This window comes from Leptinotarsa decemlineata, unplaced genomic scaffold (assembly GCF_025532065.1).
Source record: "Leptinotarsa decemlineata unplaced genomic scaffold, Ldec_3_MD MMD2_P_RNA_scaffold_4, whole genome shotgun sequence".
Classification (NCBI taxonomy): Eukaryota; Metazoa; Arthropoda; class Insecta; order Coleoptera; family Chrysomelidae; genus Leptinotarsa; species Leptinotarsa decemlineata.
Genome location: NW_027412531.1, coordinates 4,012,632 through 4,234,808, shown reverse-complemented (window position 1 = coordinate 4,234,808; position 222,177 = coordinate 4,012,632). Strand labels below are relative to the sequence as shown.

At 35.3% G+C, this 222,177-nt stretch overlaps 4 protein-coding genes and 3 long non-coding RNA genes across 10 annotated transcripts in view; 3 read left to right on the top strand and 4 right to left on the bottom strand.

Moving 5' to 3' along the window:
* Positions 1–2,307: 2,307 nt before the first annotated feature.
* LOC111514833 (peptidoglycan-recognition protein LE) lies at positions 2,308–144,758 on the top strand. 2 transcript variants are annotated; one of them, XM_074186694.1, is made up of 5 exons: positions 2,308–2,506; positions 58,868–59,240; positions 73,058–73,192; positions 115,639–115,899; positions 144,330–144,758. In XM_074186694.1, exons 1-5 carry the CDS (start codon positions 2,429–2,431, stop codon positions 144,596–144,598), a joined length of 1,116 nt encoding a protein of 371 aa, XP_074042795.1. In that variant the 5' UTR covers positions 2,308–2,428; the 3' UTR covers positions 144,599–144,758. The 2 variants fall into 2 exon arrangements, with proteins under 2 accessions (XP_074042795.1, XP_074042794.1); XM_074186693.1 differs by having other exon boundaries at positions 2,312–2,506; positions 73,058–73,252.
* On the bottom strand, positions 15,986–17,893 carry LOC141487568 (uncharacterized). The gene is made up of 3 exons (XR_012468447.1): positions 16,976–17,893; positions 16,818–16,910; positions 15,986–16,516 (listed from the first exon to the last, which is right to left on the bottom strand). It is a non-coding gene; the product is annotated as an uncharacterized lncRNA (long non-coding RNA).
* LOC141487566 (uncharacterized) lies at positions 31,726–33,125 on the bottom strand. The gene is made up of 2 exons (XM_074186692.1): positions 32,594–33,125; positions 31,726–32,539 (listed from the first exon to the last, which is right to left on the bottom strand). Exon 2 carries the CDS (start codon positions 32,536–32,538, stop codon positions 31,732–31,734), a length of 807 nt encoding a protein of 268 aa, XP_074042793.1. The 5' UTR covers position 32,539; positions 32,594–33,125; the 3' UTR covers positions 31,726–31,731.
* Positions 65,351–68,948, top strand: LOC141487569 (uncharacterized). The gene is made up of 2 exons (XM_074186696.1): positions 65,351–66,429; positions 66,497–68,948. Exons 1-2 carry the CDS (start codon positions 65,590–65,592, stop codon positions 66,503–66,505), a joined length of 849 nt encoding a protein of 282 aa, XP_074042797.1. The 5' UTR covers positions 65,351–65,589; the 3' UTR covers positions 66,506–68,948.
* On the bottom strand, positions 90,890–91,946 carry LOC141487570 (uncharacterized). The gene is made up of 3 exons (XR_012468448.1): positions 91,726–91,946; positions 91,585–91,677; positions 90,890–91,282 (listed from the first exon to the last, which is right to left on the bottom strand). It is a non-coding gene; the product is annotated as an uncharacterized lncRNA (long non-coding RNA).
* A 9,835-nt stretch (positions 144,759–154,593) lies between the features above and the next one.
* On the top strand, positions 154,594–155,056 carry LOC141487573 (uncharacterized). The gene is made up of 2 exons (XR_012468449.1): positions 154,594–154,683; positions 154,790–155,056. It is a non-coding gene; the product is annotated as an uncharacterized lncRNA (long non-coding RNA).
* The window catches only part of LOC111516393 (organic cation transporter protein), a 171,332-nt gene continuing 103,832 nt past the window's right edge, over positions 154,678–222,177 (bottom strand). For 2 of the 3 annotated variants that reach the window (XM_074186698.1, XM_074186697.1), the window contains exons 2-9: positions 202,342–202,525; positions 194,587–194,845; positions 184,930–185,122; positions 175,718–175,823; positions 171,255–171,582; positions 160,966–161,141; positions 159,491–159,660; positions 154,678–154,929 (exon numbers count right to left, since the gene is read on the bottom strand). In XM_074186698.1, the coding sequence (XP_074042799.1) occupies positions 154,770–154,929; positions 159,491–159,660; positions 160,966–161,141; positions 171,255–171,582; positions 175,718–175,823; positions 184,930–185,122; positions 194,587–194,845; positions 202,342–202,525 (1,576 nt within the window). In that variant the 3' untranslated portion in view covers positions 154,678–154,769. Of the gene's footprint in view, positions 154,930–159,490; positions 159,661–160,965; positions 161,142–171,254; positions 171,583–175,717; positions 175,824–184,929; positions 185,123–194,586; positions 194,846–202,341; positions 202,526–209,242; positions 209,290–222,177 lie in introns of those variants that run through there. The other variant, XM_074186699.1, reaches the window with a different exon arrangement.

The following is a 222,177-nucleotide window of genomic DNA, read 5'->3' as shown; positions in this document are numbered from 1 at the left end:
TATAATTCAAGATGGAAGTCGAAATGGTCCTGGTCGGGTAAAATGGCATATACAAATTCATAAACGGATAAAGTAGCCTACTTCAAATAAAACATCAGAATTATGTTATTTTATTACAGATTTATTGAAATTTTGCATAGAAAAAATACTTAAATTAAACAGTTTTTAATTCAATAAGTATAATAATTCTACATAATAATTCACAATAATCAAGAGTATTTTATTTTTCTTGATCTAAATATACTTACGTTTACCCATCATAAACAGTCTTTATTTACTTATCAACAGCCTTTTATAATAATTGCAAAAATCAAGTCTTAACTTGTTAGCTTCTTCTCAATTATTCATTAATAACAAATTAAATCAACTTTTAGTTACTAATCTATAGAGTATAAGTAACAACCTCTTCATTTGTATTTGTTCATTCATAATCGAACCTAATAGAAAATATTCTTAGGAACAAAGTTCACAATGATAGTTATCATTGTTGAAATCACAACCCGAGCACTCTTCATGGACCCATTGCTTACAACTAGAACTCTGTATCCAACCATCTTCATGGTTTGATTCAGACCAAACTACGCCACAGTGAAAGCATTCAGAGTCATCATCTGTGTCATCATCGTCGTCAGTATATTTATTACTTTTCTTTTTAGCAACGTTCGTGCCACGTTTTTTCATTTTAGTTTTAAGTTTTTTGGCAGTTTTAGTTGGGGTTGGTTCAAAAATAGCTTTTTTCACTCTCCCTGTAGCTTTCTTTTGTTCTTGCTGTATTGTTTCTTCTTGCAACTCATTTTTATATGAGCTGCTGGTTAAAATTACCGTACGCCCCCTTTTTCTATTCAAAATTCTAGTCTTAGGCAATGCTTTGGGAATCGGAAATATGTTGCAAGGCGATATTGCGAAGGATGTTATGGGTTGCGGGTTTAAGTAAATATCAAATGTTGGTGGAGTAACTGCAGCTGGTGTATTGGTATTAACGTCCTGATTCTTCCTCTTGTATTGGACTAAAAATTGGACGACGACACCCCAGTATTTTTATATTTACAACGACGTCTTTGTTTTTTCGTTTAGACGCCGTTTGAGCGTTGTTCGAAGAACACGGAAGGTTTCGCTTGCTTTCAAAAAGCCCATTTCACCTTTTCGTACAGCTGTATAGCTTTATATATTACTCCTGAACTGCATTTCTGCTGCTATGACGTCCATGTGTATTTATTTGGCATACCTGAATAACACAAAACATTATTTGATTGCAGAAAAATTAAGCAGTAAGGAGGTAAAGGGGCCTACCAGGTGACTTTACCTTACTTATTACCTAATACATTTTATAGAACCCGAACAAACTGTAAGAGTGGAATGAATTCATTGTTCTTTAAAGGTTTAGATAGTTTCAATAAGTTACCTGATGAAATAAAACATGTAAATTCCTTAAAAGTGTTCGAAAAGTTATTATTAGAATATATCAAATTGTAATACATGACGCACTGAAAATTATATATGTATATAAATTATTCATATATGCATAACTATATATTGTATATTAGGATTCCTAAAATAAAGTCTACTACTACTACTATTGGCGGGCCATTTTACCCGATTTAGCATGCGGTATATTAGGATTCTTAAAATAAAGTCTACTGCTACTACTATTGGTGTACCATTTTACCCGATTTAGCATGCGGCGAAAAAATATATACAAATAAAGACAAATGAGGTTATATTGACCCACTTTGCATCTCAATTAATCCACTAAATCGATAAAATCGTCCATTGTCTTTCTATGAAACTGATGACATTACTTTTTAACTATGTTCAAATCACTCACCTTAGATCAGGTACCACAAAGCACAATTATTTCACCATAAAATCTGAAGACGAGCATGGACCCGGCCATATGTCGTTGACAGATAACTGTTATCAGTTCGTCCGGAAACAGAAGGTGGCCACTTTACCTGCCTGGGCCACTTTATCCATCCTTCCCCTACATAAGAATAAAAAGAATAAATAATTCACCAAATAACCGGACAAATTAAGGCGAGTTTGAAATATTTCAAATGACCAGAGAATTATCATTTATTGTTTGTTAAATCGATGTACTAACAGTAGCCGTCGACAAGAATCACCACTTATAGTAAAACTTATGAACATCTGCTACTGTGGATCACTCTGTATATAAATAAACCTTGCAATTGAAGCACCTCCTCGCCTCTCCTAATGTTTATGCGTTCAACAATTTTCTACGTCATATGAATAAGTCATAATACCCAAAGGTAAACTTGTTGGTTTCACTAATCATCATCAAATAGGTAGCTGGAGAAGGGGGAAATCAACAAATCCAGTGCGCCACGAAAGTTCGAAGTGTTGACTTCGATGCGGAATTCGGAATGCGTAGCAATGTGAAAAAATACAATACGGCTAATCGGTTGGAATGACGCAGTCGTCCTTGTCAAGGCCTTCATATTCCGGTAGTGACAACGAAGTGACAAATGATGTGGAAGATTATCAGGTCAGAATAGTGCCAAATGCCTTCATGTGTGAATTCTAAACAAAAAAAAACGTATTCTATTTTTTACAGAAAGTGTATCTACAACCGTGTTGTAGAACCCGCAGTTGATTTGTTACGAACAATTAAAGTGGGAATTCTCAATGAATTCTAATTTTAGTTTTCTTTGTGTACCTATCTATATTCTTCATGTAGGTACTCTCATATCAAATCAACAGTGTTTTCCTCGAAAGTCCTCAGAAACAGCTCCGAGTTTGACAAATTTTTCATTTTTTCAACCACAAACCTTTTGAGGCGGGAATAGAATTATTAATTGGTTAAACAATGTGTAATATTTATGTGAAAAATTTAGTGTTGCGTGTTTTTTTTCTTAAAAAATCTTTGTATAATTATTGAAAACATTATTGTATATATTCAAGTGATACCTAACTATGGTATCATCAACGTTGAAGTTGTTTTTGATGAACATAGTAATGATGGAACTGAACTGTATTTTGACTGTAGTCAAACAGAAATCGATGTGGGTCATTAATTTGTACAATCACTTCTAGTAGTAACTTCCAAGATGTAGTTGTAACAGAGGATATTGATGTATTGGTGATATTGGTGGCTCAAGCACCTTGTAAAAAATGTTTTCGTCAACTAGACAAAGGTACCTAATGCCTTAGAATGATTGTATTCGACAAAAACCATGGATCTACATAAAATTTCCTGATATTATAACACACCATTAGGTATTTCTTCAATTATGTATTCTCTGGATATGATACTACCCACATCCGTGTTTAATAATAAAAGAAAAACTGTTATCAAAAATTTCAATGATAATTTCAATGTAAAAGCCAAATGGAATAAATTCATTATTTCGGTTACGGTATATATTTTAACAAATTTCCGAAACACGTCAAGTTTAAATTATAATTTGACATACTTCAACGGAAAAATTCTACCACTACCTTCAACATCCAATTTTTGAAATGGGAAGTATAGGTTTGATATATATCGTTTGAAAGGTTCCTCCATACTCTCTTCAAAAATGTTATTGTTTTCAAGTTTATTGCAACAATTAAGATAAAATAAATTAAAATCATGTGGTTACCTAAATTCGATAAAATACACTCAAAACTTATTGCAATATTCTCAAAACTTATTTCATGTTGAAAGTAAGCAAAAACCATAGCAATGTTCTTTTTAGACGGTATCTTTTAAAAAACTGCAAATAATTTCCGTGGCAACGTTAGTTTAAAACGCCTTGTCAACTTGTTTTGTATGTTACAACATCAGTTGTCAGTATTTTAATTCAAGTTTAAAGTTTGATAACTTGAAGTCTTACAAATGGTTAGATTAACGGAAATGGATAAATAACAGTTTCACAAATTATTGGTTACGGATAAAACCCGAACACAACAGGAAGAGCCTATTTCATGTGAAATTTCCTAATTTACCGCCAATATCTTGAGGAACAATAAGCAAAATAGAGAAGCAGTTTCGCGATCTTGGTCATGTGGGATAGATAAAAAAGCAGCTGCCAATGCAATGAGTCATGAACTCATATTAGATGTGATGCTTGATTTTGAGGAAAACCCATATACATCGAGTAGACAGGCATTCACTACATTCAATGTGAGCCATACCTACATCGATGGTAAACATATTAAAAGAAAATAAAATGCATTCCTATAAAATGATACCTACTCAGGAGCTCATGGAAGACGATTTTGGATAACAATATCATCCAATTAGAAGAAGTTATGTTTTCTGATGAGTGTACTTTGTCTATTAAAACGGTCATGCTAATCGGCAAAATTGCCGCTACTGGAGAATCCTCACTGGATGCGAGAAGAACATACGAAATACCTTCAAAAGGTTGATGTTAGGGTAGGGATTGTAGAAAACCATATCATGGATCCCTTTTTCATTGAGGGCAACTTGAATGGCACTATATCCTGATCCAGCAAACCCTCAAGTTCCAGTGAATACGACCAAGTTAATGTCCGGCAATACCTCGATACAACATTTCCCAATCGGTGGATAGGGAGGCGAGGATCCATTGAATGGCCAGCGCGATCACCTGATCTTTATACAATAGATTTCTTTTTATGGGGATGCAAAACTACACCATCAGATTTGAATGACTTAAAAGAACGAATAACGCTTGTGATTCGGTCGGTCATGCCTGATATGTTTAATAACGTTGAAAGACAGTTTTATTTGAGATTAGGATATTGCCAAGACGTTAACTTCGTTAACATACATAGTATTCTACATTTCATTACGTTTTGCATTACATTTTAGTTTTTGAGTGTATTTTATCGAATTTCGTAGTAACAACTACGACTCTTCAAGGCGTGACTATCAGGTTCAGGGTCACCAGGGGCTGCCTCAAGGTGGGGTACTGGTGGATAGTCTGCTTGATGCCCTCAACAGAAGAAAAGTTGATCTGCAAGCTTATGCAGATGACCTTGTCATCTTGGCAAGACCCCCGTCGGGAAGGGTAGCTTGTAATATCCTCCAAAACACGATGGACGTTGTTTACAGTTGGTGCCTGAGGGAGCAGATGCCTGTCAACCCCAGCAAAACCGTGTTAATCCTCTTCACCAAGAGAAGAAAATTGGACGATCTAATGTCACTTTCCCTCAATGGTGTGGTCATTCCATTTGGAACGGAGGTGAAATATCTTGGCATTGTCCTTGATAAAAGACTCACCTAGAACGCTGACTTGGAAAAAGTTTTACACAAAGACAGACTGTCTCTATGGACATGTCGAAGGATTTGTGGTAAAACTTGGGGTTTAGGTCTCAAACAAATCCATTGGATTTATGTGATGATTGTCAGACCAATGATCACTTATGGTGCAATTGCTTGATGGCCGAAGGCTCTACAGAAAACGGCCCAAGCGAAGCTCTCTGGCTTACAGAGACAGGCTTCTCTGGTTATCAGTGGTGCCAACAGTACCACACCGTCAGCAGCAATGGAGATCCTTCTAGATCTACCTCCTATCCACATTCTTCTGGAAAGAGAGGCTAGATGGACTGCATACAGACTTGTGCACATTGACAATTGCACAAAAATAATTCAATGCAGAGTGCAACAGACTGTTGGTTTACAGATGGATCAAAAACACCTTCCGGTTCTGGTGCAGGTGCTTTCAGTCGCAGACCCTGGACAGAGTTATCTACCTGCATAGGAACTTATGCAACTGTATTTCAAGCGGAAATTTACGCTATTGAATTGTATGCGGAGATATTGGGTAAATCCAACCTCACTCACAAGTCAATAAAATATTCTCTGACAGTCAAGCGGCGTTGGAAGCTCTTGGCTCCTACCGAGCAACGTCTAAAGTGGTAGCAAACTGCCAAAAACGACTCTCCTCGATAGGAAGACTTAACGGATTGTCTCTGGTCTGGATTCCTGGCCATACTGGCCTGGAAGGCAATGAAGCTGCTGACTCTCTTGCAAAGGAGGGTGCTGCAATCGGCTTCATTGTACCAGAACCTGTCATTGGCATTGCTTTGGGCTTTGCCAAACAAACACTGAACACCTGGATGGCAAAAAGATTTATGGACTTCGGGCAGAATCTTCCAGGATTGGCTCACTCCAAAGCGTTTATTCACCTTTTGAAGCTTGATTCCAAACAGTTGTTGGACTACAGTAGGGATGAATTACGATTTCTAACAGGTCTTCTTACAGGTCACTGTCATTTGAATCATCATATGCAGAGACTTGGACTGTTGGTAGATAGTGTGTGTCGCCTCTGTCTGGAAAATGATGAAACAGCAGAGCATATACTTACTTGTGCCTGCCCCGCTGGGGACGGAATCAGGTTCTTTGAGTTTGGCAGATCCGTACTCTCACCATCTGACCTGAAAGACCACTCACCATACAAACTAATCGGCTTCGTTAAGAAGCTGGGTTTATTTGTCCGAGTGTGAATAGGTGTGAGCCACAATAAACCCTTGTGGGTTGCGGTGAAGGGTCGAATAGATCCACTCACTTTAGACCTACCACATGATTTCAATTTATTTCATCTTAATTCTTGCAATGAACTTGAAAGCGATAACATTTTGAATAGAGAATGGAGAGAACTTTCAAACGATATATCACAAATCTATACTTCCCATTCAAAAAATTGGGTGTTGTACCTGTTATTCAACGGGGGTTGAAGGTAGGGGTGGCATTTTTATGTTGAAGAATGTTAAGTAATGTTAAATTATAATTTTCATTTGACGTATTTCCAGATTTTTTTCAAATATGTACAGTAACCGAAATAATGAATTTATTCCATTTGGCTTTCACACACTGTATATACTGAATTGAATATTTTATCCTCAGTGATAAACCAGCAGGTTGGTTAGACTATTTGTAAGCAAATCCAACTTGATATTTACTTTCAAAAAAGCGCAGTCATTTACAAAAATTAAGTACCTAGCTTCTGGTTTTATAATTCAGAATTGAATTGTTATTTTGTTTATCTTTGAAATCACTATATAACTCAGTTAGTTACATCTGTTTAACAAAAGAAAAATAATGCTCCAGTAGACTTGGGTAGGCAAAAAAATCACAACTCAAAACCAGTGGCGACTCTAAAACTTAAGGGCGGGAGGGGCACACCATAACTAGGCGCAAAGATTCGGTAAAAAGGCCAGGTATTTGAAATTATACTGTATTTCCCTTTAAGAGAATAAATAATATCACAAAACTGAAATAAAAGAAATATTTTCATAATAAACAATGCGCACTATCAAAAAGCCAGCATACAAAACAAAACATTTTATTATCTCTTGGAGAGTGAACTAAACATTCACGTACGCTGCGCTGTCAAACAGATGAATACTTACAAAATTGAAATATCAATTATAAAATGATACATGTGAAAACAAAATGTGTTTACCTTACCGTGCGGGTTAGTCTCATGTATGATGGCAACCTTGAGGTGTCTCACGGCGGCCTCCACGAAGGTTTTGGGAGCTGCAGCGACATAACTGTCGTTGTGCGGCTTCTTCAACCTTCTTGGGGTTCCCTCCGTGGAGGTGCTCAAGGGAGAGCGCTTTCCTGCAGGGGTAGCCGGTTCTTTGTTTTTATTCAAGGCGGAGGGAAGTTCCCCTGGCTGTTGGAGGTGGAGTGGGGGAGGAGGAGGATGCACTTATAGTTAATGCCACTCCTGCCTCTTGCGTTCTGTTTCTCCTTTTGGCATCGGCACCGCAAATGCGCTTACGCCTTGGCCTTTGTATTACATCACGAGGTGATGTGCTAAGTCCAGCCTCATTTCGAGCGGTGGATTGGGGTGGACATTTCTGTTCATTCCCAGCTACCGCCAGAGATTGAGGTGAGCACTTCTGTCCAGCCTCGGTATTGGTTTTTGTTGTGTTTGTTTCATACGTGTGTGTTCCCACGAGTAGCAAGAGAAGAATCGGTCACCTCTGCAGAGCCCCGCATTATCAGAGGTAGGCTGATTGCAATGAAGTTTCGTCCAGTTTCCCAATGGGATCGTTCGTAACTGCATATCACCATGCGGCCATTCAGCTGTCGGCACGATTCCTTACACCTCAGCTTGTGTAGGTCCACGGTGGCATGTTTCTAAAAGGCTTTTGGGGAGTTTTAGTTCCCCTCACGCTACTTATTTCTGCCACTGACCAGGAGTCCAGTGACCCCGTCCGTAAGGACACATTGGCTTCCCGGACAGGGCCCCCGTTTCCCTATCCGTCACCTGGGGACGCGCCTGATGGGTAGCCCAACCCCCGGGCCCCATTGGGATTACCCGTATAGATGAATAAATAAACAATATTCGTTCTCTGTCTTTCACTGCAAGGCATCTAATTGAAATCTAGAGCCCACACTCAAGACATTCATAATCTAATACTGTACAGGGCTGTTTCAAACCGCCATAAGTCTCATCAGTGTTGCGTTTTTGTAAAACTGATTAGTGAAAAATCTCACAATAAAGTGTTTTTTGAATATGTTAGTTATGGATTTTCGTCAAGTATCGGCCAATTCCATCATATATTTTACAAGTTTAATGAGAACTTCTTGAATACATTGTGAAATGTTATTATAGTATATGATTTGTATTCAAACTTTATTATTATTTATGGTTACTGTTACTGCTGAAATCCATAATCACAATGAAACGATGATAAAACAAGCAATGACCTCATAATATGACCTCGATATTCAACCTAAGTGACAATAAAAAAATCAATGGTCTGAAATTATTACAAATTATTTTTTTAATGTATTATTATGAATTAGTTACATTTGTTGTTGAATGTATAGTTCAAGTAAACGATATAGTGCCCCCTACCTTCCAGCAGTACCCCTTTAATAAAATAGTAGTTAGGGATCTAACTAATCAATAATCATTTCTGATTATATAAGAATCTCAATAACTATATTATATATATATATATATATATATATATATATATATATATATATATATATATATATATATATATATACAGGGTCCTGCAACAGTGGCGCGGTGTTCCATATCTCTATATAGGAAGCAGATAGGAATCTAATTTTCTATAATATTATCTTATTGCTCGAGCTCGACAAAATAAAAATATTGGCGGTCACACAGGGTGTTCGATTTTTTCTGGGCGGATCCCAACTGTATCTTTTTAAATGGCAACCTATATTTTTTATCGCTTTTTCGGTTTCTTCATAGAAAATAAAATAAACTTTATGTATATCTGCTAGATATCTGGTTTTCGAGATATCTAGCATTACAGGTTTTTTTTCCAATATTCGTCACTCAGAATATTTGAAATTATAAAGTGGTGCCAAGTCTAGTTGAAATTTTTTTTTGGTCGAATATTCTACATTGGTAACTCTCTCAAACGATATATCTGAAATCGACCTGTGATATACAGGTCGAAACCTCTACAAATTTCATTAAGTATTCCCTATGGCTAAGTTCAATAGTTTTTCTTAAATGAGCATTTCTTTCGAAAAATGGTCATTTTTTCAAAGCGAAATCCATTTGACGACTGATAAGAATATAGAAAAAATACTCTTTTCTTAAAATATCGCCCATTCCTAAAATTACCTGTTGCTAGATAAACAAGTTGCGAATTACACCACAAAATGGACGTTCTTGAATAGTTACAATAATTTAAAAAATCTCGGAATTTGTGCCATATTCTTTCGGTCTAAAACAACCTTTCAGCGAATGAAATATTTATTGGAAATCAAGTAGTCTGGCAAATGACAGAACAAAATATTTGGCTGCAAATGAATATCGAAATTTTTAGTCAATCGTGAAGTTGAACTGTCGGTATAATTTCATCAGAATGTTGTTATCAAAAAGTGATTTGATTGATATGATTTTCATATTAGGTGAATCAGACAGGAATTGTTTATTGGCAAGTAGAATTTATTCTCAACGGTATCCAGATAGAAGGCATCCAGATGAAAGATCTTTCCGAAAGGTCTTGGGACGATTCGTTGAAACTGGATCTATTAATTATTCCAAACATGAGCGCATCAAGCCAGCTACTAATGAAGATAATGAATTGCAAGTTCTTCTTGCTGTTGAAGAAGATCCTAGTAGGAGTCAACGACAAATTGGGGAAATAGTGGATATAAGTGAGAGATAAGTGAGAGATAAGTGAGAGAGTATTGAAGAAACATCGCTTGCATCCATACCACGTTTAGTTACATCAAGAACTACTGTATGCTGATTTCGAGAAAAGAGTGAGATTTTGCAATTGGGCCATGAACAAAATTCGTCGAAACGAATATTTTTTCAATAATATTTTATGGTCGGATGAATCGACATTCCATAAAAATGGATTTGTAAATCGACATAATTACCATTATTATGCGACAGAAAATCCTCACTTATTGAGACAGGTGGATTATCAACATAGGTGGTCGATAAATGTCTGGGGAGGCATCATTGGAGAATATGTAATTGGTCCATACTTTTTTGAGGGACATATGAATGGTGCAATGTATCTCAATTTCTTACGAAATGATTTACCAGGTTTGTTAGATGATATTCCTCTTGACCTCCGCAATAGAATGTGGTTACAACATGATGGTGCACCTGCTCACTATTCGGCAGAAGTGAGAGATCATCTAAATGAAGTATTTCCCAATAAATGGATAGGACGGAATGGGCCTGTACGGTGGCCCGCTAGATCACCAGATTTGACGAAACTAGATTTTTTCTTATGGGGATACATAAAAAATATGGCTTACGTTGAGCCACCAACTTCTCCCGAAAATATGCGACTTAGAATAACGAATGCTTTTCGCAGCATTACACCAGCTGTCTTGCGCAGGGTAGAACAGTCTTTCAAACATAGACTTCAGCTCTGCATTCAAGAAAATGGAAGACATGTTGAACATATTTTATAAAAGTTTCATTATCAACCTTAATTAAACTCTCCCTTTTGTAGTTTTGTAATTTGCCAGTTGACAAATTTGAATATCTAGAACTCAAGCTCTGAATGAATATAATAACATGAAAAAAATAGTTATTTATAATGTTTCTTTCTTTTAACTTGTTTGGTTTGATATTGCACGATTTATGAGTGAAATTCTGCATCCAATGAAAAAATAATTTTCCATTTAGCAAAAAGTGATAGGTACATACATTTATTTCGTTAAAAAATATTTGTTTGGACACCTTCTAATGTACAAAATTGAAACAAGATATCTTTCGTATATTTTTATCAGTCGTCAAATGGATTTCGCTTTGAAAAAATGACCATTTTTCGAAAGAAATGCTCATTTAAGAAAAACTATTGAACTTAGCCATAGGGAATACTTAATGAAATTTGTAGAGGTTTCGTTGGCGCTTCTTATGGATCAATAATATACAGGGTGTTCCATTTAATATAAGGAAGATTTTGCAAATTTTCATTTACAATATTTGGCAAGCGGTTTTTCTTACCCTGTATATCACAGGTCGATTTCAGATATATCGTTTGAGAGAGTTACCAATGTAGAATATTCGACCAAAAAAAAATTTCAACTGGACTTGGCACCACTTTATAATTTCAAATATTCTGAGTGACGAATATTGGAAAAAAAAACCTGTCGTGCTAGATATTTCGAAAACCGTCAATATTTTCGAAGTGCAGATATACATAAAGTTTATTTTATTTTCTATGAAGAAACCGAAAAAGCGATAAAAAATATAGGTTGCCATTTAAAAAGACACAGTTGGGATCTGCCCAGAAAAAATCGAACACCCTGTGTGACCGCCAATATTTTTATTTTGTCGAGCTCGAGCAATAAGGTAATATTATAGAAAATTAGATTCCTATCTGCTTCCTATAAAGAGATATGGAACACCGCGCCACTGTTGCAGGACCCTGTGTATATATATACAGCGTGACTCACGGTCGATGGTAGGTTATACGTTTCTGGAAAACGCAAAGCATGATTTTGCTGAAAATTCCACCTCTTACATTTCCTTACCTGTTCTATCGATCTAAAATATTTTCAGCATTGCGGCGTTGCCACTTCCATCAAAAAGTCCTAGCAACTTAATTTTTTTAAATGGAACACCCCGTATATTAATACATTTTTGGAATCGCTCGGGTATTGAAATTAAGTACATCAGTACTCTCAATTCATGGAAAGTTGATATTTTGATGATAGTTTGGACAAACTCGAAATATTCAAATAACACCAAGAAATCGACTCCATATCATACAGGGCGTGCTAAAATTACTATCATTTCCATTGTGCATAAAAGTAGTCGAAAGTTCATTTTTTCAAATGAAACCCCCTGTATATTTCTTGATAAATTGAAAGATGGTGAAAAATGCTTCAAGATGATATACATGTCCCTATACCTAAATCGTCAAGTTTTGTGAATAAAGCCGTTTTTGTAGAAAAATATAGATATTCACGTTTTACCTACAAGTGTTGAAAGTGGCATTTCATTTTGTGAGTGGGGATTATTGCCAAACGAGCGTCAGCAAGTGGAGCAAACTCACGAGCAAAATAAAATCACTTTAAACAAATGTATCATACAATTTTTTTTGTATAACCTTACTGCTGATAATAAAAAAAATTATAGGGTCCATGGGATTTGAACACACGATCTTTGGATTACAAGGCATATGTTACAACTACATACGCCAACTCACGTTATTTTAAGGAGGATTATTGGTTAGTCATGAAGGACTTTCTACAGTTGGACTGAATACTACTTCGTCATCGTCAGTAACTTCACAGGGATTTAATATTACCAATAGCACGAACTGCATGTGTGAACTTTTCTAAATGATTTTTTGGAAGGTGTTCTGCTTGAAGTGTTTCTATCAAAGAGATTTTCAATATCAGTTGTACAAAAAATAATTTTTAAAGAATTTGGTTTCTAGGTAGCTGTGGAAATATCAAGCTTATGAATGCAAATATTGATTATTCAAACGAAGTTCTTATGAAATTATTATACACGGACAGTGTGATCAAATCATTGCCAGAACGTGTAGAAAATTCAACCAAATGTATCCTGAATTAACACCAATGAACGAGAGAAAGTTTGTAAGATTACAAAATAATTTCCTTAACTATGGCTCCATGTTAAAAGCGCCTTCAACATTACCAAAACCTGTTACTTCAAGTGAGGACAATACTGTTAACGTTTTGGTATATTTTTATACATATCAAAAAGCTTCCATTCGCAGTGCAGAAAAAGATTTAGGTGTATCACATGCTTCAGTATAAGTAATTTTGAAAAATCACGGAATGCATCCGTATGAATTTACCAAAGTTCAAGCTCTAAAAGCAGAAGACTTCGAACGTAGAATGCATTTTTGTGAATCCCTTTTGATTCATACATAGGAAGATCGGGAATTTTTGTCAAAAATAATTTGGAGCGACGAATCAAAATTTACGAGGGATGGTATTTTCAATAGAAGGAATAAACATTTTTGGGCTGATCATAATCCTCATGTTACAAAAGAAATGGATTTTCAAGAAAAATTTGACCTGAATGTTTTCTGTATTCTGAACAATAAAATTAGCTTTTTTATTTATGAAGATACACTGAATGCAGAGAAATATCTCCAAATATTAAGGACGACTGTAACCAATTTTCTTGAAAATTTACCTTTAGAGGAATATAGGAATTCGTGGTTTCAAATGGACGGAGCGCCAGCTCATTCCACCCAGGAAGTTTCCAGGAAACTTGACGAACTCTTCGACGATCGTTGGTTTAGGCGTTTAGGGCCGTGGGATTGGCCACCGAGATCACCCGATCTCACGCCACTTGACTTTTTTTATGGGGTGCTTTAAAAGAAAGGGTATACAGTACTCCAGTGCCTACCAAAGAAGAATTGCGACGGCGAATAGTGCGGAGTATTGAAGATCTGGATCCGCAGGAAATTAAAAAAGCAACCACAAGTCGCGTACAAAAAAACATTTTAAAGTGTTTAGAATGTAATGGACAACATTTTCAGCATTTATTGTGAAAATGTGATATTTTGTTTACAATTTTGTTATTTTGAATCATCCTATTCTGTTATTGTCTGTACTTTCACATGTTTTAGCCCACAAAATCTTACTTTTTACCTAGAAATGACTGATTTTTGGTACAGTTGTTTCCTGGAAACTTTGAGCCATAGTTAAGGAAATTATTTTGTAAACTTACAAACTTCCTCTCGTTCATTGGTGTTAATTCAGGATACATTTGGTTGAATATTTTACACGTTCTGACAATGATTTGATCACTTTGTTCATGTGTATAATAAATAATTTCATAAGAACTTCATTTGAATAATCCATATTTGCATTCATTTTGGAAGATGATTCGAAACACCGTCGATAACTCTTTGTAAATTACTCATAAAAGTAACCGAACTGCTATAGGTATAGGGACATGATATATCATCTTGAAGCATTTTTCACCATCTTTCAATTTACCGAGTAATATACAGGGGGTTTCATTTGAAATAATGAACTTTTGACTACTTTCATGTACAATGGAAATAATAGTAATTTTAGCACGCCCTGTATGATATGGAGTCGATTTCTTGGTGTTATTTGAATATTTCGAGTTTGTCCAAACTATCATCAAAATATCAACTTTTCATGAATTGAGAGTACTGATGTACTTAATTTCAATACCAGAGCGATTCCAAAAATGTATTAATATACGGGGTGTTCCATTTAAAAAAATTAAGTTGCTAGGACTTTTTGATGGAAGTGGCAACGCCTCAATGCTGAAAATATTTTGGATCGATAGAACAGGTAAGAAAATGTGAGAGGTGAAATTTTCAGAAAAATCATGCTTTGCGTTTTCCAGAAACGTCTAACCTACCATCGACCGTGAGTCACGCTGTATACCAAGTATAACAATTATTAATACGTAGATGAGGTATACTATACCTTTATTAATTGAAGTAATATTTTTTGGCCACATAGAATTCAACTAAGTATGTAGTTATTTTATTTCAAGTTGCCTAGTCAACCTGTTTTACAAGTACCTACAACTGATATGGTTTTATTAGCTTCCTATCTACCCTATGTGCATGTGTGTTTGTGTGCGCTTGTGACTATTTTGCTTTGTTGAAACAAGCGCGAGCGAGCACAAAAGCTGTTTTGTGCGAGCGAGTATCAAAATCGGGGTTGCGGGCGTGTGGGCGGAGGAAGCAGACTGTCAGTCGTAGCGCAAACTGCGGAGCAACCATTAATTTGTTTTGTGATTTTTCGTGTTTTCATAGTTTTTTCGTACCTATGCTAAAATGGATTCTGAAAAGCGTGAAGTGGACAGTGAAAATAGGAGGTTTCTGGCAGAATGGACTGAAAAATATTGTTTTACGCTGGCTAATAGGCCTCAAGCGGTTCCAGTGTGCCTTATATGCAATAAAACTGTCGCTATTGTTGAGAGTGGTAATTTGAAGCGACACTACGAAACAACTCATCAGAAATTTCACAAAAACTTTCCTCTTGGCAGTAAAGAAAAACTTCAATCTCAGTTCTTACATGAAGAAAGCACAAAATTACAAGTTCGTTGCATAAGCGAGCAAGAAAAATCCACAGAAGCAGCGCTATACAGTGTCACACATAAAGTCTGCATCAAATGGGATTTTTTTTTGTTCATCTCTTCAAGCAACTTTTGATATCTCCATTACCCACATAGCAATAGATATTCCAGGTATATTTCATGAATATACATTTAAGGATATTGTATTATGCTATGAATATGCCATGGATATATATATCTTCTGGAGAATATTCCCTGGAAGTGCTCCTGGCGAACCTTTGATATATTTTAAGAATATTCCTTGGGAATATTCTTGGAATATCTTATAATATTCTTAGAATATCTAAGGTATATTCTATTAAGAATATTCCAGGAATAGAACCCGAGGAATATTCATGAAATATTCAGGATATTCTTAGTTTATTGTAGGAATATACAATAGAGAAACACCATAGAATATTCTTTAAATATATTTTATGAATATTCTAGGAATATTTGGAATATTTCAAGAATGTGACGAGTAACCGCTATTAGGCATGTATATATTGCATTTTGATACAAGATTCACACAAGTAATAAAACACATAATATTCATAAACAAATATATTTTAAAAACAATATACACTGAAATATTTGACGTTTCAACCAATATTGAAAATAAAAAATCTAATTCAAAATATTTATTCACTGAATAAAATATTCCTGAATACTGTCATATTACAAATATTAGAAATGTATTCAAATTAGGATGTTCCTACTCTCAAACAAATGTATACTAAAAAATATACTAAAATAACAACTCTGTGAATTCATCAGCACTAATTAAAAAATAATAAATATATCATTTCATTGAAAAAGAAAAAGTGTATTACATCAAGAAATAGGTTAGGTTAGGTTTCTCACTTAGAAAAATTAACCCACAAATGAAGTATTTAAAATGAGTGGTATGATGGGTTCTTCAATGAATTTCACTTACTTAAAGTTATTCAAACTTTGCTCACCAGAATAGTTTTCCTTATATTTGTCCAACAATGCATCAGCCAGTGTTTCAATAGTGATACCTGGAACAAAATGTACATTAACGTTCATTATCACTATTTGAAAGTGGCACAATAAAACTGGAATAAAAATCAAATAGATATTTTTCGCATAGGTTACTCATGAACATTTACAACATTTTATGACTTGGAGAGCAACTTGCATTGTCTTGTTGAAAAGTAATCATTACGTTTTCCGTTCCTTGGCGCACCTGCCTGTACCAGGTACCACTATGTTTCCTTTTTGGCAAATTGATACTATCTTGAAAACGAGTGATAAAAATTATAAAAACAAATGATACAAAAGAATGTGTCATTCACTTACTTTTCTCTATTGAAGATACACAACTGAAATCACTCTAGTTCAAACATGTACTTAGTCAAACCAACAAATCCCACACACCAACTGTCCTCGAACCTAAAATGAGGAAGGGTAGGTTAATCACCATGACTTCACTATCGATACTATTGCATTTTACTTACTTTTCTTGAAGACTGAATAGATGCAACTCTCCTGTTTGAAGATCCAAAATCAAACTATTCGCTGTACTGCAAATTGGACAACCCCAAATTATAAATGGTTCACTGAACGTGACAGAATTATACTTTGATAATAACACCAACACACCATGCATTAAACACGCGAACCTGCCACGTCAACCGCCATGTTGAATCAAATGTCGAATTTAACGCAAACGCAAATGTACCATGCATTAAGGGACAGCCGCTTTCACAGAGCTTATTCGACTGTCGCGCGCTACACTTCAATTGACCAATGAGAAACGTTTACTCCAATTATTCAGTTCCCCATTTCTCTGTTTCCAGAATTTTTCGCTTTGTAATTAAATAATTTCAAATACAAAAAGACAAATAGGATGAGAATTAACCAATTTATTGATGCAATTGGTTCATTTATTGGCCCATTCAAATTTTTTTGTCGTTTCCAACAGTTGCTGTTGGAGCAATTCATCCAGAATCTTTGCGTTGAGTTCAAAAACTGGTTAACACTATCAGGGTTATATACATTAGGTTATGCATTCGATTGAGATCTTCAAATATTTTTGTTTTTAATAATATTGAATTTTTGGATACGTTATTATAAGATAATTCAAAATTCCATTGTATAGAATATTCCAAAATATACCGTGGGGATATATTCTAAGAATATACCATATGGTATATTCGATCGACAATATTCTTAGAATATTCAAGGGAGAATAATCCATTTATAGACATTCTATGCACATTCTTTCGGGAATAATCCTGCCATATTCATTCAAGCATATTCTATGAATATTCTAAAGGCATGTATATATTCCAAGAATATTCTATGAATATTTGGAATATATACGTTCGTTTTATGATATACAGGGAATATTCCATGAATATCTAGTGCTGTGTGGGTAGGTTGTGCTTTGAAAATGATGCCAAATGACATGCATATGACCGATCAAGTGATTTTTCTTCCCTCTCCAATTTGACATTTTTTCCAAAAAATGTTCAGAAAAGCAGTTATTGCTCGAAATTTCGAAAATCGGTAAAGAGAAAAGATGATTGTTTTTTCATTTTTTACCCATATACCAATTTTTAGCTCTTTAGTACAAATTTAGTTTTTTTACAGTTTTTCGAAAATTTGGCATTTGCCGATTTCTCAAATTTAGCCAAACCTCAACAAATTTAGTGCTTTATGCCTAACTTATCTTTTCAACGCATTTTTATTACCAATTGCAATTCTAAATACAACTTATTTCGAAAAATTTAAAACACCAGAAAAAATTATGCCAAAAATGATGCAAAGTTGATACAGTTTTTAAAAACAGATAATTATTTCACTTTATTTCTACTTTTTGCGAAATAGCTTGATACATAAGCATAATTAAAAAACAATATCAATGAAAAGTCAATAATTTATTCTTTACTGCACTTTTCAAACAGTTAAACTTTGATTTACTAATTACGAGTCCTATTGGACCATCCCTCTCTAACTGTGGGGATAATCGTTTCCTAGGATAATGGAGGGATGTAGGATCCAGATGCACTAACAGCACATAAGATGGTGATTGTCTGTCCACGTTCGGCTGAAGTGGCAACACCCACTTGTTTTTGTCCTCTCTTAGCATAAACTTTTCTGACTTTTTCTGAACCGTAGTTATACCGCACTCGTGCACATTAAAGATCCTGTCGCCTCTAAATTTAAACTTTTTCATAACGTCTTCAAGATTTTTTAAAAAAATTCCAACAGCTTCAGAATTGAAGGATGATATACGGTTTATGCTAGTACCTTCTAGACTTAGTACAGAAGACTTAGTTGGGGATTTCTTTTCAGAAATCCTCTTAGCTAATCTTTGCCGGCTAGTTTCTTGTTTGTGTTGAATTTGTGTTTCAAGTGACTACCTTCTGCAAAATCGAAAGCTATTCATCTCAACTTCCACGGTGTAACTCAATAAAACAAATTTTCCAATTTTACTACGTGATCTGCTAACTCTACCTCATGTTGTTTAGTGAAAACTGGTTTCCTTTCCATGCAGTCAATCACAGCCGGAGCTCGATTTTCAATACCTCTTGACTTTAAATGATCACGTAGTGTTGACTCCGGAATATTAAAATTTCTAGCTGCTGCACGTATTTTAGCAGTAGTTGTTTACAGCTGATTCTCGGCCTCCCCCCACCACTATGACGTATTAATTGCTTTTTTTATTGGTTGTTGTTTGGTGAAGTTTTTTTGTTGTGCAGTGAAGTCAAGGCGTTGTGACCTTGAAGTGTCTGGTGCATGGATCGTTCAGATTTTTTTTTTCATATGAGATTTTGTGTGTTTATGTGTGTGTGTAGGAGAATGCACGGTACAGGGTTTCATCATGTGCTTGTTTGTCTATGTACAAACATACGTCTGCATACTTCGAAGATCCTCCAAGTAATAAATGCTCCATCGGTGTTAGGGCACCAAGTTAGTAGTGGAGTGACGTCACAGCAATAACCGTTCAACGGCTAGAGAGCGACATGTTCACTCCACGACGTGTGGCAGAGTAATGCGTATTCATCGGTCTGCCCTCACCTCTCCCGAAGCGATGAAGGTTCGCTCTAGCCCCGCTATCGATGGTGACACAACGGCAGCCGAGGACCGTTTGCCTAGCGTCTACCCTCTCCGAGACCGCAACGACCACTGCTTGCTCGTACCGGCAACTGTTATCGCATCAAGTTGGGAGATGGGCTTGGCTGTGACGTCAGGCATCTCTAGTGGATAGCAACTAGCAATGTGAATCTTTCACGGTTTCATGGTGGGGGTGACTCACACTGTTTAATATAAAAGAAATGCCTGGCACACTATGAAATCAGTAGACGAATATATCTGCAGCAGTTAGCAATTGGTAGAGTGTTATTCAGTTCGTAATAGAAGGAAGACGGTGAGTGTATTTGTCTGTTGGAAATTGTTTATATTTTCGTATATATTTTCATCATGTCCGTTTCAAAAGTAGACTTGAATAAAATTAATAATTTGATTGTACAGGAGGTTGAAATAGTAGAGCAAAAGGCCTTATCATCATTGCCAATTGATGAAGTGTTCATAATTAAAAATATGTCAACTTATTCTACACGATTTGGTAAATCAATTTTATTAACTTTGCAAGATGTGAGCAATGATAAATTATTTAAAACATGGCTACCAAAACGTATTTCGTTGCAATTCAGTGATGACGATATATCTTGTATCAACTCATCAGGTGGTAAATATACGATGATGTATTTAGGACAGAGTCAACAAAGTTTTGCTGGCATGAAAACGCGATCTCTAGTCAAATTCAATATAATTGAATAATAATAGTAATAATTTATAGTGAATTTCTTTAGGTCATAGCTTACGAAGTTTTTTTGGTGTGAAAACGCTAACTCTAGTCAAATTCAATATGATTGAATAATAATAGTAATTATAATGAATTTCTTATTGTTTTATAATATTCATATATTAGATGATAATAATTATATGGAAATATAAACATTACTAACTTAGTTGAATACACTCACTTTGTAACTACAAGTAAAATGGGAATGTGAGTATTATATCACTGAAAAATTGGAGGTTGCTTATTGTTTTTTTTTATTCAATTTCAGTTCCACCATTTAAAGATGTGGATGCAGTACGCAAGTCAAGATTGGGTCGATGTTGTAGATCTCAAATCATCGGTTCAACATTTGTCGTCTAAATTGAAGGTGTTGGGTGATGGAGCCGAACATGCAAGCAATTATGATATGAGTGTATGCTATGATGAAAAACAAATTGAATTATGCCTTCGTGATGCTGAGAACTATTGGAGTGGTGCAGAAGTTTGTAACAAATTTTTGGATAATGAATTGGAATTGTGGCAACTTTGTGATGTTATGATTGAACTGAACCTAAGAAGATTCCTGTATAGCCTCCAACCATACTTGCCAGAATGGATTATTCATCACTTTGAATTGAATGATGAAAATCGAGAGGAAATTGAAGATGGTCGCGAAAATGATGATTATGAGGAAGAAGTTATTTTAGATAGTCTGTATGTTCCTGTAAATCATAAATAATGTCAAATAAAAAACTTTGTATTATTTTCATGTTTTATTTATTTAAATCTCATGAAATACAATAGAAAATGATTACAAAACAATAAATATGATATAAAATACAATACATGATATAAGTCAGTTACAAATAAAAAAAAAAGATCATGAAACAGTACATGATAGAGTGAAAAAAAAGTGTCAATATCTGCTATGAACTGAACCATCCAATGCATTGTATGTTAAAACTGTATCATGCAAAATTAATGCATATACTTTAGTGTTGTCTGGAAACTTGGTCTTCCTCGTCTCAAACTCAATCTTTATATCAATAGTTGATGATTTTGTTGCATTCGGTTGATGAGAACAATCGATGACGAATAGTGGATTCTCTCTAAATTGTCCAATGTCCATCAGAGGTTCACTCATATCTTTATCATAATAACTTCGCTGGAAACTCTCAAAAGCATAATAAGCAGGAGCATCAAGTTTTTTATCGAAATTCAAATTCCAACGCTCATATGGATAAACTTCAGAATTCAAGTATACTCGAATACTATTGATATCAGCAGTTGTGAATTTTGTAATATCCTGTGTTCTATCTTCAGATGTGGTAGTACTTTGGAATGCGATGATGACAAAACGAGGAGTTTCCAATGCGTTAGTTGTTTTGATGGCCCATATGTCTGAAGAAGTCCCACGTAATGATGGTAGTTCATAGAGGTCCCACATACGATACGCCAACTTGATTTTGGCATTCAGACCGCTTTTGTTTATTCTACTCAAAAGTTTGAGCTTGTGTTTATCATCTGGTACAATATGTCTTATTTTCCATTCGATTTTATTTATTTCCAAATCAGCATCAACCTCACCTATATATGAGTTTTTGAATGATCGAGCGATAATCAAAATCAATTCCTGTTTGGCATTCAAGATACTTTTGTTGTAATCTTCAGCAAAACCCATCAAATATTTCAGTGGTAGTTTTCCACTAAAAACATGACTGTTTGTATCCAAGATATCTTGCTTCAATTGTGAAAGTCCCCAACCAGATGTCAATAATGTGTTAGCATGAGATTGTCCAAATGATATCATGGTTTTCATTGTAGATGTTATCCCAGGTTTTCTAACAACAGCCACTTGTTCACCACCCATTTCATAACGAATTTCGTCAAAGAGAAATGCAATTGCATTATTCGAGAGATAGCATGTTTTCGCTACATCTTTGGGGGTGAATTTACCTTCTATGTAAATGAAGCTCTCGGCAATATCTAGTATAACATCTTGATTATTGATTGCAATTCTGATTTCATCCGAATTCCTGAATAGCGGTGATCCATAGGGCTTATATGTGTGCTCATGTAAACTTATGAGAGAATGATCGAGCACTGGTTCATTGAATATATTCAACTTTTCATTGTTTGTTTCGAGCACCATTGTTATTTTCTCACTTTCAATCCAATCGATTTCAAAAATTTAAGATCACTCACAGACAGAGCGTTATGTGCTAACTGTTTAGCATACACTTGTGGAATGAGCTTCTTTTTATGCACACCTTTCTTTTTGATAGTGCAACTCGTTTGGGATTGTTCAATGCGATTTTGTCTATTATAAATGAAACCCATAACAACAGTTATTCGATTTTCTTCAATTCCAAAATAATGAAAATCTCTTCTTCACTTCCAAAATCGATAAGGTTATTTTTTTCATCCAAAATACGCACTGTAATGTTGTGAATCAATTGACGACCTTCTGGACTGACAGGCATATATATAATACTGTGTGGTTCTTTAGTAAGATTGTAGCCAGGTTCAACATCAATATCGAATGAGAAAAGAATGTGGGATTCTTCACCATTTATATATGAACCAGATATTATATTGCAATCTAAGCGGATAAGTCTCACAGTTGTAATGTTTATTGGTAATGATGATTCATGTATCTGATTTGGTGGAAATATTTCATGAGCGAACCCCATCATTTCTGCTATTGAATTTGGATGTGTCAGATCAATTTCATATTTGGATCGCATTTCACATTTGAATGTATTATTATTGGCGTGTAGATAGAAAATATCATCTGCAACGACATCATTTGGTTTTTTATCATGAAACAATCTGAACATGATATGTTTCTGTATGACGGCATTGATCTCTTCTATTTCATAAGCACCACATGGAATTTCAATTGTCAACTTTTGGGGTATCGATGAGTTGTCATTACTGATTCTAAAACTAACTAAGTTATTAGCTTCAGTTATATTATTGATTGTATTGCATCCATAGAATCCCAAAAGTCCTAATCCATAACGACTGTTCCTATCCAATTCAATTGGTGGAAAAAAATCCGCACTCAAGACACTTGTCCCGACAGCTTGTAGCTCGAACTTTCGTGACATGACTGATGAATATTTTGAAACACATTTCAATTTATTATTGTACACAGCAACAGCACATTTGAGACAATTTACACTTTTTGGAAGGTGTTGTATTGTAATAAGTATCATTTTTATTGATACCAATATTCACATCCTCTATATTACAAATACAACACATAGATTTCCGAGGTATAGGACCGTCATTAACATCCGATTCTGAATTTTGATCGTGGTGGTGGTGCTCATAACAATATCTATGTTTCATTATATCGATGTCATCTTGCAGATGCTTAGGCAACTTTTCCCAAACATATGCAATCTCATGTGCAACACATGCAAGTATCACTTCCTTAGGCATATTTGCAAGCATCACTTTATCCATTTTTTTCAAGGTACCATATTTTGAAAACATTCTAAGTGAAAACCCCATTCCCTTGATAGCCTCCCGATCCAGTTTTGGTGTTGAATCCATTTTTATTTGGAAAATTATTTAGAGAGAAACTGCAAGCACAAGTGACCACAGAGAACTGTATTAAATTTCTGTTGTCGATCATAGTTATATTTGATTTTTACATTCGAACATTTTCGAAAGAATCGAGTCAATTCCAATGGTGGGGGTAGATCTCCAAAACTATCGAAATATGTGACTTCTTTCCCACATTTTTTATATGCCACCCAATGTGTTCCTGGTCCACTTATTCCATCTAAATTAACAATAGCTGTCTCGTTTTGTTTTGGACCTGAAGATGGTAATCTATCACGCATAAAAACACCACGAAAATGTGGAATTTTCATTTTTTGTGCATAATAACTGAGATCGAGATCAGTAAGAGGCCTCTGAGGTAGGGGTTCAATTAGTTTTTTGTTTTGTTTGTGGCTTTGTATGGTTTTAAATATAGTCCTAAACCTTTACGGTATGGTTTGAGATATATTCCACTTCCGCGTTTGCCTAATGCTACAGCCTCCATGGTTTTATTGTGACGATTGGCTTCCATTAAAGCCGCTCTGCTGGCTTTTGCCGAATTCACGGCCTTGGTAATACCAGCAGCGGCTCCCGCCAAACTTCCTAGTGCGGATAGTCCAGCAAAAATTGGTATCAATGGTAAAAGTCCACCGATCTTGGGAACAGGAATTATGCGTGGTGTGCGGATTTTCTTCTTTCCACCGGCAGCTTTAAGGTATTTACGTGCCGCCTGCAATGCCACAGTGATAGCTTTTTTGCTATTATTCGTCACAAATTGATTCCCACCAGCTTTCTTCAATACATTTCGCACTTTATGGACTATCCCAGCACCAAATGCAACTTTTTTAATTTTATTTTTCTTCGTTTGTTTCCTCTTACATTTTTTCTTATTGGTACTACAACCCATGCCCATATGTCTTTTCGCTTTCATAATGTTGGTGACAAGTAATGCAGCTGCTCTTTCCCCAATACTCGCGTCCTTCGATTTAACCCTATCCCAAGCGCTGTATTCAAGTTCTTTGTCGGCTAAATGTCTTGCTGCAAGATCGGATGGATGCTTAGAATATTGAATATCGTGTTTTTTGCATTCAATATCTAATTTATTGATTCCAGGGTCGTTACGAGCTAAACGTTGTTTCAATTTTGTACCCGGTCCACAGTATTGATAACCTCCGGGTAGATGTAATTCGAAAGGAAGTTTGTTTATTAAATCATTAACAAAACCACAACCTCTTTTAATTTTACGATCACTTTCAATACGTCCGTATCGTTTGATGGTACACATTGAAATGAATAAGCTAATAACATTTATATAGTCTCCAACCACGGCACGATGCGCATTGTAAAACAGAAAGAAAAGTTTGCTGTAGATAATCTAGATGAGAAATTTGGGTGTGGATTGAATGGACAAAAGGTATTCAGACATGGTCCACTACTTCCATCATCAGTTCGAGGACTCATTATAGGACCTTCAAATTGTGGAAAGACGAATGCAATGATATCACTATTAACACATCCACAAGGACTGAGATTTAGAAATGTGTATCTCTATTCGAAATCACTCAATCAACCTAAATATCAGTACTTGCGAAGTGTTTTGGAACCTATAAAAGGATTAGGTTTCTATACATTCAGCAATAATGCAGAAATAGTGGAACCCTCCGACGCTAAGCCTAATTCTGTTTTCATTTTCGATGATGTGATATGTGAAAAGCAAGATATTATTAGATCATATTTCTGTATGGGACGTCATAAGGATGTTGATTGTTTTTATCTAGCACAGACATATTCACGGGTACCCAAACAGTTAGTGCGTGACAATACCAATTTCATTTTAATGTTCAAACAAGATGAGACGAATTTACATCACATTTATTCAGATCATGTTTCACCCGATGTAACATTCAAACAATTCCAATTGATGTGTGTTAAATGCTGGGAGGACCAATATGGATTTCTAGTCATTGATAAGGATAGAAAAATAGATGAAGGTAGATATCGCAAAGGATTCGATAGTTTTATATACCCATGATCTTGTTTTTTACACTTATTCGATCACTGAATATTGTAGAGGTCACTTCATCAGCGAATTAGGCTATAATTTAAAAAAGGGCATTATGAATACAAAAAAAGATTCTGAAAATCAAAACAATGAAATGAATTTGAAACGTCAACTAGTAGAGACAACAGAAGCTGTCAGGCAGAAATTCAACTCTATCAAGAATGATAATATTGAAAATCGTACGACACTTGAAAGATTGTATGAGCCCATAATGAAACCATTGAATGTTTTATCATCAAACGCTACTTCTAAATCACCAGTGTTATCACCAAATCATGGAACTGTTCAATCTACTTCAAATTATCCCATGAGTACTCCAATAGGAAGAAAACAATCTTTTGGTAGTGTATCATCTGTGAATAGTGACACGAGCACACTTCAAGACGATATGAGAACAACTCTATTCGAAACACCATCATCGTCCCACATCGATTCCTCGGATCCTGACATCTCACCTGTTATGAATGAAAGTGGTGAAGATGTTTTGATGAAACATTTGAATAATGTAAAATCTAGAAATCCAGCATATGATGGAACATTTGGCGTACGTATGGATCCTATTACACAAAAGCTGAAAATGGGAAGTTTAGTGGTGCATTTCAAAGATGGAAACATTTCATTTTGGGATGCTAATAAAGTGAAAAAATATGAATGCGCAGGTAGTCCAGAATTGTATGATATGATCTTTTTGAAGAATCCACGAGATGTTGATAATAAAGAAACTCGTCAAGTATATTCCAAAATATTGAAAATAACGAATGCTCCATATAAACAATATCATCAGAAGAATGGTTTTAAAAATACAAATTCTAAAAAATTTCGTGAAGTTATCAAACCTCTATTAGACTCACGACAATATCCAATAAGAAGTAGAAGTAAAATTGGTGGAGCACTCAAACGAGTGAAAATGGAGAAAATATATAATTCTAAACCTGTGAATTATGTGTACTGGAATTCACCGAAAGAGTTAGTTGCTCGCCTACGATTATTGGTAGCTTCAAAGTCAGCTGGTCATACAGGACATGACAATGAAATAATTTCAATAATTGAAGAATTACGTGAAGAAGGTATAATATATTAACATATTCACATGTAATGATCACTGTCACATCATCATTCAATGCAGTAACATTATCACAGTTTCTCTTTAATCATATTGAAATAGAATGACTAATGAAATAAGTGATGTCAAACGACAAGTTGTTAATGAATTACATAAACCTGCAAGACGTAATTTTCGTAGAAGAATAACCACCATCAAAGGTTTTGCAGATCTATGGCAAATAGATTTAGCTGAACTGCAACCTTATGCAAAAAGTAATGAAGGATACCGATATATACTTGTAGTGATAGATTGTTACTCCAAATATCTGTGGACTGTAGCAGTTAAAGATAAAACAGGTAGTACAGTAACTAATGCAATGAAACATGTACTGAAAGAAGCCAAATACTCCCCCAAACACATACAAAGCGATCAAGGGAAAGAATTTTTCAATAAAAGCTTCTCATCTCTCATGCGAGAATATAATATCAATCATTATTCAACATTTAGCACAAAGAAGGCAGCTATAGCAGAAAGAGTGATTCGTACAATAAAGGGGTGGCTCTATAAGGAATTTTCGATGAGAGGTCACCACAAATGGCTTGATATTCTTCCAACTATAACTAGTAGATATAACAATAAAGTTCATCGTACAATAGGTATGGCACCCATTAATGTTGATCCATCAACAAGATTGATATTCAAAGGTATCAATGGAGTTGGAAAAAAACAAAGTAAACCCAAATTCCGATTGAATGATATTGTACGAATAAGCAAATACAAAAATATTTTTGAAAAGTCTTACACTGCGAACTTTACCACGGAACTCTTCAAGATTGTTAAAATCAATAAAACTTTTCCCACAACCTATAATCTTGAAGATATGAATGAACAACCTATTAGAGGATGTTTTTACGAAGAAGAGTTATTGCGAACCGAAAATCCTGATGTATATCTGATCGAGAAAGTGCTGAAGAAAAGGAAAAATAAAGTATATGTAAAGTGGTTAGGACTTCCTAGTGAACAGAATTCTTGGATTGATGAATCAAATATGCTTTAAATGTATCTAATAATGTATTTATGAATAAAGTAATGTTAAAGTTCATTATTGTTTTCATTTCAATTATATGTAAGTGAATTGAAAAAATATTGCAGCGGTAAACATTGCCCCAACCATTCGCAATGTTCTGTGTATACCAAACCAAATTAATTGTATACTCCATTCCCGCTTAAAATTTTTTTCAACTCACAATATTGAGAACACAATACCATTCCCAAAACTAATCGCTGTCACTTTGAAATGCTTTCTCCAACTCTTTTCGCCAATTATCTCTCACTGATAATGCCGTCTCATAAAGTCGAGTCGACTCCTCAAGCTCTGCCTGTGCTTGCATTCTCGAACGTTGATTGAATTTGTCATCTTTCATGATTTTTGAACGTAGTTCATCTGCTTCTTTGCTCATGTTAGCCAATTCAATTTTCGCTAATGCAATCTTAGCATCTAATGCTTGAAGAGTGTCCTTATTGACACTAATAGCTTGCTCACTCTTTTCATGTTCAGCAATAGCCTTTTGCGCCTTTACAAGACGGCATTTCGCTTTCTTTTTCATATCTCCAAACCGAAGTAATGGAGTGAAAGAAGATAGCGATTCAGTCATCAAATCACCCTTCATTTCTTTGGGTTCACATTTTGTCTTCCTCTTCGATCTGTCACTTTTCGTTGTGGGCTTTTTCTCCTGCAAACCACTTTTCGATTGTTTTTTTTCTTTCAACTCAGTGACAATCGATGAAGATGCATTATTAACCTTCCTTTTGATAGTTCTGGATTTTTTATCAACACCAAGAGGGGGGGTAGATGAAGGGTGTTTGGATGATGATGATTGTGAAATGATTGGAGTTCCAACGATAATTTGTTGAATTGGTTCCGGCACATCTGCGAAGTTAACGAAGTCGCTAATATCAAAATCACTTATCGAGTCTTGAGACTGTAAATGTAATACTGGAATATTTTCAAAATTAGTGTGATCGATATCAACAAGTGGTGAACCATCTTCAGCAATCAATAGTGGCATGGAGCTCATGATAATGATTATTTAGGTTTGGAGGAATGATATGTGATAGCAATAGAATGTGGATAGGAAAGGTGATGATGTTACTGATACTTCACCTTTTATAGAAGAAAATAAACTAGCGCATGCGCTCTTTCGTCAACTAGCCCACTCTTTCATCGACTAGAGATGCCATATCCTTCTCTCCCACTTAAAACGAGTCAAGTGATAGGTGGGAGTCGTACCACTTCCGTTTCCTATTCAATCGTATAAGTCGACTTGCGATCCTGAAGTTCATTCATTCACTCTCTACAACTGTGAGCAAACAACAACAAGATGAATTCTGCAAAAATAAATGCTGCATTAAATAGAATATCTGCTGTTGATGAAAACAATTGGATAGACGAATCAGATGATGATGATGTCAATGTTCCGCTAGAGGAAGTGATAGTTGAAGCAGAAGATGTTGGAGTCGATGAAGATGAGATAGACGAAGTTGAAAACGAGGCCAACCAAAGCGACGAAGATGATGACGTGATGGAGTTTGAGAGGGTCATGGATGAAGAAGGAGATGATGAAGGGATAGAAGCTGACACAACTGAAGGCGATGGTGCTTTGAGGATCGGTATGCGAACGCTCAATGTCAGTGAGACATTGGAAGATCCCTTGGATTTGTATTGTGCAATGGATGCATACGTATTGATCAGCACAATAGATGGAGAGAACAAAAAACTATGCTGGTGCTGCTTTCGGTTTTATTCGCATAGAAACAATAATGGAGGGTGGTATGCCCATGTCAACACCCACAACACTGTCTCAATTATGGAAATGGGACAAAATTGGTGTGAAGCTTGCGAGAGGCCACTAACAAACTTCACCCGAGTATCTACATGTATTATATGTAATAATGTCCAACCTGTGGCACAATAACCGTGGACCTACTGGTCAAAAAAAAAACAACAGCCCTTTTCAGGGCTACATTATTCACACAAACGGTAGTAGTAGAATTCACAGATTATGTGATAAATGACTACTTTGACTAAAAAGTCGAAGTTAGGATTTGGTTTATCATCGAATATCTGTGTATATGATGAGTACTACTTTGACTGAAAAGTCGAAGTTGATATTTTCTCAATCATTGAATATAATGATGAGTACTACAGAGTTGGATGATGATACTTTCACATAAGTTTTGACTATAGTGTTAACCTATTTCTGATTGAAAGTATAATGATAGCTCTGAAAATAGTTGTTTATTGTCTTTAATTGTAGCCCTTAAAAGGGCTGTTTTTCCTATTAATCCATACAATGGTATGGACTAACGCTCTTCATCATCAGAAACAATCATGATGGTGTCATCATCTGAATCATCTGTATCTGATGATATACTGATGATGTCGTCCTCATATTCATCAGATTCATCTGAATCAGATGATATACTAATTATGTCGTCCGCATGATCATCTAGCTCGTTATCCTGTAGATCGTCTAACTCATCTACTTCCTCTTGCATACGTTCCGGGAAATCATCAGGAAGATCGTAGATGCGTTGCAGCATTTCTGCGAAGGTTGTACTGAAATGATCAAACGTAGAATCTATTTCATGTACCTGGATGGGTCCTGTACTCATCATAGAAGACTCTGGTACACTCATCGGTTCGGTGGTGGAATCAGCAATCGACATTGTGGAAGAATGATGTAGAACTGGGATTGATACTATATTTATATTGGAAGAAATAAAACGGAGGGGGTGAAGTGTAAATGTAGAACAGTGTTTGAGATTCGAAAACATTAAAAATGACGATCTTCATGAAACTCTGAGCGATTATTATGAGAAATTCTAAGTGATTATTATGAAAAACTAATAAGAGAGAGGGAGGAAGACACTGCCCCAGCCTCGCAGTGCCTCGTGTACACCAACCAAAAAAGTGTGTACTCCGTGGAAGGAAAGGAAAGGAAAGGAAAGGAAAGGAAAGGGTGGGAGAAACAGGGAAACGATTACATATCGTCGTCGGAATTTAGGACATCATCGTCATCAATTAGGATAGGAGATAGCGGAGGACTGTCCTCGATAAGGATTGGGGATGGTGGAAGTCTGATGTCGCCAGCGTCATCGTCGTCGTCGTCGTCATCCTCATCTGTGATGTCTACAGGCGGTGGGTCACCCCATTCGTCATCCCATTGGTAGGGATCCGGATAATCCCCGTCCGATAAGTCAGCTTCATCACTCCCAGTGACATGCTGAACCTGCACCCTGTAGTCATTATTCATGAATTCGAAGGGAATGTCATGAGGTGCCGTTGTGGAGTCCACGAATCCTTCATGGATAGAAGCCCAGTAAGGATGTTGATGCGCTGGGTCACTGTACGGCTCAGTAGTTGAATCAGGTTCCATGTTGAAGGTGGCTGATCAACTGAATATTCCAACAGATAATTCCTACTTTTATACTTTTGAAAGGGAGTGGGGAGGAGTGGGGATGAAAGAACTTGGAATTGAAAATGGAAAAAAAGAAAAATAATGAAAAGACGAAGTGAAGAAAAATGCTCCAACCATCGCATTGTTCAATGTGTACCAAACCAAAACAATGTACACCCTTTATTTCACTTCTTTTTTCATTTGTTTTTTTTTTGTTTTTTATTCCTAAAATTATAATTACAAACCTAAAACTACCATGCTACCTAATTATCCTAAAACTATCCTAGTTGACCTAAAAACTATTTCCCTTTATTCAAAAATTTCTTTATAAATATTTTTAGTTCATTATTGAGCTCTATCGAAGAGGTCTCTGCCTTCCGCCTTTCCTTCAGAGCTGCAGTCCTTCGATCTAGCTCGGCCATCCTCATTAACAACTCGCGCCGTTGGCTAGCAATTTCATTCTCCTCCCGGGAAATGCTAGCCAACGCGGCCTCACTATTTCGTGAAGCAAGTGCAACATCCCTACACCTCTGTAGGAAAGTTTCCATCTCCTGGGGGTTAACCTCTCCGACAGGCTCCGGCACTGGTGGCACTTGTGGCGCGATCTCCCCGGCAGGCTTCGACACTGGTGGCACGACCTCCATGGCAGGATCAGGCACCGGTGTGAGTTCCATGGGTGTCAACATCGCTAATAATGCAAATTGGGTGAGGATTTCACCTGGAGATGGCACCCTCGGCACCGGCTTATATGCCCTCCGTCTTTCCACTGTCAATGCGAGCGGTGTGGGACGTCTCGGAGGATTCCTTTTGGCGGTCGACCAACTACCTGCATAAGGGTTAGTCCTATTGCATTTACTCCTATACCTTTGAATAGGACCAACCTTAGCTGCAGATTGCCGCTTGGCTTTGTTAACAACCCTGTCTTCCTGGAATAAGACAGGGCTGCGTGGCCGCTGCACACCACCCGAAGTTGAAGCCTTCACCTCTTGGACCATCGCCACCTCGTCTCCCTCGAACATATCAGGGCTGCCTGGTCGCTCCACCTCAACATCCACAGGTATGATCGATGCCACAGCGTTGTCGATTTCCTGCGTGTAGTTTTCCATTCTGAAAATGTAATACAAAGTTAGTTGTTATGAAAAAGTAACATTGATAACTTACTCAAAATTCGCTTGTTGTAGACTGTAGAAGACTGCTGTATTAGACTGGTGTTGTAGTAGATTGCTGTAGCTGGACTGCACTCGATGAGAAGACTTGTCGTACTGAATGCCGAGAAGTGTGCTCCTCAGGGTGTAGGCAGAAGTGGGAGTGGTGGGAGTGAGGTGGGGGCGCGCATGCGCAATTGTGGGGTGAGGCGAGCAATGGTGGGAAGGGGGCGGGGCTAAAAGTGGAGGAGAGTGGGCGGGGACTACAGTGTGTTGTTAAATTTTTTTTTTAATGAAACATAAAATTAAAAATTTTTAGTCATAGAACCGGCATTGGTCATCCTCAGTCATAGAACCGGCATTGATCATCTACTTGAATTGTGACTGGAGAAAAAAATCTTTATTTTTTGTAAATCTATATTATTAAAATCAATAATGGGGGTATTTAATGTTCAGTGTGTATGTAGAATCGATATTTTTTGAGAAATGAGTGGTGGAATCTCATTATTATAATATTGAATTTATTACACTTATTTTCAATTTCACACGAAAAATAGTAATGACAAAAGTTGTAGAGAATTTAATTTCCAACAAATTTGGTCTCTATTATTTTTTTCGCAGGATTGATATTTTTCGAGAAAAGAACGGGTTGTAATCTCATTATGTAATATTGAATTTATTACACTTATTTTCAATTTAACACGAAAAATAGTAATGACAAAAGTTGTAGAGAATTTAATTTCCAACAAATTTGGTCTCTATTAATTTTTTCGCAGGATTGATATTTTTCGAGAAAAGAACGGGTTGTAATCTCATTATGTAATATTAAATTTATTACACTTATTTTCAATTTTACACGAAAAATGGTAATGACAAAAGTTGTAGAGAATTCAATTTTCAACAAATTTGGTCTCTATTATTTTTTTCGCAGGATTGATATTTTTCAAGAAAAGAACGGGTTGTAATCTCATTATGTAATATTGAATTTATTACACTTATTTTCAATTTAACACGAAAAATAGTAATGACAAAAGTTGTAGAGAATTCAATTTCCAACAAATTTGGTCTCCATTAATTTTTTCGCAGGATCGATATTTTTCGAGAAAAGAATGGGTTGTAATCTTGAGAAAAATTCCGAATCTTGACGATCAAAATTTTTTTTTAATTATAAACCTTTAATAATTCATAAAAAAAAGTAAAATATTGATATTAGTGGTTCAAATCCCGGTTTTTTCGCAGGATCGATATTTTTCGAGAAAAGAACGGGTTGTAATCTTGAGAAAGATTCCGAATCTTGACGATCAAAATTTTTTTTTTAATTATAAACCTTTAATAATTCATAAAAAAAAGTAAAATATTGATATTAGTGGTTCAAATCCCGGTTTTTTCGCAGGATCGATATTTTTCGAGAAAGAACGGGTTGTAATCTTGAGAAAGATTCCGAATCTCGACGATCAATTTTTTTTTTTTTTTTAACCTTTATTAATTCATAAAAAAGTAAAATATTGATATTAGTGGTTCAAATCCCGGATTACCCATAAAAAAAATCAATAATTTTTATATAAATGAAGCTTTCATATCTTATATAGAATAATAAATGTTATTAACACCAATATGTAAGCCTGTGGCGTAATGGTTAAGACCCTAGCCTATGCAGACGTATGACATGAGTTCAAATCCCCGTGTGACCAAAAATTTTTTTCTTTATTTCTCACCATTATTCCTTGTGATTTAAATAGAATTGAAACTGTTAGTATAAGTGGGCCTGTGGCAGCGTAGATGTTAAGGTATCATCCTACCGCACAGACTATCCAAGTTCGAAACTTGGCAATGACAAAACTAGAAAAAAACTAGAAAAAATAATAAGAAGGAGGCGGGGGGGGGGGGCAAGAGGGTATAGGTTTGTGAAAAAATATAATTTTTTTAATTTTAAAATTTATTTTCAAATTTCAAAAAATTTTTTTCAAATGTGCTTTTTTTTTTCAAATTAAATTTTTTTTTTCAAATTTTAACAGTTGGGAACATGTCAAGTCAGAATTCGAGTACATCACTAATGCCACTTCAGGGACATTGAAAGTTTGTGAAAAAATATAATTTTTTTAATTTTAAAATTTATTTTCAAATTTCAAAAAATTTTTTTCAAATGTGCTTTTTTTTTTCAAATTAAATTTTTTTTTTCAAATTTTAACAGTTGGGAACATGTCAAGTCAGAATTCGAGTACATCACTAATGCCACTTCAGGGACATTGAAATATATATAATAATACTTGTTGATAACTTTCATTATTAATTTTTCAAATACACATTTTTTTTCCTAACCTAACTTAATCAGGCCCTGCCCAGGCAGGCTATTCCACCTCACTATTCACCATGTTGGTTCAATTAATACGTCATCTGTTGCTTTTGGTTTTGGTTCTATTATTCTAATATTTGGATCAATGTTCAGTCCTGGATATCCCACTCCACCTGATGGCCTGACTTTATGGCTTTTCTCCAAAACTTCAACTCTCTCTTCCAGTACATCATACTTTTTCATTGTAGTCGCTGTTATGTTTGACATAGCATCAAATTTTTTATTTGTAGACGCTGTTATGTCAGACATTTTTATGTCTACATCATTTGTAAGTTTGTCAAATTTACGAGTGAAAGTTATCCGAGCCTCTGCAATTTTATCGTCAAATGCTTGACGGGCATCGCGAGCAATATTGCCTATTGTGGATTGTATTGCAGCTTGTAGGGCTAGAAGTATAACCTCCTTTGTTCCGTTAATTTCCCCCTCAAGGTATGATACAGTTACACAATCACTCTTGTCAATTGGTTCGCTTGTATTTTTCAATATTTTTCTTTGCATGTCATAATGACCATCTTTTGTTAATTTAAATCCATTGCCGGGTGGACCTCGGATGACATTACCACCCCATTTTTTTTTTCTGCCAAATTTATCGATTGTTTTAGACATTGTGCACCCACGATGATTCTTTTCAAACTGATATTCCTTTCATTTACATTATACTATATATTGCAGTAATCGATTAGGGAAATAGAAATAATACAAATAAAATTTCAATCATTTTATATTCATTACAGTAATACATATACATACATACATAATACATTAATATCACAATACTTCTGTCATATTGAATTTTCCGGTTTTGAAGATATTGAATGATACTTCAATCATTGATCTCGGCAGATAATAAATTAATCAATTGATCCAATGGAGTCTCCTGAGATTGTGATTGTTGAATAATATTACTTATCCAACGAATGTTCTCATTTGGATCGTTTTCATAAAATTCAATATCATTATGACCCCAAGGAAGAGTGTGGGTAGTATTCGGAATGATAAATCGTTTATCGTCGTGGTATGATAATGCAACTTTATTTTTCAATTCAGTATACATATCATGCAACACGCTTCTAAATGAATTCATCTTTCTGAATATCATACCACCTTGTTCGACGATTTTTTGATAATCTTCGCATGTCAATTCATTCTTTATTACCGATCGTTTAACCCCTTTGGCTTTCTTAAATTCACCATCAACAGATTTCACATAATATGCTTTAGCACCTGTACCATAAAAACTCATGATTGGATCATTTGGAAATTCATCTTTGAAGTTACCCAAGACTGAACTTGTTACTGGAATATTGAATTGGTTAACTATACTGTAATTGGATGTATCAAATCTACTTATGTTAGTTTTTATGAATTCATAAAAATTTTCTGTGTTTACTTTAAGAATGAGCGAGTCGGTATCTGTGTAAAGTAAAGAGACATTTTCATCAAAGTGTTGTTTGATGCATCCATAGAAAAAGTCATACATGACTGTTTTAGATAATTCTAATATGGAAAATCCCAAATATAATGGTTTATCGTAATGAACCTTCACTCTACCCAATTGAATGGCAACGAAATTATCAGTGAAAATTGAACAATTTTTGAAATTTGGTTTGGCTATGAGAGTGCTGGCACCTATATTTTTCTTTATATTTTCCCAATGTGTAACGAGTCTAACATCAATTCGATTATCTACATTCTCCATTGTCTTTCCATACACCGCATTATTCATTAGTTTATAGAAATCTTTAACAGATTTGTTGTTAGACCTATTACGCATTTCAGTATTAAGATCTATATAGGGTTTCATCCAGCATGATTGTTTGAATTTCAATACTCTATGTGTATTCATTACAATCAATCCATTTTTGACAGCTTGCTGTAGATTCCTATAATGAACAATATATTTTCTTTTATCATTCAAATTTGGAATTAATTTGGGAATTTTCGATTGTGTACGAGGTGGTATTATTTTTTCGACTAAAAATGGAAGGTCAGAATGTTTATCATGCAACTCTTGTGGATAATGAATGTCCACTTCAAATACATACCCATACGGACTATCAGTACTCACATCCATCACATGAAGATTAAGAATTTCATTTGGTGTCAACCATGTAAATTCACTTGTTGGTAGAGGTTGTGACATACTGTGACCGTATAGATTTGTTGCATCTAAATATGTAATGAATGTGGAAGGTTCATTGGGATTATAATTGGGTAAAAATCTATTATTTGCTATATGTTTTCTCTCGCTACATTGACTAATTCCACCTCGTATACCTTTTTGAAAAAAGTGAATCATATCAATGTCAGTTAGTAATTCCAATTCAACATTAGTGAACTTCAACATGGCATCCCATGATAATCCAGGTGCAGTATAATATTGTGCCGGATCTAAGTTATATATCTCTAAACTTGTGGTGCGGAAGTTTTCAAAAATATCACATAGTAGCAATACATCCGACTTCAAATACAAATCAGAGTATTCCCCCAAATTCTGACACTCGAATAAATTCCAAACATTTCTAGCCCTATCATAATCAGTTTCCGATATATGTTCACAATTGAGTGTGTCATAAAACTGATTTTTTGTCGGAAGTAATGGATAATTCAATTTGTCAATGTCATCAACAAAACTATATGGAAATACACCTTTCTGTCTCATCAAATTGAATTTCTCAATTTGTGGGAAATGTTTGTGCATCTCCAAACATTGATCGGAGGTCAAGTTTGCACCCAACTTCTCCAACGAATTAGTCATAAATTTATAACTATCGATAAATCTCATTTTGAGATAATTCTTCCTAACCACACCATCTTTATCGGTATAGCTGTGTGTGAAGAGATGCTTCGTGAAAGATATATATTTCTCTTTAGTTTGCGGGATAACATCAACTTTCTCTTTATTCCTATACAATTCTTTTATGAATAAATGACAATCATAACCACTTAAATTATGAAAAATGATAGGTATGAAGTTTGGTATTTTGAAATTTAAATTACATTTCGAGTGAGCGGCATGTGATCTTTTCTTTCCTGTGACATGACAATGATCTCTTACTTTGACTTCACCATCAGTAAATGCTTTATTACATATACCACAAGTTCTGGCTGCAGCAAACTGTTCTTCTTCTTCGTCAGTTTGTGTATCCATCGGTTTAGGGTTTCTGAGATGATTTTCATGTATCTCTTTCAAATCATCTTCAATGCTACTCACAAATTTCTGAGCTGCATCTACACCCCTATATGTAACAAATTTTGACAAATCATCATTATATGAACACTTTATCAAATAAGCAAATGAATATGGGGCATGTTTGAATGTTTTAATCGTGTATGAACTTTCAGGATTTGGCTCATTCACATGAATCGGTTTAAGCACTGATTCAAAATCAGCATACACTACAAATGGCACCCTCATTTGCCTCTCAAAGTTTTCAAACATTAGTTTATTTTCCGCAACCATTCTACCATATTTATTGATCTTTAAATTAGTAGTTGGTGTTGTGGTACTAATGTGATTACAATCATACATATTATGACGTAAAAGCAATCTCTCATCAGAAAAATATATCAAACATCCGTCACAAAAATATTTTTTCTGTCTATGAGCTGATAGTTGATTAGAAACTAATCTTGAAAGATCTTTGATCCAACAATAGTGACCATTACCGGAGTCATCAGTTATAAACAACAAATTGACATGTCTCCGGAGTCTTCTCTGTGAGTATCGCAATGGACCAATCACTTCATACTTCATTTTACCCTTCTCAAATGTACTCTCTAAACCGTAAACATTAATTGAAATATCATTCCTATCTTCGAATATTTCGATACTCTTATTATTAACTTTAACCGGAAAATCCATACCTGTGACATCTAAAACAGTGGAAAAATGTGGATATGACGTAAGTTCGGACACTCGACTATCTGCAGGATATAATGCTGATGTTATAGCCCAAGCAAAACAATATTGATCTTCATTACGAACATTCACAACAGCTTTCTTCCATTGAATACATTGAGGCAGCTTCACATATGAACGTCCTTCCAGTGGACTGTATTTATTAATGTTGACCTCGAGAAACAATATTTTTTCACAAGTCCAACCTGAATTATTAAAAAAAAATTACTATTCAATCTTATTGAAATTTTTAAAAAATAAATACCTGAGTCACGATCCTGGAACTCAGTCGTTTGAGCCACAATTACATCACGGAATCCATCAAAAACAGCATTCAAATCTGAAGATTGGTCCACTATTTTATTTTGGGAATTAAATGACTTCGTGTCCCTCGAATCATCAGTCTGAAGAATATAATTCCCAAAAACTTCCATATTCACCTTGATGCTTTTATGGATCCTGATGGCTGATTCCAGTAATTCAATGACCTTCTGCCTAATCTCATTGAAAAATGACATGTAGTCACTGGTTACAATCGAACTCTCCACCCTGTATGTAGCAATGCGGCAATTGAATGCATTCGTTATAATTTGAACACCGTCAGACAATTGAACACATGCATTATTTTTATGACTCATGGTTCTTCGGTGAGAATTCACTTGGGTCATAGGAATTGTCACATTACAACAATTGCACGTATACATAGGTGTTGCATTATCCACTCTCACCCGTTTCACTGCAGGCCCTCCTTGGCAACTCTGGAGCTGATGCCGACGAAGATTATCACTACGAGTGAAAGATTTACCACAGTCACAGGAATACATTTTATATAATAGTTCTCACTAACTCACTTGATGTAAACTGACATAGCCAACACTCGTACGCTTCTTAAATACACTCTGATAGGACCCGTCAAGACGTCATAGCCAACCCCACTTCTCAACTACATGCGCCAAGATTACCTCCCAACTGAATGCGATAACAGATGTCGATATACGAGCAAGCAGTGGTCGTTGCGGTCTCGGAGAGGGTAGACGCTAGGCAAACGGTCCTCGGCTGCCGTTGTGTCACCATCGATAGCGGGGCTAGAGCGAACCTTCATCGCTTCGGGAGAGGTGAGGGCAGACCGATGAATACGCATTACTCTGCCACACGTCGTGGAGTGAACATGTCGCTCTCTAGCCGTTGAACGGTTATTGCTGTGACGTCACTCCACTACTAACTTGGTGCCCTAACACCGATGGAGCATTTATTACTTGGAGGATCTTCGAAGTATGCAGACGTATGTTTGTACATAGACAAACAAGCACATGATGAAACCCTGTACCGTGCATTCTCCTACACACACACATAAACACACAAAATCTCATATGAAAAAAAAATCTGAACGATCCATGCACCAGACACTTCAAGGTCACAACGCCTTGACTTCACTGTACAACAAAAAAACTTCACCAAACAACAACCAATAAAAAAAAAGCAATTAATACGTCATAGTGGTGGGGGGAGGCCGAGAATCAGCTGTAAACAACTACTTTTAGCACCTGTATTAATTGCATCAATAGCATTATTAAGTTGCTCATTTGACCAGGATTGTCGTTGAGTCTTTCTTTTGTAGTTTCTGACCATCAAAAACATGTCAAATATCATTGCATCCAAATTTGAGATCGATGTGTTTTCATACCATTTCTCGAAAATATTAGCTTCCATGTTCTCATGATAGTCAACATTGCAGTCCTCAATTTTTTTCCACATCCTTTACTTCTTCCGCAATTCACAATGATTAGTCGATATCCTTTGTTTGCAGGCTTGTTTGGCGTACACATTCTCGAACCATAAGTCCACCCTTTCGTAACTGTGTTGTTAGTGTCATACCAAGTTCCGTCCAAATAGAAAATTTGCCGTTGTTCTTGTCTATATTTAGTTATTTGTTCTAAGTATTTGTTACGCAATTCTACTATTCTTCTGTTTTCCATAATTGCTTGACGTTTGTTAATTATTTTAAATCTAAATACTACTTTCTCAATCCAATTCTGAATAGTTTTGTCTCAGTAGCTCACGCTATGGCCGGAAGTATTCAATTTCTTTCTTATGATTTCAATGTAGAAATCTCATTGATTTTGTAACAGTCATATATTGTTTTTTCAATGATTTTATTAGATGATGATCTAAAGGTTTTGGTAATCCTGTATCACATCGCGTCTTGCGTCCATACGGTTTGTTTTTGACTATTTCACGTACAGTTGAGAAAGGAATTTCGGTCAAATCTGATGTTGCTTGTAACAGTTTGTTTCCCTCGAAACCAAACTTGAGATGTAGATTCTTATATACATTGAAACATACTCTCTGTGCTTCAATATTCAAATTCATCCGAATCTTATTCCCTGGTATCTCTTTTTCGCATTGTTCACCATCGCTATTGGAGTCACTACACTGGAAAAAGTCTACGTTGTTATCACACTCGTTATTACTATTAGTACTTGTCCAAAGACGCCACCTTTTAAATAGATAACAAAAATTTTAAGTAAATATAACTGCAACAATATCGAATTTCAACACTCAAATCGCGATCAGTTCCTGAACTGAACACGACGGCGATAACCAAAGGCCGCATTCCATTATTTCTATTCGTCACCGTAACATGACTTCAAATTTAATTTTATGACTCTTCAGCCAATCACAAAACTCGGTTAGTAAAAATTATCCAATACGAAACGCCAAGTGTACATTCCACACATAGAAATACTGCCGGTTCATTTCTAAGTGATGGTTTTTATGACCTTTGAAGGTGCGGACAACTTTAATAGTGTACAATATCGGTTACTTCGACTATACATATAACTAGATTCACATCACAGACTGATATTGCACATAATATGAACATTTCCACATTTACGTTCTCAACTTTAACTAAAAATGTCGAATGTCATATCACAAACATCAAATAACATTTCACATGCACAGAGCATGATCACGGCGCTCGTGAAAGAGCAGAAGCGCATTGTAGTGTAACTCAGTACTCAGTCACAGAATATCGGAACTATCGGTGTAAGACATCGACATAATCTTAATATGTCGGTGGTGTAAGAGTCTTACAGTAAGACACAATCCAAGGAACCGCCGCCAGCGGCGCCAGACACTAAGTCTACGCCACCGGTGCCAAGGGTACTCGGCTCATGTAACGCGGTAGATTCAAAATCAAACCTAAATATTTGTTAATTTTTTACATTGTTATTTTGCATTCTTTTGCTTTATATCTGAGCGGGGTAGATTTACTTGAGGGGAGCGAGAGGGTGAAATTGAGTTCAAGAGGGGTAGAACTACCCCGTACGGGGTAGCTGTGGCAACAGTGGCTTCGAGCGGCCGGCAGACCTTGTCTGCATTGTTGCCAGGTCTTTCTAACACTAAACATGTGATTACACCTCGTACTACGCGATCGGTTGTTGGTTTTTCGGCCTGAGCGATATTACCTCACCGCGTGGTATTACCACGCCTTCCTCTATTATATTTGTAAAAAATCAAAACTTGGCAGTTTACGAGTTCACCTTATTTCCACAAAATCATACTGATTGCCGCCACCTGTTGATATTTGAGATTTCAAACAATAATCTTCAACGATAAGAGCAATATCGTATTTCCATTTATTTGCATGAAAACAAAAACGAATTGATAATTTTTATTGTCAATGTTATCTTGCTACGTGTGCAGACAATCATTAGATGAACATGTTCACAGCCTTCATGTTGTCATATCATAAAAAAACAGTGTTTTAGTTTTCAATAACTAGTATCAAGTGGACATATCATGTTTGTATACTTTCGTATTTTTCTTCTGAATCATTATTCATGTATTATCGAAGGTAATAACTGCAAGATAAATTCCCTTTTTTCAACGAATACTTTGTTATTTAGCAATCAGCATGATGAAGCCACGACTCCATAGGACCAGTGATTTTATAATAATATTTATTTTCTTTTTGACATATAAAATGTATAGAAATAGTCAATAATAAAATAAAAAAAAGTGCATACAAAACGGAACAAAAATACCACAAGAACAGGGTGTCACAGTAAAAGTGCATGAAAATACATTAAACAAGTACAAATTAATTTCAAAAATTTTATATGAAATAATCATCTAGTGAGTAAAAACATTCTTCCAATTGTCACTTTGAGTTTTTTGAAGCTAAATAATGTCTTTGTTGCTTTAATAATTTCGGGAAGCTGCTTATAAATCCTTGATTCAATACAATTATAGGAGAGTTTGCAGTAATATTGAGTCTCGTATATGGAACGTGAATATAATGTTTTGCCTTGTGTTCAGTGTATGACTGTTAGTATTTTTATAAAATTTGTCAATATTTTTAAATATATAGATGCATACTTCAATAATATATACACTTGCGAGAGATACTTAAAATTTTATGAGAAGGGAAAATATTTCTACATGTACTCCCGCCATTAGTCTCCAAATTTACTTTTGGCTAATGCATGGATAGTATTACCCTCAAAGACGCAACCCATACACCAGTCGTGAGTTTACTTGAGAGTGATAGAAAGTTATCAACTGATTTTGTTTCAGTACATCTTTTGAATTCCTAAAAAAATAGTGATGTAACCTAACTTTAATACTAACTGTTCACAATGAGATTTCCAGCTAATAAATTCATCAACATATAGGTATAGTTCATGTAAACGATAAAGTTTCCCTTCAATAATATAGTTAGGCCCCCCATGCCCCCTCCCGGGTTGAGTGCCCTGAAGTAGAAGCTTCCCCCGTTGCTATTTAGCGAGGAGAACCTACTACCCCACTCCATCCACCCCACTCTCCGAGCGGTCCTCAACTTACTGATGGTCACTTCGCAAGATTGATATCTGACCTCTTTTGGTTGAAAGTCAGCCTTTAGGTGCTATTCTTTCGCGATCGGTAGAAAGTGTTTTGTCTGACTATTCCTAACTGAATTTTTGCATGGGGTCTCCAAAAACTAACCGGCGGCTATTGCTATCAACGTCGGTCGTTCCTCAGTGAATCTAAGGATAATTGGATCGCGGTCGAGTTGTTCTGCGGTGAACTTGCTGGAAGAAAATCTGATTAGTATGCTTACCGGAGTCGCCTGATGGCGACTCGTGGGCGCGGACGTTGGTTCTGCTTCGTCGGCCTTGATTGTTTGTCCCTTTCTCGGAACCTGGGGTCATCCATGTTCAACGCATCGTGTAGATCGCGTAGCGCTGGGTTGTTGTGCGATCTGATTCTATCGAACACGCTTTCTGCGTGTTCTCTCATATACACGTTCACATATTGCGTGTCCAGGTCTAAGTCTCTGTATATATATCTATTTGGGATATAGTACGGCGCGTTTACGGCGGCCCATACGCTTGCGTTCATAAACGACTCTATTCGCTTCCTGTATGTCTATGCGCACTGGCCCCAGGCAGTGCAGACATACAGTATTATGGGCATGAGGACGGTTTTGATCATTAGCAACTTCACTTTCGACCCCATGTTGCTTCTGCGTCATATGATTGGTGCCAGTCATTGTCTGGCGTGTCTGGCCATTCCGATTCTCTGTCGTACATGAGACTGAAATGTTAATCTCGTGTCTAAGATGACCCCCAAGTATGTCGCTTTGCTGGTCCACGGAATCTCTTGTCCGTTGAAGGTGACGTTTCCTTCCGGTTGTACAAACCTGCGGGTGAACAGTATCGCCTGACTCTTGTCAGGGTTTATACTGATCTTCCACAGGTTGGCCCACTTCTCTAATCTGTCTGCCTGTTGGCTTGTGGATCTCGCCAGCGTAGAGCGTCAACTTGTTGAAGTTGTTCTCCGGCTTGGGCACGTCCGCTGTGTATACGGAGAAGAGGTGCGGCGGAAGGACTGCTCCTTGCGGGACCCCTGCTTCCAGTAGTCGAATTGTTGATAGTTCGTCTCCTACTCTGCATCGGCATCGCATGTCAGCTAGAAAAGACTGAATTAATCATACCATTGGTTTAGAGTATCCGAAATCGCTCATTTTGGCCAGTAGTCCTTGATGCCAAACTTTATCGAACGCCTTGGAGACGTCTAAGAAGATTGCACCGGTGTTGTGTCCTTTGCCGAGGTTGAAGTCCTCGGTCGCAAAGTCTACTACCCTCAGGACTTATAGCTCTGTCGAGTGTTCTGATCTGAAACCGAATTGTACATCCGGGAGGATTCCTAGCTCTCTAGTTTGATTTTCGAGTCTCTTCAAGATGACACGTTCCGCCACTTTGCTTATGGAAGGTAGTAAGCTTATTGGCCTGTGATTGTCTGAAAACAGGTGGTTCGTCTTGGGCTTCGGGATGTGGATAACCGTTGCCTCTTTGAACTGGTACGGGAAGTGCTGCAATCTGAGTATAGCGTTTATAATGTTAGTTATGGCTGTTATACCCTTGCGCGGTAGTATTCTCAGTGCCCGGTTTGTTATGTGGTCCGAGCCTGGTGCTTTCCGAGTGGATAGACGTCTTAGGATGTCTTTCACTTCCTCGGGAGATGTCGAGGCCAGGGGTTGCGCGTTGTCCGTGGGTCGTTTTAGTCTTCGTACCGTTCTTTCCACCTGTCTCTCTATTTCGTCTACTTCGTCCGTGAACGGGACGTCGTTCTCTCTGCACTGCCTTTCGAAGTTGTCCGCGAATGCTTCCGCCTTCTCCTGGTCAGTGTAGACGATTCCTTGCTTGCCGTGTATTGGCGGGTATGGCTGTCGAGATCCTTTCCTGACTACTTTCTGCATTCTCCATGCAGACTGGTCTTCAGTGTTTAGTTCTTCCAGACGAGTAGTCCGTTGTCTGTCTCGGATTTCTTTTAATTCTTCTTTTAGTATCCTGTTGGCTCTTTGCATGCACCTTTTGTCCATAGGCGCGCGAGTCCTTTGGTACCGTCTTTTCAGGCGTCTCCTTATCCTGACCAGTTCCATCGTTTCTGGTGGGAGCTGTACTTGGAAGTGAAAGCATGAGGCTGGGACTTCCTGTGCACTTCTTTCCAATGTTTGGATGATCGCCTGCTGCAGCTGTTCTGTGGCGTTCTCCAGATCCGTTGTTGTTTCGATGTGTGGTATCTCGCCCATCGCATCGTGTATGGCGCGCTGGAATCTTATCCAGTCGATGACTCACTTTGTTGAGTTGTCTGTTTCCACTTCACCTCTTCCTATTGTGAATAGAATGGGGTTGTGGTCTGACGAACCTTCGTCTAGTACTTCCATCTCCGTAGTTTCGATGTTCTGCACTAGTGCGACGTCGAGGATGTCCGGGATTTGATCTTCATGCGCGTAGTATGTTGGGGTGTTCGGTGCTACTACCGCTATGTCCTCGAATTCTTTTAGGATTCTGCCTAGTTCTCTACCTCTCCTGTTTCCATTCCTACAGTTCTAGTCACGCGACTTTGCGTTGAAGTCGCCAATGGCAACTGTTATATATCATGGGATACGTTAGCTCTTTTCGCTCCTCAATCTTATCTCCTGCAGTGCCATGACGTCTGTGTCTAGACCCGATAGCAGTTCCAGTAGCTCGTTCCGTTTTTCTATGGAACCTTTTATGTTCCATGATCCTACTAGTAGTCTTTCCGGGACTCGTGCAGGCATTACTGTCGTCCGGGTGCTTGTATTAAGGCGGCTAAGACCGCTTGCGCGATCTTTTGCTGCTCAGTCGTTAAGCTCCCTAAAATTTGGACCAGCTCGTTTCCTCCGGCTTTCTGCGCCTTCGGTGCTGGTTTCCTTTGAGCTGGCTGCTACCGGGGCCTCTGACTCTCCGCTTGTTGAGGTCTGTTTCCTGCTCTTTGTGTGTGTCGGGGTTTGGGGAACATCCTGCATCCCCTGTAACTTGCCGGGTGCGCACCCAGGCAGTTTGCACATTTGGCTGGTGCTTCTCTTTGTTTTTGACAATCCCTTGCCTCGTGCTGTTCTCCGCATTTTACGCAACGCGCGGTTGCGTGGCAGCATCTCTGTGCGAAAAATTGACATTTGTGACATTGCTGTATTAGCCCTCTGTTTATTCGTTGGGGTTCTGCTCTCACAATGAGGTTTACGCACGTGCCGAAAAGCGAATATCCTTTCTTCGCTTTTCGGCACTTTCACTAGGAAGAGCAGTAGCGTCGTCTTGGTGCGCCTGGATGTCATCCTATAACATTCGAGCACAGCGTATCCCTGTGCTTTTAGGTCGCTTGTAACGTCCTCCGCCGTCACGTTTTCAGGGATCCTGCGAATCACTGCGTGTAGCGAGATCTCTTTTTTAATGGAATATGTGTTGAAGTCTATCTTCCTTTCTTCCACGTATCGGGTGGCTCTACGCCACTCCTCGTTATTCGTGTGGATGTAAATTCCATCCCTGGTCAGCCTTGCTTTTTTGTATCCGATCTTTTTGTCTTCGAGACCTTTACAGATCTCGTTCCACCTTTTGCTGTCGTGGACGACTATTGGTGGCGGATTGGCTGGGTTCCCTTGCTTCGTGTTCGAGTTCGTGTTCGAATCCGAACTCGCTGGGGTTGGTATGACTTGTTCTCCGCTGTTTGTCATGGTTGGCCATACTGGAGTTTCTGGGTTTTTGTTTTCGAGGGTTGGTGCCTCTGTCTATGGGCGTCGTCTATGGACAACGTTTCCGCTTCCATTTCCATGTCCGCGTGGTTTTCCTGCTGTTTTTCTTTCTCTTCTTTTTCCAGGCGTCTTCTCGTTTTTCTGTTTTTCTTGGTTTCCACTCGCTGGAAGCCTTCGTCTGATTCCGTTTTGAAGATTGCTTCAGGGGCTCTTGGCCTTTTTGTCGGTCATGCGGTCTGCGTTTTTCTTCCTTGTTTCAGGGCTTTTTTCGATTTTTCCGCTTACCTTTTCTTTTTTTCCTTTCCTTGTTGAAGGATGTTTTTCGATTTGTCCTTTTGCGTTTCCTTTTTCTCTTCTTCCTTGTCGGTTTCCTTTTTTGTTCTTCTTCCTTCCATTTTGTCTATTCTGTCTATTAGGTCGGCTATCTTCTCATCCTTGGCCTTATTTTCGGCTTCGGCTTTTTCCAGTCTTTTCTATGTTTCCTCTATTAGCTCCTGGAGTCTCTGCGTGTCCGTCTCGTACTTGATATTCAGCTGATGGCAGTCTTTCTTCATGTCTGCCACGTCGTCCTTCATTTCTTGGTTTTCCTCCCTTAGTCTCTTATATTCCTCCTCCATTTTTCAATGGGCAGGGTCCTAAGAGTCTGAATAGAAAAAGGTAATCGAATTCACTCTTACCGTGTGCTTTCGCACACACAGTTCTAAAAAGAACTAATCTCTCAGTGCTTTGTGTAAACTCGGCACTATTCTTACACTTTGGTATATCTCTCTGCTCTTCAGGTAACACTTCAAGCTTTCACTTTGATGTTTACACTTCGGCGTTGTCGTCGATACTGTCAATATAGTTAGGGAGCTAACTAATTTCGGTATTCAATAGTCATTTCTGATTATATAAGAATAACAAAAACTATATAATATATAAAATAAAAATATATATAATGAATTTTTGGAAAAGAAAGTTTTTGGCTTTCTGCTACTCCATCTTGATACAAAAAAAGGATGAGGGAATCTTCCAAAGAAAAGAAGGAAGTAATCAATCTGAAAATTAGTAACTCTATACATGGATGTGTAGATCATGCAAAGAAGACAAAAACTGAAAGAAAGTCCTCCTGAAACAGCTACTTTCATATAAACATTGAATTACATAAAAGAAAAAAATTCTTTCGAAACAAATACTTCTATATGAACAGAAGATAATTTTATACAGAAGATAATTTTCTCTACTCAGTTTGTATTTCAAACATTCGTTGTGGAATAAAAATCAGATATCATTCACATGAGTTCTACTTTAAAGAATGGTAACAAATTGCACTTACATGGAACACTGTCATCCTCATTGGTATACATCGATGTTTCGCCTTAAGACACTTGTCCCAAGGCTCTTCAGTACCAAATTGGATAACATTATAGAAAATACACACCATTCATTCATAAATTACGATTTTTAATGTCACGGAATAAGCTTGATCTGCTTATGTCATCGATGACATCGTAATGACATTCATTCACCTTTTTGATTTAATCCTCGCCAAGAGGAATCTTATTTGAATTGAAGGGGTTATATTATTGTAAATGGGATGGATTCTTATTATTTAATCGTTTCAAAAATAGGTTTTGACTTTTCTCCAAATGACTTTTATTGATATTTTTAACAACTGAACTCTACTCTATACAATAGTTACCAAAAACATAAAACAAAATTATTCCTATAGGGAGATAAAATATTAACATCGATATATTATAATAAACAATTCCAACATTCTCCACCCATTTTGCAATCTAATTGCAAAATCATTCCAACCCAAAACGCTTCGGTATCTTCACTCTTCTTCCAGATCTTGTTATTACTTGTGATGAAGCCGTCGCATCTTGGTGTCTTCTATTTTCTCCCTCTTCATCTTCTCCTTGCTGTGTTACCTTTCCATTGTATATGCTATTGTTTTCTACGTTTCGATTTTCTGGTATCTCGTTAGTATCCCCTTCTCTAGTCTCCTTTAATTGGTTCGCCGTGTCTGCCTCAATTTCTAATGGAAACAATCGCTGAAGAGGACGAATTAATTCCCTTCGTTCTGTTTTAACACGTGCTACCCTTTCTGTTCCATCTCTTCCTGGAAACAGTTGTAAAATTTTCCCCAATGGCCAGTTTACTCGTTTTTTGTTGTCACTTCCAATGAGTACAATATCTCCAATTTTGAGTGAAGTTACCCTTTTTTGACCAGTATGGACTAATTCTGCCAGATATTCCTTCCTAAATCGACTACGAAGGCCCTCTCGAAGTTTTTGCAGATACTTGTACCTTTTCAGTAGATGACCTCTATCAACCATATCCAACTCTGGAGTATCGGTGCTTGAGTTTGAACTGATAAACATCAAAGGTGTTAATGGAATCAGATCCTCTTCGCTACTTGAGATATATGTGAGAGGTCGAGCATTAATATTTGCTTCACAGTCACACAAAACAGTCATGAGTTCTTCGTAATTTAACGATGATTTTCCCAAATTACGACGCAATAGTTCCTTTATAATTCTGACTATTCGCTCCTACCATCCTCCCCACCAAGGAGCAGTTGGAGCATTGAAAATCCATTTAATTTTTCTGGTTGTCGAATATTCTTCAATCTCTTTCCACGAAATTTTCTGCAGCAAATTCCAAGTACCTACAAAATTCCCACCGTTATCCGAATAGATTACAGAAATATTTCCTCTTCTCGCCACGAATCGTCTGAGTGCCATCAAGAAATCCTCAGTAGACAGGGATCGCACTAATTCAAAATGTACTGCCCTGTATACCGCACACGTGGAGATAACAATCCAAGATTCTCGCCTCCTTTAAGAAAAAGCGGTCCTGCCAAATCCACACCAGTTACTTGGAATGGTGAAGACTGTTTGATTCTATTCAAAGGTAACGGTGCATACGGTGTATCTGCGGGGTTTTTCTTATGTTTCATACAAATCAAACATTTTGCCACAACATCCTTGACAAACTTCCTTCCTTTCAGTATCCAAAATTTTTCTCTCAATAATCCTAGAAGAGTTTGGACTCCTATATGACAATGTATTCGATGTTGTTGTCTAATCATTCTTTCTACAAGTTCGTGTTTGTATGGCAATATAATAGGATATTTGAAATCAAATGAATCATCACTTAGGATTAATTTAGTTTTTACCCTCAACAGACCACCTTCTGAACGAAACAAATTGATATTTTGAAGAACGTCCATATTTTCAGAAAAACTTTCATTCTGTATTGCTCTGAATAAACAAATTTCAGCATGTTCAATTTCATCGAAAGTTAATGGACCTGATTTTCTATGATTCTCTTTATTCGCATTATAATAAAATCTGAATAGCCAAGCAATCATCCTAGTAATTTTCGTGAACACAGAAAAATATTTGAATATTTGTGTAAACCACTGGTTTTGATTACTGACACAAGAAGTTACAGTCTTTTTTCTTTCTTTATCAACTTCATCATTCGTACAGTAAATCTCTACGTTTGGCCAGTGTTTTGGATCATTCTTCAACCACTCTGGTCCCTTCCACCATTGTTTCTCAACCAAAGTCTTACTCGAGCAACCTCTTGAAGCAAACGTCTGCCGGATTTAAGTGACCAGGTACATGTCGCCAATCATTAACATTGCTCACTGAAGTGAGCTACGTTACTACGAAAGTATTCCAGTAACCTTGTGTTTTAATCCATGTGAGAGCAACCATTGAATCACTCCAGAAGTACGTTTTCAGAACACTCAGTTCATTCACACTTTTTACAGTTTTCCAAAGTCTGACCCCTATAACAGTGGCTAACAATTCCAACCTAGGTAGGGTTATATTTTTAGGAGCTATTCTTGATTTGGCCTCAACAAGTTCAACAAACATCCTTCCTTCCACTACATTTCTTAGAAATACGCAGCAAGCATAAGCAGATTTACTAGCATCCGAAAACACATGAATCGTTGCATGCTCATAATCAACTCTTTGGCCACTGAGTGATCTTGGAATTTTACACAGACTGAGAAAATGTATTTGTTTCAACCACATATCGAACGGTTTTACAATATCACTTGGCAAAACTTCATCCCAAGCAACTTTTAGATTCCAAATTTCTTTTAATAATAATTTTGGAATGAGTGTTACTGGGCATGTAAAACCTATCGGATCAAATACTCTATGTGCTGCTGATAGTATTCCTCTTTTCGTTCTTGGAGTGTTTTCTAATTGAATGAGTGCGTTTACATCACACGAGAGTTCATCATTATGAAAATTCCAAATCAATCCCAAAACATATATATTTTCATTTTGAGCTACTTCATCTTTCATGCCTGAATTGGAATTGGAAGTCCAATCTCTAAGATTGAAGCCTCCCAAAGACATTAATTGTTTGGATTCAATAATAAATTTATTCATATCTTTCTCAGAATCAAAACTACATAAACAGTTATCTACATAAAACGATTTCTTCAACAAATAAGCTGTGTCTTGGAATTCTGGAGGTGATCTAGATAAATGGTAGTTGATAGTTGCAGCTAAAAGGAATGGACTACATTTCAAACCAAAAACTACTCGACGATGCCTAAAAAATTTTATTTTTTCATATGAATCATCTTGCCACCAAAGAAATCTTAGAAAATCCCGATCCTTTTCAGTAACACTGATCTGTAAAAATGCTTTCTCAATGTCAGCTGTCACTCCTATCTTTCCTAATCTGAATTTAACTAAAAGTGATGGGATTAAATCAATCATATTTGGACCTATTTCTAGACACCCATTCAAAGATACACCTCTCTTATCAGTTGCCGAAGCATCAAAAACCGGCCTCACCTTTGTGGTTATACTGACTTCTTTAATGACAGCGTGATGTGGTAAATAGTGTACTTTTTTGTCCTCAGCTTGTTTTGCTTCCTCAATAATTGCCAGTGTTTCCCAGTCATGAAGAATTTTTTCGTATTCTTGTAATTTACCTGTATTTCTTAACTTTTTTGTAGTAGACATCAACCGAGAATCGGTCATTTCATCATTTATCATTATTTCTGGATGACCTTCAATCCAAGGTAGATGAACTTCATATCTGTTCTCCTTCCAAGTTATCGTTTGATTAAACTTCTTTAAAACTTCTTCTTCATGTTCAACTTTGGTTTTGATATGTGCAACATCTTTTATTCCTATCACATCCAAATTCCATAAATCTGCAATGGAAAACTCAGTAAAACCGGCAAATATAATAGAATATGTCGAACATTCACTTACTCTCTGACCCATTATTGTCCAACCTAAATAAGTTTCGAGAGCAACGTAGCCATTCATCAAATTTTCGATTTTTCCTGTCAAAAGCTTACCAAAAACATCGGCTCCTAATAATAATTGTATTTCATTTGAAACATCAATGTTTCTAGTATCACTCAAAATTATATTTCTTTGTTTCAAATAGTCTATAACGGATAAATCAATCAAACGAGGTAAGTTGTTACATATTTTCACTTGTTCCACCACATTCACTTCTGTTTCAAACGTATTATTTGGATTTTGAATAATAATATTATACACATCATGTATTTTTGGTTCTGACTGAAACCTACCAAAAACACCTTGTACAATATTTTCCTGACGAACACTATCCAATCGTAATTCAGCTGCACATTGTCGTGAAATATATGATCTTTGCGATCCTGAATCAAGTAACGTTCTAATCAATTTCTGTTTGTCATTATTGACAATTTTGACAACAACCGTTTGCAATAGAGTTTCGTTCGAAAAATTGTTAGTTAAAGTATTTTCAACCTTATTGTTTGGATTTTTATCATCTTGATCAGTGATACCTTTCTTCACATGCAAATTAGGACATAAAATGGGGTAATGTTTCTTTGAACATATCAAACACCTAATTACAGCTCGACAATTCTCACTAATGTGATTCAATTTTAAACAAGAAAAACATCCACGATTTTTCATTATTCTAGATTTTCTTTCATCAATTGAAAGACTTTGAGCTTTCAAACAATCCTTACTTGCATGTGAATTCAAATCGCAGAATAAACAATTATTTTGCTTATCTTTTAAATAATCTTTGGGATTAGCTGTGTACAAAGCAGCTGCTGTATATAATTCGGGCTCACCTTGTTTTGATAAATATTTATTCTTACTGTCATGATATTTGTTGTGCTCGTGTCCTTTCCCAAATCCTTTTTGTGCCAAATTTATCCGTTCTTCTGACTCAACCTCCATTTTCAAAAAAACCTAATAACATATTCAAATAATTAGTACCTTTGGAAGTGTCATTATCATCCTTCTCATTTCGTTGATTGAAATTACGATGTCTTTCCCAAGTTCTTAAAACTTCTGCAGGCAAAGCCGATTCTACAAGAGGGAAAAGCATAGCCGCATATTTTTCGCTAGTAACTCCTAGGGATTCCAAAACTCTTAACTGGATTTCAAGTTTATCATACAGATTGGAAAGAGACATACCTGTTTCAGCTTTTGAAGATTGTTGCAGTACAAGTTGTAATAGTTCCCTTACGTAAACTTCGATTAGGAATTCGTCCCTGGCAAAACGAGTCTTCAACTGGTCAATGGCTTTATTGTAATTGGACCCAGACGGGGGGTAACTTTCTACTAAATCTCGAGCAACTGAACCACTTTCCGTCGCTTGTAAAAGATACTGAAACTTGTCTTCATTATCTATTTCTGGGTCGTTGTGAATCTTCTTGAATTGTCCCCAGAACACAATCCAGTTCTTCACGTTCCCATCGAATTTCTTCAGTTCTATTCTTGGTAAATGAAATTTTCTCTGAATTTTCTCCGTTATAGAGAAATTGGCACAGCTCAAATTATCTTCTTGGGTCTTCGTAATCTCGTTCAATCGGAATTCGCATTTGGATTTATATTTTATCAGTTCGTCTCTGTAATATTCTACCTCGTCGTACTCCTCTTCTAATTCAATATCATCGATGGCTTCTAATGACAATTTTTCTTTAACTCCTTCATCTGCCTCGAATAATCTGCTACTCTTATCCTCCAATTGTCTCAGTAGAAACAGTAAATCATCTTTGGTCGAATCTCTCAGCTTCAAAGCTCCATCAAGCGCTTCAACAGATTTTTTGAAAAGTCTCCTCAACTGCTGCTTATTTTTCTTCAAACTATCCATCTTTTATGTCCTGTCACGGTCGCCAAATATTGTAAATGGGATGGATTCTTATTATTTAATCGTTTCAAAAATAGGTTTTGACTTTTCTCCAAATGACTTTTATTAATATTTTTTAACAACTGAACTCTACTCTATACAATAGTTACCAAAAACATAAAACAAAATTATTCCTATAGGGAGATACAATATTAACATCGATATATTATAATAAACAATTCCAACAATATTTCTTTCAGTTTGTGTCTGAAAGGTACTTCTTTGCATGATCTACACATCCATGTATAGAGTTACTTATTTTCAAATCGATTACTTCCTTCTTTTCTTTGGAAAATTCCCTCATCCTTTTTTTGTATCAAGATGGAGTAGTAGAAAGCCAAAAACTTTCTTTCCCAAAAATTAATCATTCCTAAAAATATAACTATTTTACTATTTGACGTACAATCGAGAAAGGAATTTCGGTCACATCTGTTGCTTGTAATAGTTTGTTCCCTTCGAAACCAAACTTGAGATGTAAATTCTTATATACATATATTGAAACATACTCTCTGTGTTTCAATATTCAAATGCATCGGAATCTTATTCACTGGTATCTCTTTTTCGCATTGTTCACCATCGCTATTGGAATCACCACAATTACAATAAGGAGGTATCAAGACAGATTGAATATAAAAATGAAAACTCTCATAATAAAAATGCAAGTTCATCTTCGTCAGCGGTGTTGAGTATCGCTGACCCATCATGAACGTTGTCGATTCTCCGTGGATTCAGATTGTAACTCACTCGTTATTACTATTAGTACTTGTCCAAGGAAGCCACATTTTAAACAGATAACAAACATTCTAAATAATTATAACTGCACCAATATCGAATTTCAACACTCAAATCGCAATCAGTTCCTGAACTGAACACGACGGCGTTAACCATCCTGGTATTCTCCGATTTCTATTCGTCACCGTAAAATGACTTCAAATTTGATTTCATGTCTCTTCGGCCTACTACCATACCATAGAACTCGATTAGTAAAAATTATCCATTACGAACCGCCAAGTCTTCAGTCCACGTGGACTAGTTCGCTGCTAAATCATTTTTATGTATTGTTTTTTTTGCCTTTGAGTGTGCCGACAACTTTAAGAGTACACAATAACGTTTACTCTGACTATACACCTAAAAATTTTACGGTTTCTGCATTATTGCCCTTTAGTTCATTATCAGATGTAAAAGTGAGTTTTTGCTAAAACGTTTCTGGTCTAGTATGAAACCTTACGATTTGTGTTTTAGACTGGTTGAAATGTAGGTTATACCACTACAGTAGGCAATTAATTTGTTCATATATACATTGTATTTTTCTTCTAGACGGTTATCATCTAAATCTGATAGAATTAATGTAAAATCTATTGCTAGATGCTCGATTGGTTTTGCTCAAAAAAAAAAACAAATTTTGAGATTGACAAATAGACATTCATCTGAGAAAATTTTTGGTTGAGTAATAGGTAATCGCGAAAATTATTTCCAATATTCTCAGCGGAATGCATTGATATAGGAACAAAATTTCAATTCTTCAATGAAATCTTTGCGAATAACGAGACATTTCAACAATAAAATTAGTATCAAAGTACAATTATTGAATACATAATATTCGAATATATGAACAGAGTGCGTAAATGTTATTTATTTACTCGGCACCGGAGTCGCAAGACTTGACACGTCTAGATTCATTAACATCGCGTATTCTTCTCGATTTCAATGAAATTGCTTATATTCAGAAAAAAGTTTCGATTCGATTCTTATTGTACCTATAAGTACCGAATGAAATATTGATATTTATGAATAATATATACAGTTGTTTTCAAAAAGTTTGCACTATTTGGGAAACTCTTTCATTATCCATTTGTCAGAAAATTTTATTCTTGATAAAAATTGGTGCAATCCGGGATAATTGGATTTGAGTTGTCAAAATTCTAAATTTCCCAACGGTGTGCAGGGGAGATCACAAAAATAGAAATTTTGATCAAGAGTAAACTACCCTTATTTTCGACATTTTTTTTTTTTTCAAATCAAATTTATTTATTCCATGTTAATATACAATTTGTTGTATGACATACATAATTAATAAATTTCAATTATCTTGAATGAGTAACTTTCACCTAGACATTGAAATGCCTGTATTGTGATCTGTTACTCGCCAAGATAAGAGCTCAGTGAGTACATTTTATAAAATAATAAAAAAATATGATAATATTATAATAATCCATGGTAATACGATTAGTGAGAAAGAGAAAAAAATAAAATAAACATTTTTTTTTCAAACTCTGAGGAAACAAAAACAAAAAAAAATACAATATACAAATGGTATAGGAATTGCTATTCAATGTGTAAAATTCTTTTTTATTCCTTTTAGTATATGTCAAATTTTTGAGGGTTTTCGATTATGAATTGTTTGAGCTTTTGTTTGAATTTATTAATTCCTTTGATAATTTTCAATTCTACTGGGAGTATGTTGTATAATTTCGGACCATAATAAAACACGAATCTTTGTGTATGGCTTTTCTTGTATAGAGGTATTTTGATATTTAAATTCTCGATTGCTCTATTAAATATTAATTATTATTAAATATTATTAAATAAGTTCATTTAAAAAAGTTGTTTATATTTGAAAACAATATACAGATTTGAAATCACAGCGGTTGGTTACCTCGTTCACAGGCAGATGGGGGTTGACAAACCTGTTGTTTGTTGTCCGCTTTAGCCTAGTTCGAGGAATGATACTTTGACGGAATTCGTTTTTCAGTTATCGGAAATCATCGACTTTATGTTGATGATAGTTACTAACTTGCACTGACGAGTGGCCAAACAGCCCAAAACCGGTCTGCAAGTGTGTTCCAATAATTGAAAATCTATTGCGGCAATTGTATCGCCATTAGCATACGCAGGAATAACTTCAGTGAAGAATCCTGCACTGACACCTGTCAGATATAATCCAACGCCCTTCGTGGAATTAGCCAGGAGAGTAGTTGTTTTCTAATAGGGAGCATAGGGAGTTAAGACTGGCCTGAACGAATTTTCTTTTAGATGATTTGAACATTTTTCTTCAGTGCTGTTAATGATAATAATAATAATGAATAATGTCTTTATTCATCACAATGAGACGACATATGTCGTCTCCTATCACTGTCGTGTAAGAAACATGTCTTTCAACCTTTTCTTAAAGTTTCTCATTGAACTTTCTTTAAAGTATGTGGGGATGGTGTTATACAACTTTGCCGCATTGTAGGAGAAACTTCGAGTAAACATTGCTGTGGAATGCCTGGGAATGACCAAAGTATGCCTATTACGAGAAGTGCCACTGTGTGATACTGCAACCAGTATTTCACGTAAGTAAGGCAGATATGCCGAAACAAGAATTATATACGTGAAACTAAGCAAATGGATTGCTCTTAGATATTTGAGCGAAAGCCAGCCAGAATCTCGAAAGGACTTATGTGATCATACTTTCGGATACCGTAGGAAAATCTGGCACAACTATTTTGTATACGTTGGAGTCTCATTGTTTCAAGGCGGGTCCGTAGAGTTGATACAATCGCAGTAAGCTAATCTTGAAAAAATAAGTGTTCCACAGAGACTCAACTTCAGATTTTTTGATAAAAGGTGTCTACTTGGATAAAGTTGTCTCAATACATTGAATTCCGTTTTACACAGATGACTTACATGCTTCATGAATCTCAAGTCTGTATTTAACCACAAGCCCAGATTTTTACATTCATTCACAAAAGGAATTATGTTATTGTTGACACGCATCGACAATGACTCACACACAATATTTCTTTTACTTTGGGGCCAAATAACATGACCTGGGATTTCTTCGGACTGATAGGAAGATTATGTGCACAGGATACATTGTATAGAGTTTCAAGGTTTCAAGTTAATATTTTCCTTGGCCAGTGTAATATCGTTAAAGCTGAATGAACTATACAATTGAGTATCACCGGCGTAGTGATGTATTTTACCAAAACTAACAAATTTATGAAAGTCACTAATATACATTGCAAACAGGAGCGGTCCGAGGACTGAACCTTGCGGTACACCTAATTTTTTTTATATTATTGTTGATTGGTTACCATCAAGGTGAGTTGATTGGATCCTTTCGGAGATATAGCTTTTCATAAGTGACACTCCAATATGGGTGAAACCAAAATAGTTAAGACTTATGGACAATAAAGAAGGATCCAAGGTATCGAATGTTTTACTGTAATCAAGCATTGAGAGACATGTGAAATTTCCTTCATCAAGTGATTTGAATATGTTCTGACTAATTCTTTCCGTTTCGATATATTAATACTAATCCCAGCTTATTTTGATTCAGGTGGACACTTACAGTACCTCGTCCTGCCAAGAGCTTGAAGATGACGATATCGAGGGTACCATCGCCATCCCTCAGCAGGACCTACCTCATTTCGGAAGTGTTTCGGTAGTGAATTCAAATGACGTCCATTTTGGAAACAAAACCGTTTACAAAGGACCTGTGACTATAAAACAGTTCGTGTACCCCAATGGCGATATTACTAGTGAAGATTTGAGTGGTTTGAGTGATTGCGCTAAAAAAATTGATTTGACTAGTGGAGTGATCAATAATGGTTACGTCAAGGGTGAAGGTGACAAAGATAATAATGGAAAGGCAAAAGGGATTTCGGAGGATACCGCGGAATCGACAGTTCCTGTGACAGGATTAAGAAAAGGTATGAATGATGGTAAAATCACAAGTTCAACGGTTAAAAATTATTGTAATCATCAAATTTTTTTTGCCACTTTTTCTTTCATGTGAATGCAGTTATTGAAACCTAGATCAATATCAAAAATTGAAACTTCATTTTGGGATTTAACTTATTAGGAACAACACTTTACTTCAACATTACTTTACAAATATTTCATTTATTTCACTTGTTTACTATTGCTTGCTAACACCATCATAATTTGACATGGAGGTTTTGGGTACTAATCTTGCAAATCCGAAAAAACGCTCAGACAGGTCGATTTTTATTGGGAGGGGGGCAGTTTTTTTCTCCATTTACAGCGTCGTCACTTCAACCCCGGAGCAGAGGGGTGAACAACTCTTGGAATTTTAATAGGGAATAGGGGGCCAGTCGCACATCGTTTGAAAGATCTTGAAATTCTCTAAACAATGTTGTACATTTTTTTCAATTTGAACGCATTTAAAAGAGTTATTTCCGAAGATTAACTTTTTCAATTTTGTTAATAGCAACAAATTGTTGTACTGCCACTGATCAGTTGGAATGTATTTGGAAATATTTCATTTGTTTCTTACGCTACTTTTTTGTTAATTCATTAGTCTTCTGATAAGAGGACTATTACAATTGAGAAATGGTTAAAAATGTTGCTTCTATTTCTCATTTTTATGTTAAAAGTGATATCTACATTATTACTAGTAGCGAATGCCGTAAAGTGTTGCTAAAGAAACAGGGTTTACACAACTGTAGAGAGGATTGAGTTGATTGAACTGTACTATGAAAATAGACGTTGTGCTGCGAGAGCCGCTGAACTGTTCAATCAACAACATGAGAAGAATGTGTCGCGACAGAATTTTTTCGATTTAATTGCAAAATTTCACGCAACTGGATCTGTAGCAAATAAAAAACGGCAAATCGAACTAGTAACAAATGAGGCGACACAAGTGGCAATTCTGGGCCATGTTGAGCTTGACCATACTTACTTTAAGCACAAGAAAGTTAGCATTCGTTTCCGGGGTGTCACGAACTAGCATTCGGCGTATTTTAAAAGCCCACAAAATGCATCCTTGCAAGATTGAATTAACGCAAGAACTGAATGAAGATGATTTCGATCGACGCTTGCAATTTTGCGAGTTGGTTAGTGAACGAGTCATGGAAAATCCATATTTTGTTTTCAGCATTTGCTTCACTGATTAATGTTCTTTTTTTCTGAATGGCACAGTTAATCGCCATAATTGTCGCTATTGGGCTGATTCAAATCCTCACATTTTCCATGAATGCATACTCAACGTCCACAAAAATTAAATGTATGGGCTGGAATTTTTGGTGACAGTATTGTTGGCCCATTGTTTTTAAAGGCAATTTAACCGGACAAATGTATCTGGAGCTTCTGGAAGATACTGTAATGGATCTGAAGCCGGCCCTGACCGATATTTCAGTCAGCAAACGCATGACTCATCGCGAAACATCGCGAAAGGTGTAGATGAGTCCCGAAATCCCTAGAGAGATGCGGAGCGATCGTTGCCGTTATAAAAAGGCGCCGCTTCTAGTCAGTCAGTTAGTCTGTACCAAGAAAGCGAATGGAGCGGTTAACAAACAGTAAAGATAAATTAAGCGTTAGTTGCTGAGTGTTGTATATAAATTAGTTGTGAAAGTGAAATATTGTTAAAAATATATTTGTTTAAGACAGTTAATTCTTTAATTCGTTACAATACTAATAATCCCCTTCTCACTCATATTATTGAAAATGACCACAATTATCGGGAGGATCTGTTAATATTTCAACAAGATGAGGCTCTTCCGCAACATGCTCTGCCTGTTCAGCAGTATTTAGATCAGACTTTTCCGGATCACTGGATTGGAAGACGGGATACCATCGAATGGTCACCACGATTACCAGACCTTTCGCTGTTAGATTTTTTCTGTGGGGTCATTTGAAAAACAGAATTTACTGTACTCATTCTGCATCACTCGAAGATTTAGGGCAACGAATCCCGAATGTCACCAAGAACGTTTCCAGCAGAATCCCTATTATTGCATGGAAGTTGGAGGTGCCCGTTTTGAGCATATGCTAACATGAGAATAGAGTAAGTAACTTCAACTCTAAATTTAATATGAATCCTCCAAATTAAAAAAAAAATGTACACCGTTGTTCAGAGAATTCCAAAATATTCCAAACGATGTGCGATTGGCCCCAGTTCCCTATTAAAATTCCAAGGTTTGTTCACCCCTCTGCTCCGGGATTAAAGTGACGACGCTGTAAATGGGGAAAAAAGCTGTCCCCCTCTCAATAAAAATCGACCTGTCCGAGCGTTTTTTCGGATTCACAAGATTAGTACCCAAAACCTCCATGTCAAGTTTTCGATGGCCCACCCTGTATATAACTTTCCAAAGCTCGCGATCATTATCAGAACTGTTAGTTATCCTCAATAGATTGACTAGTAGGAACAGTCTCTCGGAGAATATAGCGATCGGTGATTTATTCTTTTTCGAAATCGGTAGATAGACGAACTCGTTGATCCATGGGTGACTTGTCGTCGTCACTACGTTTACATAATTTTTTCTCTCCTTCACGTTACTTTGTTCAGGGTACTTGTCGTTTCCTTCCGCGTATTTTATGATTACCCGCTTCTTCAGGCGGGTAATCATCGACTCTTACCCAAAATCGTTTTTTGGGGAATGTTACCCTTCTCATCTTTATTTTTGCCCTTTTAATAGTCGAGTTCACATGTACTATTTTTTGTAACATTTTTCAGCCCTGTCCAAAAATTACGACCAAGGTGTCATTCGATTCGTATTTTTGCCTAGAAAGTTTAAGGAAAGGTCCGAAAACGCGCCGATAAAAATTACAAAAGTTATAAACAATTAAGTGAAAAAAATGGGGCTTTAGTTTTTTCTTAATAACTAAGAATCATCTTAAAATGTAATAGATACACTCCCATTCAATGCATGCTGAGTGCCGCCAAGTGGTATGATGTGGCAGGTAGACTGTATTACTCAAGTATGATATTTATTTATAAAATAACCAGAAATTCATTAACAACATATTTTGATTCCTTCATTACGCACAATAATCAAATTCATGACTACAACACAAGAACCACCAATCAATTCCACATTTCCAGGACAAGAACAAAGCAATCTATGAAATCGTTGTTTTTCAGAGGATTGAATGATTTCAACCAATTACCATACCGCATTAAAGATTATGTTACTTTATATTCATTCCAGGCTTAGTTGAAAATATATATTACATCACGTACTCTATGAATTTTCGGAATTTTTTTAATTTTTATGTTTCACATCATTGAATTGTTTTATTGGTTCGAGCTTTAATGTGTTCTGTATACATTGTGTTACATCGTGTTACATTGTGATATGTTAAATATTTCATCACCTACCCACTCGAATAATTGTTTTTATGCCCTAGTATAATTGTAATATGGAACTAACTATTCTGAATATTCCTGATTTGTTCTGTGTTATGGGACAATATTCTCAGGAACACATTTCTATTTCTAGCTTTTTAGCTTCTTGTATTTAGGTATATATTATTTGAACGTATTTTATTGTCAGAAGAATTTTTATACTATTTTAATATTTTTTATATACCATTTTTACTCTTTTGGACTTGTATTCATATAAGGATTTCCTGTTTTCAAATAAAATAAATAAAAATAAAAATCCGCTGATGTGGAGCTGAGGAAAGCCCAATATTAAAAACATCTGAAAGAACCAAGCATAATTTTCGGGGAATATCGATTACCATCAAAATGTACTGATGCCCTCCGCTGGATTGAGGAAAATATCCGTTAGGTTTGAATTGAAGGGGTTATATTTTTAGGAGTGATTAATTTTTGGGAAAGAAAATTTTTGGCTTTCTACTACTCCATCTTGATACAAAAAAAGGGGATGAGGGAATCTTCCAAAAAAAATCCCTCATCCCCTTTTTTTGGATCATTTGATGGAGTAGTAGAAAGCCAAAAACTTTTCCCAAAAATCCGTTAGGTGTATAGACATTTTCTCCCAGGGGCTCACTGCTCTTGGTTGAAATATCACCAGCCACTTAGGTCCCACAGCCAATTACGTTCCGCACAGATCGAACACACTCGTTATGTACATTACTGATCTACATCGATATGTTCAGACTTTAGTGGATCATAATTTTTCTCAGAATAATGTCCCCTGGTTTTATGAGGACATACTTTTTCCAAGTATCTAATCACATTTGTTTGAGTAAAAAAAAACTTTAAATATACTGGTCAAATGGGGTGACATTGACAATTTAAAAATTTGAGATGATAATTTTCACAAAACCCATTTTGTGATATCCTAGATAAAATTTGTACCTTTGGAAGTTGGTTTGAAGATGTGATTTATGTAGTTATTTTATTTTTATATGATTCCCCCTCTTAAATAAAAAATAAAATATGGGTGAGCAAAGTCACCTCGTGAAGTGGGGTCACTTTGCCCAACAGATACTTTCTTTATATAAAAAGCTATAAATGAAAGATGGGCAAAGCCACCTCTTCAGGGAGTTACAAGAGCCACAGTAAAGACAAAAATTGCTCAAAAAATCGAATTTTATTCCCAAATTACAAAAAACAATGGACAAACAATGCCTAAAACTTTTGCAAAATGGGAACAAAAAGAAACGGGTGTGAAGTTATCCACATCCACAAAGCACACTGAGAAAAAAATATCGCATTATTATTTTTTCATTTACCAACTCTGCACACCTACCATTTTCAAAATGATACGATTATTGACTGAATTAGTAGAAAAACAGAGCCGTCCTAGTTTATTAAACTGTCGGAAGGGGTGAAAATAGGGTGGAAATATTTAAAAAATCGTGACATGAAAAATCGACTCTGTACACCTACAAAATTGAGATATGTTATTCATGATGATCTATTTGACTGAAAAACTTCATATTATAGTTTTCCAGGCAGTCTGAGGGGGTCAAACTGGGGTGGAAACTTGAAAAAATCATAAATTTAAAAATTGAGTTTGTACACCTACAAGATCAGTAGATGTTATTCCTGATACCCGATTTGACGAGAAAAACTTCACGTTATAGTTTTGCAGGCTGTCTAAGGGGGTGAAAATGGGGTGGAAAGTTGAAAAATCATATCTTCGAGAATTGAAAGTGTGCACCTACAAGATTGAGATATGTTATCTATCATGATCTATTCGACAGAAAAAACTTCACGTCATAGTTTTAGAGACCGTCTGAGTTAGTGAACATGGGGTGAAAATATCAAAACATGTCTTAACATGAAAAATCGACTTTGTACACCTACAAAATTGAGTTATGTTATTCCTGATGATCTATTCTATAGAAGAAACTTCATGTCATAGTTTTCCAGACAGTCTGAGGGGATGAAAATGGGTTGGTAACTTTAAAAAATCATATATTCAAACATTGAGTTTGTACACCTACAAGATTGAGACGAGAAAAACTTCACGTTATAGTTTTCCAGGCTGTCTGAGGGGGTGAAGTTGTTTCAGCCGAATAGACCATCAGAAATAACATATCTCAATTTTGTAGGTGTACAAAGTCGATTTTTCATGTTAAGACGTTTTTAGATATTTTCACCCCATGTTCACCCCATTTTCATCCCCTCAGACTGCCTGGAAAACTATAACATGAAGTTTTTTCAGTCGAATAGATCATCAGGAATAACATATCTCAATTTTGTATGTGTCGATTTTTCATGTTGAGACATTTTTTGATATTTTCACCCCATGTTTACCCCCTTAAACGGCCTGGAAAACTATGACGTGATGTTTTTTTCTGTCGAATAGATCGACATGGATAACATATCTCAAACTTCTAGGTGTCCACATTCAATTTTCAAAGATACGATTTTTTCAACTTTCCACCCTATTTTCACCCCTCAGACGGCCTGGAAAACTATGACATGAAGTTTTTTCTGTCGAATAGATCATCAGGAATAACATATCTCAATTTTGTAGGTGTACAAAGTGATTTTTCATGTTAAGACATGTTTTGATATTTTCACCCCATGTTCTCCGCCTCAGACGGTCTTAAAAACTAAGACGTGAAGTTTTTTCTGTCGGATACATCATGATAGATAGTGTTGGATTCAAAATGTATGTTTTTATCATTCCCTCTGTATATAGATTTTTTATTTATTTTATGTGATGTCTGATAATATTTTTAGTTAAATCAAGTTTGTTAGTAGAAAGAAGATGTTGATGACAGTTGTCAAATAAATAGAATTTAAATACGTCAGTAAGACTTTATTTGATAATAAAATTATATCCATCCCATATTTAAAATAGTGGCGACCGTGACAGGACTGAATTATTGACGATGGATATTATGCAGAAAGAAAGAGAGCAGCTGCGAAGACATTTTCGCAATACTAGCAGCGACCTAGATGTAGCCTTGAGTACGAAGCAAACTAGTAAGGCACAAATACTATCACTCTTGAGACAATTGGAAGACAAGAGTGATAGAATATTCACTATTGATGAGAACTTCAAGGAGCCGTTATTTTCCGGAAAGTTTAACGATGCCGAAGTTCAACAAGAGTTCGACGAAATGGAGTTTTATAGAGCTAAAGTAATCAAATATAAATCTGAATGCGAAATCCGATTGGCAGATAACCAAATGCGAGCAGATTGTGGAACCAGTTCACAAATTTCTTACGGTGAAAAAATCAATCGAAAATTCAGATTGCCAAAGTTAGAACTGATCAAATTCGACGGAAATGTGAAAAGCTGGATCGGGTTCTGGGGACAGTTTAAAAAGATAGACCAGGATGAAGAAATCGATTTAGAAGACAAGTTTCAGTATTTGGTGCAGGCAATGGAACAAGGATCACCAGCACGGGAACTTGTGGAAAGTTTTCCTCCATCCGGCGCAAACTACAAAAAAGCACTTGACCAGTTGAAAGTACGGTTCGCTAGAGACGAATTTCTGATTGAGGTTTATGTGAGAGAGTTGCTGAACCTAGTTCTTCACCAGGTAAACAAAAATAAGTCAGGTATGTCATTATCATCTTTATACGATAGATTGGAGACTCAATTACGAGCGTTGGAGTCATTAGGTGTGACAACTGAAAAGTATGCTGCAATGCTTTTCCCATTGGTTGAATCCGCACTTCCGAGTGAGTTACTCAAGATTTGGGAAAGACATCGTAGTTCGAAGGTGAAAATACATACTAAAAATTAAAAAGATAATTTTGCTTCTGATAACTATCTCACAATGTTGTTAGATTTCTTGAGAACCGAGGTGGAATCAGAAGAAAGAATAAATTTGGCAAAAACAAGTTTTGGAATTGAAAAGGAGCAGCCGAAACATAATAGTAAGGGAAAACGTTTACTGCAAGGTGAGCCTGAACTCTATTCTGCTGCAGCATTGTATACAGTTAATACAAAAGATTCCTTCAAAGGTAAGAAACCTAACTGTATATTTTGTAATAATAGTACCCATGCAAGTCAAGATTGTTTTGCTGCACAAAAACTTTCTTTGGAAGAGAGAAAAGCAAAAGTTGTGGAAAAGAAAGGTTGCTTTTCTTGTTTGAGAACCAATCATATCAGCAAAAATTGCAAAGCGTTTATAAGATGTTTAATGTGCGCACGGAAACATTTTCCAATAATGTGTTGTGATTTAGATTCGAAGAAGGTTCAACCAGATGAAAATTCCAAACAAAAATTGGAAAATGTTTTGACAAGTAATTTTTCAACTGACACACTCTTACAAACTGTCATTGTATTTGAAGAATAAAAACATTATTTTAAGTGATATTGGTATAAATAATCCTCCACAAGAAATTGAATTGTTGCTAGGGGCAGATATTTTTGGAAATTTAATAATAGGGCATATTGAAACTTTGAATAATGGACTTGTTGCCATAGAAACGTATCTTGGATGGACTATAATGGGACAACAAGTCCATAACACAAGTAACAATCCTATTTTTTCCGGTTTCACTGATTTTTCTATTGCTGACTTGTGGGAATTAGATGTTTTGGGTATAAAAGAGCCCGCAAATACCACACCAAAAGAAATTATTGGTTTTAAAACGGAAAAGTATTTTAAAGAAACGGTTTTGCAGACAGATGATGGTAGATATCAAGTAAATCTTCCTTGGAAAGAAGGTCATCCAAAACTTTCTAACAATAAAGAAATAGCTGAAGCAAGATTATTGTCTTCAACAAAAAAGTTAATCAGTTTAGGAAAATTTGAAGACTATAGTAAGGTTTTTGCAGAATGCGAATCATTAGGTATTATAGAAGAAGTTAGGGGAGATTCAATTAATATGCCAAGTCACTATTTACCTCATCGTGCCGTTATTAAAGAAAATAGTATTACTACTAAAATTAGGCCAGTATTCGACGCATCAACAAAGGATAATAACGGAAATTCACTAAATACGTGTTTAGAAAAAGGTCCTAATCTGTTAGAATTGATCCCTTCATTGTTGATAAAATTCAGAATAGGACTAATAGGAGTTACATCTGATATAGAAAAAGCATTTTTGCAAATTGGTGTTAATCCCAATGAAAGGGACAATTTGAGGTTTCTTTGGTGGGTAGATGAATCAAAAACCGAAAAGAAAATCTTTAGGCACTGTCGAGTGGTTTTTGGTTTGCGGCCTAGCCCTTTCTTGTTAGGTGCAACTATCAGTCATCATTTAGATAGGGCACCAATTCATTTGAAAAACACTGCTGATAAATTGAAAACATCGTTTTACGTTGACAACTGTGTCACCAGTGTCAATAATATTGAAGAATTGGACACTTTTATTAGTCAATCAGAAGAGTTAATGTCGATTGGAAAATTCAACCTCACACAGTGGGTATATAATTCATCGGATAATTTTGCTGGCGATTTTTCCAATGAAAGAAACGTGTCTGTTTTAGGTATTTCATGGGATTCCAAAAGAGATATTCTACATTGTGATTTATCCAGTCTCATTAATTTGAATATTACACCTAAAACGAAACGATGTTTATTGTCAATAGCTCAAAAGATCTTTGATCCCATTGGTTTCACATGTCCAGTAACGTTGATTCCGAAACTGCTATTACAGTTAACATGGACACTAAAAATTGGTTGGGATGAAGAATTACCTAGTGACATAATCGATAAATTTGAAGAGTGGATGAAACAATTACATTTCCTTAATGTATGTAAAATCCCTAGATCGCTTAATAATTTAAATCATTTCATTCAGGAAAATGTTTCTATTCATGTATTTTGCGATGCCAGCAAAGCGGCATATGCATCTTGTGTATTTTTAAGAACAGAAACAGATAAGGAAGTCGTTCTACAACTCATTCAGGCTAAATCTAGAATAGCACCAAAAAACACCACAATACCAAGACTTGAGTTATTAAGTACAGTCATTGGAGTAAGATTATGTCAATCCATTAAGAGAGTGGAAGAGATGAAACACTTGAAAACATTTTATTGGAGTGATTCCATGGTAGCCCTAACATGGATAAAAACCAAAGGGTCCTGGAATACATTTGTGGGGAATCGCGTGAAAGAAATAAATTCGTGCAGTAGTATTGATGATTGGTATCATGTACCAGGGGACCTAAATCCGGCAGATATTGCATCACGAGGATGCACTGCGAATATACTGATTAAATTAAAGTGGTGGGAAGGTCCTCAGTGGTTAAAACAGAGTCCAGAAAATTGGCCCCATACAGAAATAATTTGTTCAACGGAGGATATAAATATTGAACAGAGAAAAACGACTTCTGTTAACTTCGCACAAAATGAAGATTTTTCCAGACATTTCGGATACTTCTCCAAATATACGAAAATTGTGAGAATGATGGGTTATATTTTGAGATTTCATAATAACTGTTCAAAGAAAAATCAAATAAGAACCGGTGAATTAACTTTCGATGAAAAGGAAATGGCAGAACTTCGTATTTTAAAACTTATACAGAGAGAAAGTTTTGGTTTGGATAAAAAGTCGATTGGAAATCTTCATTTGATGATAGACAAAAACAATATTATACGTGTACAAACTAAACTTATACTGGGTGATGATAGTAATGATTTCAAGTATCCTGTTCTTTTACCATATAAACATGATATTGTTAGAAAATTGATCGAGGAACAACATAAAATACATCTTCACGCAGGGACTCAAACACTTCTTGGAATACTTCGTGAAAGATTTTGGATACTGAAAGGAAGAAAATTTGTTAAAGAAGTGATAGAAAAATGTGTTCAGTGCAAACGATTCAGAAGTAAATGCATAAATACGCCTTTTGCTCCACTACCGAAAGATAGGATAGACAATGTGTCCGCTTTTGAGATAACGGGAGTAGATTTAGCTGGACCATTGTACTTGAAAGGGGGAGACAAGTCCTGGATCGTACTGCTTACCTGTGCAGTATATCGAGCAGTGCATCTGGAACTGGTGAAATCTCTATCAACAGACGCATTTTTATCATCACTGAGGCGATTTATAGCGAGAAGAGGAAGAGTTTCAGTTATATATTCTGACAACGGAACAAATTTTATTGGAGCAAAAAACTACTTGAAGAAGATAGACTGGAATGAAGTTATGGACTACTCTACAGTTAGAAAAATCAAATGGCATCAGAATCCTCCAACAGCCGCTTGGTGGGGCGGTTGGTGGGAACGCATGGTCAGAGTAATTAAGGAATTACTTCGTAGAAACTTAGGGAAAGCAACTTTAACTTATGAAGAATTGATGACGACTTTATGCGATTGTGAAGCCATAATTAATGCAAGGCCTTTAACTTATATTTCGGAAGAAGATAATTTAAAACCGCTCAGCCCTTCTATGTTTATTTCGTGAAACTACCAGTGAAACTCCAGATTTCGATATCATAGACAGACATCATTTAGTGAAACGACATAGATACCTGCAAAAGATAAGAGATGGACTCCGAAGCCGATTCAGAAAGGAGTATTTAGCGGAACTCGTACATACTGGTAAAAGGAAAATAGGTAGTTTAAAAATTGGAGATGTTGTTCTTGTCAGCAGCGACAATGTAAAGCGAATAAACTGGCCTATAGGAAAAGTATTGGAAATTTATCCTGGAAAAGATGACGTACCCAGGGTAGCGAAAATAAAAGGGAACAGTGGGGAACTTATTCGACCGTTTCAGCGTTTACATCCTTTAGAAGTGACGACGGAAGAGGACAGTAACAATTTTCTTCAAATTGAAAAGAAAATGAATGCAGTCAAAGGTGAAACTGATGAGGACTACATAACAGAAGAGCAAGGCATCAAAAAGAAAACTAAAGAAATAGTCACAAGAAGGGGGCGAAAAGTCAGAGCTCCGCATCGTTATGGTTTCGAGTGAAATTTATAATGTAATTTTGAAATTTCTCTTTTGTTTTTTATTTCAATTTCAAAATGGGGGAGAATGTTGGATTCAAAATGTATGTTTTTATCATTCCCTCTGTATATAGATTTTTTATTTATTTTATGTGATGTCTGATAATATTTTTAGTTAAATCAAGTTTGTTAGTAGAAAGAAGATGTTGATGACAGTTGTCAAATAAATAGAATTTAAATACGTCAGTAAGACTTTATTTGATAATAAAATTATATCCATCCCATATTTAAAAGATAGCATATCTCAATCTTGTAGGTGCACACATTCCGAAGATATGATTTTTCAACTTTCCACCCTATTTTCACCCCCTTAGACGGCCTGGAAAACTATAACGTGAAGTTTTTCTCGTAAAATCGGGTATCAGGAATAACATCTAATAATCTTGTAGGTGTACTAACTCAATTTTTGAATATATAATTTTTTCAAGTTTCCACCCCATTTTCACCCCTTCAGACGACCTGGAAAACCATAACGTGAAGTTTTTTCAGTCAAATAGATCATCAGGAATAATATATCTCAGTTTTGTAGGTGTTCAACCTCAATTTTTGAATATATGATTTTTTCAAGTTTCCACCCCATTTTCACCCCCTTAGACTGCCTGGAAAACTATAACGTGAAGTTTTTTCAGTCGAATAGATCATCAGGAATAACATATCTCAATTTTGTAGGTGTTCAAAGTCGATTTTTCATGTTACGATTTTTTAAATTATTTCCACCCTATTTTCACCCCTTCAGACAGTTTAATAAACTAGGACGGCTCTGTTTTTTACTAATTCAGTCAATAAGCGTAACATATTGTAAAATGTTAGGTGTGCAGAGTCGATAAATGAAAAAATAATAATGTGTTATTTTTTCTCAGTGTACTTTGTGGATGTGGATGACTTCACACCCGTCAAAAAGAATGAATTATGAAAATAAAGAACAGTTCATTGAGAATAAGTGCCAAAAAGAAGTCTATCGAGAACTATGTGCAAAAATATTTCTCCAAGTCGTCCTTAAAGAAAAAACTTGTCTCTTTCCAGTGGACGGAGTAGGCTTGAGAACAATGTCGTCTCGTGAAATGATGGCTTCGTCTGCCACCTGAGGAAAAGTGAACGATTTTCCCTTTTCCTTGGTTCTCATGAATGAGACTTCCAAATCTCCATCACTACATTCACTAATCATTTCTGCCATAAAATGCTTTACAGTTTTTTCCCCAACATTTTCACCAAAACGAATTCACCTTTTCTGAAAGTAATCGGTTCTTGGTGATTGGTAGAATCAATCTCTTCTCCCACCTCCTCCATTTCAGAAGAGTTCTCAGTGGCATATATGCTGAGGGAGTCGTACAATGAAATGTCATCTTCACTTGACTCTTCGTGCCGTTTTTTTGTCTTTGAAATGCGTGCTGCTGCCTATTTTGCAGAGGTGGTTGATCCTGAAGTAGACGTGGTTGCTGGTGAATCAAAACTTTCAGGATCTACTGCTTCCCGAAGATCAGCTAGACAAACAGACAAAATGAGTCGTATTTTTTTGGGATTTCAGTGCTTTCTCTATCTGAAGGATGAGAAAGTAGAAAAACTTAAATTACAATGTAACACTTTGAATAAAAGGTGGGCAAAGTGACTCCAATTTTCGTGTAAAACGTGGGGTGACATTGCCCACTCGAATAACAATCAACAGGTTGGGTGCAGGAACAAAATTGCAAGTGGATTAAATTCTTCATAACATTTACTAATAATAATAATAAGTGATGAAACTCGCTTTGTTTTCGTAGAAGCTGTGTATATGTAATTTTGAAGACCTCAAATTTTCATGGATAACCCACGTTACAAATAAAACAGTTAATTGGTAATAACACTTATCTGGAACGGCCTACAAACTGTAGAATATCTCATTGTCATTGAGGAGGTATGTTTCATTGACTGCAGCGCCTCAAACGACCTTTCAGCTATTTACTATGGAGGCGCGAAACTGTTTTTTCAAAACTGGGCAAAGCTACCCCAGAGGACAAAGTCACCCCAATTGACGGTACATATGCGCTTGCCCATTGCAAGTCTTCCAGAGTGAATAAAATAACGGCTTTCTATCGACTTTTTCCTAGAATGGCCGGACGGTAGCCAGTGGGTTAGTCTAGGTGTGGAGTCAATCACAACTTTGGGGTTATGGGTAGTTTTTTTATGGCATAACTGTATTGTATTTATCAACATTTCAATAACTAATAATAGATACAGATTCTGACTGATTATTTATTATCTTTTAGCCATGTCGTCATCATACCAATGCAATTTCACAGGAATACAATGTTTTCAATAGGTCTACCTTACATTCATGAATCTAGACACATAGTGTCATTTCAAAAAGATAATGTGCACATTTCTATCTATTCTTCATCATCAGTAACTCCTTTTATATTAAAGTTTTGGTATAACATTTCTTCTAACAAATTTTGTTTTCAGGATACTTTTGGACGAAGAATTTTTGGAAGAAAAGGCCAACAGAAACGATGATAGTTCTAATCCTGATAGTTGTACTCGTAACCCTCATATTAGCATTAACATTGTGGAAACACTCTGTAACAAATCCACTTAATGGTAAGCCTCATAATCCTTACGACGAAGAAGATAGTGATAAGCCGATTTACTATCCTACCGGTAAGAAATCAATAATAATAATTGACATTACTTTCTTAGGTATTTTGATACACTGACCCGTTATTTGGTGAAAATCAATAACAATATAGTCCGTTCATAATTTGTTGATAGCTCACTGCAAGTTTGACCCTCATTAGAGAACTGAAATACAGAGAGGACAGCTAATATGATATAATAACAAAAACCAAACTAAAACTGGCAGTTTAAGATGTTTTCGACTAACCCACCTTGTATCTGAAGAAATACAATACAGCAATAAAACTTTTAATCCGATTATGTAGGTATTTTGAGTGGAAATGAGTGACCAGTGTCGTAGAGTATATGATTAAAACATTAGTTACCTTAAATAAATAAATATATTATTATTCTTAAACTGTAGGTACTGTAAACTGTATTTTTATTTTAAAAAAAATTTCTTTATTTTATTCAAAAATAATAAGTTACTTGCAATTTGTAAAAGATACATTTATTTAATTAATACCTATTTTTAAATGATATAAACTATGATTACTTACAAAACTATTCAAATTCAAAATAAACAGGATCATCTTCGGAATCCCAGTCGTCTTGCAGGTTAATATAATTAGCGGTTGTGTCTCTACAGTCGCAATTATATTGTCAAGATCCCACATTTTTTGTTCTTCTTCTATTGCATGTCTTACTGCATCTCGCCAATTTTGTTCTGTAATATGTTGTAAAGACTCATATAACAATTCCCGTACAGCTTGTATTTTATATGACGTATTTTTTCAGCCACATAGCTTTTCATTTGTGCCCAAATGAGTTCAATTGGATTTAATTCGCAGTGGTAGGGTGGAAGTCTAAGGACTGTGATGTTTCGTCTTTCCGCCATTTTGTCAACTACGTATTTCTTGAACTTAGATTTGTGTTGCCGGGCAATTTTTAAAAGTTCTGCTTTAACCATTCCATCTTCGTAAGGCAGGGACTTATTCCGCAGCCAGTCAATGATATCCTGTTTCTTACACGCAGTCGTTGGAAGTCTTTCAACTAGTCGTGAATGATAAGGTGTATTATCTAATACTATAATTGAGTTTGGTTGGTATATGTTCAATCATCTGCTCAAAATACTCTTCGAAAACATCAGCTGTCATCTCCTCGTGATAGTCTTTTGTGCTTTTGGATTCAAATTCCAACAAACCATGCTTAGGAAATCCTTTTTCACTGCCAATGTGAGAAACTATTAATCTACTGCCTTTACCAGAGAGTGGGGAAATACCAGTAGACCAACCTTCCATAAAGGCTTGCCTGGAGCCTGATATATTTTTCTGTCCAAATTTTTGTGAGAGTATGACCTGCGTTTACCCACGTTTCGTCCTGATAGTAAATTGGCCTTCCTTCAGCCCGAAATTTTCGTATAGATCTTAGATACTTTCTTCTCCAACATATTATCTCTTCCCGGTTAATCAAAAGTGATTTTCGGTCTGATTTCTCCCACCGGAAATTTAATTCTTTTAAAACTTGCCACAATTTGGTTCGTCCGACATGAGGCAAATCCGGGTCGTTTCTAACTTCTTGTAAAATTTTATTTAAGTTGGGTATTTCTTTTTTGTAAAAAAATTCGTGAATTTTCCTTCGAATACCATTTTTGGCAAATTCATCAATTTCAATAGGTTTTCTCCCCCTCTTTAAGTATTCGTTTGTATTTGGGTTAGCTATACCTTTTTTTTTTTCTTTCTGATAGGAACCTATATATTGTTGACTCCCCTACGCCCGTCATGTTGGCACAACTCTTGATTATGTTCTGAACATTTTGTGGGATTCTGAGAAACCAGAGCATCGTGAACGTTCAAAACAATAGTCTTCTCTCTTGGTGAATAGACAGACTTACTGACTGTACCGGTGTAAAACTTAATGATGTTGATGATGATGACGAAGCCATCGCAAGCAACCAAACAAAACAAGCAGGAACGAAAGGTACGTATATGTTTGTAGGAATATGAAAAAAAGTTACTCACGCACTGCACAAAATTCGCAAAATAAATATTAGAGACGTTAATTACTGCCGTAGACGCCGAAACACCAACGAGCCGTAAATTAAATGCGATTAAAAAATGTACTAAACCAAAAATTATTTTCGTTCGTAACAACTTCACCCTTTCAAGGCAAGTTTCGAATATAAACTGAAGCTTTATATTTAATGAATAAACACCTCAGGAACCTCCGCCTATGATTTTACGAGTTTTACGACCGTTTTATGACTTGGGCCCTCATTTTCTGCTATCGACAAATTATGAACGGACTATAGTCATGATAATAGTTGATAATTTTCACGATATATACTTTATTTCCAATACGCCCTTGTCCCTATATTGATCTCCTTATATATCTGTAGCAGATATTGTTAAATACTGTAACAAATTGAAGAATCAATTGTCTTGAACAAATTTATTTCTAACAACATTTCACTATCACAAACTAATTTATATTCAACACTTGACAACTAACGCTTAATTTATTTCCAGCATTTGAATTCCTTGTTTAACCGCTCGATTCACTTTCTGAATTCAACAACAGGTTTGAAACTGGATCACTTGGAAGCAATAGAAATTAATAAACTCAAAAATTCAAACATTCTAATCAATGACCAACTGGATTTGAATAGACCACCGTTATTGAACTTGTTTTCCTAAAATCCCAGAAAGAATTATTATTGATGTAGATGTGAGGTAATATGCTTTAGGTAATCATAATTCAACAGGTACCTTAGGTAGAGGTTCAGGTAATTTTTTGGAGGTAGTCTCATTTATGGTTACGTATCTGTAGTATACAGTGTGTCTAAGATAAGGATCCTAAGCATGGGAATCTCAGTACCTGTTGGAGATACAGCTTAGGTTAAATTAGGAAAAAGTTGTGTTCTTTAAAGCTTATTTACATGCCGTTTAGAAACTTGAAGAATTTTCATGGCCTGCTGAGATATTTGGGAAAAACGAGAATTTGACAATATCAATTTTATTTTTTTCTGACTTTATTTGAAAATATATCAAAAAAAGGAGAACACTTTTTCATTGGCACTTTTAAGGTACTACACGATGGTATTTTTAGATTTTATATCCGACGTTTCGTTTTCAAGAAACCATCATCAACTTAATTTTTTTATAAGACCCAAAACAAAAGTACACCCTGTATCTGATTCTATTTTTTATTACGAATTCAACGATGTATAACATGCCATTGTTTTCTTTTTAGTTCAAAAGAAAATTACATTTTTTCTTTTTAAAAAAAAATCTTAAGTAGGCGTTGCAAACAAATGCTTTGACGTAAATACCTGTCACCGAGCCTGTCAAATATTATGTAATTACACGAAAAAATAGTAATTGTCGTTGTTGTTAGCCTGTTTGTCGAGTTGTTGTTTTTAGAGTTATTGTTACTGTTGTCGTTATTATTGTTTATTGTTGAATAGATAATATTGTGTTATTATCGTCGAATATGCCGGCTGAGCATTATAGCCATGAAGAAAAGTTTGACATGCTATCGTGCTACATTTTGTGCCACAAAAATACTGTAAATACAGTAGCAATGTATCTTAATACTTATCCAGAAAGAAAGCAGCCATGTAAGTCCATTTTCTTAGAGCTGGCTCGAAATTTAAAAGAATATGGTTCATTTAAAAAGCCTGTTTTATCTCGAAAAAAGGAATCTTCAGAAGAATCCCAAAATAATGTTTTACAAGCGGTTGTTGAGAACCCTGAAATATCAACTAGGCAAATCGAAAATTATGTACGAGTAGCCAAATCCACAGCTCAATTTATTTTGCGTAGAAATAGATATCACCCCTATAAATTTAGGATTTGCCAAGGACTTAAACCAGGGGATTTCGAACGGCGCCGAAATTTTTGCGAATGGTATACACGCGCGTGTGAAGAAGATTATAATTTCCCTTCAAAAATAATATGGTCCGACGAAAGTATGGTCACTAATAATGGTATCTTCAACCGCCGCAATACGCATTACTGGGCTCAGCAAAATCCGCGTGTTAAGAAAATATCAAGACATCAAGAACGTTTTGGGTTTAATATGTGGTGTGCAATTTTAGGAACTGAAATACTAGGTCCGTTTTTTTACTATAATTCTTTGACCGCCGAACGATACCATCATTTATTGCAAAACTATGTAGAAGACTGTTTAGATAATTTACCTCTGGCACAGGTTAATAACTGTTGGTTTCAACAAGACGGTGCTCCTGCACATAATTCTAGACAAGTTCGAGAGTATCTTTCGCAGCGATTTCCTGGAAGGTGGATTGCAACCTTCAGTGAAGTGTCTTGGCCAGCGCGATCCCCTGACTTAACTCCTCTGGACTTCTTCATATGGGGTTTTGTTAAAAACCGGGTTTACCAACATTCTTTTGAAACTGAACAGCAGTTACGAGAATGTGTAACTGTCGCATTTAACAGTATTACACCAGAGATGTTACGTGATGTTTTAAGTTCTACAGTTAGAAGATCATACTTATGTTTGGAAAATAAGGGAAACCTGTTTGAACATCTCCTTTGAATTAAATAAAAAATGCGTTAATTTCTTTGTTGTTTTCATTACTTTAAAAAAATCATTATTAACCTACTTAAAAATACATTTTAAAAATAGAAAAAATGCAATTTTCCCTTAAACTAAAAAGAAAACAATGGCATGTGTTACATCGTTGAATTCGTAATAAAAAATGGAATCAGATACAGGGTGTACTTTTTTTTCGGGCTATTTAAAAAAATAAAGTTGATGATGGTTTTTTGAAAACGAAACGTCGGATATAAAAACTAAAAATACCATCGTGTAGTACCTTGAAAGTGCCAATGAAAAAGTGTTATCCGTTTTTTGATATCTTTTCAAATAAAGTCAGAAAAAAATAAAATTGATATTGTCAAATTCTCGTTTTTCCCAAATATCTCAGCAGGCCATGAAAATTCTTCAAGTTTCTAAACGGCATGTAAATAAGCTTTAAAGAACACAACTTTTTCCTAATTTAACCTAAGTTGTATCTCTACAGGTACTGAGATTCCCATGCTTAGGATCCTTATCTTGGACACACTGTGTAATATTAATGTAAGAATAATTTGAAGTATTCATACACTTGAGAGAGCTACTGTGCTAGCGAAACATGTTGTGATTATATTTTTTCAAATAAAGTTTGTGGAAATCAAATCGTGAGGTGTAGTTTTTGAAATTACTATGGATCTTCATCAAGTAACGGCCGAATCAATCAGAAAAAAACCATTTTAATTGGCTATTCAAAGAATATTAAAGGATATTGGATTTATGATCAAAACACAGATGACAAGCAGACATGTCGTGATATATGAAGATCTGAAAACCAACAAATTTCAGTTGAGTACGAGTGAATCTTCAAAGGAAGTATCACATCAAGTGGGGGAAACTACTGTTGAACTCCATGATAGCACCTCGAATTCTAATCTTGAGGTACGCTTTCAGGCGTTTTACTAGAAGAAGAGACCTCAGATTCAAGTGACCCTGATAATAGGGGAGCCCAAGCGGGGATTTCGGGAGCGGCAGATTAATATACAGGGGGATACTTTGTACCCGGTCAAGTACCTCCACCAAATGTGAGCCCCATATATAAGGCCGCCTGTGAAGGATAAAGGAACAGATTAGTAAAAAAAATGATCATCAGAAATTCTCGAGCGCGTCAGATTAAGGTAGAGTGAGTTAATTACCTGCTAAAAAATATATATTCCAGTAATCTGACAATTTGAGAGTGACGTAAAGAAAGGGGAGGGCAGCAAAGTTGTAAAAAAATAACGTCATTTTGACATTCTCGAGCGTAGTTAATTTTTTTTATTTCTAAGGAAATAATTCAAGGATAACGAAAAATATATAATCTGACGATTTCCGCATGTCGAAATAACAAAAATTCGTCAATAAATTTTAATGCGTACAGCTGTGTGATACCTATATTTCCCTCTCCGAGTTTCTATTCCTCTATTCACTTTTTTCTGTCTGTTACTTTCTCACTCCGTCCACTCTGAATTCTGTTGCCATGACGCCATCACAGCTGATCACAGAGACTCGTTCGTGATGAAGATGAAGATGATGATTAATTAATCAATTAATTGATGGATGTGCCCGTTACTACGTGGTAGGGAGTCATAATGAAGAAAAGTTGTCCTCCTAGGTAACCGTCCATCCTGTCCTTTCCAGGAAGGTGGACAGATTACTTGGAGATATTTTCTTTATATCGGCAGGTGTAGGCCAAGACTCGCCGAACACACACTCTCTTATTGATGATAACTCTGGACACTTGAATAGGACATGCCAAATAGTTTCATCTTCCTGTTTACTCATTCTGCATAGAGGTGTATACACTAGCCCCATATCATGGTGGTGTTCCTTAAGTTGACAGTGGCCAGTCAGAAATCCTACTGTTATATTTCTTCGGCGCCAGCTTCTCGGGCTCGCCCAGGGTGATCCTGGCAAGAATGCATCCTTTGATTTCATCCCATTCCTTTAGGAATTGAACATGAGTCTCAGTCTCGGTCCAGCCGCTTCCTTGGCTAAAGAGTCAACAATGCGATTACCTTTACTCCTGTCGTGCCCTTTAACCCACCTCAGGATAATATTATTATTCACAGAGGCTTTGGCTAAATCTTGATGACACTCTAGTGGTCTGAGGTAACACGTTGTCTGTTCAAGGCTATACGGCTTGTCTGCTATCAGTGCAGATTGTTATGTTTTTGTCAAAAATTCCTTTCCTGGTTATTTCCTTTTGTGGCGATTGAGATACCAGCCAGTTCTGTTCTGACCACGCTGGTATTTCTTCCCATTCTTCACTCAATCCTTAGGCTTAGTGATCTGGACACTCCACATCCTGACTAGTGGGGTTGATAACATTCCCTACACAGAACACGATGCTAATGACCAACATAGTCGATGCTGTTGACATCAAAAAAAACCTATCAAACTCTGTCTTCTATAGGCACAATAAAATCGCTTGTAGCGTTCGAAATTCACTACAAGAGTTGTGAAAAATAATCGGTGACCGCATGTTTTTCGCAAGTTCATATTATCCTCGTTAATCAAACTTTCTTATTTTGGAAACTGATCTTTTGAACTGAATGAGATGAATTGCAATTGTGTGCTGAATTGTCGTAGGACGCCTGAAGTGCATTTGATTCCGTCATGAAACCCTCTTTAAGAGGAAGATCAAACTGTTTGATCTTGAAGATGATCACTTGGTGATCAAAACACGTGTCGAGGTGTTGAAATAACGGTTTGGTGTTGGGAAAAAGCTCCAGTAATATCCATTACTACATCGAAGGCTCCTAACAGTGCATCATATATTATTCATCACCAAAACTAATATTGAAAACGATTGGTAAGTTAACGTTGAACTGGTTAAAATTTCGAGAGTAGCATTTCTAATTTGTTCAAAAAGATATTGACATCAGTTAATGCTGCTTTTCTTTACAAAAATTACATATTACATTCAATTTTTTCGAAATCGAGTACTCAAATTGTTTCTCTTCTGAAATATTGTTCATTTCAATGGTTGACTGCAATCTGGTCTTGATTTCTTAGGTCAATGTTTTAGGAATTGACATAATATTTTTGTTGATATGAGACCTATACTGGGCTTTTCATGATGAGCGTTAATTAGCCGTTTCTGACAAACTATTTAACGGATCAACCTGAAAATTTCACAGTATGCATGAATCAATATGACCTACACGCCTAAAATATTTCAGACGAAGCGGCGTTGTCGCTTCCACTATAAAGTAGCGGCTTCTTTGATTTTTCAAATAAAGCACCCCGTATATAATATCATTATCACTTTGTCAACAAATTCATATACTATTTCCCTATACCTATCTATTACCGTTTAGAAGATATAAATTAATTTCGATATGATACTATGAAGATCTTCACTCCGAGTCATATTTTCATTTGCCTCATACAGGGTCTTCAAAAAATGCAGATACTTTGATTTCATGAAAAAATGAGTTGAACTCAATTTTTTCAAATGGAACACCCTGTATATTTCAATATTTTTGAGTTCTACATCCAATTTTAGATTAACTTGGTTCAGATAATACTATTTCTATTTTGAACCGTTTTCGAGATAAACTGTTTCAAACGGAAACTGACGTGGTTTTCTTGCTCGTTTTTTTGAATTCATCACTTATTTTGGATATTCAATATTTTTTTTTATACTAAGTAATATTTCTTTTTGACCCAGTTTTTTAACTGTCTCAGATCAGTCAATTCGAAATTGGTATGTACCTACCTTAGAAAAAGTTACAATTTGTATACATTGAGGTATTGGTCTCTAACGTACAACAGTACACATTAATATTTTTTAATAGTGTGCTTTGGAAAAATAAATAAACCAATTATTTAACGTCAGACTTTCGTTGGTGGTTTTGACTGATTGTGATAGCTACCAATTATAATAGAATAATGTCAAGATTAGGTTACAGTAATGAAGATTTCTGGAATTTATTAATAATTTATGGTGGGTGCAATAGAATTGCAAGTAGAACATGCCGAGTATTTCATGAAAGATATCCACAACTTCCGAAGCCGAATAATAATGTGATAAATCGACTACTAAAAAACTGTAGGTTGAATGGAACCTTCCGTCCAAAAATCATTCGTAAGAAGACTAAAGTGGATGATGATGACAATGGTATAACAGTTTTGGGATACTTTCATGCATTTCCAAATGCTTCTCTGTACGAGGCTGAAAGAGAGATAGGTATACCCTACGTAACAATTTGTCGAATTCTTAATAAGCATAAATGGCATCCCTATAAGTTCTACTGTGCCCAACATTTGAAAGAGACTGATTTACCTCGTAGAGTGGAATTCTTTGAATGGTTACTCGTCAAGACTCAAGAGGATGAACATTTTATTGACAATATCATATGGACAGATGAGGCCAAGTTCACAAAAAATGGAGTTTTCAATAGACACAACAGTCATTATTGGGCGCCAGAAAATCCCCATGTTGTCCGCCAAAGGGGTTTTCAAGAAAGATGGCAATTCAATGTATTTTGTGTCATAAAGAATGAGTTACTGAGGAATGGAATTCAAATGATTTTATATAATAGCGGTTAAAGCGAAGCTTTAACCGAAATCTTCGAAGACAGATGGATTGGTAATAATGGACCTTTTCGTTGGCCTCCTAGAACAACAGATGGCAATCCATTAGATTATTCCGTGTGGGGTTTCATTAAAAATATGGTTTACTCCACTCCAATAACAACAATGGAAGATATGGAATCGAGAGTTATAACTGCTTTCAATAGTTTGACTCCAGACTTGATCAGAAGCGCTACACATGACAGTCTCTTGTAGAGATTACATGTTTTTTAAGTAGAGGTGGAGATGTGTTTGAACATATTCTGAAATACACTGACGATTAAATTAACTCATTAATTTATGGGTTTATTATTTTCAGTTCGTGTTTCAGCGTTAATAAAACTATTGTTTGAAGAGAAGTTGCATTCGATGGTTGGGGAGTATTTCAATAATTATCTTTTCATTGTATTATCTGTGACTAATTGAGAAACATCAAACGAAATCTGTTTTACAACAATGAGTGATGAACAAGGAAACCATGTCAATTTCCGTTTGAAACAGTTTATCTCGAAAATGATTCAAAATAAAAATAGTATTATCTGAACAAAGTTAATCTAAAATTGGATGTAGAGCTCAAAAATGTTGAAATATACAGGGTGTTCCATTTGAAAAAATTGAGTTCCACTCATTTTTTCATAAGATTAAAGTATCTGCATTTTTTGAAGACCCTGTATGAGGCAAATTAAAATATGACTCGGAGTGAAGATCCTCATAGTATCACTCCACTCCATTTCAAATTTGATCGTTTTAGTGCAAGAGAGTTCAAGATTATCAGCATTTATAAAAGTTCATATTTGGTAAAAAAAATATCGAAATTAATTTATATCTTCTAAACGGTAATAGATAGGTATAGGGAAATAGTATATGAATTTGTTGACGAAGTGATAATGAATAATAATTTGATATTATATACGGGGTGTTCCATTTGAAAAATCAAAGAAGCCGCTACTTTATAGTGGAAGCGACAACGCCGCTTCGTCTGAAATATTTTAGGCGTGTAGGTCATATTGATTTATGCATACTGTGGAATTTTCACGTTGATCCTTTGAATAGTTTGCCAGAAACGGCTAATTAACGCTCATCATGAAAAGCCCTGTATAACACTTGTTCAAATTCTTCGTTATGCAATGTGAGCTGTTTGAGTCATTTCAGCCAAAACTGCTGATGAAGTTTTATTCAGCACCTCATCTTAAAAATCTCCCTATGTTCTTCTCAGTTCTCTTCATGACTCAGTTTCTTCCATTACTTCTTCGTCTACTAGCACTTCTCTTGCTATTACTTTTTTTCCTAGTTCTGCTTCCTTTCTCCTACAACCCTTTTCAGAGGTCCGATTTTTTCATCGCATATGTTCCTTAGTATACTTTTTAATACTCTTAATGTCTCTTATTTACATACAGTACAGCTGGCTCAGGACCGATATATAAAGTTGATGAGTTGTGTTTTGCACAGTTTGTTTGTTCTCTTTGCTTACGGTTCCTGAGTGTTTTAGTATCAGTAGTTCATTCAGACTAGTCTAAGTGGTGTTCATCAATACACTGAGTGCAGCCTGATTGTCTAAAGAAATATCGATTTCTTCATTTCATTAAGGTCCTAATAGTATATTACGTAGCAAGTAGGATAAGAAGTCAATTACCCATGAGCGAAAAACTGTAAGAATGAGGCGTTAGCAGAGGCGATAATTCGCGAGTGGACGTAATTGGCCTTATTCTGGAGGTGCGTACTATAATTTTTCTACGACTGATCGTAGAAAAGAATGGTACAATATATTTGTTCGATATTATGGTTTTGGATAATAAACTCATCAGTCAATCAGTCAGAACTGACACGCGTTACCGCTGAACTACTCTGGCGATTACCAAAGTGATGTCTGATTGTGATATGAGTAGTAAACGTCATTGATATTCACTTTGTGAGTGAATAAGTAAATTTGTAGAGTTTTGAATAATATAATAGTGTCAAATACAACTGCGAAAAGATAGTTTTTGGTCTGTAAAATATTTCCAAATCCTCTTGCTTGGCTGTTATAGTTCATACAATTATCGGAAATAGACTTTGCTTTAGAGGCGTCTGGCAAATGAAATTTGATTGGCTGTTGGCTGGTGAGGTTGAATAATTCGATTTCAACTTTTATGTTGTGTCTTAGTATTTCAAAAATTGTTGCAAAAGGTCATAAACAATTAATAACAGGAAAAAGCGTAGTTGTGTTACCTTCGAAAAGAAATATTTGCATCTGGAGTTTCCTTTATGAATTGATTTAGATGACAGCTCATTATTGAAACAAATGGTTGTTGATTTACGGATATAACTAGATTCATTACCAACCTACAAACTGTTGAATAATAAATTTACTGAAAACATGATTCTTATTTCGATTTTACAGAGAATTTGGAGAGAAAATTCATTGATTTTGGCTTTTGGACAATTGAATGTATTCATGAGATCATATTTATCAGAGTAAATGCTACATATCTAATCATTCTTCAAATTTTCTTACTGAAGTGGCCGCCATTGATTTAGAATACACGTGTATTCTAAATGAGCCATTACCTACCTGTTGTCAAACACGTACTGATTAGGTAGTAGAAAAATTAATATTTCCTACGCATTGCAAAACTGCATACACAAGTTTATGTCGAAAATGTTTGTCCTTGAATTCAACTTTGCCAGGTTCCTTGTATTTTGGTGAATTCTTGAGTTGGAATCAGCCCAGTCTTGCCTCTCTCGTTATGTTAAGGGGGTAGATTGAAGAGTATCTCCAACATGTTGTTTGATCCGTTACTCATTGATGGGGGTATTCTAAAATAAGAAAGTTTTTTACATTAACTAGTTTGTTGATAGCTCTGTCGCTTGTTTCATCATTGGTTATCGGACCAAAGCGGCAAGTGTTGTAAAGGAATTAATTACCATTGAGTTAGTCAATACATCAAGTCTAGTTCCAGCTACAACGTTTTCCTGTACATTATCATGACTACTTAATTTACCTTTCTTTTTATAGGCCCGAACTATTTGGATTTGGATAGGCATTTCTTCCTCAGCGCATTTTGTTATAATATTCAGGGCCTGCTCCATGCATCACCTCATTATATAATGATATTTGCTGTTGAATAGAATGAAATAGTAGGTATACAGGATGTTTCTTTTGTCATGTGGTAACAGATACGAAGACGATTACATGGGAAAAAAGTTAAGTGTCATCAGGAACAATACAATGGTCGAAAAAAATTTACGGGGACTCTCGCCCTTCTTGAGTTATACGGGGAAAACTAAAAATGCGGTTTTTCGTTTTTTTTCGAATGGACTTGTTATTTCGGAGAATATAAAAAATGAAAAAAGAAAATGTTATTTTATTCGAAGTGTACTATGACGATGTATTAATAAATATTCGATGAAACGTTTCGTGTCAACATGGCCACTATCAACTTTTTTTTTTAATATGGTCCTGTCTTTTTTATTACAGATATTGGATATACCCTTGGATTCACAATCCAAGGGTATATCACATTCGATGTTTTTTTAGCGTTTCATTTGAAATAACCACCATCATCAGTGACAATAATCAAACATAAAAACAATTTATTTCTTCATGAACTTTTGGGAAAAATTAAATCCATACGGAAAATGAAAGCTGCATGGCAATCTACATTGAATGTTCGAATTGACGACCGCTTTGTTGAATGCACATAAGTTGACGGTCCAGACAATTTTTGTGGCAATTTTATAGCATAATAGGTGTAATACTAATACATGCATCACTTATTTTTTGTTTGAGATGGTCGATATCAGTACTTGGTGTCGAAAACACTTTATCCTTTATGTATCCCAAGACAAAAAAATCCCAAGGAGTAAGATCTGGGGATCGAGCTGGCCAGTTAATTGGTCCATTGTTTCCAAACCATTTTTTCAGGAATATTGCATCTAAATGTTTCCTTACTATTGCTGTATTATGGAAAGGAGCTCCGTCCTGTTGAAAATATTGTAATTCATGGCGGATATTCAGTGGCAATTCATCTAAGTAGCCATCGAATTCATTGAATAGAAAATGAAGATACATTTCACTATTTGAATGATAATCGTGAAAGAGAGGTCCGAAGATGTTTGTTCCCACAATTCCCAACCAAACATTTATTCCAAACCTTTCTTGGAAATTGGTTTCCCTATGAAAATGTTCATTGGTATTATTCCAGATGAAATGGATATTTCAGTTAAATCAACCATTGCTGGTGAATATTGATTCGTCCGTCCATATTATTTTTTCACAAATATTTCCAACTTCCCTATATCTCAAATTGTATCTCCTTCTGTAATCTCTTTCAGTAAGGTGATGAACTTTACGTATCCTGTAGCATTTATATTGGTTCTTTTTAAAAATAGTTCTGGTGGATTTTACAGAAATTCCCATTCCGGGGGCAATTTCAAGTACAGAACAATCTTGATTAGCATAATTTTTATAACTGGCCAACCCTAAATTAAAAAAAAAAGATGTTATCACTGTGTAAATTTTTATGTAGTAATATTTGCTCACCCATAACATTCATTTGATTTCTCACACTTTCAGTAACCAGGCATTTTCTTGTTTTCTTTCTGTCAAATGCACCACTGTCTCTCAATTTTTTTTCTAATCGTCTAAACATTTGGATGTTCGGAATATGACGATTAGGGTTTACATATTCCTTGTCAAAAGAGGATTTCTATTTGATTTTGCATAACTAAATAGCATATCAGTCCTTTCATCATTTGAATACATCTTTGATATGTTCATAAACGTCTGACAGTTTTCAACAAATATCAACAAAGCATTCATTTTTCCTGCCATAAAAACCAATCAAAGCTTACGCATTTAGGATGGTAAATACAAATTATACAACAATCGAATTGTGACCAAAAACTGATATTTTCGTCACTTCCAAGGTTTGAGAAGTATAAAAATATTACGAATTATAATTGATTGATTGAGGGAGTCAGTCTGTACCTAGAAAGTGAACCGTGCGTTTGAAATAAATCGAACTGTTAAGATAAATTAAGCGTTAGTTGCTAATTGTTGTACATAAATTAGTTGATAAAAATAGATTTGCTCAAGACAGTTAATTCTTTTATTTGTTACAGTATTTTTATCGTGTCAGGGTACCTACCTGCGAATTTATTGGGTTGTCTGAATTATATTTCGAAGAAATCGAAACAAAAAAGTAACGACAGGATCGTTATTTAAAATTGTTGTCACTGTTGATGGTAAGTAGTTATTTCAAATGAAACGCTAAAAAACTATCAAATGTGATATACCCTTGGATTGTGAATTTATTGCTTTATCAATATATTCGGTTGCTTTAACAATTCCATTCGAAAAAAATGAAAAACAGCATTTTTCATTTTCATCGTATAACTAAAGAAGGGCAAGAGTTCCCGTAGTTTTTTTTCGGCCATTGTATTGTTCCCGATGACAGTTACCTTTTCCCCCATTTGATCGTCTTCGTATCTGTTACGGTTTAGAATATAGCAATTGTTACCACATGATAAAAGAAATGGCCTGTATGTAGCCCAGTATTTTATATTCATTTTGGTTTAGTTTAGACTATGTATTAACTTTATCTTAACAATTCGATATCATGAGAATAATATGAATGATTTGCTAACTTTTTGAAAGAAATCAAATATACAATCCTTTCAAATTTATAACTGAAAGTATTTTTATTTCAGGAACGATTGAAAGTGTACTAGATTTGTTAATGTGAACATAATTTGTTGTAGAGTCGCCGTGAACAGTTCGGTTGTCTCTGAATAGGTTGATAATTTTTTACCGTTGTAAAACAACAAAAACATTGAAAAACATTTTATCGTTTGAATAAAACGTGTGTACATATACGAAGTTCACTAATAGCAAGTCTATAATGTTCGTAAGTAATACAATTCCTATTACATAATACTTACTAAAATGGACACGTGTGAAACCAACCTCATGGATATCTCTGTACTACAGGGGTACTCGAAATTAACTACAGAATAACATTCCCTCAATGAACCTACAACACCAAACTTATTCAACGGTTACACAGAGCTTCAGATTTCCGTCGAGAGAGCAAGCCATTATTTTTCCTTCCATTGAAGGAGTGAAAATTCAAGATTATGTTCTCGCTCTTGGAAATAAAGTACAACCAAAAGACATTATATTCTCCTCAAAAATATCAAACAATAGAGTATGCATTTATCTGTCCAGCCAAAACGATACTTTCATTGTTCAAGGCAGTGAAATTGTGATTAACGACCAACTTATTAAAGCCCGCAGATTGATAACCCCTGCAACACGCCTAATACTATCAAATGTCTGTCCAACAATACCACACCTTGTGGTTGAAAATAGCCTTAGAGATCTTGGTATTACAATTGTCTCTCGCATTACTTTCCTTAGAATCGGAATATCCCAACCAGAATACAGTCACATACTCAGTTTTAGAAGGCAGGTCTTCTACCAACCTGATGATAATCTCAACATTCCCGAATCCATAGTTATTCCCTTTGAAAATACTCCCTACCGTATATTCCTGTCTGTTGATCGAATCACTTGTTTCAAATGCAGAAAAGACGGTCATGTCGCAGCCTCCTGTCCAGAAACTACCGAAGTTCAACCAACCCCAAGTATACCACTTAGAGAGGAAGGAGAAACCCCCGGAGTGAACAACCACCACTTGTACTGAACACAAATACCCAGAAACGACCCCTGTCTGAGACATCTAGCCCTACAATAGAAAAGAGTACATTGGAAAACACCTCTCCCACAGAATTTCCCAAACCATCGGCACAAATTCCCAAAAAACATAAAAAACTACAACTTGAAAATTCCGTCGAAAATCTCATTGCTCCAGCCAAAGAGCTTTTCGAAAAAGACAAATCCTCAAACATGCTAGACTTTAACCAGATGGTCAGCTTTTTAGAAAACTCTTTCGGGTCATCAGATCCTTTGAACGTGGCAAGAGATCATACCAACGACATACATACCCTATTGGCAACACTATCAAAAAAGTACCCGACCCTGACAGAGAGAAGTATTAAAATGAGAATCACAAAAATTCGAAAAAAGATCCCGAAACAGCTCAACCAGGAACTTGAAACCAATTCCAGCCTAACACTATCAGAAAATGATAGTGAATTATCCCAGGTAACCTATTAAAACAGCATATCTAACTATAATACCATACATATCATAAACATTCATATTACAATGGAACATAAATGGGGTCTATCCCCATATGGAGATGCTCCACCTTCAAGTTCAACCTATTGTAATTTGTCTCCAGGAAACCAACTTAAAAAACGACCTTACCTATAAAGTAAAAAACTACAATTCATTTCATAAAATCAGAAATCACACAGTAAGAGCCGCTGGTGGCGTTAGCATATACACCAAAAACTCAGTTACTACAGAAGAAGTTGCCCTAATCACCAACCTGGAGGCCATTGCAGTAATAGTGAAAACTCCGCAGGAAATATGCATCTGCAATATATATATATCCCACCAGACCAAGATATTGATTTATCAGAATTGATTTCAATAACTAACCAACTACCAAAACCATATGTAATCTTGGGTGATTTCAACTCTCATAATACCATATGGGAATGTTCTTATACAAATCATAAAGGTATTGAACTGGAAAAATTTATGAATATATCCAATTCGATGTTACTGAATACCGGAGAAAAAACTAGGTTCAACTCTCTGACAGGTAATCATTCACCCACATAGCAATAGATATTCCAGGTATATTTCATGAATATACATTTAAGGATATTGTATTATGCTATGAATATGCCATGGATATATATATATATATATATATATATATATATATATATATATATATATATATATATATATATATATAGTACCTGCCCGGTACTGACGATGCCCAATAGGCTGAAACAGCTGTATACCGGTGGCTCTTAAATTGAAATCAATATGGGAATGATCAAAGAGTACTTATCTATTTATTTTTTGATTTTCATGGAATTATTTTCCAGCAGCTTGACTGCATTAACCTTTCTAGATTTTATATATATATATATATATATATATATATATATATATATATATATATATATATATATCTTTTGGAGAATATTCCCTGGAAGTGCTCCTGGCGAACCTTTGATATATTTTAAGAATATTCCATGGGAATATTCTTGGAATATCTTATAATATCCTTAGAATATGTAAGGTATATTCTATTAAGAATATTCCAGGAATAGAACCCAAGGAATATTCATAAAATATTCAGGATATTCTTAGTTTATTGTAGGAATATACAATAGGGAAACACCATAGAATATTCTTTAAATACATTTTATGAATATTCTAGGAATATTTGGGATATTCCAAGAATGTGACGAGTAAACGCTATTAGGCATGTATATATTGCATTTTGATGCAAGATTCACACAAGTAATAAAACACATAATATTCATAAACAAATATATTTTAAAAACAATATACACTGGAATATTTGACGTTTCAACCAATATTAAAAATAAAAAATCTAATTCAAAATATTTATTCACTGAATAAAATATTCCTGAATACTGTCATATTACAAATATTAGAAATGTATTCAAATTAGGATGTTCCTACTCTCAAACAAATGTATACTAAAAATATACTAAAATAACAACTCTGTGAATTCATCAGCACTAATTAAAAAATAATAAATATATCATTTCATTGAAAAAGAAAAAATGAATGACATCAAGAAATAGGTTAGGTTAGGTTTCTCACTTGAAAAAATAAACTCACAAATGAAGTATTTAAAATGAGTGGTATGATGGGTTCTTCAATGAATTTCACTTACTTAAAGTTATTCAAACTTGGCTCACCAGAATAGTTTTCCTTATATTTGTCCAACAATGCATCAGCCAGTGTTTCAATAGTAATACCTGGAACGAAATGTATATTAACGTTCATTATCACTATTTGAAAGTGGCACAATAAAACTGGAATAAAAATCAAATAGATTTTTTTTCGCATAGGTTACTCATGAACATTTACAACATTTTATGACTTGGAGAGCAACTTGCATTGTCTTGTTGAAAAGTACTCATTACGTTTTCAGTTCCTTGGCGCACCTGCCTGTACCAGGTACCACTCTGTTTCCTTTTGGGCAAATTGATACTATCTTGAAAACGAGTGATAAAAATTATGAAAACAAATGATACAAAAGAATGTGTCATTCACTTACTTTTCTCTATTGAAGATACACAACTGAAATCACTCTAGTTCAAACATGTACTTAGTCAAACCAACAAATCCCACACACCAACTCTCCTCGAACCTAAAATGAGATACAGTAGGTTAATCGATACTATTGCATTTTACTTACTTTTCTTGAAGACTGAATATATGCAACTCTCCTGTTTGAAGATCCAAAATCAAACTATTCGCTGTACTGCAAATTGGACAACCCCAAATTATAAATGGTACACTGAACGTGACAGAATTATACTTTGATAATAACACCAACACACCATGCATTACACACGCGAACCTACCACGTCAACCGCCATGTTGAATCAAATGTCGAATTCAACGCAAAGGTACCAAGCATTAAGGGACCGCCGCTTTCACAGAGCTTATTCGACTGTCGCGCGCTATACTTCAAATTGACCAATGAGAAACGTTTACTCCAATTCTTCACTTTCCCATTTCTCTGTTTCCAGGATTTTCCGCTTTGTAATTAAATAATTTCAAATACAAAAAGACAAATAGGATGAGAATTAACCAGTTTGATGCAATTGGTTCATTTATTGGCCCATTCAAATTTTTTTGTCATTTCCAACAGTTGCTGTTGGAACAATTCATCCAGAATCTTGTCGTTGAGTTCAAAAACTGGTTAACAATATCAGGGTTATATACATTAGGTTATGCATTCGATTTAGATCTTCAAATATTTTTGTTTTTAATAATATTGAATTATTTGAATACGTTATTATAAGATAATTCAAAATTCCATTGTATAGAATATTCCAAAATATACCGTGGGGATATATTCAAAGAATATACCATATGGTATATTCGATCGACAATATTCTTAGAATATTTAAGGGAGAATATTCCATTTATAGACATTCTATGCACATTCTTTCGGAAACAATCCTGACATATTCATTCAAACATATTCTATGAATATTCTCAAGGCGTGTATACATTCCAAGAATATTCTATGGATATTTGAAATATATACATTCGTTTTATGATATACAGGGAATATTCCATGAATATCTGGTGCTGTGTGGGCAGCTATAGACCTATCCTTTTGTGATACATCACTCTTCAATAAACTCTTCTGGGAGGTATTACCTGACTTATATGATAGTGACCACTTTCCAATCAGAATAAATAAGTCTCCAACCTAGCTAACAAGACAAGAATTCCGTCCAAAATGGCGACTAAAAGATGAGGATAGCTAAAAATGGGCCATATACAGTGACCTTGTGGAATCAAAAATACACGACATAACGAATATTTCTCTAGACGACATCAACCATGTTGTAGCAACTTTCACAGGGATCATTACAGAGGCCGTAAAAACAGCCATCGGAAAAACCACAGAGATTAAGAAACATCACCCTGTACCTTGGTGGAACGAGAATTGTCAGAAAGCAATAGAGGAAATCAAAAGGGCTTTTAATAAACTCAAAAGGAAATTCACTATTGAAAACAAGATCAATTCAACAAACTCAGAGCTTACAAAAGATATTAAAAAAGCAAACGTAAATCATGGATAAAGTACGTCTCCACTCTAAAATATTCTACGCCACTAACTGAGGTCTGGAGAGAAGTGAATGCTATTAAGGGAATACAAAGTAATTATGAAATACCTTATCTTATTAAAGACAATCTACCGCTTGAAGATAGATGTGACATCGCTAACCTGCTTGCTGAAAACATACAACATTATTCGTGTAACAAAATATATGACCAAGAATTCCTTCAATTGAAAAAAACAACCGAAAACAATATTCTTCAAATAGATGCTGATAATGAACACCCACTAAACTCAAAAATCACAATGGATAAACTGGAAAACGTCCTCTCTAATTGCAACAACTCATCAAGTGGACCAGATGATATTCCCTATATATTTTTAGCCAAACTTCCTCCAGAAGGAAAGACATTTCTATTGGAAATATATAATACAATATTTACCTCAAGACAGTTTCCGAGCAAATGGTTGGAAGCCATTGTATTACCTTTCTGCAAACCAAATAAACCGCCTTCCGATCCTACCTTATAGGCTAATATCCTTGACTTGTACCATATGCAAACTTCTTGAGAAAATTTTGAATGCTAAATTGCAATTTTTTCTAGAACAAAAAAATCTCATCACCTCACACCAGAGCGGATTCCGAAAACATCGCTCCACTATAGACAACCTAATCAACCTCCACGCGGACATTTCTGAATCCTTTGCAGACAAACGAAAGCTTATTGCAGTATTTTTTGACATAGAAAAAGCGTTTGACTCAGTTTGGAGACGAAATGTACTGAATGAACTAACTGGCTGGGGAATTCAAGGAAACATGATAGCCTTCATCTCTAACTTTCTAAATATTCAGTCATTCATAGTGAGAGTCAACGGAATATTATCAGAATCAAAGGTACAAGAAAATGACATCCCTCAAGGAACATCTCTTAGTATTACACTGTTTCTTGTAGCTATGAACAACATTCTCAAAGACATCAAAATGCCAGTGAAGGCCAACCTTTATGCAGATGACCTAGTCTTGTACGTTAGTGGAAAAAATACCAAAACAATATACAACCTTCTACAGCAAGCAATAAACAGCTTACAAACATGGTTCCGATACTCAGGATTTCGCTTTTCTTCGAGCAAATCTAAAGGTATGATCTTTTCAAAACGAACTGATGACAGCATTCCAGTCCTCACTCTGAACGGGGAGCAGTTGAGCTTCACTGATAGAAGGTCTTGCACGAATGGTCTCAATTTAATGAAGGTTTTAGCCAATACTTCCTGGGGGGCAGAAAATACAATTTTGTTGAACCTTTATCGAGCCTTAGTACGATCCAAACTAGACTATGGATCCATAGTCTTTTCAACAGCAAAGAAATCTGTTCTGAAAGTGATTGATGTCATTCATCACACAGCCATTAGAATTGCTATGGGGGCTTTCTGCACCAGTCCGGTAGAAAGCCTACTTGTAGAAGCAGGAGAATAACCCCTCGAGCTCTGTCGCCAATACCTAACATTGAAGTATGCTGCCAGAATATCAGCCAATACATACAATCCTACATATCGAAATACCTTCTCAGAAAAAGAAGTCGACCCCATAGAGGAGAAGACCTAATGACTTTCGGTAGTAGAATTCAATTAATCAAAAGTAATGTAGTTCAAAGAGTCAGTAACAACCCAGACTTAACTCCAGAAGAAAAACTTTACCAAACAACTCACTACGATAAAGTAGCCCTCAGTATTTTCATTGCTGGTTGTCCTGATATTTTAAGAATAATATGCATCTTAAAAAGCCAGCCTCACTGGAAGATGCCATAGCATACGTAAACGAGTTCGAAAATTTCGAAAAAATGTATGGTTCGTTAAACGATTATGAACCAAAGTTCAATACTTTCGGTAGACAATCCATCATGCCAAACGTCAACCAAAATGGCCCTAGATTTATACAACCTCAAAGACAAAATTTGCAAAACGAAAATTTCTCTAACCCAAATTATTTTTCAAAAAATGAACATTTTTTCAATCCACAATTTTCAACTAGACCTAATTGGCCTAGCCAATCAATTAATATCCAACCTAGACAATTACCACCGCAAAGATACCCTACAAACCGAGAAGTTTTCGGACCTCCCCAGAATGTTTTTAAACCAAAAAATATTCCACCTAATCAATTACCGAAACCGGAACCCATGTCCATTACATCAAGAAACCCAACAAAAATGTCTCAAAGACCTTTTTCTCAACAAAACAACACTTTTAGGAACCCTAATAATTACCGAAACCCTCAAAAAATGTTTACCGCAAGTCAAAAACCCAATTTTATATCTGAGGAATTATTTTCTAACGAATACGATGAATTTCCTCAATATAATGACACTGATCAACAATTTTATGATAATCCCAACCTTAGTGAAGAAACATACTCTTCAGAAAATGCTGTTTATTTAGAAAACGAACCAAATTTTCAGAATGAATACTTAAGCGACGTAGATTGTGATGAAACTGGAAATTTTCATTTAACAACCCAATTCAAAGATCATACTTAGCCGAAATCAATGCATTTTGTAACAATGCATTACCTTATGTCGAAGTTAGTCACAAAAATAAAATTATTAAACTACTAATCGATACTGGAAGTTCAAGATCCATTATTAAACCATCTATTATTGAAAAATTATTCCCAAACAAAATTTATCATTCAAATACTATTATCAAAAAGGCTTTAGGAAGTCAGAAAGTAAGGTACCAAGCCTCGATACCTGCTTTTCCAGAGTTCAACACAAACTATGAAATTACTTTTATTTTATTTGATTTCCACGATTACTTTGACGGAGTTTTAGGATTATCAGACTTGATAAATATGCATCTGAATATAGACCTTGTGAATAAGAGACTGATAAAAAATCATGTTGAAATTTCTTTCAAGTTCAGACAGTCTACAGATACGAGTTTTTCTTTCTCTGTCAACCCACAAGAAAGAGTACTTAAATATCTGCCTGTCACAGTTCCTGAAGGTGAAATTCTTACCCTTGAGGGAACACTTAATGATCTTTTCATCCCGCAAATATTGACAACTTCAAAAAATGGTTACGCCCTTATGGAAGTACAAAACCCCACCGATAGAACAATATCAGTGAAATTGATACATCCACTTCCTGTAGAGAGCTTTCAATCCTCTACTTTCGAAATGTATTCTTACGAAACTTTCGAAAATACAGGGACGGACTCACCTAAATTGGCAACCGAAATTAATATCGCTGATTTGATACGTACAGACCACATGAACAAGGAAGAAACAAATGCTATACTGAAACTCTGTAAAGAATTTTCAGATATATTTTTGAAACCTGGAGATAAATTAACATTCACCTCCAAGGTCAAACACGAAATCAAGACCACAGACGAAATACCCATACATACCAGACCATACAGGTATCCATACGTTCATAAGAGCGAAGTTCAGCGTCAAATAAAAGACATGCTTGAAAAAAATATAATACGACCAAGCTGTAGTCCCTGGTCTTCCCCGGTCTGGATAGTTCCAAAAAAGATGGACGCTTCCGGGAAGCCAAAATGGCGAGTGGTAGTCGATTATCGAAAACTTAATGATAAAACCATTAGTGATCGTTACCCACTCCCAAACATAAACGACATTTTAGATAAACTGGGACGAGCTCAGTACTTTAGCACCCTCGATTTGGCAAGCAGTTTCCATCAAATCGAGATGGCCGAAAATTCAATCCAAAAAACGGCTTTTAATGTAGAGCACGGACACTACGAGTTTTTGAGACTTCCGTATGGCCTTAAGAACGGTCCATCAAGTCTTCAGCGCGTATTAGACGAGGTTCTGAAAGACTTACAGAATAAGGTATGCATGATTTACATGGACGACATAATTATTTTCAGCACTAGACTCCAAGAACACATCCAAAACTTGAAATTGGTCTTCTCTAAATTACGAGAGGCACAATTTAAGATCCAACTGGATAAATCGGAGTTTCTCAGAAAAGAGGTAGAATTTTTGGATCATGTTATTACGCCCGAAGGCATAAAACCAAACCCAAAGAAAATCAGAGCTGTTCAAAATTTTCCAATCCCAAAAACACAACGAGAAATAAAGTCATTCCTAGGACTATTGGGATACTATCGAAAATTTATAAACAACTTCGCAAAACTAACAAAACCTCTCACAAGTTGTCTTAAAAAGAACGCAAAAGTTGAACATACTAAAGAATTTATCGAATGTTTCAATACTTGTAAATCGGTATTGACTTCAGAACCGGTTCTCGCATACCCCGATTTTGAAAAACCCTTTTAAGTCACAACAGATGCTTCAAATTACGCCATTTTGTCACAAAATGGACACCCAATTTGTTACGCTTCTCGAACACTTGACCCACCTGAAATTAATTACTCAACTATCGAAAAAGAACTTCTTTAGATTGTATGGAGCTGCAAATATTTCAGACCATACCTTTTCGGTAGAAAGTTTACAATTTATTCAGACCACAAACCCCTTCAGTGGCTTTTCTCACTAAAGGAACCTAATTCAAGACTTGTGCGATGGCGTTTGAAATTAGAAGAATTCGACTATGTTGTAAAATATAAGAAAGGAAAATGCAACCAAGCAGCGGATGCTCTTTCCAGAAATCCTCATACAAATGACTTCAATGCTATCGAAACACTTTCAGTTCAAAATAATCCTGGAGACATAAACGAACTTATCGACATCTATTTGAATAACGACAATATTCCAGTCTTAGACAATGACGTTCTCAATGAAGTCCTGGAACCGCAAGAACCGAAAAAACAAATTAACATATTATCTGATATTCAAATTGTTCCCCCAAAATTAAATGAAATCGAAAAAACATCGGATTCAGAAACCGTTCACACTTCTCTCGAAGACCCTGTCTTTCAAATTCCCATTTCAGAAAGACCAGTAAATACATATAAAAATCAAATAATTGTAGCTATTGGTGACATAGAAAAACTGTAGAATAGAAAAGGTATTCGAGAATTTGCGATCTTATATTACCATACCCTCTAAAAATCTGAGCGAGAATATTGTTAAACTCATTAAAGAATATATCGATCCAAAACAAACATTTGCCTTCCATTTTAAAAACCCAGCAGTCTCACAAATGTTCAATACAACAATCCAAAATTTACTCAAGAATTCTTCATTCAAAATTGTTCATTGTCCAACATTCTTAGAGGATGTAGAAACATCGAAAGAACAGAAAGAGAAACTTAAATGCTATCACGTTAAGAAAACATGCCATAGAGGTATAAATGAAATGAGGACATCCCTCAGTTCACGATTTTATTGGCCAAAAATGGCAGAAGACATACAAAATTAAATTAATAATTGCGAAACATGTCAAAAAAACAAATACGATCGGAATCCTCCTGTAATTAAATTCAACCTAACACCTACAACTTCTAAGCCATTTGAGCATGTTCACATAGATACATTCAAAATTTCAAACGAAACTTTTTCAACAATTATCGACACATTTTCACGATATGGTCAGGCATATCCATTAAAATCCTTAACCGGAGTTTTAGTAGTCGAAAATCTACTCAATTTTATTACCCATCACGGTTTACCACTCAAAATAACCGCTGATTCAGGCACCGAATTCAAAAATAAAGATCTAGAAAACTTTTGTAAAATTTATAACATTGAGTTGCATTACACAACTTCAAAAAACAGTAATTCTAATTCACCAGTTGAAAGATTTCATTCAACACTGATTGAGCATTATCGATGCTTAAAGGAAGAAGGAAAATCGTTCACACCTGAACAGCTGATGAAAAGAGCTGTCCTTGGCTATAATAATTCAATACATAGGGTTACCAAATTTACACCTTTCGAAGTAATTAAAGGTCATATTAATAACACAGACCCATTTGATTTAAATGATCGTATAATTGTTTCCGATTACGTTCAAAAACACAAAGAAAATGTCAAAAAACTGTATCAATCTATTCAAAATTCCAACCAAATTACTAAAGAAAAAGTCATTGAAAACAGAAATACCCAACGAAATGAACCCACAGAGTTTGCAAATCAACAAGTTGCGTATATTAGAACAAAGGCGCGAAATAAAGATCGACCGAAATTTAAGAAAACTGAAATTATTGAAGAGACCGATATAAAACTCAAAACAAATAAAGGACTACCACAAAACAATAGCCAGAAAACCAAAAATTTCAAAAAAACTTTTGTTACAGGGAGTAAAAGAACATGAAGATACACGTGTTGATAACGCTATACCTTCTACTTCACGTGCTCCGAGTCCAAAGTGACGATATTCAAATAACCCCTATAACCAACCACATCCTTCCCATACAGCTGGGAAATGCAAGAATTATATACATCAAATATACATTTTTATATTACATAGAACTTAGCTCTATAATAAAACAATTAAACAAACTAGACGACTACTTCCAAATAATCAAAAATAATTTTGATAAGGGAACAATTAATAACCCAATTTCCTATCATGGATTAGCATACAGCCTGCTAGTCAGAACCGAATATCTTATTGATATGACAAAAAAGAAATTAGAAAACCTCCAACCCCATATCCGTATTAAAAGAGGTATGATAAATGTTATTGGAAAAATCGAAAATTGGTTATTCGGTACTCTTGATGCTGATGATGGTAAACGATACGACCTAAATATCGCTATATTAGAACGTAACCAAGAAAATATGATTAATGAGGTAAACATGCAAATCTCTCTGTCCAAAAAATTAATCAATCACTATAATAAAACTATCCAAATTTTGAAGTCAAATCAAGAAAAATTAGAAAACAGTCTAAAAACATTTCAAGTTACAGTTCAAAAAACCATTGGCGACCTGACGAATTACATTAGTTTTCAAGGAATTGTTTCACAAATAACCCTTGACTGCCAAAATATGATTACTTTTATCGATAATCTAGAAGATGCTATCACATTTGCAAAGTTAAATACCTTACACAATTCAATAATACCTAGTTCTGAACTCAAAGAAATAATGAATTATTTAAGCAACATCTATTCTGATTCAAAAATCCCGAAATTTGAAAGTATGTTGACTTATTATCAATTTTTCGGTGCCCAAGTAACTTTTTCGAATGACAGAATAATTTTCGCAATACACGTTCCTATTGTCGGAAACGAAGTTCTTACATTTTTCCACCTTTATCCTATCATCCAAAATAACAGTATTTTTATCCCAAAATACCCATATTTGGCACGAGCAAAACACAATATCCAGTTCGAAGACAGTCCATGCCCAGTATTAGAGAAAACGTATTATTGTCCAGAAGATTACTTTTCCGAAGACCAATGCACATCCCACCTGATCGAAGGCAAAGTCGCCGATAATTGTCAGCCTCTTCCAATCAATGTGGCAGAGTCGATTATCGAACAAATCACTCAAGAAGAAATCCTGGTAATTCCGATACAGAGCGAAAGAATATTTGGAAATAAAAGCGCCCACCCTAGTCAAGATCCCGAAAACTTGCCAAATTGAAGTGAGAAACAAGATTTTCACCAACAACGTGAAAATAGGAACAGGCAAGCCACTGATCTTACCTAAAATCGAAATGAAAAATATCGAGAAGTCAACAATATATGAAACACAAAATTTCTCGAGACTAAATTTTGAAGAACTCTATGAAATCAACAATATAGTGGACCGATTGAAACCAATCCACAAATTTAACAACTCCGAAAATAACACTACCATTTTTGGCGTCTCTGCAGGAGTTACTATCACAATAATTGTCCTGATATTGGCAGCTTTTAAGAAAAATTGGATTAAAACCCGTATACTGGGATGTTGTTGCTTCAAAACACCCCAAAAAGAAGAAAATACCAAAAAAATAATTCCATTATTTTTTCGGCCTAAGGAGGGAGGAGTTACGTAGTCATAGTTCCCACGACACGGCCATTCACACGGAGATTCAGCTGAGTAAGAGATATTCCAGGAATTCCTTATCTCGACATGCAGTTAGCATCCAGTTAACATTATATTTATTATCATTCTGTTTGTAGCTCTCGTAAGAGACAGTCGTCTCTAGTTTGTAAAATAAATTCTTTTTAAAAAGTTATTTTCTCGTTCCAATCATTTAATTCCCGACTACATCTAATCAAGAAAGAAACACCCAACCGATGCCTCAACTGCAACGTTGATCTAAGTGTTGAGCACATTATCATGGAATGTCCCAGCTACCAAAACGAAAGACGTATATCCGGCTTAGGAAATGAATACTCCAGTATCCTAGATATCAAGAATATAGACTCACTGTTGTGTTTTTTGAAATGTATCAAAATTTTTAACATGATATAAAATGTAAAACACCTTTTGTTCCACCGCTAATAACCTAGCTGGTTGATGCGGTATAATTGTAATTAAAAACAAAATAATTTGTTGTATCGCAGCCTTATATGAATAGATATCGAGAAGTTTGAATTGTTGTGTACGAAAGAATCATCCAATCATTCAGTTAGTCATTAACATTGAATTTTGGAAAGAATTATCTAGAAAAAGCTGATACTGAGTAGTTTGAGGATTGATGTACTCTATTGATTGTTTCGAAAACAGTTTAAAGATAATATGTGAATAAACGTTCAAGTTTAGAATTTCTCGAATACTTATTGTCAATATCCTGTTGAGCTATAAAAAGAAATTATCTCAGATTTTCAACCGTGTTTCGCTTTTATGTTGCGGTTTTCTGAAACAAGAATATTTACATGAGTATGATATAGACGTAGATGAGATTCAACCTCTAGCTAGCAGAATCAATTCGAATTTTTATATTTATTTCAAGGCCATCATTTTAGTCCGATTTTGGGCTGATTTTGTACTCCAAAATATTTTGGAGATGTGGATTCTGCCAACTGAACGTTGAGCCAGCAGAACCCAACCATAAAAAAAAATTCTTGCATCAGACTCATTTTAGTCTCCTGTATACGTTGTTTTTTTTTTAATTCCTAGGCTCTGCTAGCTTTACCGTTAAGCTGACAGAATCAAATCAAATCTTTGGAAAATTGAACTTAGGGCTCATTTTATGCTCCTCAATATGATATTGATCATTTTTGCCTCTCGTTTGAAATTTATATTTGGGTGATTATCTCAGACGCACGCGCTAAAATCCGGAAACAATTTTTCGCATTCATAATTTAACTGTAGGCGAGGAAGAATTTTTGACTCTTTTCATGTCAAGTCGAGTCAGAAATGTTTATTTAAAATTTTGGTTAAATTACATAATGTTTGAGGTAGTGTGTTTTGAGAAGGGTCCTACTATAGGCTTATGCCTCTTCAGGGATTGTGTGTGTGTTGTCCTATGTTGTGATGTCTTATGTTGTGTTGTCTTATGTTGTCATGTATTCCTCTTGTTTTCCATTGTTCCGTTGGAGTGGTCTGGGTCAGTAAATATGGGTCCAGGTTGCTAGGCCGGGGATGGATGCAGCTCCTTCTAGGACGTAGCTGTCCGCTATCTAATTCCCAGAGGGTACTCCTCTAGATTATCTTGGATTTGCTTCGACGAATCTTCCATTGTTCCCAGGAGTCTTGCTGGGGGAAACGGAAGTATTTCCAATACCAATTGGAACTCCAGGAAGGAATTCCCGCCTCGACTTAGGCGTCGGCATATTATTTTTCAGTGGTAGTTTGTCAGTTACTCATTCTTACAATCATAGCAATTGATCACCCCATGAAAAAGTTATTTCAACTGAATTTTTCCACCATGGGTAGTTATGAAAAACTTCGAAATTTAAGGTAGTTGATTTCCGAGTCGAAAACTCTAAAATACAATGAAAACATAAATAATCATACCGAATTCTCGTCAAACATATATTTACAAAATAATAGAGGCCAACAAAATTGCTAGAAAAATCAAAATTCTTCTTCGCTATATTCGGATGAGGTGGAATCATCATCGGGTTGAATAACGATCGGATTTATGGAACTTTGCACATAATACTTGTTCTCTTCTTTCATAACGTGGGCCACACAGTTCTTCCACACATCACTATAACCTACTTCATTCACCACTCGCCTTATATTGTCAAGCACTACAGCATTCAAAGTCGGTGACTTATTACATTTCCGCAAGCTTTCTTTCATTGTGGCCCAAACCATTTCAATTGGATTGAACACACAATAGTATGGAGGTAAACGTAAGAGAATATGACCACGTGTTTCACACATCGAATCAATAATATACTCTTTTTTGAAATTACGTTGTTTTATGGTCGCCAGTAATACCTTCTTCGTTGAAATCTTTTCGGTATTTCCATGTCATGCTTTCGCATGAAATTAACAATATCTGCTTTTTTTGTGTTATTGTTTGGTATTGTAGTCAATAACCGACAATGATACGGAGCGTTATCCATAACAATAACCCAGTTTGGAGGAATATTTGGGAGAAGCTGCTCACTGAACCAGGTTTCAAATAAAGCCGCAGTCATATCTTCGTGGTAATCAGCAGACGAATGTTTTATATTTTTGGCCGACAGAAGCAAAGCGTTAGGTACGAAACCATTTTCATTCCCGGCATGCAATTTTTATAACACGTTTTCCCCTCGAAGAAGGTGTGTTCAAAGCACAATACTTGGTTTCGTCTACCCAGCATTATTTGACAACATCATGGGTGTCAAACCAAGTTTCGTCGAGGTAGATTATTTGTCGGTAGCTTTTCATTAACCTCAAATATTCTTGTCGTAGTTAAACAATGTGTGTCGATTCCATTATGACCATCCGATTGTTAAATTTTTTATATTTGAAACCACAATACAATAAGACACCTCGTAGAGTTTCTAAAGATTTGTAATTGTAATCGGGATAGTCCAGTAATTTATACCAAATCATTTCCAAGGTTGGTACCTAATTTTTTTGGTATATACCATAAATTGTTCGCCGAATCACATCTTTTGTAGCACCATCAACGTTTGCGAATTTTTTAATCCTTTGTTTTCGTTTCATTGCATGGTCAATGACATCCCCTATTTTAATGACTCGAAGAACTGTCGAACGAGATAGTTTCATTAACTCGCATATTCTATTCACAATAGCATTGTGTTAAGTGTGACAGTTTTCCTTCTTCAAGCATTCATGAATATTTAAAATTACTCGCTGAACTTGAACATGTAAGTCCTTATTTTCAAATTCCGGATCCCTGTCGATTGACATAGATTCCTCACACTTAATGTTATCATTTGTTTCAAAAGGTCTCCAGAAAGCCATATTGATGAAAGTACCCAAAAACACTAGGATTTTCACAAAAATCGGTTTAAACGATTAGATTGGAACCTTTGGTGTGAAAGTTGAAAACTTTTTCTAGAGATCAATTACCCTAACACCAAACTGATATTTTTGCACTCGACGCGCGTTTCGCTTACAAGGTTAGCATCTTCAGGAGAGGCAAATTGATACTGAATCTAAAGACAAGGGTTAGCTGTTTATATACCTAAAGTTTTTTGGTCTGATGTGGACTTTGCTTGTTAAATGATGAATATCCTAATTGATTTTTCGGTAATTAACTAGTGGAACCACTAGTTAACGGTGTCAACAATAGATTAAAAAGCGGACAAATTAATTTGCAGGTAGTGCAGGATGCTTGGACTCGTTTACAGAAATGGCAAGAGCTTCAAGAGTATTGCCACCTTAAAATTGCTATATTTTGCGTATGCCAGATCGACTACCAAAAAACATCAAACGAAGTTCCTAAAATACTTATGTCTAAAAGTTGATGTTCAATACCCCACGAGAGGCATCGCTCATAACATATTGTTGACATGATTTGATATGACATCTTTGTAAAATAGGAGAGTTATCCTTGGTATAAAATTCCTGCATAAATTCCTCAACAATAATATTGACAGTCCGGTTCTTTTACTCGAGATCAATTTCTTAGTACCAAGAAGTGAAGGTCGACACAATCTGAAATTCTATTGCGAAGTATCACGCACAAATATTATGCTACGATCACCATTGAATTTTATGGGCAGTAGCTTCAATAAAATCTGTGAACACTGCGATATTCATTTCGACTCTCTAAACGCCTTGGTATCTTGTATCACTTTTAATTACACTATAAATAACTTTTATGTCAGTACTGTTACATTGCATGATTTGTAATTTTTTGTGTTGTATACTCAATTTTCCATTCCTCTTTGAAATTCTACTTATACGAATATTTTATATATACTTTGTGTTAGCATTTACTTTTATACATTTCTTTATGCCATTATTTTTAATATTTATTCCATATATACTCTGTAATAATAGCATTTCCTGTAACTGAGTAGTCCTGTTGGAAATAAGTCGTTTTTTTATGTGGGTTTTCCTCAAACTCAATCATCACATCTAATTTCAGTTCAACACTCATCGCATTGGCAGCTGCTTTTCTCATCTGTCCAACATGACCAAGCTCGCGAAAATGCTTCTTTATTTTGATTATTGTTCTCTGAGATATGGGTAGTAGGAAATTTTTCATGAAATAGGCGAGCTACTTTCTGTTGTGTTCGGACTTTATATCCGTAACCAATCATTTGTAAAACTGTTATTTTGTGCATTTCCGTTTATCTAACCATTTGTCAGACATGAAGTTAACGAACTTCAAACCTAAATTAAAATACTGACAACTGATATTGTAACATACAAGACAAGGCGTTTTAAACTAACGTTGCCAGGGAAATTATTTAGAGATTTTTAAAAGATACCGTTCAATAAGAACATTGCTATGATTTTTGCTTACTTCCTTATTATCAATACCTCAACATGAAATAAGTTTTGAGTTTATTGCAATAAGTTTTGAGTGTAGTTTATTGAATTTCGGTAAATATTTGATTATAATTTATTTTATCTTAATTGTTGCAATAAACTTCAAAGCGATAACATTTCTGAATAGAGAATGAGGAGGCCTTTCAAACGATATATCACAAGCCTATACTTTCTATTTGAAAAATTGGGGGTTATACCTGTCATTCAACGGGGGTTGAAGGTAGGTGTAGGATTTCTCCGTTGAATTATGTCAAATTGTAATTTAAATTTGACGTGTTTTCGGGATTTTGTTAAAATATGTACCGTAACCGAAATATTGAATTTATTCCGTTTGGCTTTTACACACTGTATATGAAGGTTTCCTTCCTTATACGAGGAATTGGGCGAATTTAGGATATGCGATTGGTTGGTACCTTGTTTATCAGATGGAGTGATGACAAATTTGTTGTTTGTCGTTCGCTTCAGTTTGGTTAGAGGAATGATACTTTGAAAGGAATTCGATTTTTAATTATGGAATATCATTAACTTTAGGTTGATGATGGCCATTACCTTGCACTGACGAGAGGCCAAATAGGCCGAAACCGATCTGAAAGTGTGCCCGTTCCTATAATTGAAAATTGATTCCAGCAGTTGTATCGCCAACAGCATATGCAGAAAATACTTCTGTGAAGATTCCTGCATTGACGCATTTCGTGGTAGTAGCCAGGGGAATAGTTGTTTTTTGATAGGTGTCAGTCCATTAACCTACAGTGTAGGTAAGTCGAGACTGGCCCGAACAAATAGTTTTTTCAGTTAATTTGACAACTATTTTTGTTTTTCACAGAAAGGTATCGCTTTCCTTGAAGTTACAGTACTACGATGTGCATGACTATTTCAATGTTTATGATTATCACTCTGTGTTTTCCATGGTTTCATACTTCATTCCTCTATCGTTATCTATAAAAAAATTGTAACAATGTCTAATTTGAATATAAGTATTTTATTTCCAGTGAATACAAGCGCGCATATTTATGACCCAAGTAATTATGAATTATTGTTGACTATTAAGTATGTAGCATCAATATAGATGTAGCGATGAAAAAAGTATCTTAGACTTTTATTCATACCTTCCAAAAGTAACCAGTTTCGAAATATCAGGATTCACGTAAACCCTAAGTAGTTAACTTTTCCACTGATAGCAGTGGTGAACAAAGCAGAAATAACATTATAAGGAATTTCAAAATTTGTGTGAAAACTAGTGGGCTCATTAGTTCGATAAATACTAGTAATATGTTTTTTATAAACAGTATAATTCAATGTTCAATTGATGCCTACATGAAAGATATCAACATTGGTATTTCGTGTACGAAGGGTGAAGGGTTCCCCAAATGAAGCTCTGGCAGAAGTGGTCACGAAGTCATCGGATAGATTGGTAAACACATTTTCCTTAAACACACAAATACAAGAATTTGCTTCTCGATTCTTGGGTTACGAGAATCAAGATGCTCAGGAGATACTTCGATATCTTTTACAAGGTTACACGAGAATTATAATATGATCTGTGAGGAGCCTAAACACATTTTGGCAAAAATTGATGAAGAATTGAACAATGAAAGCACGCACGATCCTTGGTCTGGATATACAGTGCATTTCTTTAATGCCCCCCCCCCTTTTTTATTTTTTGAACGGATCAACTCAAAAAAAATTGGGATAATGAAATAAATGCCTAAATATTTTATTTTGAAGTGAAATTGACAGATGAAACTTTCAAGATGGCGTCTGGGCACCATCTGAGAAAAAAATTAAATGGAAAGGGGGGTCTTGTGACACACCAACCCTAGAATATAAAGTCAATATCTTCACCTACTACGAAATGGCGGAACATTTAATAATTTCCTGAAGAAAAACACATTAATATCGATATTTATAGAAATATTTCTTTTTATCTGCCATATGACAATTTCAACAACCCGATAAAGTTCGTCAAGTTATTTTTTGTTTATGAAAACGACAAAAAATGTCAGTACGACAATGAACATCACTGTTCAGTTAGAATATTCTCATTTAGTTGTCGGTTTCACTAATAGAAAAATACCACGTCAACAATCTCTGAAATGGTCAATTCTCGTTCATTGGAAGAAAACATTGAAGCGATTTTCATTTTCGGTGCGACGCGTAACTTTGACGAGACCGAAAGTATTTTCAATGAACGTTTTCCGAATCGTCCTATCTGTATAAAATATTTGAGGGAACTTGTATCCAAATTCACAACTACCGGTAGTGTAAGTAATAAAAAGCTCCCAGGTCATCCGTCCATTCCGGAAGAACAGCAAGTGCAAATAATTGGTGAGATGGTAGTAAATCCTGAACAGTCTACTTATTCTGTCGCGAATGTTTGTAAGGTGTCTCCTTCTACTGTGTGGATATTTTTGAAGAGGAATAGGTATCATCCAAACAAAATTAAAATGGTACACCAATTAACTGAAGATGACTCTGATCGAAGAACAGAATTCTGCGAAATCATGACGGAAACCAATGCAAGGCATCCTACCTATCTCCATAATATTTGTTTCAGTGACAAATGTACATTTTTTAAACGGTAATGTTCACAGACAAAATTACCGTTATTGGAGTGACACCGACCCTCACGTTTTCCGGGAAACACATACCCAATATCCACAAAAAAATTCACGTTTGGGCAGGAATATTGGGTAACCATATTGTAGGACCCCTATTTATTGATCAAAATTCAACAGGGAAACTGAATTTGAGTATGCAAGAAACTACTGTTAACCCTCTCATCACTGAAATCGTCGAAGCGAATCCTAATGAATTATATATGGATATTGTATTTTTACAATATTTTACAATATTGAAGTTAACCTAACGTTTTGTACTATCAAAAAGACACTTAGCCAAAAATTCATTTGGTTTACCCCATGGTTGTAAGGGGTAGAAAACACAACCCCTAAAATGTATTTCCAATGTAACTTTTTGTCTTATTATTTGTTTACCATTTTAAAATGTATTTCCGATAGCCTGTTTCATTCTAAACCCATTTTAATAACAAGTGAATTATTAAAGTAACAAATTAAGAGCAGAACAACAACACACAATTAGTATAAATTAAATTTCGAGAATTCACAAACTGACAGCGTCATACCAATTTAATTGTCACTATCGCTAATCGCGACCTACTAGATAGATTAGTTTCGTATTTTCGCATTTGTGACGATGCATCTCTGTAGTTGTTAAAATATGTAAAATAATTTTTTGCAGCGAACTGGTTTATTTTGGGCAAAAAACCCAAAACAAATAATAAGACAAAAAGTTACATTGGAAATAAAGCTATTGCTCATATTTTCGGACCTTTATCTCTATTTTTCATGTTTTTAAACCTCATAATTAGACTATAGTATACTATTAGGTATTGGTCCACCATCGTTATTCATAGTATTATTGTGTTTACTTATTTCTACACTCTCATAGGCATTCAGTTGCCTGTTGTTGTTGACTTGTCTAACTAATCTTAATGAACTGAAGTCTATGGAATGGTTATGTTGCAAAATATGATGTCCGACTGCTGATTTTTCAGGTCTTCCATATTTTAAGTGTGCTAAGTGTTCCTTATATCTAATTTCAATAGATATTTTCATCTGTCCATAATATTTTGCATCTCAGTTCTTACATTCAATTTCGTAAATTCCAGACTTTTCCGAATTCTCGACTTTGTCTTTTGGACTTCCCAAAAGTCTCTGTAGTGTATGAATTGTTTTAAAAACCACCTTTATATCTAGTTCCTTGAAAATCTTCCCAAAGTTATTCGTGTATTTGTGGTATGGAACTGAGATATATTTATCTTGCTTTTTGTCCTTTCTAAAAGTCGAGATTTCGTTCATTCAACTTAAACTATTTCTTTCTTATTATGTTATCTATTGGCGTGAAGTTATCCACAGATATTTGGCCACACATGCCGACGTAGAGGAAAATAAAAATCTGTGGTGGGGATACAAAATTATTAGCATCCGTACTAATATATGTGGCTGGAAATACCTATTCACTATAGGTTGAACGTGAAATTATTAAGACTATCTGGTGTTTAACATTTTTATAGAGTCTTGAGTAGATTGAGGCGTTGATAATCCTTTTCTCATCAACAATACAGATTTAGGGAAAAATGAAATTGAAAATATTAGACTTACTTTCCAATACCCCATATAGAAATGATATCCAATGGATGTGCGTCCATCAAAATCACTCAACTTCCATAGTTTCTTGAGAAGATTAACTTGGTGATAACAGTTTTCTTGTCATCTAAACATATTTCGAAAAAGAAATTGTTGAAACAATCAGACTCATTTTTTGAGATTCCTTGTATTCATGAAAATCACACAACTCTTAAAGAATCTTGAATAGATCAACACAGTGGAAACCGTTTTCTTGTTACCCATACAGATTTCGAGAATAAAATTGTTGAAACGATCAGACTAACTTTTTAAACCCCTTGTAGAATTGAAACCAGATGATGTGCGTGCATAATAATCGCATAAGTCTCATGGAATCTTAAGTAGATTGACGTAGTGATAACAATTTTCTTGTCACCCGAACAGATTTCGAAAACAAAAATGTTTAAACAATCAGACTCATTTTTTGAGATTCCTTGTAGAATTGCAACCAGAAGATGTGCGTTCATGAAAATCACACAACTCTCATAGAATCATGGATAGATAAACACAGTGAAAACCGTTTTCTTGTCACCCATACAGATTTCCAGAAAAAATATTGAAACAATCAGACTCACTTTTTGAAACACCTTGTTGAATTGGAACTAGAAGACGTTCATGAAAATCACACAACTGTTATAGAATCTTAGGTAGATCGTTTTCTTGTCACCCATACAGATTTCGATAAAAAAATTGTTGCAACAAACAGACTCATTTTTTGAGATTCCTTGTAGAATTGGAACCAGAAGATGTGCGTTCATGAAAATTACATAACTGTTATAGAATCTTGGGTAGATCGATATAGTGTAAACCGTTTTCCTGTCACCCATACAGATTTTCAGGAAAAAATATTGAAACAATCAGACTCACTTTTTAAAACACCTTGTAGAATTGGAACTAGAAGATGTGCGTTCATGAAAACTACACAACTGTTATAGAATCTTGGTATATCGATATAGTGAAAACTGTTTTCTTGTCACCCATACAGATTTCGAGAAAAAAATTGTTGCAACAAATTTTTTCTCGAAATCTGTATGGGTGACAAGAAAACGGTTTCCACTATATCGATCTACCCAAGATTCTAGAAGAGTTGTGTGATTTTCATGAACGCACATCATATGGTTCCAATTCTACAAGGTGCTTCAAAAAGTGAATTTGATTATTGCAACAATTTTTTTCTCAAAATCTGTATGGGTGACAAGAAAACGGTTTCCACTAGGTCGATATACCCAAGATTCTATTAGGGTTGTGTCATTTTTATGAACGCACATCTTCTATTTCCAATTCTACATGGTGTTTTAAAAAGTGAGTCTGATTATTGCAACAATTTTTTTCTCGAAATTTGTATGAGTGACAAGAAAACGGTTTTCACTATATCGATCTACCCAAGATTCTATAACAGTTGTGTAATTTTCATGAACGCACATCATATGGTTCCAATTCTACAAGGTGCTTTAATTTTTTTTTCGAAATCTGTATGAGTGACAAGAAAACAGTTTTCATTATATCGATCTACCCAAGATTCTATAACAGTTGTGTAATTTTCATGAACGCACATCTTCTGGTTCCAATTCTACAAGGAATCTAAAATAATGAGTCTGATTGTTGTATAATTTTTTTTATCGAAATCTGTATGGGTGACAAGAAAACAGTTTTAACTATATCGATCTCCCCAAGATTTTATAACAGTTGTGTAATTTTCATGAACGCACATCTTCTAGTTCCAATTCTACAAGGTGTTTTAAAAAGTGAGTCTGATTGTTTCAATATTTTTTCCTGGAAATCTGTATGGGTGACAAGAAAACGGTTTTCACTGTGTTCATCTATCCATGATTCTATGAGAGTTGTGTGATTTTCATGAACGCACATCTTCTGGTTCCAATTCTACAAGGAATCTCAAAAAATGAGTCTGATTGTTTAAACATTTTTGTTTTCGAAATCTGTTCGGGTGACAAGAAAATTGTTATCACTAGGTCAATCTACCCAAGATTCCATAAGATTTATGCGATTTTATGCACGCACATCATCTGGTTTCAATTCTACAAGGGGTTTAAAAAGTTAGTCTGATCGTTTCAACAATTTTATTCTCGAAATCTGTATGGGTAACAAGAAAACGGTTTTCACTGAGTTGATCTATTCAAGATTCTATAAGAGTTGTGTGATTTTCATGAATACAAGGAATCTCAAAAAATGAGTCTGATTGTTTCAACAATTTCTTTTTCGAAATCTGTTTAGATGACAAGAAAACTTGTATCACCAAGTTAATCTTCTCAAGAAACTATGGAAGTTGTGTAATTTTGATGGTATTGGAAAGTAAGTCTAATATTTTCAATTTTATTTTTCCCTAAATCTGTATTGTTGATGAGAAAAGGATTATCAACGCCTCAATCTACTCAAGACTATAAAAATGTTAAACACCAAATAGTCTTAATAATTTCACGTTCAACCTATAGTGAACAGGTATTTCCAGCCACAGATATTAGTACGGGTGCTAATAATTTTGTATCCCAACCACAGATTTTTATTTTCCTCTACGTCGGCATATGTGGCCAGAAATCTGTGGATAACTTCACGCCAATATGTTATCTACAACACCCCTCGAGAAACCGTTAGTGACTGGCTGCTATTTCCTGTATTGTACGTTTTTGTTTTGTGAACCTCTCATTTGTCAGAGGAAAAGTCAAAAGACGATCCACTAGAAAATTTAAGCCAGCACGTTTGTACTGTTTACAGTAATGTGAACTGTCAGGAATATACCTGTACGTGTTGGTTTCCTTTCTAAATACAGCGCCCTCCATAATGGATCCTCATTACCAAAACGTCAAGAAATGGAAGTTGTCCTTTATTTTATAACTCATGATTGAATTTTATTAATGGCGTAGGTGATGGGAAAAAGCATAACTTTGTTGGCGACCGTACATTGATCAGACCAAAGTATTATTTTGCAAAACAACCGATCTCTTCTTGAATTTATCAGAAACCAGTAACTGAAAACTAAGCTGTTTTACTTTCAAATAATACAGAAATCATTCATCTCCTGACAATACATAGATCCACCACGTTGATATACTTTGAATATTTACTGATGTAGAAAAATACGACCAAAAGTATTCTGAAAAAGAGTTAAAAAATGGGGGAGACTTAAATTAGCTTCTTCTCAATGACAATTAAACTTGTATTATACCTAATCATTGCAAACAAATGCCACCTCATACTTTTTGCATTAGAAATTATTTCTCAAAGTTTAGAAGGTATGTTGAAACACTGAATTAAAATTTGCCGTAAATATGGGTGTTATGTAGTCAGAATTATCAGATACACGACTACTCACAGATAAAACAAAACAATTTGCATTATTCGGGCTTACTTCCAAAAGTATTTATATAATTGACAATATGCAGAAATCATAAATCTCATTTTTGCACACATCACAAAAAAATTGATAATTCATAACTATTTCTCAAACTATGTTCACCAGGAATATTTTAGTGATAAATTGTTCATTGCCAGACAATATTGGCTAATCCTGTTTGTTCGCTTACTCAATATACTATTCAATACTTTTATATGAATTATCTGGTCTATTGAAACAGATGCTTGATAAAAGTAATTAGTTATTCAATTTCATTATCAGTTTTATTTAAACATATTACAGTAAGGATGTATTAGGTTGTTCCAAAAGTTTTGTCCGTTCAAATTTCATGTGTTGGTTCATATTTCAATAAATATTGAATCTACTGTTTCGTGATATACAGTGCATTTCTTTAATGCCCCCCTCTTTTATTTTTTTTATTTTTCAAGTTTAACAACTTCCTATAAAACAGACAATCCTTATTATATTAAAATTTCTTTTTCATTTAGTGAATTTATAAATAATTTTCAGCTTTCTCAAAATTATGTTTTCAGAATCATCAAAATTACCCATCCCGATTTACGAAACCAAAGTTTGTCTAATTTCAGTAAAATTCTGATCCAAAATTCTTATCCTAAATCTTTAGTAAACAGAATTTTATTTTGTGAAAGAACAAACTTTCAAAATAATAATGATTCATATTGAATCACTCCCATATATTCAAGAATTGACACCAAAATTAATTAGTGTATTCAGAAATAATAACCTCAAAATATCTAAAACAAATGTCAATTCTATATCTAAATTATACAGTAAACTAAAAGCTCCAATTTCAAATAAACAAAAATCCAATTTGGTATACAAAATTTTTTGTATGGATTGTTCTAAAACATATGTACGACAAACATCTAGACCTGTAAGTAGTCGCATCAGTTCCCATAAGAGCGACTGTAGACGAAATGTTAATTCTTGTGTATTAACAGAACATGTTAATTCGGAGGATCATAAAATGAATTTTGAAAATCCAAATATTTTAGATAGAGAAACCAATACAACTGAAAGAATATTTTTGGAAATGATACATATTAATAACGAAGAACATTCAATGAATAAACGAACTGATATTGATAGTCTTAGCAAAATTTACACGTACCTTCTGAAATATGATAAAGAAAATAAAAGATCTAGTAATTCGAGTATCATTCAGAATTTTCCTACTTGACATTGTCAGTCAAGAATTTTCATCAACTGTCATTATTTAATGTTTTTCTATCTGTTTTTGAAACATTTAATATTTTATTCTCACGTTAGTAAGTTCTCATAACATAACTAATTTTCCTTTATTTTGAGTATTTCAATATTGAATTCTACAAAAAGGATTTGAAGCTTCCTATCTTCTATTAATTATCTGCGAGCGCTTTCGACAGTTGGTAGTACTGTCATCATCTGGCACTCCTCAAACTGAACTAGTCATATATATATATATATATATATATATATATATATATATATATATATATATATATATATATAAATATAAATAACTTACATCAATAGTAAAATACTGAAAATAAAGGAGAAATTAGTTGCAGCATTCAAAAATATATATATATATATATATATATATATATATATATATATATATATATATATATATATATATATATATATATATATATATATATATATATATGTGGTCACTTATTAGAATGTTTGAATTTTCAGGTTTATTAATTTCCATTGCTTCTGAATGATTCAGTTTTAAACCTTTATTTTCTATGTGTAAAATTTCGAACTCTCCGTTAAAGATTTGATTTTTTCTGAGAGATGATTTGAATATGTTGAATTTGTTTTATTTACGTAGCTCATATGATGTTCCTGAATTCGATTCCTAATTTATCTGTCAGTTTGACCAATATATATATCTTAGGACACGTTCCACACTTTAATTTATATACTTCTGATTTTTCGAATTTGGATGTTTCATCTTCATTATTTTCAACTATTTTTCCGAATGTATTACTTGTTCTATGTGCAATTTTATTATCTCGTTTCCTCAAAAATGAAGCCACTTTTTCCGTGCTCTATACGTTAAAGCTCTATAATTTTATAGACGACCTATGTAAGATTATAGAATATTGAAAGTGATTATAATAATAAATTGGCAAATTAACAATTTTCATTCCTCTTTTCAGATTCAAACGAAACAATCAATGCAAAGGTGCACATAATATCCAGATTCACGTGGCTCGCTCAACCTCCCATTGAACCAACAGATCCTCTCAAACTTCCTGTTTCGTTAGTGATAGTTCATCACACTGCAACTGAAGTGTGCTACTCCAGAGCTCAATGTATTTATCAAACTAGGCATATCCAAACCTTCCACATCGAGAGTAACGGCTGGTCGGATATTGGATACAATTTTTTGATTGGAGGTGATGGAGACGTATATGAAGGTATGTTTTTTCCTATTCAAAAAGCAAAATATATTAATAACAAGATAAAATTATTAAATACTCGTAACGTGTTTGGAATTATCTACACTGAAAACATTGTTAAACGTGGAAACACGTTCGGATATAGCATCAAAGAAATTAGTAGAACTGTAGAAAGCCTTGCCAAAATCAAAGGGTATGTAGAAACTTCCACGACGGCTTTCTTTCGGGTTAAAAATCAAAATCTAACCAAAGCGTTGCCAGATATAAGCAATCAAAAACTCAAAATGGAGGAAATTTCAAATATTTCGCCAAATTCGCATCTACAGTGCTAAAATGACTCTTATATATACTTATAACAATTTTCAATTGAAGGTGATTCATTAGCAACGTCGCACTTGAAGTGACCAACGAATAATCCTCTTACCAACTCTGCAGAGGCGTACCAAAATAATGTTTTCATTTATTTAAACACATAGGTAATTACGTCAAAATTGTTATAGTAGGTGGCGCTACCTGGTGTCAATAGTAAAACTGATTACATTTTCTTATTATGCTTAATACAGTATTTCAAAAAACAGAAAAATTTACAAAACAATTATTATGTTTCTTTCATATATAAAGAGAATTACAAAGCAAAGAAATAATTACCTATGTTATGCTTATGAAGTTTCAGAATCCATTGACTCGTCCGAAGAGGAATCCCCAGTCACGCTTAAATCTATTATTATTTGGTTGAAAACAGTCTCTACCATCTCGTCCAGTCTCCACATTTTCTCTTCTTTCTTGATCACATGGGCTACAGCATTAGCCCAATTTTCTTTCCGTATCCGTTCCATTGCGAGTTCTAATGAACGTTGGACATCAGAAATTTTATGTCACGAGCTACGTAACCCTTAATTTGAGCCCAGATCAATTCTATCGGGTTTAACTCGCAATGGTAAGGAGCGAGTCTCAAAATAGTGATTCCTTCAGCACGGGCTATTGTATCCACCACATCTGTTTAAAATCTGTTTTTCCGTTAATCAGCTATCGCTCCCATACGAACGACAACTCTCAGAAGTTGAGAACTTGTGAGAGCTGAGGACTAACGAGGTCTTACCTTTTAACGTGTGATTCCTAACACGGTTGCAGAATCATCCCAGCTTCAACCAGATAAATTCTCTCGAGAAAAATATCTGGTTGAGGCGTGAATCGAACCCACGACCTTCCAATCGTGAGTCGGGCGCACTACCACCGCGGCCAATTCTACTAGCGATATCTGTCACGATGCTGTTTAATGACACTCATAAGCTCGGCTTCGACCATGTCCTCGGAAAATGGAATTCCTTTTTGTCCTAACCAACTTTGCATGTCTGATTTTCTGGAGGTCATAGTTGGCAGCTGTTCTACTGATCGGCTGTGATATCGTTATCCATTAATATTACTGAATTTGGCTCGACTCGTGAAAGAAGGGATTCAAGCAATCCTTCAAAGTGTTGGGTATCCATGTCTTCGTGATAATCCCTCGTTTTTTTTTTATAAAAAAATTTATGCACTATCGTCTAAAAAGCCACCCTCACTACCTATATGGGCGACAATTAGTCATTGCCCTTTACCTGTTGGTCCGCCTAACCCTGTTGATAAACCGTCCACAAATGCTTCACGATAACTAGTTACAGTAGTATCTTGCCAGATCTTAGATACTGTGTGACCAACATTCACCCACATTCCGTCCAGATAATAAATATTTTTATGAGCAGAACGCATTTCTTTAATAGAGCGAAGATATCTCCGTCGCCATGAGACTATATCTTCTCTTTCTATTGAGACAGATTTACGGGATCGTTTTACATATATAGTATTTTAAATTTTCTTTTATTATTTTCCTTAAAATCTCTTTGCTCATTTTTGGAATGAGATCATCATTCATTACCTTTGTCCTAATGGGTTAGAGGGTTGGCGCTTTATTTTCAAAAAAGAAAGAATGAATGGTATAGCGTACAAAATTTTTCTGGTACCTACTCGTCCAATTCAATTTTTTTTTCTACCACGACAATGCACTTTTGGAGCTTGCACAATCCCAGTCACCTTTTTTTTTTTCACATACAACGCGTTCAATTGTCGACACGGATAAATGAACACTGGGCTACAGCTTCCACTGTACGGAGTGTATTTTTCTTAAATTTTCATACACTCTACAGACAATCTTTTTTTTTTCTAACGACATAAAATTCCGCTCTCTTTGTACATTACTTGGACCTGCTACGGCATCCATCTTAATACTATAAAAATAATAAAATTTAATGATATTATTCAGCTATTTCTCAGTTATTTATTTACTTCAAGAATTATTTTGAAGTTGATGTATTTTGAAAAACACTTTATTGTGAGATTTTCACTAGAACAGATTAACAAATCCGCAACACGTGTTTCGCTGCACAATAGGTTTTTCAAGCGTGTTCACTAACAAACTGAATTCTACATACATTGTGATTTATATATATTTTTTGAAATATTACTATCTACCTAGAAACTAATAATTTTCTAGGAACTAATTAATGACAGTTATACCTGATTTTAACGAACATTTATACCGGAGTGTAATGACTAGGTCCACTAATTATCTCACAATAAAGTGTGAATGTGATGAAAATCTATGATAATGTATTTTGAAAAACAAGTATGGGAATATCTATCTTATATTTTAAAGTTAATAAATATAACAGTCTATTCAATGAATATAATAAAATATATTTAATAAATACAAAACAAAGTCACCTTCACAAGAGGGCGCTTCACAAGGACGCTTGATAATAAAGAAACCGAATGACTAGTTATGACATTTCAAGGACGCAAATATAATAGACCTGCGAAGTGTTGATCAGTTTACCGATGTTTCAAAGTATTTAACGAACTGGTTCACCTATTCGCTCGTACATCCTATCGATATGCAGAAGCTATCTTGTTACGAAGAGCAAATTTTATGTAATCATCCTACTTTTCAATTATTTGCAATGGCGATGCATAGACAATAAAAATGACCCCGGTAAGAATTTAGTTCTAACATTTAACATTGTTGCCGTTAGCTCTCAGTTCAATTTGTATATGAGTTAACTTCAATTGAAAATTGTTATAGTATAGTGAATTTACTTTTCTATACTTCGTTTATATCAGGCTTAGTTGTTTAGTTCAGGTATAGCCGAAGTAACCGGTATTGTGCATACTGGAAGTGACGGCGCTCCCAAAAGCCAAAGAAACCAATACAGAAAAATAAAGTCACTGTCAACTAGTCCACGTGGACTGAAGAATTGGCTATTCGTATTGGATGATTTTTACTAACCGTGTTTTATGATTGGTTGAAGAGTCATAAAATTAAATTTGTAGTCATGTTACGGTGACGAATAGCATGTGGGGATGAGTATCGCCGTTGTGTCGTGAATGTTTAGTTCAGAAACTGATCGCGATTTGAGTGTTGAAATTCGATATTGGTGGAGTTATAATTTCATATATCAAGTGAGTTGTTGGCAGGAGAGCTAGGAAAAGGTGTATTTTAGATTTAAAATATATTGATAGGCGAATGATAGCAAAGGTGATCAGTATTCATTTTAGAAACGGATTGTGTTTTTTATATATAACTTTCCAAGGCAGTTTTGAATTTTCTTATACCATTTATAGTTTTCAGGCAGAAGGTTGAAAAGTTTTTTTCAGCTGTGCACCATGAGACACAATTTCAACACTCAGATGATTTTTCAAGAGAAGTGGTTATTTCTTTTGTTAGGTCTAAGATAGCATTTTCAGCATTAGAATTGTGTATAAAGCCATATTGACGTTCTGTTATAACATGACGCTTCGTGAAAAATATTAACAGTCTACTTTTGATGCAGTGTTCCAAAATTTTAACTAAATTCGATATAACAGATACGTTTAACACAATGACAACGTTGATTTGAAAAGATATGAAACAATACAGAAAATTAATACAGGCTTAAATATTTTGATTTTTTAAACTACCGCTGAAAATAAATTTTATAGAACTCTCCAATGATAATAAAGCGGAGAGAGTGAGAGGTTCGCCTAAGTACCATTTCGGTTCTCCTGACGAAAAATTATTTGCTATTAATTCTGACAGTCACATTCTCAAAATTTATCATCCATTTGATTATTCTACAAATTATAAATATATACATAGTTGAGTGATATGTGACTAATGTATGGCCTCGTGAAGTGGAAATGATATCATTTAACCACATGATTATTTTATTGTGTAAAGCAATGAATTTACAGTAAATATAATATTTCGATTCATAACCAGATGTTACTGAATACAGATTAAATACAATTGAGAGAGCCAGAGAGTTGATGCTTTGAAATTTTTGGTGATGTTGATAACTTTTTAAGAAATATTTAGTAGTTGTAATGGCTCAATGATAGAATAGAATAGAATAGAAATTTATTTATATTGAACAATAAACAAAATGGTTTCCACTTACATGATGCATAGTTTTTTTTGAGTTCCTTACATACAGTGCCTTCATTTCAAAACTTCCCAGCTCTAGTTCTTCGTTTAGTAGGGAGAATCAGCCATAGGCAAAAACACGTCAATTTAGATATCGAGGGGGAAGTTTGAAACCAGTGCCAGTGGTATTTTAGGTTCAACCCCCTTACCCCTAGTTACCCCCACTTAATAATTTTAAAGGCACCTCCTATCTTGTAACACATTATTTTAAATATCTCAAAAATCCTCACTCAACCCCGTTTAGAAAACTGAAATTGGTTGATCCGTTCTCGTAAAATAGGACAAAAAGAAAATTAATTATAATGAAAAATAAAATAATAGCTATTTCAATTAAATGAATGTACCTTACTTTATTAGGTATTCAGAATGTTCACCATTGATAGCTAAGCAAAAGTACGATCTCTTCTCGACTTCCCGTCGGACTTTTGTAAATGTTTCGTTATTAATTTATCTGCATGTGTCACTAATCCTGTGTCTTAGATCCTGAATGTCCTGCGGGGGTGTTTTGTATACCATTGTCTTCAAATAACCCCAGAAAAAAATCCAATGGCGTTAAATTCGGAGATCTTGCTGGCCATTCCAGAGCGCCTCTTCTGCCAATCCATTTGTCAGGATACCGTTGATCGAGCAACTGTCGAACATGCAATGCATAGTGTGGCGGTGCGCCGTTCTGCTGAAAATGTGAATTTTGTTCAGTCAAGAGCGGATTGTCTTCTTCACCAACTTGGCGTTCTGAGAACTGTGTTATGAGTGTATCGATTACATTTTCCAATAAGTTTAAATACAATTGACCAGGTAAATTTTCTTCAATAAAAATAGGCCAATTATTTCGTTTCCAAGAATTCCGGTTTATTACTTGTGGAAATTGCGTATGATCCTCTCGAAACAAGTGTGGATTTTCATTATCCCATTATCTACAGTTATGCTTATTTACAAAGTAATCAGGAAAAAAGTTGATTCATCACTGAAGCACATATTTTTTATTAGATTTGGGTCATTTTGAATTCTCGCAGTCATTATTCCACAAAATTCAATTCTCCTATCATAGTTATCCTCCCTGAGTTGCTGAAGAATACTGATTTTGTAAGGAGAGAACTTGTTTAGTTCTTTCTCTTCAAATTTTTGAATAAGGTCTACAGTCTAGAACATATCGGTGACTCACATTTTGGCCTGCATGCCTTTCATTAAAAACCCGGGCACACTCATCTTCAGCTTCATAAATAAAAATAATTTTAGTTCTTTCCTGTAAAGTGTACACTATCAAGATTTCTATTACTGTCAGTGCAACTGACACCACTTGACTAATTCTGATAAATGTTTTCACTATTTCATTGTAACTGAAGCCAAGAAGCAACTGTGTGCCCTTGTCTCACTTTCAGTTAAAGCAAAAAACTCTGTGTAAAAAAGAGACATAAACATACCGTTATTGAGTCAGTGGTAGCGGTTCCATAAATTTTTGTATTTTGTTATAATTCATTGTCTTTTTGCCCTATTTTATGAGAATGGATCAACCAATTTTAGTTTTCTAAACTGGGTTGAGTGACGATTTTTAAGATCATTAAAATGATGTGTTACAAGATAGGGGTGCCATTTGAAATAATTAAGTGGGGGTAGCTAGGGGTAAGGGGATTAAACTGATTTTTAACTTCCTCCTCGATATCTAAATTGACGTGTTTTTTGCCTACGGCAAATTCTCCCTGCTAAACGAAGTCCTAGGGGTAGGAAGTTTTGAAATGAAGACACTGTATAGTATTCATTGAGTACCATTGATACAGTTAATATCGATATAAAATATAACAATATAGAACAATAAATAATAAAATGACCGTAAAAAGATTCAGGCACATTTGAGCATTCGGAGGAGTTGCCCCTCTGTAATACTGAATATATCCAGTTCAAAGTTCCTCACCATTCTGTTAACGGTTTCGAGACATTGTTGAAGAGGAGACAAATTGTTTGAGACACGAAATAGATTGTCTCACCTTCTCAGTTTTACGTCAGGTACAACAAAATTAATAGTATAGAGAATTTCAGGTTCTTTCAGTTTTCTAAGAATGTTACCAACAAAAATCACTTCTGAGGATTCACGGCGGTCTTTCAATGGTTGCATATTAAATTCTTGTAATTGGCTAGAATACGATATAAATAAAAGCCAGACATTGTGTTTTCTGAAAAAGAGTGTTCTTAATAATCGTTTCTGGACTTTTTCTATGGTATCAGAATATAAAAAGGTATTTGGATTCCAAATGACACAACCATATTCCAGCTTAGAACGAACAATGGAGTTAAGAGTAACAAACAAGTATCGTGACTGAATTCACGTCTAGATCTTATGACAAAGCTCATTTTTCTATAACATTCAGATTCAATGTGACGAGAGAAATTGAACTCACCAGTAAAAATGATCCCAAGATCTTTCATCTCATTGATTCTGTGTAAATTGGCACTATTATATGCCTATGCAGGTGTGAATTGATTTAAACATGTTTGAAACCCGTAATCAATATATAGAAGCACGAAAAATATCTAACCAAGGTGAAAAGAAACGCAAAGTCAAAATAAAATCAAAGATTATTCATTAAATCGTTTAGTGGATAACCTTTCAACTGTAGCTTTTTTTCCCCTTATTCAAGCTCATGGGACGATAGAAACTACTCATCAACAAGAGAATGAATTTCCCGCTGTTTGTACTGGAAAGGAAATAAAAATGTTTCGTGTGAATATAGTCAAAATAATTCTGCTTATTCTTAATACGGTTAAGGCAACAAGACATGCAGGTTCAGGTTAGAGTAAATGGCTCTCTGTCCGACAACAGTGGACGCCGGAATGAGAATGGAGGAAGAAAGGATGGGGAAAGGATGGGCGTATAAAAGGAGAGGGGAGGAATGGACCACAGGGAATGAAAGGATCACCTGGCTCAGTAGTGTGAATGAAGCGGAGTCAGTAGCGATAGAGCGGGTGATTGGTATGTGGAACAGGGAGGAGAACCTGAGGGTTGTCAGCGACTCTGCTATGGCAGTTGAAAGAGTGAGTGCAGGAAGAGTGAGGAATAAAAGAATAGCAAAGATACAGAGGATGATTGAGGAGAGGAGTGAGAGGGGAGTGCGTACCCAAATCGTATGGAGGAGGGGGCATGAAGATGGTAACATTGGAAATGCGAAAGCTTACGAAGAGGCCCACAACGGGATGGACAAGGAGCAGATCACTCTGCACGTAAGACAAACATATAGTAAATTAGAGGAGAGGAAAAGAGTGAAAGAGAACATTAAGAGAGAATGGCAGAGGGAATGAGAGAGGGGAATGACTGGGCGACTGTTTTACAGATTCTGTAAAACAGTCGGGAATGAATCACTAGATCTGTCGCGGAAGGCGATCCAGCTTCTCACGGGACATGGGAATTTTCCGGGATACCTGGCGCGATTCAGTCTGGGACCGGAGGTTCTCTGCCTATGTGGGTATGGGGAGCCGGAAACGGCAGAACATGTGATCGATAGATGCATGATAGGTGACAGGATTGGATGGCGCGAGTGGAAGGAAAGAATGGAGAGGGAAAATGGGGAAATGACTCTGAGGGATGAAAACGGGAAAAAGAACGAGTGGATAAGGTTCGCGAATGAATGGGCAGAAAGTGTGGTGAAGAATGAAAGGGAATGATTTAGGCAGGTTACCAGCTCGATGGAGAATCGTGGGTAGGTCATCAGTGGGTAGCGGGACGGATATGACGGTCAGGGCTGGACACATGTCTGTTAAACTGCAGGAATCCGGCATATGAGGAATATTGTAAGCGAAATGGGATATGGGGTGGGATATAGAATTGATTTTTATTTATATTTACTTATTAGGAAATATAATTGAGTAGAATATTTTTGATCTTGTTTTTGGTTAGTTTGGGTCACTTTGATAAGACAAATAAAATACATAGATGTACTAGAATTAGAAAAATGTTTAGTTTGTAAGAAATGTAATGAGAATGTAATAATTTTATTTTTTGAAAATAAAGAAATGGGTCTTCTGCCCCGCTGATTCGTCCCATCGCATTGGCGTCGTTCTGCGGCGGTGATGCGATGGGGGGGAGAGTATGGAGGAGTAGGGGTTCCCTTGACAGGGGTGGCGCTAGACAGAGGGAAGATGCCAGTTGAAAGGCCTGCGGGCTGGGGCAACCATGGCAACGGCATTATTCATGTCCGACAACAGAGAGATCCCCCCTGGAGTGCCACAGGGGGCCGTGCTTTCACCGACGCTGTATTCCCTGTACACCAGCGACCATCCGAGGTCAGAGCGTGTTAAGATATCTCTGTACGCTGATGACACGGCTCTCCTCTCATATTCCATGGGTCGGGAGCTCGGCGAAGTCTACATGCAACGTGCATTGGACGACCTCGAGCGCTGGTACCTCGAATGGAAGATCCGAGTGAACCCGGAAAAACTCAGGCGAGAACCATGAAAAGAATGCTATCTTTTCCGGCTAGGAAAGTGAAGATCTCTGGAAAGGAGATCGACTGGCAAGCGCGGGTAAAGTACCTTGGTCTTCAAATAGACCGTAGGCTCACCTGGAAGCCGCACATCACAATCGTGAAGGCAAAGATCGAGGGTCGGATCAAAAGTCTGTACCATCTGATCAATACACGTTCCAAATTAAGCCTAAAGAACAAAGTTACAATCTATAAAACGATGTTCAAGCCTGTCATCATGTAGGTATGCTTCATGCTTCTGGGGACAAGCGGCTCATCTAATATCTCCATTCTGGAGAGATTGCAAAACACGTTAATACGGATGATTGTGAATGCTTCGTAGTTCGTACGAAACGAAGCCATTCGCAGAGATCTGCAGCTGCCTTCCATTCAGCAGTCCATTCAAGTGAAGAATCGGCAAGTCTTTGATTGCGCAGAAACCCACGATAATCCGTTAGTTAGAGAAGCTATAGATTATGCTGTATACGACTTCTCCCGATCTAGAAGGCCCAGATACTCTGTCGAATGAGGCCCTCAAGTCCCCTTTAAAAGATGAACAATATCTTTGTCCAAACACCCCAGCCAGGCAGAGGTCCACCGTGAAGGGAGGGACTGATGTTTGAGGACATTCATGCCGCCATCTCATGATCAGTCTTGACCTGTTTGTCCTCCTGACAAACATCAGCCGAAAGGGTAAGGGAGCCAAGCTCCAACCTGATTGAACCAAGATGGCTGTCGGAAGCTGTCACAAGTCCAGACTAGGGTGCACATTCTACAACCTAAATCCAAGATAAGAAGAAATGAAAATACCTTCAGAACTGAGAATAATGGTTTCCAGGTTATTTCTTGAATAAAAATCATTGTATCGAATATTGTTCTGGTAGAATAGATCAGGAGGGCGAAGGAATCCAAATCGTAATGGAAGTACGGGTATGTTTTACATTTAGTGCAGAATTTTTTTTTAACCGGTTTGTTGACTTTACTGAATGAAGAGGTTCTGATTGAGGTTTTGAAATAGTCATTTCAAAACCCACCAGCTTCATGCGAATAGCAGTAAACCAATCGAAAGTCTGTGGGAGACTAAAAATAGAGAAATTTCATTCCTATGAAATATGAATACTCACTGTATATGATCTTGAGTTTGTTTCAATGGTAAAGTAAATAAACAACTTGTTGCTAATGAAGTTACGAATGTTTTTCTCTAGAAGTACATAACAACTATAATATTTAATTTTGTCAATATTTGTGAAATGGAAATAACATTAGTGAAGCTTTATTTCTTGAAGAAAACGCGACAGACGGTCTGTACATTAACATGCTTGAAGTGACTGTCGATCATCTTCCAATTCATGAGGTAAAAACTCATATTCACGCAAAACTCATATTCCATGATTATTTTCGATTAAATTTTTTATATACCTATTGTATGAATCGAAAATCATTCAGAGTGGAGAAAAATTATTTACATTGCCTAATAATAGGTATGTTATTTATGTAAATTGAAATTAAAAATTAAAAAAAATCTTACTTTTGTATTATTGGGTGTTCATATAGCTATAATGAATGGTTAGAGAGAGGAATTGTTATTCAAAATGTGAGACAAAATTTTCCCAAATTTTTGTAAATGTGTTTGTTGCACGGATAAACATCGCTTCCACCAAAATGCATCGTGATCTGTTTAAAATCTGTTTTTCCGTTAACCAGCTGTCGCACCCCTACGAACGACAACCCTCAGAAGTCGAAACTTGTGCGAGCCAAGGATTAACGAGGTCTTACCTTTTAACGTGTGATTCCTAACACGGGTTGTCGGTAGCAAGTGAAGATCGATCGTTCAGACTAGGGCTTGAACCACCGACCAGCACGGCAGTCAATTCGAGTGAGTGAACAAAGCACCCACACCGAACCGCTTGGCTACCGACTGACCAACTGATGGTTGAGAAATTGGTTTTCTTATTGTAGGCAACTCTTCTCTTGACAACTTCTCATTCATAATTTTTATGATACAAAATCATTTTCTATTGAGAATATATTGTTAAAGTAAGGATAAAATAGATGATTCATTTAAAATTAATTACAAAATGGAAGGATGAAGTTTTTATATATTTGATTTTCTTTATTGAATATATAAAGGAAATATTAACTTCAACAGCTAATCATTCAACAACTTATTTTGGTAACAAACATGACAGTTCCTAATCATAATACTTATATCTAGTTGTCATCAAAAGTATAATGATATAATATGTAACATCTCTCCGTTCAAGTTCAATTACTTATATTATTATTTTATATTATAATTTTCTGTTTCTCAAAAGTTGGTCGTCATCTGCATCTACAACATAGGTCGTAGGAGATGAATGAACTCTCTTTATTTTAGCTGTCACCCAAACTTCACCTCGTCTGTAATACACATAATCTCCTTCTTTTGAAGGCCGCAAGTCTTCTGCTTCTCTATTGTAATATAACTTTTGTTCTTCATTCGCTAATATTCAGTAATGTGAATAAAAACTAGTATAAGCAAATACTAGGGATTTCTTAAGTAAATGCTACGTTTTGTGTGAATAAACACACTAGCACTTGCTAGGGGTAGTAAGTTCTAGAGTTTTCCCGGACGAGTAGTAAATGCTTAAAAAATGGTGTGAATAAAACTTTTGAAGTAGATTGTTCCGTAGCATATGCTTCGATATTTTCAAGCCTGGTCTGGGGCATGCTAGACTTTTTCCTAGCATTTACTACCTGTCTGCTCAGTCCACAGTTTGTTGTTGATCATGGCTGAGTTTATGCCTCTTCGTCAACGTAAAATTTATTCTGTTCGCTCTGGAATAAACGAACGTAATTGTAAAGAACTGTACAGGTTTAGCAGTGAGACTGTTGATTTTCTTGCGGCACAGTTTCTTGAAGAAGGTAATACTCGTGGCGGTGGTATTTCCAGAAGACAGCAAATGGAAATATGTCTGAGGTTTGTGGGTGATCCTGGCTTTCAGTCTGGTGTAGCTCAAGATATGGGTGTACATCGTACTATTGCTAACAAGACTATAAGGTACGTGATGAGTAGAGTTGTTGAACAATTTCATAATTGGATACGGTTTCCAACTACAGCTGAAGATATGACCGAGGCTAAGGTTTTGTGGCAGAGACATTTTCGTTTGCCGTCTGTAATTGGTGCCCTTGATTGTACTCAAATTCAGATACAAAAGCCTGGGCTGCACGGTGATGAGTATATTTGTAGAAAATGATATCCTAGTATAAATGTCCAGGCAACATGCAATGTATTGGAACAGTTTACAAATATTAGTGCGGAGTGGTCCGACAGTGTTCATGACGGCAGAGTGTGGAGGAATAGTCGTGTCAGAGACATCGTGTCACAGTATGATGGAGCAGTTTGTCTTTTAGGAGATTCAGGATACCGTTTATCGCCGTGGTTGATTACACCGTTCAAGCCTCCACGAACGCACCAAGAACGAGAGTTCAATCTAATCCATGCTAGAGAAAAGGTTATAATAGAAAGGTGTTTTGGCCAGTTGGAAATCCCAATCCTGAGAAACTGTGTTAGAGTTGCATTAAACAACATTCCACAAGTGGTAGTCAGTTGCGCTGTGCTACACAACATTACCAAGCAGCTAAAGGATGACTTTGAGTATGGGGATCTTGATAGCGTCCCAAATGAAGATCACCAACCTGGGGTGGTTCGTTATGAAAATTCCGACACAACATTGAGAAGCAAAGACAAGCGTGCCAATATGATGGCGTATTTGAATATTCAGTGAGGAAATTGTTTTTGTGAAATTGAACTTAGTAACGTTTTCATGTTTTTCTCACGCAAGCACCTACTTGCACACAATTTTTTATATATTTTTTTTGGGGATATGGGTTTTGTTTATTTACTGAATAAAATCATCTTATTTTATATACTAGTTTTTATTCACTCCATTACTGAATTATTTCAAATTACAAGTTTGATTACAATGGTAAGAATTGAATCCTTAGAATCCTACATTATTACAATCCAAAGGAAAATATAACTCATGTAGCTTACAATTAATTACAATGTGAATAGAGTATGGCAATCATCAACAGTTACATCAGTTTGAGTAGACTTTTCAACGGTTTGCTTCTTCATGGTTTCCAACAATATAGTTTCCTTCTCCAGTATGATCTTATTCAGTTTGTATTGTTGCAACAAAACAATCCTTTGCAACTGCGGTGTGGACAGGTCTTTAGTTTCATCTGCTTCATGATTCGACACAATTTTTCCACTTTTTCTGATCTTATTTTCGTGGTGGTCGGCATCAGATTTAGTTTTCATCGGCTTCTTTGTTTCTTGACTCTTCGATTCTTTATTTTTATTTGGTTTCCCTTCAGTTTCTGTATTCGGCAAACTTTCTTAGATGTCATCACTGGTTGGTTGCTGAACTGGGAGTCCGGCACTTGTGCCAACTAAAATATTACCCGGGATTTTATGGAATACTCGGTTATCATCTTCTATCAACTCCCGCCACTTTTACGTCACTCTTCTTCTTGACGGTAGACTTAACATTGTTCAATGCTTTTATTAGTTGGCCTACAGTAACTTGTTTCCCCAATGCACCACAGTAGTCAGAACGTAAGGTTTCCCAAGCTTCTTTCTTAGCATTCATCACAGCAGGGATTTTTGATTTGCTAAGTAAGACAATGTGATCCGAAAGGAAACGTACAAACAGAGTGTGATCAATTTTTTTTATTTCATTAAAATCATTGTCAGATTCTTCTGATGATGAATACATCTTCTAGCACGTGGTTGAACAGAGTGAGAGAGAGGCCGCCGATGTGGTGTAGACTGAAAGGTAGGGGAGGGGAGAACATGTCGTGATAGGAACGTTAAAACCTAGCATTTACTTGGTCTAGCATGTACTACCCCGCGAGTAAGTGCTTGGGTTTTTCCGGATTCTACTAGACTTGACCTAGTATTTTCTACAAATTTTTATTCACACTGATTTGATGAAATACTTACTAGACCTGGCATATGCTAGTTAAAAAGTACTAGTTTTTATTCACATGTCTCATTATCTTTTCTTGAATCCCTTCAGTGATATTTGGCATCAGCTCACTTTCTGAAATGGGCAGTTTTGTTCTGAGTGATTAAGTTAATATTTCCTTTATATATTGAATATTCAATAAAGGAAATCAAATATATCTCATCGCTGCTACCATGCCAAATATTTGATTTCCTTTATTGAATATACAGTGCGTTCATTTCAAAACTTCCCACCCCTAGTACTTCGTTTAGCAGGGAGAATTTGCCGTAGGCAAAAAACATGTCAATTAAGATATCAAGGGGGAAATTTAAAACCAGTGCCAGTGGTATTTTAGGTTTAACCCCCTTACTCCTAGCTATCCCCTTTTAATAATTTTAAATGGCACCCCCTATCTTGTAACACATCATTTTAAAGATCTTAAAAATCCTCACTCAACCCCGTTTAGGAAACTGGAATTGGTTGATTCGTTCTCGTAAAATAGGACAAAAAGAAAATTATTTATAATAAAAAATAAAATAATAGCTATTGCGATTAAATAAATGTACCTTACTCTATTAGATGTTCAAAATGTTCACCATTGGTAGCTAAGCAAAAGTACAATCTATTCTCGAATTTCTGTCGGACTTTTGTAAATGTTTCGTTATTAATTTGTCTGCAAGTGTCAGTAATCCTATGTCTTAGATCCTGAATGTCCTGCGGAGGAGTTTTGTATACCATTGTCTTCAAACAACCCCAGAGAAAGAAATCCAATGGCGTTAAATCCGGAGATCTCGCCGGCCATTCCATAGCGCCAATCCATTTGTCAGGATACCGTTGATCGAGCCACTGTCAGACATGCCATGCGTAGTGTGGCGGAGCGCCATTGCGACACAGTTATGCTTATTTACAAAGCCATTAAGAAAAAAAGTTGATTCATCACTGAAGCAAATATTTTTTATTAAATTCGGGTCATTTTGAATTATCGCAGTCACTATTTCACAAAATTCAATTCTCCTATCATAGTCATCCTCACTGAGTTGCTGAAGAATACTCATTTTGCAAGAAAAGAACGTGTTTAGTTTTAAAACTTTATGTATAGAACCAACTGAAATATTTACTAACTTAGCGACTTTCGAAATTGACGTAGTAGGCTCAACGGCGAATTGGCCTAAAATCCCAATCTGTGCGTCTTCCGTAAAAACTCTCTGCTAGTTTACTGCTTTGTTGCACACAGAACCGGCCTGTTCAAATTTTTGAACAAGGTCTAGATCATATCAGTGACTCACATTTTGGCCTGCATGCCTATCATTAAAAACCCGGGCTGTCCTACGAGCACACTTATCTTCAGCACCATAAATAAAAATAATTTCAGTTCTTTCTTGTAAAGTGTGCACCATTACGATTTGTATTACTGTCAGTGCAACTGACACCACTTGACAAACAGTTTAAAATCAGGAATAACTAATTCTGATAAATGTTTTCACCATTTATCCCTTTCGCAACCAAAACACTCCTACTATCAAATTAGAATTCACTTCTTATCTGAAAAAACAACAAATCCCTCAGAACTGTTACAAACTCAAACATAAAGAAATCACTATATCGCAAGATCTTTCGATCCAGGATAGAAAAGATCAGAAGCTATTAGTAGACCACCTGAAGTTAGCTAAATCGAAAAACCTTAATGCGTTTATAAAGGGAAAAAGCTGGTTGTGAATGGAAATGTATACGCGGTTGAAAACCTAAGGGAACTTAAAGAATCAACTGTTCTATCCATTCCCTCAGAAATTCATAAGTCAGGTAGCGCAAAATATATTCTTCGGATCAAGGGACAGGCAAAGGGAACCGTCAGAGATCAGACTCAGTGTCAAGTGAAAAATCGGGAAGAACTCGCCGCCATCGCAAGTAATTATTCTAGTGTGTATTCATACCGGACTAAATTTCCTAGCACACATTTATATGTATGTATCTAATCATTAAGTTGTTTTCATGGTGAGAAAAAATGTGTTATCTTTATTTAGAATTCTGAAAATATTTGAATACTTTTGGCCTTGTTATCACTGATAAGTGAAATCTAGCCTACCGAAATTAGGAATGCCTCTCGATATGAATAAAAATATCAGTCTAATGCATATCAATGTCAGATCTCTGTCAACTGGATTTGGCACTTTGCGAAATTACATTCGTGACAATGACTTTGATGTTGTTGCCTTGGGAGAAACTTGACTCAGTGGAAGAAGTGACTTAAACTTATTCAATCTCAGTGATTATGAGTTCTTGCACGCTGATAGAAATGGTTTGGGGGGAGGTGTAGCTTTTTATGTGAAGAATGCACTTTAATATTAGTGAACAATTTGAACAGCTATGGGTATCCTTAAAATTCAAACATAAAACTATTGTAGTTGGAGTTGTGAATCGGCCACCATCAGCTAATATAATGAATTAGAAGAGACCGTAATTGATTTACTTGCAGGAAGTGATTCATTCATTATTCTATGAGATCTCAATATAGATTCATTAGTTTCCAATAGAAAATGTCAATTTTCCATTGGAAAATGTCAATAATTTATTAGACTCATACAGTTTGGTACAATTGGTACAATCTCCAATCAGGGTAACAGAAGTCAGCCAAACTCTCATAGACGTTCTTGTTGTGAATAACTTACAGCACATTTTGTCCTCAGATGTTATTGATATTGATGGTGTTTCCGATCATTTTGCTATCATTCTTGAGGTTGATATACCCAAAACAAAATATGAAAAGTTTGTTAGTTACCGTGATTTCAGGAATCTTGAAGTAAACTCCTTCAAAGAAGATTTATTTCAAGTAAATTGGGGTAGTATTCATCTTTTAGATGATGTTGATGACATGCTTTCCTTCTTAAATGATAACTTAATACAAATTTTCAATACTCATATTCCTAATCGCACAGTTAGAGCTACTAAGCTGCCCAAACCCTGGATAACGTACAATATAAAACTAATGCTTGAACTGAAACACTAAGTTGATGCAAGAGAATCAGAACACCGGGATCATGGGAATACTATAAAGAATTGCGTAATTATGTATCTAGTGCTATCCGCCGTGAAAAAACTGTTTATCTCAATTAGGTATGTACTTAGACAGAAGAATTCTAAGGCAACATGAAATACTCTTAGACCTCTTGAAGTACTTCGAGATAATAAAACTCCGGCTATTCCGACATTTTTGAAAAATTTGAATGATCTGAATGAACATTTCGTTAATATACCAATAATTAAAAAAAAAACCGCCAGTCAAATAGCTGTATGCGAAACATATTACAATCCTAAATATGAACCAAAGTTTATTTTTCATAATGTAAACTCTTATGAAGTGAATAAGTACTTTAATAAAATCAGTTGTAATGCTATGGGCTCTGATGAAATCACAATTCGTATGTGGGATTTAGTTTTGCCCCATTTATTGAAATACATAACATATATCTTCAACTTTGCCATTGAGACTAGTAAATTTCCCTCTCAATGGAAACATGCTAGAGTTAAGCCATTGGCAAAATGTAACGATCCCTCAGAGTTCTCTGATATTAGACCTATAAGTATTCTTCCTGTCATCTCAAAAGTCTTTGAAATGATTATTAAAGAACAACTCTCAGATTACGTTAAACGAAAAAATCATATTACTTCCGTTCAGTCTGGATTTCGCCCTCTATATAGCACTACTACGGCTCTGAGTCTCGTCACTGACGACATATTCAAATCACTTGATGAAGGAAATTTCACATGTCTCTCAATGTTTGATTACAGTAAAGCATTCGATACCTTGGATCCTTTTTTATTGTCCATAAAACTTAAGTGCTTTGGTTTCACCTATAATGCAGTGTCACTTATGAATATCTATCTCTCCGGAAGGACCCAATCAACTTACCTTGATGGTAACCAATCAACAATAATATCAAAAAAATTTGGTGTACTGCAAGGTTCCAGGTTCACGCAGAATTAGTTTTTGTATTAAAAGAGGAGAATAGGAAAGGGTGATCAATTTATGGACAAAACAATCCAAATGATGAATCATACGGTTTTTCATATTGAGCCAGCGGGAGTTTTTAAAAGCTTCAGAAATTGAATCATACTTACGAAGTCCATAAATTAGGCGGCAACAAATGTTAGTGAAAATGTTAGTGAAATGTTGATTGAATAAAAAAATATGGAGAATAAATAATAAATCCACTGAAAATCGGTAATACCAACCTGAAAAATTTAAAATCGCAAATATCCCTATTCAAATAATTTTAGATTATCATATTGTCGAAAAAGATACATACGTTGCAAAAATGAATATACCGATCGTTCTTTATTTATGAAACGTGTCAACGAAAATGAAGTGTTGGAATTGATAATAGAACTAAATATTCATATATGCCACGGAATTTGTGATATAACACGGGAAAATCCTTGAACTCATGAGTGAATTCAATGAAAAACATTAAAATAGCTTATCAATGAAATTTTCCAAAATGGGGGAATTTCCTAATGTAGTATATAGAGATGTGAGTGACTTCAAATTGCAGACCAATATCCACTTATTAGTGCAGTAGGTAGCTGTTAAAAAAAATCTGTTTAAAATCTGTTTTTCCGTTAACCAGCTGTCGTACCCCTACGAACGACAACCCTCAGAAGTCGAAACTTGTGCGAGCTAAGGATTAACGAGGTCTTACCTTTTAACGTGTGATTCCTAACACGGACTGTTGAAGATATAAAACTCATCTAGGACTATTCGGAAAAATAATATAGCCTATAATATACACAAAAGTTATAAATTATATATCATCCAGGGTGTCCTTGTCTGAGAAATAGTTTTGAGAGTAAGTAACCAGTAGATGTTTGGACAAAATTAAAAGCATATTGTTTCCAGAACCAAACTAACGTAGTATTTCATGAAGTATACTGTCAAGAAAATCATAAAAAGCATAACAGACCAGTTCGGTAATAAGATATTCAAGCTTATTCAATAAGTTGATAATTTAAAGGACTCAATATTTCTTATACTTCAGCAGATTCTCTAATAATTTAACCTAGTTATCTCTTCTAACTCTACAGACTCTATCCAGACCACTTTGTCAAGATTGTTGTTTTGAACATTAACAGAAATCAAAAATGAAAACTATCGAGGAGAGATACATTGTATTAAAAAAATGAGTATTTCGAAATGAAATTTCGAATAACAATTTGAAACATTCATCTCCCCAACTACCTACACAGAAAGCTCTGGTAAACATCTGTCGGAAAACAACTACTTCCCAGGATAATACCACTCAGAATATTGAATTTTCACCGACAGCCAGGAAGTAGTTGTTTTCTGACAGACGTTTACCCAGAAGCAACTGGTAAACGAAATATTTATTTTTTTATATGCTATTCACCTGCCTCAAAACTGCCATCACAGTGTGTATGTATTACAGTAACAGGATTATTTGAATCATATATCACTCAACTTGACGCGTTTCTTTTTCAATTATTTCAATTGTGAAAACAAAATCTGTTCTGAATCTCAAACATAACCAATCTAACAATCTGAATCCAGCCCTAGGAGTCAAACAACAATAAAAGAGATCAGTGAATTCACATGTTAAGTGGCAAATTCAAAAAATCAGATATTGAATATGTTTGTATTTAATTTTTTATGATCTGCGTTACGAAATAGTAATATCATCGTTCCTGCCAGACTTTAAGTTATGCAATTTTCAGTGAAAGAAGTAGCCTCCACGTATGGAGGCTATTTTTTTTCCGTGGAGAAACCATGTTACTCAAAGTGTTCAGTTGTTGAGTTCTTCATTTATTCCTGAAAGAAAAACAATATTTTTGAGTACCTCGAGAACTTATAGAATTGATCAAATTGGGAATTAATAATTAGCAAACATCATCCTGAACAGGATTCACTTTTTGACGATTTTATTCGATTCATGGTAGTATAGAGATCACTAATATTTTTGGTAATAAAGAAGATTTTTTCTCCGATTCGATATCACGATATCAATATTTTCAACAGCTTGCTATTTACTCACAAATAGTTTTACTGATACATCACAACCTCATCCATTTGAGGAAAATATATACATTCAATAAAACTATTGCTGATCTTATATAAAAAACAAAAATCAATACAGATCTTCATTATAATCAAAGTACTTCATGGAGAAAAATTCATTGAATATTATGGGTATATCTCTATAAAAACTATTTCCCTGAATATTGAAGTGCAGCTTATCGAAATACAAATAGTTTTATCTATTTGATATTGAACAAACAAGGAGTGAACAGGAAAAACATAATTGTTGTAGTGATAACAAATAATACCTTGGCACCAGTGTGTCTGTCTTCTCGAAAATGACACTAAAGAAATTTGTTTCATGGCCAGTGTCTTCATTTTTTTACTCACTTCAGTGAGTTATCGTATATTGGAAAGTGTATCCTGCTTGATATACAAAGAAACCAATTTTAGAGTAAAAATTAGTATTCTTCAATATTTTCAATTTATCGTAAACCAGCACACATACAGATATTATCATTCATAATTCGTCCACCCACCCATATCAGCACAAAGTAGCAGCTTTCAACAATATGATCCACAGACTGATAAATGTGCTCTTGTCAGAGGCGAATTTCAATAAAGAACTGAACATAGTAAAACAAATAGTCGTCAACAATGATTACGACAGCAGACAAATACATTATTTATTATCAAAAAAGTTGTACAGCCAAGCTTTGAAGGAAGTTTATCCAATTCGAAAAGAAGGGGATGAAAGTTACTGAACCTTAACCTGCTTAGGCCAATCCACTACAAATATTTCAGATTTTCTGCACAACAAAGGTGTAAATATTGCTTTCAAAACCAACAACAACTTAGACATGCACATTAAGAATAACAAAGATAAAACTCCAGTTTCAGAAAAATCGGGAGTGTATAAATTATCATGTGGGTCATGTCCGATGTTTTATATAGGTCAAACTGGAAGAACTTTGAAAGCCTGCATAAAGGAACACACACAGTAAAAATAAAAATCTCAAAGTGAAGAACATTATCTCGATTTGAAGAAATCTTGCTCTCCTATATTCATGAATAAATATTTTTTTAAACTGAGAAACATATTCTCTCAAGTTGAATTTGAATCATTATTTCAAATGGACTGCATAAACGCTTCTTTCAAGTAAAAAAAATATTCCACCAAGATTGTGCATACATTTCAATAGAAATAATCACATTAGCTCAAGAGAAGTAAGTATGCAATCTTTAGTCTGAGCAAAATTAATCTCGAAGCAAAACTGTTTTGGGTTTTGAAAGAATAATATGTTTATTTGCAACATTATTTAAATGTTTCCGTATGAGAAATTAATTGTTTTCGTTTGAAGAGAAGCATTTTTCATTGAAACGCTTCTATTTGTATAAATCAAATAAACTCATTTACTTCATCAAAGATGAACTTATGCTTCTGTTTATAAACATTCCCTCTCATTTGGATGTACACACATCGGAAAAGTCTAGGGATATTTTTATAACATACTAAATATCATAAAAATAAATGCATGAGGTCGTTTGATTTCGATTGAATTGGTACACTCGACCACCCTGTAGATTTCTATGGGTTGAACTTTTATGAAGTTTTTTACAAACCGTAGGTTTTCGGCTAAACTGAATAATCTGAAAGTGTCGAGTTTGTACATTCTATGCAGTTCTTACTCAGCAATTGAACTGGAAATATTGTGCTTTAACATGGAATGCCATCACTTACCATTGGCTGAGATGAATAGAGCTGTAGGGCTTCTTCAAGGTGGCATGCGACAAAATGATGTAGCTCTTCGTTTGAGGGTCTCCCAAAGTGTTATCAGTCGATTGTGGCGGCGTTTCCGTGAAACTGGCAGTCCAGCCGAACAACATCCAGGGCGAGGACGCGCTACAACTGCAGTTCAAGACCGATTTTTGGTCTTAACCGCAAGAAGACAACCGACAATCACAGCACCTGACTTGGTTAACGTGTTGCAGCAGACGCACCAGGTAACCATTGGTCGTGATACTGTCAGAAATCGATTGCATGAAGCAGATCTCCACAACAGAAGGTCACTTAGACGTCCACCTTTGTCGAGATGCAATCGCGGTAGAAGATTAGAGTGGTGTCAAGAACATCAAAACTGGGATGCAAATGATTGGGCCACAGTTTTGTTTACAGACGAATCCAGATTTGGATTTCATCCAGATTCTCGTCGAGTAAGACTGTGGAGACGACCTGGAAATAATAAACGTTTGAGACACGTCCAGGAAGTCCACACATACAGAGGTGGTACAGTAATGCTATGGGGCGGAATCATGATCGGCGGCAGAACCGATCTCGTTTTTCCAAATCGCTCCCTCACAGCTCGACAGTACCCCGACACCATTCTTCTACCTATCGTCCGTCCGTTTGCTGGTGCTGTTGGTGAAAACTTCCACCTAATGCACGATAATGCTCATCCACATGTCGCGCGTCTAGTGACTGACTGGCTCACCAACGAAGGAGTTGATGTATTGCCATGGCCAGCACAATCACCGGACCTGAATCCCATCGAGCATGTGTGGGACATGCTTCAACGAAGAATTACTCCGCCATATGGGGAACATTCACACAACGTTTCAATTGAGAGACCTTTTAATCGCTGAATGGGCAAATGTACCTCAACAAGACATTGACAATCTCATTTTGTCGATGCACGATAGATATAGGGCCGTAATAAACCAGCCTGGAGGCCATACTTTGTACTGATTCCAATTTTTTTTGTATTATGATTTTTTTTCGGGGTGTCAAAGAAGTGCCATATTTTTTTTTAGTTGTGCTTATATGCGCACTCAGTATTTTTGACCATTTAATAAATTTTGTTGTAAGTTACATTCGTTTAATAATCACTCGTCAACTTTTTTTTCCCTAAAGCGATCTAAAAAAAAATTATTGCCATTTTCAAAAATATCCCTAGACTTTTCCGATGTGTGTATTTAGTTACTTGAATCCAAAGTATCTCATCTGTAATATGAACAGCTATAAGTGGTAAGGAAAGAAACAAAATGATACATTACATATTATGATTGAATTTATTTGAAGCAATTGCAAATCACAAATATTATCCTGAAAAAGCATGTGATAAAAAACAAAACGTAATAGATAACTAATTTTTCTTTGCTAATCTTTGCTTAAATATCATATTCCAACCGCACACTTTAGAGATATCATACAGTTATACAAATAACATAAATAAATATTCAATAAGAAAACATATGTAAAAAAGGGACATATTCTTGACAAACTGCAAATTAACAAATGAAGTGAAATCGAAGCCTATAAACAACATTACAACTCAGACAAGAAAATGAATTAATTTATTAGTAATTTTACATAAATAAAGTTTTTAAAACTAGATGCCATTCTGGTAAATAACATTAAAAAATCACTATCGTCGATCAAGTTCTGTATTCTGCTTTTGTTTATCCACAATTGCTGGAACATCACTTGGATTCTGAAACGAAAGAAGAAATCAGCACATCATCCTTAGCCACTATTTCAAATATATAGAAAGGTAAAAATATAAAACACTGTTTAAGTGGGTTCACTCCGTTAACCAACCCAATTGTTCTTCGCATGCGAATGACAACCCTCAAAATTTTAAACTTGTCTGAGGTCTTATTATTTAACATACGATTCCTAGCAAGTTAAAAGGTGCTCAAACATTATTTGATTAGAAATGAATAATCAATTGAAAAGACGTAGACAGAAGTCTATACAGAAAAATTGCCTTTCAAAATAATAATTTTGGAACCGTTATAGGAATTCAAAGTGTCGTGCGAGTATTATTAGAGGATCAATGAAAAATATCAAATGTTTCATTAAAAAAATTCAACTCAATTCAACAACAACAACAAACAACAACAATAAACAACAACAAATTCAACAAATATTTACATGTTGAAATCAGAAAGTGGCTGACACATATAGAAGCTTTTTATACCTACTGGTGCCTATTTTGGTATTTTTTGTATTATAATTTATTGTCGAAACTATAAGTGCCTCTATCTTTCAATAAAAAATGAATTCGGTCTAAGAGAAAATCAAATTTTATTTAGAGAAAATGCTCTTATTTGAAACAAGATAAAATGTATGTTCAAAACAAGAGATTGGCAAATTTGAATCAACGTGGAGGATTTTTCAGTTTGAATTAATATACACTTGCAGACGTTTGTTTGAAGGTGATTGACAATGTTTCATGATGAATTTCACTAGTTCGGACTTCCATTGTCTACTATATAAAATTATTTGAAATCCCTGAAACAACTAAAAAAGAAGAATTAAAAATGAGATAGCTGAAAATAATAATTATATTAACCAAAATAAACCTGAAATGAAATAATAGTGAAATAAAATACAAGTAAAAATAGAACAATTGAATAAATAAAAATAAAGAAATGAAAAAAGAAAGAAAATAAAAGGTGAAGAGACGTTTCGATTGTTAGTATCTACAATCGTCTTCGGGTGATGACTGGACTGATTCCTCCGAGAGATGACTATTTATAGGTCGTTCGAGTACTTTCACTTATCCCCGCTTTCCATTTTCCGCTTCACTAGTTCCGTGGGAGATGACCGTTTTGGCGGGAGTTGGCCATTTTTCGCTTGATGATGAGTTTCCATATGTTGCGTATTTCTACGCTGGCTTGACTGAATACGTTGTTGGACAACATGTATGCGGCTTCCTTGAATTTTCTCCTAAACCAATGTTCCTCTCTGTGCAAGATCTCAGCTTGGGACCACTCGATGTTGTGTTGATGGGTCCAAACATGGTCTGCTATTCCTGATTTGTTGGTTTCCCCTGGCTGTGTGTGTTTCTTTTGCTCGGCAATGCGAACATTCAATGACCTCTTAGTTTCACCAATATAGGATTTTCCGTACTCACAGGGTATCCGGTAAATGCAATTCTTGAAATCGCAGTCCGCGTTTGGTGGCCTGGTTTTTGTGAGGCTGCTCCGGATAGTGTTACCGGATCTGAAGCAGGTTCTGATGTTGTACTTGGAACCAATTCTTCTTATCCTCTCCGATAATCCTCTGATGTAGGGAAGTGCAAGCACTGGTTGTGACGGCTTCTCTTCCTTGCGAGGCTCTAGCCAAAGTCTTTTCTACCATCGCTTTGGAGCAAAATATCCAGCAATATATTCTAAAGAGTCCTCTGTTATTTCTGGAATATTTGTATTTGAAGTTGAAGGAATGTTAGTAGAAATATCAGAACTACTAGATGAAAATGCGCTACTGCAATTTGATCCTATTATCTGATCTAAAATTGTGTCTGCGTTAATTTCAATTTCATTTGGACCACGGCTTCTAATTTGAGAAAATCCATTTTTGAGAGTGAATTTATCTCTACTTTTACAGCGACGAATCCATTCTTTTTGCAAATTTGTGAAAACCATATCCTTAGCAATAGGAAGAGAGTGAAATATTACATCAGTAACACCACTTTTCTTTAAAGTCAACTGATTGCTTTTGCAAGTTGACACTGCACAAATACGACCAGGCATTTTGAATGAAAATTACAAGGTTATTTTTTAATGGTTAGACAATTATTGCTATTATTTACAAAAATGTGAATATTTCCAATTTTTACCTTAATTTAATTTAAAAATGTTCAAAAAACAAAAAAAAAATCCGCAATGGCAGAAAACAAACCTCAAAACGAAAGAAAATAACAGAGTCTTAAGGTGCCTATTCACCAAAAAAGCGAGCACGAGCGAACAAGAGCGAATAAGAGTGAACGAGCATTCTGCATCAATAATCGTCTAGTGAGTACGGGCTAGCGAACGAGCGAATGTATGCTTGTTCGCGTTCAGAAAAGATCGAGAAAAAGGCGGTACTACGACCTTGAAGATATTCGCTCTGGTGTGACGAGACATCAATATATCGAGCAAACACGAGCAAACATACACGAATGATCACTCATGCTCGCTCGTGCTCGCTTTTTTTGTGAATACGCACCTTTATATGGCGTCTACTCATTACACCACTGTAAAAAATGTCCAAAAGCACAAAAAAAATACGACTTTCACAATAACAAACTCAATGTTTCAGAAACCTAATTGGTATAGTTAAAAAAAATTTAAACAAAATAAACCAAAACAATGTAATACTGTCCGAAAATAATTCTCAAAAAATGTTAAAATAACACACAGGCTTATGGCAGCTACTAAAAGTGTAACCAGTGTGACACTTTTAGTAGCTGCCATAAGCCTGTGTGGAGCTTAACGTGGCGATATATGTAAGTAAGCAATCCTGTATGTCCATAATCGTTGGGTGAAACCCACATGGGGAAGAGTATTGCATTTTGATGATTAGGAAAAGTGCATATGAGAAAGGAATTCGCATTTCGGCATATGCTCATGTAAACATCAGTTCATAAAGAATATCGTTGGAGATATTTTTTTTTGTTTTTTTTTCAATCTCCTTCAGTACGCCGTCAGTACAGTTTTTATAACCAGTCGAAGTAGAAGATATTTTTTCTACGGATGCTATTCAATGTGCCACTTTTCTCATCGCTTTCATACGTTCAAATCGAAAGATTTCTCACGCAGTGAGAAATATCTGCCATTACTGTGAGGAATAATTTCTCACTGTTATCACGATAACCCAAGTCTGTCATGAATTGTTACATGTCAGATTGATATGACACGTTCTCCATGTTGACAACGCTACGCCGGCGATTCGCGTGAAATATCCAAGTAGCCCATTGTCGGCGTTTCCATAACAACAAAGCCGAAGCACCGCATAATTATTGCTGCCAACGAAAATACTTTTATTGTAGATTGTTATAGTATAAACAGTATCAACAGATTTATTAAATATTGAATATAATGGAATACGAAGATTTAGAGTTGGAAAATACACCCCCAGAAATTGTACAGAAATCAATAGATTTTTGCAATAATTTGCTACCAAGCATATCAGGAGAAAAATATTAAATCGTTTACAGAAACTTCATGGACTGGAAAATGAAAGCCAAGGTAAATTCTTGTTCCGAAAATACCTTGTTAGTTTATTTTGAAGAGTTGTCAAGAAGATTGAAATCATCAACATTATGGTCTCAGTACTCGATGCTGAGGAGTACCTTAATTATCAAAAACTGTGTAGATATATCAAAATACGTAAAACTACGTGCATTTTTGAAACGCAAATCTGAAAAATATGCTCCAAAACAGACAAAAACATTAATTTCTGAAGAAAGTCAACAATTTTTCAAAGATGCACCTGATGAAAAGTATTTACTGATGAAGGTATGAATTGAAAATTTTTAAATTGTTATCGAAAAATGAATGTTAGCTTTTGATTTCAGGCTGCTTTAGCTATTGGCCTTACAGGGGCATGCCGTTGTGATGAACTTCGAAAATTAAAAATTGATGACATGGAAGATCTTAATTCGGCCCTTTCAATAAAATTACCCGCTACTAAAACCAAGGTTCCTGGAAATTTCACAGTCACAGGAGAATTCTAACAAATTTACAAAAAATATGTGGAACTTCGACCATGCACAAATGAAACACGTTTTTTATTCAAATTACAAAAATAGCAAATGTACGAAACAGCCTGTGGGGATGAATAAATTTGGCACCATGGCGAAAGAAATAGCGAAATTTTTGCAATTACTAAACCCTGAATTATATACTGGCCACTGGTTCCGAAGGTCATCTGCGACTATTTTAGTTAATGCAGGGGCAGATCTTTCAACATTAAAACGCCATGAGGGTTGGAAATCCAGCAATGTTGCTGAATCTTATATCGACAACTCCTCAGCTAACAAAATAAAATTTTCAAAAAGTATAGTAGAATCCATTCAGCCTCCAGCGCCATTAGAATCTGAACACAACAATGCTGTAGAAGCTCAGTATGTTTCCCCATCAACTTCAACTTCGACCGCAGCTAATATTTCAATTACCGAAAACATGTTGAAACAAAACGATATACCAGGAATTTCTTTACAAAATTGTTCAAATATAACTGTTAATTACTATTTTGAATAAAATATAAAAATGAGTTAATGACATACAAAGATAATAATCTTTGTATGTCATTACCTCATTTTTATATTTTTTATTATTATGTATGTATTTTATTTTTCAATGCTTCAAAACAACGCAACCTTAGAAAAAGTACAGTGTACAATGCGTGAGAAAATGACATATTGGCTTGATTTGGCTTGATTTGCGGCACTTTCTGCGCGTGAGAAATATGTCTTTTTTTTCACTTGTTGTACAATATACTATTTCCTTCAGGAAGTAGACAGCATCCTTATTCACTCAACTATACTTTGCACGGAAATGTTTTATTGAAAAAAAATTGTGTGAACATCAATCAAACAAACTCAGAAAAAAACCTTTGTTCCAGATAGATACAGTTGGCGTTAACCAAAAAATTTGTATCGACAAAGAAATTAGATTATTTTTGAGTATTAATCTTATTTTTTCTGTTTCAGGTCGGGGTTGGAAGAAAGAAGGCGCTCATTCTTATGGATACAATTACAAGAGCCTGGGCATAGCCTTCATAGGTACTTTCATCAGTTCAGCTCCACCAGAGAATATGATAAGCGCCTTCCATAAGCTTATGGACAAAGGTGTTGAATTGGGCGTTTTAACGTCTGATTACAAAATTTTAGCTGCTAGGCAGTTGGCCGCTACAGAAAGCCCTGGAAAGAGTTTTTTTGAGGTCATCAAAACATGGGCTCATTGGTCCAAGAAACCGTAGATAATTTCCTAATAGTGTAATATAGCGAAGTTGGGTGTGTTTTGTATATACTTATTCTCATAATTAGGTGAAATTACTGTTTTCACAGGTGATACGAACTGATGAGTTGTTTTATTTTATATATATTATCAGTTTTGAAATAAAATTATTGACGTTGTTACTTTATTGTTAGTCAGTGGATTATGCTTGAAGATAGGCAGTAAACAAATCTAAAGAAATGAACTTTAAACGTTCAAGCCAGTCTCGAATATACCTACACAGTAGGTTGAATGGACTAACGCCTATCAGAAATCAACTACTCCCCTGGCTAATACCATGAAGGGCGTTGGATTATATCCGACAGGCGTCAATGCAGGAATCTTCACAGAAAATTTCCTGCATATGCAATCAGCCTTACAACTGGAAGAGTCGACCTTCAATTTTAGAACGGGCACACTTGCAGATCGGTTTCGGGCTTCTTAGCCACTTGTCAGTGCAAGATAGTGGCCATCATCGACCTAAAGTCAATGATATTCCATAATTGGAAATCCCCCTCCATGCCCCCTCCCGGGTTGAGTACCCTGAAGTAGAAGCTTCCCCCCCCCCAGCTAGTTAGCGAGGAGAACCTACCACCCCACTCCATCCACCCCCGCTCTCCGAGCGGTACTCAACTTACTGATGGGCACTTCAGTAAGATTGACATCTGACCTCTTTTGGTCGAAAGTCAGCCTTTAAATGCTATTCTTTCGCGATCGGTAGAAATGTTTTGTCATGACTATTCCTAACTGAATTTTTGCATGGGGGCCCCCAAAAACTAACCGGCGGCTATTGTTATTAGCGTCGAGTGTTCCTCAGTGAATCTAAGGATAATTGAATCGCGGTCGAGTTGTTCTGCGGTGAACTTGCTGAAAGAAAGTCTGATTAATATGCTTACCAGAGTCGCCTGACGGCGACTCGTGGGGATGGTCGTAGATTCTTGGATGTTTGTCCCTTTCTTGGAACCTGGGGTCATCCATGTTCAACGCATCGTGTAGATCGCGTAGCGCTGGGTTGTTGTGCGATCTGATTCTATCGAACACGCTTTCTGCGTGTTCTCTCATATACACGTCCACATATTGCGTGTCCAGGTCTAAGTCTCTGTATATAAATCTATTGGGGATGTAGTTCGGTGCGTTCACGGCGGCCCTTACGCTCGCGTTCATGAACAACTGTATCCTCTTCCTGTATGTCTGTGCGCACTGGCCCCAGGCAGTGCATGCGTACAGTATTATGGGCATGAGAACGGTTTTGATAATCAGCAACTTCACTTTCAACCCCATGTTGCTTCTGCGTCCTATGATTGGTGCCAGTCGTTGTCTGGCGTGTCTGGCGTGTCTGGCCATTCCGATTCTCTGCCGTACATGAGACTGAAATGTTAATCTCCTGTCTAAGGTGATCCCCAGGTATGTCGCTTTGTTGGTCCACGGAATCTCTTGTCCGTTGAAGGTGACGTTGCCTTCCGGTTGTACAAACCTGCGAGTGAACAGTATCGCCTGACTCTTGTCAGGGTTTATACTGATCGTTCACAGGTTGGCCCACTCCTCTAATCTGTTCGCCTGTTGTTGCAAGTACCTTGTGACGTGTATTTGGCTCGTGGATCTCGCCAGCAGGGCCGTGTCGTCCGCGTAGAGCGCAAACTTGTTAAAGTTGTTCTCTGGTTTGGGTACGCCCGCTGTGTATACCGAGAAGAGGTGTGGCGAAATGACTGCTTCTTGCGGGACTCCTGCTTCCAGTAGTCGAACTGTTGATAATTCGTCTTCTACTCTGCAACGGCATCGCCTGTCAGCTAGAAAAGACTGAAATAATCTTACCATTGGTCTTGTATATCCAAACTGGCTCATCTTGGCCAGTAGTCCGTCATGCCAAACTCTGTCAAACGCCTTGAAGACGTCTAAGAAGATGGCTCCGGTGTTGTGTCCTTTGCCGAGGTTGAAGCCTTCGGTCGCAAAGTCTACTACCCTCAGGACTTGTAGCTCTGTTGAGTGTTCTGATCTAAAACCGAATTCCTAGTCAGGGAGATGTCTCTTCAAGATGACACGCTTCGCCACTTTGCTTATGGAAGGAAGTAAGCTAATTGGCTTGTGGTTGTCTGGGAACAGGTGGTTCTTCTTGGGCTTCGAGATGTGGATAACCGTTGCCTCTTTGAACGGGTACGGGAAATGCTGCAATCTGAGTATAGCATTTATGATGTCAGTTATGGCTGCTATACCCTTGCGTGGTAGTACTTTCAGTGCCCGGTTTGTTATGTTGTCCGGGCCTGGTGCTTTCCGAGTGGCTAGACGTCTCAGAATGTCTTTCACTTCCTCGAGAGATGTCGGTGCCAGGGGTTGCGCGTTATCCGTACGTTGTCTTAGTCTTCGTACCGTTCTTTCCACCTGTCTCTCTATTTCGTCTACCTTGTCCATGAACGGGACGTCATTCTCTCTGCACTGCCTTTCGAAGTTGTCCGCGAATGCCTCCGCCTTCTCATGGTCAGTGTAGACGATTCCTTGCTCGCCGTGTATTGGCGGGCATGGCTCTCGAGGTCCGTTCCTGAGTACTTTCTGCATTCTCCATGCAGACTGGTCTTCAGTGTTTAGTTCTTCCAGACGGGTAGTCCATTGTCTTTCTCGGATAGCTTTCAGTTCTTCTTTCAGTATCCTGTTGCGCTAGATCTGTTGTTACTAGTAGCGCCGCGGCTCCCGCGGCGTGGCGCCCCCCTGGCCAGTCTGTTCTGTATATATTATATCCTTGGATTCGGTAGCTCTTTTCGCTTCTTATCTGTGTCTCCTGACATGACGTCTATGTCTGGACGCGATAGCATTTCCAAAAGCTCACTTCTTTTGTCGGTGAAACCGTTTAGGTTCCACGATCCTATTTTTAGCAGCTCCGGGATTCGCAGTGGCATTACTGTCTCCCGGGTGCTTGTATCAGTGCAGCTAAGACCGCTTGCGCGATCTTTTGCTGCTCAGTCGTTAGGCTTCCTAGGATATGGACCAGCTCGTTTCCTTCGGCTTTCTGCGCCTTTGGTGCTGGCTTCCTTTAGGCTGGCTGCTGACGGGGCCTCTGACTCTCCTCTTGTCGAGGCCTGTTCCCTGCTGTTGGTGTTTGTCGAGGTTTCGGTAACATCTAATTTTTTTGGCAGGTAGATACATATGTATCTCCCCTCGACAGTCATCAGACTGATATTAATTTCTGATAGAGTGTTGGTACATAGTGTGCAGGTGTGTGCAGGTGTTCACCAGATACATATTTATCTCCCCTTGACAGTCATCAGACTGATATTAATTTCTGATTTAGTGTTGGTACATAGTGTGCTTCTTTCTCACTTGGAGCTTTGTTGTTGAGATGAAGCTGTTATTAATTAACAGATCTGTCTCGCAGACGAAGGAATAGTTCATGCAGTCGAGCCATGTTGACGTCAGACGAGTCCTAGGCACACTACTGGGTTGGATCCTTCCCCCACTGACGGGGGGTGTTATAAAAATTCGTAAAAAAGCACCTACCCGATGAAGAATAAGTATCGAAACGGATACAAATGGAATAAACTCTAATAACTTTTCGGAAATGCAGAAAATCTCAAAAACATTTTATCTGACAATTCTTATTTCAAAATCTGACAAATAATTTCATTCATTTTTCACTAATCAAAACACAAAACAGCCAATACTGGGTACTCCAAACTCCAAAAGTTCATGAAGCCTCGACGATTTTCAATACACTCCCACCTTCTGAGTCAGAATGGAACAATTTGAAAAATCAATAGGTCAGTCTGTTGGGTGGAAGGACTAATCTACCAGATCTTGTTTGGGTTTCTGTAGGTTCTACTTTCTTCTGAACTTTCTTTTCTCTCTCCCCTTCTTTTCTGTCACTTCCGAATTCAAGTTCAGTTTTACAAGTTGATCTACTTGAATATCCAACTACAGAGGATACAATCTTTGAATTGGTCGCATCAAATGTCCATTCGAAGTTCTCAATCCTACTAGTCTAATCTTGCCATCCTTCCCTAGTAATACATCTCAATCCAAAGGCCAATCTACTCTCTTTCTGTTTGTCTGTCTAGTCTGTTTTTTTATCGATCTAGTTTTATTTTATTTTTTCTTTTTTTCTTCTTCTAATGCATCTTTAATAGGCGTATCTGTTAAGATTTCAGATTTTCTTTTCGTGCGATCCCGTTGCACTTTCCTTTCTGCGGCTTTTGGAAACGGCTTCAAATTTTCGAGATCTGTAAAACTACATGTTGCTACCTTGTTAGATGACTGGAGACATTGAGAATTCTGGGGCGTGGGCGTCTTACTTTCTGCAACTCTGCTTGGTCCAGCTTGTTGCAAGTCTTCGTTGGGATTAGTCTCTTGGTCTGGCAAGGGGTTGTCGACACGGTTTAAAGCCTATTCGATGGGTGTAATTTGACCAAGTTCAGGTAGATTTGCTTTAACTCCCAATACTTCACCAGGATTTACGTTTTGCTTAATATCTTTCAAATCTTGTTCAGGATCTGGTCTATCTGTAACATAAGCAGCCATAAATTCACTCTCCGGAGAAATATCCCTATTAAAGGGATAAATTCCAGAAACCTGGAATCCAGCTGTAATGTTGTTTGGAGTAGCCGCTAATGGTAGTGCAGTAGGAACAATACTGGGTATGTCATAAATGGTCATCGTTGCACCCGGACGATTAGTCATCCAAGAATCACAACCACTATTGACATACTTCTTTAATGGTCCATACACACTGCGATCCAGAGGTTTGAGTTTATGGCTACAGTGAGGCGGAAAGGATAACACTGTTACGCCGTGATCTTTGCAGATGTTTAGTGCTTCGGGAGATAAATGCGAATCGTGGTTTTCTATCAAAAGCAGGAGAGGGTTTTCTTTAGACGCATTATTGAATAAAATGCTGGATATATTGTATAAAATGAACTTCTTTCATCCAGCCTGATAGATTGGCACTTCCATCGCTTCCAGGTGGGGCATCTCTGAGAAAATGGGGCTTGAAATGAATACGAGGAAATATGAAGAAAGGTGGCACAGTATTTTCAGCAGCAGAAACAGCACACGCCAAAGTTACAAGCGTACCGTGTTCTGCCGAAGTAACTCTTCCCACTTGTTTGACACCACGTCTACCCACAACTCGGTCAGGTCTCTGAACTGTAGTAATCCCTATTTCGTCCATATTCCAGATGTCCACAGGACTAAAGTTATACCTTCTGAAAACAGTATCTAGATTGCTGAAAAATTTGTCTACATTTGTTTTATTGAAGCTCGTGGCTCTAGACAAACTGGTGACTTCAGGTGTCCTTATAGCCAATCCAGCATTTAGCTTTAAAAATGATGTAAACCAATTGGGGCCTGCCATCTCATTTTTCTTCCAGCTATTTGGAACCGTCAGGTGCAAAGAAGTTGCATATAAATAAGCTAATCTTTTCACTTCGTTGGGCGTTAGAGCATAGTAAATATCGGCAGTTTTTTTTATGTAATCTGTGAGATTGGACTCTTGAAGCTCGGTGAAAATCTAAAAAAATATTTTTTAAACAACCTACCTGTCTATTTTTAAAGTATCCAACAACTGTTGAAGGCATTTCTCTTTCTGATTGCAGTTCCTCTAGTGTGAACTTGAAGCAATATCTTCTTAATGTGTTGAATGGAATTTCGAAGTCACTGGCAGCAGATCTTAGAGATTGCCCTTCCAATTTTACGGCTCTGACCGCCCTTAGCATAATATCCGGGGGTGTTTTGCATCTTTCCGATTGTCTTTTAAACGTACGCATTTGAATGAAGGTTTCCTAAAAAAAGCCAGCTAGTAGCAAAACAAAAAAAACGTAAAGCTAGCCCCCGGGGTTGCTCGGTACACTGTACCAACTAGCCCCTTGCAATTTGTACCAACCATCCCCAATGCATTTTTTTACGTTAGAAATGTCAAAACTGAATGTTGAAACATTATAAATCTAAGATTTATATTTGGTAAGTATTGCCAAAAGTGCAAATTTTCTTAATATATATACTCTGTTGTTATCAAAAAAACAATAAAACTGATATTACAAATATTTCAAACTCATAAATATTTACTTACGGGTGACAAAACCATATGCACCAAGTAAAACTAAAAAAAAACGCCCACACATCAACGATAACTGTCTTCAACTGGCGCGTATTCAAACACCTTCCAATCAGTGTTGCCAACTAGTAGAACTATACACATGAATCAAAATTCCGCCACACTGCTTCATATTCCGCTACGCTTGTATATCTGACGCAATCAGTTGGCTCATGCGCCCTATCCAAAATTGAATACCACAGAACTTACAGTTTGTATAGTAAAACCAATAATGATTGAGAGTAAAGCGCGTTGTCATATCTAAATTTTACGTTACCAGTTTATAGTAGAATCAAAATATAGTAAGCAGTAGGTTGTGGCAAATTATAGATAATACACAATACTAGTACGATTGAAAGGTATTATTTATGACAAAAATTAGTAATGAGCTTGTAATGAGTAATACTTATACATTTCCTGATTACTGATCAGTTAAAATTCATTATTTTCTGTATAGTGTTAGATATTTATTACAACTAGTGGCAACGCTGTACGCAACGATATTTCTGTCTTTGTCACTTTACCATAACTTCCATCTCATCGTTGCAGTCCTCACTAATGTACTTGCAGCCATGAGCGTATCATTGGTTTGTGAATTATACAGCGTGAATTGTACGTTTTACAGTTAAGTTAGTCAGCAATCGACGTGTTGTGATAACAATTGGTGAAAATAATAGTGCGAATAAGTGTTTGAGCGTGACATAATTATATTTCTACACCGTTCTCAAACTACTCAAAAAATGGGAGACATGGTCGGGCCTTCCACGTCGAAAAAGGTAAAACTGTCGGAGTCTCGGTCAGTAAGAGAAAAACAAATTGTACTGCGAGTATTTCACTGTCTTGAAAGAGATCATCAGCCACCAAAAGATGACTTTGTGCATATGTGCTGTAACTCTACGTGTGTACCTCCGAATAACCAACCGGGCATTTCTACATCATTAAGTTCCACAATTACAAAAGATAAATTAGTTGATATGTGCTCTGATTATACCGGTGTACCAAAATCATCGATTTACAAAATACTAAGAGAAGCAGAAATTCATGGGGACGTACAAACGCCAAAAACTAGTAGCGGACGAAAAAAAATCACAGTTGATGAAGAAGCCAAAACCAGTATACGCAGAACTATTCACAGTTTCTTTTTCAGAAATGAGCTGCCCACACTACAAACAGTTCTGGAGGCCCTTAGCGATCATGAATTGGTCCCAAAAATGGGTAAAGAAACTTTTGGGAAACTTGTACACGAAATGAAATTTACGTACGGAAAAGTTGACAGGAAAAGCATTCTCATTGAACGTCAAGATTTAATAGCATGGAGAAGAAACTATCTAAGAAAAATTGACGAATTTCGGAAGCTCAAAAAAAAATTGTACTTCATGGACGAGACATGAGTTAACCAAGGACATACGGTCAAAAAAGTATGGCAGGATGGTAATATAACAAGTGCACGACAAGCTTTTATTGAAGGTTTGTCAGTTGGGTTAAAACAGCCATGTGGAAAAGGTAGTCGTCTGATAGTTACGCATATAGGAAGCGACAGTGGATTTTTACCAAATAGTGAATTAATATTTGAATCTAAGAAAACAGGCGACTATCATGAAGAGATGAATGCGGAGGTGTTTGAAAAATGGTTTGAAGGCATCATTCAACTTGTGGAACCTGGGTCTGTCATCGTCATGGACAATGCCCCATACCATAGTCGACATTTAGAACCATTACCGAAACAATCATGGAAAAAAGCAGCAATTCAAGAATGGTTAATTAATAAGAACATCCAATATAACAAAGATAGTTTAAAGGCAGAACTACTTCAGCTAACAAAATTACACACAGACAAATATAAAAAATTCGCAGTGGATGAAATGGCGTTAAGTCGTGGAATTACAGTTTTAAGGTTACCACCATACCACTGCGAATTAAACCCAATAGAATTAATCTGGGCGCAAGTAAAAGGATATGTGGCACGAGAAAACAGAACATTCAAATTAGTGGACGTGCAACATCACCTACAAGAAGCTATTCGAACTGTTTATGCAGAAGACTGGAAGAAATGCATGCAGCATGTTTTAAAAGAGGAGCAAAAAATGTGGGACGTAGACACCGTATTGAACACAATATTGAACCAATCATAATTCACTTTGATGATAGCGGTAGCAACAGTGACGAATCTGAGGTTGAAGATTAGACAAAAATTTGTACATTTACATTTATATTATATTCTATCATCAAAAATTTGTAATTTGTATTTTCTAGTACCCCTGACGATGAGTTTAAATTACTCGAAAGCTTGAGAATAGTTATGAAGAGTTCACTTATCAACTGCTGCAACCCAATAGTGAAAAAAAGTTATGTATATATATATATATATATATATATATATATATATATATATATATATATATATATATATATATATATATATATTTGTGTTTTTTATTAATATTGTTAATTTATTGAGTACCTACTATAATTACCACGATTATTACTCCGTTTTCATAAGGCCCACCTAATGACTACAACGATTAGGTAAATTACGATATTGCAAAGTTTTAATGAAATAAATAAAAAATGTGTATGGATATTTTAACTGATTGTACTAAGAATTTTTCTTTCATTCTTAACCCTTAACCTAACCTAACCTAACCTAACCCTTAATTAATAAGCACGCCCCCGATTTGCTGTCAACTGGGCTTACTTCTACTCTCAATCATTATTGGTTTTAGTATAGTTTGTGTACAGTTCAGATACCACCGAACTGTTCTCTCACTAATGTAAGTAATCAGGATCATGATAATTTTCAACCACGCAACTCAGTAGATGGTACCTACTTTTCTAAGTTTACAGTTAATTTTTGAAAGCTGTCGTCTCGACCAAATATTTCTTAGCTTGAAAAAACGATTTTGAAAAGTAAAAATGAAAATCAATTTAGCGGAATTCCGCTACGGTTGGCAACTCTGCTTCCGATAGATGTGAGCAACGCTGGTGTTAACCGAACGGATTCCGAAATTTTACGAATGTAACAACCAACCCCTGTGCCCAACCCCTATAACATTGTAATATGTCTGGAAAGGTTAATTTCGAAATAGCTTTTTTTTCGTATAATATCGTATAGAATGAATCCAACAGAAACTATTCTCTCACATACATAAACTGAGGGGTGTTTCACCAACTGAGTTGGCATCGCTGGCATGAAGATGAAATAGTTTGAAAATCTTGTGAAGCGACTTTTGACTTCTACTTCTGTTTCTTTTTCAGACATTAACAATAGTTCGAGGTTGTGGAATCAAACAAGTAAAAGTTTTATTTTTTGTTTATTCATTCGAAATGAATTCAATATATTTGGGATAAGAGATAAAACTCACTTTGTTTCAGCAACTAACATTATAGTTTAAAATTATCCCAAACTCGTAAATTTGAAAATTCCTTATGGTTAAAACTAAATAAATAAAATTTTATATACAATAACACAGACACAACAATCAATGGTGATGAAACGATAAATATAAATAATAAAATCATAATTTATAATGTAAATATCACAGATCAACCACTTGCATCCTTAACTGATTGTACGCAAATATATCGGGTGTAACTGAACTTTAAGTGAAATACAATGATATTCCAGTAATGATCTCAGAGTAAATATTTTTCAGTCAGTCACTGGGACAATCTGTTGGATTCAAGGATAAGCGACAGAAAACGTCGTGCGAGAGCAGTTGATCTTCTAGAATGGAAGTGATTAATGTCATATATTCCAAGGAAGTTTCCATAGAGGAAAAAAAACATTTTTTATGTACTCAGGAAATCGCAGTTTTTGGGATCATGACATCAATAATTTTCATTCTGATATTTTTGAAAGATTTCATGGAAAATCAATTAAACTATTTTTTCAAACTTGAAATTAAAAAAAAACACATCACAGTCCATAGTACGAATCATCAAAACAAATATTGGAGACTTTCATGGAATTTCATTAAATGATTTCATTATTTCAGGTATACAAAAATAATATAAATAGTAATCCCAACGAAAATCTACAATATAAGCTTTGAAGAACGCGTTGAAGCAATACAAATTATTTTCAAACTATTTGGTTTTCAGGAACACATATGGATTTCCCAGATCGAATTGATGACCTATTGATCATACTCGATCTCACAGCTCCTCTGAAGGACTCTCTTATAGATGCTCTTCTAAAAGATGTTCGCCTCAATTGAGGCTCGGACTGAACTTCTTTTTTCCTGCAAAAAAATAACGGGTATATTCTCCTCTTTTCTCGTTCGTATTCATGAATGGAAAATGCATATTTGACAAATTTCAGAAACAATTTTGCGATTCAATTTCGAATAAAAAAATCAATTTAATCCACTAATGGGTTATTTATTTCTTCTGAAAAATGTTTTTTAAGGTTTCTACTTCATTATTTCCAAACAGAAATGGGGAAAGCGTTCAAAGAATAAAAAGAAAGTAAAAATATAACTTTATTCTTCACAAAAAACATTTTCCTAAAAAGTTAATCCCTCCTGAACTATTCCTTTCCAAGTTATTCATTTCCATATGTAATAATGCTGAAATTTATCAACTTTTCGAAATCTTTTCTTCGAAGAAGGAATATTGGACAAGACTCTGACATACAGTACGATGCAAATGTATGGAATAAATTCGATATTCACAAAAGGAGCGTCTTTCGGAAGAAATCCAAAAACAGGTCAACTTTAATTTTTGACGGCCCATCTCATGATATTCATATGAAAGACGTTTCGTCACCAGTGTTGGCGTGATGACGTAATCGACAATTTTTTTAAATGCAAACAGGGGTCATGTGGCACCCCATTCAAAAGGTCTACTAGTCGTCTATTCAACGGTATAATGGTTTCAATATGTATTAATACAGGGTCAACCGAAATTATGTATTCAGAAGACTGGAATTACAAATAATAGTAATTCGTTGAACCAAATAATGCTATGCACCGCCACTGAGAATAAAGTATCGTACTGTCTTCTATTGTTTTTGTTGATTAGAAAAAAGAAATGGTGATAAAAGTCCTACACTCTACTTGAGATTAGTCAATGACATTGAAGTGAAGTATCATTGAAGCGGTTGACATTATTTCTAGAAAAATATTTAAATCACTCATAATCTGGCAATGAAAGTAACAGAAACCCAAAGAATCGAAATTTGAATTATGATTGGCTGTGGAGATAAAGTAAGGACTCAGGCAGAAGTTCGTGATTTATTCAATGCGAAATACCCCAACCGAGAACCCGTTTCTCAATCAACAATAAGTAAAATTGAGAAAAAGTTTCGAGAAACGGGCCATGTTAAAGATCTCCCTAAAAGTGGTAGAAAATCAATTTCAGAAGTCCAAAAACTTGATGTTGTACTTGCGTTCCAAGAAAACCCCCATACCAGCACGAGGCAAGTCGCACTGGATAATAATTTACACCAATCGACTGTTGTTAGAGTGTTGAAAAAAGAAAAGTGGCATCCGTATAAAGTTCACCTGGTCCAAGAACTGTTAGAAGATGACTTTGACAGAAGAGTCGAATTTTGCGAAATCATGATGGAGCGCTCGCACAGAGATCGGAGTTTCATACAAAATATAATATTTTCAGATGAAGCTACTTTTATGCTCAACGGTCACGTAAACCGTCAGACTCATCGATACTGGGCAAAAGAAAATCCACATTGGATGGAGGAGCATAGCACACAATATCCACAAAAAGTGAATGTTTGGGCCGGAATTTTGAACAACCAGATAATAGGACCATACTTTTTTGAGGAAAGCGTAACTGGTGCTCGGTATCTACACTTTCTTCAAGATTATCTGATGCCACAACTGAATCAGCACTACGCCGTTGATGTACGAACCTACCTGGATACTGTTTTCCGAGGAAAGTGGATAGGAAGAAGAGGGCCGATCGAATGGCCACCAAAGTCTCCGGATTTGACCCCGTTAGACTTTTTTTATGGAGATACTTGAAGAGTAAAGTTTACCAAAATCGACCAAATGATTTAGAAGAGTTGAAGGAACGCATCAGAGCGGAGATTGCACAAATAACCCCCGAAGTTCTCGGAAACGTTAGAAATGAATTCAGTGCCCGGCTTTCACATTGCATCATAGCTGAAGGTCATCAATTTGAACATTTATTATAATTTTATTTTACTTCAATAAATAATATGTTTTGGTTCATCTTGTATAAATGAATATTGGCATGGTTATACCGTTGAATAGATGATTAGTAGACCTTTTGAATGAGGTGCCACATGACCCCTGTTTGCATTTAAAAAAATTGTCGATTACGTCATCACGCCAACACCGGTGACGAAACGTCTTTCATATGAATATCATGAGATGGGCCGTCAAAGTTGACCTGTTTTTGGATTTCTTCCGAAAGACGCTCATTTTGTAAATATCGAATTTATTCCATACATTTGCATCGTACTGTATATGAGATGCAAGTACTGTGAATAATACAAAAAATATTATTGAAGTATGGAATATGGCGAGTGGTTAACAAAGAACAAAGATGCAGCAAAGTAATCACAATCAGCTTTCAAGGACCTGGAAATGACTTCTGACTTTATGCCTCCGTCAACTACAAACTGCCTTATAAAGTACTATTCCCAAGTAAAGAGGACTGGATAGTTGTTGGTTCACATATGGATCAAAAACACCACCCTTCTGGTGCAGGTTTTTTCAGTCGCAGACCCAGGGCAGAGATATCAATCAGCCTAGGAACCCATGCGACTGTATTTCAAGCGGAAATTTACGCTATTGAATTGTGTGCGGAGAGATTGGAATAATCCAACCTCATGCACAAGTCAATGAAAATATTCTTGGACAGTCCAGCGGCGTTGAAAGCTCTTGGCTCCTACCGAGCAACGTCTAAATTGGTAGCAAATTGCCAAAAACCACTCTCCTCGATAGGCAGACTTAACAGATTGTCTCTGGTCTGGATTCCTGGCCATACTGGCAGCATACTGCCTTGCAAAGGAGTATGCTGCAAGCAGCTTTATAAGACCAGAATATGTCATTGACATCGCTTCAGGCTTCGCCAAATAAAGATTGAACACGTGGATGGCAAGAAGATTTATGGAATCTTCCTGGATTGGCTCAATCCAAGGCCTTCATTCACTCTTGGAAGCTTGATACCAAACAGTTGTTGGACTACAGTAGCGATGAACTACGATGTCTAATGCCGGGTCCAGACCAAGAAGACAAAAAGTGAACACGATTTTGAGACAAAAACACGACGAAATTGCAACAAAATATTAGGTATTCAAACAAGACAAAATTGAGACAAACTGTCCACACCACAACGACAAATGTGCAACAAAATTTAGTTGATGGGAATTCGTTGTTTAACCATGTGGCGTTTCCACTAGGAGGGAAATTCAAAATATGGAAATTTATTGCTAGCCGCCAGTTGTTATATCCTTTCCTCTTCATCCAATGTTGGAAAAATGAAACGCAAACGTTTTTGGATGAGACCAAGCTTAAAAAAGCGAGGAAATTATTCCATTAATGAATTGTTAGTTCAGTTACGTGAGGATGATATTGGACTAAGTGGTGAGATTCGTTCAAGTTTTAAGAATTTTCTAAGAAGGTCCACCGAGGATTTCGAGAATCTGATATGACTTCTTGATCCTGCACTTGCCAAAAGACATACTAACTACAGAAATGCTATAAGTGTAACAGAAAGGTTAGCAATAACTTTAAGATTTCTATCAACAGACGATTCCTACCACAGCCTCATGTATCTTTCAAAAGTATCAAAGCAGTCCATATCTTTTGTTAGCGCGTACCGTCCACTCTGCGCCGACAACTTGTCGTAAAATATGCAGACAAAACAGATACCCTTTGATCTTTACCGACTGGCGACGGGACTTGCAACAGTCTCAGAATTTGGAAACAAAACCCAAATAAGACAAAAATGTTGCAGAAATGTATCGGATTTGTCGCCACTTTGTCGCAAATCATGAATGTTCTTGTCTTGTCGTTGTTTTGTCTGCTTGGTCTGGACCCAGCATAAAAGACCTTCTTACAAGTCACTATCATTTGAATCATCATATGCTGAGACTCGGACTGTGTGTGTTCGTAAAATGAAACAGATGAGCATATACTTTGTGCCTGCTCCGCTGGGGTCCAAATATGGTTTTTACCGGAAACACCACTCACAATACAAACTAATCGGCTTCATTAAGAAGCTGGGTTTATTTGGTCAAGTTTGAATAGGTGTGAGCCACAATAAATCCTTGCGGGTCGCGGTAGAGAATCGAATAGACCAACTCACTTCTAACCTAACCTAACCTAACTATTAGTATAACCTGTTGGGATATTCATACAGAAGACTGGGAGGAGTTCCATGGACAAATCACAGTTTCACCGTTCTAACATCTTTAAAGGCAATAGAGAAAACCCCACATTGTCATTGAACAGATTTTTGTTCATGCTGGTTTTCTAGAGACTTGAAACTTGCCACCAAGTAGTTACCACCAAAAAGTTAGTACTAATATTAGGAACAAAACAATTAAAGTGAATGGATCGTCTTTGAGGAGAAGTATCATCCTCAAAGAGAAGTTGATTTTTTAAATTTGTTAAAAGAACTGGCAGCTGATATGCGATGAACGTTTATGAAGCTGACTGATATTCAATCATAAAATTCCTACTTTCACTCAAGCTCTAACTCTTGTTGGTTGATATTCTACAAATATTATCTCTCCACGTACTTGGTCAATTATGGAAGACTCAATCCCAATATATACCTACTCAATAACAATATATTTAAAGTTCTTACTTGATGCAAGGGAAATCCCAAATCTTTTGTCCTAAACCAAAGTTTTCACCATCCTGAAGTGTCTGTGGTAACTCCTGGTCCAATGTTTCTGGTAAGAACAACGCTAAAAGTCCACTCAACACGCCAAGTACGCCCAAAATCAGAAGTGGTAAGGATGTTGAGATATTGGCCTGAAAATAATATATCGTAGAGTAATCTAATATACCTTTTATGAGAAACATGTACAGACAAGTTCATAGAGTAATATTTAAAAAAAAATTGAAACTTTTTTGATACATTTTCACAGTTTCGAAACTGCAGCAGTTGTTTCACCACAAACAAATTCGAATGGTATTTTTCTGGTTGAAATTTTTTTGTTATATCAATATTTTAGCCTCATATTGTACATATTTTTTCAATTAATTTTCACAACTTCAGTATCTAAAATGTGTAAATTGCAACCACACATTACGTAATTACAGAATTCAATTGCAGTGTTTCACAATCAAGTTGAAAATGTTTTGGGAAAGAAAGTTTTTGGCTTTCTACTACTCCATCTGATACAAAAAAATGGACGAGAGAATCTTCCAAAGAAAGGAAGGATTAATCAATTTGAAAATAAGTAACTCTATACATGGATGTGTAGATCATGCAAAGAAGTAACTTTCAGACACAAACTGAAAGAAAGTCCTCCTGAAACAGCTACTTTCATATAAACATTGAATTACACGAAAGAAAAAATTCTTTCGAAACAAATACTTCTATATGAACACTGAATTATACAGAAGATACTTTTCTCTATTCAGTTTGTATATCGAACATTCGTGGAGGAATAAGAATCAGATATCATTCACATGAGTTCTACTTTGAATGAATGGTAATAAATTGTACTCACATGGAACACTGTCACCCTAACTGGTATACACGTGTTTCGCCTTAAGACACTTGCCCTAAGGCTCTTCAGTACCAAATTGGATAAAATTATAGAAAATACACACACTTCATTCATGAATTACGATTTTGAATGTCACGGAATAAGCTTGATCTGCTTATGTCATCGATGACATCGTAATGACATTCATTCACCTATTTGATTTAATCCCAGCCATGAGGAATCTTATTTGATTTGAAAGGGTTATATTTTTAGGAGTGATTAATTTTTTGGGAAAGAAAGTTTTTGGCTTTCTACTACTCCATCTGATACAAAAAAATGGAGGACTTTCTTTCAGTTTGTGTCTGAAAGTTACTTGTTTGCATGATCTACACATCCATGTATAGAGTAACTTATTTTCAAATTGATTAATCCTTCCTTTCTTTGGAAGATTCTCTCATCCATTTTTTTGTATCAGATGGAGTAGTAGAAAGCCAAAAACTTTCTTTCCCAAAAAATTAATCACTCCTAAAAATATAACCCTTTCTAATTGAAAATGTTGTTATTGAAATGAAATGTTCCCATGTTCTCAAAAAGTTCCGGAAACAAATTATTTTCCACTTACCAAATAAACAACAAATGGTGAGATTATACTAGCTACGTATCCCATAATATGGACAAGGGCTACTCCTTGTGCCCTCACAACTGTGGGTAAAATTTCTGCAACATATTGCAGACCAATATTGTAGGATATATTGATGGCAAATCTTCCCAAGATAGCAGAAGTAGCAGATGGAATTCCTGGAAAAAAGGTATGTATGAAAAATTGAAGTATACAAAAAGTTTAGCCAAAAATCATATGAATGAAGCATTATAGGCAATGCAATCTTCTCTTTCCTGAAAGATGTGTATATTGGTTTGAATAATAACGAATCTATTGGGGCAGTATTCTGTGATTTCTCAAAAGCATTCGACTGCGTGAACCATGAAACTTTATTATTGAAACTTCAGTGCTATGGCTTTAGTGGATTGTCATATAACTAGCTTTACAGTTATCTAACAGGCAGGAAGCAGTTAGTAAAACTCCAAGGAAATACATCGCATATTGAGAATATTCATCAGGTGTACCAAAAGGTTCGGCTTAGGGTCCTATCCTTTTTCTGCTTTATCTTATCTGAATGATCTGGTAACCATTGACATTAAAGGGAAGTTCACACTTTTTTTGGATGACACCACGATCTTTTGGCGTGGGAGAAATGAAGGTACTGTCAGGGACATCATAACTCTGGATCTCTATACGGTTAAACAGTGGTGCGATTCAAACTCCTTATGTTTCAACACATTTAAAATATGGACTCAATTTTGATGACTTACTTATAGAACTCACATAAAATGTTTAGGGGTATTTATAGATGGTAAATCAAAATTTGATGAGCATATAACAAATGTATGTAAAAAAATAACATCTGGCTGCTATGCAGCTCGAGTTGTTTCTAACGAACTCAATCAATCCTCAGCCAGAACTGTATACTTTTCTTTGTTAGAGTCGCACTTGAGTCAGCAACTATTAAATTCAGTATTCGTTCTACAAAAAAGGGCTGTCAGATACATATGTAAGGCAAAATCACAAGACCACTTTTCATCAGTCGGAAAATTCTTACTGTACCTTGTTTATTCCTTATAGAAACCATTTGCCTAATTCATAAAAAATACTCTAACCCAGCAGCAAATAATGACAGACTTTACCACACTAGAGGAAGTCGGAATTTACCCTTGCCAATCCCAAAATCAGCAATTACAAAATTTTCTTTGATATATGAGAGCAAGAAAATATACAACCACCTTCCAATGTGGTATAGTGCAATAGCAAATTTTAAAAAAATCAGACAATTAGTTACAGGAGTACTTCTACAAAAAGCCTACTATGACTTAAAGAAATATTACGAAGATGTATTTTAACTCTTAGTATTTCAGATGCTTACATAACTGTAATATCTGTATTTATACATATCTGTATTTATTATCTGTAATGGTTTATACATACAGGCTGATTCACGGTGGATGGCACATTAGACGTTTCTGGTGAATCAGACAACGGATCACTTTGAAAATTTAATGGAGGGCATATTCGGACATTCTCTAGCCAACTAAAATATTTTCGACAATGCGGTGTTACCGCTTCTATTAGAAAGCAGTAGCAACTTTGATTTTTCAAATGGACCACTCTGTATATAATATTATTTTTGGAATCTCCAACAATTGTCCGACAACTTTTTTCGATATTTCCCTATACCTATCTGTTACCGTTTTCGAAATAAAAATTAATTTCAATTTTTTTCTTCGAAAATCATGACTTCTAAAAATGCCGATATCTTTTAGTTAAGAAGTACTATAATATCGAAATTTGGTTTGGAGTTAGGTGATACTTGGACATTTCCCACACGTCAGCCTAATCTCCGTTACTTCAATACAGGGTGGTAAAAAAATACAGTTTTTTCGTTTGCTTGAAAAAGTTGCTGAAATTTGATTATTTTAAATGGAACACTCTGTATATTATTGAAAATTCGGAAAGCTGCTGAAATTTGCTTTCTTTCTATGTATATCATACCTATACCTAACTAGTCAAGTTTCGGACTTATGAACATTTATTTGTGAAAATGTCCCTTCAGAATAGTATTTCCATTCGGTATTTGGTAAGCAGGCCATGATTACTATTTGACAGTAGCGTTGTGACATTCTCCTAATAATATCGACATTTTCGTCACTTCAGAAGTTGCAAATACCTTCAAAACGATGGAACAAAACTATTCAAACGAAGTTCTGACAAAATTATCAGCAGAACATGTAGAAAGTTCAATGAAATGTATCCGAATCTACCGCCAATGAACCTCAAGAAATTTATACGAATTCAGAACAATTTCAATGCATTTGGATCAACTTTAAAAGCACCAAGAAACTTGCCTCGACCCGTAACTTTCGAAGACAACCAGATTAATGTCTTAGCATATTTTCACGCATTTCCCGAGTCATCGATAAGAAGTGCTGAAGAAGATTTGGGTATAAAATATTCATCGGTTCAAAGAATCTTGCGAAGACATAAAATGCATGATTATAAATTCACCAAAATTCAAGCAATGAAGCCTCAAGATCCTCAACAGAGAGTAGAATTTTGTGAAATGTTGTTGACACGCATTCAAGAAGATCCACTTTTTTTAAATGAAATTATTTGGACTGATGAATTGAAATTTTCGAGAGAAGGGATTTTCAATAGAAAAAATCGTCATTATTGGTCCTGTGAAAATCCTCACGTCACAAAAGAAGCCGGATTTCAAGAAAAATTTAGTTTTAATGTCTTCTGCATGTTGATGGACAACAAATTGAGGTACGTGATATACGAGGAGTCATTAACATCCAGAAGCTACCTGAATATTTTGGAGAATACTGTAGACAGTTTCGTGGATAATCTGCCACTCGAAGATTATCGAAACTGTTGGAACCAACTAGACGGAGCTCCTGCACATTGCACAAGAGAAGTGAGCGCAGAACTGGATAGACTATTTGACGATCGGTGGATGAGGCGCTTGGGACCATGGAATTGGCCAGCGAGATCACCCGATCTTAATCCATTAGATTTTTATTTGTGGGGAATGTTTAAAGAAAAAGTTTACAAAATACCCGTGCGTTCGAGAGATGAATTGTTAGAAAGGATTGCCCAAACATTTGAAGATTTGGATCCCAATGAAATCAGATCTGCCACCACGAAAGCAGTCAACACCCGCATTTTAAAGTGCTTGGAAGTGATCGGCCAGCGATTCGAACATATTTTGAAATATTCCACATGATTGTTTTACTTTTTTATAATTATTCATATCAATATTTCCAATTTCAAGTTTCTTGGTGCTTTTTTAAAGTTTATCCAAACATATTGAAATTGTTCTGAATTCGTATAAATTTCTTGAGGTTCATTGGCGGTAGATTCGGATACATTTCATTGAACTTTCTACATGTTCTGCTGATAATTTTGTCACACTGTCCAAAAATAATAAACAAATTCATAAGAACTTCGTTTGAATAGTTTTGTTCCATCGTTTTGAAGGTATTTGCAACTTCTGAAGTGACGAAAATGTCGATATTATTAGGAGAATGTCACAACGCTACTGTCAAATAGTAATCATGGCCTGCTTACCAAATACCGAATGGAAATATTATTCTGAAGGGACATTTTCACAAATAAATGTTCATAAGTCCGAAACTTGACTAGTTGGGTATAGGTATGATATACATAGAAAGAAAGCAAATTTCAGCAGCTTTCCGAATTTTCAATAATATACAGGGTGTTCCATTTAAAATAATCAACCTTCAGCAACTTTTTCAAGCAAACGAAAAAACTATTTTTTTTACCACCCTGTATTGAAGTAACGGAGATTAGGCTGACGTGTGGGAAGTGTCCAAGTATCACCTAACTCCAAACCAAATTTCGATATCATAGTACTTCTTAACTAAAAGATATCGGCATTTTTAGAAGTCATGATTTTCGAAGAAAAAAATTGAAATTAATTTTTATTTCGAAAACGGTAACAGATAGGTATAGGGAAATATCAAGAAAAGTTGTCGGGCAATTGTTGGAGATTCCAAAAATAATATTATATACAGAGTGTTCCATTTGAAAAATCAAAGTTGCTACTGCTTTCTAATAGAAGCGGGAACACCGCATTGTCGAAAATATTTTAGTTGGCTAGAGAATGTCCGAATATGCCCTCCATTAAATTTTCAATGTGATCCGTTGTCAGGTTCACCAGAAACGTCTAATGTGCCATCCGCCGTGAATCAGCCTGTATATTGTTTTATTTATGTGTATTCGTATATGTACATTTCTCAACCCTATATATCATAATTTTAATATGTTTTAAAAACTTTAACATTGTTGACTTTATAAAGTTTCACTAGCTTTGTCAATACGGTTTTCTTGGACAATAAAGCATGATTGATTGATCAGTGACTATAACTTTCAAACCATTCTTGAAAGTTTTTAAAACAATTTAATGTGAGTTATACAATTGAAGCACTGCAGATAAATCCTGAAGATACTCTGAGAGCAGTGGGTTGTTACTCTTACTTTGGATTCTAATAGCTGTAGATTATATTCATTTGGTAAATGTTTCTCATGAAGTTCTACAATCACTACGTTCTCCAACTGAAAGAGTTCAAGGTGTTATGGTTGAAACTCTAAGCGACGCGACGGCTCAATGTTTGCCGCTTAGTTCTGACACACCGCTCTTGGAGTAATTCAGGTGGGATATATTGAAATTTGTCCTGAGTATATGAATTCAATGATTATGGATGATATATTGAAAATAGATGAATCTGAATAAAAATAATTCAAAATAACAGTCATTTTTCAACCAATGGAGAAAAACGCATGCTTAAGAAATCAAACATAAAATGAACTTAAGGTAGCCTAACCTGTTCGAGTCCTATTCGAGTAACGAAAAAAATACAAGATGTATACAAGCAATAAAAAATCTATGCTCATTATTTGCATCACTTGAGGTAAAAAAGCTAAACCTCACTGAAGGCAATATAGACGCCATCAAATGAATATTGTCTGGAACTATAAGTAATTCAGATTGTTCATTTTTTCACTGGTCATTATTTCACTTTGGCCTTGGGTGATTCTGGTTTGTTCGAGTTTAATGATGCTTTGGTGAATTCAGCTTCAACACGATTGTTATATTATATTATATTGTATTGCATTTTATTGCTTTGTATTGTATTGCCAACAGCAAAGATTCATTTGTGAAAATAGTGCTGTAGGTTTTTCCGAAGGTCTATTTTTTTCCAGATTCAGATTTATTGCAGAGTAGTTCCTTCCCTTACCGTTATATGCCATCATATTCAAATATCATACTACGAATTTCACCAGTAGATGAACGGAAGTGGCTTATCAGTGTTTGCGGTGGCGTTATCGCTATTTGAGAGATAACGATTCAAGTATGCTTATGAGAACAATATTGGGTATACAGGGTGTCGTTTCAAAACACATCAATCAAGGTGTACGCAACGTTAAAGAAAAAAACATGGCTGCCATCGCGGTATACATGTTGCATAAAGCGTTATAGAAAAAAAAACATGTCTACCAGCGGTAAAGAAAAACATGGCTGCCAGCGTTAGATAAAAAACATGACTGCTATGGAGGTATACGGGGTGTGCCAGCGTTAAAGAAATAAATATGGCTGCCATCGCGGTATACAAGGTGTATGCAGCGTTAAAGAAAAAAATGGCTACCTGCGTTAGAGAAAAAACATGTCTGCCTACGTTAAAGAAAAAAAATGGCTGCCATTGAGGTATGCAGGGTATGTGCAGCGTTGCCAGCGTTGAAGAAAAAAACATGACTGTCAAAAAAAACATGGCTGCCTGCGTTGAAAAAAAAAACATAGCTGTCATCGCGGTATACATGGTGTATGCAGCGTTAATGAAAAAAATCATGGCTGCTATAGAGTTATACAGGGTGTCTTTGCAGCGTTGAATAAAAGTCGCCATGGGGTAAACACGGTGTGCACAGCGTTAAAGAAAAAAACATGGGTGTCATCGCAGTATACATGTTGTTATATCGGTCGTCCGGCTCATCTGAACATCACTTTTCTTGGTGCGAAAGACGCTTGTCATAAAAAATTCGAACAATTTTTCAGAAAAATGTCATCACTTCCTGGTTCGGCATGAAAAAAGACTCAGAGAATAGTCCTTCAGTCTAAACATCAGGACAAGTTTGGAAAGCTTGAGCGAAGGCCCAGTAGAATTGAAGAGAAGCTTAAACGCAGAAATGTTTCAAAGTACAAAGTGGCTGCACTAAATTACGATCGCGTTCACGTCGTAAGCCAGTGAGAAGCTCTTCAAACTGATCGCAGCATTCAGTTCCAAAAGTTAAACCAAATAATACATCGAGCACACGGAAACTGATAGGTTTACTAAAATTACTTGACATGTTTTTTTCAGTAACACGAACTAGCCCGAAAGGAAAAAACTTTCAAGTTGCTAAGGAATATAAACTTTATATACGCCATATAGTCGCCATAATACCCAATAGGGCTCAGCGCAATCCATAAAAATCCTTGGGTCTGAAAACCCAATTTTTTGACTTTATCATTGAAAAACACTGCAAGGCAGATTTGAGAAAGAATATCTGTGATGAGATTTATATCAGGACCGAAAAACTGTTCCTTAGTACAGGAACTTGCGACACTTGACCCAGATATTTCAAAAGTCTTGGGTAATGAAAATGCAGACTTCATCGAGTCAGGAGAAGTTATACAAAAAGACATGGTAGGAAGATGGAACGACAATACCAAAACCTAATCTAGAGACGAAAGCAGCAGTAAACATGTCAATCATACGAGATGAAAGACTTAAGCCTTAAGACTTTGGAGAAAAAGTAATCACAGCAAAGGCAATGAAGTGATCTGGGACAGATTCGAAAATAGAAAAATCTTTTTCTAGGCCAAATTCTAGAAATGATTTGAACATGTAAGCTCCACCCTAATGACAGCCAGAGTAATGTTCAGATGGACAGAGGGTGAAGCGCTACAAATACCCATAATCGAGCAGAACAACATACAACCAGAGGGCAAGCACATCAAAACTGTGGAAATAATACAAATGAATCGAGTAGGTTTTAGGGCCGGCGGTCTGGAATATAATTTGTTCGATTTCAAATTTAAAAGAAAAGAAAAAATCAACACCTCCAGAGAACCAACCCAATATTTTTGATGAAGAAGAGACACCAAACGTGAGCTTATTCATTCATTGGATATTGTAGCGCTTAGACCCTCAGTCCTCTTTGAAAAAATTCAGTATTAACAACAGGTTTGGTCTTGCCATGAATCTAAAAATGCTCGACTCTTTTATAAAAAAAGTATTTCCAATTAGAAGACTGAAGTATGGTTTGAAAAATGATATCTCGAAGCTTGAATTTTGTGTTTCACGCAGACCAACTGCATTTACAGAAATCTAAAAACCAGTAATATCATAGGTAGAATAAGAACCTCTGGCGTAAAATGAATGTATTAAAAACAAATTTTATACACCAGATTAACATGTTGTCTCTGTCTGATGTACACGTCAGTTTAACTCATCTCCTGATGATGCTTGGTCAATGAAACGCGCATCAAGAGATGGTATTTTGTTCTGATGTAAAGTGTATAAAATGTGAGAGCAAGAAGGTTCATATTTGTTGTCAGTTTGAATGACCTTATCCATTCTGTGGATACCTACAGTGGATGTTTAAAAACATCAATGAAACAATATCTTTGCTAACTTTGGATTCATAATACATTTCGGCTCGGCTCGAACAATCAACATCCCGCCGCTATCTGGATTTTCAGTTCGACTCAATCAATGTTAATTTGAAAATATTATGAACATACTTGAAAAAATCTAACATTTCTGTCCTATGAAGCAAATCTCCAATTTTTCTTATGTTTTAGTTGCAGTTTGTCTGGCGGTCAAATAAATGGGTTTATACGATTGAATGACAGCAAGAACTCAACAGAAATTCTGTTGATAATTGCAATAAAAAACTGAATACTTCACACCATATCAAAACAGATATAAATTAATAGATCACACAACGTCCAATAAGTCAATAGAAACTGAAGGAATACAAGCCATTCTAGGACTTTCACTTATGGTGTACCACATAAGTATCCCAGTGACAAGCTTTTGTCAGAGACTGTTATTCTTGATACAAGACAAATATTCTGCCCTCACTCTGGAGAGGGAACTGAAATACCTTGAAATGGATACAGTGCCTCCAAAATGAGGAAAGCAATGAAACCGAATAGCACCACGGTTCAAAAAGCGAAAAAGGATCAGATGGTTGCACGCGCATATCTACGTTTATCCCTAGTGTCACGGACAGAATTGGAAAACTATTGGATAAACACGATATCGAAACAGTTTTCAAACCCACGAGGAAGATACATTGAAGCCTCAGGTCGGCTGAAGACAAAAGAGACCCATTATCAGCAGCAGGGATCTATCGCATACCGTGCACTTGTGGAATGGTGTATATCGGAACCACCAAACGATTAATGAGAACAAGACTGAAAGAGCATAAAAGGAACTGCAGACTAGGCCAAGCGGACAAGTCAGCTGTGGCAAAACACGCGCTTAGTGAAGGAGACCACATAATTTTGATTAAAAACACTGAACTAATTGCCCACAACCAGGGATACTCTAGCCGACTGGTACGAGAGGCAATAGAGATCCACAGACACACGGATAATTTCAACAGAAAAGAAGAAGCGGTGAACCTCACCTGAATATGGAACCCCATTTTAAGGAATTCGAGAATAACGAACGGAATGACAACAGGCAGCAAGATTGTTAATGTTCCAGGTTCAAGTGCAGGTACGAGTACAGGTACAAATGCAGGTACAAATATAACTGATTACCTGACAAGGCATAAATACGCTTTACGAAGCCTAAAAGTTAGTCATTGGACAGCAAGCCATGATGGTTAAACATCTGAAGAAGCTAGCCATTCGCGCCAGCGAAACGTCAGGAAGAAATTCCAAAAATCCACGGCTTTCAAACTCGAAAAACAGTGACACTGAAAACCTCAGCCACGAAAGTCTAAACCATTTTGACAAATATATTATGTCTAGACTGGCACATATCTGCGTATAGTGGAAATAAGCACATAAGTCAAAACATCGCATTTTTGTATTTAGTCATATTCGTCGACAATAACTGCAGATGCATGACTGTGTAAAATCACATGAGTCAAACACGAAACATAAATAGGTTAAAAATGATTGTGTATATACATATTAGTCGAAATGTTATGATTGGTGGGTATAATAAATATAAGTCAGACTTATGTAGTTTCATACTACCTATTCTCAAGTGAAAATCACATAAGTCTGACTTAAGTGATTTTAGGCTTAACGTTTGTTGCGTGAATTTTGTTTTGAAGTTTATTCAGGTGTTTATCAGTGATTGTAAATGGTACGTAGGTACTTTCTACACCTATTTTTGAAGGTGCAACGATGAGTACTAGACGTAGAAAACTTGTGGAATTAGCTCGCAAACGAAGAGAAGTTTTGAATGATGGTAAGCTTTCTTTAAAATATTTGAAAACATGTGTGTCAGGGATGATTATACATGTTTTGAATGGTTTGATGTTCATTCGCGAAATATTTTGAACGACGATAAACTTTCTTTAAAACAAATGGATTATTGTTACTGGAAGAGATGTTTAGAATGACTCAAAATTTATTACCAGGGAGACTGACGAAGTAATATTTTTTCATAAAACGAGTTGAATAAATGGATGACGGAAGGGGACGTGCACCTCCTTCATCCAAATTCTTCAAAAAAATAACGTTTTTTATGATGCTGAGGGAATTCTGAGTTCAAAAAAGAAAGTCACCTTCAGAAGTGTCGGACGGCAGATGTATCAGTAAGAGTAGCTTATGATTCCGTAGCACAAAACGCTTTCTGTGTCCGTAGTTTGGTTTTTAACTTTAGTTGTATCTAAAGAGGAGGAACTAGGTATACTGTGATAATCTTTAAAGATAACGTCTTACATAATTAAGATAGAACTTAATTAAGGAAGGATCGTTTGATCTATTAATAATTGAAACATCGTGAAGCAGCTTTGTTTCAAAAATGTTTTCTTGCTTTCATTTTTTAATTTCTCTATAGTGAGAAACCACTCTGAATTATTTTCCAGCGGGTTTTATTTTCAGAGAAATTTCAGTGTAAAGGGAAAGAAAGTTTAGGAATTTTGTTTTTTATGAATGTATAATGGAAATAAATTTGAAAAATGACTTTATATAATTTCGCAAAACTCAAAAACGACGTTATATTGACTTTGGTCATAAGGTGAAACACACAAAAGGCACATTAACTTACCAACTGGTACAACAGTGGCCAACAAACTGAAAATACCACTGATGATGAGGGAACCTGCAGCTAACCATCTCCTTCCCCAAACATCCAATACCATGGTTAGGAATGTGTCAGCAGGAAATTCAGTAGCACTGGCAATTGTGAATGTAAGGAATACGTCCAGTCCAAGAGTTTCAACATTTCTAACGTGGCCATCGAATACCAAGGATATTGCCATCCAAAGGATGATCAATACGATTGTTATTCTCCTAAGACGGGGAGTCTTGAATAAATCCAGGACGGTGTAGGTTCTCTCGGAATCTTCTTCTTTTTGAGCTTTAGCGCATGATATCTGAAAACGAAAAGTAATAAAGAGGTTTGCATGTGCTTTGTCTGAAATGATTTGACAATACATTCGGTGAATAACATGAATATGTGTTAAATACTATTCTACTTGAAAAAGCCAGGCCGGCATTGAATTTGGTTAATATTCAGCAATCCTAGAATGAAAACAATTTTGAAATTGATATCATATTTTATACAGTGTTTTTCTTTAATGTCCCCAGTAGAGGGGATACGAGAGTTCTATTACGTATTCCCTTGGGGACGTACTTACGGTAGTGAGTGGGAAAGAGACATGTGCGACGTGATCGACGCATAGAAGGATGGAATGAGCATCGAGTAGATTTATTTGATAGAATTACATTGGTGGAATTACAAAAATTACATCTGTGTCATACAGGGTGTCTCATCGTTTAAGAAAAAACATGTACGGGGTGTCTCAAATACGTAAGTACGTCCCCTAGGGAATACGTAATAGAACTCTCGTATCCCTTCTACTGTCCCCCCTTTATTTTTTGAAAGGGTCAACTCAAAAAGTTGAAATTTGAGATAATGAAATAAATGCATGAATACTCTATTTTGAAGTGAAATTGTTAGATGAAACTTTCGAAATGGCGACTGGGCGCCATCTGGGAAAAAAATTAAATGTAAAGGGGGGTCTTGTGACACATATTTTTTAAGCTCCTGACAAATGCTTCACAACCATAGAATATATCAATATATTCAACTACTACAAAATGGCGGAACTTTTAATAATTGTCTGAACACATTGATATTTAACTACATAATATGAGGTGATAAGCTTGAGGTCAGCTCAGAAAATGCTCGAAATGGTTGCCTTGAACTTCTTGACATATGAACAGCCTATCCGATATTTCACGCCGAAAATTTTCGAACACAGTAACGTCAATATATCTACAAACATTTATTATTCTCTGCCGTATATCCAATATTGAAGCAGGTTCAGTTTCGTACACCTTTTGCTTCAAATAGTCCCATAAAAAAGTCCAACGGTATCAAATTTGGTGAGCGGGCTGGCCATTCTGTAGGACCTCGACGGCCAATCGAACGACCGGGAAAAGTAGTATCCAAATAGTTTATTACTTGTCTACTTGTCTGGAGTAATGTGTCTTGTTGGAATACAATATCCATATCGAATTCATTAGGATTCGCTTCGACGATTTCAGTGATGAGAAGGTCAACAGTAGTTTCCAACATATGCAAATACAATTCCCCTGTTGAATTTTGATCAATAAATATGGTTTCCTAATATAACTGTCCAAATGTTGTTTCATTCTGGATATTGAGTATGTGTTTCCCTGAAAATGTGAGGGTTGGTGTCACTCCAATAACGGAAATTTTGTCTGTGAACATTCCCGTTAAGAAAAATGTACATTCGTCACTGAAACAAATATTGTGGAGATAGGTAGGAGGCTTTGCAATGGTTTCCGTCATGATTTGGCAGAATTCTGTTCTTTGATTAGGGTCATCTTCAGTTAAGTGGTGTACCATTTTATTTTTGTATGGATGATACCTATTCCTCTTCAAAAGTCTCCACACAGTAGAAAGATACACCTCACGAACTTTCACAACGGAATAAGTAGACTGTTCAGGATTTACTACCATCTCACCAATTATTTGCACTTACTGTTTTTCCGGAATGGACGGATGACCTGGGGGCTTTTTGTCATGTACACTACCGGTAGTTGTGAATTTGGATACAAGTTCCCTCAAATATTTTTTACAGATAGGACGATTCGGAAAACGTTCATTGAAAATCCTTTCGGTCTCGTGAAAGTTACGCGTCGCATCGTAAATAAAAATCGCTTCAATTTTTTTTTCCCAATGGACGAAAATTGACCATTTTAGAGATTGTTGACGTGGTACCTTTCTACTAGTAAAACCAAAAACTGAATGAGAATATTCTAACTGAACAATGATGTTCCTTGTCATACCGACATTTTTTGTCATTTTTATAAACAAAAAATAACTTAGCAAACCTTATCGGGTTGTTGGAATTGCCATATGACAGATAAAAAGGAATATTTTTAGAAATATCGATGTTAATGTGTTTGTCTTCAGGAAATGATTAAATGTTCCGTCATTTTGTAGTAGGTGAAGATATTAACTTCATATTCTAGGATTGTGAAGTATTCGTCAGGAGCTTCAAAATTATGTGTCACAACACTCCTTTTTTTTCCCAGACGGTGCCCAGTCGCCATCTTGAAAGTTTCATCTGTCAATTTAACTTCAAAATGAAGTATTTATGCATTAATATCATTATCCCAAATTTCAACTTTTTGAGTTGACCCGTTCAAAAAATAAAAGAGGCGGGGGCATTAAAGAAATTACTGTCTGTCTGTTTTAGAACTCTGTTTTAAAATCTGTTTTTCCGTTACGTTCATGAAAATTAAAGAGAACCTGTTTGATGCAACGTCAAAAATATCGACAAAAATGAAAAATCATTTCCCATCTCTTTGCATCTTTCATGGCAAATCAATAATTGAATCCAACAAATTCATCTTTCATAATCCAACCATCAGACAGCGCTGTTTCGACCTGCAATAGGTCTCATAAGACCAGATCATGAATTTTACGTATGTATCTTTTACCTTCGTTTATTTATGAGAGAGGTTTGAATTTTCTGTCGATCTCATGATAAAATCGTAGTAAATCATCTAGAGGAACAATTTGTTCAGGCCAGTCTCAACTGCCTATACTGTAGGTTAATGGACTGACACCTATCAGAAAACAACTACTCCCCTGGCTAATACCACGAAGGACGTTGGATTATATCCGACAAGTGTCAGTGCAGGATTCTTCACTGAAGTTATTCCTGCATATGCTGTTGGCGATACAACTGTCGCAATAGATTTTCAATTATTGAAACACACTTGCAGACCGGTTTCGGGCTGTTTGGCCACTCGTCAGTGCAAGGTAGTGTCTATCATCAACATAAAGTTGATGATTTCCGATAATTGAAAATCGAATTCGTTCAGAGTATCATTCCTCGAACAAGGCTGAAGCGGACAACAAACAACAGATTTGTCATCGCTCCATCTGCCTGTGAACGAGGTAACCAACTGCATATCCGAAATTTGCCCAATATGAGGAAGAAAACCTCACATATAGTCGGATATAATCCAACGCCCTTTGTGGTATTAGCCAGGGGAGTAGTTGTTTTCTGATAGGTGTCAGTCCGTCAACCTACAGCGTAGGGAGTTGAGACTGGCCTGAACGAATTGTTCCTTTAAATGATTTGATTTATAGCCAGTCTTCAAGTATCCCCACTGACTATATGTGAAAAAAAATCGTAGTAGTTCTTGTCTGGGACACTTGATCTCAAATGTTGCACTCCTGAAGAGAGATGATCCTGTCTGAAATTGGGTCATATAATAAATACAAAATTCTCGAATTCTAGTTTCATCTGAAGTGCATATATTTACGAACGAATTAAACAAGAACGAAAAATCTACTTCTCAAAAAAACATACAAGAATCATAACTAAAAACGTGTTGCGGTTTTGTAAACTGTCCAGTGAAAATCTCACGATGAAGTTTAACTTGAATAAGTTACGGATTTTCATCAAGTCTGACCGGTTAATCACCCTGTAATTATTCTGAGCCGATACCTACTATATTGAAGTAGTTCTTCAGTTCTTTTCTCGGACGGTTCCCTAATGAAGGTTCCACTGTGTTTATTGCCAGGTACTTTTGTCCAGTACTCTGTGTCCTTCTTATTGGTCCATGTCCTAATCTGGTTTCGTATCAATGATTTTGGTACCCCCAGAGCTGGTTCAGGACCTATATATGAAGTTGATGATCCGCGTCTAGCGCATTCATCAGCTTTATCATTACCTGTGATTCCTGAATGCCTAGCACCCAGTACAAAGTTAATTTGTTCCTGTTTGCAAGTTCATTCAGTTCTTCATGTTATTTCCATACCAGTTTTGATGTCACCTTCGGGTTTGTCAGAGCCCCTACTGCGCTCTTGCTGTCAGTTAAAATATTGATCCGCTCATTTTTTTGAGGTCTCAATTCAATAAGCCTTGCACACTACAAGGTAGCATATAATATATAATTACATAATTTATTCATTATGTTACACTGTCTGCAAAAATAGTCAATTTCTACTAGAATACTTACTCTGAACTTTTCATAAATGTTTTCGCCAACATTGGTTCTATTGTACCTCGACAAGTTTTGCAGAATGCCAATTGCTTTGTCGGTTTTACCCTGGGAAACAAGCCACCTGGAAAAAATAAAACGAGTATTTCATTGTGTTTCAGAGACTCTAGATTCGAAAAAAATACTTTTCAAATATTTCAATGGTCTAGTAATTGCTTAATCCACATTGATGAATAAGTAGATATAAATTATCCATAATATAAAATAAATTTAATGATCTTTTAGATGAATACATATTCCGTCTTTGAAATCACTTTAAGTACCACTTCAGTTGTTACACGTTGTCGTTCACAAGAGTGATCAGCTGATAAGCGTCATAAAGAGAAAAACATGACAGGTCAATAAAAGTTTAGTACATGTAAGTATAGTTTAGTTCAAGTATATGACGTCGAAGTATATGGCTAGAACTTTGTCGTCTCCATACGAACGACATCCCTCAAAAATCGAAACTTGCGACCTTCAAATTAAAGTCTAACTTTTCATTTCGTGATTCCTAGCAATATGTTGCAAAACTCATCAAAAGTGGTAAAGATTTCAACCAACTATTATATATACTTCAAGTTATATTCATGTCTTGGTGACGAGAAGACAACTGCCGAAACATATGTCAAGAATCATTTTGCCCACTGAATTCTCATCAACAAAATATCATTTCAACTTTAATACAATATAATAGTTTTTATCGACCGTTGACGAGTTATGTTGGCCAGTGAAACATGCATCAAGAATACTCTTTCAGCAGTTCTAGTAAGTTTCGCAGAGTATTTCATACTTCACAGTAATCACAGTTCAAAGGGAGAAAGGACCTCGTCAGTCGTAAACTAACAAGTTTAAAGTGTTGAGGGATATCATTAGTATGGACATGGACGCTACAGTAAGCCATGAGAAATACCATTTCAAACCCAAACCAGTTACATTTAATCAAGTATTAGTTCCAAAACAATCTACGAACAAAATTTAAGTTTGAAATCCTAGCTGGTAATTACGAAAATTGTAGCTTATCACTGTATACAGTGTGTGAAAGCCAATTGGATTAAATTCATTACTTCGGTTACGGTACATATTTTAACAAAATCCCGAAATACGTCAAATTTTAATTATAATTTGACATACTTCAACGGAAAAATGCTACCCCTACCTTTAACTCCCGTTGAATGACAGGTACAACCCCCAATTTTTCAAATGAGAAGTATAGGACACACTCCTGACACACTCCTGAGGAAATAATTTCGAAAATCAGAAATGTCATTGAACAGTTCTCCCGATGGTGTTTGGCTAATCACCTATTGATGAACATTTCAAAAACAAAAATAATGGAGTTCACAAAAAGACGAGTTGACATAATGGATGTGATGGAATTTGATGGTTATACTGTTAAATGTAGCCAACAAACTCTATTTTTAGGAACTGTTTTAGATTCAAACATTCAATGGAATGAACAAATTAACACAGTCTGTGGCAAGCTCAATAAATCATTTTATGCTATCCATGCCTTGAAAGACACTCTTGACAGACATTCACTTATGAGTGTTTACTTTGGCTTGGTGTATTCTACACTTAGCTACAATATTATCTCTTGGGGTCAAGCCAACGAATGGGTGCGTGCTTTCAGGCAACAAAAGAGAATAATAAGATTAATATTCGACTTAGATTTTGGTGAGTCTTGTAGAGGAACTTTTAAAAGAAATAAAATTCTGACTACCACTTGCATTTACCTATTTAAAATACTTATATTCGTACATAATAATAAAACAAAGCTTACATCGAATGCTCAAATACATCAGTATAGAACACGAAACAATCATCACTTATATCAATCAAAACTCAATCACACTTACTACAAAAAATCCCCAGAATGGGCGGGTGTTCACCTCTATAATTTATTGCCAAATCACCTAATGCAACTTTCACCAAAAAAGTTCAAGGTGGAATTGAAGAAATTTCTTTCGAATAGATGTTTTTATGATCTGAATGAGTATATGAACCATACATGAAAAATGATGAGTCTAATCTTTTAATATGATGTAACAATGTATTATGTTGTCTCTTGTGATATTTGCGTGATACAATTTTTATTTACTGTACAATATTTCTTATTCTATGTGACGAACCTATACATTGTACAAATGGCACAAAAAGGTAATATATTATCTATCTATCTATCTATCTATCTATAGGCTTGTGATATATGGTTTGAAAGGTCTTTCCATTTCTATTCAAAAGTGTTGTCGCTTTTGAATTTATTGCAAGATAAAATAAATTGAAATCTAGTGGTTATCGAAATTCGATAAAATACACTTGAAACTTAGGTATTGATAATAAGAAAGTAAGCAAAAACAATATTCTTTTTAGATGGTATCCTTTAAAAAACTGCAAATAATTTTCGTGGCAACGTTACTTTGAAAAGCCTTGTCAACTTGTTTTGTATGTTACAACAATAGTTGTCAGTATTTTGAATCAAAGTTGAAGTTCGTTAACTTCAAGTCTGACAAATGCTTAGATCAACGGAAATACATAAAATAACAGATTTACAAATGATTGGTTTCGGAGATAAAACCAAAACACAACAGTGTTTGAAGATACTTTATATTTATGATAAGAACTTTATGGAGACTTTTTATAATTTTTATTTCTGGTAAAATATAACAACTGAACTTGACAATATATAACAACACACAACCATAGAAACATCGAATCAAAAACATATAAATATAATGTGGTTCAAATTCATTTTTGTTGTTAATCTCCAACACCCCTTCTCAACAATAATGAATTTTCTGTCTTCAATCCAATCAAACTTCTTAATGTTGACAACTTTTCAGGCCCAAGTGGTTTTGTCAGAAAATCAGCCAACATCGAACTGGTCGGACAATACTGAAAATTACTTTTGTTTTTCTGCTTCAGATCTTTGATAAAATTGTATTTCGTTTCTATATGTTTTGTCCTGTCACTCATTTTGCCACTGTCAATCATTTTAAGACATGATTGATTGTCTTCGAAAATAATCGTCTCTGAGATTTCGATTTGAAAATCTTGAAAAAGTCCTGTCAAATAAATGGTCTGTTGACAAGCTTCTGACAGGGAGATGAATTCTGCCTCGGTAGATGAAAGTGCCACACAAGTTTGCTTTTCACATCGCCAATCGAACATCGCTCCCATGTATTTGAATAAATATCCACTATTTGACTTTCTGTCAGTTTCATCTCCAGCCCAGTCAGCGTCGCAAAAACCGTATGAAATATTATTTCCTTCTGAAATATTTCCCAACTGGATTTCTATATTCAGAGTTCCTTTAAGATATTTCATGATCCGTTTTACTTCTGTCCAGTCGTATTTATGAGGATTACTAACATTTCTTCCAAGAGTTGACGTAGCGATACATATATCTGGCCTCGTATTCACAGAAAGATACAATAGTGCTCCTATTGCGCTTCTATAAACAACTTCATCATGAAATTTTTCATCAGTGGAAAATCTATTTTTGTAGTATCCTGTATCCAAAGGAATGCTAGCTGGTTTGGCAGATTCCATATTGAAATTTTTTAATAGTTTTGAAATGTATTTCTGTTGATGAATATAATACATTCCATCACTATTTCTTCTTACTTGTATTCCAAGATAATTTTCAATGTTTCCCAAACTTGTCATCTTGAAAGTTTTTTGTATCAATTTGGCTGTTTTCTCGATAATGGTGATGTTTTCACAAGCTATTAGAATATCATCCACATATATCAGTATGTATATGAAATTATCTTCCTCTTTTTTACTATAGAGACATTGATCATAATCACCCCTTCTAAAACCGATATCAATGAGAACTTTGTTTATTGTTGAATTCCATATTCGAGCTGATTGTTTTAATCCATATATAGTTTTATTCAATTTGCAGACCAAATGTTCTTGTTCTTCTTCAATATAGCCTTTGGGTTGTTTCAGGTATATTACTTCATTCAAATCCGCATTTAGGAAAGCCGTTTTGAAGTCATAATAATGAACGTGCATTTTCTTCCTCCCAGCAATGGTTAATAGAAGACGAAATGTTGTTTGTTTGACAACTGGAGCAAAAACTTCGTCATAATCAAGACCATATTTTTGAGAAAAACCCTGAGCAACAATCCTTGCTTTATATCTGGATATATTGCCTTGATTATCGGTTTTTAATTTAAAAATCCATTTGCTTCCAATTGCCGTTTTATCTGGTGGTAATTCAGTCAATGTCCAATTATTATTATCTTTCATGAAACGTATTTCTTCGTCCATAGCCTCGATCCATTTGTTCGCATCTCTCCTCTGTAGAGCTTCATTTCTACACTTTGGCTCGGTTTGAATGTTTTCCACTGAAAATTCTTCAGAATATTTCTTGGCTGGAACACCTTTATTTATTCTTTGTGATCTTCTCAAACCGTGAACTTCATCTTGGATTTCCACATTACTTTCTTTCGAGGTTACACTTTATTCAACTTTCTGGATACCAGTCTCTTCATCAGTCATTTCTGCAGAGTATTCTTCAATATTTTCTGTTGAAAATTCGGCGTTTACATGAATATTTCCATCAGAAGTTGTAGATTTTTGACAAAATGATATTTCAACTTCACTGCTGTCATTTTGACATTCACAATCACTTCTATTTTTAGTGTTTTGAAACTCGTTCATTTGATGAAATCCGCTATGAGCTTCTTCTAAAATATGTACATCTCTGCTAATGGTGATTTTTCCAGTGGTTCTGTCAAGAAGTCTATATGCTTTGGAACCAGCTTCGTAACCAACTAATACGAATTTTTTTGCCTTTTCACTTAATTTATGGCGTTTTTCTTTAGGAATATGTGCATAAACAATACTGCCAAAGGTTTTGATATGATTTACATTTGGTTTCTTCCCGTGCCATACTTCAAAGGGGATCCTATTGGTTGACCTTGTCAGAACCAAATTTTCAAGTAAATTTGCTGTCATGGTTGCTTCGCCCCAATAAGTATTTGGTAGATCAGCATCAATTAACATGCACCTGACCATCTCTGTTAAATATCTATTTTTCCGTTCAGCTACACCATTCTGCTGACTTGAATATGGCGCCGTGAGTTGCATTTCTATGCCTTCATTTTTCAGGAAATTCCTAACTTCTGTGTTCATATACTCGCCTCCTCTGTCAGATCTGATGATTTTTGGTTTTCTGTCGAATTTATTTTCGACCATTCTGACGTAATCTTGAAGTTTCTCTGATACTTCGGATTTCTGACTGAGAAGATAAATAATGGAATATCTACTATAATCGTCTATGAAGGTGAGTATATACTTCTTTCCTCCAGGAGTTATAGTACGCATGGGACCACAAACATCAGTATGCACCAAATCCAATACTTTAGTAGATTTTGTCAAAGATTTCTTTGGGAATGATTTTCTTGACAGTTTACCTTTAATGCAAGTTTCACATGTCAATAAACGTCCACAATTTTTGATTTTCATTCCATTCACCATGTTTTTATTTGTTATTTCTCGTATAATGGTAGAATCACGGTGGCCAAACCTTTTGTGCCATAAATGAATGCAGCCGTCATTACAGCCTTCCCATACAGTCATTGCTGAATTGTACTGATTTAGTTTATATAAATTACCAACCAGCGTTCCTTGAGCAACAACTGTATTATTTGATTTGATGAAACAATGCTGCTTATCAAATTCGACTTTGAATCCAAGAAGTGTTAATTTCTTGACCGAAAGTAAACTTGTACCGAGCTCGGGTACATAAAGGGTGTCCTTCACTGTTATTTCTGTTTTCTTATTGTCATCCAGAATACAAGTTAACTGTCCAGTTCCTACACCATAAGAACGAACTTTTCTACAGTCGGCTAATTCAACTTCCTCAGCGAATCCTTGAAATGCTTGAAAAAATCCTTATTGTTTGTCATATGACTACTTGCTCCGGAGTCTATATACCATTCATGAGCTTGAGCTTTATCACTAACGTTAAAACAAACATGAGTGTTTTCTTCAGTTTCTTCATTATCTGTAGAAACTACATTGGCTGTATTTGATTGTCTTTTCGATTTCTTATAATGAAAACAATCTTTCTTCATATGTCCCATTTTCTTACAGAAATGACATCACATTTTTCGAGTTGCAGTGCTCGAATGCCTTTTTAACAGACCCTTTCTTGTAAACTTTTAGAGCCATTTCACTAGTTGATGTGGAATTCTCCTTCCGCCTATGATACTCCTGTACTAATTTGCCTTTTACCATTTCTAGAGTCAGATCACACTCTGCCCTTCCTTCTAATGCTGTTACCAGATTTTCATAGCTTTCTGGGAGACTGCATAAAAGTAGTGCTACTTGTAGATTCTCTGCTAGATTTTCTCCCAATGTGACTAACTGATCGATAATGCTCATCATATTAGCTATGTGCTTTTTCATGTCACCATTTTCAGGTAATGTTGTTTTACATAACCGCTTCAGCAGAAAAACTTTATTGGTGAGAGTTGGTTTTTCATATTGTTTTCTTAAATTCTCCCAAGCTTCTTTGGCTGTTTTACAATTCTTAACATGTATCACTTGTGAATCTTCGATTAGTAAACCAATTGTAGCTCTCGCTTTATCATCTTTTGCATCCCAATCACTGTTCTTTTGTTCAGGTGGGTTTTGATTGACTATTCTCCATAGTTCTTCTTTCAGTAGAAGCATTTCAACCTTGTATTTCCATATTTGGTAATTATTGCTATTCAGTCTGACTATGTTGAATTTTGTCACATCCATATCAACAACAGTTTTACTTATATATGCCAGTTTTATTGAAACGTGCCTGGGCCCATAACCTGTTTGAAGATACTTTATATTTATGATAAGAACTTTATGGAGACTTTTTATAATTTTTATTTCTGGTAAAATATAACAACTGAACTTGACAATATATAACAACACACAACCATAGAAACATCGAATCAAAAACATATAAATATAATGTGGTTCAAATTCATTTTTGTTGTTAATCTCCAACAAACAGGAAGTCGCTCACCTATTTCATGGGAAAGTTTTTAATTTACCGCCCATATCTCAGGGAACAATAAGCAAAATAGGGAATCAGTTTCGCGAGCTTGGTCATATGGGGCAGATACATCGAGTAGACAGGCATCCACCACATTCAATGTTAGCCATACATCGATAGAAAACATATTAAAATAAAATGAAATGCATCCCTATAAAATGATACCTACTCAGGAGCTCATGGAAAACGATTTTGATAGAAGAACTTATTTTTGTGAGCAAATGATGGACATATTGGATATCATCTAATTAGAAGACGTAATGTTTTCTGATGAAGGTACTTTGTCTCTTAACGGTCTTGCTTATCGGCAAAATTGCCGTTACTGGTCAACGGAAAATCTTCACTGGATGAGAGAAGAACACACGCCATACCCTCAAAAGGTTAATGTTTGGACAGGGATTGTAGGAAACCATATCATTGGTTCTTTTTTCATTGAGGGCAATAATTATTTGCCACTACTTCAAAATGATGTCATTACAAGTTTAGCAAATTTATATCCTGATTCAGGAAACCCTTAAGTTCCAGTGAATACGATATAGTTTCAGCATTATGGAGCTTCACCATATTACCAAGTTAATGTCTGGCAATATCTCGATACAACATTTCCCAATTTATGGTTAGGGAGGTGAGAATCGATTGAATGACCAGCGCGATCACCTATTCTTGCATCATTAGATTTTTATGGGGATATGTAAAGAGCAATGTGTACAAAACTAAACCTTCAGATTTGAAAGACTTGAACGAACGAATAACGCTTACTATTCGGTCAGTCACGCCTGATATGTTGAATAATGTTAGAAGACAGTTTTATTTGAGATTAGGATGTGGCCAAGACTTTCGCGGTAAACATTTTGAACATCTACTTCGTTAACATCCATAGTTCTTTTTCGTATTCTACATTTCATTACGTTTTGCATTACATTTTAGAGCAGTGCTGCCGCATGGTCAATTCAAAAAGTACCGAAATTTATAGGAAAATAATACCCAAAATGTACTGCGCAAGACTAGGCATGGCACATGCGCATAAGTCATTTCAGACCAAATGCCAGTAATGCCAAACGTGTAATAATGTTATCCATTTAAATTCGGAAAATATATGGAGTAAAAAATTTGCTGGAAACTAAGAAATGTTCCTTAAGAGAAAGATCATAATCAGAACATTTGATAAAAAGGTGTCTTTTTCCTTCTTCAAATTGCTCTTTCACGATTGCAAATGTGTTTTGTTTTAATTAGGTTTCTGTCACAATAGAATGAACAATACTAAAGACGTTTTCAAGTAGCTAGATTCAAGAATTTACTTTTACCTGTCCATATTCCTATTTATTTTGACAAAACAATAAAACCAATTTCTCAAGGTGAGGTGTGAGGTTAGAAGTTGAAACTGCTGTTCTGCTGACTTACTGACAGATGACAGAACCACAGTTCACAGGCACAATACAGAACACAGGATTAAATAATGCAGAGTTATGATGATAGTTCGCAATTTTGACACAAGTACGGAATTTGCTGATCTGAAACTTGAAACACGGAATTACATTGTTGCCACACATATTATTGTTATTTTTTACTGTACTCGATGGGAGTCAACGTGAAAATGTAAAAAATTGGGATTATAGTAAATAGTACCGAATAGTCTACATATTGATCCGGGTAGTATCTTCGTATCAAAATCATGGAATAGTACCGAATGCGGTACAATAGTACCTTAACGGCAGCACTGTTTTAGAGACATTTCAAACGATATATCACAAACCATACTTCCCATTTGAAAAATTGAGGGCTGTACCTGTCATTCAAAAGGGGTTGAAGGTGGGGATGGTATTTTTATGTTGAAGAATGTCAAATTATAATTTACATTTGACGTGTATCCGGTTTTTTTTAAATATGTATAGTAACCGAAATAATGAATTTATTCCATTTAGCTTTTACACACTGTATATGTATTGCAGAAAGTATACTGGTTAAAAAGAATTCTCATTTTTAAAATATTCGACTCAGTGACTACGAAATCAGATTTCTGACGGTTGTAACATTTTACCCATCGTCAATAGAAGGTAATGAAAAGTACTCACTTAAAAATGACATTAAGAGACTTCATGGTGTTCAATAGATATTTTAGTTAATTTATAAATCTTACCTTGCAGATTCAGGGACCATCCATGGTGTTAAAAGACCAAACAGTAAAGGTGCAGATGTTACTAAACACAGAAGTTTCCAATCGGCTAGGTAATAAGCTATCCATGGCAAAACAGAAGCAGCAAAAGTGAAGAAGATCGCTATAGACATATTGGCCACAAAGGTCCTCCATTTTGGTCCAACGTACTCTAGAACTGAAAAGCACCAACCATAAAATTCATTAATTTTTTCACTTTAACAGATCGTTCCAAAAACTACACACAACCAATATTTTGCCTTTTCCTTCAGTATGCCAAAAAACGCCCCGAGTAATCACTTTAAAATCTACCTCTTTTTTAAAGACAAAACACAAGCACTACAGGAAAATTCTTAAGGCGCTCTCAGAGCGGTGCCTGTGCGAAAGTACCGATTCGCATTGGATTTGAATTGCTGGAGATTAAATCCATTTGGCAAAACGTTCTCAGGAAGTTTATTCCACATGAACGCAGTTCCCCGAATGAAAAAGTTCGAGATGTACTGAGTTGAACCTCAAAACGATGAGCAGTCACAGTCCGTCGCGCATTTCTCATATGTATAAATTCTCTATTAAAAGTAATAACTCAAAGAAAGCATTGAAGCAAAAATGTTAATAAATTTGAACACAATTGCGAGCAAACTGCATAGGAAGAGGTTTTGTCTTCAAGCGATTCTATAGGCGCCTTTCAAGGATTATTAACCAGACTTTTTGAAGTTGTAGAATGTTTTCCCAAACGAAAAATAAAGATTAAAAAAAATAAAAAATCTTAAGAGGAGTGTGTAATGACTGGTTCAGATCTTACTTAAGTGATAGAAAACAGTAAGTAAGATCAAACGAAAAACTATCACACACTGAGGATATCTTATGGGGCGTTCCACAAGGATCAGTACTGGGCCCGATTCTTTCCCTTATTTATGTAAATGACCTTGTTACTCTCTCAATTCAAGGAATTTTTACGAACTTTGAGGATGACATCACGCTCCTTTGGCATAGAAAAAATACTTCTAATATGAAAGAAACTATCTCTAGTGATTTCAAAGTTGTGAAAATATGGTGTGATGCAAACTACTTGTGCTTTTATATTGAAAAAACAAACTTACTCACCTTCAGCTGTCATATTAACAATTTATACTTGAATAGACAAATTCTGGCGAATAAAAACCAATCCAAATTCCTGGGAATCTTCATGGATAACAAATTAAAATTTAATCAACATATTTCAGCTTTGAATAAAAAATTGGCATCAGGATGTTGGATGAATTGAGCTCATCCACAACAAAAATGGTATATCATTCCCTGATTGAGTCCCACCTGAGGTTTGGTGTTGCCTTCTGGGGATTTTGCAGTCAACAATTTTTTCATTCGGTGTTTGTTTTGCAAAAGCGAGAGGTTAGATACTTATGCAAGGTGGGAGTGCGTGAGTCATGCAGACCATTTTTGAGAGAAAAAATTTTCACTATTACTTGTATTTTCATACTTGAAACTGTTTGCCTGATTTACAAAAAACATAATATGGATGGAACTCCGGAACATACAAATTACATAACCCGTCAAGTAACTGAAAATAAAATACATCTTCCTGTTCCAAAAACGAGCCAAACAAAGTATTCTTCAATTTATGAAAGTAAAAAACTGTATAATCACATACCTTACGAAATTAGGAAGGAAAAAAGCTATAAAAAGTTCAGAAATCTTGTTAAAGATGCCCTTGCAACTAAAGCGTACAACACTCTTGATGAATATTACAATGGAACTTGCTGTGATGTAATGTAGGTGTTTTTTGTTGTTTATATTGACACCTATACTTTAAATTATATTTTATACTGGGATATATCTTATTTTATTGTCAGGACATGTGAAGTTATGTATTTCATCAGTTCGGACTTCCATTGTCAAATATAATATAAATTGAATTGAAATCCCTGAAAAAGAATAAAAGATTAACCGAAAATGAGAATTTTCATTAAAACAAAAAACTGAAATTACAAGGAAATAACATACAAGCTACGATTAGAAAATAAAAAAATTGAAATATTAATAAAAGCTGAAAATTAAAAAATATTATTAACAAAAATGAAAAATAAAAATTGAAAGATTTCAAATCAAGTTACGTCACGACGTTTCGATTGTTAGTATCCACAATCGTCTTCGGGTGATAACTCGATTGTGGATACTAACAATCGAAACGTCGTGACGTAACTTAGTTTGGAATCTTTTAATTTTTATTTTTCATTTTTGTTAATAATATTTTTCAATTTTCAGCATTTATTAACATTTCAATTTTTTATTTTCTGGTTGTAGCTTGTATGTTAGTTCCTTGTAATTTCAGTTTTTTGTTTTAATAAAATTGTTATTTTCGGTTAATATTTTATTTTTTTCAGATATTTCAAATCAATTTATATTATATTAGACAATGAAAGTCCGAACTGATGAAATACACCACGAAACACTGTCAACCACCTTCAAACAAACATGTGAACTTATGTTCAAATTGTGTCTATTTGTTATTTACATCTTTTGAAAGGGACTATACATACTATTTTGTCTACAAACTTCCTTAAATTTTATTTTCTATTGTTATATTTTATATATTAGATATGTGAACTTAGTTTTGCTCAAATTGTGTTTCTGGGTATTTGTGTTTTTGAATTGTTTCTTTTTTTTTTATTCTTTGAATTACTATATATACCAGATTTTTCAACAAGCTTTGTCAATAAGATTGTATTTTCTTGGACAATAAAATATATGTCTATCTATCTTCCGCTCTTGGTGGAATCAAATGTGCCAAGTCACTTGAACACTTCCCGTGAAAGTATCTATAAAAGAAAGACAAATTCCCAACCTCTCTTCGCTGTTCCAGACTACCGATGTTGCAAGTGATGTTCGCGTCTCCAATCAAGCGGATGGCTCTTTTCTGGATGGAATCCAGAAGCTTCGCGGGGTATGCTTGAGGGCGAGCTCTATACATGAGAACAATATTCCAAACAAGGTCTGATCTGAGTTTTATAAAGAGGTGTGTATAGTTTTCTGGTTCGGAACAGTGTTCCAAGCTTTTGAGAAGCAGCCTTTGCAATTCCAGCGGAGAAAACCAATGCCTGGGTTTTTGTGACATTGAATTGAACCTGGTTACTTTTACCCCAATTCGAAATCACTTCTAAATGATCGTTAAGATATGCAACCTTCTGCTGCCGGTAGCCGATATCCTGGAATCCAAATGGAATGACGAGACAAGTGTACTGTCATCAGCAAAGCAATATGTTGGATTCTTGGTTTTATTTCATGCCACACACGGTCAAAGATCCTAAAAATATCAAGCGAAACAGCTCTTGATTCTCCATGTTTCTCGATTGCGTTATTCCAAATATTATGGATAACATACGATAGACGGTCGCCTGTTGATCTTTGTTTCCGAAAAGCCATATTGATGATCGCTCAAAATGTTGAAGCCTTCCAAATATTTGAGGACATGGTAGTTTACGACTTTCTCCATGATTTTTGATATCACTGATAGCAAAGCGACTGGTCTATAGTTATTTGGAAGATTTTCCTTGCCCTTTTTGGGAATGCGAGCAACTTTCCAACAAGAAGGAAAAACTCCTTCCTTGTAAGACAGGTTGAAAAGTCTGCAAGTAACGCACAGATTATTTATTAGTTACATGGGAAATATTGAAAAATTCAATTTTTTTCGAATAATAATTCAATATATAGGGTGACCGACCATTATCGGTTTGGGTTTGGGAATAATTTTTTTTTATCTACAGGGTGTAACATAAGTACGATAAAATATTCAAGTAACGTATTCCTGAAACAATTTTAAAGAAAAAAGTCTATATGAACTTGTGTCCGATAATGCTTCGTTTCGGAGATACGGGGTAGTGAAATTCAATTTTTGTTCGCTTTTTGGAAATGACTCTTGCATAAAATACGGTACCCGGGGTTTTTTTGACGTGGGAAATCATAATTCCGTATTAATTTTCATGTAACATCTAGAGGACGCTGCGTACACTGTCATTATTTATTTCAAATTGCCCTAACTTTTCTGACAATGAACTTTTGGTAATTTTCATGAAAAAACCTAATTCCCACACCTTTTCCAAGTAAAAAAGGTACACTTCCTCAACAACGCTGGAGGTGATCGTTTTCGAAATATTCACAATTTTATATGTCGATGCATATTACTTTATAGCCAAATTTGATTTCAATAATTGTTGTCACTCTCCGCTTGCAAATTAATTTAATTGAATCGAGTAGGTTATGAAAGTTTGTTTATAAAAATAGAAGTTCGCCGTCACATATTTAACTATTACTTGACAAATTCACAGTTCGAAGTTTATCAAGTGATTTTTTGGTACCATGCCAGACTTTACGAATGCTGAAATGGCTGATATGGTTTTTGCATACGGCTTGGCTGACGGAAATTCAAGCGAGGCCAGACGCATCTATCAGGAAAGGTATCCCCAACGCGTGACTCCTTGTGCAGCGACATTTGCAAATCTTTTCCGGCGACTTTCCGAATCTGAAAGCTTTGAAACAAATTCTGCAGTAGGACGGCCACGGACTACAAGAACTGTAGAATTGAAAGAGGCAGTTCTCGAAGAAATTAGATACAAGAAATATTAGTCAAACTTTAAATGTGAGTCACATGACAGTTCACAGAATTTTAAAGGAACAGCAATTATATCCTTATCATATTTAGCGTGTCCAGGCACTTACACTATGTGATTTTCAACCACGTATCGAATTTGCTCAATGGCTTCAAAGAAAAGTCGAACAACACCCGCAAATTTTATCGAAAATCCTCTTAATTTCAATAATTCCGCTTCCTCTGGAAGCGGAATTATTGAAATTAAAGAACGGAGATGAAAAAATGGAAATGGAAGAATTTATCAATGAGATGGAAGAAAGAAGAAAAAGAGCGAATAATGTAATGATCATCAATGTAAATGAGTCGAATGCCGAAAACAGAATCCATAGGCTTGAGGATGAAAAAAACACTGTTAAACAACTACTACAAAATATAGATAGAAAATATGATGGAAGAAAAAGCCGTCCTATCAAAGTTATATTGGATTCAAATGAATCGGTAATAAATATACTGAAAAATAGTAGAAAATTAACAGAAAAGGTACCTTCAGTAAAAATATTTAGCGACCAAACGCCTAGGCAGAGAAATTACTATAAAGAATTAAAATCAAAACTTGAATCAATAATGAGTGCTGGTGATAATTCGAAATGCATAAGATATATAAGAGGAATGCCAAAAATTGTAAATAAATATTATGACAAAAAAGATTCAAAAAACTAAACTACTCATATATTAGTCATCATAACAAACTTGAATATAATTCAGATATAGTTTACTTAAATATTGAAAGTTTATTAGCTTATAAACCTCAACTCTTAGCTGAGATATCCTACTACAATCCATCATTTATATTGCTCAGTGAATCAAGAACTACAGTAGAAATGAATAATCATGAACTAGATATAAAAAATTACTCCTTAATCAGATGCGACTCAGATTCTAGACATACAGGGGGTGTTACTATCTTTGTAAGAAAAGAAATTCAATATACAGTATATAAAACATTTGTCCATAACCGTAATTACTGGTGTAAATTTATCACAACCACATATGCTGGTACAAAATGGGTAATTGGTTGTTTGTATCATTCTCCAAACGAAAGTCATGCAACTTTTTTGGAGCATTTGGAAAATATATGTGAAGAAATATTCTGTAACAACTGTCGTACAATCTTGGTTGGAGACTTTAATTTGAATTTCTTTTCAGGTGACTTTTATACAAACAAAATCAAGGATATATTTAATACATACGGTATAACTCAAGAGGTAAAAACGTTCACCAGAGTGACGAATACAAGTAAAACACTAATTGATTATGTACTAACGAATTTCGAAAATACATAGTCAAGTGAATGTACTAGACGAACCAAAAATTACTGATCATGCTGTAATATCAATCAAATGTTTCTATTCTGAAAAAATTAATTTTAGCAACAAATGTATGAAAATTGTAAGACGATTAACTGATAAAAATCTCGATGATATCAATTTAAACTTGATTAACTGCACTTTTCTGCTAAATAGTACCAATATAGATGATATTTTCATTAATATAAAAGAACACTTCAACCAAGTTGTAAATGAGATAGCTCCCTTAAAAACAATTACTCATTATGAAAATGAATTACCCTGGTACGACAACGAAGTCAGAAAACTAAGTAGAGATAGAGACATGGCATATAAGTGTTTTAAACTGAATTCAAGTGATGTGAATTGGGAAAATTTTAAGCTTAAACGAAATGCTGTTGTAAATATCATTAAAAAAAAGAAAGATCACTTTTACTTCAACCAAATTGATAGAAATGTACATAATCCACGTTTAATGTGGAAAACGTTGAAAAACTTAATAAATCCGAAAAAAAACCACAATTACTATTTTAATGGTGTATACTTTGAACGGAATGGACGAAATATATTGATAAAAGACAGTAATGACATAGCAGATTGTTTTAATAAATACTTTCTAAGTAGTATCAACGATATTATCCAAAGTATTGAAGAGTGTGAGTTAGTTTGCTATATTGAAAATTATGAAGATAGCTTTAGTGCCTTCGAACTAATAGACCTAAAACAGCTGAAAATAGTAATATCGGAAATTGATGCTAATAAAGGTTCACCTATTGATGAAATGTATAGTAAAATTATAAAAAACAGTTTTCAGGTAATTGGTCATGTATGGTGTTATTTTATAAATACATCATTAGAAAAAGGTATGGTTCCTACAGAATTGAAGATTAGTACTGTTACTCCAACTGAAAAAGTGACTAATACAAATAAATGTAATGAATTCCGCCCTATCAACACTTTACCTTGTGCTGAAAAACTGTTAGAACTAGTAGTTTATAAACAACTGTTGCAATATTGTAATGAAAAGAGTATACTTTTTATGAATCAATCTGGTTTTAGATCCAATCATTCATGTGAGTCAGCCATTCAGTTAACTGTTAATGAATGGAAAAGTAGTATGAGTAAAAATATGTTCACTGTGGTTGTGTTTTTGGATTTGAGGCGAGCATTTGAAACCATTAACCATAATATACTCCTAAAAAAACTGAAACTCTACGGCATAAGGGGAAAAGTACTTGAATGGATTAACAACTATTTAACAGGTAGACAATAACAAACAAAAGTTGGTAATTCATTGTCAGCTCCATTGGAAGTGCAACATGGAGTTCCACAAGGAAGCATTTTGGGCCCGCTATTGTTTCTTCTATACATAAATGACATAAAGCATTACAATGAATGTGACTATATACACTTGTTCGCAGATGACACGTTAATATCAGTAACTGATAGAGATTTGAATAATGCCGTACAAAAGATGAATAATTCTTTAAATAGAATAACAGAATACCTCAAAATGAATAAATTGAAACTGAATGTAGACAAAACAAAGGGGATGATAATTGCCACACCATTTAAATACAGACAATTTGATATAAATGAAATTCACATCAAAATAGAAAATAATACAATTGAATTAGTTCAAGAGTTTAAATATTTAGGGTTTATGCTTGACAACCACTCAACGTTGAATGGTCATTTCAATTATATTCAGAAAAAAATACTCAAAAAACTATATTTTTTTTCGAGGGTATCTCAGCATTTGAGTATGAGCTCAAGAATTACCGTATATAATACAATTATCAAACCTCACTTCGAATATTGCCCGACCTTATTGTATGGTTTTGACCTCAATAAAATGAGATCACTACAAAAACTTCAAAATCGTGCAATGAGAATCACTTTGAGATGTAACAGATATACACCAATATCATTGATGTTGGAAACATTACAATGGCTGTCAATAGAAAATAGACTTATTTATTTAACTATGAGTTATATCTTCAAAATGTTGCATAATCTTCTTCCATCATATTTTCACAAATATATAACTATAAATACGCAAGTTCACCAGCATGATACGAGAAGTAAACATAACTTACATGTGACTAGGCAAACAAAAGCTTACAATATTAAAACTTTGGTGTTCAAGGGATTGATTCATTGCTTACAACAGTTTGCCAGATGATATAAAGAAATCAGAAACTCTGCAACAGTTCAAAATAAAAATGATAAACCATTTACAGCAAAAGTAAAATCGTTGTATTGTATATCTATCAGGATTAATAATTTTTAGTATCAATACGAGTATTAATATATGTATCTTCTTACGGGATATGAGTGTATAGTGGGTAGTGGGATAGCATAACTTATTGGTTTCATATGTATGTTTGTATATGATTATTGTGGTATTTGGCTGTACGTGAATGGTATCAATATATGTATTTTCTTTCGGGCTATAAGTGTATATTGGGATAACATTCTTATTGGTTCATATGTAGGATTGTATATGATTATTATGGTATTTGGCTATACTTGAATGGTTTTCTTAAGCAAAACAATGGAAAATATAACTCGAAATGTAAATACCTAGTGTGTACGTTTAAATTTAAAACAAAACAAATATATTAATACTATCGAAGTAGCTGCTAATTACTATATATAAGATTATACTTTGTGAATGTAGATTAGGATTACCTATTTCAAATAAAATAAAATAAAGATTATTATTATTATATTATAGTATTTCTCTGAATTGTTTTTTTCACCAACTCCAAAATGTATCACTTTCTAATTGAATAATTAAACCTGACAATTTTTTTTAATTTGCGTTGAAAAAGCAGTTCGATAATGCTCTGTTTAGAAGAAGTCTATACTGCGAATAAAGTTTGATGAAAATAACTAAAATTGCAAAAAACTTATGACAAAACGTACCATGTTTTGAAAAATTTCAACATTCTGTATTTCGAAAAAGAAAACTTTGTTTATTTTGACGAGATCCACCACATACTTAGTTTTTGTAATGTTCTCAGCAGCTTCACTTAGCGCCCTAGGAGCTAAGTAATATGCATCGATATAAAAAATTGTAAATATCTCGAAAACGATTGCCTTCAGCGTTATTGAGGAGGTGTACCTTTTTTACTTGGAAAATGTGTGGGAATTGGTTTTTTAATGAAAAATACCAAAAGTTTAGTGTCAAAAAAGTTACGGCAATTTGAAATAAATAATGACAGTGCCCTCTACATGTTACATGAAAATTAATACAAAATTATGATTTTCCACGTCAAAAAAACCCCGGGTACCGAATTTCATGCAAAAAAACTCATTTTTGCAAGAGTTATTTTCAAAAAGCGAACAAAAAAATTGAATTTCTCCGAAACGAAGAATTTTCGGACAGAAGTTCATACAGACTTTTTTCTTCAAAATTGTCTCGGGAATACGTCATTCAAATACTTTAACGTACTTATGTTACACTGTGTATAGGCATTCAAATGTTTCTGAAACATATTCAGTGTGTCTAAATATTGTGGCATTCGTTAGCGGTTAGGTTATGATCCTTTTTTGTTTTCAATTGGGGTTCAACTTAATGTCAACAACCGCGTACTTGTGCAAGACGAAGTAAATTTCTTCACTCGGAATTTCAATTTTTTTTATATACTTTCAAAGTGGGGAGTCAAACGAAAGTGTTTCAAATTTGCTTACCAAATCACTCACCTAAAATATACATCATTGTGAAGCAGTTATCGAAAGCCATTCCGACCAGGAATCTACAAAAACTAAATGCCCAGAAACCGCTGCAAAATATGGTAGCTACTCCTCCGACGAGACCGATCAAATTGGTGCCTACCAAAGCAGGTATTCTTCCAAATCGATCTGCAATCCATCCGAAGACTAGTCCTCCCAATATAGCGCCGCAAAAGAAGATGGCTTGAGCAGTTGATGGCAGAGCTGAGTTTTCACACACCCAGTTTTGCTTTAATCACAAAAATACAAAATTGAAAATATAACAAATTTTTGTTTTACAAACTCAATACACAGATCACTATACAGGGTCCTGCAACAGTGGCGCGGTGTTCCATATCTCTTTTTAGGAAACAGATAGGAATCTAAATTTCTATAATATTACCTTATTACTCGAGATCGACAAAATAAAAATATTGGCGGTCACACAGGGTGTTCAATTTGTTCTGGGCGGATCCCAATTGTGTTTTTTAAATGGCAACCTATATTTTTTATCGTTTTTTCAGTTTCTACGGTTCAGGTTCAGTTTCTACGGTTTTCGAGATATCTAGCCTAACAGGTTTTTTTTTCCAATATTCATCACTCAGAATATTTGTAATTATAAAGTTGTGCAAAGTTCAATTGAATTTTTTTTTGGTCAAATATTCTACATTGGTAACTCTCTCATTGACGACTGAAGAATGTACGAAAGATATCTTGTTTCAATTTTGTACATGATAACGCGTCCTATAGTTTTTCTTATTTTTTTTTTTCTAAAAATGACAACTCTCTATTGTATCGTCATAATATCAATGATTTTTTTACTGTTAAATCCATATGTGACGACTGTGATCGAGATATATTCCCTAAATAGAACACCGGGCAATTTCTTCATTTGATGCATAGTTTTTGTCGAAGCCTTTCTTTGAAATATCGCCCATGCCTAAAATTATCTGTTGCTAGATAAACAAGTTTTGAATTACACCGCAAAATGTACGTACTTGAATAATTACAATAATTTCAATAATCGAAATTTGTGCCATATTTTTTCGGTCTAAAACAACCCCAGCGAATAAAATGAAATTAAACGATTTGTTGAAACCGGATGTATCAATTATTCTAAACATGAGCGCATCAAGCCAGCTACTAATGAAGATAATGAATTGCAAGTTCTTCTTGCTGTTGAAGAAGATCCTAGTAGAAGTCAACGACAAATTGGTGAAATAGTGGATATAAGTGAGAGATCAGTGCAACGAGTTTTGAAGAAACATCGCTCTCATCCATCTCATACTACTGTATGCCGATTTTGAGAAAAGAGTGAGATTTTGGGCCATGAGAAAAATTCGTCGAAACGAATATTTTTTCAATGAAATTTTATGGTCGGATGAATCGACATTCCATAAAAATGGATTTGTGAATCGACATAATTACCATTATTTTTCGACAGAAAATCCCCACTTATTGAGACAGGTGGACTATCAATATAGGTGGTCGATAAATGTCTGGGGAGGCATCATTGGAGAATATGTAATTGGTCCATACTTTTTTCAGGGACTTATGAATGGAACAATGTATGTGCTCCTGCTCACTATTCGGCAGAAGTGAGAGATCATCTAAATGAAGTATTTCCCAATAAATGTATAGGACGAAATGGGCCTGTACGGTGGCCCGCTAGATCACCAGATTTACCAAAACTGGTTTTTTTCTTATGGGGATACATAAAAAATATGGTTTACGTCGAGCCACCGAGCCACCAGCTTCTTCCGAATATTGGAAAAAAAACCTGTCATGCTAGATATCTCAAAAATCGTCAAAATTTTCGAAGTGAAGATATACATAAAGTGTGTTTCATTTTCTATGTATAAACCGAATAAGCGATAAAAAATATAGGTTGCTAATTAAAAAAAACACAGTTGGGATCCGTCCAGAAAAAATTGAACACCCTGTGTGACCGCCAATATTTTTATTTTGTCGGGCTCGTGCAATGAGGTAATATTATTGAAATGTAGATTTCTATCTGTTTCCTAAATCGACATATGGAATACCGCGTCACTGTTGCACGACCCTGTATAATTTGGGGAAGGTTGGCCTGTAATTCAGATTGATTTTGAATAGAAACTTCCACCGGAATTAGAATAATTTTATTAGCTCATATTATTTAATTTTAACTATAATTGTAATGTGTCTTTTGATATTGATATACCAATAAATTCACAATCCAAGAGTATATCACATTTGATATTTTTATAGCGTTTCATTTGAAATAACTACCATCATCAGTGACAACAATTTTAAATTACGGTCCTGTCGTTACTTCTTCTGTAAATTGTTTCGATTTCTCCGAAATATAATTCAGACAACCCAATAGGTTGGTAGGTAGGATGAAAATTCGTACTTTTTCGTTTTGGAGATTTTTGTATTGCCGTAATCCTTCTTTCAAGACTAATTTCTCCATAATCAATTATAATTCGTAATAGTTTTATAATTCTCAGTCCTGGAAGTTACGACAATATCAGTTTTTGGTCAAAATTCGATTGTTGTATAATTTGGTATGATCAAATAGTATCTCAATTCATTTACCATTTCAAACGCGTAGGCTTTGCTTGGTTTCTATGGCAGGAAAAATGAATGCGTTGTAGATATCTGTTGAAAACTGTCAGACGTTTATGAACATATCAAAGGTGTATTCAAACGATGAAAAGACTGATATGCTATTTAGTTTTTGCAAAATCAAATAGAAATTCCCTTTTGGCAAGGAATATGCATATGTTGAGCTAAACCCGAATCGTCGTATTCCAAACATATAAATGTTTAGACGATTAGAAAGAAATTTGAGGGGCTATGGTGCATTTAACAGAAGAAAGAAAACAAGAAAATGTGTGGTTACTGGAAGTGTGAGGAATCAAATAAATGTTATGGGCAAGCAAATATTACCACATAAAAATTTACACAGTGAAAACATTTTTTTTAATTTAGGATTGGCCAGTTACAAAAATTGTTACAAGATTGTTCTTCACGAGAAATTGTCCACGAAATGGGGATTTCTGTGAAATCCACCAGAACTATTTTGAAAAAGAACAAATACAAATTCTATAGGATACTCAAAGTTCTTCATCTCAATGAAAGGGATTACGGAAGGGGAGTACGATTTGCGAAGTGGTTAAGACGTAGAAATAGAGAATTTGGAAATATTTGTAAAAAAATAATATGGACAGACGAATCAAAATTCACCAACAATGGTTGGTTTCACAGAAATATTCAGTATAGGTGGAATAATACAAATAAACATTTACATAGGGAAACCAATTTCCAAGAAAGTTTCGAAATAAATATTTAGTTGGGAATTGGGGAACAAACATCCTTGGTATCTTTGACGATGATCATTTGAAATTTATCTTCATTTTCTATTCAATAAATTCGATAGCTACTTAGATGAATTGCCACTGAATATCCGCCATAAAATACAATATTTCTAACAAGACGGTGCTCCCCCCATAATGCAGCAATAGTAAGGGAACATTCAGATGCAATATTCCCAAGATTAATTAACTGGCCAGCTCGATCCCCAGATCTTACTCTTTTAGATTTATTGTCTGGGGGTACATAAAGGATAAAGTATTTTCAACACTAAGTACAGATATCGACCATCTCAAACAAAAGATAAGAGATGCATGTATTAGTATCACATCTTTTGTTTGAAGGTGGTTGACAATGTTTCGTGGTGTATTTCATCAGTTCGGACTTCCATTGTCTAATATAATATGAATTGATTTGATAACCCTGAAAAATTTTTTTTAAAATTAACCGAAAATAACAATTTTACTAAACAAAAAACTGAAATTACAAAGAAATAACATACAACAACAACCAAACAAATAAAAATTGAAATATTAATGAAAGCTGAAGAGATTTAAAGAATTAAAAATATTATTAACAAAAAATGAAAAAATTAAAATTAAAAGATTTCAAACCAAGTTATGTCACAACGTCTCGATTGTTAGTATCCACAATCGTATTTGGGTGATAACTGGACTTATTCCTCCGACATCTGACTATTTATAGGTCATTCGAGTGCTTTCACCTATTCCCTCTTCCCTCTTTCCGCTTCATTGGTTTTGGCGGGAGATGACCGTTTGGCGGGAGTTGGTCGTTTTTCGCTTGATTAGAGGTTTCCATATGTTACGTATCTCTACGCTAGCTTGACTAAATGCGTTGTTGGACAACATATACGCAGCTTCTTTGAATTTTCTCCTAAACCAGTGTTCCTCTTTGTGGATAATTTCAGCTTGAGCCCACTTGATGTTGTGTTGATGAGTCCAAACATGCTCTGCTATTCCGGATTTGCTGGTTTCTCCTCGGTGTGTGTTTCTTGTGCTTAGCAATGCGAACTTTCAACGGCCTCTTAGTTTCACCGATGTATGATTCTCCGCACTCGCAGGGTATCCGGTAAATGCAATTCTTGAAATCGCAGTCTGCATTTGGTGGCCTGGTTTTCGTGAGGCTGCTACGGATAGTGTTCCCAGATCTGAAGCAGGTCCTGATGTTATACTTGGCCCCAATTTGTCTTATCCTTTCCGATAATCCTCTGATGTAGGGAAGTATAAGTACTGGTTGTGGCGGCTTCTCTTCCTTGTGGAGTTCTTGCTGTCTTCTAGCTTAGGCCTGTTCTACCATCACTTTGGAGTAACCATTCCGTTGAAGGTCATTTTTGATGATGCCTAGTTCCTTTTCGAGACCTTCCCTTGTATTACAGAGCCCAAAAGCACGGTCCAGTAGAGTCTTGATGATTCCTCTCTTAGTCGATTGATGGTGGTTGGATTTCTGGACTGCGATTCCAAGAATTGCATTTACCGGATACCCTGCGAGTGCGGAGAATCATACATCGGTGAAACTAAGAGGCCGTTGAAAGTTCGCATTGCTGAGCACAAGAAACACACACAGCGAGGATAAACCAGCAAATTCGAAATAGCAGAGCATGTTTGGACTCATCAACACAACATCAAGTGGGCCTAAGCTGAAATCATCCACAAAGAGGAACACTGGTTTAGGAGAAAATTCAAAGAAGCCGCATATATGTTGTCCAACAACGCATTTAGTCAAGCTAGCGTAGAGATACGTAACATATGGAAACCTCTAATCAAGCAAAAAACGACCAACTCCCGCCAAACGGTCATCTCCCGCCAAAACCATTGAGGAGGGAAGAGGGAATAGGTGAAAGCACTCGAATGACCTATAAATAGTCAGATGTCAGAGGAATAAATCCAGTAATCACCCGAAGACGATTGTGGATACTAACAATCGAAACGTTGTGACATAACTTGGTTTGAAATCTTTTAATTATTATTCTTTCATTTTTTGTTAATAATATTTTTAATTTTTTTAATTTTTTCAGCTTTTATTAATATTTACATTTTTATTTGTTTGGTTGTTGTGGTATGTTATTTCTTTGTAATTTCAGTTTTTTGTTTAATAAAATTGTTATTTACGGTTAATCTTTTTTTGATTTTTTTCAGGGTTATCAAATCAATTTATATTATATTAGACAATGGAAGTCCGAACTGATGAAATAGTATTGCATCTATTATGCTAGAAAATTGCCACAAAAATTATCGTATTGGTTTCATTTTTCCCAAAAGTTCGTGATAAAATAAATTGCTTTTCTGTTTAATTGTTGTCACTGATGATGGTGGTTATTTCTAATGAAACGCTATATAAATATAAAATGTGATATACCATTGGATTGTGAATTTATCGCTTTAGCAATATTTGTATTAAAAAAGACAGGTCCATATTTAAAAAAAAAGTTGTTGACACGAGAGATTCTATCGACTATTTATTATTACATCGTCATATTACACTTCGGATATAATAACATTTTTTCACATTTCTTGATATTCTCCGAAATAATAATTCCATTCGAAAAAACAAAAAACATCATTTTTGATTTTCCTCGTATAACTCGAGAAGGCGAGAGTCCTCCTAAATTTTCTTGAACCATTGTATTGTTCCCGATGACAGTTTTTTTTATTTTAATCGTCTGCGTATCTGTTAGGTTTTAGTTTAGTTCTAATTTGTTACCACATGATAAAAAACGGCCTGTATGATCAAAATCAGAGAGCACTCAACATTTGCTGCTTTTCCATGCATTTCCTCAAATTACCAAAAGATGTAGAGGAAATACCAGAAATTGAACGAAAACACAACATTGGAAATTATTCCAGCAAATGGAAAACACAATAATGATACAAATCAAAACAAAATTTCAACTTTTCAGTTTTGAAACAATCAAATGAGATAAATGAGTATTGATGAGTCTTCGAAATGCATTTAATGAGAAACTAGCTATGATAGAATCCGGTAAGAAGTTGTAGACTTTTACGGATTAATATGAAAAGGACCTTTAGTAGAGTACAGTTTTTTTGTGAGGAAATACAATATTTGTATAAACGATGTGGATCAATTCTTTTCAGAAATTTAGATGTTAGATAAACTGGAGCATTAGGACTGTTATTCAGTTTGTATATTAGGCAGCACAAATGCATAATAGTTTCTTTCACACACATTTTGTAATTTCTGAAGGCTATTCCTGTCCCCAGATTTCAGTTCAGGCAGAATAATATATCGTAATATGTAGGACCAGACATAATTGAAGAGTCACCTGAGTTGAATATCAACGTTAAGAATATCCTTGTACATGTTCAGCATTCTCAGCTTTCCATAAACATTTTTAACAGATAATTCACATAAGTTCGGGTGCTTTGGAAAAGTGCACGAACAATATAAATAGAGCGCCCAGTACTAAAATATTAGTTGATGCGTTGGATACAACAGGAACAAGAACACTAGCTCGGTTATTGCAACCGTTACAACATCGCCTTTGAAAATGTCTGCCGCAGCAGTAAACGAAACGTCAGGAATGGAAACCTACAGACCACGGCCAAAAAACCCGGAGAATAGTGAAAATTCACATTCTTCGATTTGTCATCTTTATTCAAACCGATAAGATCTGTATTATAACAAGTTTATACTTTCAATATACATCTTGTAGTTATGGCACATATCTCAAAAAGGTTCTTTTTTGAATATTACTTTTTCCGTCTGAAATTTCAATATTGTCAAATGAGAACCTATTATCTGTCATTGGTGTGTTTAGAAAGAGTACAAATTGGTTTATTGCACTTTCAATCTTCTACTATTTAGTCCAAAGTATTTCTTCTCATACACGGAACATCTATATCTTTCAATTTAGAAAAAAAATTATTAGTCTTCTTATTTCTGAAAGATAATTTCACAAGTTTAAATTGGTTAAAAACTTTTTCAAGATTGTAAGAAAGACAGCCGAAATGAGGTAATGACAAATAAAAACTACGTTGTGGTATTAGAGGACTATCATTATTGTTGTTGTTGTGTGAACTGTTGTTATTCGTATTGGGAGTAGAGATGATGGAGGATCTGTTAGAGAATAATTTATAAATAAGAGATCTCAGAAAACCGTCTTGAAAAAACAATTCTGCAAATTTTTTCAAGGTTTTAAATTTTGCACAAAAATCCTGTACAAACAGTCATCATGAGTAGGAGCTCAAGAACAGAGCCGTGTTGAACCACATTGTTGAGAAGCAAGATGACTGTGTCTTTCTACTGTTGAAGAAACATTGCGGAACTGATACAATTGACGGTCAACATTCCCGAAAAACGACAAATATAATCTCAATAAAGTAGTCGGTATTTTTTATCAAAATTGTTATTTACCTCAGTAGAAATTGAAGAATACGGCACTTCTACGGTATCGTACTCCCAGCCGTTCTTGCAGGAAACAATCTTCCACGATGGATCAGATTTTTTAACGCCCTTTTGCAGAAGTTCCTCGTAATTTACGTCATACATGCTACATTTTTCATTACCGGCGCTTCCGGAAGGAATGGCCAAGGCTATCCTGAAACAGAAATGATAATTAAGAACTAGAAAGATCACGTGTGAACTGAAAAATCATATTATTCAGCTATGAAAGTAGTTGTTTAAAGAGGGCTTTTTCTTTCAGTTGTTTTTGTCTGAAAGTAACTTCTCTGCACGGTCTACATATTCCTGTGAAGAATTTGTTTAGAAATTTATTGATTGCCTCCTAAAAATATACTCATTTAAATAAACTAATGTCATTACTTACTGTCATCACGACATGAGTAGATTAAACTCATTCTTGACATAAAGTCGTAATTTTATGAATTAATTTTGTGTTTCATCTTGTAATGTTATCCAGATTGATGCTGAAGAGGTAATAAGACAAATGTTATATTACTGAACATCGATTTTCGCCATTGAGGATGACAGTATTCCATGTAAGTGAAAATTTACCTTTTTTATATACTGCGAGTATATTGCGTAGCAATCCTGGGAATGATATCTGATTCAATTCCATAAGGAATGTTTGGAATATAAACTGAATGGGAGAAATTTATTTTTGTATAAATCAATATTCATATAAAAGTAGTTGTTTCGAAAGTACTTTTTTTCGTGCAGGTCAATGTTTGTTTGAAAGTAGTTGTTACGAGAGGGCTGTTTCTTCCAGTTAGTGTCTGAAAGTAACTTCTTTGCACGATCTTTGTAAAGAGTTTATTATGAAATTGATTACTTCACTTTCTTCCTTTCTTTGGAACTTTCCCACATTTTTTGTATAAAGATTCAGAACAAAGAGATTCAGAACGAGGGGCAAGTTTTTCTTTTGAATTGCCAACTAAAATGAGAAAAGGAAAAACTCTGAAACCGATTCATAAAACGCAGATGAAAGTTTGTTAAGTAGAATTATTATAAATAGATATATCATTGACAAGAAAATTTAAAGAAACTGGGTACACAGAACGAGTAAATTCTTTTCGTAAAATAGTAACATCGATGGGATTCCGCTGGGGAAAAACGAAAACAAATAGCGATTTGTTGGAACGACAATTCCAATGAAGAATTAGCTAGGCCCATTTCAAAAAGACAACGATTGAATATTGTTCATGCTGGCAGCGAGAAGGACGTCATTCCCAAGCTCAACTGATTTTTAAATCCATCACGAAATGAATTTCACCAATTATAAATAATGGTGGATGGAAAAATTGATTCGCGCCTTTGAAGAACGCCGATGAAGAAAATTAATCAGTGTTCTTCATCTCCTGAAGACGTCAACTTGGTTGGTGAAACGCGCGTCGATAAGAGAATTGTATTTCTGTTGATTGGGAAAAGTGCTAGTTGTTGGAGTCCCATAAATGTTGTATTGTCTATGAAAAGATTTTCATATTAATAATATAATTCATAATAATAAATATAGTTTTGTAAAAGTAAAAAACACGCTTTTAAAGAACATCCAACTAGAAAGTTAAAAATATTTTTTTAAATAAGCTTAAAACAATAACGAAAGAAAAATAGTAGTATTATTTTTCAATCGAAACAGCATCAACTGATATGATCAAATATATTTTTGAAGGCATAAATAAAGGATACTATATAGTTATATATAGTTGGTATATTTTTTAATCTAAGCCGAGCATTTGAATCAATTAACCCGAAGTATTTAAGTTAAAAGCTCTATAAAATGGGTATAAGAGGGTCAATCAATAAGTGGAATTGAGTAATAGGAAAACAGTCTTTAAAGTCAACGACAATTATTCAGATCAATTTGATATGAATCTGGGGACCCCACAGGGAGGGGTGCTTGGACCACTATTATTTTTACTTTATGTTAATGAACTACCCGAAAACATAAAAGAGGGTCGAGTTTTCATATATGCCGATGACACAACAATCATTGTGGCGTCCCCAGATTTAAATGAAATTGAAAATAAAACGAAACTAGTAATCAATGAATTTGAATGTTGGTGTACAAACAATCATTTAATAAATAATAGAGATGAAACAATATTTTTCCAGTTTTCAAGTAAGTATCAGCGCCCTCTCCAAATTAATTTAGGTTTCGAAACAACAGAATATACAAAATTTCTTGGAACACAACTTGACAATAAATTGCTTTCTTAACAAAGAAATCAAATTTTTTTGAGACATAATCTCTTGGATATATACTATGGTCTAGTGTATTCTAAGCTTAATATAAATATTACCATTTGGGGACACTCATCAGAAATAAATAGAATATTTATAATGCAAAAAGGTTTCATTAGATTAATTTTTGATCTCAGATACAGAGAATCTTGTGAGAAGACATTCAAAGACAAAAAAAAATTCACATTACCATGTATTTATCTTTACAAAATATTAAGCTACGTTCATGTACATTCCCATTTGCTAACAAGAAATGAGGAAATTCACTCTCATCAAACGAGACGGAGAAACGACTTCCAACAGGTAAAAATAAACCTGGGCAAAATATTTTAACTTATTACCACACAGCATCAGAAGTGAAACAGATTTTCTCAAATTCAAGAAAAAAGTCAAAAAGTTTTTGGTAACAAATTGTTTTTATTCCCTGAAAGAGTTTGAAAATAATATTTTTGTGTTACATGTGTTATTGATATAAGTGATATTAAGTAGATAAAATATCTTTTGTAAAATGTGACGTGTCATATATACATTCTTGTATCAAAAATGATGAATAAATTTGATTCGATTGGTTTGATTTGACTTAAAATAGATAAGAACATGAATGTTACATGAATAGTTGTTTTTACAATAATCGAATTAAATTCATCAAAACATTGTTGTACAAGAGTTCCCCAGTCACTTTATTTGATTTCATATTTCTGATCATATTGTCAAGCCACTTCCTTTTTTATCTGTACACGAAGAAAAATTCATAGGAAGTATAAGGAATATTTTGGAATTTCCCAAGACATAGAATGGAATCATCACTTGATAAGTTCCGATATTATGAAGATGTCTGCTGATTTCAAGCAGACGGACTAAACCACAAAAAACCAGCAACTTGAGTTGTCAAAATAAAGAACATTTTGAAAACTTTGTGTCGCGGGCGATTGTTTTTGTCAACAATGAAAAGTCCCTTTGGCAGGCGGAAAGATCAAAAGGTTTTGGTGTTTTGTCTATTTTTGTTGTAAACTGAGATCGTTATGTGGTAACGGTTGGCGACATTATCACTTTATTTAAAGTGTTAATCTGTGATTATCGGCGATAGACAGACTATTTTCATTGATGTGTTGTATTATTGTTTATTTCAATCAAAAATGAGATTTAATTTTCCTTTGTAGAACATGAGCGAAATGAAGCAATGGAAAGTTAAAGAATTCATAGATTTTTTTGCTAAATCATATCAATTGCCAATTTTATTAATCTCATCAAATATTCAATGGTGTAGACCGCGTATTTATGTTTCGAACACTGAAAACGTAGAAGGAACACAAAACATCACAAGTATTCAATTACTTCAACATTTAATTATTTGATTATTATTTTTCGTGTCAGCAGAAATACATTGAAAAACATTACCAAATCATCTTCAAAAGGAAGATCAAACCTAATCTTCCTTTTGAAGATGATCACTTGGTGATCGAAACACTTGTCGAGGTGGTAAAATAACGGTTTGGTGGTGGGAAAAAACTCCAGTAATATACATTACTACACCAAAGGTTTCAAACAGTACATCATAAGTACATTGAAGAAATTAAACATTAAGGGTTGTTAAGTTATTTTTTGTTTATAAAAACGTCAAAAAAGGTCAGTACGATAATGAACATCATTGTTCAGTTAGGACATTCTCATTTAGTTTTCGGTTTTACTAGTAGAAAGGTTCCACGTTAATAATCTCTAAAATGGTCAATTCTCGTCCATTGGAAGAAAAAATTGAAGCGATTTTTATTAACGATGCGACGCGAAACTTCCACGAAAGCGAAAGGAATTTCAACGAACGTTTTCCGAATCGTCCTATCTGTAAAAAATAATTGAGGGAACTTGTATCCAAATTAACAACTACCTGTAGTGTACATAACAAACAGCCTCCAGGTCATCCGTCCATTGCGGAAGAACAGCAAGTGTAAATAATTGGTGAGATGCTAGTAAATCCTGAACAGTCTACATAATCCGTCGCGAATGTTTGTGAGGTGTCTCGTTCTACTGTGGGGAGACTTTTGAAGAGGAATAGGTATCATCCATACAAAATTGAAATGGTACAGCAATTAACTGAAGATGACCCTGATCGAAGAACAGAATTCTACGAAATCATGACGGATACCATTGCAAGGCATCCTACCTATTTCCACAATATTTGTTTTAGTGACGAATGTATTTTTTTTAACGGAAATGTTCACAGACAAAATTGCCGACACTGAAATGACACTAACCCTTATGTTTTTCGGGAAACACATACCCAATATCCAGAAAAAACGTTTGGGCAGAAATATTGTGAAACCATATTGTAGGACCTCTATTTATTGATCAAAATTCAATAGGGGAACTGTATTTGAATATGCTGGAAACTACTGTTGACCCTCTCATCACTGAAATTGTTGAAGGGCTTCCTAATGAATTCGATATGGATATTGTGTTCAAAAAAGATGGAGCACCATCATATTACTCTAGACAAGTAAGAAATTATTTGGATACTACTTTTTCCGTTCGTTGGATTAGCTGTCGAGGTCCTACAGAATGGCCAGCCCGCGCGCCAGATTTGACACCTTTGGATTTTTATGGGGTTATTTGAAGCAAAAGATGTACGAAACTGAACCTGCTTCAATATTGAATACACGGCAGAAAATAATAAATTAATGTAGAGATATTGACGTTACTGTGTTCCAAAATGTTCCAAAATGTTCTGAACTAACCTCAAGCTCATTACCTCATATTATGTAGTTAAATGTCAATGTATTCAGGCAATTATTAAAAGTTCCGTCATTTTGTAGTAGTTGAAGATATTGACTTCATGTTCTAGGGTTGTGAAGTATTCTTTAGGAGCTTCAAAAAGATGTGTCACAAATGTGTCCATTTAATTTTTTTTCCCAGATGGCGCCCAGTCGCCATCTCAAAAGTTTCATCTGTCAAATTCACTCCAGAATAAAGTATTCATGCATTAAATTCATTAGGAATCACACGCTAAAAGGTAAGACCTCGTTAGTCCTTAGCTCGCACAAGTTTCTCAACTTCTGAGAGTTGTCGTTCGTATGGGGGCGACAGCTGATTAACGGAAAAACATATTTTAAACAGAAGAGATTATCCCAAATTTCGATTTTTTGACTTGACCCGTTCAAAAAATAAAAGGGGGGCATTAATGAAATGCACTGTATATTATTTTATGTACTGCAACCTATATTGGAAAGCTTGGAAACCAATAAATTTAGGAATTCGGTACATTTACTGAAACACAAAAAAATGGAGTTGAATAATTCACCTTTATTTCATTTTTTCTAATGTGGGAATTGGTAATTAGTTTATACGTAAACTCGGTTAAAAGTATTAGTCATCGAGTGAATAGTTATTATAATGCAAATTATTGATATGAAGCACCAGGTAGAAAGACTTCAGAGCTATTGCCTTGTGAAACACGTGTTGCGGATTTGTTTAGTGTCAATATCACAATATACGAGTAACCTTTTTGGGAAAGAAAGTTTTTGGCTTTCTACTACTCCATCTTGATACAAAAAAAATGTGAAAAGAAAGGAAGGAAGATTTTAAACAGATTGAATTATACGAAAGAAAAAATTCTTTCGAAAAGAATACGTTTAAATGAACACTGAATTAAACAAAAGATACCTACTTTTCTCTACTCAGATTGTAGAAAGCCAAAAACTTTGTTTCCCAAAAATTATTCACTCCTAAAAATATAACCCCGTCAATTCAAACGAGTAACCTGTAATAACATTATGTATTTGATATTCCTGAAACACATATAAAAGTATGTGGTTTGTGACATCATACAGCGATAACTAGGACCATTAAGATTACACATGATCTCGTACAAGCTGGTTGCAAAGATTTCTAGGCCGTTTTTAATTTGTTTTGAGGATATCTATCTATACGTTCAGGTAGATGAAGAAATGCCTTATCTCACTCAGTACGCATTCTTCAACGAAATGAATTTCAAGTGTGTTTGAGTAATGTGAGTTTTCATATTCGACGATTACGTTATAAGAAACCAGTTTTTGAAGAACTTGTTACACAGAATGTCTGAGAACTATTCTCTACAAAACTTTATAGGAATCAATTCCAATTCAGCATATCAAAATATGATTGGAAATTATGAAAAAAGTACTGTAGAAACGAAATTTTCAGTGATAATATCCCAAAGACACTGCTGATTGCGAAATAACTCCTCTTTAAGTTAATGGACGTTACTTCCCACTCAGGCGCATTTGTCCAGGCTCCTCCTATCAAATTGACATAAATTTGACAGAAGCTTCGACGGGGGGGCGCAGCGGTCTTGCTCGAAGCAATGCTGCCACCCCTTTTTTGTCACACTTTTTATAATGAAAAATACAGTACTATTTTATTATCGCCTCCTGCTCAGGAGACTTTTTGGTTTTTCAACACATATATATTTATGGGTCGCCTCCCCTTTACGTGGTTATCCGAACCACCCCGGCCTGGATACCGGCGTGAATAAAGGGGCCCTCAAACTTTACTTTTTAAAAACTTTCACACATTTCAATATTTATTACAATGGACTATCACAACACAAAAAAGAGCCCCACGATAGCACATGGCATCCGCGTACCTTCTTTGTGGACGAACGTTATCAGCACGTCCGTCCACTACCACGGCCACCACGAGACTACGAAATAACTTCACTACAATTTTCGAAGCATGTTACTCGGCAACGACCTAATGAAACTATGAGTATTTATGACTGTCGATGGATTATTTAATCAAAAAATGTTTTTCAGTTCTTAATAACACAGAGAGATTCAAAAACAATATGTAAAAAAAATCACGTTTTAATCTATTTCTCCCTACTTTCTGAAATAAAGACATTTGTTCCACACATAGGTATTTTCTAGATCACCACAAGGCATTTTGATAATTTTGATACTATGAATGAGTAGTAGCAATACGGAATCGTATTTACCCTAATCTATTTAACATTCTAATGTATAAGAAACGACGTATCAGCTTATAAAAATTCATTTATTGGAGAGACAGTTATTATAGAATTGCGAATGATTGTTGAACACTTAGCATTTCGTAGAAACTTCCGATGGCTGGGCATTCTTGTGGTTGGGCTATCTTTAGGATAACAGAGGTGATTATGTTTAGTCGAAGTGAACGTTATTGTGCACATTTAAAGTTTGCGGCACGCTCGAAGGCCAAAAAAATCAATACATAGAAATGAACCGGCTGCGAACTAGTCCACGTGGACTGTAGGATTGGCGGTTCGTATTGGATCATTTTTACTAACTTCCAAAGGAAGGAAGGCTATCTTTAGGATAACAGAGGTGATTATGTTTAGTCGAAGTGAACGTTATTGTGCACATTTAAAGTTTGCGGCACGCTCGAAGGCCAAAAATATGAATACATAGAAATGAACCGGCTGCGAACTAGTCCACGTGGACTGTAGAATTGACGGTTCGTATTGGATCATTTTTACTAACTTCCAAAGGAAGAAAGAAAGCAATCAATTTCAAAATAAACTCTTCACAAAGATGTGTATATTTTGCATAGAAGTAACTTTTAGATACAAACTGGAAGAAAAAGCCCTCTCAAAGCAACAACTTTCATATAGTATGAACATTGAATTACACGAAGAAAAACATACTTTCCAAACAACTATTTTATATGAACATTGTATAAACAAAATCACTTTTTTCTATTCGGTTTGAACCTCAAATATTCGTTATGGAATTATATCCAGCTTCTCCACGAAGCCGATTATTTGGTATGGTGAGTGGTCTTTCAGGTCAGATGGTAAGAGTACGGCTCTGCCGAACTTTAAAAACCTGATTCAGTCCCCAACGGGGCAGGCACAAAGTATATGCTCTGCTGTTTCATCATTTTCCAAACAGAGGTACACACACTGTCCATTTTTTTAACCCCCTCCTCCTGGCATCAAACCGGAGTTTGACTGGACACACTGTCTTCCGACAGTCCTAATCTCTGCATATGATGATTCAAATGACAGTGACCTATTAGAAGGCCTGTTAGACATCGTAGTTCATTCCTACTGTAGTCCAACAACTGTTTGGTATCAAGCTTCGAAGGTTGAATAGATGCATTGGAGTGAGCCAATCCTGGAAGATTCTGCCAGAAGTCAATAAATCTTCTTGCGATCCAGGTGTTCAATCTGGCAAAGCCTAAAGCGATGCCCATGACAGGTACTGGTCTTGGAAGGCAATAAGGCTGCTGACTCCTTTGCAAGGGAGTCAGCAGCCATATTGCCTTCCAGGCCAGTATGGCCAGGAATTCTGACCAGAGACAATCTGTTAAGACTTCCTATTGGGGAGAGTCGTTTTTGCTAATTTGCTACCAATTTAGACGTTGCTCGGTAGGAGCCAAGAGCTTCCAACGCCGCTTGACTGTCCAAGAATATTTTTATTGACTTGTGTATGAGGTTGGATTATTCCAATCTCTCCGCACACAATCCAATAGCGTGAATTTCCGCTTGAAATACAGTCGCATAGGTTCTTGTGTAGGTTGATATCTCTGTCCTGGGTCTGCACCTGCACCTGCACCGGAAGGTGTTTTTGATCCATCTGTGAACCAACAGCTATATGCTCCTGATATTTCGTTCTTCCGAAGGATCCACTCCTCTCTACTCGGGAACAGTCCTTCATAAGGCAGTTCGTAGTTGACAGTTGGATGCATAAAGTCGGAGGTCATTTCCAGAATGCTGTGACTTCCAGTGTCAACCAACAGTCTGTTGCAGTCTGCATTGAATTGATTTGTGCAATTGACAACGTGCACAAGTCTACATGCAGTCTATCTAGCCTCTCTCTCCAGAAAAATGTGGAGAGGAGGTAGATCTAGAAGGATCTCCATGGCCGCTGACAGTGTGGTACTGATGCACCACTGATGACCAGACAAGTCTGTCTCTGTAAGCCAGAGAGCTTCGCCTGAGTCGTTTTCTGTAGAGCCTTCGGACAGCAGGCAAGTGCCGTAAGGTTGAAATATGTAGTCCCCGGTTTGGCAAGTGTATTAAAAAAATATTGTTACAGTTCTGTTGTATGAATAAAAAGGAAAATAAGAGTTAAAAATAGTCAGAGGAAAAAAGATTGATAATGAAGAATTATAGTGATAGACCAACTGAGAGATATATAAAGGAACAGAGGAACACACGATATTCTGTGAAATATTTAATATATACAGTGTCACCTCCCAAAGTATGCACCATATGGAATACTTATTTTCGACAAAAAGTTATTCCTGATAAAAGTTTGTGCATCTCCCAAAACTAAACATGCACCAACGAAACACAGTAAAACACGCGTAATATACGAGGAGCCTTCAAATATTTGATTTTGTGACAAGAGTAAAGTACTCTTATTTTGAAAAATTTCGGGAAAGGTTATTCACAAAAGTTGTTCAGCATTGAAAAATACATCTACATTTGAAGTTATGGGCATTTAAATGATATTTTATTTTTTTATGCATTTTTAAATGGGGGCTTCGAAAAAAATTTCCTAAAACGATAAATAGACAGCATCTTGTATGCGACGGTTCATTTTGAAAGCCTGTATTACTACAAATTACACAACTATGGTGTTAACCACGGTCAATTGTTCTGGAAAGTAAATTATTTTTCAAAGTTTTTGGTGGAAAGTTATTTTTATTTTTTGTTATCACCGAAAATTACTCGAAATCATACAGTATTGTAACAAGAACTCAAATATTCAATAATATTAAATCACAAAACGGCTGCACTTTAGTATTTGGGATAACGCCCACCAGGGGGAGTGGCATATCAATCGAAAGGGGACGATGAGAAGAACACAATGGTATGGGTTTTATCGCGAGGAAATAAGAGGAAAAAAATTTGAAAAATGTCAAAATTTTCTGACATGAACTAACCTAACTTAACTTAACTTAACCTTACCTAACCCAACCCAACCCAACCCAACCTAACCTAACCTAACCTAACCTAACCTAACCTAACCTAACCTAACCTAACCTAACCTAACCCAACCTAACCTAACCTAACCTAACCTAACCTAACCTAACCTAACCTAACCTAACCTGACCTGACCTAACCTAACCTAACCTAACCTAACCTAACTGAAAATTCAAATACAAGTTTTAATTTTTTTCTGTCACCTCAGTCTCATTAGCGCAGTGGTAGCGCTCTTGCTTGTCGAGGCTGAGGTACCAGGTTCGAATCCCGGTTGGGGCAGGCTATTTAGCGCACACAACACGAACAACAGAACACAACGGTGAAGTATATATATGATAATAATGTGAATCTCATTCCAGATGAATCTGATACGATTGGCGAACGAAGTCGTTAAAAACAGGGAAACTTGTCTTCAATGGTTCACAATAAGTTCGATCCCTTCTTACAACTCATTAAATGTATAAAAAGTCAGTTCAAACCAAAATATATGTAATAGAATAATATGAATAAAAAATATTTTTTGTCATTTCCTCGCGATGAAACCCATACCATTGTGTTCCTCTCATCGTCCCCTTTCAATTGATATGCCACTCCCCTGGTGGGCGTTATCCCAAATACTAAAGTCCTGCCCCGTCGTATACAGAATGCTGTCTATTTATCGTTTTAGCAAAAATTTGTTTTTTGTAGCCCCCATAAAAAAATGGGTAAAAAATTAAAACTTCACTTAGATGGCCATGACTTCAAATATAGATGTATATTTTATTGGTAAACAACTTTTCTAAATAACATTTCTCGAAATTTTTCAAAATAAGAGTACTTTACTCTCGTCACAAGATCAAATATTTGAAGGCTCCTCGTATATTACGTGTGTTGTCATGCATTTTGTTGGTGCATGTTTATTTTTAGGAAAGGCAAACTTTCATCAAGAATAACTTTTTGTCGAAAAGCCTTTAATAAATGGTGCATACTTTGGGGATGACACTGTAGATGGAAGAATATTTTAGAACTTTTGTTCGACAAATTGATCAACTATAAAGAAAACAAAGAAAGCAGCAATAAGTATTGGTATAAGCGAAGAATACTAATCCTATATGAATATAATTACTATAGTTTTGTTATTTGAATCCAAAGTTAGCCAAAAATCTTTTCTAAAGGAATAAATAATGGATGCACAGTCCTATAAAGATCATTTACTCGAACGAAACAAACAACTAGATAAAAATAAATTTGTTCAATTAAAAATAGCCGCCACATTAAATAACTTTCATTTCTAAGAGATTCTAATAACTCCGCTAATTGACATATTCGCATTGAGATAAAAATTATTACTGGCATAATCGTTATTTTTATTAAGGTGTTATGTTAGGTAATCTGATAATGGCGAAGTTTTCCTTGAGAAATAATAAACGTTTCACAATGAAAGCAGCCAAATGTTTCGAATACCCAACCAGTATCGATCAAAATATTTATGTTTATTGTTCAATACCTCCAGATGGCTGATATAAAACTATCATATCAGATAAACGAATTTGAAGGTTGCACCAAATAATTTACCCGTACCATAAATGCAAACGTGAGAATAAAATTTCGTTTCGAAAATAATACGTGAGAATAGACCTCCAGTGATCCTTGTAACAAATTCCATATTGAATAGTGACTGATTTGTTTAATAACAGTGAATCAGATGGGATAAATAGCGGGATAAATAATAAATAGAGGGATAAATAGAGGGTTTATCGAGTGTGCATGATACAAATCAAAAATGAAACAATTCGTGGAAACAACACTCCAAAAAAGAGGGGCAATCCGTGGACACGTGTTTCTGGCTATTGGCCTCATCAGCGCGGTGCAGCCAAGTGTAAAGATGGGCAACACTTGTTTGAAGAAAGCAGTAAACAACACATACGCACGGAATTAACAACAGAAGCCAACCGCACATTTGTGGTTCCACTTAGAAGACCTAGAATTCCCAGGCCAATAGCCAGAAACACGTGTCCGCGGTTTGCCCCCCTTTTTTGGAGTGTTGTGTCCACGAATTCTTTCATTTTTGATTTGTATCATGCACACTCGATAAAACCTCTATTTATATTTATATCCTGGACCCGGATATTACTCAGGTAGCTATAGCTGCCTACGTGGTCATGTTAGATGTAGCCTGGGAATTCTAGGTCTTCTAACTGGAACCACAAATGTTCGGTTGGCTTCTGTTGTTGACTCCCTGCGTCTATGTTGTTTCCTGCTTTCGACAAACAAGTGTTGACCATCTTTACACTTGGCTGCACCGCGCTGATGAGGCCAATAGCCAGAAACACGTGTCCGCAGTTTGCCCCCCTTTTTTGGAGTGTTGTGTTCACGAATATATATAATTCGTGACTGGATATATTATATGAATAACAGTATTTTGGGGTTGCAGTCAGGTTTTGAGGGCTATTCAAAGAAAACTCTTTGTTTTTGTCAAGCTTTTGGTGGTGTTTACCACCTTCCTCAGGACAACTGTAATATATTCATTAACAATGTGTTTTATATCACAAACGGAACTACTTAGACGTGAGATTGAGAAAGAAAATAAGTATCACACAAATGAATTAAAAACCCGAAATATATACCCCCAAACGAGCAACTCAATTTTTAAAGTTGGCATCCTGGTTTGCTCAACTACCAGTCTCTCAAATACATGTTCTTGCAGCATACCTGAAAATTCTAATATAAACGATATTTTAAACTTCGGAATTCAGTTTTATACTTGATAATGTGGTTTAACCCGAAACCGGTCGTATAAATAAAATCTACCAGTGGTATTTAGACAAAAGTGTTTTTTATTCATTTCATTTAAGTGATCATGAATTACCATAAAGTAAACAAGTCATCAATCACACATACCAGCAATTGACAACCGAATCTTGCAGTCGTTGATCAAATGTTTATAGTGCATTTGCTCAAGTTTCATATAACATCATCATTATTGTTCATGCCAATTCTTTCATACATCCATGTATCCTTGAGTTTTCTAATAACATAGCCAGCTTGCTAATCATTTACATTAATTAAGCTGATGCTGAGAGAATTCGCCTTGGCAGAGAATGTTATGATATAAAACACATTGTTAAATTTTCAGGAACAAAACAGATGTTTCATGCCACTTTAGAGTGATTATTCCTTATTAGGTTTTATTTATTATTTCGTTGTAGTTTGGTTACACCAGCTGTGAGACCTGAGTCATAGCTATATCTGGTATGAATATTTTTCTGACGATAAAGCTAATATTACACATGCATTTCATCATTTTTTGATATATTATTTGTTTTTTCAAAAAATCAAATCGTTAATTTGAATATTACTGAATTTTTTTCCCAACACCAAACCGTTAATTTAAACCCTCGACACGTGTTTCGATCACCAAGTGATCATCTTCAAGATGAAGGTCTTCCTCTTTAAGATGATCCCCCAGTGATCACTTGGCTATGTGATCACTTCAAGAGGAAGATCTTCCTCTTGAAGATGGTCACTTGGTGATCAAAACACGTGTCGAGGTGTTAAAATATTGGTTTGGTGTTGGTATTACTCCAGTAATATTCATAACTACACCAAAGGTTCCAAACAGTGCATTACAAGTGCGTTAATTTGAAATGGAAATTCTGTATTTTTTTTTCAATTCCAACATTTTGTTAGCGTACTGAAGTCGATTTCGTAATTATTTTCCTTAAAAAATATTGACAAATTCTTTACATTGCAATAGTGAGATATTTAGATTCGAAAAATTCCAACTGAGATATTTAAACAATTTTAAATTGGAAAAATGCCATACAGGGTTAGTCAACAAGATTCCCTTGGTCCATTGCTATCAGATGAAACAATTTCTGAACTGCTCAATTCCTGCATCAACAAAACTCAAACGCACCGCCCATGAGGGAATAACGAATAAACAGTCAACCCGAAATAATATATGTCATACGTTGCAAGGGAGCCAAGCCTCCGACCGCTTTAAAATAAAATTATAGAGTTAGAGGAGGCTAGCCTTCAGTTGGTCTCCGTTAGTGTAAGACTGCGTTTGTTTTTTATTTTATCATTTGGACGGGATGCCGTGACGGACCGGGACTGAAAAATATTTCGGTAAGTCGTTTTAGTGTTTCCTGATAATATTTGTTATTTGTGTATAAAACAGGCAGTATTGTATTATAGCAGTGCTTTTTGGTAATATTTATAATGTGTTTTTTAAAGTGTTTTTTTTCAATTTCGAGGTGTTTTCAGGTTTTCACTTCTCAGTAAGTTTATTTTTTCATTTTATTACAGGTATATACATATTACAGGTATACATATTACAGGTATACATATTACAGGTATACAAAATTTGGGTACCAAATTATTTATGATAGGATAGGCAATTTAGGTATGAACTACTCAGATTTAAATGTAATCAGTTAGTTTTGAAAATGGTGTGATAGCCGAAACTAGTCAACAATAAAGAAATATCGTGGAAAATAGACAAAAATGTGTTTTTGTAGTGTATCCTCATTATCTATAAAAGACATGAAACGAATAATCACTGCAGCTTTCAGAAAAATTCCAGAGAATATGCTGTAATGTGTAGAGAATTCGTTTAAAAAAGACTGACATTATATGTTGACATTATATTATGGTCGCCATCTTGAACATCTTTTGGACTCCTCTATTCAATAAAAAATTTAGGCGTTATTGTTCATATTGAAAAAAATTGAGTAGGGGCGGGTTACGACAAATAATAAAACTGAGTATAATTTGTAAAATATCAGTTTTTCGTATAGTATACCTCTAATAAAAAATGTAGTGAAAAGTTGTAACATTTCATATACATTAAAACTTGAAAAAGTTGAATTATGTCTGTTTGAAAATGAATGAAACTTGACCGGTGTTACCGAGCACCCTATATATTATTTCTGAAAGTTGAGATTTCCGAAATTATCATAGTGATGTTGACTGACTATTCCTAAAAAAATCCACTCAATTGCTGTCGACATGCGAGTGGTGAATTAAAAGAATATTTGTCTGCAGAATAGGTTTTTCTGGTATAACTTGGCAATACCGCAATGGAAAACAAAAACAAAAATTCCTTGGAGAGCTAAAAAATATGGAATCAAATGACGTATCCATATACTGGGTGTTTCCTTTAAGAAAATATAGCTTAGACAGGCCACGCTCGGTTGAATCACCCAGTATGCGATATGACTGCGAAAAAATTCAGCAATTCGAAAAATTGTTTTCCTTGAGCAATGGACCGAGGAATTTTATTGACTCGCCCTATACAGGGTGTTCCTTAAACACATGCTAATATTTAAGTAGGTAATTCTTAGACCCATTTTAAGGAAAGAACGTCCTATGGACGTATGTCCTAAACGCCTTAACTTTTGAGATACAGGGTGGCAAAGTTTTCAAAAATAATCAGTTTTTTCATAATAACTGAGATAATTTTGTAGACATCTTTGGCATATTTGGTACATATGTTCCATGTCTCAAGGCGCATTTTCTGATGTACAATTTTCTTAATTTTCTCTGCCAGTGGCGTACGTACGAGTTTTGAAATGTATATTTTTGGCGAAAAAAATACTACGCCACTGCTTTATCTTGAATTAAAAATTATTTTTAAAATCTCCATACATTTTTGAGCATTGCTGGGTTTTCTTTGTCCGACGCATGGTTTTCGCTCAAAAAATTAAAAATCGCTTTACTTAAGGATAAATTCCTTAAAAATCGGATGCGGTATCGTGCATCGACTGAAAGCAAACTAAAAGAGCAGATTTGTTGCAAAATAATTGAGGATCTGAAAGGTATTTGTTTGTTGTCAGATGCACTGTTCTCAATTAAAATTTCGTCATAACGCAGCACCACTTAATAATTTTTGAAAACATAAATTTAGTTATCCTGGAATAAATGACGTGTAGCAGAATTTATTTACTGCACCTCTTGGAAATATGGAGTTTGTCGATATGTGATTTCTTTTAAAGATTAAAAGCAGAAAAAACAGCGTACCCACCATAGCAATAAAAAACGAATTCTCTGTATGTACAAAAGTCAGTAGCTAATATTGATGTTGGTTTAAAGTAAGGTGTTGGTGTTAAAAACTGTCACAGCTCGTTTTGATTGATTTTGAAGTGTTATTGAAGTTATTTTGGTAGTCCGCTGTTTTTCTGAATATCAGTAAATATGATAAATTATACGAATGCGGAAATGGCGCAAATGCATTACGTATTAGCCTTGCCGATGGTTATGCAACAGAAGCCAGGCGCATTTATCAGGAAAGATATCCTAATCGTGCCTTACCAGATAGCCGAACCTTTTCAAATATTCATCGTCGACTTGGGGAAACTGGTAGTTTCAAGAAAGGGACTCCGGAAGGTAGATCTCGTGTAGTAAGAACTCCTAAAATTGAGGAAGCGGTGCTGGAAGAAATTAAGGATCATCCTGAGACGAGTACGAGGAAGATCGCTAGAACTCTGGATATTTGTCATCAAATTGTTTGGCGTATTTTGGTTGATTTTTTGTTATACCCATACCATATTTCAAGAGTGCAGGCATTACTCCCCAGAGATTTTCCACAGCGTGTGAACTTCAGTCAGTTGTATCTACAAAGTATTGCACTAAATCCGCAGTTTGAGACACGAAGCAGACGAAGCAAATTTTTCTCGGTATGCCATTCAAAATTTCCATAACAATCGTGTGTGGGCTGAAGAAAATCCCCATGCAATAACCGAAACCCATTTCCAACACCAATTTTCGGTTAATGTATGGGCAGGAATTATAGGTGATCATCTAATAGGCCCATTTTTTCTACCAGGACGCCTGATGGTCGTTCTTATTTACACTTTCTCGAAGAAGACTTACCTGGGTTATTGGAAGATGTGCCACTTGCGTTAAGGAATCGAATATGGTACATGTACCTGCTCATTTCAGTGTAATTGTCCGAAACCATTTAAATGCAGTTTATCCTAATCATTGGATAGGTCGCGGAGGACCTCAGCAATGGCCAGCAAGATCCCCCTATCTCAACAGTTTAGATTTTTTTTATGGTGTCACCTTAAAACTCTTGTGTATAGAACTCCCGTTAATACTTAAGAAGATTCAAGACAGCGAATAGTTGCCTCGTATGAAACTATACGGAATACGCCGGGAATATTTGAACGGGTGCGTAATTCCATGCGTAGAAGGGCGGAAGCATGCATACTAAGTGCAGGTGGCCACTTCCAACAATTTTTATAATCAGTTTTGGTATTATTACTAATTAACAAATTTGTGCTATTCGTTTAGACTTACTGTCACAAAATAAAATAAAACTCGTTTTTGTGAAAAATTTATTTTTTTGCAGATTATGTTTTCAAATATTATTAGGGAATTGGTAATGCGTTATGAAGCAATTTTCAGATTCTCATTCATTTTAGAATTGATCTAATTTCTTAATTTGCTTTCTGTCGATTTTTATTTTTTTGAGTGAAAATCATGCGTCGGACAAAGAAATACCAGAAGATCAAATTTTCTCAAAAATAAATGAGGATTTAAAAATGATTTTATTTTGAAAAGAAAGCATTGGCGTAGTACTTTTTCCCCAAAAATATTCAATGCGAAACCCGTAGGGATGCCACTGTTTGAAAAAAAAAAATTTGTGTACATCAGAAAATGCGCCTTGAGGCATGGAACATATGTACCAAATATGCCAAAGATGTCTACAAAATTATCTCAGTTATTATTAAAAAACTGATTATTTTTGAAAACTTTGCCACCCTGTATCTCAAAAGTTAAGGCGTTTAGGACATACGTCCATAGGAAGTTTTTTTCTTAAAATGGGTCTAAGAAATACCTCCTTAAATATTAGCATGTGTTTAAGGAACACCCTGTATATGTATATGTTTACATCGATACCTTCTAAAGGAAGAAAGAAAGCAATTAAGTTCGAAATGAATAAATGTTTTGCACTTTTTTGTATAAAGATGAACAAAAAGAATATCAAAAAGCTTTTTTCCAAAAATTACTCTCCACTGAAAAATGTCTCTCAGTTAATTTTTTATTTCATAAAAAAGATGATTAACAATCCATTAATGCATGAAAATTATTATTCGATTCCTCAGAATGGGCGGTCTACCAATACAATTTCCTATAATTATACGGTAAGTCGAAATATTCAAAACATTCTTGAATTCTAATAAAAGAAGCTGAAGCAATCATATAACGTACAAGACATTGACACAAAAAAACAGATTTGCATCTTCCGTAAGGTCGCTGCATATGAATGCCTAACGAGTTTACTTTAATGTCTGAGAAAAAAGAAACAATTTAATTGGTACTTTTTATACACCGCACGTAAAATTTGAAACACGTCAGAGAGAATATCTACGAAATTTCAAAATAGCTTGCAATATCCAAAACAGCGGATGAGCGAACTTCTATATTATGAACCTACCTATGAACCCCACATTATTGAGGAGCTCTTCAAAAACTCTCCCATTATTATGAAACTACCTCTGAAAATAAATTCAGCCATTCCATCTGACGGTAATTTCATTTCATATGTGCTTCATCTTGTGATGGAATATCAATAATCCATAAAGGTGATGATGTAATTTTTTGTATAAATATGAAAGAAGTGAAAGCCAAAAGCATTTCTTTCCAAGAGTATCATCATTACATTAATACTCGACTGATCATGTAAGATACTCTAAAATTATCTAATAAGAAAAACGGTTAACGAAAAAATAGATTTTTTGTTAATAGATCAATATCAAAACTAATATACCAAAACAGTTTTTGAATATCACTAAAAGCATTTTTTAAGACTTTCCAAGCTTCTTAGATAGGGCATTTGGCGAAAATATATTGACTATTCATATTTACTTCATTTTCTTCTGAATGATTCGGATTCGGAATGATCTCTAGCAACTTTTTGAAAAATTTCAAGAAGGGCTCGAAAAAATTGCGAAAGTTATAAACAATTTAATAATAAAAGGGGGAGTTGGTTTTTTGCAAATATCTCGAAAAATATCAAAGATATCCGAAATTTGAAAAAAGATCCTTAAAAAGGAGGAAATTTCCTAAAAGTTTCACACCCCGGAACTCTTATCACCAATACTTGTAATTTTAATTTGGAGGCGAAAATAGCGCTAAAACCGATACGGACCTTTGAACAATAAAAAATATTTTAACCCATTAAGTATCATTAATAGGAAAAAAAATTCACTTACGTTTAGACACTTGAATAAACGAAAATCCATGAAAAAATTTTTTTTTCCGTGATTATTTTATTAGATATACTTCAGTTAATTAAATAATGTTCACAAGTTTTAAATTGACATAAGAACCCTGATAATTTTTAAAGTAAAAACCTCAAATTCTGTTCACTTCCTGGAGCTTTTCTTGAAAGCTTTCAAAAAAATATTTTCGTTGAAAAAATTTAAGAAGTTTCATTTTCCACTTTGTTATTAATATTCAAAGACGTTAAAAAGTGAAAAATTCAATAAAGCAATGAAAACATTTTTTTTTATATTCAAATTCATTCCTATTCTTTAAAGTAACATAAAAATGATTTTTCATAATTTTTAGCTCTATTTCTTTAAAAAATTGTTATAGACCAATGTATTGTTTATAAG

Bases quoted from the DNA above. Each gene is read 5' to 3' on its own strand.
- LOC111514833 (XM_074186693.1), top strand. From the start codon at position 2,429: ATGACGCAGTCGTCCTTGTCAAGGCCTTCATATTCCGGTAGTGACAAC. The intron at 73,253-115,638 runs GTAAGAAATCAA...TCCTCTTTTCAG, and splicing joins GCCGATTTACTATCCTACCG to ATTCAAACGAAACAATCAAT. The intron at 115,900-144,329 runs GTATGTTTTTTC...TTTCTGTTTCAG, and splicing joins TGATGGAGACGTATATGAAG to GTCGGGGTTGGAAGAAAGAA.
- LOC141487566 (XM_074186692.1), bottom strand. From the start codon at position 32,538: ATGGAAAACTACACGCAGGAAATCGACAACGCTGTGGCATCGATCATA.
- LOC141487569 (XM_074186696.1), top strand. From the start codon at position 65,590: ATGGATATTATGCAGAAAGAAAGAGAGCAGCTGCGAAGACATTTTCGC.